Source organism: Bubalus kerabau, chromosome 22 (genome assembly GCF_029407905.1).
Source record: "Bubalus kerabau isolate K-KA32 ecotype Philippines breed swamp buffalo chromosome 22, PCC_UOA_SB_1v2, whole genome shotgun sequence".
Taxonomy (NCBI): Eukaryota; Metazoa; Chordata; class Mammalia; order Artiodactyla; family Bovidae; genus Bubalus; species Bubalus kerabau.
Window position 1 is genome coordinate 45,665,925 of NC_073645.1, and position 288,358 is coordinate 45,954,282.

General features: G+C 47.7%; 2 protein-coding genes, 1 long non-coding RNA gene and 1 pseudogene across 3 annotated transcripts; 1 reads left to right on the top strand and 3 right to left on the bottom strand.

Annotated features, from left to right (window-relative positions):
* Positions 1–924: 924 nt before the first annotated feature.
* On the top strand, positions 925–26,592 carry GPR26 (G protein-coupled receptor 26). The gene is made up of 3 exons (XM_055560986.1): positions 925–1,592; positions 12,133–12,246; positions 26,361–26,592. Exons 1-3 carry the CDS (start codon positions 925–927, stop codon positions 26,590–26,592), a joined length of 1,014 nt encoding a protein of 337 aa, XP_055416961.1.
* Positions 26,593–46,941: 20,349 nt separating this feature from the next.
* LOC129636729 (polypeptide N-acetylgalactosaminyltransferase 11-like) lies at positions 46,942–48,802 on the bottom strand (annotated as a pseudogene).
* Positions 48,803–78,375: 29,573 nt separating this feature from the next.
* Positions 78,376–211,286, bottom strand: CPXM2 (carboxypeptidase X, M14 family member 2). The gene is made up of 14 exons (XM_055560145.1): positions 210,852–211,286; positions 199,831–199,929; positions 180,647–180,756; positions 158,889–159,028; positions 121,464–121,548; positions 120,333–120,483; positions 111,930–112,018; positions 102,692–102,815; positions 100,963–101,159; positions 99,694–99,873; positions 92,468–92,765; positions 87,135–87,274; positions 85,176–85,275; positions 78,376–79,707 (listed from the first exon to the last, which is right to left on the bottom strand). Exons 1-14 carry the CDS (start codon positions 211,159–211,161, stop codon positions 79,454–79,456), a joined length of 2,277 nt encoding a protein of 758 aa, XP_055416120.1. The 5' UTR covers positions 211,162–211,286; the 3' UTR covers positions 78,376–79,453.
* A 5,712-nt stretch (positions 211,287–216,998) lies between these two features.
* On the bottom strand, positions 216,999–217,740 carry LOC129636881 (uncharacterized). Its single transcript, XR_008707174.1, has 2 exons — positions 217,518–217,740; positions 216,999–217,405 (listed from the first exon to the last, which is right to left on the bottom strand). It is a non-coding gene; the product is annotated as an uncharacterized LOC129636881 (long non-coding RNA).
* Between the last annotated feature and the right edge of the window lie 70,618 nt (positions 217,741–288,358).

A 288,358-nucleotide genomic window follows, 5' to 3' on the forward strand; every position in this document is an offset into this window, starting at 1 on the left:
ACAGAGGTTGGAGAGAGGTGTGTTCCTTCCCATCGGCAAACGGAGCCCACCTGAGCTCCCCCAGCTCAGCCCACAGAGGGAGAAACTTCAGCACTGCGAGGCTCCGAGGGACAGGTGGGGCAGGACCTCCCCGTCCACGTCTGGCCAGGCTGGCGCTGGGGCTCGGATGGGTAGCCCTGAGGCATGAAGGTGCCCAGACATCCCTCCCTTTTCTCGGGCAGACTTCCTTGACTCAGCCTGTCTTTGACACACATTCGAGGAGGATTGGGGAGTTGGGGGTGGGAGACAGGAAGCTACCAAGAGCCAATCACCCCGCACCGGAGCCTTCAGGGCTGGTTCTTTCTGAGTGTGTGTGTGCGCGCGCGCTCGCGCGCCTCAGCGGAGAATTTCTGTGATAGAAGCAGCCAGATTCTGGAGTGAGCCAGACGAGAGAGCGAAGAACAAGAGGGGAGGAGAAAACTGGTGAGGGGTGCGAGAGACAGACGGAGAGAACAGCAGTGGGTGAGAAGGCACAGCAGAGGGGGGAGAGAGAGAAAGTGGAGAGGAAGGCAGAGAGGAAGAGCGAGGAGAGCAAGCAGCTGAGAGAAGGGAGGCAGAGAAAGCAAGGTTGCAGGAGGGGCCGCGGAGACCGAGACGGAGCGCGGAGGGATGGGGTGACAGGCGGCCGCCGGCGCCCGCAGTCCGGAATCCGAGGGCGCGCAAAGCTCCGGGTTCGGCGGCTCACGGGCGCTTGCCCGGGAGGTGGCGCCGGGCTCCGGGGTGGCCGCGCGCCCTCTCCGGGGGGCGGGGGACTGGGGGAGCCATGGCGGCGGGGAACGGGGGGCGCGGGGCGGCTGCACGGCCGCCGAGGGGCTGAGCCGGCGGCGGGCTGCGCCATGGCGGCGCGGGGCGGCGGGCCCTGAGCGCCGGCGGCGGGCGCGCACCATGAACTCGTGGGACGCGGGCCTGGCGGGGCTGCTGGTGGGCACGATGGGCGTCTCGCTGCTGTCCAATGCGCTGGTGCTGCTCTGCCTGCTGCACAGCGCCGACATCCGCCGCCAGGCGCCGGCGCTCTTCACCCTGAACCTCACGTGCGGCAACCTGCTGTGCACCGTGGTCAACATGCCGCTCACTCTGGCCGGCGTCGTGGCGCAGCGGCCGCCGGCTGGAGACCGCCTGTGCCGCCTGGCCGCCTTCCTCGACACCTTTCTGGCCGCCAACTCCATGCTCAGCATGGCCGCGCTCAGCATCGACCGCTGGGTGGCCGTGGTCTTCCCGCTGAGCTACCGTGCCAAGATGCGCCTCCGCGACGCCGCGCTCATGGTGGCCTACACGTGGCTGCACGCGCTCACCTTCCCGGCCGCCGCGCTCGCCCTGTCCTGGCTCGGCTTCCACCAGCTCTACGCGTCCTGCACGCTCTGCAGCCGGCGGCCCGACGAGCGCCTGCGCTTCGCCGTCTTCACGGGCGCCTTCCACGCTCTCAGCTTCCTGCTCTCCTTCGTCGTGCTCTGCTGCACATACTGCAAGGTGCTCAAGGTGGCCCGCTTCCACTGCAAGCGCATCGATGTGATCACCATGCAGACGCTGGTGCTGCTGGTGGACATCCACCCCAGGTGAGGACGCGGGGCAGGGGACTCGGTGGAGGAGCGGGGTGGGAAAGGGGGTCCTTGACTCCCCCCACGCTCCATCGTGTAGCTTTGTGCAAGCTCCTTTAACACCGACCCTCCGTGTCCTCTTTGGAAAACTGAGGTAGGGGGAAAGGGGCAACGTTGTGAGTCTCAAGACAGGTGCATAGAGTATCAACCAAGCAGGACCTCCCAAAAGATGGGTGAGATATGAATGTATACATTCCATGACTCATGGGGATGGAAACCACAGAGAATCGGAACTTTGCTGGATTTCTTATTTTACATGTGTGGTGTTCACTTTAAGTAACAGCATATATGGGAAGGCAGTGATCTCTGTTCACAGTTGAAGGCCTTTGCATGGCTCTCATCAGGCCCTGAGAGCCTGACCAGGATGCTTGGGGTGCTGCTAAGAGGTCTCAGACAGCAGCGTGACGCTCTGCTGGCTCTTTCCTTTCTCTGGTGCCTGGCACTGCCTCTGTCTCCTGCTCGTGTGTGTCTGTGTGTGTGCGTGCAATAGAGAGAGAGAGGGAGAGGGAGAGAGAGAGAGAGTCCTGGGCGGCCCCTTCCTCTGTGGTCCTTAAAGGAGCCTCTGAAGGGCTCTGGGTCAGGCTGGGGAGGTCCTCCTGCCCCTCCCAGACAGCGCCCTCTGGTGTCTTCTGGACTTGGAGTCCCTGCAGAGGGAGGGTGTCATCCTGAGACTCCCATGGTGAAACCTGCCCACCCACCTCCATCCTCCCCTGGCTGCTGTTTCTTAGGAAGGCAGCTCGGGGTGGGCAGTGTGGGTTAGGGTGCCTGCCCCTCCCCACCCCCACCCCAGAAAGTCCTACCATCCCCCCCCCCACCCCCCAGCCTCTCAGGGACAGAAGGCGGAAAGTCTCAGCTGAGCTGTCCTGAGAGCACCTTGGCTTTCCTTACAAGCAGAGGGAAGTGAGGAGGGAAACTGCTGCTGGGTCTCTGTTCTATAGACTCTGCTATTTTATGTCCTGATGCTCTGGACCCTTGAAAGGGGGTTTTGGTGTCAAGATGGCATGAAAAGTGAGGCAGGCAGAGGGGACCAGTGCATGGGAGGCCAGGGGCCAGGGAGGGAGCTCTGTCCCCAGGGTGCGAATGCCTCCCGGGCCAGGAAGAAGCAAGCTCCTAGGTGAGGGGAGTCAGTCTGACCAAAGGCTCCTTCAGTTCTGAGTTCTTCTGCGCATAAGCAAAAAACAAAGAGAAGACCTTGAGCTTCACGCTGTCTGAACACAGAAGGGCATGTAAGCCTGTGTTCCCTGTTCCCCTCAGGATGGTCCTTCCAGATTACATGCCGGTCCAGAGCTTCCAGTTGCAGAATCTTCCTCCCAGAATCATGTACACTACATCCGTTGTGAGAGACACCAGGGTGTGTGAACCATGTATGAAAATGTGTGCGCGCCACACATACAGGCTTACGTGCTCGTATGTCAGCTGCCTGTGTAACAGACCACAGGTGTGCACCGACACAAAGACTCGCCCTGCCTCACAGCACGTGGCCATGCGTGGTCAGTGTCACCTAAGGACCGCAGCGCTGTTCCCCTTCCCATTACCCTGGGCTGAGAGGACCTCACTTGAGAAGGTGCGTCTTCCCTAGGATATTCGCAAGGAGTGCTCTAGAAGCTGTAGACAGTGTTGTTGAACTCCCAGCACCTGAATGAGTGAGCCCACTCGTTGAGAATCTAACAGTGGAGGAGGGAATCATCTGGGAAAAGAATCAGTTCTTATTTAGACCAGTACAAACCCCATCGCCACCCTCCCTTCAACTTCCAGAACAGGAGGACGGTGGCTCCTTTTCGGCCCATTTAAGATGCTATTCAGTCATTTTCACCTCTTTGTGATCCCATGGACTGTAGCCTGCCAGGTTCCTCTGTCCATGAAATTGTCCAGGCAAGAATACTGGAGTGGGTTGCCATTTCCTCCTCCAGGGGAATCTTCCCAACCCAGGGACTGAACCTGCGTCTCTTGTGTCTTCTGCATTGGCAGGCAGATTCTTTACTGCTGTGCCACCTGGGTTGGCTCCAATCTTGCACATGTCTAATGGACTCCAGGCCAGACACCACGGAAAGAGCTCCCAGGGGAGTCAGGAGAAGAGGCAGCTGCTCTGCTGGCCGCTGGGCCTCTCTTCCCTCCTCCACGCCCCTCCAGGGGGATGCTCACTGCTTCTGAGCCCCAGGAAGCCCCGAGGAAACTCTCTTCCCAGAGCCCTGGGGTCCTGCAGGGCCAAGGAGCAAGAGCAGCCTGCAGTAGGGAGAGGAAGGGCTTCTGGGGGTTGGTGGGGATGGATTACCTTCTGCTGATTCCAACAGGCCCCGCTGGCGGAGGCCGACCGGAGGTTGCAGAGGAGTGGGCAGGCGCAACAGCACTGTCCCTTCAGTGACCACAGGCTGCCTTTTTCTATGGGGTCCACTCCCAGAGGGAGAGTGTGAGCAGTGGCCTCACAGGAGGGCACCAGCTCTTGGACAGTGGATCCTCAGGCTTCTTTTTTGGAGGCTCCAAACTCTTCCTCCCCACAAGTGAGAAACAGCAGAGCTAGCTCCGGGGTAGCGGAGGAGGAGGCTGCCCCTAGGCCCCCCAGCCTCCGGCACTAAGGCTTCAGGCAGCTTCCAGGGCCAGTTGGTCCTGGGAGCTGGGGGAGTCCAGTCCCGATCAGTAGAAGTCAGGCTTCCTTGTTCAGGGTGGCAGGTCATGGTGATTTTGTTCACTGGAAGATTCCCTTCACAACCACCACCCTGCTGGCCTCCTGGGACTTAATTTTGAGTTTTCCCTGAGGCCCAGGGTGGCATTTGTCAGGAAGCTCCTGAGTGATGCTGGCTCTTCCTGCAGAGCATTTGACAGGGAGGATGACGGGCTGGATTCCTCTGCTTCAGCACCACCTCAAGGTCAGAGACTCTCTGCTCGAAGTTGAATCAGGGACCCTGAGAGACCCCCCCCTTCTCCCGTCTTTCTGGAGTGGTCTCTCGGGTTACTGCAGTCACAGAGGAGTTGGGAATTACTAATAGTTTTTACCCACCTGGTCTCTATCCACTCAGTCTACTGGGTTCAGTTCTCCCAGATCACAACTTGGAACCGATTATAGTCAGATCCTACCTCTGGTGCCCTCAGGGACGCCGATGGGGAGCCCTGGTGGGGGGCCCTGGTGGGGGGCCCTGATGGGGGGCCCTGATGGGGGGCCCTGCATGGGGAGCCCTGGTGGGGGGCCCTGGTGGGGGGCCCTGGTGTTGATACCACAGCCCTGCTCTCCGCGTGTAGCTGAAGGCACCACTCGCTGGCACAGGTTCATGACTTCAGACTGGACCTTGGGTGAAACATACGCATGCTTGTGATCAAGGGCTACAGGGTGAGAGCTGAGCCAGAGGGTGTCAGACTGTGCAAAGCTAGATGGAAGTGCTGTTGATTTTGTAGATGAAGAAGTTGCAACCCCCAGGGAAGAGGGGGCAGTTGCCATGTTTAACAGATCTAGATTGTGGGTCCACCCGGGTCTGCCCCCAAGATTTATGGATTATGCGGCAATAGTGCAAATGGAGTTTCACAAGCCATCTACATGAATATTGAGATTTTCTAAATTCAACTTCAGTTCAGTTCAGCTCAGTTGCTCAGTCATGTCTGACTCTTTGCGACCCCATGGACTGTAGCACCCCAGGCCTCCCTGTCCATCACCAACTCCTGGAGTTTACTCAAACTCATGTCCATTGAGCCGGTGATGCCATCCTACCTCATCCTCTGTCATCCCCTTCTCCTCCCACCTTCAGTCTTTCCCAGCGTCATGGTCTTTTCCAATGAGTCAGTTCTTCGCATCAGGTGGCCAAAGTATTGGAGTTTCAGCTTCAGCATCAGTCCTTCCAATGAATATTCAGGACTGATTTTCTTTAGGATGGACTGGTTTGATCTCCTTGCAGTCCAAGGGACTCTCAAGAGTCTTCTCCAACACCACAGTTCAAAACCATCAATTCTTTGGCACTTACAAACTGTTAAATGAAAGATGTTCTAAACGTCTGTCTTGAGAAGTACACATTTATAACACTTTGCAAGGCTGGGTTCAAACTGAGGGTTCTCAGGCTCCTCGGATGTGGCGAGGAGAGCAGAACTGGCTTTGTGCACACAGCCCACCTGCCTCGTCTCCCAGCCTGGCTCCCCCAGCACAGAAAGGGGCTTCCGTTGTACAAGGTGGACACAGCAGGATCTGCGTCCACATATTGCTCACAGATGTCATGTCTCTGGTCTCCAGCCGAGCACAGAGGTGGCATAGTCCACCCTTAGGAGGATGGGGCCAAGGATGATGCCTGCACACCTTCTGGAAGCAGGACCAGGGCATTTGGGCAAAAAATTCCGTATCGCTAGAGCTTGTTCCGGGCTTGCCAGGTGGCGCTAGTGGTAAAGAACCAGCTTGCCAATGCAGGAGACACAGGAGACCTGGGTTCGATCCCTGGGTTGGGAAGATCCCCTGGAGGAGGAGGGCATGGCAACCCTCTCCAGGATTGTTGCCTGGAGAATCTCATGGACAGAGGAGTCTGCTGGGTTACTGTCCACAGAGTTGCAAAGAGTGGGGCATGACTGAAGTGACTTAGCACATACACACACACACACAACACACACACAGAGCCTGGTCTAGGATGGAGCATGTGGGTTCTGAGTGTGCCCATCCCCTTAGCTCTGAACTCTTCAATTCCTGGGGAGGCCTGGATCCCTCAGTATCCAGGGCCCAGGACAGGCCCCCACTTTTCAGGTCTCAGGGCAGGACTGCTCACACTAGTCCTGACCCCAAGCTCGAAGCTTTTCTCCACCATCAGTCAACCTGTTTCCTAGCCTTTTGTTTCATTTTCTGAAAAGCCAGAAGGCAAATCCGGATGTCTCTCTGAGTCCTGGGCCAGCTACTGTCCTCTGGGGGTCAGTCAGGACCCACCCCCCACATGTTTTAGCCACAGTCACCTCATGTGCTGACTTTTCAGATATCCCCAGGATAATCCATCCCTCTGCCCCGTTCCTGAAGCCTCCTGGGGAACATGTCTTTGACCCCACATGTCACCTGGAGAGCCCATCTCCTTTTGGCTCAAGGGAATACTGTGTCTTGTCATAGCCTTTGGGACCAACTCCACTCCCCCCGCCCCCTGCCCTACCCAACACACACACACAGGCACTGTGCTTGCACTCTGGGCCAACGAACCTGGCCAAGAGAGCTTTGGGCCTCTCACCCTCTGCGCTGCATGGGAGCCCAGACTCAAGCTCAGATCTTACTGGCAACAGTCTGTACTTGCAGTGTGCTCTCTCTCTCATAAATATAGGAAGAGAAAGTTTGCAGTGGGACAGAGTTTGGGGGTTCAAGGTAGTGCTGGACCATAGGCATTGTTTCATAGATATATACTGAGTGAATAATACTTAGGATCCACACTGAGTGAGTGCTGACTCTGAGTCAAGCACTGTCTTAGCTCCTTCCAGGGTGTTTACTTAGTTAAACTCAATAGGATCCTGCCACACAGGTACTTACATTGTCCCCATTTTAGAAATGAAGAGGCTGATGCACAAAGAGCTGTGTAACTTGCCTAAAGCCACACAACAGGTCAGTACAAGAAGCATAGACTTAAGCCCAGAGGTCTGGCTCTGGCGCTGCTTCTGTGCGGACCACTCAGTATTAACCAGAGAGGACTCTCGGCCATGGAAGGGTTCACAGCTTCACATTCTATTGATAAGCCTTGCTTTGTCTGAAAGGCTCAAGATTCTTAAGTCTCAGCTTTAAAAAAAATCTGTGCTAGAGCAGATTTCTACTATCATCTCTTTTGATAAGGTCACTTTAAAATGATTGAGTATTAATTTTCTTAAGGGTTGTTCATTAATTCAGATGGCATACTCTCGTTACGTTTTTCTGGGTACAAGATGTTGAGCTTCGTAGTGTGGGAACCCAGAAAAGGAATGTGTCTGTGGAGTGCCTGCTGTTTAATCCTTCTCTCCTGTATAAAGCTTTGCAGGAACAGATAAAATGAATTCCCCACAGGCACAGGTTTTTACAATGAAGAGTGACCTTGATCGTGCTAGCCTCTGAAGGGTCTGTTTTATTCCTCGGAGAGTCCCTGAGATGTTTCTGTTTATCCTTCTAAGGACCTTCAAAGCTTTAATGAATGTCTGTCTTTAAATATTCCTCAAGGCTCGGGGGCAGGATTGTCTGCTGTGGTGGGAGGAAGAGACGCTGCTCTTGGGGAGACAGTTGGGTCCTCAGACCCTCAGCAGGAACCCAAGTGCCCCCTCAGGGGTGGGGTTGGGGGGGGCAGAGGAAGCTTCTCCCTCCTCCAGAGCTGGGTAGCAGATGAGTCACTTAGTCTCTGCTAAGTGGCTGCTCTAGCTATAGGCCTAACTGTGAAATCCACCTCCGATAAATGAGGAACCAGATTCAGAAAGGTTGAGTGACTTCCCTGAGGCCACACAGCTGTGAGGGCACAGCTGGGACTAGAACACATAGCCAGAGCGTGCTCACTGATCAGGGTTACTCTAAAATGTCTGAGAAAAGGAAAACATGGCTGGGGGTCACACCCTGGAGGAGGGCCAGCTTCCAGTGTCATCACCAGATTCTCTGGTGCCCCTTGATGAGTCATTTACGGTAAATGAAAGTGATCCTCACTTTCAAGGAGATGTCCAGAATCCTGTACTCCTTCCAGTGGGTGAGTGTACTGTGATGAGTCTGGACTCCTAGCTCACGCCCCCACATCTGCAATTCCTACACTGATCACACTGAGAGTTTTGAGAGAAGGATTTCATTATTAAAACAAGAGGTCCTGTGTTGTAAAGAATGTACCAGACACGCCATGAGGGTGACTGTTGTTCTGATTTGCCTGGGACTGTGAGGGCTCCCAGGATGTGTGACTTTGAGCCTGAAAATCAAGACCGTCTCAGGCAAACCAAGACGGGCTGGTCACCTCACTGCACCCAGATCTCCAGGGTGGGGACCCGTGCCTTCTCTCCATGCCCACTTGTATCTGCACAAGTCACAAGAGCCAGAGGTCTGTGCAAGAAGATGCTACAGACACCCAGGTGTAAATGGAAAGGGAAAAGATTTACGATGACTCTTGCTGTGTGACTTTAGGCAAAATCGCCCTTCTGTTCTCTGCCTTCTTGGTTGTGTGCTTCAGATTTTCTGAATGAGATGACGTACACAAATCCTCAGGGAGGTGTGATGACCCCAGTGAGTTGGCAGGTGACACTCAGAGTCAGACGACCTGGGTTCAACTACCGCCATCACTTAGGGAGACCAACCATCCTGGGTTGCCCGAGACGGAGAGTGGTCCTCAGATGTGGGATCCTCGGTCTGAAAACCGGACAGTCCTGTGTAAACCATCCAGGCTGCAGGACTTTCAGTACTAAACGCGGGACAGTCCTGATTACCCGGGGCAAGTCAGTCACCCCACTGCCGCCCTTCTCCTGATCTCTGTGCGATCTTGAGCAAGTTACTTAACTTCTCTGTGCCTCTGTCTCATCTGAAAAAGTGAAGATTACAGTTTATCAGTCCTAATCTTATAGGATTGGGATTCCCTGGTGGCTCAGATGGTAAATCGTCTGCCCGCAATGCAGGAGACCTGGGTTCAATCCCTAGTTCGGGAAGATCCCCTGGAGAAGGAAATGGCAACCCACTTCAGTACTCTTGCCTAGAAAATTCCATGGATGGAGGAGCCTGGTGGGCTGCAGTCCCTGGGGTCGCAAAGAGCCGGACATAACTGAGTGACTTTACTTACTGTTTTATAGAGATGTGAGTATCAAATCAATGAATGCAAATGAACCCCTATCACAGTATCTAAGATAGCATATATATTAAATCAAGAAATCAAGAAATGTGGGTGGCTATTGATATGAGTGATTAGAAATTAATTCATGATGTTAGTCATGAGTAATACATTTCAGCCAGTATGAAATCTGTCTGTACTGGGCCAGACTCCAGTTCTCAACTTTCTAAATTCCTGGAAGGATACAGTCAATGGAGGAAAAAAATTCTGCAGGAATTTTAGGGGACCAGTCCAGACTAACATGGAGTTGTCCATCTGTGACCAGAAATCTGACAAGGAAGAGCCGTGATTAATTAGTAAAATATTGGTTCTTGTGGAGGGAAGGGGAGGCTGCCTTGGTGTCCATGCTGCTCATGAGCCTGGCTCATGAACATTCTCCCCACTCTTTGCTTTCATTGAACAGACTGACCTATTTTGGTGTCAGGTCACTGCAGCCTGGCTTCCCAGGAGGCTCAGTAGTAAAGAATCTTCTTGCCAATGCAGGAGACACAGGCGATGCAAGTTCAGTCTGGAAGGCTTTGCAAGGCTGCGTTCAAACTGAGGGTTCTCAGGCTCCTCAGATGTGGCAGGGAGAGCAGAACTGGCTTTGTGCACACAGCCCACCTGCCTCGTCTCCCAGCCTGGCTCCCCCAGCACAGAAAGGGGCTTCCATTGTACAAGGTGGACACTGCAGGATCTGCGTCCACATGTTGCTTACAGATATCATTTCTCTGGTCTCCAGCCGAGCACAGAGGTGGCACAGTCCACCCTTAGGAGGATGGGGCCAAGGATGATGCCTGCACACCTTCTGGAAGCAGGACCAGGGCATTTGGGCAAAAAATTCCATTTTGCTAGAGCTTGTTCCGGGCTTGCCAGGTGGCGCTAGTGGTAAAGAACCAGCTTGCCAATGCAGGAGACACAAGAGACTCGGGTTTGATCCCTGGGTTGGGAAGATCCCCTGGAGAAGGAAATGGCACCCCACTCCAGTATTCTTTCCTGGAGTATCCCATGGACAGAGGAGTCTGGTGGCTACAGTCCATGGGGCCACAAAGAGTCAGACATGACTGAGACTGAACATGCACGCATGCACACACTGCAGCCCTGGCCTGACGTCTGCCAAGTTATCTTTACTCCTGATGACTCTGCCCACAGTCTTCTTCCCTGTCCACTTCTGCAATCATGTCATTTATTCTAATGTATGCCTATGGCCGATTCATACTAATGTATGGCAGAAACCATCACAATATTGTAATTACCCTCCAATTAAAATAAATCAATATATTTTTAATTATAAAAAAAATAAGTAAACAGTAGGAACACATGGCCACATTGGGCCCTGTGATCTGGAGGACGTGACGCCTCACTTGTGGAGATGGACAGCCCGGCTGTTGCTCGTGCATTTTGCTGAGGCTGCAGGAAAGGGGTTGCAAGAACCGCTGCTCCCAGCTGGCCTGAGATGTCAGTTCTCGAAAGGTGGGGAGCAGAGCGGAGTCAGGAACAGGGTGTGGTTAGAGGTGCAGGTGGGCATCCTCAGAGCTGTGTCCCTGATTCTCCAGGGGCTTAATGGTCCTGTAGCTTCACCGAGCTTCATCTCTGAAGGAATCAAGTAACTTCTTCAGTCACCTGATAATGTCATGTCTGTAGCCCTGGGCTGGCTGGGGCTTTGGGGTAGAAGAAATAGGGCTGAAGGTGTGGAGGAAAGGAAGCCCGGGCCACACTGCACAGAGTCTGGGCTGCCCCAGCTGGAGGGTACCTGCCTCCAGTCACCCAGACACACATTCAAATTCTGCAACCGCTTACCAGTTGAGCAAATCATTTGGCCTCAGTGAACTCAGGGTCTTCATTGTAAGGCAGGACAAGTAACACTCACCTGGCAGGATCAAAAGATAAAGAATAGAGATAAGAATTAGATAAGGCAAAGGTAAGAACTAGAGATACTACCTAGCGAGTGTGTTTATTTGCACTTGCTTGGGCACTGTGCTAATTGCTTTGTATGCTTCAGGCATTTAATTCTCAAAGCAGCCTTTTGCAGCACTTTATTTTATGTCATTTCTTTTTTTTTAATTGGAGAACAATTGCTTTACAATGTTGTGTCAATTTCTGTTGTACAACGAAGTGAATCAGCTATATGCGTACATATAGCCCCTCTTTCTGGCACCTCCCTCCCACCCCATCCCCATCTCGCCCTCTAGGTCATCACAGAGCACCAAGCTGAGGTACCCCTGTTGTACAGAAGCTTCCCACTAGCTTATCTGTTTGGCACATGGTAGTGTATACATGGACTTCCCTGGTGGCTCAGATGATAAAGTGTCTGCCTACAAGGCCGGAGACCTGGGTTCGATCCCTGGGTTGGGAAGATCCCCTGGAGAAGGAAATGGCAACCCACTCCAGTATTCTTGCCTGGAAAATCCCATGGACGGAGGAGCCTGGTAGGCTACAGTCCATGGGATTGCAAAGAGTCAGACACGACTGAGCCACTTCACTTTCACTTCAGTGTATATATGTCGGTCCTAATCTCCCAGTTGGTCCACCCTCCCCTTGCCCCTGTGTGCAGAGCTTTGTTGTATTACTCTCCGTATTTTACAGATGACGACCCAGTGATGTCAGACAAGTTACCCCAGGTCACGTGCTTAGAGCCTAGTTGAGCTCGGGTCTCTCTGGCTCCATGGCCAAGTTCCTACTCTCACAGCCACCACCTGCACACACGAAAGTGAGTCCCTGTGCCTGGCCGGCCCGCCCCGTGACTCACCTTCTCCCCTTCTTGTGTGCAGTGTGCGGGAACGCTGTCTGGAGGAGCAGAAGAGGCGGCGGCAGCGAGCCACCAAGAAGATCAGCACCTTCATAGGCACCTTCCTCGTGTGCTTTGCGCCCTACGTGATCACCAGGTGAGCTTGGCCGGCAGGCCCAGAGCTTGGGGCGGGTGGGGTTGGGCGCGGGGCTCCAGAGAACCACGCAGGCCTCGCTTGGCCACGTGTTTTCCAGAGGGTGGATCGGAGGATGAGAATGAACTTGACAGATGAGGGAGAAGGAGGCCATATGCTTTTGCTTTTCAGCCTCAGATTCTTCTGGATTAAATTTAGGACCGAAAGGTAGTGAGACTCCCCACTTGACTGCAAAGCACATCATTCTAACGTTCAGTCCCCAAACCCAGGAAGCTCTAAAGGAGGAGACAAGGAGAAGAGATAGGGGAGAGCAGCCTGCAGGGCATGGGTTCTTACTGCCAACCGAATGCAGGAGAGCCCCGCCTGGAATCCCCGGCCCAGACACCCTGATCAGCAGGTGCCACCTGCCCAGGGCGCAGGGAGCATGCCCTGTGCCCAGTCAGACGGGCCCACACATCCACAGCTCCAGGATCTGCCACTGTGAGTCCAGGCATCATGGCTTGTCATGTTCTCTCCCTGTCCCCATCCCCCATGCCAGCCAAGGTTGCAGTATGATGGCCTCAGGGCTGTACATTCCAGAAGCCAACCTCCTCCAACTACAGAATTTTCCTTACATGTTGTAGCCAGAAAAAAAAAAAAAAGTATTACCCACTCAGTTTTGCTCACTGGAGAGGAAACACCCCTGCACACACAAATTTGTATCCAAAATGGCTTAACTATTTGGGAAGATGAAAACAGAAAGGATTTTGATGTTCTGTTGGAAAGTGGATGTTGAACCTGGCGAGTAGGAGCTGTGCAGGGTTTTGTGTGCATGTGCATGTGTGTGTGTGTGTGTGTGTGTGAAAGAGAGAGCATCCCCAAGCATCCCTCAGCCTCCCCTCAGCATCCCCAGAATCCCTCAGTATCCACTAGCACCCCCATTATCTCTCAGCATCCCCTTAGCATCCCCCAGCATCCTCCTGCATCCCCCAGCATCCCTCAGCATCCTCAGTATCCCCAGAATCCCTCAGAAGCCCTCACCATCCCCCAGCATCCCCAAGCATCCTCCTGCATCCGCCAGCACCTCTCAGCATCCCTCAGCATCCCTCAGAATCCCCTAGCATCCCTCAGCATCCCCCAGGACCTCTCAGCATCTCCAGTATCCCCCAACATCCCCCAGAATCCCTCAGCATCCCCAGTATCCCCCAGCATCTCTCATCATCCCCTGTATCTCCCAGCATCCCTCAGCACCCCGATTATCCCCCAGCACCTTCCTGCATCCTCAGGTGGCCGGGACCTGGAAAGGATGCCCTGCCTCACAATCCCCCAGAGAGGGATGATGCTCCAGGGAGGAGAGGCTCACTGTGCCCAGGTCCCTCTGTCTCTCCCTGTCCTTCCTCACACTGAGCTGAAGCCTGGCTCCCCATAGTTCCACCCACACTCCCAAACCTGCTTTCTGCAGTCCAGGAGGACATCTGTCCCCGGGGCCCTGCTGATGGGCAGACAGTGAGCTGGGCTCCCCCTCAGCAGCACCTGTCTTCTCTTCTCCAGACAGCACAAGCCCAAAGCATCTCTCACTGTCTTTTCTGTGGTAGCCGCTCCCTCTGGGGGAAGGCTAGTGGGCTTATCTCTCACTTTAAACATAGGACATCAGGCTGCCTGCAGATCTCTGGATGAGTCTGTCCTGAGCAGAGCAGATCCATCAGTTCTACCTTCTAGAACTACCCACGAGACCTCAGCCCTCCTGACAGTCTGTGTTGTGGATGGGGGTGTCCTGTGCATCGTGAGATGTTGGCAGCCCCTCTGTCATCTACCACTGCCCACCAGCAGCACCTCTTCCCTCCTGCTCCCTGCTTTTGACAACTAGAAATGTCTCCAGACACTGACAGATCTAGGCAACCTGGGGACCAGAACCACCCCTGGGTGGGAGCCCCCGGTGTAGGTCTGCCATGTCTAACCAGGACGTCAGAACTTGCAGAGATGCGGGTTTCTGTGGGACACGAAGCCCAGGCAGAAACACAGGAGAGTAGGTTTCACTTGCTCTCCGAGGGTGGGCTGCAGGGTTTGTCAGCTTGGGCTCTGGAGTTCAAACTCCAGCTCCTCTACTTCCTGCTTGCTGCGTGACGTTGGGCCAGTGATATTGCCTCTCTGAGCTTCCAACCTGTCGTCTATAAACCAGAAGTGAGCAGTGCCTGCTCCTTAGGGTTGTTGTAAGCATTCAAGGGCTTCAAGCCCGGGGAGTGTGTGTGTCACGGGCTTGGTCTGGATGTGTCCACCCTCCCTTCTTTACGTACCGCACCAGCCACGGTTCCTGGCCTGGGACTGGCTGGCGTGTGAACTAAAGGGGCCTAGATAGAGCAGGGAGAGATGAATCAGGAAGGGAGGGCATGCGGATGCCCCTTCTCTTAGCTCCCACAGTAAAGGGGACTTGTAGGCTAATGAGGTGAACTTGAACCCTCAGAGGACAATAGGTAATTCAGCTCCAAATTTAAGCTATTGGATTTTTCCCTGGCTTAATCGCATTTCCCCACAAAATTTTCCTTTTTTCTGATTATAGCTTGCTTCCCTCTAATGGTGCCCAGAAAAAAAAACCATTTCAGTGAAATTGACAGTCAGTTCACAACTCAATATGTTCTCTCCAAATGGACATGGTGCATTTGGACTTTTAAAAAACACTCATAAAACTGTTCATCTTTTGTGGGGACAGATGGCAACTTACAGGGGAGGAAAAGAGATGCTTAGGAAACCTCTGCGAAACCCTCCCCCACCCCCACTGCCACCACCCCATCCAGCCACTGCCTTGACTTTCCTGTGTGCACAAAGGAACCATCCTAAACCAAGCTCAGAAAACATGCAAGGTCAGCTCATTTGCGTCCGACTCTGTGACCCCATGGGCTGCAGCACACCAGGCTTCCCTGTCCATCACCAATTCCCAGAGTTTACTCAAACTCCTCGAGTCGGTGATGCCATCCAACCATCTCATCCTCTGTCATCCCTTTCTCCTCCTGCCTTCAATCTTTCCCAGCATAAGGGTCTTTTCAAATGAGTCAGTTCTTCGGATCAGGTGGAAAGGCTGAAAGTATTGGAGTTTCAGCTTCAGCATCAGTCCTTCCAATGAATATTCAGGACTGATTTCCTTTAGGATGGACTGGTTGGATCTCCTTGCAGTTCAAGGGACTCTCGACAGTCTTCTCCAACACCACAGTTCAAAAGCATCAATTCTTTGGCACTCAGCTTTCTTTATAGTCCAACTCTCACATCTATACATGACTATTGGAAAAGCCAAAACATGCAAACATCCTGTCATTTCATTTTGACACACGTTTCCCCAGCACCTTCTCTGTGCAGAGCATGAAGGACACCTGCAGGAGAGGCATGGCCGGGTGGGGCTCTGCAGGAGACGTCCTGTGAGGGGGTCGTGACCCTGTAGATATGGCCCTCCCACGTGGATGGAGCGCCATGACGGGGCATCTGATCGGGAAGCGTCTCAGACTTTTGAGGCAGGAGCAAGTGAAGTGGGCATGGCTACGCAGGGGGACAATCCCAGCAGAAGGGACAGTGGGGGCCAGGTCTAGATCCCCACAGGGGAGCCACCAGCCACGGGTCCCACTGAAATACTTGAACATGACTTGTCCAAATTGAGATGTGCCATATGTATGACATGCATGCTGGGTTTCCAAGACTTAGCATGACTACACACACACATACATATTATACATATATATATATGAGATTCTTGGTGGCTCAGCAGTCAAGAATCTGTCTGCAATGCAAGATACACAGGTTCTATCCCTGGGTCAGGAAGATCCCCTGGAGAAGGAAATGGCAGCCCACTTCAGTATTCTTGCCTGAAAAATCCCATGGACAGAAGAGCCTGGTGGGCTACAGTCCACAGGGTAGCCAGAGTCAGACACGACCAGCTACTAAACCACCAATATATGTAGAGTTAAAACTTTTCATATCAATTCCATGGTGAAATGGTGCTATCTTAGATATATTGAATTACATAAGGTTTGAAGTTAACAGAACTTCACATGTTTCTTTTCATGCCTGGGGCTCACCTTCTTCTTCTGTCGGACAGTGCTGGCCTCTAGCCAGAGACTCTGGGGTCCAGGCACACCTGTGTTCTTACTCCCAGCTCCCTCATCCCCTTTACCTCTAGATCGTTCTTTTCTGAGCAGGAACACCTTGGTTCCTGGGATGGTCCTTCTGGCCACGCTGCCAGAGTGCTCAGAATGCCTCCTGCCCTGTCCAGCGCCCTGCTCGGCGCTGCTCGTCTAGACAGGCAAGAATGAACAGTGGCCAAATCAGTGGCTTTCTCTGTGGGTCAAGTGCGTTGAGGCAGGAGTCCTCGAGGGTCTGAATGAGGGGACGTCAGGTCCCAGCACAGAGTGACGGTAGGGGCTTTGTGGCCGGCAGATCCTTGTGGCTAATCCTCTTGAAATGACACCCATCTTGGAACCACCTTCCCCTGCCCACGCCCTACCCCCATGCTGCTTCCATGACTGAAGACAGAAGAGATTCCCACGAGGGGCCTAGCCTTTGTGATAGCGGGGGCCCCAGCACACCCCAGGGAGAGGGGCACGTGTGAACTTGCTCATCACGTGCAGGGGACCTTCTGGGCTCCAGCTGTGTGCTGGGTAAGTCCAGGGTCACACCTGAGCTACACTTCCCGTGCCGGGGCAGCAGAACTGCTAAAACAGGTGAGATGGGGTAGACCAGGGGTGGGGCAGAATTTGCTCTGACCCCCACCTCCAAGGAGCTGGACCCAAACTCTCCCATCGTACACTGAGTCAGGGCTGAGAACTGCACACTCATTGTGGGGAGAAGTCAGACTCTAGGAAGGAATGCATAAAATAACCCATGCGAGGCCTCCCTCATAGTGTACCCCTGACCATCCCCAGCACCGGAATCAGGGCCGCTCATATTTTTGGTGGCAGTTGATTCTTCTGCTGTTCTTCCCAAGCTGGTTTCCGAGTATGGACATAATCTCCCTGGTCTCAGAAGCGAAGTCAGGCTCTGCTCTGAAATGTAGCTGAGAATTTAACTTCTTGCAGATGATTCCCCATGGAGAACCTAGAGCCATGGGTTATGGAAATGGTAGTTTCTCTAGCAGCCGCTCATTCAGGGAGAGTGCGCTGGTTTCAGGCCAGTTGGGATCCACTGCACGTGGCAAGCCAGCACAGTTGTTGAGATGGATTCTGAGGCCAATCCTGTGAGTGACTCGGCCAGGGTTCCTGCCAGGGTCTGCCTGGAGCCAAAGCCCACCCGTGGGTCCCTTTGCCCTGCATGGAGGCTTCTCCTTCCTCCCAGAGGATATAGGAAGACACTTGGTGCCATGACCCACTCAGAACCATAAAGCTGCAGCTTCTGCGATGATTAAGATCAAGTTGCTCGAGTGGTACTTAAACCCCTCATTGAGCCGTCAATACAGATACTACTATTTCCAGTAACTCCACAAGGACAACCTCCGTCTAAGCAGCCTGCATTGCTACTTCTCCCCCTCCAATCTTATGGGGGGAGACATGTGCAAGCCTGTGGGTTGATGTTAGATCAGCCATGGGAAACGCTGGGAGCTAGCAGAATCAGAACATCAAGAAGAGAAGGGGCTTGTGCTATGACATCTGCCCCCGATTTGAGCTGATCAGGAAGGTCCAGCTGGCGGGGAGGGGGATCCCTTCTCCTTATCCCCAGTCTGTTCACATCTGCCTGATAACTGTCTCAGATTGGGAAGCACCATTCTTCGGTTAAGAACCACTCAAGTCTCCAAATAGATTCTCAAGACTTTCCTTATTGGAGGATGTGGAGTCTCTATAACCAGGCATGTGTGCTAAGTCGCTTCAGTTGTGTCTGACTCTTTGTGACACTATAGATTGTAGCCCTCCAGGCTCCTCTGTCCATGGCACTCTCCAGGCAAGAATACTAGAGTGGATTCCATCTCCTGTTCCAGGGGATCTTCTCGATCCAGTTATCGAACCCTCGTCTAGTATGTCTCCTGCATTGACAGACGGTTTCTTTACCATTAACGTCACCTGGGAAGGCCCTTTATAACCATACCTATCACTTATTCATGAGAAACGCTGGGCTGGAAGAAGCACAAGCTGGAATCAAGATTGCCGGGAGAAATATCAATAACCTCAGATATGCAGATGACACCACCCTTATGGCAGAAAGTGAAGAGGAACTAAAAAGCCTCTTGATGAAAGTGAAAGTGGAGAGTGAAAAAGTTGGCTTAAAGCTCAACATTCAGAAAATGAAGATCATGGCATCTGGTCCCATCACTTCATGGGAAATAGATGGAGAAACAGTGGAAACAGTGTCAGACTTTATTCTTTTGGGCTCCAAAATCACTGCAGATGGTGACTGCAGCCATGAAATTAAAAGACGCTTACTCCTTGGAAGAAAAGTTATGACAAACCTAGATAGCATATTGAAAAGCAGAGACATTACTTTGCCAACAAAGGTCCATCTAGTCAAGGCTATGGTTTTTCCAGTGGTCATGTATGGATGTGAGAGTTGGACTGTGAAGAAGGCTGAGCGCCAAAGAATTGATGCTTTTGAACTGTGCTGTTGGAGAAGACCCTTGAGAGTCCCATGGGCTGCAAGGACTGGCTGTTGGATCAACCAGTCCATTCTAAAGGAGATCAGTCCTGGGTATTCTTTAGAAGGAATGATGCTAAAGCTGAAACTCCAGTACTTTGGCGACCTCATGCGAAGAGTTGACTCATTGGAAAAGACTCTGATGCTGGGAGGGATTGGGAGCAGGAGGAGAAGGGGATGACAGAGGATGAGATGGCTGGATGGCATCACTGACTCGATGGACGTGAGTCTGAGTGAACTCCGGGAGTTGATGATGGACAGGGAGGCCTGGTGTGCTGGGATTCATGGGGTCACAAAGAGTCAGACACGACTGAGTAACAGAACTGAACTGAACTGACTGATCACTTATTCAATACCTATAATGTAGCCAGGATATACCAATACCTACCCTGTACAGCTCTCCTTCAAGGTGAGTGCTAGAATCCCCATTTACTGAGGGTCAACAAGGTGAGATGAGTGGCCCATGGCCATAGCAGTAGCAACTGGCAGATCCAAGGGTTCAAGGCCAGTACCAAGCCTGTTGGCAAAAATTTAGCCCTGTGGCCATGTTACATCTCCAAAGCCTGTGGACCAGGTGCTGAAAATATAGAAATGTTTGTCCACAGGCTTTTTGATCCAACTTCTAGGCCCAGGCATCTTGGCGTGAACCTAAACATCCAGACTCCTGTGGGTAAACGCCAGGCCGGTGAGTGAGTCCTTTCACTAGAAGCAGCAGTGTTTGCATGGAGTCACCTCTGACCTCCCACCAGACTGACAGCAGCTTGTGCGGACCTGGAGTCGGGCCCAGAGGTCATCACTACTGGCAGCTGGAGTCATCAGCAGATGTGGGTGGCCTGGCGCTGACCATGCATCCTTACCTCTCAGATTCCCACATTGCACCAACCAACCAAAAAGCCCCTTGCACCTGCATTTTGGGGCATGTCAGATGACAGAGGAACACATTGGAAACCTCCACCCTCACTCTTTTTATTTGTTTGGCTGCGTTGGGTCCTAGTTGTGGCACACGGGATCTTCTGTTGCAGTGTATGAACTCTAGTTGCAATATGTAGGCTCAGTAGTTGGAGCATGTGGGCTTAGTTGCCCTGGCGTGGCATGGGATCTTAAGGTGTGGCGTGTGGGATCTTAGTTCCCTGGCCAAGGATCAAATCCATGTCCCCTGCATTGGAAGGCAGATTCTTAACCACTGGACCACCAGGGAAGTCCCCCCAACCCTCACTCTTAATAAGGGTCACTGCCTTCTATTCACACACTTACACCAAAAGCCCCAGTGGGCCAAGTCTGGCTTTTTGCAGAGTGTGTGAGCAGGGTGTGAGGATCTGCAACAGATTCTCATCCAGAAGCTCGAATTACACTTTTTGGAATTAAAATGCACTTTCTAGAAGCATTTGTAAGGCTATTGTCTCCCTAGCGATATATGCTTACAAGTAATTATGATTATCTCAGATCATCGGAGTGGGGCCTCGAGACCTTTGTGGATCTGACAGCAGCATTATTGTGGCTTTTCAGAATCATGGAATTATGACAGCAGAGGGCTTTAATATGCCCAGTGTTAATATTCTATTAATCAAAGGCCTTTTCCCTGATAGTGGCTCATGAACATTTAAAGCTCAGCTTGTTGTTTGGTTGTGTCCAGCTCTTTTGCGGCCCCATAGAGCGTACCCCATCAGGCTGGCTCCTCTGTCCATGGGATTTCCCAGTTAAGAGTACTGGAGTGGGTTGCCATTTCCTTCTCCAGGGGATCTTCCCGACCCAGGGATTGGATCTCCTGGGTTGCAGGCAGATTCGTTAACCAGCTGAGCCACCAGGGAAGCCCAGCCTGTTACTGACGTATCTTCAAATACACAGACCAGATTCTCCAGACGTCTTGAGAAGACACCAGGCTTGCTTCCCAAAGGATGTTCTGTGGCCCGTGTTGCACTTGGTGCACAGCATGTGTGTGTGTGTGTGTGCGTGTGTGAGTGTGTGTGTGTGTGAATGTGTGTGTGAGTGTGTGTGGTGGAGAGATGATATCATGGAAGTGTGAAGAGGGTGCACCAATTTACCACTTTAAATTCAAGGGTTGAACGTGAAGGCCTTTTCTGCACCCTAGAACTGACTCAAGGAGCTGGGAGGTGCCGCCGGGCACCCACAGTCCAGGTTCAAATCCACCCCCCACGCCCAGGCCACGTGGCCTCAGCCTGTCACTCTGCCTCATGTCCTGCCCTGTCGTGTGAAGGGCAAGGGACGCTGCCAGGGGGACTTGAGACCCTGTTTGTGAAAGTGGCTGTTGAAGCCCCGAGCCTCTGAGGACCCAGAAGAGAAGCTGGGTCTGGGATTACTGGTGTTACTGGTCTTCTTCTCTCCCCCAGAACTTAGTTACTTTGCAGATTCCTGTCATCGAGCAGAGCTGAGACACTGGTTTCTCTGGGAAGGGGGAGGTTGGAGACTGCCCAGGAGTCCTGGCAAGGGTACCTCCATCCTCCTCCCGGGACCAGGGTGGTCAGGCTGCCAGGTGGGTCTGAGAGCCCTGTGGGTGAAGGCCAAGGGGGCGGCTTCCCAACTGTCAGCCCTCTGCTGTGACAGCCAGCACAGAGACCTCCCTGGGACCCGGACCAGAGGGCCTTGTGCCCAGAGAGGGGAGATGCTCCCTGGAGGGGTCCCCCGGAACAAATACAGAGCAAAGGGGATCCAGAGCTGGGGACAGGCAGGTAGGTCAGGGCCACAGGTGTCTGCTCTGGGTCACCTTGAGTCAGATAAACACCCATCTCCACACTCAGCTTCCGACTTGGCAGCAGCGACATCCTGCAGCATCTCACACCTCCCACCCCAGCCAGGCTGTGCCCCGGGACCCCCAGGGGCTCACTGCCATCTCTGAGCCACCCGAGATGCTCAGGAAAGCAGACTCCTGACCTCCCCTCCCCCTCAGTCCCCAGCCTGACTGGCCGCCCAGCTGTTGCGCTCTCAGCCCAGGGGCTCCTCGGGGGAGCTGTGTCAAGGTTGTCCAGGACAGGCACATGTGCATTCTAAGCACAGAAGTGTAAATGTTCCCCCGGCACACTGCCCGATGGCAGAGGTTTCTTGGACACATGCCTCAGGCGGGACCTGGAAAGTCACCTTGGTGCTTACTGGACAGTGGGGGCAGGGGGCAGGGAGCCCTGCTTTGTAGGGAAAACACCCTTCTCCCTGGAGGGGAAGGGCCAGTGCCCTGCTCCGGGAGCTGTTGACCTCTGCTGACCCCAACGTCGACCCTCAGTGCCCACAGGCTCCAGGAGCTCCAAAGGGTTTGGTGCCATGTTGGTGTTATGACCAGGGGCCCATGAACAACCAGATCCTGCCTAACACCCTCTGCACACCCACAGGCTCCTCAGTGGACGTGGGTCTGTTTCCCAGCCCAGCCTCTGTAGCTAGCTGCCACTCACTGAGCGGCTTCAACAGTAGAACTGTGCAGCTTCAGTTAGAGGCTGGAAGTTCAGGATCAAGATGTCAACTGGGTGGGTCCTTCTGAAGCTGCCAGGGTGCTCTTCCAGGCCTCCCCGCTGCCCCCCTGGAGTTTCTGATGGTTTACGTGCCATCTTTAGTGTCGCTTGGCTTCATAAGCATCACCCCATCTCTGCCTTCATCTTGCAGCATTCTCTCTGTGTGCATCTGTGCCCAGACTCCCCACTTTTGTAAGGACACGGTCATCACATGGGCTTAGGGGCCCACCCTTCTCCAGCAGGACTTCATTGTAACTGATTACACCTGCAACGAGCCTGGTTTCAAATAAGGTTCCACTCTGAGGTGTTGATTGGAGAAGGAAATGGCAACCCATTCCAGTATTCTTGCCTAGAGAATCCTGTGGACAGAGAAGCCTGGTGGGCTGCCGTCTATGGGATCACACAGAGTCGGACGCAACTGAAGTGACTTAGCATGCATGCATGCATTGGAGAAGGAAATGGCAACCCACTCCAGTGTTCTTGCCTGGAGAATCCCAGGGACAGAGGAGCCTGGGGGGCTGCCGTCTATGGGGTCGCACAGAATCGGACATGACTGAAGCAACTTAGCAGCAGCTGAGGTGTTGAGAGTTAGGACTTCAGCCTATGAATTTGGGGAGACACAGTTCAACCTACAACAGGGGGCTAGGGCAAAAGGAAACCAAGTCCCCCTAATTAACTAACGCCTGAGCCAATAACCCCTAAGCTCAGCGCTCTTGGGCCAGACCTGCGGGCGGGGGCAGGAGAGCGGAGCTCAGTAATCCATCAGGTGCAGTAGCAGAGAGGAGAGGCAGAGCGTGGCAGGCCACATTGAGCACACGGTGACCCTGCTCACGAGGAAACTGTGACTGATCGGAATAATAATGTCCCTTTCCTGGAGGGGAGGGTGTTCAGAGGAGGTGGCTGGGCCTGGCATGAGAAGACGGGCTGGAGCGTTCTGGAGCATTCCCTTGCTCAAAGGTCATCTGGGGACCACGTGGCCATCCCCTACCCAGATATGAAATTAGAAAGAAGGAATTGTAGCAACACAGAAACCCCTGCCCATTCCCCTAAAGCAGTAGGGACTTAGAACTGTCAGAGCTGGAACAGAACAAAGCCAGCCACGGTGGGCACATGGCGGGGTGGGGGGGGGTCCCCACGCACAGGAAAACCAGAAAGCAGGTCAGCCAGCACATCTGGTCATGGAAGGTCCTAGGTTCACCTTGCCTGGGGGCCCTGTGGGAGCAGTGCCCAGGCCCAGGCTGATCTGAAGCATCTCTGCCTGGAGGCCTTGTGAAGGCCAGATGCTGGCTTTTCGGAATAGAAGTCCTGTGCAGTGTGGGTGCACGGGGGTGACAGAAGTGCTGGGTGGCACATAGCAACTTCACAGAAAGGGAGTTCTCAGGGCTGGGAGGGACCCCAGCATTCACCCTGTGCAATCGGCGGAGATTTGAATCCCAGCGTGGCACCCAAGCAAGACATGGGTCGCAGTTAGACGCAACTGGGCTTCCCATTGAGGAGATGCTGGCTTGCTGCACAGTCCCTCTGAGCCTTGATTTCCTCATCTGTAAAGTGGGACGAATGACACCCATTCTGTAGAGGGTAACTGTAGGATTAGAGAGTGTGCATATCTCATATTTGGCCCAAAGGAGATACGCAACTGGGAGTTGTTATTACTGAGCCAGGCATGTTCAGACTGGACATAAAATCTCTGAGAAGCAAGTGCAATAGATTTTACCTCTTAATTATCTAAATGGTGAAATTTTAAATTGTCCTCAATAATTTTATTCTGTGAAATCTACAGAACCTGCAAATAATAATTTTGATCTCGCTGGATGGTTTGATGCTATTTGGCTCTTAATAAGTTCTCCTACTGCTGCTACTGCTAAGTCGCTTCAGTCGTGTCCGACTCTGTGCGACCCCATAGACATCAGCCCACCAGGCTCCCCTGTCCCTGGGATTCTCCAGGCAAGGATACTGGAGTGGGTTGCCATTTCCTTCTCCAATGCATGAAGGTGAAAAGTGAAAGTGAAGTCGCTCAGTCCTGTCCGACTCTGAGCGACTCCATGGACTTCAGCCTACCGGGCTCCTCCATCCATGGTATTTTCCAGGCAAGAGTACTGGAGTGGGGTGCCATCACCTTCTCTGAATAAGTTCTCCTAAGAGAGCTCAAATGCTCAGACTGAGTTTATCTATATGGAGAAAACTAGACATTTTGGAAAAGCAACCGGGCATCGCATAGCAACAATGCGTTGGCATTCAGCTATTTCATTGTTATTATTAGGTGTGAATTCTAGACTCAGGGGTTTTGGTTCCCTTATGCTCATCACTTCCCAACATAGATTTCTTAAAAGTACAGATTTCCCAAATGCCAACAGCTCCATTTTCCCCCATTCAGGCTTCCAAGGAGAGGAGCAGAACATTGGCCACATTTCCCCTCAGGATGGGAGGGCAAGGGCATAAACAGGATGCCAGATAGAAGGGCCTCAGAATGGAGACATCAAGGATCTGTTCAAAAAGGGAATCATTGCAACAGGGAATCTCACCCCATCAGCGTCCTTCCTCCTCCTTCCCTTCTTGAGCTCGTCCTCATGACCTAAACCCAAAGAAGCCTTCAGGAAAATCACTCAAGTTGGCAACACAGGGTTACAGCCCAAGCTCGGTGATTTCGGTACCTGGGTTCTCACCTGGGCAGCCCTCCATGCTGAGAGCCACCCTGCCTTCCATCCTGCCGACCCCTCCCTCACCCCACCTCCCAGGAAGGATACAGATGCCAGATTCCAGTCTGAGCACAGTTAGTGGATCCTCCTCCACCACGGACTTGCTGTGTGATGCTGGGCAAACTCTTTCCCTCTCTGGGCCTTGATTTCCTCATTTGACAGTGGGTGGGGAGAGGGTAATTTATGATTTCCAAGCTCCCTCCCAGTTCTGTGGCCTTTCGTACCTTCTATTAATGCTGGTTAATGTCCAAATATGGCCAAAGGTTCTGGACACATTTGGAAGAGAAGAATTAATGTCCTGATTTGGAGGGAATTCCCTGGTGGCTCAGACAGTAAAGAACCTGCCTGAAATGTAGGAGACTTGAGTTTGACCCTGGGTCTGGAAGACCCCCTGGAGAAGGGAATGGTTACCCCACTCCAGTATTCTTGCTTGGAGAATCCCATGAACAGACTCTGCAGAGCAGGCTACAGTCCATAAGGTCGAAAAGAGTCGGACACGACTGAGCAACTGACAATTTTACTTTCTTTCCATTTACATAGAGGAAGGCGGTCACTCCCTCACAGCATGACCTTAGCACTGTTGAATGGAGTTGTTGGATGGGTTTCAGAACCGAGCCCCTTTGACACAGAAGCCGCCTCTTCCCTCACCTCCTCCTAAAGAATGAGGTCACGTTAGGGCATCCCCTATTGTTGCTATTGTCAGGGGCTCCCAGATCCCAGCCCTGGGAAGAAGCCTTTCTCACCAGCAGATTCTTCCCTGCTGCGAGACATACTTTGAGCTTTGCCGAATATTTGGAAAATTGTTCTCAGCCCTTCCTCCCAGGCAACCTCCCTTGGAAGGCAGAGCTAGGATTAGGAGCAAAGAATCCCATCTCTTCTGGCTGCAATGTTCATAGAGATGATCTTATCCGACTTCTCAATTTTCATGTAAAACATCCAGGCCCCAGGAAGGGAAATGACTTGCCCAGGGTCACAGAGCAAGTCAGCAGCAGAGTTAGCCCCAGTGGCCAGGATGCAATGAAACCCTGAGTGTGTTTCTCAGATCACCTTGGGTTCCCGAATCAGACAGACCTGAGTTCAAATCCTGCTTTTGCAGTTTACTGGCAAAGTACTTAACGTCTTGAATGTCGATTTCCTCACCTGTACGATGGGGATGTCTGAACTTCCAGGGTTCCATGGCTCACGTGTAAACGCGTCACTAGCCCAGCGCCTGGCCTAAAGGGAGTGCCTGGTGGGCGGCCACCGTCTTAATGGTTGTTACTGCTGTTGTCATTGTCAGAGACTTTGGGGCTCCGACAGGAAGCCGGGGTCAGGGGCTCAGGCCGGAGCGCGGGCATCGCCCCGCTGTGCTTTCCTAACCCGACATCCTCCCGGTCTCCGCCCACAGGCTGGTGGAGCTGTCCTCTGCAGTACCCATCAGCTCCCACTGGGGGGTGCTGTCCAAGTGCTTGGCCTACAGCAAGGCCGCGTCCGACCCCTTCGTGTACTCCTTACTGCGACACCAGTACCGCAAGAGCTGCAAAGAGATCCTGAACCGGGTCCTCCACCGGCGATCGCTCCGCTCCTCCGGCCTCACCGGGGACTCCCACAGCCAGAACATTCTGCCGGTCTCCGAGTGAAGGACGTTGCTCCGCTGGAGAGCTTGGAAGGAGGAGGCTGGTGAGAAGAAGGGAAGGGCGGGATCGGGGCGCCTGGGTGGACACCGCCAGCCACCACCACCTCCAAGCCTAGGGATGCTGGACCCCCGGCTCGGGGCGGCTCTGAAGCCTGGTTCCTGGTGCCTGCAGGGCAGACATTGAACTGCCCCTGTTTATCACCAAAGGATGACCAAGGCACGTGCTGTGTGCTCTGGCTTTTCTTTCTGAGAAGCTCCTTTGAGCTCCGAGACTCAGCAGAGACTCCCCAGGAGTCACTCCCAGTGCGGTCATGATCAAGGACTCACAATGCTGATGGCAGGTGGGGAAGCATGGTGATCACCTGCTTAAGCATCCCGGGACCATTGGGCTCCATGCTGAAAAGAAGTGGTGACCTCTGTGGGCCATCGGTCACCCCGGGAGCGAGGTTGGCAGTGGCCATTTGGGCCCAGGTCTGGCATGGCCACGTGCTGTGTTGGCTGCTGTAATCCAAATATCATTCAGCTGGTACTAACTCAGTTGTGCTCAGCTGGGACCTCGGGCCCCCAAGCCCAAGGGGAAAATGTCTAACAGCTAGTGTTACCCAGCTGTGGCTGACAAGTTGCATTAGACATGGTTCTATTGGATTCACCTTTTCTCTCTCTCTTCCCTCCCCCTGCCCCAAAGCTAACATGTATGTGTGTGTGTGTGTAGACAACCTTAGCATGAAAATGGTTTTCAATAGGCAGGTACTACATGTAATAATGTTCTTTGAAGTCTGACCCAAAGTCACCTTCTTCTGAATTCACATGTCATAACTATTGGAGCCAAGGAGAGGGCAGAGGAACGTGCCTGGCAGGTCCCCAAAACCCAGTCTATGACTTGAATTCGCAGGAAGCGTTTCACGTTGTCTCACGTGTCTTGTCGGGCATGTTCTTTGAGGTGATTGGAGAACAGACCTGAGCAGGTTTTTAGCCTGATTTTAAAGCACCTGGTTCCATCATCCCTAGGGTTCAATATGTTAGTTTCTGTAAGTCATGAACAGACAGTAGAGGCTTCCCAAGGTGATCCAGAAAGTGCTCTGGGCCCATGATGGGACAGTGAATTTTTACCAAAAACCATAACTCAGAAAACTATGCCAATCCACTAGCAGCCACCATCTTGTTCTCATCAAAACAAGGCGAGTGGGCCAGGCTCTGCCTGTTTGCCTTTTTACCATTTCAAGTGACGTGTGCATGCTGAGAGCAGTTATTTTTCCATCCTTCACTCTAACAAGTGACTCCTCCAGGGTGGAAAGGATGGGAGCAAAAGGCTCAGAGGGCTCATTCTCCCCTTCCTTTTCTGGGCACAGCCTGACTTTGGAGATGTAGAAGAGAGGACCCCGTTCCACAGGGACCAGCCAGGAAGAACCTGATGCTTTTCACTGCGGAGTGGCCCCAGTATTGAAAAATAGCCAAGTGTGTGCATGTTTGAAAAGATGGCATCTTACTAACCGTAGCTCCTCATTTAGAAAACAAGTCACTGAGCCTGGCCTACTCTTGTCTCTATTTTAAGTTTCCATGGAGACCGACGTAGCCTTGGAAGCTGCGACGTGGAGGCATCGCAGGAGGTGTGCTCACACCTGCTTAGAGGAGCCAGTGGTACACAGCCCTTCCCGGTTCCATGTTCTGGGGCATCACCTTGGTAGCTTGAAATCAGCCACAATGGGCATATTTATACTGTGAAAGTCAGCAAAGGCTACAAACCAGGCCCTTTTCTCCACTGAAAACTCATTGCTAAGCATCTCCCAGCACATCACTGCCCATACAGGACTTTGTGTGCTCCTGAAACAAAATTGCTCTGGTTCAGAGCACTTTTGGCCCCTCAGGTTTCAATCACAACAGGTATTCACTTTTGTTGCGCTTTCCTAGCATCAAGCAGCTGTTCCCCCTTCGCTGTCCCAACCCCCAAAGCATCAGTGAGGTCGAAGACAAGCAAAGAGCCAGGAAAATGTGCATCATTGAATCCGACCATCTCTCTTTCACACAAATGCTCTTTGGGCAGCGAAGGAGTAGTGAACCAGTGGCTGAGGTCAATAGTCAGATTCAAACAGTCAAATAAGTTTTCGTCAACATCAGGTTGGAGGAATAACTGTCAAGTCCTCTTCCTGCTTGCTCTGTGCAGGCAACAAATTATACTCCCAGAAGCAACTTGATCCCTTCCACCTCTTCTTTAGCTAAAAAACAAGATCTGTCACCTATAATGCCACATATGTTGAGAAGAGGCATTTCGTAATTTATACTAAACCTTAGGACTGCCAACAAACCAACAGAACCAGTTGTATTGGCATCATGGTGACAGTCCCCCAAAGATGCCAGCTGATTAGGTACTTTCATTATTATTAGGACACACGTATCAAAACCCAAGGAGAAGTGAGAAGACGATCACTTCATTAGTGATCAATATCCACCAACTCTGCTAGGATTACCTTTAGATAAATGTTTATATTCATCTGTATACAGTCTACAAAATTTCCCCAGCTTCATTATTCCCAAGAGAATTATCTACCTCGTTTGGTAATTTATCAAGTGTCACATGGATTTCTCAGGTAAAACTTAGGAAGGTCCAGATCTGCATCTCTGTGAAGGGCCTGGGATGACTTCCTTGACAGCAGCCCAGCGGAAGGCTTGATGTTGAAGGCCTGAGCTCTGGTGGACAGCTGGGCTCGGTGTGAAAGCATTTCAAGAAGCTGGAGAACAGAGCCTAGAATGGAGAGGATCTCAAATCCTAAACCCACATACAGGGCTCAGTTCCTAGCCCAACGTGCTCTGAACTTGTAGGTTTAAACTCTGCCCACAATGTCTTTCTCAGTCACTCTGCAACTCCAACTTTTCTTTATGCTGCTTCTTGAAGGAGGGGATTTCCAAGCCCTGGGACCCACAGGGGGTGAGGGTCATGGCTTTTGGGGTTTGTGTGTCTCATGATCAGCTGACCTCCCAAAGATGTTTCCCTGAGAGCCTGCCTGCTTTTCCAGAGAAGTAACGGCGGTAGGGGAGGAGGGGAAGTTGCCTTGACTCTTCTCACACCGACTGTACCTTCCTTCTAGGACTCAGCTCAGCCTTCTGTCACCATAAGCAATAAACCTCTCTCCTCATGTTTGTGAAATTAGTTTCCTTTCTCACGATGCCTTTCTTTCTGAGAGAGGATGGAAAGATCAGGCCACATCCAGGTCCTGGTTGCGCTCCTTCTACATACTTCTGTGCCCATGGATGATGTCTTTGAAGGACTGTACTGTGACCCTGTGGGGGTGGGGTGGACCATGGGCTGTGCATATTTAGAATTTACCCCAATTCAGCATCCACTCATTTACCTATGATTTTAATGAAGATGTTTTATCAGGTGCCAAAAATTCTTGCATGTGCTCGTGTCCTTTGGACCACAGGCACCAGGGGGAGGAGAGAGGTCCTGGATGTACTGGGGGCTCCCACTACTTTCCTGAAAGATCCACAGCCTCTGGAATGAAGCCCTCAATGAGCTAGCCTGACCTCTGGCCAGCTGCCTTTGCCCTGCTGGTGGAAGGAAGAGATGTAGGGACCTCAGTCTCGCTCCTGCCTCTCCAGTTGAGATGCAGCCACAAAATCAAAGCCCTCTTTCTGCCTCCTTCCACACATACAGGTCAAAGGAGCAGGCCCTGGGAATTTCTGGGAACCAGCTATCTAGGAGAGAGGAATCCCCATGAGTGGAACTGCCTGCCTTCCCAGGTAATTGCATCAGGACAGGAACGTGGCTAGGACGTGAGGCCCCACTCAGCCTGACCTGGACTGATCACTGTTCAAAAACAGTGGCCTGCGAAGGTCCAGGGAAACCGAGTTCTGGAGAGGTTGGAGAACAGCCGACGGCAGCCACAGATTCCAGCCCAGCACTGCAGGAATGCCCGCCTCTCACTTTGACATTTACAGAGCACCCTCTGTGTGTCCAGCCCTGGGCTGGGTCAGGCTCTGGGGAGACCGGGATTACTCTAGAGAATGGAGGCTGAGGCTGCCCTCGTGGGCTGTGCACAGGGCTAGGGGCACAGTGGGAGGGCACACTGGACAGTGGGGAAGGAGGGTTCGGGAAGGTTTCCTAGAGGTGGTGACATTGGCCTGAACCTGCACTGGGGAAGATCATGTGACAAGACACGAAGGAGGTGTGAACATGTCTGGTGTGGAGTTTGGTGGGATGAAAGCTAGACGTGTGTCCAGGAATGAGATCAGGTGTGTGCTGAGGAGGTGACGTGCCTCCTGAGACAGAGTGCACGTGATCTGTGACCCAGGGGAGAATGTCAAGGTCTTGAACTTGGGAGTTCCAAAATTAGAGCTCTTTTAGAAAGAAGACATGGGGGAAAATCCATATAATTTAGCTAGTGAAAAAGAGAAGGAAGAAAGAGAAGAAAGGAAGGAAGGAAGGGTGGGTGGGAGGGTGGGAGGTGCTAAATTTATTGTATTTCTTTTGTGGAGCATCCACGTTATACAGTGAATTGGGAGGCCAAGCAAGATTCATTCTTAGGAAGCCAACCTCGTTGACCAGGCGCATCTGCTGATAATACACCTGAGAGGGAATGAAGCTATGTCTTCAGAAGGGTGTGTACACATTCCATAATGACACAGGGTCCACTTGGGCAGGGCCCATAACCCCTGGGGACAACTGGAAGAATCCACAGCAGAAACAACCAGATTTGCAAAAGTTACCTTGTGCCAAGTAAGTTTGGCCACCCTTCCACCCTTCACACTCACACCCGTCTCTGAGGGCGGAGCGAGGGGTGTTCAATTTGCTTACGTGGTGTGTCATGTAAACATGCATTTAGCACTGACATTCCAACATTATGCATCTACTCAGTCTTAGCAGTGTGATGTTGTTGTTCAGTCGCTCAGTTGTGTCTGACTTTGCCACCCCACGGACTGCAGCATGCCAGGCTTCCCTGTCCTTCACCATCTCCTGGAGTTTGCTCAGAACTCATGTCCATCTAGTCGGTGATGCCATCCAACCCTCTCATCCTCTGTTGCCCCTTTCTCCTCCTGCCTTCAATCTTTCCCAGCCATGTGATAGTTTATCACATATACCCACATGTAAGGGACTTTTGAAATAATGTAAGTTTTTGACTCAAAAGACTGCGTTCGTGCCTTTTGGAGCGCGTGCGCTCTTAGGAACACTGACTTGGGGGCATTTCCTGTATCCTTTGTCTTGGAGACCCAGTGACTATAGTCAGTATCTTACTCCTTGGCGTGGAACAGTGGTTGCACATGTGTATTTTTTAATACATTTATTTATTTACATATTTAATATTCATTTATTTATTTTTGGCTATTCTGGGTCTTCATTGCTTTGAGGGCTTTTTCCTCTAGTTGTAGCGAGCAGGGCTTCTCACTGCAATGGCTTCCCTTGTTGTGGAGCACAGACTCCAGGCACACAGGCTTCAGTACTTGCAGCATATGGGCTCAGTAGTTGTGGCCCCCAGGCTCTAGAGCACAAGCTCAGTAGTTGTGGTGCGTAGGCTTAGTTGCTCCACAGCTTGTGGAATCTTCCCAGATCGGGGATGGAGCCCATGGAGCCTGCCTTGACAGGTGGATTCTTTACCACTGAGCCACCAGGGCAGCCTGATTGCTCGTGTTTAATAGAACCTGAAGTTCACATTTTGAAGAGTCTAAAATCTGTTATTTGGAGACAGGAATCCCACACTGAATCATTAGAGTCAGATTAGAGTCATCAAGGCTTCCGAAATACCCCAGATGACTCATAGGGGCATCATTTAGGGAGTATCAGATGCTACCACAATGATGCACTGATTGACCTGGGCCAGTCCATTTCCCAATGGCCAGATCAGAGAGATGGCTCCTGCCTGCCTAAAATACCAAACAACCAGCCCCCACAGGCTCAGTCCACCATGGCCCAGCATTCAAGCCATGTATGCCAACTCTTTGCTTGGATTATCAGTAACCAAAGCTCATGCTGTATTCGAATGCCAAGTTCCCTTGCAAGTTGAAATCGTTCCAAACCTCAATGACCCTGTTTTACAGGTGTGTAAACACACTTCCTCAAGTATGGAAGATTTGAGGGACATTTAAGGAGTTCGGTGTTTCGCCAACCCCATCAGGATTTCTTCAGGGGGAACCTTGCAAGTCCAGGGACAAATAAAAGAGCTGCCTTGCCATTCCCTCATTACAACCGGGGCATTTTTATAAACACTGGGATAGGCCAGTCTGTGTTTTCTTAGGCTAGTTTGCAAGAAGGAATTCAGATCTTTGCTGTTTGGATGCTCATTGTCTATTGTGCTGAGGCAGCTCCTTGGAGGTCATAAACCTGTCCCTCTGCTGTGGTGTCCTGTGGAGCGGATGCCAGTGGACAGTTTCAGCCACCCTATTCCCCGGTGGCTCCACCTGCAATGCAGGAGACCCAGGTTTGATCCCCAGGTGGGAAAGATCCCCTTGAGAAGAAAATAGCAACCCACTCCAGTATTCTTGCCTGGAAAATCCCATAGACAGAGGAGCCTGGTGGTCTACAGTCCATGGGGTCGCAAAGAGCTGGACATGATTTAGTAACTAAAAACCACTGCCCTGTCTGAACATCCATCCTCCCTAATGGAGCACGGCCATCTCCCACACACAGGTTCATCCTGCCCCTGTCCAAATGGGAACCACCCACCTTCCTGCAGTAGGCTGGTTAGATGCTACCCTTGGAACCCTGGTAGCTCCAAGTTATGAGTGCACCCAAGTTGAATTCTTTGCTTTCCTTCACTTTTCATGTGTGCATTAGTCGCTCAGTCGTGTCCGACTCTGCAACCCCAGGGACTGTAACCCACCAGGCTCCTCTGTCCATGAAATTCTCCAGGCAAGAATACTGGAGTGGGTAGCCATTTCCTTCTCCAGGGGATCTTCCCCACCCTGGGATCGAACCTGGGTCTCCTGCATTGTAGGCGGATGCTTTACCATCTGAGCTACTAGACTTCTTTATTTGGGAGGAGGCGGGGGTTGTGCAAAGTGAGGTGGGAGGACTTACACTATCCCTAGCTTGCAGTGGGGAGTGGGGGTTGTCCAGAGAACAGAAGGGAGCCTGCACTCAGGAAGCCTAAGGTAGGTGCCAGCTAGTTCAGCATTCCACATGGAAATGTACTTTATCTTTAGATGCTTCAAAAATACTTTTGGAAACTGGGATTTAGAAAAACTGAAGATATTTTATTTTAAGGGGACAGAGGGAGCTGCAAATGCCTGGCTCCTGTACGATGTTCTGTCTCTGAAGTTAAACCTATAGGAAAAGGGGTAGACATCTGCATGCTTATGCTGGACCAAACATGCCCATCACCGTGTGCCCCTGTGACTCTGCTTCCCTGCGGGCGTGCATATGGGCAACTGTTCACCAACAGCTGCAACCCGAGCATAAAACAAGCAAGGCAAAATGTTACCGTCCTCTATAGTGTTTGTCTCCATCAGAGTTTTAGCTTTATTTTCTCCTTTTATTAAACAGAAGTACAGCTCCATTAAAAATAATTACCAGAAGCCCGCCCCATGTGGCACTGTTAACCTTTCCTGCGATACACTTGCCAACAGCTGTTTTCTGCTGCAGTGGGACTCAGGATTGGAGAATCCAAGGCCAGTGTTGCTGCTCTGTTTACAATGGCTTGTGTTTAGTGCATACATATCAAACGCTGTAATAAATTTTTATGAGAGAATTGAGAGTTCCTACAGGGGAAAATATGTATTGAGATTCTGTCCAATAAAGCCTCCTGTTATAAAATCTCATCCACACTTTGTTGACCTGGTGTGAATGTAGTTTTTATTACACACAAGTAAATTGTCAGAAATGGCGATTTCATAATTTTGTGGTGGGAGATGTTTATATTTCTTTGTGTTTATCTTTCTCTCTTCTATTCTGCATCCTCTTTTCTCTCCCACTATCACCACCTCAGATGCCCCTCACCCTCACACAGCCCCCCAGGGATAGCACTCATCCTTTGGGACCATTTTGTACCTGCCCAAGCCCCCAGCAGCTACCCCTCCCAGACACACCTGCCCAGGGACTGACTGCCTAACCCTGGGAGACCTGTCCCCCACCCTCCCAAATATTCAATCCAGGCAACCTTGGCCACTTTTGACCCAGTTACTTAGGCTTTGCTCGATAACTCGTTGCTGCTCAGATTCCAGAAGGAGAGCAGGAAGGACCTCCGAAGGGAAGAAGCCCCTCATCTGATGATCGCCTGCAGTGTGCTGGGCCCTGTGCCAGGCACCTACCACACGCTGAATGTGTGTTCCCCCAGAATTCATGGGGTGCTTCCCTGGTAGCCCAGATGGCAAAGAATCTGCCTACAATGCATGAGTACCTGAGTTCAATCCCTGGGTCGGGAAGATCCCCAGAGAAGGGAATGGGTACCCATTCCAGTAGAGTACCCATTCTTGCCTGGAGAGTTCCATGGACACACAGAGCAGAGGGGCCAGAAGTCATATGTTGACCCTAATCCACGGTGTGATGTCACGAGCAGGTAATGAGGGTGTAACCCTCACGAATGGGATTGATACCTTTACAAATAAGACCCCAGGGAGCTCTCTTGACCCTCAGCCACTGGGGGACACCAATGTGAACCAGAAGACACTGTCTGTGAACTAGAAAAGCAAGCTGTCACCAGACTCTGAATCTGTTGGTGCCTTGATCTTGGAATTCCTAGCCTCCAGAACTATCAGAAATAAATTTGCACTGACTTACTGTATGACCTAGGGTGGCTTAATTCTTACCCCATATTTCAGTTGAGGAACTGTGATGGTTAGTTTAATGTATCAACTTGACTGGATCATATCCAGATATTTGGCTAAACATTATTTTCTGGTAAAGAAACTCCCTACAATGCAGGAAACCTGGCCTCAATTTCTGTGTCAGGAAAATCCCCTGGAGAAGGAACTGGCAACCCACTCCAGTATTCTTGCCTGGAAAATCCCATGGACAGAGGAGCCTGGCAGGCCACAGGGTGGCAAAGAGTTGGACACGACCGAGCGACTACGTGATGTGATGTGGTTATTTTCTGGGTGAGTCTGAGAGTGTTTCTGGATGAAAGTAACATTTGACTAGGTGGGCTCAGTCAATTGGTTTACCCTCTTCAGTGTGGGTGGGCATCATTCAATCCACCGAAGGCCTGTGCTGTGCTATGCTTAATCGTTCAGTCGTATTAGAGTCTTTGCAACCCCCATGGACTGTATGTAGCCCGCCAGGCTCCTCTGTCCATGGGGATTTTCCAGGCAAGAATATTGGAGTGGGTTTCCATGCCCTTCTCCAGGGGATCTTCTCAACCCAGGGATCGAACCCAGGTCTACCACATTGCAGGTGGATTCTTTACCATCTGAGCCACCAGGAAAGCCCACTGAGGGCCGAAATAGATCAAAAAGGAAGAAAGAGAAATTTACTCCTTCCTGCCTGATCGCTTGAGCTGAGACATGGCTTTTCTCCTGCCCTCAGCACCCCACTGGTTCTCAGGACTCTGAACTTGAACTGAATGACACCACCATCCTCCCTGCTTGCAGATAGCACACTGTGGGGACTTTCCAGCCTCCATAATTGCACGAGCCAATTCCTTATAATAAGTTTCCTTTCGTACATACAAAGATACGTGTGTGTGCTTCTGTTTCTCTGGAGAATCCAGACCGACACAGGAACCTACAGGGGTGGATCAGCTTGTGTGAGGTCACAGGGCTGCTCCATGAAAAGCCAGATCCACCTCTCCCAGTCCTAGCAGAGTCCCCGAGCATCGGTATCCTGCTACTCTTCACTGTGTCCCTCTTTGCTGACTCCCAACAGGAGTTAAAAATGAGTATTTAGTAGATAACAAACAGAGGAGCCTGGTGGGCTACAGTGCATAGGGTTGCAGAGTCGGACGCGACTGGGGCCGCTGAGCATGGGTAGAACTACTTTTTCTCACGATGGTTGGTGGATGCCACTATGGGCAGTGCTGATATTGCCAATGGAAAGGAAAACTTGAATAAAAATGAATATTTACACAAGCCACATTCCATCTTGACCTCTGGCTTATTTGATTTGACCTTGTACAAGGCTTTTTCCTCTCTCAGCTCTAAATTCCCAGGAGGCGCAAGTTGTAAAGAATCCTCCTGCCAGTGCAGGAGACGTAAGAGATGGGAATTCGATCCCAGTGTTGGACACAACTAAAGTGACTTAGCATGCACGCACACGTAGTATAAGGTTAGATGTATGTCAGTGGGAAAGCATAGAGAGTCCAGAGATAGACCCCACATATATGGTCCACTGATTTCAACAAAGGTGCTAAGAGAGCTCAACAGGGAAAGGAGAGTCTTTTCATCAAATGGTGCTCAAAGATCTGAACATTCACATGCCAAAAGAAATAATACACTTTTGTCCCATACTCCATCCTGGGCACTGTGCATGCATGCAAAATCATGTCCAACTCTTTGCGACCCCATGGACTGTAGCCCGCCAGGCTCCTCTGTCCATGGGATTCTCCAGGCAAGAATATTGGAGTTGGTTCCCATGCCCTCCCCCAGGGGATCTTCCTGAAACAGGGACTGAACCCTCATCTCTTGTCTCCTGCATTGGCAGGCAAATTCTTTACCTCTGGCTCCACCTGGGAAGCCCTGAAACACGTTATCGACCCAAACATAAAGTTTACAAATATAAAACTTCCAGAAGAAAATGTAGGATAAAATCTTTTTAACTTTGGGGCAAAGATGTCTTTGATAGAATACGAAAGGCATGACCATAAAATAAAAATCTGATGAATTGTCTGCATCAGAACACCATTAAGAAAATGAAAACAAGCTACAGAATGGGGAAAATATTTGCAATACATGTGTCTAGCAAAAAAAAAAAAAAAATGGTATCCAGATTGTATAAGACAGCCCAATAAGAAAGGGCAAAAGAGTTAGACTCCTCCAAAGAAGTCTCTCATGGCTCACAGACACAAAAAGACAGTCAGCATTATTAGCTGTCAGGACAGTGCAAACTGAAACCACGATGAGATGCCAGCACACAGGGAATGGCTGAAATTAGAGACCAAGAGTACCCAGTATTGGGAAGAAGAGAAACCACTGGGGCTCCCATACATGACTGCTGGGAACGCAGAATGATGCAAGCTTTTCGGAAAACAGTTTGGTCGTTTCTTATAAAGGTAAACATACACTTATCACATAACCCAGTGACTCCACACCTGGATTCTTTCCTAGGATAAATGAAAACATGTGTCTACAGAAAGACATGCCAGTAGTGTTCATAGTAAATTTGTGATAATCCAAAACTTGACACAACCCACACATTCATCAACAGGCGGACAAGCAGTTCGGGTATATTTTGTAGGATTCCATGTTTGTGAAATGGTTGACTCAAAAAAGAAAGGACTAGTCTATAGTGGGAGAAGGCAATGGCAACCCACTCCAGTATTCTTTCCTGGCAAATCCCATGGACGGAGGAGCCTGGTGGGCTGCAGTCCATGGGGTCGCTAGGAGTCCGACACGACTGAGCGACTTTACTTTCACTTTTCTCTTCCATGCATTGGAGAAGGAAATGTCAACCCACTTCAGTGTTCTTGCCTGGAGAATCCCAGGGACAGGGGAGCCTGGTGGGCTGCCATCCATGGGGTCGCACAGAGTTGGACACAACTGAAGCGACTTAGCAGCAGCAGCAGCAGTCTATATAGTGACAAAAAGTAAATTGACATTTACTTAGGTTTGGGGTAGTGGACGCAATAAAGAGGCACAAAAAAACATTTTGGGAGTGATAGAAATACTGTGCATTTAATTGTAGTGGTGGTTCTCGGGTATATTGTCTTAACTAATCAAACTGCATGCTTCTAATCGGTGCATTTTACATAATGACATGAGTATGTTTAACACAGCTGAACTGTACACTTGAAAATGGTTAACATGGTAATGCTTATGTTATTTGTTTTTTGCCACAATTTTTAAACAGTGAGCATATGGTAAAAAAAAAAACAAAAAAGATGCATTTTATTTCATATAAATTAAAGCTGAATAATGTCAATTTAACAAGTGAAGTTATATATCTCTAGGATCTATTCTAGCTCCTGGAAATCTTGACAAATACTCAGAATTTTTTTTTTTTACCATTATTGAGAATTCTTCACTTTTCCACAATGCCCCATTTCAGAGTCATCTTAAGATGACTTCAGAAGTGGAATCCTTAAAGTTTAATGTACGGTGGACTTGTTGGCAACCTGCGAACCCTGTGGGCTCATCCAAATAACATTTTTTTTAAATGAATGAATAGATAATATTTTGAAAGAAAACAATCATATTAAAATTTTGCCAAAATATTTTCATATATGTTTGCAGTATAGTGACATATGTGCTTTGCTATTAACACATTAATAGCAAAAGCTATTAACACATTAATAGCCCATGGACGGTGGCACGCCAGGCTCCCCTGTCCTTCACCGTCTCCCAGAGTTTGCTCAAACTCATGTCCATAGAGTCGGTGATGCCATCCAACCATCTCATCCTCTATCATCCCTTCTCCTCCTGCCTTCAATCATTCCCAGAATCAGGGTCTTTTCCAGTGAGTCAGTTCTTTGCATCAGATGGCCAAACTCCTGGAGCTTCAGCTTCAGCATCAGTCCTTCCAATGAATATTCAAGGTTGATTTCCTTTGGGACTGACTGGTTTGATCTCCTTGGAATATCCGTATCAACTATAAAATGATGTGAAGTTACCTGTGATTTCCATTGGTGGATAAAGTCATAGGCTGACTAACACCCCCTATAATCTAGTAATTGAAGATAATGCTTAAATTTTAGTGAAAACAAGGATATTTTCACCCAAATTCATAGACTGGATTCTGTCTGTGAAATGCAGTTTGGGGGATAGGCAACAAGGGCATGAGGAGGGTCCATCTAGAAGTCTCATGGAGGGCTGGTTTAACCTCCCTTCTCTTTTAAGTAGCTTCTCAGAAATGGGGTACAATGAGGAGGGGGGGGTCTCATGGACTTTCCCTACTCTGGAGTGCTCAGCTCCTGCAGAAACTCGAGCACTGGCCTAAGGATGGGTTGGCCGAGTTCAGAGTGGTGTGATCTGGTGTCCAGGCTCTCCTGGAGGCAGGCTGGACACAAGGCAGACCCTCCCTCTCACCTCTCACGCTGTTCCAGTGCCCCCAGGTGGGTTACATCACGATGGCAGGACAGGACCACCCTCAGAGCCTTCCTCACCGCAGCCGCCCCTCTGGCTCTCCCTGGCTCTCCCTGCCCTCGAAGGTGGCCTCCACCCAGGGCCCCCGGCTTTGCCTTCAAAGTGCTTTGCTTTCTGCCCTGAAAAATTCCCCAAGGAAAAGAAACACAAAGTGGTGGTTACCTGCTGAAATTCCTGACAGGTTTACCCTGGACTAAGGCCCAAGGAGGGGAGTGGACCCGGCTTGGGTCACCAGGAAGCAGGTGAAGGGGCTGGGACCTGATTCAGGTTCAGGCTGGCCTGCTCTCTCCTCCCCTGAGACGCGGGGTGTGAAGGAGGCCCGGCATCACAGGGGCTCCCAGGAAGCCTGTCTCTGGACACACAGGTGGTTAGAGGTAGGGCGGGCCTCGGAGATCACCAGACTTATTTTATAGATGGGAGAAAGGGAAGGAGGAGGAGAAGAGAGGAGGCACCAGACTACACTACCAGCTGGAGGTGACAAAACACGACTTTGGTCTTTGGTTAGGGGTTCCCAAGCCTGACCAGGTACCAGAATCCCCTGCAGCAATTGTTCTAAACACAACTTCTGGGGCCAGTCCCAAACCTGCACATCAGAACCTCTGCCCAGGGGCCTGGTGTTTGCCTTGTTGCTAAGCAACCCAGGCCCTCCAGTGTGTGGCCAGGATCAGGGACCATAGCCCTGAGCCATTCCCCGCTGTGCCCTGGAAGGGGCTGGGCGGGGACCTCTGCAGCCTGTACTGGGCTTTTGTGGTGTGGTGGGCAGACAGGAGGGCAGGAGAATGTTCTTCCCTTGGGGCGGGAGAACGGACCTCAAACAGGTGCTAGTTCAAGGAAAACTGTAAGCCTTGACCCAATCTTTCCTTTTCGTTGGGAAAATCTAGACCTAAGGGATGCGGGGCAAGGGAGGGGATGGCAGGGGGACTTCCTTAGGTAAAGCATCATTTTAGCTCTCCAATTCTCTCTGTTAGGTCCAAAGAAGGTCAGCGGCTGCATCTTACTCATTTCTATATCCCAAGCGCTCAGCCCAGAGCCAGGTACATAGCAGGCAGTAAATAAATGCTCCTGCAATTGAATTTCCATTATCAGCTATACTGCGTGAGAGGCGCTTTCATGACAGATTTTTTTTTTTTTCTGTCACTTCTTGAGTTTCTGCAGACACCGGGAGCCGCTCAGAAAGCTGCATTCCAAGTCAAAATACTCATTATGACACATGCTGTTTGCAGTTTCCACAATCCCAGTCATTACCCCATAATGTGCGTGAGAAAACAAGCTGCTCTCGGAAACACAGCTGTGTGCCCGAGGTCAGAGCCTTGCTGCCACAGGCAGTGACCTTTCTGGGTGTTTATCTGTTGACCATGACCTGGCCAGTGGATCTTCAGCCAGTCAAGAGCCAGTTATGTAACTGACCTTGCCAGTTACATCTCGGGAAAGGTCAAGAAGCCCAAGGACCCCAGGGGCGAGAATTACCACCCTCTAACCCCTACATATGACCAACCTAGACAGCATATTAAAAAGCAGAGACATTACTTTGCCAACAAAAGTCTACCTAGTCAAGGCTATGGTTTTTCCAGTGGTCATGTATGGATGTGAGAGTTGGACTGTGAAGAAAGCTGAGCGCCGAAGTATTGATCCTTTTGAACTGCAGTGTTGGACAAGACTCTTGAGAGTCCCTTGGACTGCAAGGAGATCCAACCAGTCCATCCTAAGGGAGATCAGCCTGGGTATTCATTGAAAGGACTGATGCTGAAGCTTAAACTCCAATACTTGGGCCACCTCATGCGAAGAGTTGACTCATTGGAAAAGACCCTGATGCTGGGAGGGATTGGGGGCAGGAGGAGAAGGGGACGACAAAGGATGAGATGGCTGGATGGCATCACTGACTCGATGGACGTGAGTTTGGGTAAACTCCGGGAGTTGGTGATGGACAGGGAGGCCTGGCGTGCTGCAATTCATGGGGTCGCAAAGAGTCGGACATGACTGAGCAACAGTACTAAACTGAACTGAACCCCTCCCTACATATGCTAATTGTAGCCTGTTTATTTGCAACGCTGGGGACCCTTTCAGTCACCGGGAGCAACATAGAAATCCCTCTCTCTGACATTTTATCTCATTAAAAAAAAAAAAAATAGCTGCACAGAACAGAAGTTTGCTCCTGGTCTCATTAGCTGCCTTCTCGTAATTGCAGGTTTTTAAGCAAGCTCAAGGCAGAGCCTCTGATGGAAATTAAACTCAAAGAGAAAGAGAACAAGAAAAACGCGTAGGAGTTGGATAATTGCATGCCTGTGTCTCTAGCGGTGGGCCCAGGCAAACAGAGCAGCAGATGGGGTCTAAATTGAAGGAAAAATGGAAATGAAGCTTAGCTCAAATGGTGATCAGAGCAAGTCCTTAGAACTGTTCTGGGCAAGCCTCTAGCTCTCAAGCTAGTGTTTGGTAACTTTACCTGTTGATGGATTGTCTGTGACTTTTCCCCCCACCCCTGGACCGCCTTTCTCTCCTTTTGGCTGGGAGAGGGTTCTGGCACCTGTTCCCAGGGCTGCAGGTCACTGGACACGAGCCAGGGAACACTTGGCCTGCACTTTCCCTCCCTGCCTCTCCCGTCAGCTGCACTCACTTTCATCCAATCAGCTGCAAAGCTAACCAGGACATTTGAGGGCTCCGGACTCTCATAAAGCAGGTGCTAGATTTTTTTTTTTTAACCTGGAATCCTGCTTAGCTTGTCCTTCAGCATGGGCAAGAGGAAAAGTCATGGACTTTGGAATCAGAATGACTTGGTATGGAATCCACTCATTGCCATCTTTGGGACTTTTAACTTCTCAGAGCCACCATCAGTAAAAGGGTGATAAGAACACCCAAACTGTTAGAAAGAGCAAATGAGCTATCTCTGGGAAGTGCTGGCACACAGTAGGGACTCCATGTATGTCAGTTTCCTTGTTGTTCAGTAAGTCATGTCCAACTCTGCCACCCTATGGACTGCAGTGCCCCAGGCTTCCCTGTCCTTCACTATCTCCTAAGGTTTGCTCAAACTCATGTCTATTGAGTCAGTGATGCCAGCCAACCATCTCATCCTCTGTTGCTCCCTTCTCCCCCTGCCCTCAGTTTTTCCCAGCATCAGGGTCTTTTCCAGTGAGTCAGTTTTTTGAATCAGGTGGCCAAAGTATTGGAGCTTCAGCCTCAGCATCAGTCCTTCTAATGAATATTCAGGATTGATTTTCTTTAGGATGGACTGGTTTGATCTCCTTGCTGTCCAAGAGACTTGCAAGACTCTTCTCCTGCACCACAGTTTGAAGGCATGCATTCTTCAGCACTCAGCCTTCTTTATGGTCCCACTCTCAATTCCATACCTGACTACTGGAAAAACCGTAGCTTTGAATATACGGACCTTTGTCGGCAAAGTAATGTCTCTGCTTTTTAATACACTGCCTCCGTTTATCATAGCTTTTCTTCTGAGAAACAAGTGTCTTTTCATTTCATGGCTGCCTACTCAGCCTCCAATTTCCAAGAACTCCACAATGTCCTCTGAAGTGAAGGTCAGATTATTGGGGAGTTTGTGAATTGCTAGTTTTTCAGGGTTGTCTCTCTGGAAGGGACAGAGTGACTCAGTGGGAGGAGACCCATGGGTTTGAGTCCCCTGTGACCTTGGTCATGGTCCCAATCCTTTCGGGTCTCCATCTCCCTGGTGCCATCACAGATGTGAAAACACCGTTCCAGGCCAGAACTGCTCAGCAGACAAGGCTGAGTTCTGGGGAGTTAAGGTGTAAGAACAAGCTCTAGAAACTGGTAAAAGGAGACGTTTACCAGTAAAGCAAATCTTTAAAGTAAATGGTATCTTTAAAGTAAAGTAAATTTTTAAAATTTTAAAGTAGATCGTATTTAAGTAAATCTTTACTGGTAAAACGAGATCAAATTGGTCTTATATGGGAACAGGCAACTCTGGAAACCCACAGAGGAACAAAGTTCTCAGGACTTATATTGGAGACTCCGTGTGGGCTGGTAGCATGACTTTGGTGTAGCTGGGATGGGAGGAGCTACAGCTTGGCAGCTTGAAGAATCTCGCCGACACGTGCCTGCCATATGACTTCAGGCAGATTCCTCACCCAACAGTGGCAAACAGAAATATCTGTGGTAATGGATGTAAATGCTCTTTATAAACTGCAAAGTACCCACCCACCTGTTAGCTGTTTGGTCTTCTTCACTCTAGCTCCAAGGATACTCAGCTCAACATCACGTACTGGTTGGTACTTAGTTTAAAATCCCTGTAGAAGGGAGGATACCCAGCCCCTCCCTCAAAGCCCGTTTATGTCCAAACAGTCTTTGAAGCAATTAACCTCTACAAGATGGTATTTAATGCAGATCAGTGTCTGAGAATAATGGCTCCCTAAAGATAATCCCTGGAGCCCGTGAATATGTTACTTTACATGGCATAAGGGACTTTGCAGATATAATTGAGTTGGGGATCTTAAGACAGGAATATTATCCTGGATTACTTAGAGAAGCCTAATGTAATCATAGGGTCCTTAAAAGATGGAAAGAAGATGGAAGTGGGAGAGTCAGGAAAGGACAAAGAAAGCAGGGGTCAGAGCCAGAGAGAGACTGAAGAGGCTGAGCTGCTGGCTTTGAGTGGAGGAAGGAGCCCTGGGAGGCAGTCAGCCTCTGGAAGCTGGAGAAGGCGAGTGGGTTCTCCCCTAGGACATCCAGAGAGAACGCAGTCCTGACGTCTGGATTTAGCCCATTGAGACTCACTTTGGACTTGGGAGTGACACATCTATAAGACAATAAGTCTGTGTTGCTCTAAGGTGCCAAATTTGTGCAACAGGCTACACCAGCAAAAAGAAAAAAATACACAGGTATATGGAAAATTTCTGCAGCTTGCATACAAAAATCCAAAAGCCCAGCCCCCAAAAGGGAGAAACTTGTCAGCAGCTACACTGCAGAACAGAGCTTAATGACTAAATGTCATTGATGTGGCCCTGGTCACAATGGCAGCTTTGGTGTTGAAGTTTTTTTGTTGTTGTTGTTTTTTAATGACAAGTAGAGTAACTCGCATGAGAGAGGACGTTTTATATTCACTGAGGTCATTGGGTCACACAGAAACAGTGGGTTCAGTTCAGGGAAAGACAGTTCCAAGACAGCATTATAAACTGGCTCATCTCCTAACCGTAAGAGACAGCAGGCACTCACCGACCTTGCTGGTGGAGAGCACACTGGTGCCACTTCATTGGGTGACAATTTGGCAATGTGCATTAAAATTTTAAATGCACGTATCTTTCGATCGAGCAATTGCATTGCTCTAATCCCATGGATGGAGGAGCCCGGTGGGCTGCAGTCCATTGGGTCGCCAAGAGTTGGACACGACTGAAGTGACTTCACTTTCACTTTTCACTTTCATGCACTGGAGAAGGAAATGGCAACCCACTCCAGTGTTCTTGCCTGGAGAATCCCAGGGACGGGGGAGCCTGGTGGGCTGCCGTCTATGGGGTGGCACAGAGTCGGACACTACTGAAGCGACTTAGCAGCAGCAGCAGCAGCAGCAGCAAACTTATCATACAGATAACCTGCACCAAGAGGGGTATGCAATGCAAGGATATTCATGGTTGATTCGCTTGCAGGAGCAAAAGATTGGAAGCTACCAAGCGTCCATCAACAGGGGACTGGTTTAATGAAATGCAGTTTTAAAAGAGTCAGGTGGGGCTTTAAATTCTGATGTGAAATCATCTCCAAAATTTATTATTAGGTTCAAGAAAAGCAAGGTACAGAATAGTGTATGTCATACTTTTGCCTAAAAAAATAATGTGTATACTTTGCAAGTGCACAGAATTCTCTTGAAAAGATAGGAAGTGGTAACATGACTGTCTCTTGGGGAAGGACTCCAGAGCCTGGAGGTCTGGCTTATTTGCCCTTCATCTTACTTTTATACTCTCGCGTGCCTTCATAATATAGTAAATAAAAAGAAGATTAAAGGGAAGGAAACAGAGGTCCCTGACACCAGCTCATGGGTGGGGCTGTTAAAAGAACTGGAATGTGTGCTCTGTGCGGAGGCAAGGCTTAACCCATGGAGAAGATTGGTCTTTGAAATAAGGAAGAATTTTCCAACATCAGAGCAGCCTGAAGGAGAACCAGGTTGCCTCGGTGAGGAGCGAGTTCTCTGTGGCCGCTGGGCTGAAGAAGCTCAGGCTACAGGAATCTTTCCTTTTTTAATAAAAAATTTTTATTAATTTATTTTTGGTTGCACTGCATCTTCATTGCTTCATGTGGGCTTTCTCTAGTCATGGCGAGTGGGGGCTACTGTCGTTGTGGGGAGTGGGCTGCTCATTGCAGTGGCTTCTCTTGTGGACCATGGGCTCTAGGGCCCTTGGGCTTAGGTGTCCCGTGGCATGTGAGCTCATCCCAGGCCAGGGACTGAACCCATGTCCCCTGCACTGGCAGGTGGATTCTTAACCACTAGACCACCAGGGAAGTCCCTGCAGGAATTTTTCTTGCGGGGCTATAACAGGGTCTCAGGTTTTGGAGGACTTAATATAGTGCAGGAAATTTCACCTAGTTCCATACTATTATTTTTTAGTAATAAAAACCACTTCCCTGGTGGCTCAGCCAGTAAAGCATCTGCCTGCAATGCAGGTGACCCAGGTCAATCCCTGGGTTGGGAAGATCCCCTGGAGAAGGGAAAGTCTACCCACTCCAGTATTCTTGCCTGGAAAATTCCATGGACAGCGGAGCCAGGTGGCTACAGTCCATGGGGTCACAAACAGTAGGACATGACTGAGCAACTATTTATTTTAGTAATAAAAAGGATCCTTTAAATGTAGATAGTCCTATAATTCATCACATAATTTATAATAGTTAACTGCCTCTTAAATATAATCTTTTAAACGATGCCTTCTGGAGTTGAAGGTAATGTGGATGCAATCTGTTTAAAATTATCTATTTAGAACATGATAATAGAAGTGAAAAAATGTCTCCTATGAAGTCTTCTAAGAAAGGAAATCATAACAATTTCTGATCAGATAAATGCCCTTCCATTATTAAAATGGATTTAAATAAAGAAGCATAAATAGATTTGAATAAGCATGTCAATTTCCTGGGTTTTGTCCTTCTCTACAAACTTGACTCTTTATCAAGTTGAAATTGTATTCTGTCATAAGCAAAAAAGTTCTTTAACAGCAGCTTAGAAGTGACTTTAACGTCTTGGTGAAGACTACTTCTTCACCTCCTGGTGGTCCCTCTGTGCTCCAGTCCCCGGTGTATCTGCTGTCTTGCCTCCGCTAATCTTCCCAGGCACCTCTGTCCAAGGAGGACAGGTGTGATGAGTCACCATTCCAGCCACAGTGTCCACTTTAACCCTCCAAATGCCACCATTGTCAGGAGATGCCAACACAGCAACACAGCCTTTGGGACTCAGGAGATCAACCACTCTCAGGCACTGTCCAACTGACTCCTGGCACAGCCGATTATTCTTCCCAAAGTCAACTGCTGGGCCCCTCCTGACCCATGACACTTCATGAGCCTCCTGATAAACGTGTTTCTGACATATCCAGCCAGGGGAGATTATTTAAAACCAATCCATGCTCTTCATTATAAATTCAAATCAGACTTGGGTCACCGTAGCCACACCCCTTGAGCACTCCTAGGCCTCCTTCCTGACTTAGGCAGCCCTGAGTCACCACTTACTCATCTGGAGGTGATAGAGCTTCTCCCATTGAACAGCTTTGGGGAGGTTTCTGCCTTCTATTGATAAAATTGGGTTGCAAGGGTTTGGCATGGGGCTCAGATATATGCATCTCTTGGTAAACATTATCCAAATATCACTGAAGTGATTTACAACCCAACTTCCTCCTCAATTCAACATGCTTATTGATATTTCCAAAGCTTTTGGACCCCAGGTCAGGTCTTATGGAAAAGTACTACTTCTCATATTCATCCAGCTAAACATGAACCAGTCTGCTCATGCATGTCATGATATCCTGACCTTCAGGAGAACCATATGGTCGCCTTTTTCCAAATATGTGTCCTGGTCGCCTTTTTCCAAATATGTGTCCGACTTTAGAGTGAGGGATGAAGAAGAGTTGACCTCCACCACCCAAATCTGACATGGTATTTCTAAATTTTCTCCTTCCCAGATATTTGTGCCATCGTCACTGTCCAGTTCAATGAAATAGTTTCTGTTCAAGGCAAACAATTCTCCAGCACTGTAGGTGATTTCATTGGTAAAGTAGCTCCTGCTGGTCCTCCAAGCTTGGAGAAGGGAATGAGATCCCCTCTGAAGGGTAGCCCTCTGTTGAATCCTCCCCACAACACCGGGGATTGAACTGAGGTGAGTGTCAACACTGATGGTGTTGGTCACCAGGCACCCAGTCCTCCTGGATGTCAGACAGCAAAGGCTCAGTCACATCACAGTTGCTCTGGTCCTTTCATCCTCAGATCAACCCCCCATGCTTTGTATTTATTACTTCAATTTTTCCAAGGAGTTAGTTTTGAACATACTCATCTAGTTCTTCATCCAAATTGCTGTTCACAGGAAAAACTTCCTAAAGAAGCTGGGCTGGCATGTGGTCTAGGAGGCTGTGGATGGCCCAGGGCCAGGCATACAGATTTCATTGTAGAAACAAACAACACAGCTAGTCGCTCACAAATCTACCGAGTCAGACTTGTCTTTACATGCTGTGTTCCTAGTATGTGGCACGTCTCTGCAATAGCCAAGCCCTTACTCAGAAGCTTACTGAAGGAATGTTTCTGATAACCCAGGTCTCTCAACGACTGATCACTTTCATTAAAAATTGTACCCAATGAAGAAGAGAATTTCACATTATCTTTCTTCTGGATCTTCAATGTGGTTATCTATGAAGTAAACGATTTTGTTTGCTTTGAATTATCATTCTAATATTCAACTTGGACCTGGAGTTAAACAGGGATAGAATTTGGGGTGGTGGGGGTGTGGTGCAGAGTGATCCATTGGAGCCAGACACCTTGATAAACCCATTCTTGAGTGGCAGAGTCACTTCACTGAGGTTGAAATAAACTAAAAGCAAAACCATCCAGGTTGCAGTTATAAAAGGCATCACATGAGGAATTTTACATCTCCCTGATGCCTTCTGCCTACCAAGACCAACTGAATCAGAGCCTGGAGTCTGGGCTCCATTCTGGCCACATCTATACCTGTCCCACGCGGAGCTCAGATTGTCTAAAAAACTCCAGTCTGATCATCTCACAACCCTTCCAGAACCGTCCAATGGTTTCCCACTGTAATTAGGACAAAGGTCATGTCCTTTGAAGGCCTGAGGCCCCTCTGAGTTCTGTTCTCCACCGGTCTTCTTTTTTAATTCATTCATTCATTCGTTTTTGGCTGTGCTGGGTCTTCAGGGTTTGCGTGGACTGTCTCTAGTGGCGGCGAGCAGGGCCTCCTCTTTGTTGCGTTGCTCAGGCTCCTCAACGCGGTGCCTTCTCCCGTTGTGAAGCTCGGGCTCTAGAGCTTGTGCTCAGTGGTTGTGGCACATGGGCTTAGTCACCCCAGAGCACGTGGAATCTTCCCAGACTAGGGATTGAACCCGGGTCCCCTGCCCCGGCCGACAGATTCTTAATCACTGCACTGCCAGCGGAGTCCGTCTCCACTCATCTTGCCCTGTCATTGACTCACGTGGATGCAGTCCAGCTGCCCGCCACCATGAACTTACCAGAAGCACCGCTAACACATTCACTGTGCCTCTAGACTGCCCCTGGTTATTATTTTCCAGTTTGATTAAAAACGCAGGTGCACATATTACTTCTTTCAGGTGTTATCTAGGGGCAGAGACAGCCACCTATCCCATTACAGAAATCATGTGCCAAGAATAATGATCGTGTCTCAGAGGAATCTAACTACATCACTTCAATAAAGTCAAAGCATTTACATTGCTCTTAAGGAAATCGGGTGTGAACAAGAATGACTGACTTGTTGTTAGCGGAGGTGCCAGCTCTGGATGGAAACTCTGCCAGCCGTGATCAAGAGCACAGGGTTGGGAATGATGGGTCTACTGTAAATATGTCAAGTCTGAGATTCAGGGGGACAGGGTTGGGAATGATGGGTCTACCGTAAATATGTCAAGTCTGAGATTCAGTGTGCACTTGGTTGGATGATTTTGAAGAAGTGGGGAGGGTTCTAGGATGGAGACAAGGCTTCAGAAGCATCACGATTTAGGAGGTGGTTCAAACTATTTGAGTGACAAGGTCACCCAGCAAATGGGTGTTCAGTGGACGTTTCTGGGGCAGGTGGAGAGAAACAGAGAGAAGGTGCAGAGAAAAGACCATGGGAGCCTAAACCAAGGAGTGGAGAAATTTAGATAAAGAGAGCTGCTGCTAAGTCACTTCAGTTGTGTCCAACTCTGTGCGACCCCATAGATGGCAGCCCACCAGGCTCTCCTGTCCCTGGGATTCTCCAGGCAGGAACACTGGAGTGGGTTGCCATTTCCTTCTCCAACGATGAAAGTGAAAAGTGAAAGCAAAGCCGCTCAGTTGTGTCCAACTCACAGCAACCCCAGGGACTGCAGAACCAGGCTCCTCCGTCCATGGGATTTTCCAGACAAGAGTACTGGAGTGGGGTGTCATTGCCTTCTCCTAGAGAAAGAGTGACAACGTGGCAAAAAAAAAAAAAAGACGAGTAGGAAGAAGCCATCTCAATAATCCAGGCCGGAGGCAGGAGGAGTCTGCAGAGACTGGGTCAGGTACCATTTGAGGACCAGGATGAGGTGGGAGTCAGAGAACAGAAGGCAGAGCTGAGAGCAGGGCCTCAACAGGTGAAGTGGCTGCACCCCTCTGCACATTAAATAAAGCTAAAAAAAATAATAGACTAGTGTCCCTGCTTTCCAGCTCCTCTCTGGCCCACAGGCTTCTTTTTCCAGCCTCATAGCGTGTGAGGTGCGTGCGTGTGCTGTTGAAGTCACTTGGCTTTCAGATTCTTGCCTTTCATCTATTTAAAGCAAAAAAAAAAAAAAAAAAAGGAATGTAAAGGCATCCGGTATCAGCCAGGGTTCTCAGAGGAAATAAAACCAAGTATATGAAGAGATTTATTCTAAGAAGTTAGAGCCTGTGATCACGGGGGCTAGAAAGTTTGAGTTCACAGGGCTGGCAGGCCAGACACGTGGGCAGGAGTTGCTCTCACAGTCCTGAGATGGAATTTCTTCCTCTTAGGGAAACCTCAGCGTTTGTTCTTCAGGCCTCCTGCTGATTGGATGAGCAACCCCTGGCCTTACTGAGGGCAATTATCTCCTTTATTTGCGGTCATCTGAGCATAGATGTGAACCACATCCACTTTCCAGAAACACCTAGGTTAGCGTTTAATTAAATATCTGGCTGATGAAGACGAACCATCTCACCTCCCAAATCATGAAAACTGCCGGTCTCCTGCTCCAGGCAGACTTCTGATGAACTGTAGCATTTCTTTAATAAAATACTAGAAAATGGAAGGGTGTGAGGGTCCTCCTGGTGTGTGTGTGTTCAGCCACTCAGTCGTGTCTGACTCTTTGTGGCTCCATGGACGGTAGCCCGCCAGGCTCCTCTGTCCATGAAATTTTCCAGGCAAGAATACCAGCATGGGTTGCCATTTCCTACTCCACGGGATCTTCCTAACCTGGGAATCCAACCCACATCTCTTGTGTCTCCTGCATTGGCAGGCAGATTCTTTACCACTAGCACCAATAAGGTCCCTCAAATAAGATGTGAAAAACCAAAAGAAGCTGAAATTCACTTTTTCAGACTATTTTTTCATCTCCTTCAGAATTCCACCCTCTCTTCCTCCTGCCACAGCCTGTAAGATACAAGAAACTGTCTTATTATTTATCCTGCAGAGTAGCTGCAGAGTAACTTCTCCAGGCATGTTAGCAAGCAGGCACCTTTACAACCAAAAACCGTGGGGAGCTGATCACTCCCATGCTCTGCTCTTCCGGTGTATTTTACAAGACTAAATCGGTCCTCCGAGCTGGCTGGTTTTTCCCTCCCTTCTTCTCCTGCCAACCAGTCAGTAGCATGTGTGGATGAAAACTTGGGGTCTAACCTCTACCATCACAAGGGTCGTCAGGTCCCCTGAAACACCCACACAGCCACCACTGAACGATCCTCTTCCTCCTGACAGCATATGGCTGATTCGAAGTGAATCCGATTGCAGGGCTGGTCCGCAGTTTGAGTACTTGCTTTAGGTCAGGATGGAGGGCGCAGGAAGTTGAAAGGGCATCTCTGGGATTCAGGGGGCACTAGTAGTAAAGAACCCGCTTGTTTTCTCCTCTAAACTGCAGGAGACATAAGAGATGCAGGTTTGATCCCTGGCTCAGGAAGATCCCCTGAGGAGGGTATGGCAGCCCACTCCAGTATTCTTGCCTGGAGAATCCCATGGACAGAGGAGTCTGGAGGGCTATGGTCCTTAGGACTGCAGAGTCAGACACTACTGAAGCGACTTAGCATGCATGAAAGCAGATCAATAAAAACAGCAAGCTTACCACCCAGGGCTGGGGCGAGGGTGAGGCTAGTGAGGTGCTGGGGGTCGCAGGAATTTAAAGAGGTGCTCGTTTTTAAATCCATGACGGTATTGAATTAGCACCTCAGAGTGACTTTCCTGAAAATTTACACCCTAGGTGCCTCACTCTAGCCCTGGCCCTGATACCAGCAGAACATCCCCATCGAGGAACTTCTCATGGATATGCAGGTTTGGGACTGGTCCCCAGACTCATGTCTGGAATGATCACTGCAGGTGATCCGGGGGCCTGGTTAGGCTTGGGAACCACTATCCTGGGACCAAAGTGTGTGTTTTCACCTCCAGCTGCTGGTGTTGGCAGCCGCTGTGGGTCACAGTAAGGGTATTGACCTCTACTCCATCTATGCAAAGAGGGAGCCACTGAGGGCCTTGTGGAAGGAGTGATGTGGTGTGACTTGGGTTTGAAAAGAATCGCTCTGGCTGTTTGGATTGAGAAATAGATGGAGGTGGGGCAGAAGTAGCAAGAGTAGCAGCCACGGCTAGACATGAAGTGATATTTGTCCATCAGATCCGGAATTGTCTGGAAAAGAAACACCAATGAGGTGAACTTGGAGGTGGTCTGGGGGCAAGAGAGAAAGAGGGAATCAGGCTGTATGACTCCAGGACTTTTAGCCAGAACAACCAGAAGGATGGACTCTCCACCGACTTGTTGTGGGGAAAGCTGTAGGAGAGGCGGGGGTGAGGCAAGGTCAGGGCTCAGCTGGCTGAGTCTGAGATGCCCATAACTCCTAAGTGGGAATGTCCCATAGCAAGGAATGGACGGTCTGAGTTCAGGGGAGCGGTCTGGACATAGACACCAATTTTGGAGTCATTAATGGTGTGAGATGAGCAGAATTTGAGAAAGGAAGGGGTCTAAGATCTGAGCCCTGCCCCCTACAGCCCCCAATCTCAAGGATGAGTGTGTGATCCAATAACAATGCATGGATATTGGTGGGGTCTTTTAAAATCAGAGATCGTTCACATCCGCTGTCTTGCCAGATACTGGGTGAATGCTTTTTGTGTGGCTGACTACAGGGCTCCACAGTCCAGCTCTAAGCCGTGTCCCCTGGGGCCACCTTGCCAAGCCTCCTCCAGACTGACCCTGGTTGTGCCATCACACCCTGTCCTCCGCATATTCCCTTTCCTCTCTTTAAAGAGCTCTTCCCATTTCTCCAGCTGACAAGTCCACCTCACTCAGGAACCAGATCACAAGCCCCCTCCTACATTAGCAGATTTTTAGGGGCTACATGTATCAGGAGACAGCCCCAATCTAGGTTGGGGAAAGCAGTGGGAACATGATGGGCTTCAGTTGCTAAACCATAGCAGGGAAGATATAGGCTAGGCCAGGATGAGGGACTGTGCGGCCAGCAACTCTGAGGAGGGGTAGGGTCCATGGAAAGTCACATGCCCCATTCCCTGTGTATTTGAAGCAAAATGGGGAGTTGATGGGTCTCTTCAAAATGCACCAGACTTTCCCAGCCCTGAGCAGGGAGGCGGCTCTATTCTCTGGCTCTGTAACCCTTTGCAGCTTGTTTGCTCTGATTCCTGGTTTGTTGTCAGCCTCCAGGTGTAGACTGTGAGCTGGTGGAGGGGGAAAGTTGCATTTACTGAACAGCATGTGGATCAGTGGCCAGAAAGCAAATAGATGCTCAGTAAAGAGAGTGCAGTGAAGAAGGAGACACAGACTCTGAGATGGAGCGGGTGTCCCAGAGACACACAGACTCTCATCTCTGCTCCCAAACCACATGCATCCAGGCTCCAGGAGACCAAATTCACAGCTCCCACATTTGCCTCTGGAAGACCAAGTGCTTGTCCAAGCTGTTCACATCCGTGTAACTGAAACTGTGATGCAGTCTATCCTCTGACGTTAAAGATTAAGAAATACCAGCTACCCAGTAGCCCAGCCAGCCTTCGGCAGTGGGACTCCATTAATAGGAGGATTTGTGGTCAGCTGTCCTGGAGATTTCTCCTACATCATCCACGGCACGCATGGTGACTTTTCATTGTGATTTCCAGGAGTGCATGTGTCTCTTAAGAGGCGATCACTTGCGCACTTGTGGATATAGAATTTCACGTCTCTAACACACAAGCATTTGTATACACACACACACACACACACACACCCCCCTCAACACAGAAGATGCACAAGAACAAGGACTGCCAGTCTCCTGATTGCATGGGAAGGTGCTGAGTCTTCTGAAGCTACCTCTGTCTGGACCGCAGTCTCCATGGAAACCTTGAAACCAGACAGGACTAGGCCAGGCTGAATTATTTGTCTCCTAAATAAGCAGCCCCAGCAGAGTCCAGACCCTGCGGCTAAGAGTTAATAAGATGACAACCTTTCAAATAGACAAGCACTACACTTCTCTGCCTTTAAATACTGGGTCACATAGAGCAAAGACAGTCCTTCAAATAGAGCCAAATGCACTTCTGCGTGAATATAGTCTGTGCTAGGACCAAATTCAGGCTGGTGTCTTCAGAGACAGGAATATCAATTCATATGATATAGATACTGTTCAATAGCACTAACAGAAATAAAATAATAATAGCCATCCATAGATGAGCATTTACTGTGTGTCAGGCACTGGATGTAATAGTTTACCTAAAATTATCTCCTGCAATCCACACAAGGATAGACGTCGCTACGGTTACATAAACACCCTCAGGATTCCCAGTCCAGTGGTTGCCTGCCTCTGCTGGGGTCCCCGGACACCCAGTTGTAGCTGACTACTGCGTGGATCTGCTCTGCCCCACTCTACTGCCCTTCTTCTGATAACCAGACTTTGGTCTTCCTTGGAAAGGCACTTCCCTGCTTTCTGTCTGGGTTGACAGGCAGCGCTGACTGCCTCCCAGTTCTAGGAATGGATGTGTGGCCCAGATCTGGCTGGTCAGCACCTTCCTTGGCCACGATCATACCACGTCATGGATGGACACTTGGCCTGAGTCAATCCTGTGAGGATGTAGGTTAGGAACTGCTAGACACCTGTTTGGCTTGCTTATTGCTATATAACAAGCCACCCCAAAACTTAGTGGCTTAAAGCAACAACCATATTAATATCTCTCAAGATATTGTGGCTCTACTGGGCTCATCAGGGAGGTACCTCTGTTCCACGTGATGATGTCTGGGCTGTACTCACCTGAGGGCTCTTGTTTGCCACCCAGGGCCGGGGCGAGGGTGAGGCAAGTGAGGTGCCAGGTGTTCAGTCACTCAGTCGTGTCCAACTCTTTGTGACCCCATGGACTGCAGCACGCCAGGCTTCCCTGTCCATTACCATCTCCCGGAGTTTGCTCAAACTCATGTCCATCGAGTCGGTGATGCCATCCAGCCATCTCATCCTCTATTGTCCCCTTCTCCTCCTGCCTTTAATCTTTCCCAGCATCAGGGTCTTTTCCAATGAGTCAGCTCTTCGTATCAGGTGGCCGAAGTATTGGAGCTTCAATTTCAGCATCAGTTCTTCAAATGAATATTCAGGATTGATTTCCTTTAAGATTGACTGGTTTTATCTCCTTGCAGTTCAAGGGACTCTCAAGAGTCTTCTCCAGCACCACATTTTGAAAGCATCAATTCTTCGGTGCTGTCTAGGTTGGTCATAGCTTTTCTTCCAAGGAGCAAGCATCTTTTAATTTCATGTCTGCAGTCACCATCCCCACTGATTTTAGAGCCTAAGAAAATAAAGTCTCTTTCACCTTCATCAAGAAGCTCCTTACTGAGCTAGAACATCCAAGATGGCATTGATGTTGACTGTTAGTAGAGAGATTTCTGTAGGAAAAGGGAAGCAGGAACTTGGGGGCACACTGAAGAGTCCCTAGTTCTCTGGTTGGGCTGCCTGCACCTGAACTGCTGGACTGGGACAGTGGAGTGTGTGATGAGGAGCTCTAGCTATGGGCTGGCTCTCCTGCAGGCATTTAGGTGCAGCCCAGGGCATGCAAGGAGTGGGTGTCTTTGGGGGATGCTCAGCAATAGACTATCCTGCTTGGGCACCCCAAGTTATGTCCATTTGCCCCAGGGAAGTCTGGCCCAGCCAGTATCCTCTCTCCAGTCTTCCTGCACTGTAGCTTTTGGCTGAAAACTAACATGGCGTCCGTACTGTCTGTTGATCCTCCCAAACCACCTCAGCCTCGAGCTCACCTGTGGATCAGCTGGTTCTAAAGCACAGGTAAAGACAGATCTCCCTGCTCTAGGATATCTGACTCCAGCAATTTTTCAACACTCCCAAGACGTTTCCATGGAGATGATGCAAAGTCGCGTCCCTGGTTTCTAAAACTGAATTTACCCTTGGTTAGGTTCAGGGTCAGGATACGAGAAATCAGCAGGAGAGTGGAGAAGACAGGATGACCAACCATGCCACTCAGGACTGTGCTTTTATCCTTCCCAAGACTCTCAAATGACATCCTTGTTCAGGCCCTCCTGTACCCTGATCCACAGTTAGAGCCATCTTGACATTGCAAAGTACAGTTTATGCAAAAATTCCTCATTATAAAAGCAAACCCACAGCCTGAGTTTTGATGGCAGAAAGGTACTATTACAGGTTCAAGGGTTCTTCTCTTCCTCCTGTTGTCTCAGATAGTCAGAAAAGACACTCCACGAGTCATGCAAAGGCTCATCAGTAGATCAAGGGGATTTGGAAAATATAAGCTAATAAGGTGCAAATGTGAATTGAAGTGGAAGCAAGACCACAACCAAGGAGATGCGTCATCTGAGCCTGTTCCTTCCTCATCCAGCTGTCCCCAAGACCCTGCTGCTCTCTTCCCCCTGAAATGGCATGTCCTTCAGGGACCTTAAATGTCAAAGGGGAAGGGGCCTTCCTAAGATCACAGTGAGGCAAGAAGAGAGAAGAGTAGGTGAGGGATGCCTGCCCACAGATGCTGTTCCTGTAACACCAACATGGGGGCTATTCTAATTTAGAGTGTAATTAACTTGGGGGCTTATACATGCATTCCCCCACCTGCCCCCACACAGCACAGGCATGGTGTACACCCTTCAGGAAGGGAGACACATTTCCTCGTGGAGCTTGTGAAATCTCAGCAATCAGACTCAAAGACAATCTTAGTTTCTGAAGGGAACTTAGAGGCTCAATGATAAAAGATGGTTTCATCAACATCACATAGAAGAACTTGGTGCCACCAAGACCAGGTCACGGGGTTCCACTCCCAGACAAGCTCAGGGTCAACAGAGTAGACATGCATTCCGTGTGCTCCAGGGACATGGCGGCCAACAAGGCTGCAAGGGTCCCAGTCTTCACGGGGCCCACAGGCTGCTTCTGCAGGCCAGCTGTCCTCTTTGTCTGGAAACAACACTCGGTTTCCCTTTGTAGAACCACACTCTCCCCCAATTCTCTAACCATGTTCTTAGGATGAGTGTGATCCCCTCCCCTGACCCTGGAGGTGGTGGACACGTGACCCAGGCCTGGCCACCTGGAGCACTGCATCCCCTGTGCCAAAGACACTGGGTCCAACTTGGGCATGCCCCTGTGAAGTTTTATATTTATATATGTGTGTCTTTGCTCTCGGTTCCTGCTAATATTTGGTCTTGGAGCCTGGTTCCTGACACAGAGCTCTTAAATCCCTTGGGATTTCCAGGGTGATAGAAACATCTTTCTTTTTTTATGAGGTATCTCTGGGTGGGCTTCTGGATGGGGTTGGTCATCAGAAAGAAGAAGCCATGATTAGAAACTTGGGGCTTTCAGCCCCAAACCTCCCCAGAGGGGAGAGGGACTAGCAATGGAGTTAATAATTGATCATGCCTACTTGACGAAGCCTCCATGGAAATCCAAGAGAGCTTCTGGCCAGTGAGCACATCCATGTACTGAGAGGGTAGGGCATGTCAACTCCGCAGGGACCAGAGCTCCTGCGCTGGGGACATTTCCAGACCTCTCCTTATGTATCTCATCATTTGGCTGTTTATCTGCATCCTTTATCAGGTGGTTTATAATGTAACAAACTGGTAAGTGTAACTAAATGGTTCCTTGAGTCCTGTGAGCTATGCTAGCAAATTGTCAAATCCAAGGAGGAGATTGTGGGAACCCCAATTTGTAGCCAGTCCATCAGAAATACAGATGATAACCTGGGATCTGTGAGTGGCCTCTGAAATGGGGGTAATTTTGTGGGACTGAGCCCTTAACTCCAAGTAGATAGTGTCTGAACTGAGCTGAACTGTAGGACATCGAGGTGTCAGAACTGATTGGCAAGGAAAAGAATTACACATCTGGTGTCAGAAGTATGTAGTAGGAAGGTAAAGGAAAACAATGTATTTTTCCTCAACACAGGTCAAATTTGAAGAATTGTAGTCGATCCGAATGCTTTCTTGGAGTTACTAGGGAAAGGATCTCTCTTCTCTTGGTGCTAATCTGGTCAAATGAAGGTCTAGGACTGCTAAGGCTCATCTCTGACAAAACATGTTGAGAATCCTCCCACTGTGAAGCAACTTCAAAGAAAATCAGAGACAAGTTATGAAGACAGGTTCCCCATGACCCACACCCAGATCCAGCTATACCTGATGTCCCACTGACTCCTTGAGTTTCAGTTGCATTAGTTAAGGCATTCCTTTGCATCTTAAGCCCATTTCAATTGCTCTTCTATGCAATCGAAAGAGCCCTAATGTCTCTCATGGGGATTACCCTATGCACCCGCTTCAAATGGAGATACCCTTGAGAAGCAAAGTCAAGGAACAAAGCAAATCCTTTTCCTCCACTGGACCTCCACTTACACCCAGACCACTGCCAGCTGAGTTCTCTCCTCTTCTCCATCTCCATAACTAATGCTACTTCCCTTCCTCCATCTGCACCTCACCTCAATGCCCAATATCCCGAGTCCTTTCCCTTTGTCACCCCATTTTGGGGAGCCATTCCTCTCTCTGTCCTTTTCCCTCAGAGTCATTTTTGGTGCCAGGAACCCCGACTCTGGGAGAGGCCTCTCACCTAATCTCCTGACCCCAGAGGACCACTTTTCCTTCCTGTATCCTTGCCAGGAGAGAAGAATTATGCAAAAGCAACACGTGTAGCCAAGTAGTATATCAGGGAGATTTCCACCTAGAGGAATCAGAGTAGAGAACAGTCTCCCAAGGCCATGGATTTAAGTTGGCTGGAGCAGAGGATTAGACTAAAGGAATAATAGTCAGTATAGTTGGAAGATCAGATTTGCATTTAAATCATGATTTCTGAGGAGAAGGCAATGGCAACCCACTCCAGTACTCTTGCCTGGAAAATCCCATGGACGGAGGGGCCTGGTAGGCTGCGGCCCATGGGGTTGTGAAGAGTCGGGCACGACTGAGCGACTTCACTTTCACTTTTCACTTTCATGCATTGGAGAAGGAAATGGCAACCCACTCCAGTGTTCTTGCCTGGAGAATCCCAGGGACAGGGGAGCCTGGTGGGCTGCCATCTATGGGGTTGCACAGAGTCGGACACAACTGAATGACTTAGCAGCAGCAGCATTTTATTGGGGCTTCCCTGGTGATTCAGCAGTAAAGAATCCACCTGCAATACAGGAGACCCAGGTTCAATCCCTGATTGGGGAAGATCCTCTGGAGGAGGGCAAGGCTACCTATTCCAGTACTCTTGCCTAGAGAATCCCATGGACAGAAGAGCCTGCCAGGCTGCAGTCCATGGGGTCGCAAAGAGACACAACTGAAGTGACTAAGCAGCAAAAGCATTTTATTGAGCTTTTCTAGGACAGAAAAGCTGTATATATATAGCTTTTCCTTTAGTAGATTGTTAGACAATGGGGGTTATAAACAACTTCAGAAGACAAAAGTGCCTTTATTTGAATTGCTTGAAGACAATGTTACTTGTTCCCCCAAAAGGTTAATACAAATCACCTTAAAAGTGATCTTGGTAACCTCACCTCCTCTTAGAGATCATATTTCCCACTGACAATGTTTTGGGGACTGGCTTAGGCTGTAATTGAGTTAAATGCTTTGAAAAGATTGAATCAGACTCTAAAGTTCAAACAAAGATGCCTCTTGTTTTCTAGAGTTACTGATAGGATCTTAGAGGCCCAGGTTCTATGCGCTAGTTCTTTGGGGTTGGGTTGGGGAGGAGGAAAGGAAAAGAAACAAAAATTTAACATAGCTAAGTCAAATCAGAAGTCATAAACTCATCCCCACAAACCCCAGCCATTATTTGTATTTAAACTAGTGTCCAACATGTAAGTCCCACAAAAATCTCAATTTTAGACTTTTCTTAAAAATCTAGCTGAGCTGGTACCTCTGGGCCACTTCTTGATGGTGGTGGTATTCAGTCGCTCAGTCGTGTCTGACTCTTTGTGACCCCATAGACTGCAGCACGCCAGGCTTCCCTGTCCTTCACCATCTCCCAGAGTTTGCTCAAACTCACATCCATTGAGTTGGTGATGCCATCCAACTATCTCATCCTCTGTCATCCCCTTTTCTTCCTGCCTTCAATCTTTCCCAGTATCAGGATTTTTTCCAGTGATCCAGCTCTTCGCATCAGGTGGCCAAATTATTGGAGTTTCAACTTCAGCATCAGTCCTTCCAATGAATATTCAGGACTGATTTCCTTTAGGATAGACTGGTTGGATCCCTTGCAGTCCAAAGGACTCTCAAGAGTCTTCTCCAACACCACAATACGAAAGCATCGATTCTTCAGCTCTCAGCCTCCTTTGTGGCCCAATCTCACATCTGTACATGATTACTAGAGAAACCATAGCTTTGAATATAGGGACTATTGTTGGCAAAGTTATGTTTCTGTTTTTTAATATGCTAAGTTTGTCATAGCTCTTCTTCCAAGGAGCAAGCATCTTTTAATTTCAAGGCTGCAGTCACTGTCCGCAGTGATTTTGGAGCCCAGGAAAATAAAATCTGCCACTGCTTCTACTTTTTGCCCATCTATTTGCCATGAAGTGATGGGACCAGATGCCATGATCTTAGTTTTTTGAATGCTGAGTTTTAAGCCTTCTTTTCCATTCTCCTCTTTCACCCTCATCACAAGGCTGTTTCGTCTCTCTTCACTTAGTGTGGTGGTTGGTGATTCCAGACTGGGCGTGCACGCTGCATGTGTCCAGTTCCTAGCCTGGCATATTTGGCTGCTACCCTGTCCTGCATCTTAGCCTGAGTGAAAGCGAGATGGCACCTCCTCTCACAAAACACCACCCCTGGGAAGCCAGCCAGTTAAGGCACACAGATCCTGTGCAGAGTGACCGCAGCCTTGGCACTGGCAGGAGAAGGGTGGCAGCTGTTCCAGGAAGACCCTGCCTCCCCCTGAATCTCTTTGTCACTTGAGGGTCTCCCCAGCCTCCCTCCAGGCTTGTCTCCTCCACCCTACTCCCCCGTGCATGGGCTAGTGTGGCCACACACTTGGGCTTGAGAAGGTAGACCTGCGTGGGGTCAGTTAACCCCAGCCCTTCGGGAAAGGGTCTGGGGCTGGCTCAGATACCACTCTTCCTGAAAAAGGGTTCCAATTAGAAGATGGACATTGGGAAGTCCTTTTATTGAAAAAAAAAAAAGTTTGGCGTGGACATTTTAAAAGTCTTTGTTAAATTTGTTACAACACTGTTTCTGTTTTGTTTTTTTGGCCATGATGCATGTGGGATCCCAGCTCCCTGACCAGGGATCGAACCCATACCCCCGGCCTTGGAAGGTGAAGACTTAACCCCTGGACCTTCAGGGAAGTCCTAATTCAAATCAGTCTTCTAAAAGTCTTCAGGAAAGGAAGCCCCAATGACCCTGTGGGGTAGCCTCCAATCAGAAGATGGGATGGCTGCATTTCTGCAGGTGGCTAAGTGGTGCTGGTTGTCCCCAGGGGCTGGGCATGCAGGGGGCACTCCTAGGTTGGCACTGCCTTTTGTTGCCTCTGTGCCTGTGTCTCAGCTTGAATAAGAGCAAGATGGTGCCTCTTCTCACAAACTGCTGCCTGGTCCGGGAACCTGCTAAAATGGGCAATGATTCACCTTTCAAGGAATGCATGAGAATTCGTAGAAATGACTCTCTGGCCTGGTCTCGCACTAACGCCTAGCTCTCCAGGGGCTCTGGGGTTTAGGAGGGCAACTCCTCGTGTCGTGAAGGCTGGGAATTGTCAAGTGGTGCCCACGAAAGGACACCCCTAGAAGAACCTCCCATTTCTCTCACCTACAGTTATTTTTCTATTGCCTGATAAATGTTACATCCAGAGCTCATGTCAGGAACAAGAATGTAAATCAGCCTCTGGCATTTATGCTGAGTGGGATGATTGATAGTAACTTAAATGTGTAAGCTGATAGCATTAATTTTTCAGTAGATTGACGCATCCCCAGGAAAACACATAATGTCTTTGCAGAGCACAGATACTTCCTCCCCACAGAAGGTACATTCCTTTTTCATAAGGGTGTGATGCGTGCTCAGTTGTGTCTGACCCTTTGGACTGTAGCCCGCCAGACTCCTCTCTCCATGGGATTTTTCACGCAAGAACAGTGGGGTGGGTTGCCATTTCCTCCTCCAGGGGATCTTCCCTGAGTAAGTTGGTGATGTTACTCAGTCGTGTCTGACTCTTTGGACTTCACAAGGATATTAGGATATAAACAGTACATGATCTATGGGATGTAAAGATACTTGAACAGACAAGGACTCACCCTTTATCTATTAGGAAGGCTTGAGATTTGCTGGCCTCCTATCTGCCTCTAGAAATTCACTTATTTGGATGAAGATGTTTACATCCTGCAGACCTCTTTGTCCTTCCTGGGTGACTTCAACCTGCACAGTAGCTGAGCACCTCAGTCCATTTGACAAGGAATTACCGCACCTGACTTCCTGTACCTGTGAGCTCAAGGATCGTCTTCAAGAGCACACTCACCAGGACACCCAGAAGAACACTTGGAAAGAGCCATTTCCATGAAGACAGAAAGCAGCTTTTGGCAGAGAAGTGCTCTCTACAGGGGGCCCCCCACTTTGCCCTGTCCCTAACTTTAAACCGGGTACCCCCCATATTCTACTCATCTCTGGCCCAAGCCCACCTTTCAAATCTTTTGATCACACAGTTCCTTGCCTAATCTGTTGGCTCCGTCCATAGGTCAAAGAAGTAGAAATGAAGACCAAGTAGTTAACAGATAACCAGATCTCTTCCCCAGCTTCCCCTTCAGTAATCTCGAGAATAAACTGTGAACAGAATAGCAGCAAAACAAGAAGTCAACAAGCCTGTACACAAGCCTGCACACAGGCCTGCACACAAGCCTGCACACAGGCCTGCACACAGGCCCACACAGAAGCCCGCACAGAAGCCCGCACACAGACCCGCACACAAGCCCGCACACAGGCCCGCACACAAGCCCGTACACAGGCCTGCACACAGGCCTGCACACAAGCCTGTATACAAACCTGCACACAGGCCTGTACACAAGCCTGCACACAGTGGGAGATGGTGATGACTCTGACCCCCATCTCCATGATTAACTGAAGTGACTTCCCTGTTTCCTTTTGAAAATGATCACGACTGAGCAGCATCTTCGGAGGTGGTTTTTGAGGGACACTAAGTCCACCATCTCCCCAGATTGCCGACATTTGGATTAAAAGCAACTTTCCTTTCTACCAACATCTCTCTTTGATTTTCGAGTGGCGAGCAGCCAGACCTGATTTGGTAACATGTCCTCCCCTGCTGTACCCCTGGGCCTCGGCACAGTGTTTGGTGAGCAGTAGGCTTCAGTCCATCTGTTGCGTAAATGAGTCAATGACTAGAAATGTTCAGCCCAGCTCCAGTTCCCTTGCTACCCTTCGTTGGATTACTATGCATCTTACATCCTGAACACATGGATGAAAGAACAGTATGTTCTATGCTTTTGAAGCATAGACAACCAGCAGTCTAGGATTCCTTGTAACCAGCAGCATATCAGACAAATGGCAGGGCAGAGATCACTGGGGTCTTCACGAGTGCAGGGCACGGAGGTGCTCAGTTCCGAGCATCTTCCCCTCGGTCCTCACATGGACAAGTCAGGCTCCTGGTCCCGCCTCTCACATGTGCTTCTCTCAGGGATGCTTCAGTGACCAGTGCCCTTAGGTCCGTTCACCTGTTACGGGAGCTTCACACTTACTTCCTGCCAGCGGTGTCCCCCTCAAGGCTCTGTGCCTCGTGTCTCACACCAGGCCCTTCTCTGATACCCAGGAGCCCACCAGGCTCACACCAGCTCCAGCCTCCTCTCGCTCTCACAGATGATAATGGCTGGCATCTGCCTGCTTCTCAAAGATGCTGGGGGCATGAACTGCCATTGCCAACAACAGCAGCCTTACCTTGGTGTCTCCTTTCTGCATCACTTACCCAGCTCCTTTACCTCTGCTTCCTGCGAGCAGCTCCCTAAGAAACTCCCTGCACCCAAATTCTTGCCTTAGACTTTACTATCACAAAGCCCCAGACCAAGGCATACAGTTAGACAAAATATCTCACTGTGGACCTTTTTCTGTTCCCATCTTGCAAACCTTTTAATTATCTATCCTTCTACTAAACGCTATTCCCTCAGAATTTCTGCTTCTCGATAAACTGAAAAAAGCTTAGGGAAGCTCCTGACCATTCCCGGGCTTCATTTCCTCAGTATAATGGAAATAATTACACCAGTCTTCCCACTTCACTGCTGTCTTGGGGGAGAGTGCTGGGAAGCTGATCCCTGCAGTGCTTACAAAGGCACCAGATTCACCACAATTAGGCTTGCAATTAGATCCTAAAGCTTGTCCTGCAATTTCTTAATTGAAAAGAAAAAAAAATTGTTTCTTTCTTAAGAATTAAAGAGTTTTTCCACTCCATTTATTTTTTTAAAAGGGTTTTTGTTTGTTTGTGTGTGTTTTTGTTGTTGTTTTTACTAAGCAAATGCTGTTTAATCTTTGTGGAGGAGCCAATCAATAGCAGCAGCTAAATCTCTATGAAATCAGCCAAACGCTACTAAGGACCCAAGGTTTTCTTGCTGTCCTGTCTAAGCACAGTACTGTTTATTTTGCCTTCTTTCTCTGTCTCCTTCTGAGATGTTCCTAAAGTCAAGATGGACTACATGCATTTTTTTTTTCCTTTTAAGGTAGTTGAAGCAGAAGATCAACAAAAGACCAAGACACACTTGTAAACTGAAGGAGCCACTCTGAAGTGTTTCCATTACTTTTCAGCAAGAAGCATGCTCCTGCTCTCCTGTGTTTCTTGGAACCATCTGTGTGGTCTCTGCTGAGCTCCCTGTGGGCCTGGAGCACCCCCGAGGCTCTGCTCAAAACCCAGTCCCACGTCTGAGGCCTGGTGCCATCCTCCCTGCCTCCTCTTTGCCACCATCAGCTTCTCCTCATTGTAGATTGCTATCCCTCTCTCAGGTCGGATCCTTTTCTAGCTCCTCAAATACAACACACCGGTATCTGTCTGGCCTGTTGCACAAACTGTCCCCTCCCCCTGGAGAGACCCACCCTTTTCTTCTCTTGGTCTGTCAGTGGGACTGGTTCATCTTCCAAATACACATATCATTGTCTGAAGGCTTTCAGTTCAGTTCAGTTGCTCAGTTGTGTCTGACTCTGCGACCCCATGGACTGCAGCATGCCAGGCCTCCCTGTCCATCACCAACTCCTGGAGTTTACTCAAACTCATGTCCATTGAATTGAAGGCTTTCAATCCTAGACAAACACTCCCACGAGCCAAGCAAACGCGTTTGGGTTGCCTCTTTGTAGTAAAAGGGCTCAGGATGGGTAGGAGCCTTGCGCAGCTGCCCCTGCAAGCCCTTACTAACGGGCCAACCAACCAAGTCTATCCTAAGGTGCTCTGACCTCCTTCCCTCATTTGTATGTATGTATGCGTAGTTGCTCAGTCATGTCCAACACTTTGTGACCCATGAACTGTAGCCTGACAGGCAACTCAGCCCATGGGGATTCTTCAGGCAAGAATACTGGAATAGGTTGCCATTTCTTCCTCCAGAGGATCTTCCTGACCCAGGGACAGAAACTGCATCCCCTACGTCTTCTGCATTGCAGGTGGATTCTTTACCAGTTGAATCCCAGGGGAAGCTCCCATCATTTGCATAATGGAGCCAATAACAACTTCCCCCTGGGCATTGCTGGGAGGTTCAAATAAAACAATGACTGTACAAGTCCTTTGTAAACTACCAAATGCCATGTAAATACATTTTTTGTTTTTACCCTGTATTCACCTGATGCAAAAGGTCGACTCATTGGAAAAGACCAGGATGCTGGGAAAGATTAAAGACAGGAGGAGGAGCGATGATAGAGGATGAGATGGTTCAGTAGAATCACTGGCTTAATGAACATGAGTCTAAGCAAACTCCGAAAGACACTGAAGGACAGGGAAGCCTGGTGTGCTGCAGTCCATGGGGTCGCAAAAAGTCGGAAACAACTGAGACACTGAACAACAACAACCCTTCAAAGAGAAGAAAACCCTGAAGGTAATAGAACTGATTCCTAGGAAGTGATTTTCATAAAGCTGAGGGTCCCTCATTTCCTGCAAGCCTGTTCCTTCTGAGTCAGCCTCAGGCAGGACAATTGTTTCATCACCTCATTTGGGATCACTAAAGGGACTCTGCATGATCGTTGTTGCTGGCCCATTATGTGGATGAGAACACTGAGTCTGAGCAGGAGCAAGTGACTTTCTCAGAGCCATATGATAGCGAATGACACTCTGAAATCAAATCCGCTTTTCTCTCCTTCCAATGTCCAATCTCTCTCCCGTGCAATCGGTGAAGACCACCTACATGAGAACTAGCAGGGGCTATTTTTTTCAGAAGTGGCTCTAGCAGGGAGGCAGCCACTACCTTTTGCATTTTGGGAGAGATTCAACGGCAGGTAGAAGAGTAGAAAGCTTTCTAGTGGAATAGGGAAGACTCCAGGTGTGCCCGCATGGGAGGCTGTTGGACTAGGGAGGCTGGAGGTGAACTAAAGAGAAGCAAGCAGTTTATGGGATTGGTTAGGGAGCATCCCAGGTGGCTCAGCGGTAAAGAATCCTCCTGCCAATGCAGGAGACGCAGGTTTGATCACTGGGTGGGGAAGATCTCCCAGAGGAGGAAATGGCAACCAGCTCCTGTATTCTTGCATGGGAAATCCCATGGACAGAGGACCCTTGTGGGCTATAGTCCACAGGATCACAAAGTGTCAGACATGCCATAGGGACTGAGCACACAGGAAGCATACTGGACTGTCTCTGGTTAGTTCCAACTTAGAAGCAGGGACAGAAATTAGGGAAGGTGTTTGTGATTCATCAAGTCCTGCCCATTATGGGTTGATCATTTACAGGGGCTTTTGTTTGGTTTCCTAATTATTATAAGAGATAGCATTCTGACTTCCTGTGAGTCTGACTTAGAGCAGGCTGGTTGCTGCAAATTGTGAGTCAGATCCAGTTTTTACATATGCTCTGACTGCTGTGCCTTCATATATTCAGTTTCTCATGGCCCTCTACCACTTGACTCAAAACCCGATCTTTATAACAGGACACATTTCTTTACTAGGGTTTTAGGAGAACACAGATAATTTAATCTCACTTAAAGTAACTGAACAAGCAAACAAACACCCTAGGGTGACCCTTGAAACTGAAAGTGTTAGTCCCTCGGTCATGTCTGATTCTTTGTGACCCCGTGGACTGTAGCCCACAGGGCTTCTCTGTTCATGGAATTTCCCAGGCAAAAATACTGGAGTAGGTAGCCATTCCTGTCACCAAAGGGTCTTCCTGACCCAGGGATCAAACCCCAGTCTCCTACACTGCAGGCAGATTCTTTACTGTCTGAGCCACTGGGGAAGCCTTCCTTTCTGTTAACCAAAAGAAATATTTTGAAAATTCTTTATTTATTTATTGATCAGCTAGAAGGTTTGAAGCAGTGTTTTGAAATGGTATGTTTCTATTTCTTTGCACTGGCAAAATGATCCAAGGTCACTGATACAGATTCACTGTGCTGAAAGTTCCCACTCAAATGTATGACCACAGTAGCATCCACGGCTCCATCAAGGTCAGCGAACTGAAGCATTTTTACACTCCAGAGTCCTTAACAATGGCTGCTGAGTTAGGGGGTGGTGCCCAGCGACAGCTTGAGAAACATTAAAAATAGCAGGCAATTCGGTGAGGTTGTCCACAAAGGACCTTGGTGCATAATGGAACATCTGAACAGAGGAGCTGAAAATACCCCAGCAACACAGTTATTCTTTTTAGTCATCATTTAGCATTTTGGCTTTTGGTTTCTGAAGTTCTGAGGCAGACTAAATTAGAAAAATATATGCAAAAATGTTCCTGAGTTCAGTGTTGCTGAAGGGTTGGAGATGCTAACTTTCCCATCAGAGAGACCTGAGTTTGAGCCTGCGTCAGTTAGGATAGAGATCTGCTGCATGTAACCTAAACCCCCCTGATAATGCAGGCGGAAACAAGGTAGGTGGGAAATGTCCAGAGGAAGACAGCTGGGGACTGACATGGTGGCACTTCAGTGTCTCCAGGCCCCAGGCTCTGCCATCCTCAGGGCTTGGTTTCCATCTTTGAGGCCAGTACCCAAGATGGTTGCTGGAGTGCCAGCCTTCATGTCTCTGTTCCAGTCTGACAGAAGGAGGAAGAAAAAAAGAACAAAAAGACAAGCCCTCCTTTTAATTGCACATCCTGGAATCTTCATTTATATCTCCTTATCCAGAGCTTACCAACATGGTGCTACTCCTGCCCTCAAGGACAATTTAGAAATGTAGCCTTTTCCTTGTCCATATTATTAACCATTGAAAATGCCCTTTAAAGAAAAAAGAAAATGGCCTTTGAATATACTCAGGGTTCAGTTACTAAACATGAAGGAGATATTAAGTAGACACTTGGGTTGGGTTTTCCAGAAGCAGCTTCAGAAATGTGGATTTCTGTGAAAGGGATTCATTGGGAAGTGAGTCCAGGAAAATGAGGTAAGAGTGTGGAGACCTTGGATCAAGAATGAAGGGTTCTAAGCAAGAACGTGAGAAATGGAGTATTCCTGCCATATCAGTAAACAAGGATGTCACAGTCATTGTGATTACAGCCCTCCAAATGTGAATTGCTGAGACCTAAGGAAACCAGGAAGGAAAACAATACCTGTGATCCAGCAGGCCTTGGGCTGCAGCCACTCCCTACGGTGAGCACTAAGGGAAACACAGGAAACTGGCCCAGACAGCTGAGATGCGCGAGAAAGAAATTATTTCAGTGAGCCCAGACTCTTGCATCTTCCTATACACTGAAAAGCACTAAATTCCTTAACTTGGGATATTTGGTTTTCTTTAAATAACAAAAATCTTTTGATTTTCTAACTACCTGCCCTTTGTTGTAAGATTTCTATATAACCTGGCTCCTCTGCTTGCCTCCTTGGAAGAATTCTCTCAGAGCTACTTGAGATGCTGTCTCCTGGGCTTAAGTCCTAAAAATTTCTGCTGAATAAAACATAACTCTCAACTTTTAGGTTGCAACTATATTTTTACATGGACAAACGTGTTATAAGCCAAGTGCCATCAAGATTGACCTTGACCAGCCCCTCTGGGACTCCTGGGGAGAATATACATTCAACTCAAGGATCAGGCAGTTGGAGTAATTACACACTCACACCTACCACTCACTGGGGAGGGGATACCCAGTGGAGAAAATGTCCTTACTATTCTGGCTCTGCAAATACAAGCAAAGTGAACCCTAAAGCTGGAGGGTAGCCCCAAACCTGGAAGTAAGATCTCATCTACAGTCTTTCATTTGTCATCTGTATATTTTGAACGCAAATCAATTAAGAATTGTATGTCTGCTTCCACGGTGGCTCAGCTGGTAAAGAATCCACCTGCAGTGTGGAAGATGTGGGTTCAATCCCTGGGTTGAAAAGATCCCCTGGAGAAGAGAAAGGCTACCCACTCCAGTATTCTGGCCTGGAGAATTCCATGGACTGTATAGTCCATGGAGTCACAAAGAGTCGGACATGAGTGACGTTCACTTTCACTTTCTTTTCAAGAAAGGCAACAGCAATTTTCTATTTGAACCTGTGAGTTGTTATGAACAGTGGCTAAGATGGTAGTGTTGAAGCTGTCAGCCCTCTATGGATACCTATGTCCGTGTCTGTAGCTCAGAAAGAACTTTACCTTTAATTGTGTATTGGATGTTTTCCTCTCTTCAGAAGCTGTTAATAAGTAAAATTACAAAGTCTCTGAAATGAAAGGAGCAAGGATCTGATTGGTTTATAGAGATAAACACTTAACATAAATTATTTCATACAATTATCAGAAAAGAAGGCAATGGCAACCCACTCCAGTACTCTTGCCTGGAAAATCCCATGGACTGAGGAGCCTGGTAGGCTGCAGTCCATGGGGTCATGAAGAGTCGGACACTTTCACTTTTCACTTTCATGCATTGGAGAAGGAAATGGCAACCCACTCCAGTGTTCTTGCCTGGAGAATCCCAGGGACGGTGGAGCCTGGTGGGCTGCCGTCTATGGGGTTGCACAGAGTTGGACACGACTGAAGCGACTTAGCAGCAGCAGTAAGAAGGACCTTAAACTTATAATTCTTTAATATGCTGGCTAAAGCTAACTTAGAAACATTTTAGGAATCCATACAACTAAGGTAAATCTTCGGCAAATGAGACTCATTTAATGATTCTGACTTAATAAATACTGCTATGTCTTCTCTAATTGATTAATGCTATGTATAATAGGGGACTTTTATTCTAAAGGGTGTTTTTCTTAGACTTATTCTCTTCTACTTATCAAAGATGCTAATGTTATTCCTAGTTAATATTTCAGGCTCTGAAAAATGTGAAGTTTGTGTTCAACTAAATTGAATCATTTTTGACAAACTCTACATTTCAACAGCAATTGTATTTTGTAGTGTGTCAGCATGAAGATACTTTCCAAGATCTTTAAGTAATTTAAAACTTGGGACTGACACTAAATTGCATTAACTAAAGGATAATCATTGGATGCCTGGATCATTTCTAAGCAAGATGAATGCTGAAATGATTACTAAGCACAGTTTTGCACTGATAGAACTCTTCTTCTTATTTTTATGTTCATTGGGCTGTATTAATGAATGTGAGCATTTTTGCTACTTTTAGAGATTCTTTTAAGGGAGGTAGGTGGCCACAGAAAGTTGTTATATTGATACATGAGCTCTGCTAGTTGCTAAAATGCTGATGAGTGACAAGGTTCTCAATTAACCACCCCACAGTTTGCTGGATAAAAAAGAAGTTGCTTACTTTGGTTAAACGTTATAATGGACACAATCAGTTAAGACTATACCAGAAGCAACAGTGATAGGGAAATACGGCTGTGTACATGCTCCTCTTTTTCAAGGAAAAGAGTAGTTTGCCCTAAAGCAACCTGCTCTCTAGTGGAGTGTCAGTTTACTTCAGAATACGGAGGAGCTAAGGAAGAATAGACTTACAAAGTGAATTTTATTCGTTTTAATTTTTAACAGCTGAATTCAGAAACTTACTGAGTCTCCCTGTTTTGAATAGCTCTATAGTTGTTTGCATGGCTTTTGTAGGAACCTGGTCTCTTTCTTACTAGGATATAATTGGAAAAATTACTTATGCAACCAAGGTCTTCTCTGGAATGTCATATGAGAAAATGATTCTTATTTAATCTGGGATGACCTTTTTTTTTTAACAGCCTTATTGAATATAATCTGTACCATACAATTCATTAAAGTGTACAATTAAATGACGTTTCAGATATGTGCAGTCATTACCACGATCAACTTTAGAACGTGTTCATAACCCTCTAAAGAAACTCCACACCCCTCAGCCATTACCTCCACCCAACCTCCTGATCCCTGCAGCTCTAGGCAACCACTAATCCGCTTTGTCTTTATGGATTTGCCTATTCCAGACAGCTCATGTAAATGAAATCGTACAACATGTGGTCTTTCGTGACTAATGTGTTTTCACTTGGCATAACGCTGTCCAAGTTCATCCACGTTGCAGCGTGGACCAGTATTTCATGCCCTTTTATGACTGAACAATGTTCCATTGAACTGCTAGGTCACGTTTCATTTATCCACTTAGCTGTTGATGGACATTTGGCTTGTCTCCACTTTCTAGCTACTATGAATTATGCTGCTGTGAACGTTCCCACACAAGTTTTATGTTGACAAGTTTTCATTTCTCTTGAGTATTTACCTATAAGTAGAATTGCTGGATCATATGGTAACTCCATGTTGAGCGTTTTAAGAATTCTGCCAGACTGTTTCCTAAAGCGGCTGCACTTTTCTCTAAAAATACTCCTTTTTTGTTGCTAGATCTTTTGGATGCTGAAACTTCCAAACATTTTAAACACATTAACATTGATTGACTCTCCACGGTATCTGTAAGCAGCAGGGATGACTAAACCTGTTTAAGAGGTGGGAGAGCTCAGAGAGATAAAGAAGCTTGTTAAGTGCCTCTCAGATGGCCAGAGCAAGGATTACACTTAAGCCCGTCCCCCAAAGCCCCATCCCTTCCCTCTCTATTTCATTGCCCCCCTCCCAAGAGGGGCCATGCCTTATGGGAGAGCCCTTTCCTTCCTCTGCAGGCCTGGGAGTGCCAGCGGAACTTTCTCCATGGGGTTCAAAGGTCCCCCCTTTCTTCTTGCCCTGAAGAATCCCCCTGGCCCTGTGCAGTGTGTTCTGATGAAACCTGCTGAAGGCACAGAACCAGAATCTGATGTCCTGGAGTCTCTGGACTTCCCAGAGCTTGACGGGGACAACACCCGAAGGACAGCGGCCGCTGCTGTGTCCCCATCTGGGAAGCCTGACAGCTAGAGCACATGTCTGGAGAGAACGGTGAGGCAGACTCAGACAGGAAACTACAACTCTCAGTGAAAATTCCTTAAAAGCTGATGCTGTGCAGTAAGTATTCTCCATGGCCAGATGTGCTTCTGTGGCTCCAGGAGTGTCTGTCTCCTCAGCTCAGCTCTTCCATCTGCTCCGCTAATGCAGGTTCCCAGAGCAAATCAAGGAGTAGATCAAGATGGTTGCTTGCATAGTAGTGATTAACTTAAAAAAACAAAAACAAAAATTAAAGTAGATGATCCGGCTATACTTATTTATTCCAGGACTCAGCCTCAGTTTTCTCATTTGGAGAATAGGAATGATACTTATCTCTAGCTATGAGGATTAAGGAGAAGGAATGGCAACCCACTCCAGTATTCTTGCCTGGAAAATCCCCGTGGACAGAGGAGCCTGGTGGGCTACAGTCCATGGGGTCACAAAGAGTCAGACACGATTGAGCAACTAACACTTTATACTTTACGAGGATTAAAAGTCATACTGCATGGTGCCGGGGAAATAGTACCTGAATAAACAAATACTTAGCTTCTTCTCTGCCTCTTAAGTGGCATTAGTGGTAAAGAACCTGCCTGCCAATGCAGGGGACATAAGAGATGTGGTTTCGAACCCTGGGTTGGGAAGTTCTCCTGGAGAAGGAAATGGCAACCCATTCCAATATTCTTGCCTGGAAAATCCCATAGATAGAGGAGCCTGGTGGGCTACAATCCATGGGGTTGCAAAGAGTCGGACACAACCAAAGCAATTTAGCGTGATTTACACTGCCTCTTAGTGCCTGCAGTGTGCCAAGTGCCAGCCTAAATGCCCCCCAAGGTGGACCCTCACCACAGACATGTGAGGGAGGTCCTATTATTACACAGATTCTACAGATGAGAAGACTGCGTCACAGAGGTTATCTCATTTACCCAAGGTTGGCTAGGAACTTGGAGCTGTATCTATGTGGCATAGGATAGATGGACAGAAGGGAGAACTCTCATAGTCTAAGAGGCAGGGCTGGGACTACAACCCTGATTGGCTTCAATAAAGATGCTTTTAAACATTTTGCTCTAAAATGAGTCAGAGGTGAGTGAGAGAGGCTTGAAGAGGCTTCTGGAAAGAGGTCCTCCCACAGATGCTGAGAAATGGACCAGACGCAGAGAGTCCGCAAACACGGGCACTAGCGAGCGTGAGTGAAGCCTGCGTCCCTTCTCCATCAGGTCTGTTCTCATGAGAGAAGAGGCAACAAGGAGCGCCAGGGTGATGCGCTCCTCGGGGAGAGGACGAAGCTGTGGAGGACCCAGAGCTGCACCCCCAGTGAGCATCACTAACCGAGAATCAAAATGGGGCCGGGAGTGAGGGCAGCATCCAGCTGTCAGGCCGTCTGAAGTGGGCAGAGCACTCCGACGGCGAGAAGCACCCAGAGTCAGGCCCAGCAGCTTCTTCGGGGCTGTATTGCACATCCATTGGCTCCTCAGCAACAGTTACCCTAGACGAGCTGATCAGACAAGGGTTTCCATCTTCCCTCCTCTGATTTCCCAAGTTCACCCCGACCCCATCGCTTTCTTTGCGCCTAGGAAAGGCCGAGAGGCACAGAGCGCAAGGCTGCTCTGGGACCTAATTATGGCGTTCCAGGAGGGAGGTGGAGAGAGCATTGCTCTGAGAGTGCGGCCTCTGCTGTGAACTGGCACACAGCTTTGGATACCTCGTGCCTCTCCCTGGACCGTGGTTTCCATTTCTAACCCGGGGGCGGGGCTGTTTAAGGGAAACGTGGGGCAACAGTGCTGTCACCCCTCCACATACTCAGAGCAGACATAGCTAATCAACTGTCGCATTGCTTCCCACTGAGCCAGGGCTCTGCTTCAGAATCTTTCTCAACACAGGGCTCCAAGCAGCTACTTACTGATGCATCAGAATTGGCCTGCAAGGGGACACGTGGTTTCCACTCCTGGAAACCTCGTTCATCTTGAGGTGCCCCTCGGCTCTAAAGACCTGTCATTCTCCTGCATACATACCAGCAGGCACCGGAGACTCTATCCCAAGGGTTCCACTGCTCTGATTTTTTTCTAATTTTTTCTGGACACCTTGTATCTTGGCTAGGAACTTGGAGCTGTATCTGTGTGGCAGCGGATAGACGGACAGAAGGAAGAACTCCCATAGCCTCAGGAGAGATTGTTCCTGGTACCCTGAGCTCAGCTGCAGAATCTGGCTGCAGGGAGCTTGTCTCAGCTTTCTGTTTAGTCCTTCTAGGTGTGGCTTTGTGGGTGGCAGTGACCCCAACCACTGTGACCCCCCCATTGGGCATGGGGGTGTCAACACGAAGTGGGGTGGGAATGTGAGCTTCTCCAGGCTGGGTGGTGACCTCCAGGACCAATTCTGAACCTGAAAATCTGTGCTACTTTTCTGGACCAGCCACCCAAATAGCATGTAAATATTAATAAAATATCCTTTATGCTACATCATGACTTGGACATTAACAAAATGTTGTAGCTTTAAAGTTGTTCATTTGGGATTAGCAGATGTAAGCCTGTATACATAGAATGGATAGACCACAAGGTCCTACTGTAGAGCACAGAGAATTATATTCATTATCCTATGATAAACCACAATGGAAAAGAATATTAAAAAAGAATATATATATGTGTAATATATATAACTGAATCACGTTACTGCACAGCAGCAATTAACATACCATTATAAATCAACTATACATGGACTACACACAGTCCATGCAGTTCTCCAGGCCAGAATACTGGAGTGGATAGCCTTTTCCTTCTGCAGGGGATCTTCCCGATAACCCAGGTCTCCTGCATTGCAGGTTGATTCTTTACCAGCTGAGCCACCAGGGAAGGCCATATATGTATGTATGTATGTATAACTGAATCACTTTATTGCACAGCAGAAATTGACATAGCATTGTAAATCAACTATACTTCAGTAAAAAAAATACTGAAAAAAAAACTTGTTATTAATATCTTTGTTACACAGAGACTAGATAAATCTCAGGCTTTCCTGTTAAAGTCATTGAACTGCTACTGCTCCTACAGTCACGGCCGACTCTGTGCGACCCCGTAGACGGGAGCCCACCAGGCTCCCCTATCCCTGGGAGTCTCCAGGCAAGAACAGATGCAATCCCTGAAGGATCCTGATCTGAGCAGCTCCTTAAATGCCCTTTAGCCAAAAACACAGGTGACATTAAAAAGAGCAGGGCTGCAGTGGCCACCTGGGCCCTGAGTGGGAGAGTAAGGATAAACAGAGGATTTTCTGCCAGACGCAGATGTTTTGTGTTGATTTTACTCTAAAGAAAGACGTCCAGATGGAAAGCAAAACCCTTCTACAAATCTTTCAAACATGTTTCTATTCAGTCAAGTGTTACACTTACCTATAAAAGCAAAGACTTTTGAAGAGGTAATAACATACTGAATAAATCCATGTTACAACGTTTCAGTTTATGAAATCACATCTTCTTAGCTTTTAAGGGAATCTTACAAAGCAGCACATGGACTTCCCTGGTGGCCCAGTGGTTAAGACTCCGTGCCTCCATGGCAGGTAACACAGGTTCGATCCCTTGAGGGGGAACTAAGATCCTGCATGCTGTGCTGTGTGGCCAAAAACATACAACCAAAAAGCAGCACATGCATAAGGCTAGTTCAGTTCCACACGTATTTACTGAGCACGTGCTGTGAGGAGGAAGCTGAGCCAGCCATGTGGGGCAGAGACCCAAGGTGACATCATTCTTGCCCTTGGGGAGATTCTGGGACAACAACCAGGAGAACCAGCCATGAGACGACTCCTAGCAGAAAGGGGTAGACAGCCAGAGGCCCTGAGAGCCCATCTGTCCCAACGTGTCCATGTTGTGAGAGTAAGGAAGGCTTCCTGTAGGAGGTGGCATTGAACAAAGGCTTTGAGAGGAGCAGGAAGGTTTCCAGCTGTGGGGAGAGACAGGGATGCAGAGGCCCAAGGCCACCTCTCAGGAAGATCCAGGAGGGGTAATTCTGGCTGGAAAGCAGGAGAGAAGTCCGGTAGGAAAGAAGCCCCAGGAGCTAGGTGAAGGAATATGGTCTGGGCTTGGCTCAGCAAGGAGAAGCCGCTGAATTATTACAGAACCAACGGGGAGCCCACCAAAGTGGCTGAGTAGAGGAGCAGCTCTAATAGACCAGAGCATCAGGATCTGGAATATCACCTCTCCCCCAGAGATCAGGGGACATCAGAGCCCCACAGGCCTTCACAGTCCTCAAGCCCATGGGCTTACTCCACAGGAGCAGAGGAGAGAACAGAGAGGCTGCCCCACCCAAGATCACACACCAAAGGGTGGTGCCAGGCCTGGAAGCCACAGCTCCAGCCTGCAAATCCGACACCTGTGGATGGGCTAAGTCTGAAGATACGCTTGCAGAGGGCTGAGAATTGCTGAACGTGGCAGATGGTGAACCACAGCCTCATGGGTGAGAGAGATAGACACTGGCAATGAGAGGCATCTCAGTGCCAAGTGCAGGGACCAGGCTTCCCAGCAGGATGCAGCAGGGATCTGCCGATCCACCGTCTGCCGATGCCCTTGGAATGCTAATCCTTCTGAACTGCAGGGCCGGTTGATCATTTCAAGGGTTTTCTAGTGTCACCTGTCACAACTAACGCTGCCAGGGTTTTCCTACAACAGGCTTCTTGGACAGCTACGTGGTGAACAGCTATATGACTATAGAAAGTTAAATTCATTCAAATTATATAACTAGAAATGCTTTCCCCAAGTTGTACAAGTCACATTCCAAGTGCTCAAAGGCCACGTGTGGCTATTGGCTGCTGTGTTAGGTACCACAGAATCAGACATCTCCATCACCGCAGAAGGTTCTAGTGAACAGCAGGGGTCAGCTAACAATGCCCCAGACTGCGGTCAAACCCAGCTGCAACATGTGTTTATTTTTGGCCTCCTTGTTGGATCTTAGTTCCCCCACCAGGGATTGAACCTGGTCCACTGCAGTGAAAGCATAGTGTCCTAACCTTACTGGACCTCCAGGGAAGTCTCTGCCACATGTTTCAATGAAGCTTTACTGGAACAAGGCCACACCTGCTTGATTTATGTATGGTGTATGTCTGCTTTTGTGCTAGAATAGCAGAGCTGAGTACTTGTGACAGAGACTTTATGGCCTGCAAAACCTAAAATATTTATGATCTAATCCTTTATAAGGCTGCCGATCTCTTGTGTAGATTCTCAGAAAGTGACATGAGACTCTTTTCTGGGAAGGCACTCCCTGGCATCTCCAGGACTTACTAGTGGGTCCCAAGTGTCAGGATAACTTCACCCCAGCACAGGCGCCCCCATCCCCACCCTGGGGTAGGAGGGAGGGGACACAGAGCTGGCCGCACCTTTACTGACCTTGATCCGGGTACAAGCTGCCCCTCTAGAACAGGCGCCTTCTCCAGGGTGACCAACTGCAGAGACAGGAGGTGGGCATGGCGTCTGGGTGGCTGCGAGTCTACCCAAGAAAACCACACGACTAGAAGGATCTCACCATTTGCTTTATTTTTCTCTTCTTCCCAGGTCAGTGAGGCAGCAACATTAATAAAAAGCGAGACGAACTGTGCTCTTGCATGGAGATTCAATAACCCCTCCCACACCAATGCTCCCTGATAATTCTAAGAGCTTTTCATCAAATGGAGTCTAATCTGGATGGCCCAGCATCCCACATACCAAAAATAACTGCCAGGGTGATGTCAGGCCAGCTTAGGAGTACTCGCTTCCAGGAAAGGAGGACTTTTTGAACAGGGAGGGCTGGCGGTCAGCCTCTTTTGCTCTTTTCAAGTCCCAGCAGGTCAGAGAGCCAGGCTAACTGCTCTGGTTCCTTAGGGAGGCTGGCGCCTCCTTCTGTCCCTGTTTAGGGAGCCCTCGACTGCAGCAGCGGGAAGTTTTGGGGGTTCTGTGTGGGCCCCATTGCACACCACTCGACCCAATGCACGCCTGCTGCCCACATTCACTCTTGAATTATTTCAGCCTTTTTCTCCTTTTATGAGCATGATCCTTTGTTGAAAGGGGAACTAAGCTAAATCAAGAGGCAGACTGAAGCTCACTTGGTAATGTCTCTATTGTCAACAGAGTGCAGGATTCATCTGCAGCAGCTCAGAATGTCCTGGGGCCAGAGAGGGTGGGTTCTTAGAATGCTTGTGAGCATCTCAGCTGGTAACATTTGGGACAGCAGAGCCCTGGGAATGCTGCCACTTTCACTGTGCAAATTGCAAATGCACCAGGAATTCTTACTGTCACGCAGACAGGAGAAGCACCGGTTTCCTTTCCTGTACAGCCTGGAGACCCTCAACAGGCAAGCTCCTCCCTCTCTCTCTCTCAGAGTCTCAGGTTGGCTTGTTGAATTATTTCACCTCTACCAGCCTTCCTCTGCTGCTTTGCCCAAGTTATTTGGATAAATGGGAACAAAGAAACTATCCTAAGTCCCCTGCTGGGGACCAGCCTTGCAGGCACACATACTCCCAGGCCTTCATGAATTACAGAGAAAACAAGGAGTGAGTCCTCTATGGAGCTACAACCAAGGCGGTTTAATTTGCAGGGGTCCAGGGCATGACTCAAGAGTTGGGAGGTCACCCGCGCTGTCTTCTCTTCCGCCCCTGCAGCTTCAACCGCCTGGCTGGCAGGCTGACGGGCTGCTTTCTGAACTTCTCCATGATCTCTCTGATCCTGGCCAGGTTGGTTTTGCTGAGCGTGAAGTCGCACTGCGTGGCCCCCATGTCATAGCCAACCATGCAGTTCTTAGTGGACGAGGTGAAACCTTCTGCCTTGGCTGTGACCACATACTCTCCAGGGTTGAGGAGGCGCCAGTAATCCCCATCGCTGGCTGTGAAAAGAAAACAGGAGAATTGAGAGCAGTCCCTTTCTAACACAGATACCAACCAGCCCTGTTATTCCAACACCAGTCTCCTGGCCAGGGAGAGACTTGGAGGCAGGCAGTGTGGAATTCGAGCCCCGGCAAATGCAAATTCTTAGTACGTTTTGGACGCCGAGATGTTTTCCTTTTGGGACGTTACCTTAATGGTTTTAACAGGAAGGGGACTGGGGTGTAGGCTCCCTGCAGTGTTAATACGCATGAGCAGAGATGGAGACATGATTGCTAACATTCCTTTCTCTCTGACAATACACACCATTCATTATGAACTTGAACTTCTAAACCGTATGCCCTTGCCACAGAATGCCATCTTGAAAAGCCATCTGTGCCTGGTTTCCTGGCTTCCCTTAGCATGGCTATAAATATAGAAGAGTAGTATGAGGGTGGGGCTCTTCACTTCTGAAAAAGAGAAGGAAAAGGCTACAGAGGACTTGGGCCAAGTGACCTGGAAGGAGGTCCCAGGTGTCTGCACCTCATTCCATGGTCTTCCATGAAGAACTGGAGCTTCAGGGGCAGGTACACGTTTCAGGCAGTGTCCCCTGCCTCCTCCCCAGCCCCTCTCAGTGACACCATTGATCAGGCATCCAACAGGGATCTAACTGGACCCATGTCCATCCTCAGCTCAGGGCTAGATTCTTGTTGAATAAAGCAGGGTCTGAGGCCAAGGCCACTCCTCCCCAGGGGACCCACACCTGCTGAGATCACTAGGACCCCTGACATTAAGGAGGCTTCGAGATAGAAAGTTCAGTTCAGCTCAGTTGCTCAGTCGTGTCTGACTCTTTGCAACCCCATGGACTGCAGCACACCAGGGTTCCCTGTCCATCATCGGCTCCCAGAGCCTGCTCAAACTCATGTCCATCAAGTCAGTGATGCCATCCAACCAACCACTTCATCCTCTGTCAGCCCCTTCTCCTCCTGCCTTCAATCTTTCCCAGCATCAGGGTATTTTCCAGTGAGTCAGTTCTTTGCATGGGGTGGCCAAAGTATTAGAGCTTCAGCTTCAGTCCTTCCAATGAATATTCAGGACTGATTTCCTTGAGGATTGACCGGTTGGATCTCCTTGCAGTCCAAGGGGCTCTCAAGAGTCTTCTCCAACACCACAGTTCAAAAGCATCAATTCTTCGGTGCTCAGCTTTCTTTATGGCCAAACTCTCACATCCATACATGACTACTGGAAAAGCCATAACTTTGCTGCTACTGCTGCTAAGTCGCTTCAGTAGTGTCCGATGGACCAAAATAGAAATGTCAACTCTGACGCAGCGCACAGAAGGATGAGACAGGTACCAATCCACCAGACCGACCCAGTCAAGCTCGTGGTACGCTATGTGACAACCTCCATTTCTACAGGAGTAACTGGACACCCAGGGAAGTGTCACATCTGTACAAGGTCACACAGCTAGTGATCAGCTGGTCTTCCAGGGCCAGGTTTGTTCTCTCTGTTAGGAAAATCTGGCCTGTCCAGTCTAAAGAGAAAAGGCCAGATTTGATCAAGTGCTATGTAGGCCTGGGCAAGGTTTACTCGTCTGAATGAGTCCAGAAGTCCTCTAATGGATGGACAAGAACTCTCTGTGTGAGTGAATATGTATCTTACACACACACACACACATAACACTCTAAAGCACCACGTTTAAACTGACATCACAAATCTCTGTTTATCTGAGACATCCCATGCAATGCATGCAGTGAGCTCACGAAAGCACAAGATGTTGTGAAAAATGAAATATGCAGGCAATTGTTCGCCACACGCTCGCAGAGTCCGCTACCTGGTAAACAGGCCTCAATGTGAGAGCCCCAGGCATATAACACAGGCGCGTGGCTCCCTGTCTTTCTCAGCACCTGCATCTTCCTCCAGCGAAAATGCAAGGTTCTCAACTACATAAAATGTCACTTCATGGTTTTTAAGAGACCAAGAGCCACATCTGGCCATCTTTGTCCAGTTAATCAGATGACCCCGACCTCCTGGGCAGGGCAGGCATCCCCTGAGACATTCCTCCAAGCTCTCAGCTCCCAGACACACCTTCCAGGGGCGCCTCTGCTCCTCCAGACCTCATGACCGGAGTGTGAGTAGCTTCCCTGTCCTGTCCTGGCCCCGTGCTGAGCCCTGGGCTCCATATGACCTGTGCTTCCTCTTTCCCACTTAACCCTGGGTTTCAACAGTGCGTCCTCCAAGCATGCCAGCTGGATTGAGCGGGATGAAGACAAACAGTCATGCAAACGTGAACTCAAATGTCCTGTTCCTGCAAGAAGTTGAATACCTTACCCCTCAACTACTGTGGGTACTTTCTCCCCACAAACGCAGGGGTGGGTTAGTTAAGATCAGGAACCAGCCTCCTGCCAACGGCTACCTACCCTGATGGAGGCCCTGGAGGTGAGACCTCTCAGTGGGAGTGTCTACCTCGAGGACACACGGGAGGGCAGTTTGAAACCCCCCAGGGAAGGGGCAGCCCAGGTTCTCACCAAGGGAGGTGCTCAGGGAGCCAGAGGAGCGAAAGAAATCCACAAATAACACACGCTTGTCAGCACTACTAATTCAGATTTATAAGATGGCTTTGGAATTCTTTTTCTCCCAGCAACAGCAGCAGGCTCCCTCCTCACACCCTCCTCGATCCACCTGTCTTTGGTGTGCCAGCCTTCTTATTGTGGTGCCCCACCAGGTATGTGCTTGGGGGGAGCATTCTGTGGGGCTGCACGGGGAGGTTGGCACCCAGCTGGCACTGCCCGGCATGGGTGGATGGAAGGGACAAGCCAGGTCCTAATGGAGGGCCATTCGTTAGCAGGTTGGGTTAGTGTCTCCCGAACAAAAGATAGTCACGTGGCATTCTGAGCCTGGTGTTGGGCCAGCACATTTGCATGCATTCAGAAAGCATCCTTACTAACTTCACTCCCTGTGGAATTCCATTTCATACGGCTGCTTATTTTATGCAAAATCCCTCCTGGAATAAAACTTGTCAGATCACATAAGCCTCAGACAGAAATCAAGGCAGATTCAGAGCGTATGTGATATACGGGAGGACCCTGAAACCAACACGATGAAGAACCGTCCGTGACACATGGGATTCCTCTGTAATGAGAAGGTGCTGGGAGATTATTTTGGGGGAATAAAGGGAGGGCGAGCTGAGTTTCCCATTAGCTCATCGAAACTCTCCTTGATGACAGGGGCTTGAAATTCCGAGCTCATCAGGCAGAGTTCTCTCTGCCGTCTTGTGGGGCCCCGCGGGCATTTTATCTCCCACTCTGTTTAAAACTCTGCTTCTCTCACATTGCCTACAAGGCGCTAATGGTCCAAGGAACGTTCCAGGCTCTTTAACGAATCACTCTTTTTTCGGAGCTCATTAATAATGTTTAAAATACAAGTCCTGGGCAGAACCAGATTAGACAGCCCATTTGATCCATAAAGATCACCCGTCCCTTGTATGTCTGGCCCATGACAAGTTTACAATCTGCATCTGTTGAATGAATGAATGAATAAGTGAATGAATGAATGGATCAGTGTGTGCCCATCTATGTGGGGCTCAGTTCAGTTCAGTTCAGTTCAATGGGGCTCCTATGTACCAAATGCCATGCAACCCAGTGTGCGGCCTCGTGGTCAGTAGCTATAAGATCCTGGGGGACAAGTGGTGTGATGCTCAGGAAATAATGGCTGAGTGAAGAAACAGGTTAACTACCTTGAGAGAAGGTGATTCAGGGCATCACACCATAGACCACTGCTTCATGGCATTTCAGATGCATGTCACCCATTGACACGATATTTGTCCCTGTATGACAGGCATGTGAGCGGGCAGCCTGGCATCGAAGAACACCTGGGCCAGGGTGACACTCTTTACATGTACTGAATCCCAGCCTCTCCCTGCCCAGAGCCTCTGCTTCCTCGCAGGTCAAATAGGATCACTTCGGGGAGGACAGTGTCTCCATGCATGTGATCAGCTAGTGGGGAAAAGGCCCCTTCTCTCCTTAGGGAGGAACAGCATGGACAAGGGAAGGGCCCACCATGGAGAGTCTCAATCCCCGGTTCAGTCCCAGTTCAGCCTCTTGCTGTGTGTCTGGGAAACGCCACATTGTGGCCAGGGTGGCTGGCTGCCTGGGCCCAGGGTAAGCTCCCAGACCCCAGGCACAGGCCAGGGTAAGTCCGTGGCAAGTCTCACTTCTCCAGTTCAAGGGTGTTTGCGACTGAAGAAGTCTTTTTTTTTTTTTTATGACAATCATTTCCTTCCTCTTGCTGATGGTGCATCCATTCCCTACACCTGGGCAGGACCTGCCCTGGGTCCGGTGATGCCGCCCGCCCCACCCCCTACCCTCCCAATGGCCTACATCCTACTACCCAGGACCTGTGAATTGATCTTATTTGGAAAAGCGGTTTTTGCACATGTAATTCAGGCTCTTGAGATGAGATCAGCCTGGATTACACGAGTGGGTCCTAAATCCAACAATCTGTCCTCAGAAGAGACAGAGGAGGAGGAGCCAGGAGGAAACGGAGGCAGAGACTGGAGTGACGCAGCCAAGGAAGCGCAGGATTACCTAAAGCCACCAGGAGATGGAAGAGCCAAGGGGAAACACTCCCGAGGCTCCAGGGAAGCACAGCCCCACCGACACCAGGACTGCAGACTCCTGGCCTCCGTAACAGAAAGAGAATACATTTCTGTTTATTTAAGCCTCACCATTTGTCATGGCAACCACGGGAAGCCAATGCAGGACCCGGTGCCCTGCTCACTGCCGCTGACAGCAAAGCATCTGCCTTGCAGACTCAGCGCCCTCTAAAGTCGCCCCCACCCCCTACAAAAACCTCTGCGTGTCGGTTTGATCATGCCTGTGGGCAACCATCTCCAGCAGAACCCTTGCTGACAATCTGAGTCAGGCATCCAAGCAATTCTCTGCCACCACATCTGTCACTGCCTCATGGCACCAACGTTGTCCATAGAAAGTCAAGGTCTCTGTTTCATATTTCCCCCTGAACACACCAAGTGCCATCCCAGGTGATGGGAGTCCTGGGGCATAAGGGAAAGCCTGGGCGTGTTTTCACCTCACTCTCTGATCAGCAGAGAAGAAGGCAGCCAGTGGGCAGGTGCCCAGTGTCTGCAGGCTGCCCTCCCGCCAGCTCGAGAACTCTGGAACCAGCAGGGACACAGCACGCAGCTGCTCACACACCTCAACCCAAGCCCCACCCGCCTCCTGAACCTTCAGTGGGTCCTCCAGCCTCTTGGAGCATCTGGCTTCCACCTGAGTAAGGGACAGAGAGAAGGCAGAAAGCATAGGCTGAACACCTGGCTTCCAGGGTCTCCCATGGAAAGTTGGAGGAAAGAGAGGAAAAGGTAGAGCAGAGGAGGAAGTTTCTGGACCTCACCTTGTGGTTCTAACTCAAGTCAAACGCTTCAAGAATAAGGGTATTTGCTCCTAAGAAACGGTTCACAGACACTCGCAGTTACCTGTCCGGATGTCATGGTTAACGCCTTCCACGGAGATAACAGCATTTGGAATTCCTTTTCCATGCGAATCCCTCACCAGGCCTTTGATGCCCCGATGGACCTACTCGGTGAACATGAGGAAACAGAGGGGCTCACAGACCATGCGGAACAGCAAACGTGCCTATAAACCTACTGCCAGCCAGGGCTACCCAGAACCCCCTCAGAGCCACATCTGGCTTGAAAGCTCCCCAACTCTGTGTGGATTTGGTGTGTAAATTTCTGTATTCCTTTCTACTGGAAAGTCTTCCACTGGAGTTAAAATGTTCCAGAGGTTGAGAAAATATTAGGATCTGAGATGGTTCATAAAAAACACATCCTGTAAAAAATGGGATTTAATTTTTACAGGCATATTTATTTTGACTTTCCTGGACTCTACAGACTTAAGAAATAGACTCTAAGAATCAAACAGGAGAGGAAAGACTCAAAGAGGCTCCTGTAAAGTATAGTTCAGTCCCCAGGGCCCTCCCGTTGATGAGCTGAGTCATGTGACGCACACTGATTGGGTTTCCCCACCTGAAGATCCAAGGTGACATACCATCACTTCCAATGACACTCTTTACACGCACTGCTAAACCTGGGCATTTTATTCATAGGAAGTTCTTTGGCTAAACTGGGATCATCATGTTAGAATGACTAGGGTCTTCTTTGTCTGTGTATATAAAATGAAAAAAGAGCCTTCCCCCACAGAATTCCAGAGTGAGGATGGAAAGTGTGCTCATGGCTTCCTAAGACGGGAGAACAGGTTCACAGCCTTCTCTACCATGAATGTGTACTGTGGGCTGCACTGACCCTCCCAGGACTCATGGATCAGATGTGAATGCTACTGCTAAAACCTGGTGCCAACCTCTGCCACCCATGTGGAGGTGCAGGTATCAGGAAGCTGGCAGCCCAAGCCCTTGGCTAAGATGATGCTTCTGACTCATCTACAGCCACCCATGGAAGAAGGGCAACCTCCCAATACAGCCTCAGCATCTTACTTCCTCATAAATGGGAGTCATGGTAGAATCATCTGAAGTTCAACATTCATTTTTATCTCTCTGGTTTCTGTGAGTCTATTCCTTACTGGGGAATGGATGCTACTTGGCTAGTTTTAGTACCAAACGAAAGCCAGTTTGCCCAATACTGAGACAGGTGTGTCACTGAGAACAGAAGAAAAGAAAGGTGTGGGAAGGTCCTAGCATACACAGCAAGGCTTCCTCACTGGCCACAAGCAGATGCTCACCAGCTCCAAGCAGAACCTAGCTGGTATGATTTAGAACTGTTCCCAGGTGGCACCCGGCTACCTGCAGCAGCTAGTCCTCAGCCTCTGAGCTGATGTTATGGGTTGAACTGTGTCCCCCCACAAATCCATATGTTGAAGTCCCCACCCCTCCAGTACCTTAGACGGTGACTGCTTTTGGAGATAGCATCTTTAAAGAATTGATGACACCAGAAGAGTGGGCTTTATCGTCTGACTGATGTCTTTAAAAGAGGAGGAAACCTGGACACGTAGGGACGCCAGGAGTGTACGCACAGAGTAAAGAGCATGTGAGGACAGTGAGAAGGTGGCCATCCACAAGCCAAGAAGAGAGGCTTCAGAATGAAACCAGCCTGCTGACACACTCATTTTGGACTTCCAGCCTTCTCCTGTTTCCCAGCCTGTGTGTTTCGTTATGTTAGACCTAGTAGATGAATACAGGAAGCCTGGGCATGCTGGCTGGACACAAATCACCCCTCCCAACGGAGCAGCGATCTGGAGTCTCACTCACCAAGAACCAGTGGGAGCGACTGACATTGACACAGCTCAGAGACAACAGCTCCTTCCGACACTGGAGTCACCAGCCCAGGATGATGGTATTAATTTTGATCTCAGGCTTTCGGCCATCTCGAGGGCTTTGCTCCCTAGCGAGCCCCCATCCCTGCCGAGTGCCCGCGTCATACCTGTTCCATGAACACGATCAAGGATTCCCGATTGTTCTCCCACTCCTCGGGCAGCTCGCTCTCGTGTGGGTATTTATCACAGCCCACGTAGATGGACAGCTCGAAGCAGTTTGTGTGAAGGTAGCTGAAATCGTTGAGACCTGCCAAGCCAACCAAGTAACATTTTAGCTTCATAGTGCTCAGAGGGGCACGAGAGACAGCAAGAGCACACGACTCCGAGGACTTCATTTGAACGAGGAGGCATCCAGTATCTACTCTACACAAAACATTAATTAGAGCAACTGCTGGGGAACAGAAAGGGGGTGGGGCGGGTGTTCAGATAGAGAGACAAGATGCAGCTGGAACATCTTTATGGGGAAGACAGGCATGTGCAGAACATCTCTGAGAAAAGGGGGACTGAAAGAAGTGTCTTCTAGATAAAATCACTTTCATTTTATTGAACTTAGTTTAATACTATTTTTAGGATAGCGGTATCACTTCTTTTTCTTGTTTAACTTTGTTGTGATCATTTTATTTCTTTATTTTTTGGCTGTGCTGGATCTTTGTTGCTGTGCGGGCTTTTCTCTAGTTGCAGCGAGCAGGGGCTACTCTCCAGGTGTGATGCGCGGGCTTCTCACTGCAGTGGCTTCTCTTGTTGCCGAGCACGGGCTCCAGGGCCCAAGGGCTTCAGTAGTTGTGGCTCCCAGGCTCCAGAGCACAGGCTCTATAGCTGTGGCCCATGGGCATAGCTGCTTCATGGCAAGTGGATATTCCTGGATCAAGGATCAAACTTGTGTCTCCTAGATTGGCAGATGGATTCTTTACCACTGAGCCATCAGAGAAGCCCCACTTTTTTCATTTTGTTAAATTCTTGTCTCTTTTTCTTTTGTTCCTGTGGCTTTTTACTTTGCCTTTTTTTAAGGTCTCATTAATAATGTGCATTTTTAGTGTTTAAATTTAGCTCAGTCGTTATGCTGCTCTCACCAACAGCTCTGTGACTGTGGAATGACCCCTGTAGTTGTCCATTCTAACTCATAAACACAGCTATCCATCTCACCCTTTATTGAGTTCCTACAGAAGCCAGAACCTGTCTTTAGCGCTCTGCAGCCAAGCTCACTTTCGCTTCACCACAAACCAGCAGAGAGGTAGGTAGTTGTAGCCCAATTTCACAAATAAGAGAACTGAGGCAGAGACTGGTCCAGGAATGCATTAAGGAATGTATCCAGAATCACGCATCTGGACAGAGTTGGGGTTTGAACCCAGGTGTGTGTAATGCCTGCCTAGAACTTGCTTATCACTGCTCAGGGACTGTAGGACAAATGCCCTCACCACCCGGCTGGAGAGCAGACAGCCTCTTGCATCCTGACATGCCTACAACAGGACTTGGTCCCTGTGTTCATTTCTTAGGGTTGCTGGTATCAAGGATCACACCAACTGGGTGGTCTAAAGCAACAGAAACGTATCCTCTCATAGTTCTAGGGGCCAGAAGCCCAGAATCAAGGTGCTGGCAAGGCCACACTCCCTCCAAAGGCTCTTCCCTGTTTCTTTCAGTTCCCGACGGCCCTTGGTGTTCCTTGGCTTGCGGCTGCACCACTCCCAGCTCTGGCTCTGTCTTCACGGGGTCTTCGCAGTGTCTGGGTCTTCTCCTTGTCTACCCCTTACAAGGACATCTGTCACTGATTTTAGGGTCCATCTGGGTAACCCATGATGACCTCATCTTGAGATCCTTAATGACACCTACAAAGACCCATTTTCCAAATAAGGTCACACACACAAGTACCAGAGATGAGGAAGTGGACATATCTTTGGGGGCCCCATCCCATTACAGTACCCAACATTTGCAAAATGAACAAATGAATGTCAGGTGGCATGAAGTTCAGGGCATGCCTACCCAACATTTTCAGTTTTGAGCAGCAGGGTGATTAGCAAGAACACAGTGCTACTGTGTCCCAAGTGACAGCCAGGTGGACTCCCCCCGCAGAAGGTGCCTCCACCAAGCCTTCCCTGGGTTCTGAGAGTCAAGGCCACAGACAGCAGGAGTCGGCAGGGCTGGTTCATCTGCTGACTGGGGGTAAAAGGTCCTCCTGGGCTTCCACCAGCCTCACCTGTCCCATCTCCCCTCCCTCCTCCAAGTGCTCAGTGGAGCATCCTGAAGCACAAAAGTCTATTTAAAAATCACGGCTTTGGGTGTTAAGAGCAATTCTGTATCAACCTGCTGCCTAATCAGTCAAGCCACAAATAAAATGGTGCAAAACATACGGCCTCTCTCTCCCAGATTCCAGATTTGAACCATTCACGTGTCAGCAGCCACGGACCTTTGATCACATTTGTGATAAAATATGGAAAGTGACAGCAGGGGGATAAGCAGGCTGGAACAATGTCAAGTTCATGGAAGATCCCTCGCAGGGCCTGGTCTGGCTGCAAGAGGTTGGTCCAAATGCCAGGCCAGCTCGTTCAGTGGAACCTGAGGTGTGGAATCACAGCCAGAGCAGGGAGGCCTGCGGACCGTGCACGCAGAGCAGCATGACAGGCAGGCCCTCCTGGATTGCAGGACTGCTCCAAGCACACACACACACTTCTCATTATCCCAACCTTCAGACCTTGTTAGTACTAAAATAAATAAATGTGCTATTTAAAACTCTGAGGTGGGCCTGCCATTTTGCAGTAAGTGCGTGCATGCATGTAGGCATGTTAAGTCACTTTACTTGTGTCCAGTTCTTTGCAACCCTATGAACCGTAGCCCACCTGCAGGCCTCCTCTGTCCATGGGGATTCTCCAGGCAAGAATACTGGAGTGGGCTGCCATGCCCTCCTCCAGGGGATCTTCTCAACCCAGGATCGAACCCACGTCTCTGATGTCTCCTCCAATGGCAGGTGGGTTCTTTACACTTGTACCACCTGGGATGCCCCTTTGCAATAAGTGTGTATCTTCAACAGCACTGGAAGTGCTTGAAGAATTGGCAAAATGATGAGAAACCAGAAGAACGGTGGAAAAGCCTGAGCCAAGCTATGGTTAACACCAAATTCCAGTCCTTTAGTGAATGTGGTGCAGCGGAGAATCCTGGGTAAGAAATGGCTTTGAAAGTGAAACGTGTGAGCAGAAGGTGTGGGGCGACCCACATAGCACTTCCCAAGCCTCGGGTCCTGGCTGGGTATGGCGAGACCTCCTCTGTGTTCTCCCTGGGCCTGGCATCCTGCTCTTGACATGGCTTCAATACAGGAACACAGGGCAGCACATTCCTTAGAGCGCCGTGTGCCCAGAGCTGTCACGTCTGCCTCCCTCGTCGGGGAGAGGACGCCGGACGGCAGCTGACACAAAGAAGGGCTCAGATCTCTTTGGAGCCAAAACATACACACGGCAAACGATGTGCCTTTTGAGCGGGACTGGACCCTGCTCCCAGCGGCCCACTCCCACTAGCTAAGACCTGTTGGTCACCGCTAATGAGCCAGCAAGACCCGAACACAAAGAAGGAGTGGAGGGGCGGGGGGAGGAAAGGAAATTAGAAATCGCATCTCATTAGTCTGCAAAGAAATGAATCTGCAGGCTTCATCACACCGCCTGCAGGAAGAATGATTAAAAAGGCTCGAGCCCCCACATGGCTCTGCCACAAAAGTCCGCGGCATAATGGAAAATATAATGGATAGAAACAAATCAAATGCTGCCAGTGTGATTAGATAGCAACCGACTTCTCAGAACGGTGCTATTGACCTGCTGCTGACAAATTCCGCAGTGTCCGAACCTAATTCAGTCACAGTGGCCACAAAAACTAAGCAGATGCTTCTCATAAAGATTATCGTAGGTTTTAGGACTAGAACTGAACAAGCAAGCATGCTTTTTGCTATTAGGATATTTTTCTTGATAAACAGGGCTGGGGTATTGATAGTCAATAATTAGGGTTTTTTTTTGTTTGTTTTGTTTTTTTTTTTACTTTGAACACAGCAAAGCCATGATGGAGAAAAAAATAAAACAACTCTGCTTGGTTTGTAACCAAGAAAGAAATGGCAAGCTTTCTGCATGTTTTATTTTTTTTTAAATGGCCAAGGGAACAAATATGCCTACTCTTTTAAAAAAATTTTCCCCCAGAGTGGAAACATACCTGAAAAGTTTGTGAAGGCTGAATCTCTAGCAAAGGAAAAATAATATTAAAGTGAATCAGTAGAGTAAAACAGAGAACAGGCATATGCTCATAAAAGAGGCTTCATGGTGAGCACTTTCCTAGAAGAGGGGGGAGAGGAGGAATGGGAATTTATAACAGAGCGCTGTTGACGAGCAAGACAAAGAACACACATCCACCATCTCTGCCATCCTCGCAACAGCCCCAGGGTGGCCATCATCATTGTCCTTATCTTCGCCATTAACATCAAAGCCCATTTTACAAATGGAAAATACGGGGGTTCAGAGAGGTAAAAGAACCTGTCCAGAGTCACACAGCATTTACGTGATGAACTAGGTCCATCTGACATGGAGTAGTTTGACCAACCTTCACAAAGTCAAGAAAATAAGCAATGAACATTACGTTTGGGGTCTTGCCATCCCAATGCAGAGACACCTTAGGGAATGTGATGTCTTCAACTCTCCTCACTTGAGAACTCTAGGCCGGGAGCAGCCCTGACCCAGGAAACAAAGGGCTGATCCTGAAACTTGGACCACGAGGTCCTCTGGCTGCTGCGAAAGAATCCCTGAAGTCTCTGCTGGGCTTCCTCTCTGTCTTCAGTGCATGCTGGGGATAGGACATCGCATTCCCTGCATCACAGCAATGGGAATTTGACCAGACGCCCTGGTGGGACAGTGGGGCCTCCAGTGAACGAGCGATTTGAAAAAGTCTTGAACATGGGCTCACTGCTCCCCCCACCGCCTCCCTTCCAAGGGCTGGCAGCACGGGGTGTCTCCCACTGCGGGGATGGCTCTGGGTACAGCGCCCTGGCTGCAAAGCACCAGTGTGCTCTCTGCCCCTTCACTGGGTTTGCTTTTCTGGCCAATAATTCCCCTAAGACTACGCTTACCAACTCTGACCCTGTAACATCCAAACAGCTCGGCAGCTAACTGTAGACCACAGAGTCAGACAGATCCCAGTTCTGCTCCTTGGGAGCTTGGACAGATCCCTTTCCCATCTCAAAGCCCCGGTTACCTCTTTAATAACAAGGGGAGTAAGCCATATCCACTTGAAGACTATTGTGAAGGTGAAAGAAGAGTCTAGGTAGAGTGCTCGCACCTTATACATGGTTAATTACAGTAGTTATTCTGCTGAGAGCAAGGATAGATGGAGAGCTGGACCACAGGGTCCCCCCCAACCTCCATCCAGCAGTCCATTGTCATTGGGCCCCACTATGACAGTACAGCCATCAGAGACTTACTTCCAGCCACAGTGTGCCAGGAAGCCCCATTGACGGTCCCATCCTCCTTCTGGAAGTCTTCCGTGTGGCACACCCTCCTCCTGGCGTCCGTCATGAGGCGGTGAGTGGAGGCGTAGGAGTAGGCCAGCCAGCGGAAGACATGGTCGTCGGGAGTCGGGGTATGCTCCTGGGTCTTCCACAGGGACCTCACCATGTCGTAGGGGTAGGCCACCACCAGCTCGCCCCCCTGCAGGTTGCCACCCAGCACGAAGGGGATTTTTTCCATCCAGGCTATGACTGCCCTGGTCTCTACTGCCACCTGTGAACATGCCCAATTTTAGCACATTTGAGAAATAAAAGCAGAAGGAAACTGACTTCTCTCCTGAGCTTTCCAAAGAGGGACATAGTTGAAAAAGCAGTCATTTTACGGCATCATCGGAGCAAAATTTACAATCTCAAAATTTGTCTAGGGAAAACTGGCCACTGTGGAAGTAATGGATAAAAAGAGAAATCCAGAGAAATTTCTTATTGGAGGAATACTCCAGTTAGTATGCCAAGAGGGAATGACAGAATTAAAAGATCAACATTTGGCAACTTCACTGAATTCATGGGTCAGTCAATGAATTAATGTTCATCAGTGACTCGATGGACATGAATTTGAGTAAGCTCTGGGAATTGGTGATGGACAGGGAAGCCTGGCGTGCTGCAGTCCATGGGGTCGCAGAGTCAGATACAACCGAGTGACTGAACTGAACCGAATGGTAACAAACAGCATAGAGAGAGAAGCAAACACAATTATCTCCTGGATGAAAGAACACACACCTAAAAATCCATCCACCCTGTGTGTGAGGAAGCCTCTAGTGCAGGGGTCAGCAGACTTTTTCTATTAAGGGCCAGATAGGAAATAGTTTAGGCTTTGAGGGCGCTGAAGTCCTTGTTGCAACTACTCGAGTCTGCCAGTAGCAAATATCCACCTGTACCCCTGGAGCAGTGAGGTCCCTTGGACAATACCCAGATGATGGACATGGCTGTGTTCCAGTAAAACACCATACAGGAACAGGCCTGGGCGGGACAGGACCCACGTTACCAACCCCTCCCTAGTCTACATGGCCGAGCGATCTGAATCTCACCGCTAACTTATAAGAAACACAGAGAACCATGTTACGTTACATCACGAGAATACAGTTAACAGCACCCAGACAGGAGAAAACGCTGGACGAGAATCTAGTTGCTTATATTACAGCTGTTACAAGATAAACAACAACAGAATTGCAAGAAAAAAGGGAGAAAGTGATACAGGAGAAAAGTGCAGTTTAAAGAAGGGTTGAAAGGCTTATAAACTAATCAAAATGAATGGGTTTTAATTAGATCCCAGTTAAAACAGACTGTAAGAGAGAGAGATGGGAAATGATTATAGGAGAAATGCAAACACTGATTGGATATTTTATATTAAGAGATAGCTTATTTTGATATAATAATAGTAATTTATGGCTTTAAAAGAGAGTCAGATCTTTTAAGGATACCTAATGAAATATTTACAGATGAAATGACACGATGTCTGGAATTTTCTTCAATAGTCTTGGGGAGGAGGAGAAAGTGACTGAATATGTAGATGAAATGTGAATTTATAAGCGTTGACATTGAGATGGGTACATGGATGGGATTCTCTACAGCTCCCTCTCTAGTTTTGTATGCTGAACTTTTTATGATTAAAAAGTTAAGAGAAAAAAAGGAAGGAAAGAGGGTTAATGGCAGGGAGGGAAGGAAGGAAGGAGAGAAGAAAGCCAGGAAACAGAAGCTAAAACTGGAAAGCTTGATATGATCAAATACTGATCAATGAATCAAATATTTGTCATAAGTTACTGATATCTCTGAAGATAATTTCAGTAGGAAAAAAAACCCTAATAATGGAAAAGAAATAAACATTGGAAATGGTCTAACTTTGCTGTATAGCAAATTGATTAAGGAATGAAAGTAACCTGAAGGACTCATTAAGCTTTGCTTTTGTTCCTAAACACATCAGGGCTTTGGGTTGGATGAAGCATAGAATTCAGCTCACAATGCAGGATCATTATGGATCCATGCTTCGTCCTCTTCTTTCATATTTTGATATAATAAACACCTGTGAACCTACCATCCATGCCCATGGTCAGCTTTTATTGACTGTTTCTGCACACATCTGTGATTCCCTCTGTCCCATCTTCCTGCTTCTCACTCAGAGGTAACCACTACACCCTAAACAATGATTCTGAGTCTCTTTTGTTTAACTCCATACACGTATGCATAAGGGTTCGATCCCTGGGTCAGGGAAGATTCCCTGGAGGAGAAATGGCGACCCGTTCCAGTATTCTTGCCTGGAAAATCTCATGGACAGAGGAGCCTGGTGGGCTATAGTCCATGGGGTCACCAAGAGCTGGACATGACTGAGCGACTGAGCAAGCACGCACATATGCCTAAGTATGTATTACTTGGCTTTATTTTCTTTTGATCTAAAAAAAGGGTGGGTAACATACTATTGTCTTCTGTAAATTTCTCCTCTTATGTTTGTAAGACTAACCTGTGTTGTATAAAGCTAAAATGTTCAGTCTTTTCCACTTCAATATGAAGATTTCATCGTTTATCTGTTCTTGTTATGCTGGACACATAGAAAATTTTCCATTTTTGCTATAGTGAACAACACTGCTTTTAATTGAGCTGTCTTCTGGTGGGCTGTGCTAAGATGTGCTTAATCGCTCAGTCAGGTCCGACTCTTTGTGACCCACGGACTGCTCTGTCCATGGGGATTCTCCAGGCAAGAATAATGGAGTGGGTTGCCATGCCCTCCTCCAAGGGATCTTCCCAACCCAAGGATTGAATCCAGATCTCCTATACCTGTGGTGAAATTTATCTTGCCTAAATCGCCAGAAGTATAGCTGCAGTCATAGATATATACACATTTCACTTTACAAAATAATCAAGTTATTTTCCAAAGTTACTGTGCTAATTTCAGCTCTCACAATGAGTAAGAGATCCACTGTCCCATATCCTCCCCAATGCTTGGCTACTGTTAATCTTCCCAATCAATGGATGTCAAATGTTCTCTATCTGCATTTCCTTAGCACTAGTAATACCGAACATCTTTCCTTGTTTTCTGACCATATGTTTCCTCCTCCATGAATTGCCTCTGTATATCTTTTACCCATTTTTCTGTTGTTTCTATTTTTCTCATCTATTTTTCTTTATTCTTTTAAAAATTCTAGTTCTTTTCCAATTAAATAATTTTCAAATAACACTTCAGTTTTTAACCTGCTCTTATGATAGTTTTGAAAGTCTTCTGATGAATGGGCTTTCTTATTTTGATGTAGTTGAAATTACCAATCTTTTATAATAAATGCCATTTAAAACTGTTCTCCTCACCCTGAGGAACCATTGCAAATGTTAAATTTTATCAAATGCTTCTTTCTGCAGACAAATTATTGGTTTTTTCTATCATGTCATTGATTTCTGCTCTTTTTAATCAAAATCTTTCTACATTTTGGGGGCTTCTTCTGTTATCTTTTTGCTTACTTCTTACATTAGTTGATGTTCAATCTTTCTTCTTTTGACATGTAATCATTCAAAGGTATAAATTCCTGAAAGCATTTTTTGCTGTACTCCACCAATTTTGAAGCTCCAATACTTTGGCCACCTGATGCGAACAGCTGACTCAATGGAAAAGACCCTGATGCTGGGAAAGATTGAAGGCTAAAGGAGAAGAGGGCAGCAGAGGATGAGATGGTTGGATGGCATCACCGACTCAATGGATATGAGTTTGAGCAAACTCCGGGAGATGGTGAAGGACAGGGAAGCCTGGCATGCTGCTGTCCACGGGGTTGCAAAGAGTCGGACATGACTGAGAGAATGAACAACCACCACCAATTTTTATATTTAGTGTTCTCATTATCATTAATTTCTACTTATTTTAGTTGCCAATGTTAAGTTTTCTTTGACCCACTACTTAGAAGTTTCTTTCTTTTTTTTCAATTTTCTAACTACTTAGAGTTCTTTTCATACTGCCTGCTCATTTTATTGTATGGTGGTGAAAGAATCATGGTCTGCCTGTCTCTCATTTCTGAACTTTGCTGAGGTTTCCTTTATAGCCCAGAGTGCCATCAATTTTTAAAATTGCTCCAGGGATTATTCAGAACAATAAATATTCCTACTTCTTATAGAATTCTTACAGTTTCCTATATCAAGGCTGTTAATTGCTATTCAAATCTCTATCTTTGCTGATTTCTTATCTATCTAAGGGGGTTTCCTTGGTGGCTCAGACAGTAAGGAATCCACCTGCAGGAGCCCTGGGTTTGTTCCCTGGCTTGGGAAGATTCTCTCGTAGAAGGGATTGGCTACCCACTCCGGTATTTTTGCCTGGAGAATCCCATAGACAGAGGATTCTGGTGGGCTAGAGTCCACAGGGTCACAAAGAATCAGACATGACTGAAGGGACAGCACTTTCATCATCATCACTTTATCTATCTCACCTGTCCGTAACTGAGAAAGGTATTGGTGATGGCAGGGTTGTGTAATTCTCCCTGTGTTTCAAAAGAACAAGCTCAAAAACTAAATTCTGATCTTAACGAAAAGACTGAAATTCATGGATTTCCCATCACTGTGCTAAAATAATTCTCTCTTAGCACCTCAAGGCTAAGAAAGCTGGCAACCATATTCCAATTTTGGTCCAAGGGTTCCCAAATTATAACATCCCTTGAATCCTCAGCTTTGCCAGATGTCACTAGTATGTTAGCTTGAAAAAGAAGAATTCTAGGATGGAATTAGGACGTGAGAAAGGATTCGGAAGACCCAGAGGGTCCAAGCCCTTTATCCCCCATAAGCCGTCCTTGGGCATCCTAAGTACCGTGCGGTGCTGGTCTGTCTCTCTGCATCATTTGCTTCTTGAGAGACCAGATGACACCATCTGGGGCAACACTAAATGAGGCAACCAGGCTGGCCCTCCTCCAGGAAGTGGTACCCACGTGTGACGAGAGCTGGAGCTCTGAGAAAGAAGAAGAGCTGCCCTCTATCTATCCATCCTTTCTCCCTTGATTCCTCAAGAAGAGAAGCCAATTAATGATTCTTTTTGAGACTGCAAATATGCTTGCCTAAAATGTAGCATTCACCAGCCTTCCCTCTGGTGCACTGATGTCATGTTTTGACTAAATTCTGGCCAATAAGATTTAAACAAAAGTATTACGTAGGAATTCTAGGAATGCCTCTTAAAGTGCATTGACTTATCTGAGAGGAGGAATTTTTTCCTAACCTTTTCTCTCCTCTTCCTCCAAAGGCATGACAAATTGCCATCTTGGATTATGATGACCCTGAGAATAGAAGTCCACCTGCTAACATGTGGAAGCAGAAAGACGACTTCTGGTTTCCTGATGATCACAGGGATCCTATTTGTCTGGCCCTAAACCATCTGCCTCCAGGGCTCTTTATGTGAAAAGAGAAAAAATAAGTCTACCTCGTTGTTACTGTTGTTCAGTCACTGTGTCATGTCTAACTCGTTGTGACTCCATGGACTGTAAGATGCCCACCTTCTCTGGCCTTCACTATCTCCCAGAGTTCGTTCAAACTCATGTCCATTGAGTCAGTGGTGCCATCCAACTATCTCATCCTCTGTCGTCCCCTTCTCTTCCTGCCCTCAATCTTTACCAGCATCAGGGGCTTTTCCAACATATTGGCTCTCTGCATCAGGTGGCCAAAGTATTGGAGATTCAGCTTCAGCATAAATCCTTCCAATAAATATTTAGGGTCAATTTCCTATAGGATTGACTGGTTTGATCTCCTTGCTGTCCAAGCAACTCTCAAGAGTCCTCTCCAGTGCCACAGTTTGAAAGCATCAATTCTTCGGCACTCAGCTTTCTTTATGGTCCAATTCTCACATCTGTACATGACTACTGGAAAAGCAATAGCTTTGACTATATGGACCTCTGTCGGCAAAGTGATGTCTCTGCTTTTTAATATGCTGTCTAGGTTTGTCATAGCTTTTCTTCCAAGGAGCAAGAGTCTTTTAATTTCGTGGCTGCAGTCACAATCAGCAATGATTTTGGAGTCCAAGAAAATAAAGTCTGTCACTGTTTCCACTTTTTCCCCACCTAATTGCCATGAAATGATCCTCAGTTCAGTTCACTTCAGTCGCTCAGTCATGTCCAACTCTTTGCGACCATGGACTGCAGCATGCCAGGCCTCCCTGTCTATCCCCAACTCTCGGAGTTTACTCAAACTCTTGTCCATTGAGTCGGTGATGCCATCCAGCCATCTCATCCTCTGTCGTCCCCTTCTCCTCCCACCTTCAATCCTTCCCAGCATCAGGGTCTTTTCCAATGAGTCAGCTCTTCGCATCAGGTAGCCAAAGTATTGGGGTTTCAGCTTCAGCATCAGTCCTTCCAATGAATATTCAGGACTGATATCCTTTAGGATGGACTGGCCATGATCTTAGTGCTTTGATTTTGAGTTTTAAGCCAGCTTTTTCACTTTCCTCTTTCACCTTCATCAAGAGGCTGTTTAGTTCCTCTTCATTTTCTGTCATTAGAGAGGTATAGTCTGTGCATCTGAGGTTGTTGATATTTCTACCTCTTTAAGCCACTTTTTCTGTTGGTATAGCCAAACCTAACACTCACGTATACAGCAATCAATGCAGACCTTTTTAAAGAGCATATCGGGCCAAAGACTAAGGGTACAAGAGAATTTACAGTGAGCAGAGGAGACAATAAGAGGCATGGGAAATTTTGTGAAGGTTATTTATTTTACAAGATACTTTTTGCTAAGACCTAAGAAATGTGGGGGAAATATTTCCCATCCAATTGCATTTTTCTTTCCAAAGAAGCACCATGAGTAATAAATCCACAGGGACTCATGAAATAAAAATAAGATATCTCAAGCAATCAGTGAAGTCTAAGGACAATGTCACTGAAATTTCAAAGCACTGCCAAACGTAAGGGTAATAATGACATTAATGAATATGCACAATTCAGGTGAAGGTGTTTTTGTTTTTTTTTTTTTTTGAAGTACTGCAAAGAAATCTAATTAAATGATTTCTCTTCTGGGAAGAATCTGCTCACATTTCAATTTAATAGGTAGTTATTATCTAGCACACTTCCCTAGTTTTGGAGAAGACATGAAAGGGAAGAAATGATTTCGTCTTGTTCTTAAATGTTACATCCTCTGCCAGCGGCAGTGGGTGTTTGCTTTAGCCTCCTCTGCTCTACAGATTATGGGGTATTTTTACTCACCGTGGCATTTTCAGACAGAAACCACTCAGGGATGGCGATATAGTGATTGGGAACTTTCCTTGGGATGTTCTGTCGGTCCTCTGCCTCCCAGAGCAGCGTGTTTAAGTCAGGAAAGTTGTTGTTGATATCAATCCCGTCATGGGTCCAACGGCCCAGGGACCAGCCTCCCAGCTCGGAACCCTGGGAGACAATTCAGAATGTGAGGACCCACAGACCTCTGGACCCCCCTGTCTCTCACACACAAGACCCCTCCATTTCGGCCTCCATCTGGGGTATGCCTCAAAGCCTCCAAACACCCTCTGACACAAAGATGACATCCAAGGGAGACTATTTGGCTAATAATCTGTTACTGTTTGGTGGGTGATGGATAATGTAGTCATTATTGTTATTATTCCCACTCTATGTAGTCATTATCATTCCCACTCCGAAGAGGAATGTACAGAGTCATCCTGCCACAGAGCAGTCCTCAGAAAAGGGTTAGTTCTCTCCTGCCTCCTCTGCATTCACCTCTTCTACACTGGTTGAATGAAACTTCAAGTAGTAATAAGTCTAAGACTCTCACTGCAAAAATCAAGAGTCGCCATATTAATATATTCAGCTGCAATTCTGGCTCACGATTTAGCAACACAAATCTCTAACCAACTATTTGCACCAATAAACACAAGCAAAAATCTGTAAATCTGCATTTGATGGGCACCATTGTTTGAAGTATAGTTTGCCATTTTATTCCCAGATGGTGTGATATATAATTATGAATATACAATACAACATTATACTAACTGTAATCTCTACATAATTCTATATATATATATATTCCATATATAACTATAACCTATAAATTCTATATTATAACCAGAACATAAAACATAAACTATGTATCAAGATAATAAAAACAGCTGTCCTCAGAAAACCAATGAGAGGATTTATAGGTAATCATCAAGGTTAGAATATGCTTTGATTAAGTGTTCAATCAATGTTAGGTGTTATTATTATTCTGTCCCATTGGCCCCATTGAATATATAACAATATTATTTTTCGCATCCTTTTCTTCACTCTGTTAGTGTGTCCACTTCTCAGGGTCCCCATAATTCTCAATTAGTGCAATGCATCTTTCATAAACCTTCTGGGTTCCCCTGTCTCAGCAGAAAGACACTGAAAAAGAAAGCTGGTGGTGTGGAATTCAGGTCAACTCCCGGCTCAGTGCATCATGCGTGTGTGGGCAGGGGCCGGGGGCGGCTGCTGTGCTGGGGGAGGGAAGCCGTCCATTACCCCCTCGTAGGCCTTTTCGTAGCCGTCGGGGTTCAGGGAGGGGAGTATGTGGATCCGAGTCTCCTCTACCAGGTGGACGATGCGCAAGTTCCCCGCCAAGTACTCCTGGCACAGAAACTGCATCAGCAAAAGCATCAGCTCCCGGCCCAGCACCTCGTTGCCATGGGCCCCGGCGATGTAGTGGAACTCGGGCTCACCTTTACTCAAAGATGGGAAAAAACAGACGATCGTATCGGATGCTTACAACAAAACAGTCCTCAGCACATTGTATTAGGAAAGAAATCTCTGAATAACAGAAACGTACAATTTTATCTCTTCTTGCACATCAACTGAAGCTATATCAGTACAATTTTTATTAGCTCCCAGATAGGTATACGAGAAAATGTGTAAAAAAAACCTTAGATGGTAACAGCCACAAAGCAAGACTGTTTATTCTTACTTGGCAAGAACAGATAAAATAACACAGGATTTAGGGTTTAAAAGTTCCAAATTAAACACAAATCGTAGCAATTATTTGGGGAGGTAATTCTTTTTCTTAAAAGGACTTTGTATTTAGTTTTATAAAGATATGGAGATGAATAAATGCAAGCAGAAAACAGTGTCATTGGAAGTCAGCAATGACTCAGTTTTGTAAAGGGAGCTGTCTTTGCCCTTGTTCTTTTCAAAGCTCAGCTTTTCACTGTTGGATTTATCAGTGCTGGGCATGAACTGACAGCACTCTGCCTCCCTCACTGGCCAAGCTACTGCTGTTGAAGAAACGTGACTTTACCCACAGATAAAGCCCTCTCCCTTTAAAAGACATTCCTGAGAGCAACTCCTAGAATACTGATGAGCATTCAAGTCAAGAGAATCAGACAAATCTCTACATTTAAATTCCAGTGGATCTCTAAAGGGCTCACAATTTTAGCAGAAAGAAAAATCTTTCACCCATCCCCACCCTGACCCTGCATCCCCTAACCTGTAGGAGAACACAGGTTTGGGAGTGATTAAATGAGAAGTGGCTAACAACAGGAAATGCTTGAAAACAGGATGGAAATTTAAAAGAAGATTAAAGGAACCACCTCTAAACTCCAACCCTTAATGACCAGAGTCCAGAATTTTCTCCAGAGAAAGGAGTCTGTCTTAAGCATCTCAGCCATTTTCCTTTTTGGTTAGTGTGACTGGTCTCAGAGAAGAACAGAATTAAGTGTGGTCCATTTGGAGAAAAGTAGGGTACTTCCAGCTTAAATAATCTGACAGTCTACATCATACAATGTGGGGTGAGAGTGTTAGTCACTCAGTCGCGTCCGACTCTTTGTGGCCCCATGGACTGTAACCTACCTGGCTCCTCTGTCCATGGCATTCTCTAGGCAAGAATACTGGAGTGGGTTGTCACTCCCTTCTCCAGAGAATCTTCCCGACCCAGGGTTCTAACCCGGGTCTCCTGCATTGCAGGTAGATTCTTTATAGCCTAAGCCATGAGGTAAGCCCCAAAGTGAAAGTGTTAGTCACTCAGTCGTGTCTGACTCTGCAACCCCATGGACTGTAGCGTCCCAGGCTCCTCTGTCCATGGAACTCTCCAGGCAAGAGTATACTACACAGAACCAAAGCTGGCAGAACCTGTCTGCGAGAGTGGGTGCATGGCCAGCTCCTGCCCTGCTTCATGAATGTTCTCAGAGTGACCTCTGCCTCGCTCTTTAAGAAAGCACCAGACTCGAAGGGCCAGGGCACTGCAGACGGGCAGCCTCACCAACTTCGTGCTCCCCGGGGTGGTCGGAGATCTCCACAGCGTACAGCTTCAGGCCCTGGTGGCTCTTGCCAATGTTGTAAATCCTCGTGATGTTGGGGCACATTTCATTCACGACCTTCATCAACTGCAAAATAAGATGAATTTACGGCTCTGAGCCATGACGGCTGTGCGCCGTAGCGGGCAGAGCTCTCGAGGAGACAGCCCCCTCCCACGGCCTCCTGCACAACCCCCTCCCACGGCCCCCTGCACAGCCCCACCCTCCCGTACACCGTGCTCTCGCCCTGCCTGGACAGTTCCCCTTCTGCTCCCCCTGCCCTGTCCCCCAGCACCTCTGGCTTGTGTTTATCACCCTCCTGGGTGGTGGTATCACCTCCCTTGGTGGCTTTATTACCTAAAGACAGCCTTTTCTCTCTATGGTGGTGGTAGTGGTTTAGTCCCCAAGTCCTGTCCGACTCTTTTCAACCCCATTGACTGTAACCTGCCAGGCTCTTCTGTCCATGGGATTTCCCAGGCAAGAATACTGGAGTGGGCAGCCATAGCCCTGCCTAAAGTGGTGAAGTGAAGTCGCTCAGTCGTGTCCAACTCTTCAAGACCCCATGAACTGTAGCCCACCAGGCTCCTCCATCCATCGGATGTTCTAGGCAAGAGTACTGGAATGGGTTGCCATTTCCTTCTCCAGGGGATCTTCCTGACCCACCAGGGAATCACTTGCCTAAATAAGTATTTATTACTGAACATCATGTTGTCTTATACTTTAATGAGCATTTATGACATCAGGCTGCTCTGCCCTCCTGGAGCCCACAGCACGGCAGCAGACAGAGTTGGACCATCGCCATTTCACTGGTGCCAAGTAAGGGGCATGAGGTAATGGGAGCCATGCTGTGAGAGGGTGGGGGACACAGGCTTCCACAGAAAAGTCAAATACATACATGCCATTTCTTGAATTTTGCTTTGATAGTTGAGCTTGTCAGACAAGCTTCCAGAGGAGGGGATGAGGGTCTGCTAATGACAGGGGTGAAGGACAGAGACACACCCACCAGAGGTTGCCACGCCTCCCTCTCTGAGCGGGAACCTGTGGGTAAGCTGGTAAGTTGCTTTGACTCTCTCTGTGTGAAACCCCTGTGCCATCCCCAAGGGAAAGAAGCTCTGATTCAAAGGACATTCCTGCCAGGCACCAGACCAGCCACACTTCCCCATGGTGGCATCAGGAGGGTACATGAGTTTTACAGACCAAGAGGGAAGCTTGGGTACCATGCAAGCAGTGAGCAAGGGCATCCCAGCCTGGGTGTGTGCCCACCAGGGAGAGCTCCATCCTTGTTCAAGCTGAGCAGGAGCTGGGCCAGCGGTGATAGAGCAAGGGCGTGGCTCACAGAGGGGCAGCGTGGGCCTGCACGTGCTCGATGCACCTTTCAAATCATTCCTATCAGCCAAACGATCTATAAAATGTCCTGGTAAATTGTACATAGACAAATCTGCTGCAAACGTTATAGTAGGTTGAAAGCTACGAGAACTGGAAAAATGGTATCAGGTAGAACTTCTATCGGAGTGCAGTGACATCACACTGGTTTGCCTTTCTTGCATTCTGCAATTTCTTTGCATTTCTTGCCTTTCTTGCATTCTGCACTGATGTGTGGAGGGCAATCGCCGGGCACTGGGGGGGCATCCCTAAAGGAGCGGAGGATTCATTGCTGCTGGAGCTTGGCTCTCATTATGCACCTACGAGGTTTTACAACTGCAGCCCTGGTCAGGCATTCAAGGTCTGATTTTCTCACCACTCCCGTGAGGGGGAAACATACTTTGATTTATGATAACTCACTTTGTGTTTTTATATCTAGGTGAGAGAAAGAGAAAGACGACTGTAAAGGACTCTTGTCCAACCATGGCAGAGATGGAAACCCACCATCCATGGAGAAACCACACGCAAGCAAGGTTGATCTAGCATCACAACTCTCACTATGAGGAATACACACCGCAGGGCTGAACAGGAGCCATGGAGGCGTGGCACCAAGTTTTAATAAGAGACTCGGTATTGATGTCATTAGTCACAGCAAGTTCTATTTCTCTACTGAGTCTTATCATGACAAACACCAATGACGTAGATAATTGAAGTAGGTAATCAAAGGGGCCTGAACCCATTCTACAGATATGGAGACTGAGGCTCAGAGAGACCATTGAGGGGTTTGCCCGAGGTCACCCATCTAGAACCAGGTGGAGCCAGGGCTTTGGACTCATGGGTCCTTATCTGTCCAGGTTGTCATTGTTGTTGTTGTTCGGTCACTCAGTCGTGTCCAACTCTTCATGACCCCTTGCACTGCAGCATGCCAGGCTTCCCTGTCCTCCACCATCTTCCGTAGCTTGCTCAGACTCATGTCCATTGAAGTTGGTGATGCCATCCAACCATCTTGTCCTCTGTCATCCCCTTCTCCTCCTGCCTTCAATCTTTCCCAGCATCATCTTTTCCAGTGAGTTGGCTCTTCGCATCAGGCCAATATACTGCAGCTTCAGCATCAGTCCTTCAAATGAATTTGCAGGGTTGATTTCCTTTAGGATTGACTGATTGGATCTCTTTGCAGTCCAAAGGTCTCTCAAGAGTCTTCTCCAACACCACAGTTCAAAAGCATCAATTCTTTGGCACTCAGCCTTCTTCACAGTCCAACTCTCACATCCATACATGACTACCGGAAAAACCATAGCTTTGACCATACGGATTTTTGTTGGCAAAGTAATGTCTCTTCTTTTTAATACATTGTCTAGGTTTGCCATTGCTTTTCTTCCAAGAAGCAAGCATCTTTTAATTTCATGGCTGCAGTCACCATCCACAGTGATTCTGGAGCCCAAATAAATAGTCTGTCACTGTTTCCATTGTTTCCTCATCTATTTGCCATAAAGTGATGGGACCGGATGCCATGATCTTTTTGAATGTTGAGTTTAAGCCAGCTTTTTCATTCTCCTCTTTCACCTTCATCAAGAGGCTCTTCAGTTCCTCTTTGTTTTATGCCATAAGGGTGGTGTCATCTGCATATCTGAGGTTATTAATATTTCTCCCGGCAATCTTGATTCCAGTTTGTGCTTCATCCAGTCCAGCATTTCACATGATGTACTCTGCACATAAGTTAAATAAGCAGGGTGACAATATACTCTTTTCCTGATTTGGAACCAGTCTGTTGTTCCACGTCCGGTTCTAACTGTTGCTTCTTGACCTGCATACAGGTTTCTCAGGAGACAGGTAAGGTGGTCTGGTATTCCCATCTCTTTAAGAATGTTCCAGAGTTTACTGTAATCCATGCAAAGTCTTTAGCATAGTCAATGAAGCAGAAGTAGATGTTTTTCTGGAATTCTCTTGCTTTTTCTATGATACATCAGATGTTGGCACTTTGATCTCTGCTTCCTCTGTCTTTTCTAAATCCAGCTTGAACATCTGGACGTTCTTGGTTCATGTACTGCTGAGGCCTAGCTTGGAAGATTTTGAGCATTACTTTGCCAGCACTCTGTCCATGAAGGAGTAAAGCAATCAAAATCAACTCTGCCACCTCCTTTGTCTGCTCTATATGGGACCGTTCTGGAGGATGGCCCCGGTACAAGCACTGTCTGATCGGGTCTCGCATACCTGTCCCTGCTGACCACACAGTCATTCTCTGCTACCAGTGTGGACCTCCCCAAATCCCGGTCAGCCGGTGGTCCCCTGTCCTGCGTTCAGATCAGTGACCGGTTCTGCAGACACAGAGCCACTCGGCTCATCCTTAACTAGGTGATCAGCACAAAGCCTGGCTGAAATTTAATGCCTACCCTCCTTCCCCTTTCAAAGAGCTGCCTGAGAACCGGGCCACCCTGTGCTGGAAATCTCCACCTTGACATTGAAAAAAAAAAGACAAACGGCATATTCCCTAGGATAAGCAGTCAGCCAGGGACACAGCATCTCAGGATGGGATGACTCTCGACCGTGAGTCATCAGAGTCACCTCTTCATCCTCCACACACCACTGCAGTATTTTTATACCAGTCAGGTTTTCCTCTCAGTGTTTTGATATCACAAGTGTCTTTCCTACAGACTGGAACAAGAATACGGGCATTTGGAGACTCCCTTTAGGAAGTGTGAGTGAAAGTCGCTCAGTCGTGTCAGACTCTGCAACCCCATGGACTGTAGCCCACCAGGCTCCTCTATTCTCCAGGCAAGAATACAGGAGTGGGTTGTCATTTCCTTCTCTAAAGGATCTTCCGAACTCAGGGATCAAACTCAGCTCTCCTGCATTGTAGGTGGATTCGTCACCATCTGAGCCACCAAGCCTGGTGGGCCCCTGCAATGCGGGGAAACGTTTCTCTGGGGGCCACAGGCACCATCTAAGACTCAGCTGGTGATCCATCTTGCTTATTCCTGAAAAGAGTCAAAAAGGACATTCTGGAGTTTGAGTCTTACTGGTAAATGTTTGGGTCTTGAAGTTTAAAGTGAGAGGAAGAGAGAATTTTCCTGATGGCCTTAAAAGCATGCATCCTCAACAAGGGTGACATCACCCCAAAGGAAGTGAAAACTGGTTCTCCGGGGGCTAAAAATCTTAGCTCTTACAAGCTTTATGACCCTCCAAAGTGCAACCTTACCCAACAAAATCTTATTCCTTAGTTTTTAATATAATGGGTAATTAGGAAAAGTGTCTAGAAAGGGCCAGTAGGGAAACATTATCCTCGAGAGAGGTGGCTTTTGTAAGATGTTCATTATCCTCAAGACTCTGTTTCCTCATCTCTGAATAAATCATATCCTGGGAGCTACTGAATCCCCCCATCTCTGTTGTTTCCCTCTTGTCCTGAAGGAGACAGAAGAAATAGCCCCTTCCCTGGTAATTCAGTTTCTAGGGATACATCAGAGGAAATTCTCATAAACAGTGGCAAGTTACGGGCATGGTGGCACTGGCTGTAGCCTGTTTCATCCGCTCGCTGCTCATTACAAGCGTGGTGCTGTCCTGAAGCTCCAGAGCAGGACGGGAGCTGAGGAAATCGATTCGTCCTGCAGCATTTCAATGACAATTACGAAGCCAGCATGAGACATGGCTAATGATCCTACATGACGTGAGACAATCCGGGCAAAGCGGCTAACCATAGTCTGATCAAAACTGCATGAATTCTGTGAACATAGAAACGCAAACCCTGGAGAGAAATAGAGTGGGGATGAAAGCCATGGGTTCATGGAGGATTAACCTTGAGATTTTTGGTTTGCATTTGATATGGATCCAATGTTGTTTATCCAATAGATTTAAAAAAAAATAAAGAAAGACGTGAGAAGAGAAAAAGTCCTCTTCTATCATCTTAACGCATTTGCTTTGTCCAGATCAAGTGAAAAGGAATTCCAGAGGGAGGAATTCCAGAGACAGCCAATGCAGGAGGTGTCCCATGGGCGCGAAGCTGGGCTTGCCTGTGGTCCTGCCCTGGCTTGCTTTCACCATCACCACCCCCATGGTCAAGAGCTCAGCGGTCCCACAGCCTGCTGCCCAGGACCATCCTTAGCTGCCCTGGAAATCAAAACCAGAAGAGAGTTGGTGGAGTGCCAACCCTCCCACCTCCATGGTCCTGCTCCCCTGTCCTTGCTGCTGGGACCCCCCCACCTCCTTCTGTCTCTTCTGGCCACAGGCCCTGGACCACAGCTGACCTCACCTGCAACCCCATCCCTTCCCAACCACGGCCAACGACGCCAGCCACCTCTCCCTCCTGTCCCCCACATATCTTCCCGCAACAAATCCCATACACTTTATGGATTTAAGACGATTGAGTGTCTGCCCTCATGGTCCCAAATGAAGGCGAAAGGTAAATGTCCATGCAGACAGAGATGACTAAGCGACTATAAATGGTTACACGAGGTGTGAAGTCCTCTCAGTGCTCAGAGCAATTAACTCACTCTGCCTCACAGTATCAGTGTTCGCCTGACTGCCTCCAGCCTCCTCGCTCCCCTGCCCCGCTCCCATCCCAAGCCCCCTGGGGGCTCCCTTGTGGGGAGCACAGTGTCTTATAAGCCAGGGCTCCAGAAAGAATTCCCCCACGAGTCGCTCACATTCTCATGATTTTCCCCTCCAAAGCAACAGCTGTTCTGTTTTCTCTTTTCACTCCCTGCTCCTGAGTCTGCTTCTCATTTTTATGTTTTTTGCAGATGTCTCTCTCAATACTAGGATAAACTAACATTGTCCCCCCGCTTGAAGTAGAAAGATTTCTGCAGTTGTTTAGCAGACTCCCTACAGGGTATCGCTAAGAGTGCTGGCTTCTCTCCCACCCCCAGTAGCCAGGAATCCAAATGGCAAGCCACTTCTGGCCTGAACACTTCGGGATTGATAGATGGCCCCCCCCAAGACAGTTTCCAGTTGCGGGGTCCAGGAACCTCAGAGTGGTCACCCACTGTCCCCTGCAGGGGCCGGTTGCCTTCCCAGGTTCCTCTTAGCTCTGATATCTACCAAATGACGAGGACCAGAGTCCCTCAGGGTAATGAAGCACAGCCATTAGCTCTTTCATATGAGAGGAGCCCTCATTCTCCATGTGGGACGACTGTTTAAAGATACCAGACTCTCTGTGCAGTGAGCTCATTTTACAATGCATTTAGATGGGTTGCTTTTGACATTAACTGTACCAGCTGAGTTGATATTTGCCTAATTTCTGGGCACAAAGATGTCCTGTAATGCCCACTGAGCAAAGCTGAGTCAAGACACAAATGCTTCATAAAACGGAAGGTTGAGCGGAGTCACATCAACACCCGAAGATGGAGAGTGGCAGGGATGACTCACAGACTCAAGTCTGAGCCTGTTAGCCTCGCTTCTGCAGAGCCAGACGGCAAGACAATCTCCTTAGCATGTCCCACCTCCACATCTGTGCTGACAGGTGTCTGGAAGCTGTGTGTGAGGATCTCAGATTAAATGACATCAGGATGAACCCGGGTTTGTTGATTCCCTGTGTTGAGGCAGAGGGCCCATGTGGCGCAGCCTAATTGCTCCGACCTCAGGGAAGTCTCCTGTCCTCGTGCGGAGGCTGGCTCCCTCCCTTGGCACCTCTGAGCCCTTGCTTTGAGCCATGCTCTCTTGGCATTTGGTGAACACTTGTTCCTTAAACACCTTTGTGAGTCTATTTCTCTGCTCTGTCTCTTTGGGCAGATCCTTCGATATCTAAGGACTTCTCCACTTGCCAGCACTTCCCTGGGCTTTCTAGCACGAGGCTGGGGGAATGCTGAACAGGGGTTTCAGACAAAGCATGACAGCGCTGGGCTGCTGCTTCAGCCCCTCCTACTAAATGCTTGATCCACTCTCCCTTCCACACCCAGTGTGCAAATGCTGTCAACAGCTCAGGAGTACCCGGTTTCTTTCTTTCTTATTTTGTTTTTAATTATCGTGGAGATGTTTATTTTTTTAATTACTTTTCTTTTTTCATATTTTTATTTTTAATTGGAGGATAATTGCTTTACAATGCTGTGCTGGTTTCTGCCGTACATCAACTCGAATCAGCCGCAGGTATACACATGTCCCATTCCTCTTGGACCTCCCATCCACCTCCCACAACATCCCATCCATCCAGGCTGTCACGGAGCACCAGCCTGGACTCCCTGTATTATACAGCAGCTTCCCACCACCTGTCTATTTCCCACATGGTAATGTGTATGTTTCAATGCTACTCTCTCAATTCGTCCCACCCTCTTCTTCTCCACTGTGTCTGTAAGTCTGTTCTCTATTGAGTCTCTATTCCTGCCCTGCAAATAGGTTCATCAGTACCACTTTTCTAGATTCCATATATATTTATCATACAGTGTATGATATTTGCTTTCCTCTTTCTGACTTATTTCTGGAGTACCTTGTTTCTGTATCTATGTTTGAGGACAATCTTATCTGTAATGTCTTTTCCTCCTAACATTACTAAAGCACTAATAGCCATAAAGGTATCAACCAGCTGTTCTGAAACCTCCCTGCATATTAGAATCGCAAGCAGAGCTTTCATTAAAACTTTAGATCCCCAGTCCCTTTTCCTAAGGATTCTACTTCAATTGGCCTGAGGCAGGTTTCAAGTATAGGTATTTTTTCAGATTTCTTCCAGTGATTCTAACACTGAAAATCAGAGAATCAGAATAACAAGGGGGTGTTATATATTCCCTCAGTGACTCCGTTTCTCCATCAGTAAGATAAGGACAACAATAATCTTGCACTCCCAGGGCAGTTATAGAGACTGACCAGGTTAACACACGTAAATTCCTAATGGAGGGAAATAGATGGAGGTGCTGTGTGAGAGCTTCCTGCTATTACCATCTCTAGTGTTGTTCTAGATTCTTTTTCTTCTTCCGCTCTGCACATGACTAATGTCCTTGAACCAGTGTTACCTCTCAAGCCCACAGTGATTCTTCAGAACTACAGTATCTTTTTAATTAAAGTATACTTGACTTACAATAGCATGTTAGTTTTAGGAGTACAACAAAGTGATTCACTTATATATATATATAAAATGTATATGTTATTTTCCACTATAGATCATTACAAGATACTGACTGTAACTCCCTGTGCTATCCAGTAAATCCCGTTGCTTATCTGTTTTACATACGGTAATTTGGATCTGCTAATTCCACACTCCTAATGCATCCTTCCAACCCTTCCTTTCTCCCTTAGTAACCACAGTTTGTTCTCTATGTCTGTGAGTCTATTTTGCATATAAAATCGTTTGTGTTATTTTTTAGATTCCATATATAAATGGTGTCATAACATTTGCCTTTCTCTGCCAGACTTACTTCAGTAAGGATAATTTTTTCTTAATTCATCCATGTTGGTGCAAATGGCAATGCTCATTCTTTTTTTACGGCTAATATTCCATTTTAAAGCCAGTCATCTGTTGATGAACACATGGCTATGAACATTGGGACACATGAATCTTTTCAAATTAAAATTTTCATTTTCTCTGAATACATACCCAGGTATGGGATTGCTGGGTCATACGGTATAGCTCTATTTTTAGTTTTTGAAGGAAACTTCATACTGTTTTCTTGAGTGGCTGCACCAACTTCCCACCAACAGTGTGGGAGGAAGAGCTACAGTACTAAATCAGAAAGTTTGGGTTCGAATTCTGCTTCAACCACCTGCTGGAAAGAGAGGCTTCCTCTGGGCGCCCTCAACCCCAACAAGGCATTCTTAACCTTGAAACCACAAGATTAAGTGTGGCCTCAACAAACCACAGAAACACAAAAACCTGTATGCTCCTGGCCACAAGACAGATTTCCCTCTGACAAACCTGAGTCTTACCTGGCGCATCTCCTTATAGTTGTGGTGCTTAAAATCTAGGTCATCGGTGGTGGTCATTTCATTCCGCCGGTGATAATAGTTATTCGGATCTAGGGACAGAAATATGGTTTTGAATTCATCCACATCATTCCTTTACTTATGGAGGCTCTGTTAGGGGCCTGATTCATGTGGGGACATAGCCCAACCTCCAGCTTCTAGCATTCACACAGAGGTGAAAGAGCCAAATTTCAAGAAGCATTTTAAGAGTCAGAACCAACCTAGTGGGGAAAGCACAGACCTGGAGCCAGAATGCCTGGCTGCCAGTCTCTGCTCTTGTAAACTCATGAGCTGCGTGACCTCGGATAAGTCACTAGGGCAGTTGTTCCTTAGTGTTTTCACCCATAAACAGGGGAACAGTGGTGCCTCCCTCACTGATTTCATTGTTAGTATTTGTCGTTCAGTCGCTCAGTCATGTGTGATTCATTGTGACCCCACGGACTGCAGCACGCCAGGCTTCCCTGTCCTTCACCATCTCCCAGAGCTTGCTCAAATTCCTGTCCATTGAGTTGGTGATGCCATTGTTATTTTATTAACAATGTTAATAAGTTGCTATTAACAATTTATTATAATATATGTACTATATATAATATATTAATAATATAAAATTGTTAGTGTCTGGCAAACTGTCACACTAAATGAAGGAAGGGATAGTGAATGAATGAATGAATTCATGAATGAACATCACAACCGCATGGAAATTTTTGGAAGTGTGGCGGACACTATCAGTTGCTCACCCAACATGCAGTCCGCTTCCATCCTTCCTAACAGGAGCCCTGTGTTGTTGGGAATCCCCGCTTCTCCACTTCTAGGAAACTGACTTCATGCCCTCAGCTGCAGGGGTACAACATGACTGGTCTAAGCCAATCAGAGCACAGCACCCCTGGCCACTCTTACTAGTCCGGACTGAAGGGAAGACCTTTACTGGCAGAGAGGAGAGAGTGAGAAGACAACCTCAGTAGTTACCGAGTGAACCAACCCTAGATCCCCATCAACCTCCTCTGGGACTTTCAGTCACGTGAGATAAAGAATTTCCTGAACTGCTAAGCCAGTGGGCGCTGTGCTTCTGCTGCTGAAGCCAAAGCACCCGAACAGGCATGATCAGGATGCGTTAACAGTGGTGACCTCTGGGGACTGGGGAGGAGACGTCTATTCTTGACTTGATTCTCTTCTGTATACACTGACTTCTTTCTTTCATTCTTATAAGCTGATACTGCTTATATAATTCCAAAAAACAAAGAACACTCAGAAGAAAGGAGGGAAGAGGGAGCAGGAAGAGCTAGAAGAAGGATAAGGGGGAAAGGACCATCCCGTGGGCTCTAAGGACTCCTTCCTGACCTGACAAAAAGTTGCAAGATCTACAGAGCCTCAGCCAGGCTCACGACCTCCACCTCCATCTCCATGCAGCCAGGAATCCTCAACAGCTTAGGTCTCCTTACAATGTAGAGAGACAGGTCAACCTACGAACTCAGGAACCACGTGAGCAAAGCTAGAACCATAGCAGGCATCTGATCCAAGTGGCTCCAAGGACAATTTGCAGGTGGTGGCCATGGCAGGTGATGGAAGGAGGATCACTTGCTCCCAGTGGGGCCAGGAGCAGAGAGTCCCAATTCATGCCACCAAACAAGGCCAAGACCAGCAACACCAGCTGCTTACAAGATCCAGCCTACGCCTACTGAATCAGAATGCACGATTTTAGAAAATCCAGAAGTTTGACAAGCACCATGTTAAAGTACTGAGGACACTGCCAGCAATATTACACAGTGAGATCACCTGAGCTGGCTACCTGTCTGCATCCCATGGCCGCAGGGTGTGACTGCCACGTCGAACCAGGGGTTCCCTTAAAGGCTGGCAGCAGGTTGAAAACCACACACAGACCCGAAGGCCAAAAAGGCGGCTTTTAATGATCACAAAAGGGTTTCCAGTAACACTATTAGAAGCAAATAATGTATGCAGGGGGTGAGGATGGGGGAGGTGGACAGCAAGCTGGTATTCTGTTCAGAAAAGAAGCAAAAGCATCTCAGGTTTAGCAAAGGCCCCCAGTTCTGTTCCAAGCTTTCTCCTTTGGGGAGGGCAGGCTGACTGCATTCTCTGGCAAGCCACCTGCCCTTTGATTTTCAAACTTGTCGGTTTCAAAGTCAAGGTAAAGCACATTTTTCACATGACTTGACCCTGAATATACCCACAAGCTGATTCCTAAGAGCTATTCACCACCCTCCAAGTCCCCAGAACCTCTTTCTAAAACTCTTTTTGAAATGCCCCTTTTGTCTTCAAACACAAGTTATGCCTTCAAGGTTCTTAAAAAGGACTGAAGAAAAGCCCAGAACTGTACATATGAAATATCTTCATGTTTGGTAATTCCTTCCTTCCTTCCCTGAGACTAACCAATTTGTCTGAGGATATGGGTCCAAGTTGCAGAATTGTCTTGGAACCCCAGGTGAGCATTTTTCACAACTTTCCACCTTCCACCTTTTGTACAAATACTTCTTTGCTTGTCCGCTTATTCTGATTGGATTAAGTTTTACGGAGACCCTCTTAGGAGCTCAACACTGTAGGTAAGTGAGAACCAAACTCAGCTGCCCCACCCTGGGGCCCAGAGTCTGCAGGCACACCCTGTTATTCAGCCAAACCCACTGTCCTCTTTTTTCTTCTGCGGATAAAAGAATCCCTATCTCCTGTGCAGAATCTATCCCAGATGCTTCTGATGGAACAGCCTTGCCCAACACTCACGGGGATGGGCATGTGACCCAGGTCCAGCCCATGAAAATACACATGTTCTGGCCACAGCCACTGGCTCAGAGATGATCCCAGGATACAAGCTGGGCTCATAAGATGATTTTCCCTCCAGAGCCATAGGAGGAGGGCCTCCTGCCGGAGTCAATTCACATGGTGGATGAGCTCGGGGTGTTAGTGGCCAAGCTCCCTGCCTGCAAGCTGGTGAGGAGGGGAGCCCTGACTGCACCAAGAAGACCCCGAGATTGTCGACCCTTTCTTGCCTGAAGCCAGAGTCACATCTACCTCTGGAACTTTTATTCCTGTGAACTAAAATTTTCCTTTACTCCCCCTGCTCACTTCAGCAAATTTGAGTAGGACTTCCAGCGTTTGAAACAGAAGTCCTGATTCAGTCTGCAAGACCTTATTCTCACAGATGGTGCCTTGGAGAATCAGCCTCCTGCTTCCTTTCATGTGGCTGGCTTCATGCATCAGATGTACTGAAAACCAGCTTATTCCTTCTGGAACACCTTAGGTACAGGAATAAACTCACTCCAGATGGGGATCGTGGAGTCTACAACCTCCTCCCTCCTTCACTTCTCTTACTCCACGACTCAAAATCCTGCTCCATCCCAACAAGTCTACTCATTCAGCCCGTTTTGGGTTGAGTGATGTCCCCACCCCAAAGAGATATGTTGGAGTCCTGACCCCCAGGACCTTAGAACATGACCTTATTTGAAGAGAGGGGTTTCACAGGGCTCATCGGGTATAAATGAGGTGCTTAGGGTGGGCCCCATTCCATTAGGACTGTGTCTATCCAAAGCAGAAAGGTGCGCACAGAGAGAAGCACTCGGGGAGACCATGTAATGATGCAAGCGGCAACGGGGGCGAGGCGCCCACAAGCTGAGGAGCATCAGAATCAGACAGCAAACCACAGCAGCCCACGGGGGAGGCAGGAACAGACGCCGTCGCTCGGCCTCTCAAAGAAACCGCCTAGCTACACCTTGATCTTGGACTCCTCGCCTCCAGAACTGAGATGATAACTCTGTTATCCAAAGCCACCCACTTCCTGGTACTGAGTTATGGCAGCTCTGGAAATGACTGCACACCCTGAACATCCCTGGCTCCTCACTGACGTGGACACATGCTCTTCTCCCAAATCCAGCACCAGCTCACTCCACAGGACGGTCATAGTCGCAGAAGAAACCCCATTAGTGGACATCCAAGGGGACACCCCAGCTCTTGGACCATTCTGCTCAGCTGTTTGCTGCTCTGGGGGCTGGGATCTTGCTTGATGGGAGGGAGTTCTCAACTGGGAGAGGAAAGGCTACCTTTGCTGGACCAGGGGCCCACTGCTATCTGCAGTCCCTGAGCTCATGATACGCTTTATCCAGAACAGGTGACTCCACAGACACTGCAGATTAGAGGTTACCCAGAGATGGAGGAAGGAATTCCAGAGTGATTACTCAGTGAGTCCAGGGTGTTTTGAGGTCCATGACGAAGTTCTGAAACCAGAGAGAGCCAGCGATCACACCATCCATCTTGTGAATACACTAAGCAGCAGTGAACTGTATGCTTTAAAATGCTTAACTCCATGTTACATCAGTTTCACCTCATTTAAAAAGGAAAACAATGGCTGACCTCAAAGTGCTCTCTGAGGACTAACAGGACACGAGGAATGCAGCCACCGCAGCCCTCTTCCTTCCCTGCCACGAGGCCAGCCCCTCACCCAAGGAAACGCCCACTACCTATGGCTTCCCTGTCTGCAAGGCAGGAGACCTGGGTTCAGTGCCTGGGTAGGGAAAACCCCCTGGAGGAAGGCATGGCAACCCACTCCAGTATTCTTGCCTGGAGAATCCCAAGGACAGAGGAGCTGGCAGGCTACAATCCATGGGGTCACACAGAGTCAGACGCGACTGAGTGACTAACACTTTCGCTGTCACTCACGGCCTTATGGTCACCCTAAGCCCTGATACCTCAACAGAGAGCCTGAGCAGAGATGCCCTGGCAGCAGTGCAAACAGCACCAAACCCCTTCTGCAAGGTGCTCGGCTCCCTAATGAGAAGAAGCTGTGCTTGTCCAACCCCGTGTGACTGTTGTTACGACAAGGTCACTCCAAGAGGAGCAAGGGGAGACGTGGCCCCTGATCCCAGGTCATTACTGTCAGTGAAAGCATCAAACCCACAGCTCCACGTGGCTCCAAGGAGGGGGCAGCCTGACGTTCGTGTATCTTCCGCCCCATCTTGTGTAACCTGACCTCGCAGCACCTGCGACGAGCCATCATCCATGCTTATCTTCTGCCCCATCTCATATAACCCCACCTCACGGCATCTCCACCAGGCTGCTCGCCCGAGTCCAGGAAACCCTCTGATTAACCATGCTCAAGAGTATAGTTGAGTAGCATTACATATATTCACACTGTTGTAGAAACAGATCTCTAGAACATTTTCATCTTACAAAACTGAAACTACAACCATTAAACAACCCTCCTCCTTTTCCGTTAGTTTTGAGTTTTTTTGTTATTGCTGTTGTTCAGTCACTCAGCCGTGTCCGACTCTTTGCATGTCAGCATGCAGCATGTCAGGCTTCCCTGTCCTTCACCATCTCCCAGAGTTTGCTCAAACTCACGTCCATTGAATCAGTGATGCCATCCAACCATCTCGCCCTCTGTCATCCCCTTTTCTTCCTGCCTTTAATCCTTCCCAGCATCAGGGTCTTTGCTAATGAGTTGGTCATGTATAGGGTAACTCATGTTCTAGTTCAAAATTTCTAGAAACATTATTCATGAAGACTTAAAAAGCATCTTCCCCTTCCTCTGCCCCAACCTGAGGGTTTGCAGGAAGACAGTGAGGACAGAACAAAGAGAAGCAGAAGCAAAGGTAAATGAATTTTTCATAAACAAGAGTTTTGGGAAGAACAGATGCTGGGCGGTTGCATTACCAGCACAAAGTCATGCTGGGCTGAGTGACTGACTTGGTTGGGTCACCTCTGCCTCTGGCCTCATTAACTTGCACAAAGGAACCATGTTGACAGCAAGGCAACTGAGCAAGACTCACCTACCCACATGGCCGTGGGGACCCCTGAGCCACCCCAGGACCTCAGAGGTGACCACCACCAGTGGCATGTACAAAGGCCAGCTCCCCTCCGGGCAGACTGCTAAGTAACTTCTAGAAGAAAAACGGCCCTAAATATTTGGGGTTGGAAAATAGAACCATTCCAAGGCCATACTTGAAACCCGTCCAGATTTCACACTGTAACTCTGTCTTTGTGTTTAAATTGCCCCCAGGACCTGTCTTCAAACACACACACCAAGAATAACTTCACAGGAAAATATTTATTTCATGAGACTCTCACAGGCTGCCCTTTGCCCTCAACCGACAATAGATGAATTCCTGCCCTCAGAGAGAAACCGTGACCCTGCCCTTTAAAGCAAGCAGAGAGAGGCCGTGCTGAGCAACCAGGCACAAAGCTGGCCTCATGGTCCCCTGCCTGGGTCTGTGTCTGCAGACGCAGTGAGCTCAGCAAAGCCCAGCAGGACCCCGGCGGCAGTGGGCGGGCCCTGTGATCGCCACCCCAGGATGAATGAGCCACAGAAGGGGGCCCGGGTCCCACACTGGGAGGCCTTCATGTTTTCTCTGGACCCACCTGGAAAACACACACTGCTTTCCCACCAGCAATCCCACCTCTTGATATTGTTCAATTGCTCAGTTGTGTCCGACTCTGCGACCCCATGGACTGCATCACACCAGGCTTCCCTGTCCTTCACCATCTCCTGGAGTTTGCTCAAACTCATGTCCATTGAATTGGTGATGCCATCCAACCATCTCAACCTCTATCGTCCCCTTCTCCTCCTGCCTTCAATCTTTACCAGCATCAGGGTCTTTTGTACCATCATCTAATTTAAGAATAATCCCATAATTCACCCAATATTTTTGGACATGCACAATGACACAGAAATGAAGACGTCCACTGTGAAATTCTTAAGAATCAAACTGATTTTCCGACTGTATTTCCAATTTTCCAATCAAACAACTGAATTTCCAACTATAAGAGGCAGTTTGAAAACCTGAGATAGCTCCTCCGCCCATGGGATTTTCCAGGCAAGAGTACTGGAGTGGGGTGCCATTGCCTTCTCCGATGGTGGATAAAAACACCCACAAGATAGATGGTCTCCAATAGTGTTAGTGATATGAAAAAAGTTTGTAATCTAGTAAGTACAAGTAAGGAGCAAAGAATCTGTCTGATGGGAGGGTAAGTAGATAGCAGGTGAGCAGACTTGTCTTTCTCACCAATAGAGTTTGTTTTGAATAAATTCATACTTGGCAAAGCAAGATCATGAGGGTTGAGGGAAAAGCAATAAATGATATGAAATACACTCTGAAAACTCAGTAAGTGTAAGTTCACGGTGGGGGTGGGATGGCTATAGAAGTGCATGATGGATACAGAAGAACCTGAGAGCATCAGAGCTGGTGGTGCCCCTCCTCCTGGCAGGGGATCCAGAGACAGTAAGGCCTAAGTTTCAGATAAGACAAGAACGCTGAGACTTCCCTGGAGGAGGAAGCACAGGAGAGATAACCCAAAGCTGTGCTCCCTGCTTGCTGTGGCCTGACTGTGGGTGGACAGGAGGTGGAAATTCCTAGAGGCTCTGGTGAAGGGCCTTAGGAGTGTTCTGGAGGCCAGCTTCCGGCCCTGGAGATGTCTGGTGAGGATGAAGACGCCGCCACAAAAGGCTCCAGTAGCAGCAGCAGTGTCAGTAGCTCAGTTGTGTCCGACTCCTAAGGACTCTAGCCCGCCAGGCTCCTCTGTTCACTGGATTTTCCAGGCAAGGATACTCGAGTGAGTTGCCATGCCCTTCTTCAGGGGATCTTCCTGACCCAGGGATTGAACCTGGGTTTCCTGCATCACAGGCAGATTCTTAACATCTGAGACACCAGGGAAGACCACAAAAGGCTCCATACAGGCACAAATCCCTAGGTTCTGAAAGGCCGACAGAACTGCAAGCCAGACCGGATTAGCTTGTCCAGAGCAGACACCAGCAAAGCTCCACATGCAAAAAGCGCATGTTAATTCAAGCCCTTTATTTCCTTCCACCCTGGGGTTACACCCAACTCCATCATGTGAAAACAGGGCAAGGGGAACACAACCCAAAGGAACAAGCACCCAAAGATACAGGCAACCAAGTGGAGCTACTTAAACAGAAAGAGGCTTCACTATGTGAACAGAGCAAGACTATGTACACGGTCAAGTTTGAAACTAAGTTCTGCCACGTCCTCTAACCAGTGTGGCAAGAGCACTCAGGGGCAACTAAACACATTACCACAATCATTTTATGCAATTTTTTGCCTGCTTCTGAGCAGCAGTGCTGGGTGATTTTTCAACCTTGAAATAAGCATCATCTTAAAGTCCCAGTGGGCAAAACCACAGCTGGCATGTTACCTTAATACCCCAAACGCTCAGAGTGTTTCTGAGTGTTGTTCTGGGAGATTTTCGTTTTCTTTTTGTTTACCCATGTTTTCTAAATATTCTGCAATAGATGTGGTAATTGTCTTAGATGAGAAAAAGACTGTGTGGCTTATTTTTATTCACCTTGCTGGCTAAGCACCTGTCTTCCACTGGCGTTCCCTCCCTGCAGGAAGCACAGAAGGGCAGACCCACCTGGCAACGGGCAGCCAAGGATCTCCATCCTCATGCAGATGCTCCCATTATCGAACCAGGACTGGGGGTTTATGCGGATGTAGCGTGCCACCATGGGGACAGGCAGCTCGTTCAGTACAGGGATCTCCTTTTCACTGTTTCCTTCAAATATCTATTTATGCACAAGGGGAAAAGGAGACTCTTTTAGAGCTTGATTATCAAGTCATGAAAGAGTCAGTAATTCACTCAGTCTGCAAGATTTCATTAAGGCACACCTATATGTGAGGTTGGCATTTGGTGGGGGGGATGGGGAGGAGAAATGGATCAGGCCTGGACCCTGCCCTCAGGAAGCACCCATCTAACGGGGGCGGAGCGGGGAGGAGGAGGAGGGTTAAACTTAGACATCGTAGGTGAAATCTATTAGTGTCATGGCAGAGAGACAGCCACAGAGCTTTGGGATTTCTGAAGAAGGAAAGGACCAGGTGAAGCTTTGGGGATGAGATGTCATTTGAACTGGCCTTGAAGGAAAACTCGAGATGCAGGAACGGGAGGGATGCTAGAGAAAAGGAAGTGATGGCTGGAGGAGCTCAGACATTGGATTCAGTGGAAGAGCAGCCACCTCACTTTTTCCAGAACACAGAGGAGTGGGTACAAGGCGGGGGTGGGGGCTGATAATGGGAATGAAGGTCAAAACAGAGGCTGCAGGCAGGCTGTGTAAGGCACTGTACCATGATAGGAACTCGTACTTGAGAACCTGGGGAAGAGGGCGACAGGGTCAGAACTGGCTAGCTTGCAGGGAGGCATGGAGCTGAAAGGCCAGGTAAGTAAAGTAAGTTCAGGAACTATTTTAACTGAAGAGCCGTGTGGGCACCAACATTACCCACATGCCACTGGTCTTCCAGGGCTGACCTGTGACCTGCGGAAGATACCACATCGCAGCAACTCTGACTTTTACACAAGCCCTGAATGTGGACCCTGTGGTTCCGAGCATCAGGGCATGGAAAGGGGGGTCATCATCCATCCCTCTGGATGGTTGGTTTGAGTTGGCACAGAATCAGCCAACAACCAAGTGCAAACGCTGGCTGGGTGCCCACCGCCTCTCTCTGGAGAGCCCTGACAGCCAGATCCCCAGGGCATGGTTAGAGGACTCACCATGTCTCCAGATCCATTCTTAACAGTGACCCACGTATGGCTGTCATTGCTCACCATGACCTTATAGGAGGTCACCCAGTCACTCCTAAGGAAAAATAAAACATCATTGGGACTACGCACTTAAGAAAGTTTCCTTCTTCCACACAGAGATACAGCAATAGGCAAAAGGGGTCCCAGAGGTGGACAGCATGGGGTCACAGCCTGGCCCAACTCTCACCCTCCCTGTGGCCTTGGCTAGTTAAGTGACACACCTGTGCTACAGTGTATTCACCCATGAAATGGGAATCATAAAAGCACCAAGCTTAAAATATTAATGTAAGCAGTAAATGCTTTCATACCCTTTAAACACTTAGGACAATGCTTGGCCCCCAATAAACATTACAAGTTTGTCACGCACATAAAGATCCACGAATACTTGCTTGTTTGTTTATAGAACACTGACATCACACGTAGTAGCAGAGATCCACATGGAAAAGTAATCTCAGTAAAAGTGGAAAAGTCAGTCTAGGAACTTCATTTGGAAAACTGATTTGGGAACATAACAAATGAGATCCCACCAGCCACAAACACAGCAGCCTGAGTCTCTGAGAGATAGTAGGTTTCTCCTTGGCTGTCAGAGCCGGGCAGACAAGTCCCTGACCCCACCTCCAGCAATAATCCAGAGATATCCAGGCCCCAGGCCAGATCCCTGTCACCACATCCTACTGCACAGAAATTACTGAGGGAAAAAGAGCCAAAATATGACTTCCCAGTGTGGAGGTCAATGTGGTAGGCTAGGCAAAAAAAAAAAAAAAAAAAAAAAAGACTTTTCCCCCCTTTGCCTCAGTTTTTTATAGCATCATTTGTTAAAACAATGGAGGAAAGTCTTCCTGAGCATCTTCCTTTTTAAATTTTTAAAATATTGGAACTAAAAGCACCAATGGACTAATCTCTTAGAACATTCCACCAGCTGAAGCATTTGGAATCCTTGTTTTCTGACTGTGAAATCTCCTTGGACTCAGGATCCAGATAGATCACAAGAAGTTTCCCCTGTCAGGCTCCTCTGTCCATGGGATTCTCCAGGCAAGAATACTGGAGTGGGTTGCCATTCTCTTCTCCAGGGGATCTTCCTGACTCAGGGATCTAACCCTGTTCTCCTGCATTGTAGGCAGATTCTTTACCATCTGAGCTACCAGGGAAACCCAAAAGTTATTATTCTTAGATGCTTTTATATGAGCTTGGGAACCAATCTTCAGCTGAACCTTCTCCCTTCTTCTTTCACCTGCCCACCAGCTTTGTGTGAGTACCTGCTGGAAGCCAGGATTTATCAAGCAACATGCTCCTCCTAGGGAGGTTAAGGACTTGGGCCCATGCCTGTGTGGGCCCAATAAGGGCCCAATAAGCAAACCTTCTGAAAGGCACTTCAGCAAGTGCTCAGATCCTTTGTACTGGGAAATTATATTCACCCCAAATAGCAACCTGATTCCCACATTCAAATCATTTTCCAATGGCTTGCATCCTTAGTTCCTTGGCCATCTGTTTTTCTGCTGATCATGCCCCATGGTGACCCCACCAGGCAGGCGGCAGAGATAAGGGGTGTATCCTGCACAGTGGAGATGATGAATTTAGGAAGCCTCTCAAAAGAAGCTGGGGTCCCCAGGTGGCGCAGCAGTCAAGAATCCGCCTGCCAATGCAGGAGACGCAAGAAATACGTGCTCAATCCCTGTGTCAGGAAGATCTCCTGGAGAAGGAAATGGCAACCCACTCCAGTATTCTTGCCTGGGAAATCCTATGGACAGAGAAGGCTGGTGGGCTACAGTCCATGGGGTTGCAAAGAGTCAGACACAACTGAGCATGCTCAAAAGAAGCACATAAACTTAAAGAGAGGTATGGAAAGAAAAATTCAAACAAGTTCTCCAAAGAAAAGGGGAGAGAGAAAAAAAACAAAGGTTGAAAACCAAAAAACGATTTCTCAAACTTAATGAAAAGAAAAAATAAACATGAACCAATTCAACACTTGCGTTCAAAGGGTGATTAACTGTGTATGTGGTTCAGCCCTCTCTTCTGACCTGCAGATCTGCATCGTGTCCTCCTGCCTATCTGACCGTCCACTTAACGTCTCAGCCACGGCTCAAATTGAACCTGCACCCAAACCAACGGATTCACTTTGTCCACTCTGTACCCCGACCTGGGAGCCCTTGCCCCAGAAAAAACACTGCCATCCACCCAGGGCAACAAAATCCCAGAGTCCTCCTTGGTTCCCCACCCTCCCTTTCTCCCTGATAGTGAATTCATCACCAGGTTTTGTCAATTTTACCTCCCAGAGCTTTCTAGAACCTCCCACTTCCCCCAGCTCCACTGCCACCATCCAGCCCATTCTCTCCAGCCAGGACTACTGCAGTTGCCTCCAAACAGTCTTTTAAAATTTAAACTGCCCCCCAATCTCTCCTGCAGTCAGAAGCTTACTTTTTTTTAATGAAATATTATCACATCACCCCCTGCTTAAAGTATCACTCTTATCTTAGCATTAAGACCAAATTCCTCACTGTATTCTACAAAACCCTTGCTTACCTCTTGTTTTCCATGCCTTTCTCTCAATCCCTGATATTGATTACACTCTCTCTTGCCTCAGGGCCTTTGCACACACTGTTGCATTTGTCTGGACTCCTGTCCTGTCCCCCGTCAGCCTCTAAACTATTAGGATTCAGTTCAAAATATGAATTTCAGTTGTGATTTCTTCTTTGACCATGAACTATTTAAGTGTACAATTTTAAATTTCCAGGTACTAGAGGTTTTCTGGTTATCTATTTACTGCTGGTTTCTAGTTTAATTTCATTGTGAACAGAGAACATGCTTTGAATCATGTCGATCCTTTGTTGAGACCTCCTTTATGGCTCAGCATGTAGTCAGCTTTGGCTAATGTTCTATGTGCACTAAAACTCACTGCAGTTCTGTGATTGCCATGTGCAATGTTCCACACATATAATTTTGAACAAATGTTGGGCTTTCCTGGTGGCTCCCTGGTAAAGAATCCGCCTCCGATGCAGGAGAGGCATGAGACATGGGTTTGATCCCTGAGCCTCAAAGATCTCCCAGAGGAGGGCATGGTAACCACTGCAACATTCTTGCCTAGAGAACATTATGGACAGAGGAGCCTGCTGGGCTACGGTCTCTAGGGTCGCCAAGAGTAGGACACGACTAAAGCAACTGAGCGCGAGCATGATTAACTATGTTGTTCAGGTCTTCTGCATCCATGATTTTTTGTCTGCTTTTTCTAACAGTTATAGAAAGAAGTATGTAAAAAAGAATGCCAAACTGACTGTGAGTTTATTTGTTTCTGCTAGTTCTCTCCACTTTTGCTATATACACTATGAAGCTATGCTGTTGAGTGCATACAGATTTGAGGTTGTGATATATTTTTTGTAGATTGACTTTTATGGTTATGAAATATGCTTTTTAAATCTCTATCAATGCCTCTTGCCTTACAGTCATTTTGTGTGATAGTAGGAGAGCTAACCATGCTTTGTTTTGGTTAAGATTGATATACTTCCTAATTCTTTACTTTTAACCTCTGACATAGTTTAAATTTAAACTGTGTCGGGAATGCAAACTAGTACAGCCACTATGGAGAACAGTGTGGAGATTCCTTAAAAAACTGGAAATAGACCTGCCTTATGATCCAGCAATCCCACTGCTGGGCATACACACTGAGGAAACCAGAAGGGAAAGAGACACGAGTACCCCAATGTTCATCGCAGCACTGTTTATAATAGCCAGGACATGGAAGAAACCTAGATGTCCATCAGCAGATGAATGGATAAGAAAGCTGTGGTACATATACACAATGGAGTATTACTCAGCCATTAAAAAGAATACATTTGAATCAGTTCTAATGAGGTGGATGAAACTGGAGCCTATTATACAGAGTGAAGTAAGCCAGAAAGAAAAACACCAATACAGTATACTAACGCATATATATGGAATTTAGAAAGATGGTAACAATAACCCTGTGTACAAGACAGCAAAAGAGACACTGATGTATAGAACAGTCTTATGGACTCTGTGGGAGAGGGAGAGGGTGGGAAGATTTGGGAGAATGGCATTGAAATGTAAAATATCATGTATGAAGTGAGTTGCCAGTCCAGGTTCGATGCACGATACTGGATCCTAGGGGCTGGTGCACTGGGACGACCCAGAGGGATGGAATGGGGAGGGAGGAGGGAGGAGGGTTCAGGATGGGGAACACATGTATACCTGTGGCGGATTCATTTTGATATTTGGCAAAACTAATACAGTTATGTAAAGTTTAAAAATAAAATAAAAATTAAAAAATAAATAAATAAATAAACTGTGTCTCTCATGAATTTTTTTCTTAGGTACAGTATGATAATATTATTCTTCTATTGGATAATATAGTTCATTTAAATATAACTAGTATTATATTTAGATTTATATTTACCACCTTTCTATTTCTTTTGTAAGAAGAAATTTCTATTTTGTAATGAAATAGATATCATTTTCCTTTTTGAATTTTCATTTTATCATCAAATATTCTTACTATTCCATTTTTTCTTTATTAATTTACTAGTTAAATATTCACACTATTCTTTTCATAACTAGCCTAGAGATTACATATGTATCCTTGAATTAGTAGTCTTATTCAAATTTTAATTTCTAACACTTTCATGATAATACTAGAACCATACAATAATTTAAGTCCATTAATCCCTCTGCCTTTTGCATGATTTTGGAATTTATTTTTAATTCTCTAAATTCTTTAAATTTTCTAAGATATTTACTACTCCTGCTTTGTATCGTTAGTAATTGTAAACCTACTTATTTAACCTTTCTGCTGCTACTGCTAAGCCACTTCAGTCATGTCCGACTCTGAGACCCCATAGACGGCAGCCCACCAGGCTCCCCCGTCCCTGGGATTCTCCAAGCAAGAACACTGGAGTGGGTTGCCATTTCCTTCTCCAATGCATGAAAGTGAAAAGTGAAAGTGAAGTCGCTCAGTCATGTCCAACCCTCAGCAACCCCGTGGACTGCAGCCTTCCAGGCTCCTCCATCCATGGGATTTTCCAGGCAAGAGTACAGGAATGGGGTGCCATTGCCTGCTCCGACCTTTCTGCTAGCCTTCATTTATTTTTGCATCTTCATATTTCCATCTGGGAAAATATTCTTTCTGCTTGAAGAACATCCTTTGATATTCCTTTTAAAGCTGATATGTTGGCAATAAGTTTTTAGGTTTTTATTGTCTGAATAGGCTTCGTCTCACCTTCATTTTTGAATGATATTTTTTCTGGGAATTCTAGGTTGACGTTTTCTTTCAGTACTTTAAAATATTTGATTTCATTTTTTTTTTTAATTTCATTAGCTTCTGAGGCATTGCTTCATTTGCATGCACACATTTGAAACTACCGCTGTGACATTTAGTAAGAGTACAATAGGACTGGGAGTGGAGAAATGAGCACGGACCATTTTAGCTTAAATCCGGCTTTCTTGTTTACTAACCACATACACTTGGCAAGCTGCCTGATCTTTCCAAAAATAAAAAGGCTACCTACCAGGAAGTTGTGTGTGTGTATATATATATATATATATTCATTTATACGCTGAGAGAGGCTAAGGCCTCAGGCTTTGAGGTCAAGAAGCCCAAACTAAACTCCTAGTCCTTCCACTTAGCAACTGTGACCTGCATGAGAGTCATGTGATCTCTGAGCTCCAGCTGCAAGGCAACTGGAAGGTCACTCTACGCCTTTGCACAGTGAGTAAGGGATGAATGAGGTAATGCATGTAGAGTCCAGGCACAGTGCCTGGAACATAATAACTGCTCCATAAATCCGAGCTCTTCATATGAACAATGTATCATAATTAATATACTGCCCAATGCTATACCAGCATCTAGGACTATCAACTGAACTGTAAACGTAACTCAGATGCTCCCTTCAGACACTTTCAGAGAACCACTGATATCCAAGCCGAACCTTTTCAGGTCGTAGTAATGATAATAATCGGGGCCGTCACAGCTATAAAATAAAATTAAGAATTAATTACTTTTAAATTAAATTTAAGAAAGTTGATAATCCAGGGTAATAGAAGAGAAAGATTTGCCAATCAGTAATGCTCGGGTGTGGAGAAGGAAATGGCAACCCACTCCAGTGTTCTTGCCTGGAGAATCCCAGGGATGGCGGAGCCTGGTGGGCTGCTGTCTATTGGGTCGCGCATAGTCGGACACGACTGAAGCGACTTAGCAGCAGTAGCAGCAGCAGCAATGCTGGGGTGGGACTGATTTGTGTCTAAAATTTCTATCTGCCCGAAAAGATTAAGGCAACGTGGAATGCATAAAATCCTGTTCCTAACCCCGCAGCTACTACACTGCTAATACAATCCCAGCCTCTGAACTACAAAGACAAAGCCTACACCATCTATTTACTCAACATGTTTACAGGCTAATGAGGCAGAAGGGGAAGTAAACTAGAAGTTTCAAGAGACTATGATTAAGTGCAGTGATGAGGTGAGCGCAGGAAGTCGTGGCAGGGCAGAGAAAGGGTGTGCAGCCCAGAGGAATGAAGGAGGCAGGGCATAGGTTAATGAAAGCAACATACTCCTTATCGAAGGTAAAAGTCACATATTTCATTCTTTGTGACAGACACATCCATTGTAATTAGACCCAGCTTTAAAAATCAGAGCTATAATGCCCAGTGTTTCCTGGTCTCCTAATCCTTGGGGAAGGCTTGAAATTCACAGCACTTCGTGGCTTTTTTCCAGTTCCCTCAGAGAGATTTTCCACATCACAAAACCACCTTGACATTTAATTTTCTGTGACTGGAGATTTCAACTAAAAGCAAAGCAGCCCAAGTAAAGAAGGGTTTAATGTCAAAGACTTCCCGACTACAGAAAGACTGAGAAGCCACGCTGACTCTCCTTTGGGCTCCAGCCACCTCCCTCACTTAGAACAGAAATAAAAAAACAATGCCCCTCCCCCCAAATCCTATCCTTATATGAGATTCCCACCAAACCAGCCTTCCTTCAGATCCGGAAACAGGAGGTGGGCTACAAAGGAAAAAAACTGGAACACATTCAGATAATTAACTTGATGTTAATTTGGTTGAAATAAAAGCCAAGAACGTCCATCATCTAAATACTTACACAGCTTTCTACTTCAGTACAACTGGCTGCTGGTTACATTAAAAGAACTGAATGTTTTAAAACATCAGAGTGCTAGAAAGCAAGTCAAGGAAATCTCTAAGGGGGAAAAACAAAAACAAAAAAAGATCTGGGAACTGAAAAAAAAAACATGAACAATGAGCAAAGAAAAAGAGCAGAGTTGCCCCAGAGAAAAATGCATATAGCAGTGATGGAATCAAAACACTAAGCCTGGGGACAACAAAAGACAGGAACGCTGATTCAGGGACTTTTTCCTGGGCTCTCAAAGGGGGCTGAAATGGCTTCAAAACATTAGCATCCACCTGGCTCCCCAAAGAAGCACCCATGAATCCTCTCTAAAGAAAAGAATCTTCAATTTAGGTTCTCAACAATTTCACTAAGTTCCATTACATAGACACTCACAATTAAAAAAAAAAAATATATATATATATATATAGATCATTATATATATCATTAAACACACAAGAAAACATCCTCTGTGGGAAGGAAGTAACAGAAGCAAAAAGCAAAAAATTCAGATCCCAAAGAATTTATCTATCTACAAAGAAAACTCAGAAGAAGCTAGAAAAGTTATTAAACTTGATAAGAGAGTTCAGCAAGATGACTGGACAAGAGAAAAGTATGCAATTCTAAGCAAAACATCCCAATAGCATAGTAAAGAAACTTATGAAGTTTCTCTTCATGAGCATAGTATATAAATCTCCACTTATTTATGTCTTTTAAAATGGACCACAGCTGTATACATCAGCAGCCAAAAATAAAGTACCTAAATAAAATAAAATAAAAGATGTACAGGGCATGTGTGGAGAAAACTTTATTGAAAGACATTTTAAAAGACATAAATAAGTGGAGATTTATATACTATGCCCATGAAGAGAAAAGTATGCAATTCTAAGCAAAACATCCCAATAGCATAGTAAAGAAACTTTGACAAATTGATACTAAAATTTACATGGAAGAAAATAATCAAGACTCTTTATAGGAAAAAGAAACAGGGTGAGTGGGAATTGCCCTATTAAGATATTAGGATTTATTTTTAAAGTTTTAGTAATTAAGACACATTATAAATGGAACAAAATTGAGAGTTCAGAAACAGACTCATGCCTTGACAGAGATGTCATATATCAATGGGAAATGTGAAAGTGAAAATCACTTATTCATGTCTGACTCTTTGCAACCCCATGGACCCTAGAGTCCATGGAATTCTCCAGGCCAGAACACTGGAGTGGGTAGCCTTTCCCTTCTCCAGGAGATCTTCCCAATGCAGGGATCAAACCCAGGTCTCCTGCATTGCAGGCAGATTCTTTTCCAGCTGAGCCCTAAGGGAAGACCAAGAACACCGGAGTGGATAGTCTATCCCTTCTCCAGGGGATCTTCCCGACCCAGGAATCGAACCGGGGTCTCCTGCACGGCAGGTGGATTCTTTACCAACTGAACTATCAGAGAAGCAATGGGAAATAAACTATTACAAAACCTGTCTGAAGGCAACTGGCTATTAATATAAAAAGAGGTTGAAATTGGACTGATATTTCACATCTTTTACAAAAATCATAACCAGAAGTATTAACTACTAAATGTGAGAAGCGAAACTTAAAAAAATTAAAGAACATATGAGACAATCACTTTGTAACCATGAGGTATGAAAGGATCTACATGACACAATATAATCATAAAATACAATGAACTAAATAAAAAATTTTTACTTTTCAAGAGACTTCATAAAGAAACCAGTAACAGAAACCTTAAGCTGGGAGAATATATTTTAAACACATTTAATTAACAAAAGGATTAGTATTCAAAATATGTATTTTTTTAACTCTATAAAACAATGAGACAAAGGAAAAAACAACACAAACAGCAAGAAACATGGTAGGTATTTCACAGTAAAGGTAACAAAAAAGCAAATAAAAATGGGAAAAGAAGTTCAATCCTATTAGTAATTAGGGAAATGAAAGTTAGGACAACAAGGGAAGATACTGCTTTATATTGAAAAGACAATGCTTATATTGAAAATTTAGGAGAACAGCAATACCAAATGCTGGTGAAAATGTAGAACAACAGGAACTCTAAAACACGACTGGAAAAGGAAAGGCTACTTGGGCAAGCACTCTGGAAAATGACTTGTCATTATTCCATTAAACTCAACATTTACACACTTTCCACCTCAGCAGTTCTACTCCAAGTACATACCACGAAGCTGCCCTCGTACATGGGCTCCAAGAGATATATACAAGAATGTTAACAGCAATATTATTTTTAAGACCAAAAAAAATGTATAATAAAATAATAAAAAAACTGAGAAGGGATCAATCTAATCTCCATGAAGGACAGTGGATAAATGGTTGCATATGGTCCATCCTAAAGAAAATCAGCCCTGAATATTCATTGGAAGGACTGATGCTGAAGCTTCAATACTTTGGCCACATGATGTGAAGAGATGACTCACTGGAAAAGTCAATCATCATTTTCCTGATGCTGGAAAAGACTGAACACAAAAAGAGAAAGGGTGGCAGAGGATGAGACGGCTGGAGAGCATCACTGACTCAGTGGACATGGATTTCAGTGAACTCCAGGAGATGGTGGAGGACAGGGAAGCCTGGCCTGCTGCAGTCTATGGGGTCCCAAAGAGTCAGATGTGACTCAGTGACTGAACAACAACAACAAATTTACAAGGTCAAACACAGAACAAATTAACGAACTACAGTTATAGGCAACATGAATGATCCTCTGAAGCATAAGTTAGGGGGGAAGACAAGTTTAAAAAGCTAAATAAAGTACAAAATCATTTTTATAAATCCCCAAAAAAGAAAACTGTTTGCATGTGTGATACAGGATAAGACTATTTTTAAAAGGTAAGGGGATAATAGATAAATAATAAAGAGAACAGTTTTACTTCTGGGAAGAAGCATCTAGGCAGGATGAGGAAAGAGCACATAAACAGTTTCAACAGTATTGGCAATGTTGCAGCTCCTCAGGTGTGCAGTGGGTTGGTGACTGCTGGTCTTATTATGATGAAAATGAAATGTTAGTCGCTCAGTCATGTCTGACTCTTTGTGATCCCACAGACTGTAGCCCACCAGCCTCCTCTGTCCATGGGATTCTCCAGGCAAGAACACTGGAGTTGGTTGCCATTCCCTTCTCCAGGGGATCTTCCTGACCCAGGGATCAAACCCAGGTGTCCTGCATTGCAGGCAGACTATTTACTGTCTGAGCCACCAGCTGCTGCTGCTGCTAAGTCCCCATAGATGGCTGCCCACCAGGCTCTGCCGTCCCTGGGATTCTCCAGGCAACACCAGGGAAGCCCTTTATTATGATACCACCTTAAGTAGTAGGGGCTTCCCAGGTGGCACTAGTGGTAAAGAACCCACCTACCAAGAGACGTGGGATTCCTAAGTCAGGAAGATCCCCTGGAGGAGAGCATGGCAACCCACTCCAGTATTCTTGCCTGGAAAATCCCATGGACAGAGGAGCCTGGTGGGCTACAGTCCATAGGGTCGCACAGAGTCAGACACAACTGAAGCGACCGAGCATGCACGCACCTTAAGTGTATATTACATCAATGCATTTGTATCCATCAAACATTACACAATGAGAAAGACAAAATATTTATTTGAATGTTATGGGCTAAGCTTCTGCACAGGAAAATGGCCCAATCATCTCTTGGGACAGGATGTAGGTGAAGATGCTACATTCACCCTTGAAAACATATTTTAAGGAAAAAACAAAAATACTTGCCCTGGTAATTTCCTATAAGGGGCTTCCCTGGTGGCTCAGTGTTAAAGAATCCACCTACCAATGCAAGAGACACAAGATCCCCTGGAGAAGGAAATGGTAACCCACTCCAGTATTCTTGCCTGGGAAATCCCATGGACAGAGGTACTTGGGCTGCAGTCCACAGGATTGCAAAACTCGAACACGACTTAGCAACTAAACCATCGCCACCAACTTTTTATAAATATACAGTTTTCCTCTTCTTTGAAAGAGCAACTATACTAACACTTCCTAATAATAACTCATACGCCCCCAGCCTTCAGTTTATGAACTGCTTCCACACACGTGGCCTTACTGTATCTCAGAAGAACAAGTCGAGTGTCTCAGCAAGGATGTGGCTGTGAACTGGGAGGAAAGGGTCAGATTATGTTCATTCCTGCTCCTTCATCCTGGAAGCTCCAGTCTCCCATTCTTTGGTTTTCGTCATACTCCTCTTTTCCCTTGGCTCTGGTTGCAGAATTTTAGTACCCCCAGATCAATCGCCAACCTGATCTCACCTGATCTCATGAGTCCTTCCCAGCATCTTTCACTTTGCTTCCGAGAAACATGGAATGCAGTCAGAGAGTAGATCAGCATCATCACTATCCTCTAACAACTGTCATTTGTGAAGACTAAATGAGCTCGTGTATAGATATGCATCAACTCCGGTGCTCAGGAACATAGCAGATGTACTGGAAGTATAATCCCATCCTCTTTTGAAACTCCTGATAAAAATAATAGGACCTGACAAGGAATGTTAGGTACCAAATTGGAACAGATATGTCTGGATGATGGACTGCAAGTAACAGGATATAAAGCTTTCCAAGTAGTCTGGAACTTTGGTTTCTGCCCAGAGCAGGCCAAGTCTCTCCAGCTTGCAAAGCTCTATATTCTGGCCAGTACAAACATGCCCATTTACACACATGCATACACACACACACACACACACACACACACACGTCTAATAGACCCACAATTATCACATGAATCAAAGGATCTGTGTTCACTCTGAAATGTCTGCTCCCAAGTCCCCCTGCTTTGGGCTTTATGCTCACTGGACTCTCATTTTGACCTCTAGACTTTGAGAGCTATGTCAGTTTCCTATGGCTGCTGTAATAAATTACCACATTTACTAACTTAAGACCACAGAAATATATTATTGCACAGTTCCGCAAACTACAGGTCTCACTGGTCTAAGGTCAAGCTGTTAGCAGGGCTGGTTCCTGCCTGGAGGCTCTAGGGAAGGACTTTTGTATCCTCGCCTGTGCCAGGTCCTGGAGGCGCCCACTTTCCTCTGCTGGTGGCCCCCTTGCTCCATCTTTGAAGCCAGTGGTGTTGTATCTCCGTAACCACTGTCTTCTGTAGTCACATCTCCTCTGGCCACAGTTGGAAAAGGCTGAAGGCCGGCAGGAGGAGAAAGGGCCAACAGAGGATGAGATGGTTGGACGGCATCACTGACTCGATGCACATGAGTTTGAGTAAACTCCGGGAGTTGGTGATGGACAGGGAGGCCTGTTGTGCTGCAGTCCATGGGGTCGCAAAGAGTTGGACATGACTGAGCAACTGAACTGAACTGAACTGAACCCATATTTTGCTCAGGCCGTGTGAATAGCCCAGAACACTTTCTCCATCTCGAAGTCCTTGACTTAATCACATCTGCAAAGTCCCTTTTGCCATGAAAGGTAAGAGATTCACAGGTCCCAGGATCAGAACGTGGACATCTGGTGGGGGACACCTGCTCACCACGAGGGCCCCACTTGGCTTGTAGCCCCATTCGTAGACTCATTCCAATCCTTTCTCTCTTCCCCAGGCTTCTGGGTCCAGGCTTGTTTTATCCCAACAGGATAAAACAATGTTTCCCTAGCTGCACTCAATGAATGGGAAGCTCAGGGCTTAGCCAGAAAACTACAGCCACAGAAATCTAAGACACCCTGCCCATCTCAAAACATCAGTCTCTCTCCCAAGGTGGAATCAGAATTCAAATCAACACTCAGGAAATTCCTTCCCATCTGACAAATCAATGTTTAACTTCATGGTCCACTTACCACAGGTGAGTTTCCTGGTATTTCTCAAAACATTCGGTTCCTTCTATGGGATGTTGGAAGCCATGTGCAAGAAATACACATGCTCTATTCTTTACCCATCATGAGCCCAACTAGCAAGAACAAGCAGGTCATCGTATTGGCACTGGAGGCTTCTGGAAATGCTTCCAATTCCAGCTCAAGACCTGATATGCTCTTCTGAGCACTCCACCCACCGCACGGATGGACCCCCACTGCTCTGGGGAATGCCAACAGGCCCTGGGCAGTGCGGTGTGCCAACTGCATGTGTCTGGGAAGAGACCCCAAGTCAGCACATACAGCAGTGGTTCTCAATGGGGGTGACTCTGCTCCCGGGGGCATTTGGCGAGGTCAGAGACATTCCTGAGTGTTATGACCAGGGGGTAGGGGGTGAAGTCGGGGGCTACAAGGGGGGCATCAAGTGCATAGAGTCCAGGATGCCACTCACAGCCTGAAACACACAGAACAGATGCCCAGAGTGAAGTTATCCAGCCCAGAATGCCAAGAGTGCGGAGGCCGAGAAACCCCACTCCAAACAAGTCAAAAACGAGATGGCAACTCTCCATTTGATTCGTTCAAACTATTTTGAGATAAACACTACTGGCAATTTCCTAACAAGGAAACTGAGATGGGGGTTCATGACAGTTTAACTACCAGGATGGATATTGGCAAATAAAACTTGCTCCACATTGTCCTGTCAATTTGCCTAAATACCAGGAAGGACTCAGAAACACATACATGACCGAGGAAGAAAGTGGAGGCTGAGTGAGTTCACGGAGGGTGGCTAGCTGCCTGACAGACACCTGTGATGAACAGAAGCTGTGACGAATAGATGTTCAGTGAACAGAAGCTGGTTTTCTTTCAAGTGGTCTGGAACACCCCTGAACGAGGTAAAACTGTGCTTTGCTTATCAAAACTTGTCTTTACAGACCATGTCCCCCTCACCTCACACCATGTTCATCCCAGCAGAGCTGCTACCCGTGTTCACTTGAGCACCAAACATGCATGAGCCCCAGGAAGAGGAGGGCGCCAGGCGCTGCACCAGAGTCTGGCCACAAACCCAGCGCTGGCCTCAGGAGCTCACAGTCTACTGGGAAAGATGCAGACTGCAGAGTTAACTGCACAATTACTTATTAAGCTGCAACCTTGAAGTCATTCAGAGGAGAAATAAAGAAAGCACTTCTAAATGGAGGGCCATGCTGACTTATCTAAGGCTGGATGGAGAAAGGGCTCCCGGAAAGTGGTGTCTGAGCTGAAATGTGAAGGATGAAAACGAGGGTGAAGAAAAAAAATCAATACAAGAGATTCAACAAGCAAATAATAATTTTTAAAAAGTTGACAGGAGACAATGAAGATAGAATAAAAAGGAGGAGGAAGAAGAAGGCGGCGAAGAACTTCCCAGAACTGAAAAATACAAATTTCCATACCTCAAGATCACATCAAGTGCTAGCTACAGGGAATTCCCTGGGGGTCCCGTGGTGAGGAGTTGGTGTTTTCAGTGCACAGGTTCAATCCCTGGTCAGGGGCCTAAAATCCCACAGGGCACGCGGCGTGGCCAAAAATTAACGAAAAAGAAGTGCCAACTACAACATGCATAACACTGAACAGTTGTTAGCACAAGGGATATAGAAATAGTCCTAAAACTTTACTGAGAAAAAGAATTCAAAAGTTTTAAAGTATGAATATCCTCAGCTCTTTATAAAACTGAAGATAAAGAGGAAATGGAAAAAATAAGGGATAAGAAGTATGGAGTCTGTTTTGGGGACAAGGAAATGTTATAGACGAATGTTGTGATGATACCACAACTGTGTGAGTAAATTAAGCACAATGAACTGCGTACTTTCAATGAGTGAATTGTACAATGTGGGGATTATCTCAGTAAGGCTGTTAAAAATTGTGAGGGAAAATGGCTTCCAAACTACCAGTCAAGAGTGAGGTCAACAAAAACGCACTTTCAGACACTTAAGGAATAGAAAATTCTATCTCCCGAGTTCCATTTCCAGAAGCTATGTACCACTAAAATAAACAGAAAAACAGAGAGTCCTGGGATCTAAGAAATAGAGGCTAGAACTCAGGAAAGACAGGAAGAGAATTCCAACAAGCATGATGAAGAGACAAGAGCAATGCCATAGGCTTGAAAACCACACAAATTCAGATGCCAACAGACCCCAGATGGCTTCAGGAAGGATACCTCCAGGAAGGAAAAGAAAGAGTGACTTGTTCTTAGTACGCACACATTCAGAGGAGGTTTTCAGATCTATCAGAAGGTTTTAGAATTAATTAGCAAGAGGTAACTAGAAAACGAAGGAAGCCATGAAAAAGCAGTGATTATCACCTCCAGTAAAAGCAAAAACGTTGCACAGGAAAGGAAATTTAATAATAGCATAGCATGTGACCCAGCTATAAATAACAGCTCAACAATGATCACGATGCAAAATTTAAATGTTGATTTACCTAAAATTGATAATATAACTGGAGCTTCCCTGATAGCTCAGTTGGTAAAGAATCTGCCTGCAATGCAGGAGACCCTGGTTCGATTCCTGGGTCAGGAAGATCCCCTGGAGAAGGGAAAGGCTACCCACTCCAGTATTCCTGGGCTTCCTCTTGTGGCTCAGCTGGTGAAGAATCCACCTACAATGTGGGAGACATTTTAGCTAAATATTGATTTAGCTAAAATTGATAATATAACTAACTCTTTTGGGAGGAGAGAGAGAGAGATACAAAGACAGAAGGAATGAGAACGTGTGTGTGTGTGTGTGTGTGTGTGTGTGTGTGTGTGTGTTAGAGCCAACTCAATAAGAGACTTAAATTCTCCCCTTTCATAGTTGAAAGTTAACACATAATAAATAATTTAAAAGACTCAAGAAAGAGTACTAAAACTACTTTGTTCAGAATACACAGGGTTTAAGAAAAATAAAATAGGAGAAACAGCTAAAGGGATTGCAGTAGTTACATTAAGACACTAGGAACCGGGACCAATAGGCATGGGGACATGGGCAACTATTTTTAATTATAAGTAGTGCTAGTTGATCTTTAAATTACACACATGATTTGTTAATTACAAAATAAACCCCCATATTTATTTCTCATTTCTGCTTCACTCCTCTGGCACTTTCTCAGTTTTTTTCCACCCAGTTCAGGGTCATTTTCTTCCAACACAGCATGAATTGAGGCCAATTTGTATCTCAGCTATAAACTGAAAGCAGGATTAAAAAGCTGAGTTTCTTTTTTCTTTTCAAGGGTTCGCATTTTACTATGTTACTCTGGAGAAAAAGTCAGTGGAATTTGACATGAGCAAAATTGGAAAGCACTTTGCTTTTTACTTCCCATCGCCCGCTTTGTGTTCTAGATGTATTATTGCCAATTGACTGTTCTGTTGGCCACACTAAATGTTATTTTTCAGACAGACTTTAAAGAAAAACTGAAGATCAGAAGGTTACTGAAAAAGAAGAAAAATAACGACTGCTTTGAAACTTAGCAAAGAGTTTGACTTCTAAAAATGCTTAGAAAAATCATGGGTTCAACCTTCTCTCAACCTGAATGGGAGCTAGGGAAGAATGAAAACTCCCCTCCAAGTAAGAAAGGTCTCCGCAGAAAATAGGAAGAATCCTACAAGGCAGGAGAGAGGGTATTGAAAAAGCAAAATCCACAAGAGACCGGTATGTTCTCAGTCTCAACTGGAGCATGGAGAGGGAGCAGAGACATCTGAGGACAATTCCTGATGCTGGATGGCACCTTGGAAACAAGAACTGGGCTCACAGACTCACTTGGCCATGTACTGACCATGCCACCTCTGGCCCTTGCAGTTCTCTACAAGAGTAAGCAGATAAATGCTGACTGCCAGGGATGCCATAAGGAACAAAGTTAACGTACAATATATTTACTACTGAAGCAGCTCAACACGAGGTAGATATTTTCGCTGTGACTGTTTGAGAAAGAAATGTGACATCTTCCAGGGCTGAAGGACACCGGTCAGCAAGGACTCGGGCGCTCAACTGTCATTCGCTGGACTGACCGGAAGGGGCGGTGTCAACGCAGAAGGCCCTGCACCCAGAGGAATTGCCTATGTGAAAGTCTCCTTTGCTCCCAAATCAAAACTACTAAACGTGGTTTGGACACCTACCAGAAGTTCCAGGAAGACCAGAAGCTTATGGGTAGAGGATGATGACGGGAAAGCATTCGTCTTCTGGACCTACGTTGTGCTTTAACCACAATTCGGAATGGATTTCATAACGTGAAGAATCCACTGGCAAGGCTTCATGAGGGCCTATCACACCATGTGTTCCACACAGATATTCAATGCGTGTATATGGGAGATACTCATTAGAAAGGGGGCAGCAATAATGCATAAAAGGCCCGAGTCATTTTGGTTCATACTTGATGGTTTTCTAGCATTGTCCATGGTTGAACCACCAAGTGACAGCTACCAAATGGAAGACACACCCACTCAACTGAAGGCAGAGGCCACGGAAGTTTCCAGCCTGGTGTGCAATGCCCACCTTCCTCTGCTCAGTTTGGCCACGTGCTCTGACTTGGAAGTGCTGAATGCATGCTTATTTACTATCTTTGTTCGGAAAGAGTATGCAAAAGATAACCACCCGGAGTCTTCATCTCTGGTCTCACATTTCGCCAAAGTTTGCAGCTGCGAACCTCCCTACTTGCCCTCAGATGATAAGGCCCATGTATCCTTGTCTCCATGAGCATAACACAGTATTCCCCACCCTTCCAAGCAACTCCACTTTGTGGTGAAAAGTAGTGCCCTTTAAGTATCTGAACACAGGATGCAACATGTCTTTAGCTGTGCTGATATTTTTATTAGGATTGTTGTTGGTTTCAGTGATATTCTGGTTCCAAGTTGCTTTGGTTTTGTGAGGCCAGCCCAAATAAGCTCTATTAAGTATACAATTCTGCAAAATAGGAGGTCTTTACAGGCTGATGTGTTACCGCAGAAAGGGCTCTGCGGGGTGAGAAGGGTGCCATGGCTTCCTAACTGCTCTCAGCTGCAATTAACGTAAACATCTTCTGTGATCCATCCTTTGCACCATAAAGCTTTGTCTAGTTCCAGTAATCACGATCACTATGGTGTAACTATGAACACCTATGGATGCTGACTGTGGACCAGACACAGCTCTAACCATGCTAATTATTTTATTCCATTTAATCAACACTACGTGGTAAGTGCTATTTTCTTCTTGTTTTACAGAGAAGGAAACAGAAGCACAAGAAGTCATCACTTACTGCAGGGCAGACGGAAAGTGGAACATTCTCCTGCCTCTCCCTGGTAGGTGTATGGTCTCTTCTACAAGCGCTCCTCTGCCTGGCCTCCTCTCCACCAGCCACAGAGTTTAAGGGGATTCCCCATTCATTTAGAGGTGGGATGAGACCCCACACCCAGGTACCTTGGCTCTCTTTAACCTGCCCTTAATAGCTGAAGAAGAAGGGTGGTTAAAAGATATTAAAGGTAACAAATTAGGCAGTAGAGTTTAGGAACATTTAATAGGCAAAGGTAAACACTAAGAAACGTAATTAGCTAAAATTGGAAGGAGTTAGAGGGTGAGGATAAGATATGAAGAATTACATAAATTTAATTATTGTTTCATAACAGGGTGTTAACAGATAGTGTCTGGAGATATACTGTATTAGGAACATTATATAAAACTGTCATCAGCCAGGGAGCCACTGGAATTATATTACATAACTTCTTAACTATCAGAGGAAACACAACTCTGTGGCTATACACAAGAGACACAAAATGATTCAGCAGGGTTGAAACAGAAGTATGGGCACAGAAGTATCAGCCAATGCAAATAGAGAGAGAGCTGAGACAGCAAATATAAAATCTGGAGGTTGAATTCACTGAGAAAAGGGCATTAAACCAGACAAAGAATGGCAATACATGATTCCAAAAGATACGGCTCACAATAAGGCATTAAACAGTTATCCACCAGACCACAGCATCAACATTCAGTTCAGTCGTTCAGTCGTGTCCAACTCTTTGCGACTCCATGGACTGCAGCACGCCAGGCTTCCCTGTTCATCACCAACTCCCAGAGCTCACTCAAACTCAGGTCGGTGATGCCATCCAACCATCTCATCCCCTGTCATCCCCTTCTCCTCCTGCCTTTAATCTTTCCCAGCATCAGGGTCTTTTCCAATGAGTCAGTTCTTCACATCAGGTGGCCAAAGTATTGGAGTTTCAGCTTCAGCATCAGTCCTTGCAATGAATATTCAGGACTGATTTCCTTTAGGATGGACTGGTTGGATCTCCTTGCAGTCCAAGGGACTCTCAAGAGTCTTCTCCAACACCACAGTTCAAAACCATCAATTCTTTGGTGCTCAGTTTTCTTTATAGTCCAACTCTCACATCCATACATGACCACTGGAAAAACCATAGCTTTGACTAGACGGACCTTTGTTGACAGAGTAATGTCTCTGCTTTTTAATATGCTGTCTAGGTTGGTCATGGCTTTTCTTCCAAGGAGCAAGCATCTTTTAATTTCATGGCTGCAGTTACCATTTGCAGTGATTTTTGAGCCCCCCAAAATAAAGTCTCTCATTGTTTCCACTGTTTCCCCATATATTTCCCATGAAGTGATGGGACCGGATGCCATATCTTCATTTTCTGAATGTTGAGTTTTAAGCCAACTTTTTCACTCTCCTCTTTCACTTTCATCAAGAGGCTCTTTAGTTCTTCTTCACTTTCTGCCATATGGGTATGTTATCTGCATATCTGAGGTTATTGATATTTCGCCCAGAAAGCTTGATTCCAGCTTGTGCCTCATCCAGCCCAGCATTTCACATAATGTACTCTGCATATAAGTTAAATAATCAGGCTGACAATATACAGCCTTGATGTACTCCTTTTCGTATTTGGAATCAGTCTGTTGTTCCATGTCCAGTTCTAACTGTTGCTTCTTGACCTGAATACAGATTTCTCAGGAGGCAGTTCAGGTGGTCTGGTATTCCCATCTCTTTCAGAATTTGCCACAGTTTGTTGTGATCCAAACAGTCAAAGGCTTTGGCATAGTCAATAATGCAGAAGTAGATGTTTTTCTGGAACTCTCTTGCTTAGTTAATGATCCAATGGATGTTGGTAATTTGATCTCTGGTTCCTCTGTCTTTTCTAAATCCAGCTTTAACATCTGGAAGTTCATGGTTCACTTACTGTTGAAGCCTGGCTTGGAGAATTTTGAGCACTACTTTGCTAGCATGTGAGATGAGTACAACTGTGCATCAACATTAATGAAACAAATTACTGGAGATACAAGGAGAGAGAGTGGGTGTCGCTAAGCCATGATGGATCATTAATAAGAAGGAGACTAAATATTATAATCAATAATGTAAATCTAACTATTATACATAAAGTTCTGTAGTCTGGAAACAAAAATAGTCTTTCTAGTCAAATATTCATGGAGCTTTAAGAGAAAAACTGTCTCCAGTTTAAGTCTCAAAAGAAACTTTCAAAACATCATGAAATTAGAAAGTAGAGATGACATTCATATACAATGAGAAATGTATAAAATTTAAAATCTCAAGTCCTCTTTTCTCAGGGAAGTTAAATCAGTCTCCTGAACGATCACTGATGAAAGAGAAAATCAAAATTGAAACCGCAGAATCTAGAAATCAGTGATAAAAACATTTTATATCAGAACCCACAAGATAAAGCAGAAACACTACTCAGCACAAGGTTCTCAACCTTATAAACATATCACTAAATAAGAAAGAAAAATAAACTAAGAGTTCAACTCAGGAAGTTAACAGAACAATAAAATAAATTCTTACATAGGGAAAAAATCGATCTAAAAAAATAAGGAATTCAAAAACAGAAAAATAGCAGAACTAATAAATAATTACAAGGAACGCTTGCTCGTTAAAAAAGGGAAAAGAAATAATAGGCAAACGATTGGGTAAGAAAAAGAAGAAATTCACAAATACTTTAAAATACTGAGAAAATAATAATCAAACAGAAAAAAAAGTTTAAAAACCCTTAAGACAATTCTGGGATTTGCTGAATCAAACACAAATATATTTGAAAACACAAATTTTCTAGGACAAAAGAATTTATCAAAACTGATGGAAGAGACAAAATCTGAATAGCCTGAGTGCTACAACAAAAAGAGGGCCAGTCATCAAAGAGCTCCCTACCAGCTCCCTCGAGACCTCATGTCTGGATGTATTCAAAGCATACAAAAGGAAAGAAATATTCCCTCATTTGGAAGACTTGATACAAAAAGCAATAAATATTGTTCGCAGAAAGGAAACTGCAGCCTAATGTCACATCTGAATATTGATGCAAAAATCCTAAATAAAATATTAGCAAACAATGCCATTCACAACTGCTCATGAAATTCTTATTAAGTGCAAATTAATAAAACCTGTATAGGACTTGTATGCTAAAAATTATAAAATGCTGATAAAAGAGACCAAAATAAGATCTAAATAAATTGGAAAACATTGTATTTGTGGAATGGAAGACTCAACATGGTAAAGTTGTCAATTCTCCCCAAACTGATACACAATTTAATGAGATTTCTATCAAATCTCAGTAAGATTCTTCTACAGATATAAACAAGATGGTTCTAACATTAATGTAGGAAGGCAAAGATACTAGAATAGCTAAGACAATTTTAAAAAAGAATAAAGTGGTTCCAAATAGGAAAAGGAGTACGTCAAGGCTTTATATTGTCACCCTGCTTATTTAACTTATATGCAGAGTACATTATGTGAAATGCTGGGCTGGATGAAACACAAGCTGGAATTAAGATTGCCGGGAGAAATATCAATAATCTCAGATATGCAGATGACACCACTCTTATGGCAGAAAGTGAAGAAGAACTAAAGAGCCTCTTGATGAAAGTGAAAGTGGAGAGTGAAAAAGTTGGCTTAAAATTCAACATTCAGAAAACTAAGATCATGGCATCCAGTCCTGTCACTTCATGGCAAATAGATGGGGAAATAGTGGAAACAATGGCTGACTTTATTTTGGGGGGCTCCAAAATCACTGCAGATGGTGACTGCAGCCATGAAATTAAAAGATGCTTACTCCTTGGAAGGAAAGTTATGACCAACCTAGACAGCAAATTGAAAAACAGAGACATTACTTTGTCAACAAATGTCTGTCTAGTCAAGGCTATGGTTTTTCCAGTGGTCATGTATGGATGTGAGAGCTGGACTATAAAGAAAGCTGAGTGCTGAAAAATTGATGGTTTTGAACTGTGATGTTGGAGAAGACTCTTGAGAGTCCCTTGGACTGCAAAGAGATCCAACCAGTCCATCCTAAAGGAGATCAGTCCTGGGTGTTCATTGGAAGGACTGATGTTGAAGCTGAAACTCCAGTACTTTGGCCACCTGATGTGAAGAGCTGACTCATTTCAAAAGACCCTGATGCTGGGAAAGATTGAAGGCAGGAGGAGGGGATGACAGAGGATGAGATGATTGGATGGAATCACCGACTCAATAGACATGCTGCTAAGTCACTTCAGTCATGTCTGACTCTGTGCGACCCCATAGATGGCAGCCCATCAGGCTCCTCCGTCCCTGGGATTCTCTAGGCAAGAACACTGGAGTGGGTTGCCATCTCCTTCTCCAGTGCATGAAAGTGAAAAGTGATAGTGAAGTCACTCAGTCGTGTCCGACTCTTCGCGACCCCATGGACTTCAGCCTACCAGGCTCCTCCATCCATGGGATTTTCCAGGCAAGAGTACTGGAGTCGGGTGCCATCGCCTTCTCCATGAGACTGGGTAAACTCCGGGAGTTGGTGATGAACAGGGAGCCCTGGTGTGTTGTGGTTCCTGGGGTCGCAGAGTCAGACACAATTGAGCGACAGAACTAAACTGAACTGAAAGTGGGAAAAATCCATTTACCCTATTTCAAGATAGTATATAGGTATAGTAACCAAGACTGTACTAATTATTAGTAGAGGGACGGACACATTGATCTATGCAAGTCATGTCCAACTCTTTGCAAACCTATGGATTGTAGCTTTCCAGGCTCCTCTGTCCATGAGAGAGAACCCAGACATAAATCCATACACATATGACTGACCAATCTTTAGCAAAGATGCAAAAGCAGTTCCCTGGTGGAAGGACAGTCTTTTCAACAAATGAGACTGAAACCATTAATATGTATCTATAGACAATCATATATCATTACTTTGCAACATGTATCATTAAACTTCACTAAACCTAACACTTTATATAAAAATTAATTCGAAATGAATCACGCATCTCAATGTAAAACATAAAACTACAAAACTTGAGAAGTTAATGAAGGAGAAAATCTTTGGGATCTAGAGTTTAGTAAAGTGTTCTTAGACATGATACCAAAAGCATAATCCATAAAGGAAAAAAATCAGTCAGCTGGACCTGATTGAAATTACAAGCTTTTTCTCCAAGAAACCAGTGTGAAAGCTAGTATTTAGAAGATAAAAGAGAAGCTGCAGACTGGAAGAAAATATTTGCAAACCACAAGTATCTGACAAAAGACATATCTAAAATGATGAAGAACTTTCAACACGTTAGAGTAAAAACACAAACAAGGCAATTAGAACATAGACAAACGATATGAAGAGACTTTTCACTAAAGAAGACATACAGACGGCAGATATGTACATGAAAAGATGTTCACCACCATCAGCTATTAGACAAATGCAAATAAAGACCATGATGAGATGTCACTACACACCTATGAGAACAGCTAAAATAATAAAAATAATGACAAGACCAAATACTAGAGAGGATTCAGAGAACCCGGATCACATACATTGTTTGGAAAATAACACAGCCTTTCTTACAAAACTAACTGTGCAATTAACACAGAGAACTACTAGGGGGAAAACAGTTTTTAAAAAACACAGAACAGCACAGAGTTAGAAAGGGATACGTGAACACAAGGAAAAAGCCATTTAAGAGGAAGACACTCTGATCTTGAGGATGCCAGTTAGAAGGGAGCGCAATTTTAGTTAAGGCATTCCCCTCTAAGACATCACCCAAAATTCTTTTTGGAGATAATTTGGACTTATTGCAAAATTCATATGAAAAAAGAACATGGCAAGAATAGCCAGGAATATTCTGAAAAGATTAATAAGGAGGAGGAACTAGATCTGGGAAATAGTAAGAGGACATGCTGTAGTAACGATACAGCATTGTGGTACTGGTACATAGAGACAGCAAAGAGACAGAATAAAAAGTCCTGAAGCAAACCCCATAGAGGACAAGAATTTAGAATATCATGTGGGGGCACTTTAGCGGATGTCTTAGTCCCTTGAGGCTGCTGTAACAAAGCATCATAACCTAGGGAGTAATGAACAACAGAGTTTATTTTTCACAGTGCTGAAAGTCCGAGACCAGGTTGCCAGCACTGTCTGGTGAGGGCCCTCTTCTGGGTCACAGACTTTATGTTGTGTCCTCATGTGACCGAAGGAGCTGGGGACCTCTGCGAGGTCTCTTATGAGAGCACTAATCCCAACCATGAGGGCTCTGCTCACATGACCTAATCACCTACCAAATGTTCCACCTATAAATACCATCACATCAGGCATGAGAATTTAAATTTTGGGAGGACACAAATATTCAGATCACAGCACTTGGAGATAATATGGAAAATAATGTTGGGACATGTTAGTGGCCATCTGAAGGCATGAAGAGCCTGATCTATTACGTATAACCTACATCAAAATCCATTCCACATGATTTAAAATGTCAATGTAAAATTTGCAGTCCAGAAATACTAGAAGAAAATACGGGGAGGAATTACTTATATTGTATTGTCAGCAGAGACAAGGTCTTTCTAAGCATGACATCAATCTTAAGAGAATGATTACAGTAACCATATAACAATTCAAAATTTTGGTACATGAGAAGGTCCTCTAAGCAAAATGATAAGAAAGAGAATAATCAGGAAAAGCATGAGTAGCTCAAATCACAGTCGAAGGACTAATATCAAGTGGATGTAAGTTAAGATCTGACGGTGCACACTGGGGGTCTATCATACCAGAGTTTCAGGGCAATTGCTCTTACTAGTCAGACTGTATTCACTGGAATAACTGATGCTGAAGTTGAAGCTCCTGATACTTTGACCATCTGATGAGAAGAGCTGACTCTTAGAAAAGACCCTGTTGCTGGTAAAGACTGAAGGCAGGAGAAGGGGACGACAGAGGATGAGATGGTTGGATGGCATCACTGACTCAATGGACATGAGTTTGAGCGAGCTCTAGGAGATGCTGAAGGACAGGGAAACCCTATGTGCTACAGTCCAGGGGGTCGCAAAGAGTCAGACATGACTGAGCGACTGAACAAACAAACAAAAAACCAGAGTCTTCTCTCCCTCCACCTCACAAGAGATAGAATCTCCCCAAACCTTGAAAACAACCATCAAGAGCTTCAGCACACACCATCTGATTAGGTAAATGAGCATCCATCAACTAATGCACTCCGCTGAGAATAGCACTGGGTGTTGTCCACTTCCTCATACAAGGGAAAGTAACAGTGTTAGTCGCTCAGTCGTGTCCAACTCTTTATTACCCCATGGACTGTAGCCTGCCAGGCTCCTCAGTCCATGGGATTCTCCAGGCAAGAATACTGGAGTGGGTTGCCATGCCCTTCTAAAGGGGATCTTCCTGACCCAGAGATTGAACCCAGGTCTCCTGTATTGCAGGCAGATTCTTTACCATCTGAGCTAGGGAAGGCCAAATCCCAAAAAGGGAAAGCACAGTTAAATCCCTTTTCTCTCCTAGTTTTTATGCCAATTTTCTGTTGGAAGCCGGCAGCTTCCTCTTCCTGTCCATCACCTCCTTGACAGAACTTAGCAGCCTCAAATCCTGGCTGTGGCCCAGCTATAACTCTGGGCAAGACCACTACTCCCCAGAGGGCTAACCTTGCCTTTGTGACTTCCAGAAACAATATGGGAGGAAAAGGGTTATCTGGGGGTCTACAGCAAGCGTGGGCACACCCAACACTCAAGAATGTGAGTGATACTGACTCTCATTTCTCTTTCTCTCTCCTCCTCTGTCTGCTGGAACCACAGTTACACAGTTAAATGGTTCTGCCACATTCTCAGGGCAGACAAATGTTAGACACTGAGAAACCAGCCCATTGATTTATTGGATTTTTTTCACTTCAGACTGGTTACCATGGCTATTTGAGAATCCAGACCATTGGAGGAAATGTTATAAACTTAGAAATATTATCTATTTTCCATTACCTCCAGTAAAAATTGTCTACCAGGGAAAGGGGGGAAATGCCACTTTGGGGGCCAAGTCCAATAAATTTGGGTAAAGAGGGAGGTAGTTCCTAGTTAAGCCCCACTGCAGAGAACTAAAAGAAAGAAAAAAATAAAGGTATTTAAATTCCCCCAAATTTGAAAGAGATGCTTGAAAGATCGAGAAGAAAGGAACCAAAGGTAACACCTCACAGGAAACCTAAAGAACGCAGAGGGGAGGACTGGCCCCAGTTCTGCTGTGATATCATGAGTGGAGCATGACGGCATGACGCTGCCTGGCAGGCACGGTCCACAGCTGGAGGTCTCCACCACGGCCTCACACCAGAGACAGCATGGGGCAGGGGGCAGCCAGGGCATGGGAGGGCTCTCGTGGTCTGTACCTACTTCTGCCCCAGTGGATCTATTAGTTTTCTAGGACCACTGCCAATTTTCTGCCAACTTGGTGGTTTACACAGCACAGATTTATCAGCTTACGGTTCTGGAGGTCAGAAATCCTGCAACAGCGGTGTTCAGCAGGGCTGCGTTTCTTCTGGAAACTCTAGGAGAGAATGTTTCCCCACCTTTCCCAGCTTCCAGCAGCGCCCACGCTCCCTGCTTGTGGCCCCTTCCTCTGTCTTCCCAGCAAGCAACAGGGGGTCCTGCTCACTCACACAGCCAGCTCTCTGGTTCTCTCTTCCCCTCATTGCTCCACTTTTAAGGACCCTTAAGCGTCAGCTTCCCTCATAGCTCAGTTGATAAAGAATCCACCTGCAATTTGCAAGAGACCCCAGTTCGATTCCTGGGTCAGGAAGATCTGCTAGAGAAGGGATAGGCTACCCACTCCAGTATTCTTGGGCTTCCCTGGTGGCTCAGCTGGTAAAGAATCTGCCCGCAATGCGGGAGACCTGGGTTTGATCCCTGGGTTGGGAAGATCCCCTGGAGAAGGGAAAGGCTACCCACTCCAGCATTCTGGCCTGGAGAATTCCATGGGCTGTATAGTCCATGGGGTCTAAAAGAGTTGGACAGGACTGAGCAACTTTCACTTTCATTTTCATGAACACATTGGGCCCACCTAGATAATCCAGGGTCATCTCTCTATTTAAAGATCTGCTAATTAGTTACTGTGATTCCATCTGCAACCTTGAGTCCCATTTGCTATAAAAACCTAACATAGTCAAGGTTTTGGGGACTCGGTTTTCAACATGGAAGAAGAAGAGATCCCTTCCTCTTTAAAATAAAATAATTTAATCATATTTTATGACTGCGTGTATGTGTTAGTTGCTCAGTCATGTCCAAATCTTTGCGACCATCCATGGAGTGTAGCCCGCCAGGCTCCTCTGTCCACGGGATTCTCCAGGCAAGAATAGTGGAGTGGGCTGCCATGCCCTCCTCCAGGGGATCTTCCTGACCCAGAGGTCGACCTGCTTCTCCCACATTGCAGGCAGAGATGCTTCACCGTCTGAGCCACCGACTGTATTGATATAAAGATGAATGTATTAACATTACATATTAAAACATTTTATTTGACCTGAAAGTTCATTTACTTTCTCCAGATTATTAAAGAATTTCAACCCTTTGCTGAGTCCCTAAGGGTCACAAGGTCCCAGGCATGGTGCCTGCTGTGTCTGACAGCTAGGTCAGCCTTAGGGGCAGCCACTCAATGTCCCTTGATAAAGTGCTCAGAGGAAGTACACCCGAGCCACTCACGGGGCTTGAGGCCTGATGAAAAGTGTGATAGCCGGGGAAGGAGGCAGCAGAAGGGACAAGCATTACCACAAGCTCTCCAAGCCTAAGTTTACTCGTCCACAAAATTGGGACAAGAAAGGGACCTTGTTCCAGGCAGAGTCACTGAGACACCACACAAGGTAACACAAACTCAGCTGCCCCAGGCTAGTCGTTTCATTTAAAGGAATTTCCTGCTGACCACAAGCGTCCAAAAAAATACAGATGAGTCACAAGAAGAATTCCACAAAGTGTCGGACTCTCCTCAGCTGCAATGGGATTGGTTTGGATCCGAAGTCTTTCCTGGTGCCCTTAGGGGCACCGGGTCTGTGGAGGTTCAACCCTGGATGGTTGAGGGGCTGGGGGCTCGGAGACAGGGAGGGGTGCGATGAGGCCACTTCATAAATAACAGTAGCCACGGTTCCTTGAGCATCTGCTGGGTCCAGAATGTGCCAGGACTTTCCATCTGTGTCTCGCTGAAGACTCAAAATAAGCTCTTCTCACCGACCAGGAAACTTGAGGCTTGGAAGGCTAAGAAGAGCACCAGGAACACCGTACCCATTCAGGTTCCCCGCCCCCCTCCATTAACGTCTCTAAGACCACACAGAGGGAGCAAGGGCCATCATGGAGAGGAGAGACAGCAAAGGAGAGGAGAAAGAGGGATGGGGGGCTGGGGTGGAGGGGAGCATGTGAGCAGGAACCCCCATCAGAGAAGGGAAGGGATCCTAAGACACTTGTCAGGCACTCACCATGTGCCAAGGATGGTCTTTACAGCCTGATACGCATTGAAGTGAAGTGAAAGTCGCTCAGTCGTGTCCGACTCTTTGCAACCCCATGGACTATACAGTCCATGGAATTCTCCAGGCCAGAATACTGGAGTGGGTAGCCATTCCCTTCTCCAGGGGATCCTCCCAACCCAGGGATCGAACCCAGTTCTCCCACATTGCAGGTGGATTCTTTACCAGCTGAGCCACCTGGGAAGCCCGAGAATACTGGAGTGGGTAGCCTATCCGTTTCTCCAGCAGATCATCCCAACCCAGGAATGCAACCAGGGCCTCCTGCATTGTAGGTGGATTCTTTATGAACTGAACTATGAGGGAAGCCCACATTAACTCAATTTAATCCCCACAGCAATCCTATGTGCCAGGCACTATTATCATCTCCATTTTACAGATAAAGAAACTGAAGCACAGAAAGCCTCAGAAACACACTTAAGGCCATGCAGTTGGGAGCCTGGAATCCCAGTCTCACTGGAGAATCTGCACTTTTATCTGCTCGGCTACACCAGGTGGCCACCGAGACAGGGACACCAAAGGAATACGACAGCTGCGTCCCCACAGGGTGTGGCTTATTTTCTCCCGAAAGTCTGTTCATTAAAGAGCCCCCTGTGGTGGGCAGACCCTGGCTTGGGATGGGGTTGCTGGCCAGCCTCAGAAGAGGAGAGAATCAGGACAAACTGCTTTGAATGATGGAATGAGGCAGCGCATGGCAGGGTGTACCTTCAGGCAGGGGGGGCGGCAGGGGCAAAGGCCCTGAGGTAGGAGCGTGCTGGCTTATCTGCAGAACAAAGACAAAGCTCCTGGGCTAGAAATGAAGAAGCAAAGGGAAGGAGGTCAAACGGGCAATGGGAGTCAGTCTGCACAGGCCCTGTGGGTGCAGACCTGTGAGAGCATTATGTGAGCCCAGCTGGGGAGGGTGCCCCCTCAAGGGGACCCTGGCCACCAGGAAGAGAGGAGAAAAAAGGTGAGTGCACCCAGAAACCTCCTGGAGGGATTCCCAGGGAGTGACAGCCAGGGGACAAGAACCCTGGAATAAACCATGGTGAAAGCTTCATCTCCAGTGCTGTTTGCTTTTCAGAGATTTTACCTTCTCAACAGATTCCTTAGTCACCTGGCACCCAGGAAACCAAGTATGAGCCATTGAGCCACAAGAGAGAGCTTTACTCGGTTTGAAATAATGCTCCCTGCATTGTGGGAACAAAACACAAGTGGAGATATGATGGCATACCTGGCCTTCTACTTGAACTTGGAGATGTTGTCATCGAAACCCCTCCATTTTAGCGAAACTCAGCAGTTCAAAAATGGATGGTTTTCGAAGAGGTTAGAGAGGAGTTTGGAAACTTCTGTCTCCCAGCCCCCACAGGCGCCAAACATTTCATTTTGCCAGTGAGGGAGGAGACACAAAGGGACACGTCCTGAAAACACGCACAGCTCTCTCCCGAGATGTGCTGTGTGCCATGCTAAGTTGTGTCCGACCCTTTGCAAGAAGATGAGCAGGTGATTCACAAAGCTCAGCCGTGGCCCCATGAGCCCTGCCTCCAGGGGCTCCGCGTTCCCCGCCCAGCCCGGCGCCCCTTCCCTCTGCACCCTGGCGCGCTGCTGTAGGGTTGCGGCCCGACTGCCAAGGCTCAGTCCTCCGGGAGTGGAAAACCAGATGAAGTTGAAGAGACAGGGAGGGGCCGGGTGAATACTTCTCACTGTGGAAACCAGAGGTCCAGCCCCTGGGCGGAGCCCCAGGCCAAGCCAGCTGTTGGGAAGGCTCCATCTCTCTCCCTGGTCTCTGGATGAACGTCCTCCAGCGGCCTCTGCACAGGCCTCTGTCCCTCCTCACCTTCATTTTCCTTCCCACACAGACCCCGCTGCCTCCTCAGCTGCCTCTTCACCCCCACTCCTGATCTAGGGTCCAGCGCGTCTTGGAGATTCTCCCAACACGAACAGCTCTAAGCAGCCAAGCCTGCGACCTCAAGATTCCCAGATGTCTGCTCCTCTCCAGCCCCACTCCCTGACCACAGTCATCACCTCGACTGCCCCCGTGGAGTCCCCAGATGGTCAGTGTCCTCCCCTTCCAAGTTTCTGTCTTTTCTGAAACTTCATCTCCCCCAGGGGCTCTGTGAACTTGATCTTAACTTCCAGGGAATCAGCCCTCTGGCTTGGACTCCTTCCTGACCAGCCCTGGATCTCAACCTCACAACCCTTCACTCCTAACGCGCTGCGTCCTACCGGGTCCTGCGATGGCCTAGTCCCAGGATATCAGCTGCACCGCCACCAACTCCACCACCCTCGAGTGGAGAAAGCATCGGTGGTGCCTAATGCATATGTGCGGGCTTCACCTATGGCTCAGACGGTAAAGAATCTGTCTGCCATGCAGGAGACCCAGGTCTGATCCCTGGGAAGATCCACTGGAGAGGGAATGGCTACCCACTCCAGTATTCTTGTCTGGAGAATTCCATGGACAGAGGAGCCTGGCAGGCTACAACTGAGTGACTAACACTGGGGAAATGCATGAGTGCATGCATGCTCAGTCGTGTCCGACTCTTTGCAAACCTGTGGGCTGTAGCCCACCAGGCTCCTCTGTCCATGGGATTTCCCAGGCAAGAATACTGGAATGGGTTGCCATTCTCTTCTCCAGGGGATCTTCCTGACCCAGGGATCGAACTCACATCTCCTGAGTCTCCTGCATGCGCAGGCAGACTCTTTACCACTGAGCCCATTACAATTCCCTGAGCTTGGGAAGCCAGCCAAGCCCTTTCTCTAATGGGACAGCGAAGCTCCCTGTCCTTACATCTCCAATCTCTGAATCTGTCTTACTCACTGTCTGCAGAGGATCCACCTCCTACTTCATCAAGAATAGAAAACCCTCTGGTGTGAAGGCTCTGAACCCACTTCAGCACTTACTCCCTGACTCCCCAGTTCTGTTCTCTCGGGACAAGTGGACTCCCTCCTTCCAGCTGAGCCTCTGTACCCCCATCAGCCCCACTGCTCACCACCACCCTCATCCCTCGGGGACCCGCTCCATCGGCCACCTGTCCTTCCCAGGACCACAGTGTGTCCAGGAAAAGAGCAGGCAACAGGCCTTTCCTTGACCTTATCTTCGTCTGGCTTGGGTACCCCATCTGCTCATTTTCTCCACCCTCAGAATTCTCAAAGGGGACACTCACATTCAGAATATCAGCCAAGATTCTGCACCAACAGACTGAAAGTCAGCTTCTTCGGGCTGCGGCTATCTTTCCTACCATCTCTGGGTTCTCAGCCATAAGCCATTCATCCTGCTTAATTAGCCGAACTGCTTTTAAAAAATTCAGCCAACCAGACAAACTTTCCCCAGCCCTCACCTTACAAATCCATCAATCAAATGGCTGCTTCTCTTTAAGGACACATTTACAGACTCTCAAGAGAGGATGAGAATTGTCCTGTTTATGAAATAATTAAAGTCTAAACCATTTGGTTGTTTTAAATTGCCTGTATTTCGCCCAAGTCATTAGACGCATCTATTCACCTCAGGCAGAATAATTAACTTTTCAGTCACCATATTGGTTATAACTGCGACACCCACACATCTAATATACTTTCTGAAAACAGCAAAACAAAAATTGGCTTTTTCTAGCACACTAACGTTCCACTAAACTGCAATGCAATGGGAAAGAATCATTTATATTGGTGAAAAATGTAAATTATTCACTATAATGGAAACAATTACATTTTATTACTTTCAAATAGCATGAATTATTTGAAAATTATCAAAACTAGAATCATATAGTTTTTCACCAACTTGGTTATGAGCTAGTCCCGGATCATGGCTAAGCATCACCATCCCCTGCATTGCCCTTCACATCTGAATCACAGGTCTGAGAACAGCACCCCTCTTCCCATCCTACCAGCGTGGACTGTGCCAATTCTAGTGGATCTGTCAACATATCAGGTTCTTCCAGGCTGAGAGCTCCCTGCAGGCAGGCCACTTCTGGTACAGAGTGTTCAGATCAGAGTGCTCAATAAAGAGATGAGTGAAATCATAAACACATAAAGAGGAGGTCAGGATCAAATAAGATGATGGATGACCATTTTAAAATACCAACCACAAAAGTTTTATGAATGAAAAATATTCACTGAGTTCTGATATTAATACTCCAAGTTCCAGGAGTGGTAATGGACAGGGATGCCTGGTGTGCTATAGTCCATGGGGTCACAAAGAGTCGGACACAACTGAGCAACTGAACTGAACTGATTAATACTCCAAAGTGCTTGTGCATTCTAACAATCAGATAGGCGCTATTTACAAATAACAACATCTGTTTGGCCAACCTGAAGGAGCCATCACCCCATTTTCCTTCCATTTCTAAAGCATCACCAACCAAATGCAACACTCTGAATTAGCAGATGTTCTTCCTGTTTAACTGCAAGAAATCAGACTCTAACTCCAACTCTGCCATTGCTTGTTTTGGTCTGAAATCCACATCCGCCTGTTACCCGGCTGGAGTCAGGAAGAAGCAATCAGCGCCTGGAGGAGCTGGCAGGACTGTAACCTACAGAGAGGCTCCCTGTGTAGCATGCTTGTTACACAGCGATCCTTGGATGGATACATCCTCCAAGGATGCGCCTGTGAGAGGGCGAAGGCAGGGCCCGGCAGGCAATGCTCCCCCCTACCAGATGCACAGGAAGCAGCTTCACGTCTCTGTATTTTTTCTTTCTTTTTGGTTTACTTATCTGTATTTATTTTTTTCTTTTTGGTTTATTTATTTATTTATAGCTGCCCCGAGTGTTTGTTGCTGCCCAGGCTTTCTCTAGCTGCACCGAGTGGGGGCTGTGCTCCAGGTGAGGTGCGCAGGCTCCTCACTGCGGTGGTTTACTTTGTTGCAGAGCACCAGCTCTAGGGTGCTCAGGCTTCAGTAGTTGTGGCCCATGGGCTTAGCTGCTCTGAGGCATGTGGGATCTTCCGGGACCAGGGACTGAACCCGGATTCCTGCATTGGCAGGCAGATTCTTTACCGCTGGACCACTGGGGAAGTTCTGTCTGTGTTTTCTAAATGTTTCCAAGAAAAACTTTATAAGAAAGAAGATCTGTGACTAAAAATAAGCTTGAAAACCATTGTTCTAGATAAACCCAAGGAGGTGCAAAGGGAAGAAAGTCCCATCTATTGAGCACTTATTATGTGCTGGGTAATTTTGAAACTTCATTAACATAATTGCATTTAACTTTCACCACATCTTTATGAGCTAGACAGTAGTTAACCCATTTTAAAGAAGAGCATATTGAGGTTTAAAGAAGAAAAATCTCATAACCAGCAAGAGTCAGCCATGATGTAATTCCAAAGCCACGCTGTTTCCCCTGCTTTCATCTCTAAAAATCCTCGTCACTCCTCAACTAGACTTTCCACATCCCCTCCCCTCTCCCCTTACAATTTAAGGCTGCTCTCAGTCATTTTCACTCATAAATTAATTAACGCATCAGTATTCGGTGTGAATGGTTCTTTGCTAATTTGTTACTTCCTTACAGTGTTCATTAAGAATCATTCATTGAGCATCTACCGGATGCCTGGTACTAGGCCAGGTCCCAGAGACACAGACTATCAAAGCATTGCCTCTATTGTGTCCATAGACCAGTGGGGAGAAATATGGAAACCAATAAACAAAAATATTAAAAGTCATACGATGGCCACAGGGGAACAGCTCAAGGACAGCCTGGGAGAGGGGAAGAAAGACAACTACTGCCTTCTTCACTGTTTTGCTGGGTTCTGCTGTTGGCAAGTTTTCTGCTCATAATAGAATATAGCCAATGCTTCCAGCATTATTCATGCCTCTGGGAAAAGGGGCTCAGGTACCAAAATGTACTCTTGACCATTTCCTCCTCACTCCTTAGTGCACAGTCCTATTCCAGGAGGTAAGATAAACTGAAACTCATTGGATTTCTTTTCATTGTCCTTGACTTGAAATACATTTAGACATTAAAAGACTGACTCTTAAAAGCAATTCTATCCCTTGCCTCCCTCTAGATGTTCCTGTCCTGGGCCAAGTCAAAGAAAGATATTGTTCTACTGTAATTTCTTATTCACTCCAAACCCTCTTGTGTTTCCAGCTGAAATAGAATGTGAGCGGCACTCCTACCCAGCTCTTTCTTTCTGATCCAATAATAACCCAACTACTGCATCTCTAATGATAGTGATTAGACAGCCTAATATCCATGCATTAAGGTAAAGCCCTTACTCTCATCCCTACGGATCATCTCAAATCAGTCTTTCTTTCTGAGTTTCTATTCTCCCTGAGCATCTCGACTTTGCTTCTTCTAAATTCCTTGCCTTTTAAGAATCTACACAGTGAAAACAATAGTTATGGTAATAAGCCACTGATTGAGCAAAACACACCACAGAGCAAACATCAGCACAAATGAACACATACAGAAATGTTACTGAAAAGTAAAGTGAATAAAATCTGATACGCAAAGTAGCACAAATACATAACCCAACATCATCAAAATGCACAAATTATCCCTGCCCTGGAAATTTATTTGAAGGAAGTAATTCAAAGGAAGAAAAAAAGTATGTAAATGCTCTCCTGCAAAATGATGTGTGATAGCAGAAAATTGAGACGGTGAGTGAGGCAAAGCTGAGTAAATTATAGGCTATTAACAATGATCATTATGAAATCCGAGTCACAGCATGAAAATGTTATGGATACGTTTTAAATTAAAAATAATAATCGCATAGGTAATATGATTACAAACGTAGAAAAATTCTATTTGCCTAAGGACAGTGGAATCACCAGTAATGTTTCTAAACGTTGTTAGTGGTTACAGTCTTGTCTTTACAATAAAAAAAAGATTCAGATGAAAACAGGATGAGTCATTGCCTGACAACTGTCATCTAATAAGAAAGTCCCCTCTACAGTGACAATGAGAGGCATTTAAATGTGAGCACAAATGCCTCTGAGAAGGTTCCCTTCTCTTATCCTGGTTTACTTATGAATGTTGACCTTTCTAGGAGTTAAAATTAATCTAATCAGCCAATGATAGATTTTATATGGCTGCCAACTGTCTCTTTCTGTCGGTTTATTTGCTGAGTCCTGTCTGACTCTTTGTGATCCTGTCCATGGGATTTTTCAGGCAAGAATACTAGAGTGGGTTGCCATTTCCTCCTCCAGGGGATCTTCCCGACCCAGAGATTGAACTCTCGTCTCCTGTGTCTCCTGCATTGCAGACGGATTTTTTACCCGCTGAGCCATCAGGGAAGCCTGGTTGCCAACCAGTAGTCAGTAAAACTGAAAGGGGTCAAGACACAGGATTTGAGTGTGCAGACCGAGCAGGCAGAGGGGTGCCAGGGCAGAACGATGCTTGGCTAACTAGGTGCACAGTTTCCTGATGTCTAAGTGTGGGGTGTTTGTGCTCCTGGCTTCTCAGTATAGAGACAGATGCTAGAGGAACTGAAAATTTCTTATTTAAATTCAGAAAACGCCCAGGGTTCTGCAGCCCCTCCTGACTCTCGCCCAGCCCCCAGTCTCCACACGTTTGCTCTGGACACAACTTGAGCCACAGAACAACCTCACAGATACTGTCCTGCCTCTGTCTCTACCAACAGCCCTGGGATGAAGTGAAAGGGTCTAGAATTTTTTTGTTTACTGTAGCAGAATATACATAACACAAAATGCATCACTTTAACCATTCGGAAGTGTGCAATTCTGTGACACCCTCACCACCATCCATCTCCAGAACTTTTCATCACCCTCAACTCAACTCTGTACCCATTAGATAATAACGCCATTCCCCCCCCCTCCAGACTCTGGCAGCCACTGTTCCCTCTCCTTTCTGTCTCTATGACTTGACCTGCTCTAGGAACCTCATGGAAGTGGCATCATGCAGTATATGTCCTTCTGTGTCTGGCTTATTGCCTTGAGCATAATGTCCTCAGAGTTCATGCATATTCTAGTGTGCGTCAGAAGCCCCTTCCTTTTTAAAGCTGGATAATATCCCGTTGTATATATCCACCATGAGACTGGGTTTCCCCGGTGGCTCAGTGGTAAAGAATCTGCCTGTGATGCAGGAGACACAGAAGATGCAGGTTTGATCCCTGGGTTGGGAAGATCCCTGGACGAGGGCATGGCAACCACTCCAGTATTCTTGCTGGGAAAATCCCACAGACAGAGGAGCCTGGTGGGCCACAAAGAGTCAGACATGACTGAAGTGATCGACCACAGCAAAGAACCATGAGATGAAGCATTGTAAGGGACTACAGCCCACCTCTTTGGGGATTACCATTCTTACTGACCCAGCCCTGATCTCAAGCTCCGTTCTGAGCAATGGGATTCCATCTTATTCTCACTGGTTCATCCTTCAATTCTCCTCCTCCTCTAGAAGTTCTTTATTCGGGAACTTGCCTGTGCTTCCTCTTTCTTCCCAGGATTGGGAAGATTCAATCCTTCCACCGCAGGACAGGGGGTGGAGGCAGCTACCGGTTGCTCACTGAACATCTGCTCAGCCCACCTGTCAAGGCATCAGTGACTCACCCCACATCCAAGAAGGCAGCTACTTGCCAAAGAGTACCTTTGCCTCCTCAGTCTAACCTGCGGATCCCTCTCTCTGCTCCTGTGCTGGGGAAGATGTTGACCAAAAGATGCACCTTCCCAAGATGTCTACAGCAAGGCCAGCCTCCCATCTTCCCTGTAACCTTCTTCCCTTCTATTGCCAGTCACCAGATTCTTCTCTGCGACTTCCTTGACTCTGTCTGAACTCCAGAACTTCAGACCCACAGCCCAGAGCCTAAGCACGGGTCCAGCCATACTTACAGCCAGAGCGAGTTCCTCCCTTGAGTGATGACACCCGTGAACTTGGTCAGCCGTCTGGCGTCCACTTCAATCCACTGGTGGAGGTCATTCCTCCCCGCGCACCACGCCCCGTCGTAAAAATCATTTTCATTAATGCCCGCCTGAAAAGAAAGAGAGGGGTGTTCTTCAATACTACATATAAAACAGACAACCAACACGGACCTACTGTGTAGCACAGGGGACTATGCTCAGTATCTCACAATAATCTACAGGAATAATCTAAGGGAAAAGAATCTGAAAAAGCTATATCTGAAAAGATGGAGCTGAATCACTTTGCTGTACACCTGAAACTAACACAACATTGTCAATCAATATACTTAAAAAATGGAGAGGGACATGGCAACCCACTCCAGTGTTCTTGCCAGGAGGAATCTCAAGGACAGAGGAGCCTGGCAGGCTACGGTCGTAAACAGACAGACATTGGGTCATAAAGAGTCAGACATGACTGAGTGACTGAACACACACACAGATACTTAAAAAAAAAAAAAAAGAAAAGAAAAGGGAGGGCATTCTTCAGAAAGACCCAGAATATACTCGAAGAAAATGTAGACAAGTTTTTTTGTGACATTTCTAGGAAGGTGGGTGGGAGGGATAGAAGAGAATGAGGAAGTAGATAAAGTAAAAAGTCACTGTGCCCTGAACTCTTAATTCCAAATCATAAAAATGAGCTGCTTGTTGTTAACAAGTTGGAAATATTTCAATATGATAAGTCCTCCTCTTGCCCAGTGTGAAAAATGAAATTTAATGAGTTCTCCTGTTACTCATTCATCCAATAGACACAGACCGTCTCCTACATACCAGCCTACACACGCCAGGTGCTGGGAGCACAAAGGTGAATCGTTCCCTCCTGGAACCTCAAGATCCAGGCAGGAAGAAAGACATGAAAATAGATAAGTGAGAACACAATAGGGCAGGTGTTATTTCAGGAATAGGAACAAACTGCTTTGGGAGTTTTCAAGGACAGCACAGCTAACTTGAGCTGGGGGAGATGATGGACAGAAAGCCCCCAGGCAGAGGAGATATTTGAACTGGATGTTAAAGGTTAGGTTTATCTAGTGAAATTTACTTATTAGCATTTAAGCCATTTGATGGGTCTAAGTATCAGTTGCTTTTGCCACCAGGGATTCTCCTGATCTGAATTTACAACGTGGACGAATTTCTGCTCTAGAATTTTCCCTATATTATCACCATTTGAAGAGACAACTCCCTGATGTTTAAAAAAAAAAAAAAAAAACAAAAAAAAAGACAAAGGAGTCAGGGGAAACTACCTAATTTACTAAGACCCTTTCTGCATTAATCTCATTTTCCCATGCTTATTTCACAAGTACATAATCATATGAGAAAAAGTCTGAATGATACTCATGAGATGAAAATAACAGGCCAGTCCATCTTCCCCATCTTCCCTTCACTTTTCAACTCAAATTCTGTGTCAGCCTTATTTTAATGGCCAACAGTGATGTGGAACCCAGAGCCCAGTTATAGCAGAGGAACAGCTTGGCAAGGGGTCCTATTGACAGAACTCATCCAGCACTGCACTGGATAACATAAACCTTGTATCAGGACCAACATAGGGTATGCATTCCCAGTCCACCCCTGGAACAATCCTGAAAGAGCTCTGAGAGCAAATGTTGGAACACTAATGTACCATGGTCTTCTACTCTCACCTGGGCAATTCCATGAACAGAGGAGCCTGGCAGGCTATATCCATGGGGTCAAAGAGAGTCAGACACCACTGAGCGACTGAGCACCAGATGCTCTTTTAAAAGCACACCCATCTCAAATGAAGGTGAATAAAATGGCTGTTAGTCAACATTCTCCAGAAACCCACGCTCTCAGTTAACCAGCACCTCTGTATCTGAAGGCACACAGGATGTCTACAATAAGGACCTAGAGGTGCTGCAAGATTTTGCCTTCCAGAGCCACCAAAGAAAAGCTCAATTTTGGAGTGTGCGTGACTTGTTCTACCTGTGCTTCAGTGAGTTTTGTTAAAGCAATGCCAACTCTTAAATATAACGTCTCATTTCCCAGGACTGCCGGTCATCAGGGAGATCACCAACCCTGTCTGAAGGCTATAATTACACAATTGTTCCCTTTCTTCATCTATGGCACTTATCCCCCCAAAGGAAGAGACCTGCAACCCATTAATGACTTACAGTATCACAATTCACCTTCTTTCAAGAAACCATAACATACACTGAGTTTTTGTTGAGGTTCATCTCTTCTTGTAAACCACCCATGAGACTGGTGCTTAGAACAGTTTCATTTATTTATTGAAATTAACCTTCACTTAGCCTCTGCTATTTGCCAAGTTGTGGTCCAAGCAGGAGGAATACAAAGGTAGACAACATGGGGTCAGACCTGCCTTCCCGGAACTCAGAACAGGCAGATGGACTAAAGTCCCCTCACGGCATCTTCTGGTGTTAGCATCTCAAGATCAACCACTGCACAGCGGGTTGATTAAGAGCTTGTGCTCTGAAGCCCCAGCTGGATGTGAATCTCAGGTCTGCAACCTTCATATTGTACAAGTTCTGGCAATTTGCCTAAATTGCTCTGTGCCTCGGTTTCCCCATCTGCTCAAGTGAGAGCAATGCTCATTTTTCCCTTAGGATGCTGAGTGTGCTTTCAACAGGGGCTGGCACTTGGTTAACATGGATGCCAAAAGAACTGAACACTCAGCTAACACTAGTTATCAGTACATCTGGGCTTCCCTGCTGGCTCAGTGGTAAAGAATCCACCTGCCAAGCAGGAGACACAGTTCGATCCCTGGGTCAGGAAGATCTCATGGAGAAGGAAATGGCAACCTGCTCCAGTCTTCTTGCCAAGATAATTCCACCAACATAGCAGACTGCCTGGCATGGGCTACAGTCCATGGGGTCTCCAAGAGTCAGACACAATTTAGCGACTAAACAACAACCAGTACATCTAAAACAGTGAATATTTGGTAAATCATGAAAATATGGATGTTTTAAGAATTAGTTCACATTTTACAAAAGTCTAGGGAATTGCAACACTATTCCAGTCAACTGGTGTCATGGTGTTTACAACATCAAATATCCAGGAAAGAATCATAAAATCTGAAAAAAGAGGAGGTTCACTGTCTACCGTTCTCAACAGGAGTCCATGTTGCCTCCCCCACGGGATATCTGGCAATGCTTGCAGCCGTGTTTGGCTGTGACAACTGGGGGCAGTGTGTGCAACTGGCAACGACACATAGAGGCCAGGAATGCTGGGGAACATTCTACAACCCGTGGGACAGCCCCGGCCACAAAGAGCTGCCCAGCCCCAGACGTTGATCACGCAGAGCTTAAGCATGCCAGCTGCTGGGCTAAGCACACAAGAAAGAGCAGCCATACAGCTCGAGATGTTCACCCCTCCACGATCGTGAAAGCCTGGAGCAGCTGTCCTCATGCCATTCAACCAAAGCCTGCTGTCTGAGAGCTGACATTTGATTTCCTGTTCCTGGTTTTGCTAGCCTGGATATCCTGCTTCTGCTGCCAATCTCAGCTCTTCCTAAGCACACCAGACAGTCAATTAAGTGTAATAAGGTGTCAGGGGATTGAAGAGCCCTGCGCGAAGCTGACTCTTTGGGACATGACAGTCACCTCTGCAAAATCAATTATAAATTGATAAAGCAAGAGTCCAGGAGAATTCAATGAAAGAGGAGGTACCAGTCTCAGAGATGTCACCAAATTACACCAGAGTGCCAAAAATGATATCAGTAACACGTCTGAGAAACCAAGAAACATTCATCCCTTTTTGTTTAATAATGAAGAGAAGTACTTCATCAATTTTGGAGAAATTTCAGTCAGAAATTGTTGAAATGGAAGGTTTGATTCCTTAAACTTTAAGGAAGCTAGTCTTCAAAATACCGCTTACATAGAATGACTGTTTATTCTAGAGTACCAAATAAATTAGGAATTAATGTAATTTTCTCAAGGCAATTTTTATACGCATCATTTTTTCCCTCAAAAATCCCTATCAAGACATCTAATAGATGAAAGATTTTGCTTAAGATAAAAGGGGGAATTATTAATTCCATAACAAAGAGAAAACCTGACACTCTCCATTTAAAATCAATCAAATGGGAATTGTCTGTTTCAAAATGATGGAGTAAATACGTTGGTTTTTCCAGGTTCTTCTCTCACAAGTTCCCCTAAACAAAGAAAACAAGATAAAGAAACACAACTTTGACCACTGATAGAACTAGGAGATGTTTATAAAACTCAGATCACAATATTTGAAGATAGAAATGAGATGAAGGGCTCTTGAATAACTCAGTAAGAGAAGGAAGTGCTAACTTTCAAGGGGCACACCAATGGGAAGTAAGCCACACAGAATTTAAGAAAGCTCAAAAACTGGATTCTTAGATATCTTGGAAGGTGAGAGTGAGAGAGGACTAAAAATGGGGAATTGATTCAAAATGTGAATCAAAAAAAATTAGATTCTCACATCCGCCCCTCTACCCCAGCCTTCAGTTCAGTTCAGTTGCTCAGTCATGTCCAGCTCTTTGCGACCCCATGGACTGCAGCACGCCAAGCCTCCCTGTCCATCACCAACTCCCGCAGTTTACTCAAACTCATGTCCATCGAGTTGGTGATGCCATACAACCATCTCATCCCCTGTCGTCCCCTTCTCCTCCCACCTTCAATCTTTCCCAGCATCAGGGTCTCTTCCATTGAGTCAGTTCTTCACATCAAGTGGCCAAAGTATTGGAGTTTCAGCTTCAACATCAGTCCTTCCAATGAACACCCAGGACTGATCTCCTTTAGGATGGACTGGTTGGATCTCCCTGCAGTCCCTGGGACTCTCAAGAGTCTTCTCCAATACCACAGTTCAAAAGCATCAATTCTTTGGCACTCAGCTTTCTTTATAGTCCAACTCTCACATCCATACATGACTACTGGAAAAACCATAGCTTTGACTAGATGGATCTTTGTTGGCAAAGTAATGTCTCTACTTTTTAATATGCTGTTTAGGTTGGTCATAGCTTTTCTTCCAAGGAGCAAGTGTCTTTTAATTTCATGGCTGCAGTCACCATCTGCACTGATTTTGGAGCCCCCAAAATAGTCTCTCACTGTTTCCATTGTTTCCCCATCTATTTGTCATGAAGTGATGAGACCTGATGCCATGATCTCAGCTTTCTGAATGCTGAGTTTTAAGCCAACTTTTTCACTTTCCTCTTTCAATTTCTTCAATTTAAGTCTGAATTTGGCAATAAGGAGTTCATGATTTGAGCCACAGTCAGCTCCTGGTCTTGTTTTGCTGACTGTATAGAGCTTCTCCATCTTTGGCTGCAAAGAATATAATCAATCTGATTTCTGTATTGACCATCTGGTGATGTCCATGTGTACAGTCTTCTCTTCTGCAAAAACTTGATTTTTTTTTCTCTTAAAAAAGGCAACCAGAGAGACTAGATTTGAAAACCCTGGACACAGAGGAGGGAAGATATGATAGACAAGTACAGGGAATTCAGTGGAAATCAATCAGCATAGTGAAGCGTGAGATGACCCACCTCTCTTTCTCCATGCAATTCTAGAACACAATGCAGCCAAGTGTAGAACAAACAAAAAATAAATAAGCTAAAAATATACTGGAGAACAGGAAAAAACCTCAAAGACACTATAATTATGATCCCTTGAAAGAGAAGATCTTGTTTGCATGAATCAAAAATAGGATGGTCTTAGGGAGGAAAATAGTAGTACACAAGAAAGAACTCTTGGAATGAAAGTTCCAGCAACAATACCAATACCAGAAAAAGAAGAAGGGCAGAGTGTAAAGTCAGAGATTTTTTTTTCCAGAGGAAGAAATTGCAAAAAACTATTATACGAAAATGTCCCAAATCTCTATGGCTTAAGTCTCCAAAGAACTAAGAATATGGGACAATGAATCAAATAAGAACCACACCAAAGGATATCATTGTGAACTTTAAAATATCAGAAATAAAGAGAAGATTCTAAAAGTTTTCAAAGAGGAAACAATAAAACAGAGAGGGAAAGGGAAAACTGGGAGATTGGAACTGATATATATACACTATATACACTACTATAATATACATAAAACTGGTAACTAATAAGAACCTACTGTATAACACAAGGAACTCTACTCAATACTCTGTAATGACCTATATGAATCTAAAACAAAAGAGTGGGTATATGTATATGTATAACTGATTCACTTTGATGTACAGTAGAAGCTAACACAACATAGTAAATCAACTATACTCCAAGAACAATTAATTTTAAAAAGTAAATTTAAAATAAAACAAAATAAAAGATTAAGACGAATACCGGAATTCTCAATAACAACATCTGAAGCTAAAAGAATGAAGAGATAACAACTCCAAAATTCTGAAAGCAAAGATTTTCCAACTTGGAATTTTATACATAGACTATTGATCACAAAAGACAGTGTTCAGATTCACAGATCCTCAAAAAATTTCTCTCGTACCATTTCCATGAAGCTACTATAGGATATGCTCCACATAAATGAAGCAGAACACCAAAAAGAGGAAGTCAGATTGAGAAATCAAAGGTTCCAAAACAGGATGATGGTGAGGAAATCCCAAGATACAAGTGATGCAGAAGATCCAGAAACACAGCAGGTCAAAGGGCTCCTGAAAGGATGTCTACAGAAACACAAAAAACAAAAGTCACTAAAAATGGCTGAGCAGATCTGACCTAACAGAAAGTTACACTGAAGGATGTTTTACAGACCCAGACTATTGCCAGATGTGGGATGGTTTTTTAAAACATGAGCATTTCCAGGAAAACAAAAAGTTGTCAAGAAATTATATAGTGGGAATTAATTCTTGACTTAAAACTACAATAATTCTTGGCTCAGTAGTAAGCAGTATTTATAGTCATAACAATGAAAACCTCCAATGTAGGTTTTTGTCCAAAATTTGAGATACAATTTTGTTGGAAAGATTAAATAGGGATGATTAGAAATGAGCTGAAATCATCATCTTCCATAATAAAGATTCAAATGATAAAGTCCAAAATTTATAAATCAGTATATATCAATACATGCACATTATTTAGAAATTAAGATTTAAATTCCCAAAGAAACAAGTGAAAAAGGCTGGAAGTAGTTGCCCCATTCACAGCATTTGATGGGGGTCAGGGAGTGGAGTGGAATGTGGAATGCCTCTACAGGGACCATCGCTTTGTTTTTATTTTTGTCTTTTCCAACTTTATTAGGACTAATCGACAGATATAATTGTACATATGTACAACTTGATGATTTGATAGGCATATACATTACAGAAGGATTACCAAGATCAAGATAATTAATATAGCCATCACCTCAAGTGTTAGCTCTTTTGTTTGTGTGTGTGGTGAGAACGCTTAAGATATATTCCTCAACAACTTTCAAGTATTACACAATACTGTATTATTGTTATTATTAACTATAATCACCATGCTATATATTAGATCCTTTGAACTTACTCTTCTTATAACTCAAAGTATATACTGTTTAACCTACATCTCCCCATTTCCTCTCCTGCTCAGCCCCTGGCAACAACCATTCTATTGTTTATCTGATATAATCCTTTAATGTTTTGATTTCTTTAACTACTTGCTTATAAAACTGACTAAAATAAAAGGAAAGGAAAGGAGATGCACAAATATAGATAGATAGATGCACAAATACAGTTCAGCTCAGTAGTGTCCGACTCTTTGCGACCCTATGGGCTGCAGCACGCCAGGCTTCCCTGTCCATCACCAACTCTCAAAGCTTGTTCAAATTCATGTCCATCAAGTCGGTGATGCCATCCAACCATCTCATCCTCTGACATCCCCTTCTTCTCCCGCCTTCAATCTTTCCCAGCATCAGAGTCTTTTCAAATGAGTCAGTTCCTCATATCAGGGGGCCAAAGTTTTGGAGTTTCAGCTTCAGCATCAGTCCTTCCAATGAATATTCAGGACTGGTTTCCTTTAGGATTGATTGCTTTGATCTCCTTGTAGTCCAAGGGACTCTCAAGAGTCTTCTCCAACACCACAGTTCAAAAGCATTAACTCTTCAGCACTCAGCTTTCTTTACAGTCCAGCTCTCACATCCATACATGACTACTGGAAAAACCATAGCCTTGACTAGATGGACCTTTGTTGGCAAAGTAATGTCTCTGCTTTTTAATATGCTGTCTAGGTTGGTCATAGCCTTTCTTCCAAGGAGCAAGCATCTTTTAATTTCAAAGACGAATATGGACAAATGCACAAATATGATATACAACCTACTTTTTAAACTATTCTTTAATTTTCTAGGTGTCTACATGAGCACCTACTATGTGCTAGGTACTATGCAATTTGCTTTATGGCATATATAGAAAACTGTGAATCTCAAAATCACTCTGCTGTCATGAAACCATTAATCTGCACTGTACATACTTCATGATCATGGGCTGCCTCAGTACAGAAACATCTGGAAGCAAATTAAAAAGTTATATCCAAGTGAGTGTAACAATTTAGCAATTCAGCAATTCCCAGATAATTGACCCAGCTGCCACTTTGTAAACATAACCCAGGGCTATTTGGACTGAAACAGAATAAAGTAAGAGTTCTTTTAAAATCTTTAAAAAAAAAAAATTCTTAGAAACAGAGGCTGAAACTTTATAGTTACCAACAAGTTACCCCTTTTGGAGGCAGCGATTACCTAAAAATGTTAGCTGTGATATCTGATTAATATAGGTAAGTAACTATTCTCCCAAAAGAGGCCATAATGCTCTCTAAATATCCACCTTTGGTAAACCTCTGTGATAAACTTTTGATAGACGCATAACACTGCCTGGGTGCCAATCAGCTGATCCTTTCGCAAATAAGCGGAGCTTCCTGCCGCTTCAGACCTTAATCATCAGTGTTGTTGTTGTTCAGCCACTAAGTCGTGTCTGACTCTGCAACCCCATGGACTGCAGTACACCAGGCTTCCCGGTCCTTCATTATCTCCCAGTTTGCTCAAATTCATGTCCATCGAGTGGGTGACGCTATCTAACCATCTCATCCTCTACTGCCTCTGTCTCCTTTTGCCTTCAATCTTTCCCAGCATCAGAATCTTTTCCAGTGAGTCAGCTCTTTGCATCAGGTAGCCAAAGTACTGGAGCTTCAGCTTCAGCATCAGTCCTTCCAATGAGTATTCAGGGTTGATTTCCTTTAGGATTGACTAGTTTGATCTCCTTGCAGTCCAAGGGATTCTGAAGAGTCTTCTCCATCACTACAATTTGAAAGCATTAATTCTTCGGCGATCAGCCTTCTTTATGGTCCAACTCTCACATATGTACATGACTAATGGAAAAACCATAGCTTTGACTATATGGACCTTTGTTGGCAAAGAAATGTCTCTGCTTTTTAGGTTTAGTACTTTGGCCACCTCATGCGAAGAGTTGACTCATTGGAAAAGACCCTGATACTGGGAGGGATTGGGGGTAGGAGGAGAAGGGGATGACAGAGAATGAGATGGCTGGATGGCATCACTGACTCGATGGACATGAGTTTGGGTAAACTCCGGGAGTTGGTGATGGGCAGGGAGGCCTGGCGTGCTGCGATTCATGGGGTCGCAAAGAGTCAGACATGACTGAGCGACTGAACTGAACTGATCTAGGTTTAGCATAGCTTTCCTTCCAAGAAGTAAGCATCTTTTAATTTCATGGCTGCAGTCACCCTCAGCAGTGATTTTGGTGCCCAAGAAAATAAAATCTGCCTTTTCTTCCAATTTTTCCCCCTTCCATTTGCCATGAAGTGATGGGACTGGATGCCACGATCTTCGTTTTTTTAATGTTGAGTTTTAAGCCAACTTTTTCACTCTCCTCTTTCATTTTCTTCAAGAGGCTCTTTAGTTCCTCTTCGATTTCTGCCACTAGAATGGTATCATCTGCATATCTGAAGTTGTTGATATTTCTCCTGGCAATCTTGATTCCAGCTTGTGATTCATCCAGCCCAGCATTTTGCATGATATACTCTGCATAGAAGTTAAATAAACAGGGTGACAATATACAGCCTCATACTCCTTTTCCAATTTTTCACCAGTCCATTGTTCCATGTAAGGTTCTAACTGTGGCTGCTTGACCCACATACAGGTTTCTCAGAAGACAGGTAAGCTGGGCTGGTATTCCCATCTCTTTAAGAATGTTCAACAGTTTTTGTGATCCACACAGTCAAAGGCTTTCGCATAGTCAATGAAGCAGAAGCAAATGTTTTTCTGGAATTCCCTTGCTTTCTCTATGGTCCAAAGAATGTTGGCAGTCTGATCTCTAGTCCTCTGTCTTTTCCAAACCCAGCTTGTACACCTGGAAGTTCTCGGTTCACATATACGAGCTCATCTTCAGGTGTCATGTGTTTTTGCCTTTTCATAATGTTCACAGGGTTCTTAAGGCAAGAACATGGAGTGGTTTGCCATCCCCTCCTTCAGCAGACCACGTTTTGTCAGAACTCCTCTCTATGACCTGTCTGTCTTGAGTGGCCCTGGATGTCATAGCTCATATCTTCAGTGAATTATGCAAACCTCTTTGCCACAACAAGTGGCAAACAAGTCTGTGATCCATGAAGGGGTAATAATCAATAAAGTTGATTAAAATGAAATACTTATTGCTTTTAAATCCATTTTTAAACCCAAAATCCATTTTTAAAAAATGTCTTGCACTAACTAAGGAAAACAATAAATATCTCAAGTTTGAAATGAAAAATGACTGAAACAAAATCTATCAGGGAGTTCCCTGACACAACTAAGAATTCACAAGCCACAACAAAAGATCCTGCAGGCCACAATGAAGATCAAAGGCCCTACATCTTGTGCAGCCAAATAAATAAATAATTTTTTAAATTTTACAAAGTGCGCTCATCCAGGTACCCACATCCATATCTAAATGTAGAATATGACCAGCATCCCCAAAGTTCCCACCGGTGGCCCCACCCAAGCATTATCTTTCCCCTAACATAACCATTGTTCTGACATCCATCTGCCTGGACTGATTTTCCTGTTTTCTTTTTTCTATAAATGGAAGTTTCTGTGACAACTCTTTTGTGCCTGGCTCCTTTTGCTCACTGTGGTATCTGTGAGATTCATCGATATTATTACAGGTAGCAGTAACTTATTCTTTTTCCCTGCTGTATAGTATTCCACTGTACACATATACAAATGACTTATCCATTATACTGTCTGATGGACATGGGGATTACTACCATATTGGGAGTATCATGAATAACAATGCTATGAACCTATCTGTACATGTTTTTTGTACATATATGACTGCATTTCATTTAGGCATAAGAAAGAATTTGTTAGATTAACAGGTACAAGAATGTTGAGTTCAGTAGATACTGCCAAACAGGTTCCCAAAGGTTGTGCTATTTCATGATCCCAGCACTATATAAAATTTTCTATTGCTCCGTATCTTTGCCCACACTTGATATTGTTCTTTTTTTTTTTTAAGCCATTCTGGTGCCTACATATCATTGCAATTTTAATCTGTATTTACTTAATGACTAAAGATAAAGAGCACTTTCTTAGGTTTATTGGCCATGATATTGCTCCATAAGCACAGCACAGGTCCAGTCACACTGGCTTTGCTTTAGTTCTTCAAATATAACACGTTCCCTCCACCATGGGGCCTTTGCACACACTGTTCCCTTCAACTGGGAATTCTCTCCTGTCCCCTCTGTCAACTCTTTATCTGATAAACTCTTAACTTTTAATCCTGCTTCAAACCTTATAGCCCATCCTCAAGAAAGTGTTCCAGATCTCCAGATTGAGGCAGGTTTGTTGGATATAGAAAACCATGGTGTTATGGGTTGGATTATATCCTCCAAAAACATAGGTTCAATCTCTAATCCCTGGAACCTCAGAAGGTGATATTATTTGGGAACAGAGTTGTTGCAGATGAAATTAGCAGATGAAGATGAGGGCCTAAACCTGATGGCTGGTGTCTTTGGAAGAAGGGGAATTCTGGTTACAGAGACAGACACACTGAGATGAGAGAGGATGCAGGAGGGAGACTGCCTGTGACCACAGACGCAGAGACTGGAGAGGTGCCACTACAGGCCAGGAACACCCATCCTGGGGCGCCGGAGGACTGGCGGCTGCGAGAGGCAAGGGAAATTCTCTACTAGTAGCTTCACAGAGAGCTCAGACCTACAAGCACTTTGATTTCAGACTTCCAGCCTCTGGAATTGTGAGAGGATAAATTCTTGTTGCTTTACGCTGTTTGTGACACTTTGCTATGGAAGCCCCCAGAACTAATGTACCTGGTCCTCTCTTTCTGTGCATTCATCACAGATTTCCACTGGGCAATCTCACCCATGAGATTTTTTTCAAAATAATTTCATCTCCCCATTTCATGACCCAAGGCCAAAATAACACTGGAGGAGGCATCCTGGACTCCTCTTTTTCTCTCTCGCATCCAAACCTCATTCTCCTCCTTGTCAGAAAAGCCTGCTTTCAAAATATCCAAAACCCAACCACTTCTCACCGCTTCCACACCCCTGGCTTGGCTGGAGCCAGCATCACCTCTCATGTAGGGTGCTGACGTCACCCCTCTCCAGCCCCCTGCTTTGATGCCTGCTTCCCTAAGTCAACACAGAGACTGGGTTACTCGTTCACACTTGCAAAGCAGAGCATGGCGTTCCTGCACCCCAAACCTTTCCACGGCCCCTCAATTGGCTCAAGAGTCAAACTCAAAGTCCTCCCAGAGCGACATCTGGGCTGGCGACTCCCCTCTGTACTCCTAGGGCCCAAGCCACCCTGCTCCTTGTTAACTGGTAATGTTCAGTCTGTTGTCAACACAAGACACTCATGTCACTCCCACTGCCAGAATGCTCCTCCCATAGCTACCGGGTCCCCTGCTGATCCTTAAGCCAACTTGGCCTCAAACCTGACCTTGATCACTTTTAACTATAAGCTGAGCCCTCCCCAGAGGTGGCCCTCCCGACCCCACTGTTGGCTATACATTTGTCACATTTATCACCTTTGAAATACTATAAAAATCATCCTGTTATATTTTTTGCTTTTATGTGCCTCCTTTTGGCCACTTGATGCAAAGAGCCGACTCATTAGAAAAGACCCTGATTCTGGGAAAGATTGAGGGCAGGAGGAGAAGGAGGCGACAGAGGATGAGATGGTTGGATGGCATCACCAGTTCAATGGCATGAATTTGAGCAAACTCTGGGATATAATGACGGACAGGGAAGCCTGGCGGGCTGCAGTCCACAGGGTCAGACAACAGTCAGACGCCACTTAGGGACTAAACAATTCCCACTAGATTGTAAGTTGTCAGATGGTGAGGATCTCTGTTTTGGCCAGGGAGGCATCCCAGGGACCTAAGACATGACCCAGCACACAGAAGGCCTTCCTTAAATATTTGCTAAAAGATTAGAGAGCGTTTCTGGTTTTGTTCACCACTGTCTCCCCAAGACGTCTGACAGTGTCTGCCTGGCACCAGTAAGGTTCCCAGGAGGTGGGATGAATGAAATGAGTGAAGACGAGAAAAACTCTGCTCTGATCTGTCTTTCACGCCTCCTCTCCCTTCCTTGTCTTTCATCCTCTCTTCACACAAGTCTTCTCTGCCTGGGCAGTGTGTGCTGTGTCCACTGAAACCCTAGCTCAGAAGAATGTGGACTCGTGGCTCCCAACTGTGTGTGACTGGGCTAACAGCCCAGAGGGCCCATCTTCACGAGCCATCATTTGAGAAGGCACAGTGGGTTCTGCCAGCTGAATGGACATGAGGCCCCATGGGGATGACTGTTGACACCCCTCAAACTTCTCTGGGTCCTGCCAGGATGGTACTAGGAGGCTCAGCGGTCAGGGAGATGAGTCAGAAGATGGGGTGCTGGAGGAGACCACAAGCTGAGCCTTTCCGTGGGCACCTGAGATGCAAAGAAAGGAGCACGGAAAACCCTTCCCTCTGTATCTCAGCTCTGCGCTTACTAGGTATCGGGTTAGGGCAGGGCACTCAGCCCGACTTCAGTTCCTCTTCTCTAAAGCAGAGTTTCCCTCTGAGTACACTGAAGATGAAATGGAATGATGATTTAGTGAAATTTAGTAAAATAGTAAAGAAAAAATTCAGATGGCAAGTGGCGCAGGATCCACTTCAGCACCAGGGGGTTAGTGGTTTCGGAACGGTCCACAGGCCCGGCGTCTCTGCTCCTCGGGGCTCCCTCGTCCTCCTTACTCCTCCTCCCTGCTCTACGCCTAGCTCTTCTCACCGCACTTGCCTTCAGGATGCCACCGAGAAGGACAACAGCACCTCAGTCTCACTATGGCAAATTCTCACTTTGAATTTTCGAAAAGTCATGATTTAAAATATTTGGTCCTGTTATTCCCATAAAAATCCAAATACCCCAAATTCCTGCATCCTGGCATCCGGACACTGTGTCTCGGACCGTTTCTTGAAGCCAGATGCAGAACAAAATCCCTTTATGGGAACGAGCATGACATTCTTGGGTTTGGAAACTATACCCACTGTGATGATTTTTGCCTCTGCAGCACCCAGCATGTAAACAGCCCCCAGGGAGGGCTTGCTGACTTACAGCAAGGATTTGTGCAACCAGAAAGAAACGAGAGGCTGACGTCTAGAGAACTGGGATGGAGTGAAGGAACAGACAGGCTTTGGGGTCAGAAGACCCTGAGTGCAAATGATTCCAGGAACAGGCAGGAGTCAGGGTGCCCAGGGCGATGCCTGAGAAAATGGTGCTGCCCTGGGTGGTGTCCACAATTTAAACATGGTCTCCATTTTTGGCCAGATGGGGCTTCCCAGGTGGCATTAGCGGTAAAGAATCCACTGGCCTGTACCGGAGATGTAAGAGATGCGGGTTCAATCCCTAGGTCGAGAGGCTCCCCTGCAGAAGGGCAAGGCAACCTACTCTAGCATTCTTGATTGGAGAATCCCAGTCAAGACAGAGGAGCCCGGTGGGCTACAGTTCATGGGGTCACAAAGAGTCAGACATGACTGAAGGGACTGAGCAAGCATGCATGCATATTTGGCCAGGGTGGGGAACCAGGTGCCACCAGGGCCAAAGAGGACTGGCAGACAGACATGTGGGGTGTGCTCAGGCTCCTGAACTTCAACACCAGGATAAAAAATTGGTTCAGTGCTCTATAACCAACTTCCCGTGGGTATATCGGGCTTCCCTTGTGGCTCAGCTGTAAAGAATCCACCTGCAATGCGGGAGACCTGGGTTCAATCCTTGGGTTGGGAAGATCCCCTGGAGAAGGGAAAGGCTACCCACTCTAGTATTCTGGTCTGGAGAATTCCATGGACAGTCTATGGAGTCGCAAAGAGTCGGACACGACTGAGCAACTTTCACTTTCACATATCTGAAGCCATGGGCATCAACCATCTTCATGGCTTATACCTCATTTCAGGTAAAAAGATGATCAGAACATTGGCAGGATCTGGATGCTCTGTAGAATCCCTTGAATGGAATGACTTCCAAGAGGAGCTGGGTTTCATTCCAGCGGTGCTGAGAAGTGGTTCAGACAGATGCTATTATTATAACTAGACTTCTTCATGAAAGACAGCTAACACACACAAGTCATGGGCCAGAGAGAGTCAAATGACGACCGGGCATCGCAAAGACATCTGAAGGTGTTAATGTTCCATGTTTTTCCTTGTGACCTCAAAACATCAGCTCTTTCTTCAAAACTCTGATCAGAATATCACCCCTCTTACATTCCTGATTATCGGCGGGAATCACGATGACATCCTGAGATCCAATCAGGCTCTCAGTATTTCGTTTCTTCACATCACATGTCAGGCTTATACTTACCATCATTTTAGAGTCTTAAGAGTGAAACTGAAACCCAGGCCTTTGAAATGCAAGTGCTGCCATAAGCCGCTCAAGGCTTTGCTGCCAATAGCGGTGGTGGTGGGACAGACCAGAGAGCAGCACTGTCTCTGACACCACCTTGCAGAATTTACGAGCCATGGAAAATCTCTCAGGGTCCTTAGAGGATTCTGCTGGGACAGGACAAGCAATGGCTACTGTTAAACGACCCACCTAAATACAGGGCTATCTCCTAAGACCAAGCACAGGCAAACACAAGCTCCAAGCTTGATTTTAGAGGTCATTACCGAAACTTTTTCTTTGAGACCTGGGATGTTAATTTCCAATCTGCCTGTGACTGGTCCCAGAGCAGAAGCCAATGACTGTTTCTAAATGAGACCAAAGACATCCTCACAAGTAAGTTAGTAGAAAAGGACCCTGGGACACTGCCAGGATAAACCTGGGTAAGACTATCCTGATGAACTGGACCCCTCCCTTGAATTCCTAAAGCTCTCTCTTGTCCAGTGTACCTGTGAAACGTAAACCTGGGCTTCTCCTCTGAGCTTATATTATTAAATTGACACAAGCAAAACTCCACTTGCAAAAGGGAGAATTTAGAAGTTGAATTATAAGCTGCTTTTAGTCTATCAAAGTCTTATGCTTAAAAGGACAAAAGAATGCTACAGACTGAATGCATATGTCCCCTCAATATTCATATGTTGAAACCTAATCTCCAAGGTGATAGTTTTAGGGACCTTTGGGAGGTGATTAGGTTACAAAGGTGGAGCCCTCTTGAATGAGATTACTGTTGTTCAGTCACTAAGTCCTGTCTGACTTTGCAACCCCATGGACTGCAGCACCCAGGCCTCCCGGTTCTTCACTATCTCCCAGTGTTCACCCAGGCGTTGAGATTAGCGCTCTTCTAAAAGAGACCCTGAGAAGGTCCCCTTCCACCTCCTGAGGACACAGAAGATAGTCATCTAGGAACCAGGAAGCAGGCCCTCACCAGACACCAAATATGCCAGGACCTTGATCTTGAACTTTCCAGCCACCAGAACAGTGAGAAATAAACCTGTGTTGTTTATAAGCCACCTGGTGTATGGCATGTTTTTATAGCAGCCCCCAACGAGCTACAGTTTAGTTGGTAAAGAATCCGCCTGCAATGCAGGAGACCCCAGTTCGATTCCTGGGTTGGGAGGATCTGCTGCAGAAGGGATAGGCTACCCACTCCAGTATTCCTGGGCTTCCCTTGTGGCTCAGTTGGTAAAGAATCCGCCTGCAATGCGGGAGACCTGGGTTCAATCTCTGGGTTGGGAAGATCCCCTGGAGAAGGGAAAGGCTACCCACTCCAGTATTCTGGCCTGGAGGATTCCATGGACTGTATAGTCCACGGGGTCACAAAGAGTCGGACACGACTTGCACTCTCCAACGAACTAACACAGAGACAGGTGTTTTTGCTATAACGTTGAAAATGCAATCCAGTGAATGCTTATAGTCTGCAAAATCTTACACTCATAAAAACCAAGCTCACAGGAAAAAATAAGGTTCAAAATCTATGCAGCTCTGTAATCAGAAGAACAAAAAAACTCAGTCAATTCTAAAAAAAAAAAATTAGTTCTGGTAAGGAGACATGTTAAATTACTAAGAAAAAAATTTTAATACATTTTTAAATTTAAAAAATTTTAATAAATTTTAATATCATTTAATTCTATCATTAAATGATAGAACTTGACCTTAAAAAACATGGTGAAAGTGGTATGATAGAAGAGGGTGTCGGGAAGTATGGAAGCTGGTGGGTTGTGGGCACAACAGCTAAATGGACAAATGACCTGAGCAGCAAATAGCCTAGGATGGACCACATGGCCAACCTGAGCCAGAGTAGCACCAAGTGACGAGCACTACGGACAGGACTGAGTTCTTCGGAGGCTTCTGCCCGCAGCTGTGTGGACAGTGCCCTGGGGTCAGGGCTGGTACCTGGTCCCGTAAGACACTGATGTACTGGCAAAACTGGTACACGGACCAACGCTACCTCTGGGTCATAATGCCATCGTTCACGGCAGCCACAGTGCCTTTGGCATTGCAGCAGGCATACACACAGGTGCAGACACGGTGCCCACACAGTGTGGGAATCTCGGACAAACACGATTCACCCGACCTGAGGAGGGTAAGCCCCCAGTAAATCAGCAAGAGATAAAGGTCAGAAGAGAGACTCGCACACGGCTTAATAAGCATCCAGAGGGGCATAGAACACTTTAGTCGTTGGTTAGGGCTGTTTTATGGGGTCGTTGGGAGCCACAGCTCCAGGATTAAAGTAGCTTGGAGTCACATCCTTCCTCTCCTGAGAAACCTTAACCAAGTTACTCTACCAATCTGTGTAGCTGCTTTATTAGAGACAGAGGTGATAAGAATAACAGTCCTTTTCTCACGTCAAGGAATAAAAGAAACAGGTAAAGCACCCAGCACAGCACCAGTAACTATCAGAGCTGATTCCTGGTCTCCTTCTTGCTGGAGACCAAGGCATCTTGGGGAAATGGAATAAGCAGGAACTTTTCTCCTCTTCTTTTTTTTAGGGCCACCCAGTTCTGGTACATAAAGGGCACTTCAAAACGGTCAGGTGAGGGATTGGATCTAATGGGAAGCAACATGGCATTTGAGAATCGAGGAGGACAATTCTCTTTCTTCCTCCTTTTAATCTCCATATTCTGAGAAGTTAGCAAAGGTGAGCATCTTGCTAAAGCCCCTCAGCTCGTTAGCAGAAGGACCAGGGTGCATGCTGAGCCTGCGTTCTGAGTGGACCACAATCACACCCACGGAGCCAGAGCAGCGAAGGGCTGGACTGACCTTGCTCACCTCCTGCGCTAAATGCATTTAAATATAGTCTCTAATGCCAAAACCTTGCTGTTTCTCACACATAAAATCCCATTAGCTTGACACGCCTACCAAATACTCAGATGTGAGACAAGATGTGGTTATTTTTAAACTGCATTCAACCTCCATGTGTGGGAAGATGCATTCCGGGGCACCTGTCAGGATGCAATCACGCTTCACATGGCACTGATTCTGGAAAGTGGAACCCGCCAAAGGGAGTCCTCGCAGCTTCTGCAGAGGAGTGAGATAATCCAGTAAATGCTTTAAAATCGTTGCTGTTGTTGAGTCGCTAAGTCGTGTCTGACTCTTCGAGACACCATCGAGCCCACCAGGTTTCTCTGTCCGTGGGATTCTCCAGGCAAGAATATTGGAGTGGGTTGCCATTTCCTTCTCCAGGGGGTCTTCCTGACCCAGGGATCAAACCCGTGTCTCCTGCATTGGCAGGCAGATTCTTTGCCACTGAGCCACCAGGGATAAATCACACTTAACTTCACTGACTATAAATCACCCAGTTTCACTGTTCAAGGAATCCAGCGAGTGCTATGGGCTCCCATGTTTCTGATGAGACAACTGAGGCTCAAGAGACGTGAGGTAATTATTTCCAAGGTCCCAAAATCTCAAGTGTCGAGGTCAAGTCTGAACTCAGCCTGCCTGACTGGGATATGCTCAAACTGTCCACTCAGCTCACTGGGAAGCCCACAGCTTCCATCTTCCACCCTCACCCCACAAATTTAGGACTAACTGGGCCTTTCCACTTCTGATCGAAAGTGTAGATCAATGTGAACATTGGTCACTCAGTCATGTCCAACTCTTTGCGACCCCATGGACTAGGCTTCTCTGTCCATGGAATTCTCCAGGCCAGAATAGTAGAGTGGGTAGCTGTTCCCTCTTCCAGGGCATCTTCCCGACCCAGGGATCAAACGGTCTCCTGCATTGCAGGCGGATTCTTTACCAGCTGGGCTATCAATGTGAACACTTCTTCTTTAATGAAGGATGACTTCATTTCTAGAGAGGGAATCAGAGACACCAGATGACAGCCCCTCTGAGTGATGCAAGAGGCAGCCCCACTCCCACCTGGATGTAGCCCTGCTCGGGCCTGACTTTACTTACTTGGAGGGCTTCAGCCCATGCAAGGTGTTGGGGGCCCTCCAATTATTAACAGTTACTCCTATTTAAACTTTGAAAGTTCACCCACCGGTAAAACAGTGTTCAGCTTACACACCCAAATATTTTAACAGCTGTCTGGGTTTTTTTAATGGATATTTTTTAAACAACTTTAGATTTCATGAAAGTTCATATTACCGAATCTGTCTGAACTGAGAAGCAGTGATGTGGCCTGATGCGGTCAAGAGGAAGGAAGAGAGCTTGGAGTCAGAGCTCCACTCAAATGTCACCCCATCAAGCCCAGGGGCTCCCTGGGAAGGGGGCTCATCCACTCTTGCATGGCAGCCACCTGCGGCATGCTTACAGTGACCACTGGGGAGATAAGAGGTCAGCTCCGCCACCTGGAAGCTGTGAGTGCAGCCTTGATGGTCTCCCACTGTGGGTGTGAAAGGAACACCTCCCTCCCAGGAGGCTGGCTGAGATGGTACATCTACCAAAGGGTTTGCAAACCACCCACAGTTACACATCAGTTGGGGAAAGACTGCAAAAATATTAGGGAACTATGTTCCTGGAGAAACGCACAGGACAGCACGGGACCCAAATGCCAAGGTGAGAAGGGGTGGATCGGCTGGAGTTGGAAGAGGAGGGAAAAGGCATCTGAGATGGGTTGGCAGAGTGATGCCCCCTGCCCAACAAAGACGTCCACATGCTTGTCCTGGAAGCTGTGAATCCTCAAGGTTCTGTGACAAAGGGAAATGAAGGCTGCAGATGCAGCCAAGGCTGCTTGGGATTGGGAGATGGTCCTGGGTTATCCAGATGAGCTCAACGTATTTATAAGAGTCCTTAAAAGTTGAAAAGACCCTGATGCTGGGAAAGACTGAAGGCAGAAGGAGAAGGTGACGACAGAGGATGAGATGGTTGGATGGCATCACCAACTGGATGGACGTGAGTTTCAGTAAACTCCGGAAGTTGGTGATGGACAGGGAGGCCTGGTGTGCTGCAGTTCATGGGGTCACAAAGAGTCGGACACAACTGAGCGACTAAACTGAACTGAAAAGTGGAAGAGGGAGATAGAAGAGAGAACCAGAGAGATGGCAGCCTGAGAAGGACTCGACCTGACATCGCTGGCTTAGAGGAAGGAAGGGGCCACGAGCGAGGGATGCACGTGCCTAGAGAAGCAGGACCAGGAAAAGAAGTGATTCTCCCTGAGAGCCTCCGGGAGAAATGCAGTCCTGCCCATACCTTGATTTGAGCCCAGTGAGATGTCTATCCTCCAGGACTCTAGGAGAATAAATCTGCGATGCTTAATGGCTACATGTATGATGTTAGAGAAGTGCGAGCATGTGATGCCATGGATGAACTAGGGTTTACCCTGCTTGGACAAAGTGTCAGGCAGGGAGCTGCAGGCAGAGGCCCTGCTTGGGAAAAGGCTTGCAGCCCAGAAATGCATGGTGCACAGAGGGAGGCAGGATGACCCCACCTCCAGGAGCAGGACTTGGACAGCACCGAGGGCCAGGGTTACAGGGGCCTTTGAGCCTCAGGGTGGGAGGCCAGACACGATGAGCACCACTAAGGGCTTGAGCTGGCAGAACACGGCAGAAGGAGCCACAGAAGAGCCTGGAAGAGGCATGAGTGGTGGAGAAACACGGGCAGGGAGGTGAGAGAGGACCAAGGTCACTGCCTGCCCATGGTCACAGGTGGCCAGCGTCCCCGCGTGTCTTTTCCACACAGATCACATGGAGGTGGTCCGAGCTGGGCCCAGGAACCGGCAGCATCCTTTTCACTAACCACTCTCTGGAGAAGACACGTGTCCTGAGACTCAGGACTCTTTCTCTGTAAAATGTGGATTAAGCAGCAAGCTCCTCCCCTCATAAGAACTAGAGCTGCTTCGTGTTAAATGCCAGGCGCGGAGCCTGCCCCAGGCTCCATGACCCATCGCCATGTCGGTGGCCAGAACCACCAGCGGCGCAGCCCGAATCCTCCCCCCCGTGTGGGTACCTGGATGTTGAGTCTCCCCCGATGCGCCCCCAGGCCGTAGCGCTTGGAAGTGGATGCATGGAGCTGGAAGTCTGTGATTCTTAAGGTTTCCAGACCAAGAGGTGGGCAACCTGGAAAGGACAATGCTCATTAAAAACAAGGACAGATATGGACAGAAACGAACTTCCTGATTTTGAAAAATCTGGCCACCTGCTTCTCTGCCTTTCCCCTAAACTCCAGCTCTGTGTCAGCCCCACTCACTGGTGCGCCTGGTGTTTCTGGACAAACACTATTCAGCTGTCCACGTTACGCCAGCTTTCTTTCCTGTCGGCATTTCCTCTCTGGGTGTATCTGCCCTAATATTCCTCTGTCTGATGTTCTCTGTGCTACTGTCTGAGGCTGTTTCCAATTAAGGATCCTTCCGCTGAGTGACTCAGCCAGGGAGCATTATTGGTTAGAAATTTCAGAGCGATTCCGTGGCTGAGTTCTGCAAATTAATCAGAACTTGATGGTTTTGCTTCAGCAACTCTGGCCTTTGTATCGTGCATACTAATGAACACAGCAATAGAAAGAGGGGGGAAAAAAATGAACCCTACTGCCTTCCATTCCTGGCAAAACTGGTAATTCTGAGAATGGCTACTCAACACAGTTTAGTCCAAGCTGCTCCTAGAATATGACGCTGGCATGTGGGCAGCTCCTTGGCCATCGTCCCAGTCCAGCCCATTGTCCCTGCGGATACGAGCTTTAACAGCAGCTCTGGGGGCCTCCTGATTCCTGGGTTGCTTGTCTCACCACCCACCTTGCCATAGGGCTGGAATTGACCAAGTGGTGCTCTCCCCTTCACACCTGACTCCAGGGAAAGGAAAAAAACACTTGGAAGTAGAAATGAACAAAGTCTGCTTCCACAAGAAGTATCAGAAATCCCTGATGTAACGGAGCAAATTTAGAAAGCCCCGTGGGTCACTGCTGAGATGGGAGTGCCTCCTGGGGATCCCAGGAACTCCTGGGGACGCGGGGGTGTCTGTCCATCCACAACAGACCCCTGCAGGGCAAGGCCCTTCTGGTCTTGGATTGCTGAAGGAGGCTGGCAATACACTGACCGCAGGAGATGTTCTGAAGGTGCCAGGTAAGGAAGTTTGCCCATGCATTGCAGTCAGAGGAATTCAGGCCTGCCAGGACCTGAGATGCCGTCAAGTCCTCCCCTTGAGTTTTCAGCAGAGGAAACTGAGGCCCCAAGACTTGAGGTGAACCATCCATGGCATCCTTGCCAGCGACAGAGTGCACCTCACATCCTAGTCTCTAGGTTCTCAGCTCCAGGCTCTGAAGCGATGCCACTCTGCTCCTCTGCCCGTATCTACCAGGAGGCTTGGTAGAGAGGCTTGGCACAGAGAGGAAGAGTACCAGTGACCAGCGAGGTAAAGAGCATGAGGGAGGTGACATTTCATCACCTGCTCCATGCTGCCTGAGGACTCGGAAGGCTTCAAGTGGCCCCGTGGTGATTCTCAAGATTTTTGGCAGGTCTATGTAACATCCAAAATAAGCAAAAATAAGCTGTCCCTCCCCCTTGAACTCACTCAAAACATGGAACAATAAGGGGAAAGAAAGCAATGCAGATGATTAAGAAATCCGTCCAGCAGCAAAGGCCATCTATTGGTCCTTGATGGGATATCTATGGGACTTCAGCCGCTCAGTTGCTGCCTGGACCTGGACACGGTAGGAGATTTCTGCTAACACATCCCAAAGGCAGTAAGTGAACAGCCAAACAAAACCCACAGGATGAATCAGCAATCTTCAAAGGGGACTCCAGAAGGGCAGAGGGGACAGAAAGGAACCGAGAGGCCCCACCCCAGCCACAATTCCTGTCTTGTCCACTACTCCCTAGAGATTAGAGAGTGACAATCATCCGAACACGGGGCTTCTCACTGGCGACTGCCCGGACAAAGGCCGCAGAAAACCCACCATCTGTCAACAATCAAAAGGACATCTTCATAAATCAACAGAGAAAGATAAATATTGTATAACATCCCTTATATATGGTATCTAACAAGAAATGATACAAAGGAACTTATTTACTAAACAGAAGCTCATAGACAATGAACTTATGTTTACCAGAGGGGAAGGATGGGGGGAAGGGATAGACAAGGAGTTTGAGACGGATATGTACACACGGCTATGTTTTAAATGGATAACCAACAAGGACCTCCTGTACAGCACAGGGAACTCTGGTCAATGCTATGTGGCAGCCTGGATGGGAGAGGAGTTTGTGGGAGAATGGACACAGGTTTATGTATGGCTGAGTCACTCTGCTGTGTGCCTGAAACTATCCCAACATTGCTAATCGGCTATACTCCAATATAAAATAAAAAGTTAAAAAAAATTTCCAAATATTGTCCTGCCCCCGCCTCCACCAAAAGAAAGGGTATCTTCAGACAAGTGCTTAGAAAATTTACCCACCTCCCATCATAAGCTCAGATTCTTGCAAAACACACTGTTGGAATAATGTGACAGACACACAAACACATACAGACACGCATACACCATGCAATACAGTAAGAGCCGGGTGCCCTGTGCAATGACTCTCCCCAAAAGGGCCCAGTCTACTCGACCCACCACGGAACTCCATAAGCAATGCGAAGCTGAAGCAAGAGGCGAGAATTCTTTTTTGGCTCTAAATTCTCAAAGACACATTCGGCTCCATCCAAAGAGCTGTCAATCGTAATATCGCCACACGACAAGCAGGACTTTCCTCCATCTTTAGAAAATATTTCTGAGGAAGCCAGGAGTGCCGTCTTGAGGACTGAATAAATGGAGGAGACGCTAGTGTTGCCAAGCCTGATTTAAATCTCCGCCATCAGAACCGAGGCCCGGCAGAGCGCTGGCATCCTGGCTGGAGTGCAACATGTTGGTATTATCATCAAGATTATAATGTCGATGGAGGAGGTAATTACCAGGTTTAAACAGTGCTTGAAATCAATGGGAAATGCACTCCCAGCTCTTCACCCTGCCCCTGTGATCTAAGGCCCCAGCCAGGCTGCACTGAAGTGGCTCTGACCATAATTCAGCCAGGACTCCTGGGCCAGTTCATTCCAGCAGCAGCCCCTGAAGAGCCCTCCAGAAAGCTCCCTGCTCCTCCTCCCAAAACAAACAACACCCTTTGTCATCAAATCACATTTGTGTTATTTCTAAGAGGAAAAAGACTTTCATCCTAAGAAGCATGTGGGTGAGGAGAACATGAAAAAAAATTAAAAAGTGTGAAAAGAACACTTGAGGAAAATATTAATTAGAGACAGGAGATGTGTCATAATCTGGAGGGAAGAGTGACAGTCATCCGAGATGACTCGACTTCTCTCTTCCAGGCAATGCCACTCTCTGAGAACACCCTGTGCCGAACGGGGGCGCCCTGCCTCCCAGGCCTGCGCTCCATGCCCAGGAGGTGGGCAAAGAGGGGACCCTCTGCCTCATTCTACACCTCCCCTCCAACTAGTGCACATGTGTTCAATCAAATCTGTCCCTAACTAAAATTCCCTGCATTGCAGTCACTCTACGAAATGGACATCACCACTACGGCATGCTTCCCAGGTGGCGCTAGCGGTAAAGAACCTGCCTGCCAATGCAAGAGACGTAAGAGATGTGGGTTCTATTCCTGGGTCAGGAAGATCCCCTGGAGCAAGGCCTGGCAACCCACTCCAGTGTTCTTGCCTGGAGAATCCCATGGACAGAGGAGCCCTGCAGGTGGACTACTGTCCATAGGGTCGCAAAGAGTCAGACGCGACTGAAGTGACCTAGCACGCATGCACTATAGCATAGATTCATTATTATCACCCCGTCGATTACCACATGCACATACCAGCTCTCTAACAAATCAGAAGTGCTCATGGCATTTAATCTGTGACCTAGAAGTTACAGGGCACAGTCAGAACAGAGTGTAGAAGCTGGAATTCGGAGTCGGGCACATCAATCCCAACATCCCACTCCCAAGCCCTCAATCTGTCTGGAGGGAAGGCCATTATGAAAGTCAAGTCAGGAAAATTATTTCAAAAGGATAGTGACTTGGGGAGCAATGCAAGCAACCACCGTGAGCCAGAGCCTCTGCAGACACTCATTTAACCTTCACAAGGACCATGAGAGATGGCCAATACCATCCCCGATCTACACATAAGCAAAGACTCAAAGAAGCTTACAGAGTTAAGCAGCTCCTAAGCGGCTGGACTTCCCAGGTGGCTCAGTGGTAAAGAATCTGTCTGTCAATGCAGGAGATGCAGGAGACGCGGCTTCGATCCCTGGGTTGAGAGAATCCTCTCGAGGATGGAATGGCAACCCACTCCGTTATTCTTGCCTGGAAAATTCCATGCACAGAGGAGCCTGGCGGGCTACAGTCCAGGGGGTCGCCAAGAGTCAGACAGGACTAAGTGACTGAGCACACAAGTGCCTGAGTTAGAATTTGAAAGTCAAGTGTGACCTAAAATGCCAGGCACAGTCTTTGCACCACCTCTCTTTGACTTGGAAACTCAAGAGTGGGATACAAATGCAAGTTTCGTGATGGCATTTGGGGTCACATGCAAGACAGGAAGTAGCGCTGAGACAGGCTTCACCAGTTGGCAGAGGGGAGCTGAGTCCAAAGCCTTCTGGCCTGCAGTGGTGTCTGCTGGAAACAGAGCAAAGAATTCTCCAAGACCTCGAGGGCACTGCCAGGAGCCAGCTCACAGCCATCCTGAATTTTGCTTTCGTGGTCGCCTATGAACCAAAGAGCTCTGACTTAGGACGTCCCTTTCTTCGCCTTTCTGAACCTAACAGTCCCTTTGATCAGTGAGAGTGTGGAGGTCCTGCCTGGTGCACTGGAGAAAAAGTGTTTGCAGTGTCTCAGAAGCCGCTGACTTCCCGAGGGGGACGCTTCCCTTGGAGTCTTGCAAAGGAGCTAATCCCAGCCTTATCTAATCACCCTTAGAAAGCTCCTCCCTGACTTCTGGACTCTTTAAGACTGCAGTTCTCACCCTGAGCCAACACCAGAATCTTCTGGGTTACTTTGCTCCGTAAGACAGACGTATTTGCAGGGCAGGAATAGAGACACTGGACACAGTGGCGGCAAGAGAAGACAGGAAGAATTGAGAGAGTTGCACTGATATACACATTGCTGTATGTAAAACAGCTCGCTAGTGGGCAGCTGCTGTGTAGCACAGGGAGGTCAGCTCAGTGCTCTTCCTAGAGGGGTGGGATGGGAGGTGGGGTGGGAGGCAGGCTCAAGAGGGAGGGGATATATGGATCCTTATAGCTGATTTGGGCTTCCCTAGTGTTCAATGATAAAGAATTTGCCTGCAGTGCAGGAGACTCGAGTTCAATACCCGGATTGGGAAGATCCCCTAGAGAAGGGGATGGCAGCCCACTCCAGTATTCTTGCCTGGCAAATCCCATGGACAGAAGAACCTGGTGGGCTACCATCCATGGGGTCACAAGAGTCAGACACGACTGAGTGACTAAAGAGCAGCAAACAACATCACAGCTGATTCACATTGCTGCACAGCAGAAACTAACTCAACACTGTAAAGCAATTGTCCTCCAATTAAAAAAAAAAATCCTATGATTATGAAAAAAAAAAAAAAAAACCTTCTGGAAGGGGAAAAAGATGCCCAGACCACTCCCCAGAGACTGTGATCAATGGGACTATAGAAGGGCCTAGGCCCTAATTTAAAGTTCCCAAGTGAATCTTCTGATACCCTCAGAACCTGGTTGGCTGGTGTCTCTTTCCTGTCATTGTTCAGTCGCTAAGTCATGTCTGACTCTTGGTGACCCCATGAACTGCAGTACACCAGGCTCTCCTGTTCTTCACTATCTCCCAGAGTTTGTTCAAACTCATGCCTATTGAGTCAGTGATGCTACCTAACCATCTCATCCTCTGCCGCCCCCTTTTCCTTTTGCCTTCAATCTTTCCCAGCATCAAGGTCTTTCCAGTGAGTTGGTTCTCCTGTAAGGCTACACAAACCCAGGATTCTGTTTCCCAGTTCCATCAGCTCATGCTGGTGGAAGCCTCTTACACCTGGAGCCTGCCCAGAGCCACAGCAGTCTAGAGGCTCCCATCTCGGATCAGTGGTGGCCCCACTTGCAAAGCCTCCAGAGACTTCCTCTCCCAACACCTACCCCTCTCATCCTAAAAAAGGTACAAACCACACTGAATATCACAGGGCAGAAACTGTGAGTTCTCATCACTGAATCCCAAAGCCCAATTGATGTTTCCTGTGTAAATGAATGAATGTGTATTACAATCCAACAGAACTAACAATCATGTGTCTGCACTGTCATGGAAAATTAATAGCCTGCTCTTTACATATCGCTTATAAAGCCAAAAAAGAAATTACTGGTTTGAAAAAGCATTTCTCAAACCTCAATCTTCATGAATCTTTCTATGCATTTTATGTAGGTCAAGAAGCAACAGTTAGACCTGGACATGGAACAACAGACTGGTTCCAAATAGGAAAAGGAGTATGTCAAAGCTGTATATTGTCACCCTGCTTACTTAACTTATATGCAGAGTACATCATGAGAAACCCTGGGCTGGAAGAAGCACAAGCTGGAATCAAGATTGCTGGGAGAAATATCAGTAACTTCAGATATGCAGATGACACCACCCTTATGGCAGAAAGTGAAGAGGAACTAAAAAGCCTCTGGATGAAAGTGAAAGTGGAGAGTGAAAAAGTTGGCTTAAAGCTCAACAATCAGAAAACAAAGATTATGGCATCTGGTCCCATCACTTCATGGGAAATAGATGGGGAAACAGTGGAAACAGTGTCAGACTTTATTTTTGGGGGGGCTCCAAAATCACTGCAGATGGTGACTGCAGCCATGAAATTAAAAGACACTCACTTGGAAGAAAAGTTATGACCAACCTAGACAGCATATTCAAAAGCAGAGACATTACTTTGCCAACAAAAGTTTGTCTAGTCAAGGCTATGGTTTTTCCTGTGGTCATGTATGGATGTGAGAGTTGGACTGTGAAGAAGGCTGAGCACCGAAGAATTGATGCTTTTGAACTGTGGTGTTGGATAAGACTCTTGAGAGTCCCTTGGACTGCAAGGAGATCCAACCAGTCCATTCTGAAGGAGATCAGCCCTGGGATTTCTTTGGAAGGAATGATGCTAAAGCTGAAACTCCAGTACTTTGGCCACCTCATGTGAAGAGTTGACTCATTGGAAAAGACTGTGATGCTGGGAGGGATTGGGGGCAGGAGGAGAAGGGGACGACAGAGGATGAGATGGCTGGATGGCATCACTGACTCGATGGACGTGAGTCTGAGGAGTTGGTGATGGACAGGGAGGCCTGGCGTGCTGCGTGCGATTCATGGGGTGACAGAGTCGGACACGACTGAGCGACTGAACTGAACCGAAGTCTATGTATCCAGTTCAGAATTATGCTGAAAGGATACCCCCCAAAAAAATGTAAGCTGTATATTATATGATTCCATTTATCTAACATTATTTTAAAAAAAAACAAAATTACAGAAAGAGGGCACAGATCAGTGGTTGAGGAGTCAGGGACTGGGGGAGGAAGGGGAGTACACAGGGGCGGCACCAGGAAGCACTAAGGTGACGAACTGTCTGGATCTGCGGCATTCACTTCAGTGAAAGTACACACGGCACAACTGCACTGGACCACACGCGCACACACGTGTGTGTGCACATGTATAACTAGCAGAGTCGGAACATGCTCTGTGGACTGTAGCAATGCCAACGGCCAGATTTTGTTATTGTGTCAGTTACACAAAATGTCAGCACTGAAGGTTGCATAAGGCCCATTTGTTTGCAGCTTCCTGTGGGTTTATAATTATTTCAAATAAAAAGTTTTTTAAGGGATGTCAAAAGGAAAAACCTTTCATAATGTGTTCAGGGTTATTTACTGATAAAGTCACTGTACAGGCATCATAGACTTTGGGGAACTCTAGCTTAAAATTTTGCAACCTCTCCCAAACCCATCCTAAAAACCTATAAAGATGCAGATAAGGAAAGACCCCCAAACAATGCTTCAACCTAATGCCAGAGGTGGAAGGACATTCACCACATGTGAGTGCAATGGAGAAAACTGAGAAAAAAAAATGGAGATGACCAGAAGAAGGGCAGAAAAGCCCTTCAACCCTCCTGCATGCCTCTATTCATGAAACCCAGGGTCTGCAGCAACTAGAAAATCAGACACCTATCTCTAAAGCCCAGATGTGGCTTTCTGAGGTGGCCAAGTGCTCACCTCGCCCCCTAGCCAAGTTTCCACAACTGTTGGATCAGAAATCCTTAAAACACAACTGGACAGGATGCAGGGGCAGGTGAGATGGTCTGACAGTGTGGGGACAAGAACAACACTGATAACAGCGTATGGAGGTGGCTGTAATTCCCCGTGAATTCCATCGGGTTGGACTGTCTATGAAGCAGCGGTGAGGGAAGAAGCTGGCACCACAGAAGAGCAAAAGTATGTGAAAGAGAAAAGGCTGCTAGAAAGAGGAAACTGTACTGGGGGTCTGCACGCTGACTTGGCCAACGTCTCCAGATCTGAGGAAAGGCTTAGACTGTCTCCAGGGAAGGAAATCCGACTGGATACTGCTTCATTTGAAGCTAACTGAAGAGCAAATACTAACTTTTAGTCTGTGAAGAACAAAAATTCCACACGAAGAACATTAAAAGAGGTACACCATCCAAGAAACTCCAAAAGAAATAATGTGATTTGATGTAATAACCAGGAAAATGTTTTCCCATAAATTGTTCATCCTACGTATAGTGCAAGAGACAAGGCCTGCATTTGCCAAAAAAAAAAAGATATGCTAGGGGGAAAATACATACAAAACTAAAAATCCAAAGACATAATTAAAACATACAAAGAAAGATCTACTATTTTTGAACTATGGTCTTTGCCAATGCAGTAGGGGGAAAATAAATAAAAACCTTTAAAAATGGAAAAGAGTAAGAAAATTGTCATTATTTAGTATATACTGATTTTTGTACCCAAATCTAAGTTAATATACAAATAAATTTATAGTCAATAAGACTTTAGCAAGGTTACCAGGTATAAAATCAACATTCAAAGATCAATTGTACTCCTGTAACACTATCAATAAAGCATTAGAAAACTGAAATTAAAAGAATCACAGACGAGCATCTAAGAAGAAATCTATTAAAAATATGGAAGACCCATATATTGAGAGATATTTTAAAAGATCTAAGAAATAAGGAGATATATCATGTTCATGGGTTAGAAAACTCAATGTAAATATGTAAATCCTCTCCAAACTGATTTTCTGGAATTAATGCAACTCGAGTCTAAATTCCAGGGAAGGTGTTAAAGAGCTTGACTGGAAAAGTGAAAGTGAAAGTGTTAGTTGTTCAGTCGTGTCCAACTCTTTGCCATCCCATGGATTATAGCCTGCCAGGTCCCTCTGTCCATGGGATTTTCCAGGCAAGAATATTGGAGTGGGTAGCCATTCCCTCCTCCAGGGGATCTTCCTGACCCAGGGATCGAACCTTAGTATACCACATTGCGGGCAGATTCTTCCCTGTCTGAGCCACCAGGGAAGCCCAAAGAACTTGACTAGATGGTGCAAGTTATCTGTGTGCAGACACACACTCAGTGAATCAAGAGTAACCAAAACTACTGAAGAATAACAAGGTTCTGCTCTATTAGTTATCAAGATTTATTATGAAGCTATAATAATGAGATATTTTATGGATGAGTATAAAAATGAATTAATGATAAAAAACAGAACTGAGAGCCCCAAAACATAGCCAAGCATATATAGACTCTTGATATCCAGCACATAAGGGTAGCACTGTGAAACAGTGGGGAAAGAATGACTATTCCCTTTAGGTACCTACAAGAAAAAAATTAAACTGAACTTCAATCTCATGTCACAAACAAACAAAATCCATTCCAAGTATGATGCTGCTAAGTTGCTCAGTCATGTCCGACTCTGTGCGACCCCATAGATGGCAGCCCACTAGGCTCCCCCATCCCTGGGATTCTCCAGGCAAGAACACTGGAGTGGGTTGCCATTTCCTTCTCCAATGCATGAAAGTTAAAAGTGAAAGTGAAGTCACTCCCGAATGAGAAAGAGAAAAAAGGTATAAGAAAGCATTAGAAAGCAATATAAAGAGTAGCAACCATAAAGAAGATTGATATATTTGACTACATCATAGTTAAGAATTTCCATTTATTAGAAGAGTCCATAGGAACAAAAATTAAGCCACACAAGAAAGAATATATTTGGGACAAACAATATAAAGTCAAAACTCATACTTGAATGGATAAATTTATAAGAAAAAATTGAATAGGAGCTTCATCCAAAAAGATATTTAAATGACAAATAAATATATGAAAAGATGCTCAAACTCATTAGTACTTAGGAAATGAAATGAAATCACAGTGAATTACCATTATACACCCAGCAGACTGGGCTTCACTGCTGGCTCAGTGGTAAAGAATTTGCCTGCAATGTAGGAGATATGAGTTTGATCCCTGGGTTGGGAAGACCCCCTGGAGAAGGAAATGGCAACCCACTCCAGTATTCTTGCCTGGAGCATTCCAGAAACAGAGGAGCCTGGCAAGCTATGTTCCTTGGGGTCAAAGAAGAGTCAGACACAACTTAGTGACTAAACAATAACAGACTGGCAAAATATTAAAGTATGATCACACAATAGTTGTTGGGAATGTGGAACCATGGTGGACCCACGCCATGCTGATGGAAAACGAGGATGAAATGATCGGTGAGGAAAGCAACTGAGCATTTGTTCAACAGCCAAGTTGAACCCAGCCTTTCCATGACTAACTGCACACACACCAGGAGAAACTCAAGCCCACGGGCACCAGGATGTGTGTGTAAGAGTTTTCACTGGCAACCCTTTTCATAAAAGAGAGAAACGGAAACATGTCAAATGTCCTTCAGCATTAAAATGGATAAAGAAATTGCTGACTATTTTTATGATGGAATAAAAATGAATGAACCAAAAAAGCGGAACAGTGATAGAAATGTACACAGTATGATTTCACTGAGATAAATTTCAAAAACAGGTCAAACATACCAATTTAGAAATACAAATATAAGTGGTAAAACTATAAAGAAAGCTGAGGAAATGTTAACAAAGTTGGCCATGGAGGTAACCTCTAAAGTTGAAGGGTTAAATGTTGGATAGGGAGATTGACAATGGTTTGACTTCTGGAGCCAGGTGATGGTTACATAGGAATTGGTTTTATAAATATTTGCTAATGGAACATATATTTAGTGGACTTTTTCCGTAAGTATGTATTATTTCACAATAAAAGTAGGAAATATTCTACACAAAGCAGTATGAGCAGAAATACCACTGCAGAAAACTATACCAGTGATAGTGATGTGGTAACAAACGTGTAAAGTGCATACTGAATAGACCAAAAAAAAACCCTGAAAATACACAAAAAAAGGGAGGGAGATAACACTGAATTTTTTTTTTTTTTTTGGTAAACCAGGGTACTATAGAAGGGACAAAACTCATTATAAGACTAAACATACTCTTATCATGTGATCCAGCAGTCACCATCCCTGGTATTTACTCAAATGAGTTGAAAATTTATGCTCAAGCGAAAAACCTGCACATGAATATTCATAGCATTTTTATTCTTAATTGCCAAAATTTGGAAGCAACGGAGATGTCCTTCAACAGATGAATAAAGAAATATATGTGGTGCAGCCATAAAATGGAATATTATTCCATGATCAAAAGAAATAAGCTCTCAAGCAAGCCATGAAAAGACATGGACGAACCTTAAATGCAAATTGCTAAATGAAAGAAACCACTTTTTAAAGGGTACATACTGTATGAGGCCAAACACATGACATTTTTGAAAAGACAAATCTCTGAAGACTCGGGTTGCCAGAGGTCTGGAGGAAGGAAGAATGAACCGGATGAACACAGGCGACTTCCAGGGCAGTGAAACTATTCCGTTACACATGGCAGTTACTTGTCATTATGCCTTTGTCCAAACTCACAGAATGTTTAACAAGAAGAGTAAACACTAATGCAAACTACAGACTTTAGCTCATAAGAAGGTGGGTGTGTGCTAAGTTGCTTCAGTCGTGTCTGACTCTGTGCGACCCTCTGGACTGTGGCCCGCCAGGCTCCTCTGTCCATGGGGATTCTCCAGGCAAGAATACTGGAGTGGGTTGCCATGCCCTCTTCCAGGGAATCTTCCCAGCAAAGGGATCAAACCCACGACTCTTAAGTCTCCTGCACTGGCAGGGGCGTTCTTGACCACTAAGTGCCGTACTCTACTCAGCTGTAACAAATGTACCACATGAATGCAAGGTGTTACTATAATAGAAGCTAGAGCTGGAGGGGACGTACATGGGAATTCTTTCCTCTCATTCTTCTCTAACTGTGAAAAAACTGCTCCAAAATAAGTGAACAAAGTTCAAAATATACATTAATATAATATATATAATTTCATATATTAAATTTTATCTTGAAAAATAAAACTTCCAGTATAAACACAAAAGAATGGAAAACCTGATAGATCAAGAACCATGAAAGAAAATGAAGTATTATCAAAGAATTTCCTCTCTGGAAAGTGTCCAGCTCAGATGAACTTACAGCCTAATTTTTTCATACTTTCAAGGAACAGATCATTCCATATTCCTACATGGTTCCAGGTCTTTAGAAAGATAATCCAAGTTTAAACAGATTTTTCTAAATTGCTAAAAAGTTCCTTTAATGTCACACAAAATAGATTTTTTAAGTCAAAAAGTAGCCATTTAAAGAAAGTCAATACACAATAGAAGAAAAAAACAATTCTCCATGAAGACGAAACAATTTTAAATTTGTTCTTATTATTCAGTTGCTCAGTCACGTCCAACTCTTTTCAACCCCATGGACTGCAGAATGCCAAGCTTCCCTTTCTTTCACTATCTCCTGGAGCTTGCTCAAATTCACGTCCATTGAGTTGGTGATACCATCCAACCAACTTATCCTCTGTCGTCCCCTTCTCCTCTTGCCTTCCATCTTTCCCAGAATCAGGGTCTTTTCCAATGAGTCTGTGATACAAAGAAAATCCTCAAGTTCCACACACACACACACACACACACACACACACACAATCTCTAAGCGTGGTACCTGGTAGATGCCTCAAATCTCACCCAACCCAGACCAAAGGCAGAGCGCTGAGGGTGCTCCATTCACAATATGTACTGCTTTGCAAAACCATCTTACTTCCATCATGGTGGGAAATGAGGCTTCTTTCCTACAGATCAAAGAGCACTTCCTGTGCAGGGCCCGTCCTGCTGATGTGGACCATGGACAGTCAGCTTCAGCATACATGGAACACCTGTTTTCTACCCCTGAACACTAGCTGCGACCCAGTGCGGGCCCTGGTGGCCCAGACGGTAAAGAATCTGCCTGCAACACTGGAGACCTGGGTTCGATTCCTGGGTCAGGAAGATCGCCTGGAAGAGGGCATGGCACCCCACTCCAGCATTCTTGCCTGGAGAATCCCATGGACAGAGGAGCCTGGCGGGCCACAGTCTATGGGGTGGCAAAGAATCAGACACGACTGAGCAACTAAGCACAGCATTCTGATCAACAGTTGCTTCTTCCAGCACTGGGCATAGCCTTAGCTGAATCAGACACAGATCCTGCTCACAAGCATTCACAGCCTCCCAGGACAGAAGAGTCAGGCACAGGGATCACTGTGGTGTGAGAGAGGAGAGGACCAGGACCATGAGGAAGAGATACAGGAAAGCAAAATACAGGTGACCAGGACGGGCTTCCTGGAGTCAGCATTAGCACAACTGTCAAGTTCTAAGAAGTCCCTTGGACAGCAAGGAGATCAAACCAGTCAGTCCTAAAGGAAATAAGCCCTGAATATTCACTGGAAGGAGTGCTGCTCAAGCTCCAATACTTTGGCCACCTGATGCCAAGAGCCAACTCACTGGAAAGACTCTGATGCTGGAAAAGATTGAAGGCAAAAGGAGAAGGGGTCAGCAGAGGAAGAGATGGTTAGATAGCATCACTGACTCAGTGGACATGAGTTTGAGCAAACTCTGGGAGATGGTGGAGGACAGAGGAGCCTGGCGTGCTACAGTCCATGGGGTCCCAAAGAGTGAGACACAACTGAGCAACTGAACAACAGCAACAAGTTCTGAGGCAGAATCCAGCAAGCTACAGTCCTCATCAGGGCCAAATTCAGTTCACCATCTGTGTCTGTATGGCCCGAGAGATAAGAATGGTTTTTATATTTTTTAATGGTTATTTAAATAACAACATAATAGTCTCGACTTTGCTTGCTGGCCAATAAAGTGTGTAATATTTATGATCCTTTAAAAATATCTGCCGACTTCTATAACTAAGGCATGAAAAAAATCCCAAGACAGCAAATAAAAATTACAGCTAATGTTTTGTGAGAGCTTACTGTGTATGCTCCACTCTGCACACATTATTTCATCTCCACAAAAATGCTATAAAGGAGGTATTATCCCCTCTTTACAGAGAAGGAAACTGGGTCATAGAGATAGTAACTAGCCCAGAGCCTCACAGCCAGTGAGGGTAGAGCCTGACCCCAAAGCTGCTTCTCCATCACCAGCTGAGATGCCTGCCCAATTCCCTTTGGAGGAAACACATGAGTGAGCTTTCAGCACAGAGCATGTCTGAAAAACAAGTTCTTATCTGGCTGGAAAAAAGGGAGACAGAGGCCAGAAACAGGTCAAATCATGGTGGGCTCTGAATGTCAGCCAAGGAGCTATTCTGCAACCAATGCACAGTAAGTTCATTGCAATACTCCTATTTCAGTAGCAATATACTGAAAACAATCTAAATGTCCATCACCTAGAGTTCAAATAACTTATGGAACGTCCATTCAATAGAGCACGATGCAACTTTTTAAAAAATGTGGATCTTCTTTACTGTATCTGTCAGCTACTGCTGTGTAACAAACCACACAAATTCCCAGGGGCACATAGGAAGCACTTGTGTCTTAGTTGCCTTCAGATCAGCTGGGCTCAGCTGGTAGCTCCAGGCTGCAGATTGGGCCCGGATCTGCTTCACTCATCTCCTAGGCTCCTTGGACCCATGGGCTAGATGTGTGTATTCTTCTCATGGAGATGGCTGGGCATAAGGAGAAAATGAAAACGAGCCAAGTCTCTTAAGCGCTCAGCCCAGAATTGCACTTTTTCAGTCCACCTTATTCTATTTGCCTCCACAAAGAACATGGACAGCCCACAATCAAGGGGCTTTCAACTTTTACAAAGGAAGCTGAAAAGTCATATGGCAAAGGCTGTAGATTTATAGAGATGAGAAGACTACACCAGTAATTCAACCACTGCATATGCTATTAAAGAACAATATCCAAGATGTATTTTGGAGACTTGCCACAGATGACGCTAATCCTTAGTCATGGTGACAGCCATGTACGTAATCTTTCCCTTAAAACTAAGACTCTCTCAGGGTGAGTCCGAAACAGGAGGGAAGGGAGCAGGGCACAAGCTTTAAGAGAATGACATAGCCATTGTTGTTGTTCAGTCGCTAAGTCATGTCCAACTCTTTGTGACCCCATGAACTGCAGCACACCAGGCTCCTTTGTCCTCCACTGTCCCCCAGATTTTGATCAAATTCATGTCCATTGAGTTGGTGATGCTACCTAACCATCTCATCCTCTGCTGCCCTCTTCTCCTTTTGCCTTCAATCTTTCCCAGCACCAGTGTCTTTTTCAGTAAGTCGGCTTTTCCCATCAGGTGGCCAAAGTACTGGAGCTTCAGCTTCAGCATCAATTCTTCCAATGAATATTCATGGTTGACTTCCTTTAGGACTGACTGGTTTGACCTCCTGGCAGAAGAAGGGACTCTCCGACAAAAATTGGTTAGAACCAACTAGGTACAAGATGGCAGAAGTCAACTTCCAGAGGACCTTGAAACTCATCATACTCTCCTTGTAATTTGTTGTTTAGTTGCTAAGTTGTGTCTGACTCTTTGCGACCCCATGGACTGTAGCCCACCAGGCTCCTCTGTACATGGAACTCTCCAGGCAAGAATACTGGAGTGGGTAGCCTTTCCCTCCTCTAGATCTTCCTGACCCAGGGATCAAACCCACGTCTCCAACATTTGCAGGCAGATTCTTTACCACTGAGTCACCAGGAAAGCCTGTCCCTGTAACATATTAGTTGCTAAATGACACAACCCAGGAGCCATGACAGTTCTGAGGCGGCCATAAACCTCCAAAAAGTGGGGGCTGGCCCAATTCCTGGAAATCTCCGCCCGCTTCTCCAAAACAGTTGGAATAATCCTCCCACTCATTAGCTTATGAAATTACCCAGGCCATAAAAACTAACCACCCCACATTTTGGGGCTTCTCGCCTTCTGAGATGGCCCACACTCTGTCTGTGCAGGGTATTCCTCCCAAAGCCCTTCTCGCTTTTTGAGAGACCACATTCTGTCTCTGAAATGTGTGTCTCTCTAAATAAATCTACTTCTTACCTATCGCTTTGTCTCTCACTGAATTCTTTCTGTGATGAGATGTAAAGAACCTGAGCTTCATTAAGCCCTGAGACAGGACCTGAAAGACAGCAGGTTCAAGCCCCGATCTGGGTTGTGTGGTTTCAAATCCACATCTCACCCGAGCCCTTTGATGCCATCCACTCACATAGCTCAGTGTGCTTAATATCTGCTCTACCCACCACCCTGAAAATGAAGCAAATGCCATCTGTTCCACCTGCCACCTTGGACATGATGTAGATGACAACCATCCTCCTTACCCTGCCATTCTGCCACATCTCCAGCAAGGCCTCAGCACGACCAGAGGAGGTGCTGAGAGAATGATGGACGGGGGGTCCTGAGCCTACCCAGCTGCCCATCTGAGGCCCTATTCTGCCCAGCTCCACCTCGAGGTGACCCCTCCTGGTCCAGACGCATGTTCCCCAATGGCTGTGCCACCTGCCTCCTGCACACGACCTCCCCTCATCACCATCCTTCTCCCTCCTGTATCTGCACATTAGGGCCCCTGCAGCTTATCTTCCCTCCAGGGTTTTCCTCAATTTCTCAATTTCATTTTAATAAAAGAACATTATGAATAAAGTCCATAGACCAAAATCACATCTAGGACACTCAGTGAATCAGAGCCAGAAAGGCTGCCTTTGAGAACGGGGTCCCAACTGTTCAGCCGGGCTCTGAGGTTAAGGTCAGGGGAACAATCCTGTCGTCCAGAGTGGGAGACAGGGAATGGGCGTGTGGCCCAACAGGGGACAAGTTCAGACTTCAGTGTGTGCGTGTTTGTGTGTGTGTGTGCGTGTGTGTACATGTATTTGTGTACAGAAATGGGCCTTGAAAAGTCTTTGTGATAAACAACAAAGCAAGATTTTTCAAAAATTCTGAGTGATCTTTCTAAACACATGGTCTTTCTGTATAGCATATGGAACTATATTCAGCATCATGTAATAAATCATAATGGAAAAGAATATGAAAAAGATATATATATGTGTGTATGTATGTATAAAATCGCTTTGCTGTACATGATAAACCAAACGACATAGCAAATCAGTTATACTTCGATTCAATAAATTGAAAAAGAAAAATCTTTGTGAAAATGCCTTTCGAAATTATAACAACTTCCAACTCTGGTAATGAAGAAATATGATAATTCAAACCAGCCCTTGTGGTAAAGCTACTAAAAAATAAATCTGGAAAAATATTTTTTAAAATACTTTTGAAAGCATCAAAGAATAAACAAGACAAGAAAGAGCTCTCTGGTCCCAGGTCTGACAGCAACAGAACCCAGAGAGGGAAGGCCAGACCAGAAGCCCCTCTGGCCCCGTGGCTTGTGATCTGGAGAAGCAGCTGGTGTTTTACCAGCCTGTTGGGGCCAAGGGACAAAAAGTCATGCCAAGGCCCACCCAACGTGGGAGTCTCATTACCACCCACTGAGTGGAAACCCCAAAGGACTCCACTCTCAGGGCAAACCCACAGAAACACAGCCCCAGCACCCCTGAGTCCTCCACACACCCTCCCGACAGGCTGGGTCCTCCCAAGGGCGATGAGCCCAGGGCTCGCCCGCCCACTTTACGACAGAATAGAATTCCCATATATTAAGTGGTTGCAGAAGTTCACTGCTGTGGAGCTTCTGTTTTTATTTTAGGATGTGCTGTTAGTCCTATCTATGATTTCTTTGATGGCAAATTCTTGGTTAGAAACCCAACCCCAGATCATCACAATGTGCCTAAGGGAACATACAATTCCCTTTGTGACAATCAACTCTGTTACACGGTTTATGGGCTCACATGGCAGCTGAAATCGGATCCTGCCTCTATAAATGTAAATTTGTGAAATGCTCTATATATGTCAAGCAGCTGTGCTGCTAAGCAGAATGCTTAGAATCAGAAAATCTGGAGTTCAAATCCTTGTTTTACAAACCGAAGGCCACATAACGGTAGGCAAATGACCCATATTACTGAGTCTCATTTTCCTCATCTGTGATATGATGATGGTAATAATAACGATAATAATAAGACTATCCACAATACTCAGAGGGACATCAGGAGATGTGAGGTAAGAGGCCCAGTGCACAGCAATTACTGAGAGCTTAATTAAGTGCTTAAAACATGTTCAGTATCACTAATGTCAGCAGAAATGTCTTCGGAAATATCATAATTTAGAGTAACAGATACAACAATGGTAATAGTTAATAATAATAATATTAGCCAGAGCTTGTCTGTGAGTCTAGAACGAATGGCTTTGACTATCCGAAAGTAAGTAATTGAAGGACTAATATTTTTGCATGACTGTAAAACACCAGGCCTAACATCACGTGCTTTGGGAGTTGAAGATTTGACCTCTGACCCTGGAGGCTCTGGGTTTTGTTGGGCGATAATAAATGTACACACAAGGCTGTGGACAGCTATGAGGCCCCACAGGAGAGGAAATGAGGTTGTCTTCAAGGGAGAGGGGGTGAGGGAAGAGCAGGGAAGGCAACCGAGAGCTCCAGGAAATTCAGAAATGACCTCAGTCAAGCTGATGAGTTTGAGTTACTCAATGACTGTGCAGTTTACTGTACACGCAGAAGAGAAGGGATGTGCATGTCTTCATTCCTCACCCACGAATGGTTCAGAAGAGGCAGAAGATCCCAGGCCCATCCCCCTCCACTCAGAACTTGGCTACTGTGTCCAGGCCCGTGTCCTCCCAGGGCCAGAGACTGAGCTGGGGCAGAAGGCACATCAAGGACCTCACTCACCCTCTCGGACAGCGTCACGGGCCAGGGGGACGCCATGATCATCACTGGCAGCCTTCTCAGAGCTCTTGGTTCTCACGCCTTTTCTGTTGATATTTTTACCTTAAAAAAAAAAAAAAGAGAGAGAGAGCAAGAGAGATGCCTTTACTTTCCCATATATCAGAGTCATCCCAGGACGGTGAGACTCTACCATCTTCTCCTGCAAAGCAACCATCTCCACCTGCTGCCTCCCCAGACCCTAGTGATGGCATGTTGAACTCTGAGAGGCTGGTGGTTACAGGAAAGGAAGTGTGTTATGGTGAATGCTCAGGGAAATAAACACGGTAACAAACAAGGCACATCTGCAGGTGGCTGCTATTCAGAGGCTGCAAAACGTCCTGTGGGGGCACTTTTGGCCCTCCCTGGCACTCCAAGAGTAACACTACATTTAACTGATAAAATAGATAAAACGCAGCTGGAACTTCAGGCCTCTGAGCCTGGAGCTAGATTTCCTACCATGCTGGGCTCCTCCCACCTAATTCTCTCCAAGGCCCCAGTTGAGTACCTGGAGGGGCTCTCTCTCTGCTCACAAACACCAGCTTCTTTTCAGCCTTCAGATCATATTTTCTATCCACCAGAACTCAGTATATGTTGTTTCTCCTCTGTAGCATCCTTCCATTCACTCTCCACCTATTTCACTTCCTCTGATCTTGCAAATCCAGCTCAACCATGCCCTCCTTGAGATGGCCTTCCTGAACTGCCCACCTAAATCACTGCCTCCTTTGATGGGCTCTGACAGCACCTGTATCGGGTCAAGTTGCTTCTATGCGGAGCCTGAGGCAGGGGTTCCGTGCATGTAATGTACTGAGGGGGTGTCTAAGGAGAAAACATGGGAGGAAGCAAGATGAGGTAGAGGAAGGAGCTAAGCTAGGCTGGGCTCCCAGTGAGAATCTGACTCAGCCTGACACCACGGGGAGCTCTGGAGCTGACACTGAACACAGTGTTGGTCCCCACCGTGAGACAAGGGGCCACCTTTCCTATGCTGGCTGGTCTCTGGCTACAGACTGATCTACTGGGGGTGGGAGAAGTCACCTTCCAAGGGTCAAGCGCCAGAGAAGGGACAGCTGTAAGTCATCACAGCCAAGCCCCAGCAGCTGTGGGAGGGGCATGCCTGGGTGGGAAAGAGGACCTGGGAGGGGGTGGGTGTCAGCAGTCCCGGCTATAGCTCTGCTCCCCGGGCTGGGATAACATCATCACACACATACAACACATGTTGTTCTGTGCATGGGGGCAGGACCTGCGTCTGATTTTGCTCATGCTCTCCCTCCAGAGTCTGGTTAAGCCTGTGATGAACAAATGATCATGAATGATGATGAGTCAGTGAATGACCAACAAGGCAAAAATAAGGGGAGGGGAAGGTCTATGGAGAAAGATACTTAGTTTGGACTTTAAGAAACAAGCTGAAATACCAAAAACATCAAGTGGTTTGTGCCAATTAATGAAGTCATTTCAGATTAAATTCTAGAGTCACCAAAAAAGAGAAGAGAGATTTATCAAGAAAACATCATCAAAAAAGTCAAGGGTGCATTGTGCCTGGCCAAGGGCAATTCTCTCTCCATCATATTCTTGGGTGATACCTGCTGGGCGTATCTTTCGTTTGTAATATAAGCTAAAAAAAAAAAAAAAAAGTCACAAAATTAAGAGTCCTCCTTGGGTCAGGGAAATCAAAAAACAAAACACTCAGAAAGGCCAGAGGAGGAAGGCTGCCAACCCGAGTACAGCTGATGACATCAGCCTGATATCACCTGGCATCTGTCCCATTCTCGTGGGGAGGGATGTCACAGCCAGTGATCTCCAAAGACAATTTCTTCCGAAAGAGCCTGATGGTGAGTCAGTAAAAATCTTGATTGTTTGGAAAACTGGGCGCCATAACTTTTGAGAAGGAAGAGTCTGATCTGGCAGAAAGATAAAATGGTGGTGGCGGGGGCAGGGGAGGGGGTGGCGGGGGAGTTTTACACAATGTAAGAGGAAAAAGCCAAAGTTCTGGGGAACAACATTCCATCCAACATTTCCCAGAAGCCGGACATTCATCGCAGGCCCTCCCTCTGCCAAGTCACCCTCTCTGGGGCCATAGCGGACAACACGGGAGACGGAGTCAGAGAACACGGTCCTGCAGACGCACTCAGCCTCACTCCCCTGGGCTGGACCCTCGCCCTGCACTCAGCTCTGGGAAGCCAAGAACGGCCCAGACGTGGGGCAGATGTCCTGTTACCCCTGAGATCAACATGTGGGAAACAGAGTCCCCACAGGGAGTGGCAAAGAAGCAGAAACAGGCAGGGCCCCTGCCACCTTCTCTAGGAAGATCTACTTCTGGGATAGTTACCTACAGATGTGATTCCAGCCCCAGGCAGACAGGCTCTGCCACCGCAGCGATCACATGTGTCCTCAAGGAACCCATCTCTCCCCTCCTGTGCTCCATTCCCTCATCAGTGAAATAAGGAGACATGCTACCTGCTTCGCTGGAAGTCATGGGGCACACACGGACGCCATATATCCAAGCACCGAGGGCAGTGCCTGACCGGCGGTGACCAGTGAATAAAAGACAACCTCCCTCTTCTCATTGTTCATGAGTCCCGAGTTCCCACGGTCACAGAGCACCATCCCAGTGGCTGGGCAAGTAACAGCCGACACGTGGCCCATGAGTCACAATTTACAAGGCATCCTCTCATAGATTAGGGCTTCCTCTGTGGCTCAACGGTAAAGAATCCGCCTGCTGACGCAGGAGATGTGGGTTGGATCCCTGGATCAGGAAGATGCCCTGGAGGAGGAAAGGGCAACCCACTCTGGTATTCTTGCCAGGATAATCACATGGACAGAGGAGCCTGGTGGGCTACAGTCCATGCGGTCACAAGCAGTCGGACACAGCTGAGCAACTGGACACACACTGGAAACATTCCGTCTTGGCAGATACCCATCGAGGGCAGGAAGCTTGCTGTGAACATTACCCTACAGATGGGAACACAGAGGCTCAGAGGAGACGAGACCCTCCCAAGGTCACTGAGAGAGCCAGGAGGTGGCAGAGTGGGAGCCCTGTGCCAGGCCTAGGCCCTTCCCAACCTCTTCTCTTGCAGTGAGAAAGGCAGCATATGGTCTGTAGAGATGAAAGGAGAGAAGTTGAAATAGTGCTCAGAGGAGGAGCCGGAGCCAAATCAACATCTCCATCTGGGCTGCATGACAAAACCGAATTCCTTAAAAGTAGCAAACGGAATTGCCAGTGGGGGCTGCATATTCTATTCTAGTCCATGGTGATAAATATCAAGCTTCTTGGTTGATAGGAAACTATATTCCCCCCTCTCGATATACAAGGAGCTTACAGTAGCAGCCCCAGAAACTGAAAAAATTCTTTGCTGCATATTTGCATTTTCCCCAGGAAATTCCAGCCTGGGAGCATCAGCACTCTCTCTCTCTCCTGAAGGATGCAGCCCCGAGCCCTGAGCCCCTCACCAGCTCTCAGGAAGGACCCCACCAGGGGAGGAAGGTCCTGGCCTCATGCCACTGAGGGTTCTCGAAGCTCCCCAGAGAGGCCACCTCGCTGCACTGTGACAGACGATAATTTCACTTTCTCAAATACCACAGGACCAAGGAGGATCTTGCAGGAGGACATGAAAAACCCAAACTAAGCGGTTAGAAACTGGAGCTCCCTGTGTTCGTTAGCAAGAAAAGGGTCGACACGGGGCAGGGACTGCCCTGTGCCCTCTTTCAGATCCCAAACCTGAGAGAGCCAAGGTCCTGGTGGGAACAGGTTTCCCAGGGATCAGGTAAAAGCCTGGGGACCAAAAGGTTGAGTGGAGGAAGGATGTGCTTGCTTCGGTTAACTAGCGACCTGGAAGGTCTGAGCTGGAGATGGAGGCATCGGGTGTAATTTCTCGTTTTTTTTTTTTGTTTTTTTTTTTTTTTAACCAGGACTGGACCAAAGTCTATCGATCAATCAACCAACCAGCCAATCAATCCCTCGCAAGCGCTTCTTCCCACCCATACCCCCATCCCCCACTCGGCCTTGTCTTCCCTGGGAAACCTTCGAGTCAGCCCCTGGCCCTCTGTGGGCTGGCCTTTTGTTCAGATGACTTGGTCTCCACCAGGGTACCTGGGGCAGAAGGGACAGCCCCTCCCAGCCTCTGGGCAGCGGCAGCTACCTTGCTGACTTACAACCAAGTAAGAAGCCCTCAGCCTTTAAAGAGACACCCCCAGAACAGCAGCAAGGTGGGTGTGCCAGGCCCTGCCAGGGGCACTGCAGGTATCTGCAGTCTCAGTTTGGGTTCTGCCTGGAACCAGCCTGGGACGAGGCTTTGTGCTGCAGGAGTGACCGGGGGAGGCGATTATTTCATGAAGCACAAATGAAGAAGGGAAGACAGTGAGACTCGGAGAAGGAGATGCCAACAACCTGAGCTGCAATGCTGGCAGGAAGCCATCAGGACTCAACGTGGCTGGGGCACCTGGAGACCCTGGGTCGAAGCTGCCTCTCACCCATCCCTCAAGAGACTGGGAGGCTGTGCCTTGACCTTTTAACCTCACACCACCTCGGGAAGCTTCTTGTTATTACTCCCCTGTCACAGTGATGAATTCAAGACGTGAAGATGTCACCTGTGTCCACGAGCGGCACAGCCAGATTGTGAATCTCTCTGAATCCTGAACAAACTCTGCCAAACCCTTACACGTGCCTCTCATGAACCAAGTATTCCATAAAAGTCTGACGTAGAGCCTTGAATTAACACCTGAAGGTGTCCTTTGTGGCTCTGACATTCCTATGATGCCCAGATCAGTAGCCAATGGGATGCCAATCAGTTACGGACATAAGCCCTTCCCGTGGCCATTCCAAGGCACCCTGATTTTATGGGTTTAATGATCCCAAGGAAGCAAGAGGAACCTCAGAAGGCCAGAGAGGGCAGAGCCACTGCTGGAGACGCCAAGCCTGAGAACTCAGGCTCCCTGGCCACCTCGGGGACATCCAGAGAAGACCCCCACCTCAGAATTCCAGGTTCCCAGGGACTTCCCTGGCAGTCCAGTGGTTAAGGCTCTGTGCTTCCACTGCAGCGAGCAAGAGTTCGATCCCTGATTGAGGAACTAAGATCCTGCACGCCATGAAGCAGGGCCAAAAAAGAAAAAGAAAAAAAAAATCCGGATTCCAGGGCCCAGGCTGCTGTTGCCATGAGACCTAAGACACTGTCCTCCATGAGACCCGGCAGTCAGGGATGCTCAGAGCATACAGGAAACACAACGGCTATCTTCAGAAGCCAGGCCTCCAACCCAGCTTCTCCAAACACACAGGTGTCTGCCCCTTCATCACCCACACGTAAGCCTGGGTTTCTACAACCACAGGCACGGTGGGGAGATGTGCCAGCTGAAGAGTTGACTTTGGAAAGCATGTTGGAAACAGAGGTGGTGTCTTAAAGCTGTTTGCTGATGTACATGAGAAGACCTTTTCTATAAAAAGTTCTTTCACTTGGAATTCTCTAGGAAGTTGATCTGGACAAAAAAAAAATTGGATTTAACTCTTCCAGAGAGCATATAATACCATGATGCAAAGATTTCTTGCTATTTGTTTAGTGTGCCTATAGCCTTGTGATTGCTTTTAAAGTATGCAGGGAAACATTTACAAACACATGCTCCTAATCCTCACACTCCAGCTTGGCCCAAGAGATGGCATTTCCAACCGAAGGGCGAAGCGCGCAAGAAGCCCTGAAGGGTGCTGAAGCAAAAGCTTAAAAGTGAAGCTCTTTCCAGCAACTAGCTGGCAATGCATAACAGAAAGGACTTTGTTTACAACCAAATATGCTCATATAACAGCTCTCTGATTATCACCAGCCCCTCCCCTTCCCGGGCCAGAGTAGAACACAGGACAAAGTACAAACTCGCCAATTTTGGGCACAGACACACAAATAGATGTGGCTCGCTGCCCACTCTGTGAATTCCATGGGCTCGAGACAGAGGGTCAGAGCCATGGGTGTGATGCAGGCGAGCGTGTGTTCCAACAGACGTGCATGCTCCCCAGCCCTTGAAGGAAGCAACCAACACGTAGGAACCCAAAAGTTCAAGGCTACTTCCAGCCCAACGGAAGAGGGAGAATAAAACATCTTCAAATCACCTACTGAGTCTTGTTTATGAACTCATCTGTTTTTCATGACCTCTTGGGATGGGGAGCAAGTCGAGTCAGTTATGTAACTATGGTTTACTTCTCTGATGCCTATTTTTTCCCTCTAAGAGGAGTATGGTCCCAAACCAAAGCCATCAATTTGGAGATGACATGGAAAGTACACCCCACATCCACTCGCATGCCCAGACTGTGGTCCCGCATCTCACTCTTCACCCTGGGATGATGAAAACGGGGCCCAGAGACCCATTCTTTGGACCTCCAACTGCAGGGGTCTAGAAAATATTGAATTTGGCGAGAGACAGTTGAATAAATGGAATTAGAGAAAAGCAGCTTGCCAGGTCCTTGTGAGGAAGAACATTCTAGCAATCAGTACTATTTATCCAATGAACAGGCAGCCTTTCAAGGTGGTGAGCACCCATCAGTGGAAACATAGGCGCCTAGACCAATGTAGAAGCCCAAGATGGACCTGCTTTTGCCCACGATGCCACATTACCAAATTTAAACTTACATAAACTTCTTGGCACTAACAATCCCTTTCTGACCAGAAGTATCCAGTTAATTCCCAAATGCCAGGTCAACTCTGGGTCTTCTCACCCCAAACAAAGTTGACTGTGTCACCCCAGCCAACCAGATATTTTCTATTTTCTTCTCCTTGCTCTTTGTTCTATAAAAACTTCCTGCCTTGTGCCCCATTTTGCCATTCCCCACAAGGAGACTGCCTGCCCAACTTCATGAACTGCTAAAGTTAGTATCACCTAAATAGTCTTCTTCAACCGTTTTTTAACACCAAGTAGCCTGCTGGTAGGATCTTGCAATGAATAAGAATTTGCTTACAATGAACACTTAGGTTCCTTGAAGATCTAAAATTCTGGGATTTGCTGATGTTCACAACGAGGGCCTCAGAAACTGTACGAGACTGAGTCCTACTCAATCACAGACAAGGATTCCACAGTCCTGTATCCTGATGGGGTGGGGGTTGGTTCTGTGAATATATAGATGTGAAACAGTGCAGAACTACACACACACACACTCTCACACACACACCCCCGCACACACACAAAAGTGCACACGAAAACTGGGGAATGTCAGGTGATGTTAGTGGTAAAGAACCCGCCTGCCAATGCAAGTTAGACGTAAGAGACACAGGTTCAATCCCTGGGTGGGAAAGGTCCCCTGGAGAAGGAAATGGCAACCCACTCCAGTACTCTTGCCTGGAGACCAAGGCATGGGCTGAGGAGCCTGGCAGGCTGCAGTCCTTAGGGTCACACAGAGTAGGACACGACTGAAGCGACTTAGCACATCCTCTGAAAGTTAAAAGTATTGTACCAATGTCATTTTCCTGTTTGGATACTGTATATGCAGTGATCCTTAGCCCACTGGTGACATGTGACAATGTCTAGAGATATTTTTAGTTGCAACAACTCGGAGGAGGGTGTTATTAGCACTTTGTGGGTCAAGGCCAGGCATGTTGCTAAACATCCTACCATGCACAAGACAGCCTTCCCCATAAACACACACACACACACACACACACACACACACATACACATGTCAACCCCAAAATGTCAATATTCCCAAGGTAGAGAAATCCTGTACTGTAGTTCTAAAAGATGCTATCATTGGGGGAAGTTGGGAGAAGGGTACAAAGGATCTCTCTGCACTATTTTTACAATTTCCTTCCTGTCTATACTTATTTCCAAATAAAAACCTTAAAAAAATTTAAGATTCCACTCTATTCAGTACATAATGGCTCTACTCTGGAATCCATCAGTCACTCATGGAAAAATGCAATACTCTCAATTAACCAAAAGATTCAGCTATCTAAGCCACTTCCAGGAGAATGTCAGCCCATGAAAGCCATTGCACATTGATGGCATGAAAAAACAGCCAAGAGTCAAAGCCAAACTCACACCAAGATCGAATGCCCAATGCCCTTGGCCCCTTAAGTAAACCTTCCTATGGGATTCAGACAAGACTCCCCCTAGACCCAGAGACACAGAGCATCTACCTCCCATCTTCTCTTGAGCCCAGCCTTTATGTACGATACAAGCTATGTGGAAAATATTTTATCATCTGGGAAGACAAAGCACATGAGAAAATTCTCAATGAGCAGTTATACATGCTGTTACATTCTTCTTCTCTAAATCTAACCCCTCACTCCCACCTCAGTGCCTAGACAGTGCACCACCCACCCAGTCCAAAAGCTCACAATAAACATTCCCACTGTGGCCCCTAAGAATACTATAAATGCCGTCCTAAGACACTATTGCAATCTGCTTATGAAATGGTCCAACACAGAGATGAATGCTTCTATTACATCACGGGTGTTGTCTAGTTGCTCAGTCATGTCCAATTCTTTGCGACGCCATGGACTGTAGCCCCCCAGACTCCTCCATCCATGCGATTTTCCAGGCAAGAATACTGGAGTGGGTTGCCATTTCCTTCTTCAGGGGATCTTTCCAGCCCAGGGATCAGACCCATGCCTCCTGCACTGGCAGGTGGATTTTCTACCACTGAGCCACCAGGAAAGGAGCGGTACCTGTATCAAGCCACCCCTTAAGGGAGGCAAAATCATTTTCTCTTACTGTAATTTCACTGCACAAAACTATCACTAACTGCCCTCAGCAAAGTGATTCTTAACCAGACTCTCTGACCTCTCTGACTTCAGGTTCAGGATAGAGGGTTCCACTGGTCAAGGGCCAAAAAGATGAGGATGGGGAGAATCAGAGCTAAAAGTATTGGATCAAGGTCACATTTTGCTTGTCAGAGTTGGGGGTGGGGGGGAGTCTAAAAAGCCCCTAACTGTTTATTAGAAACACACTCTGAAATGGTAGCAGGCCTGGAGGTTGAGTCTCTGGAGCTTCCAGGGACCTGTGTTCAGTTTGGGGAATCAACGACACTGCTCTCGACACACCTGCAACTACCCTCTGAGCATCCCATTCCAGAGTGTTCCAGGAGAGTGGGGCGGGGCCTTTTTGCTCTCCCCTCCCCCAGGGCCTCACCCGGCACCTGATGCTGAGCAGGTTCCAGGTAACGACCTGCAGAATAACGAACAGCTCAGAAGGGACCGGCACAACCACAAGCTGACACACGGCAAGCTTTTGTTGAAAAGCTCCTAGGACAAGCGACAGAGTAAAGCGAGGCAGCCGTCACGTATGGAGGAAGATGCTGGGGTCAAGAAGCTGAGTACTGAGCCCCAGAACTGGGATGCAGTGCAGTCCTCGGACTCTCAGTCAAGCCTGGGGCTTCCCCCACGTCCGCCTGGCCACCCCTCAGTACATACCAGAACCTAACAGATGTGTCTCCCACCCAGCTCGACCCACCATGCCCAGTGCAGCACCAACCACATGGCAGATGCTAAAAAACAAAAACATATCCCAGCTTGACTCACACGACCAAACAAAAAAGCCGTTCAGTTACAAGCACAGGAGAAGGGCCTCCAAAGCTGCCACACCACCTTGCGAGTGACCCTGAGCAGACTGCTGACATGGTCAGAGCCTCAGTTTCCTCATCTGCAAAGTAACAAGAATATCCACCCCTCAGAGCCCGTGAAAGAAATAAATGAGATGGTTGCCCATAAAACTCCTAGCAGGGTCACAGCGAATGGTCTACAAATATGAGTGCCTCGTCCCACTTCCATTCCTATTATTAAACCAGTGTGGTTTTTACAAATCTTAATAGGCATAATTCCCCAGAAAAATATGGGGAATGCTGGCTCTGTGCAGGGTGAAACAACTCACAGAAGGGCCTGCAGGTTCACAGTCACCCACAAACTCAAATCCCTGGAGAAGGAAATGGCAACCCACTCCAGTATTCTTGCCTGGAAAATCCCATGGGCAGAGGAGCCTGGCAGGCTACAGTCCATGGGGAGGCAAAGCGTCAGACGCACCCCTCCCGCTCCAGGTAAGTGCAGAGTAGCTGCTGTGATGGCCCCCACGACTTAGGAGTTCCTGACCCTCACCTCTGCTCCTTCCCCACGGCCTCCTGCTATCCTCAGTGAAGAGTTTAACCAGACAAAGGTGATGCGCTCCTGCCAGGAGCTGTGTAATGGTGCCACCACCGGCACGAAGCTCCTTTCAAGGAAGGCCGTTCCAAGGCAGCTTGGCCACAGTCCTGCTCTCACTCCTCAATCCTGAAATATTAGGACCGCAGCCCTTTGCAATTTGAGCCCAGGACATGTGTGGCAATTAAGAGAAAGTCCTCTATTCACAAAGAGTGTAAGAAACTGAATGGAAGCTATTTCCGCAAGACTTGGCAGGCAGAACATGGGGGTGCGTTTAAGAAGGGTGGAGGGGTGGGTGGGTCCGAGGGGGCCTCTGGGCTTCCTGAAGTCCAGCAGCCCGGGCCCTCCTGGGGCTGCAGCCCTAGGCTCCCCAGCAGAACCGCTGCCATCCTAACCCCTTCCTGGGCAGAGGATTCAAGGGACCCACAGAAAACAGGAAGCGGGGAGCTTGCGAGGGGACCTTGGCTGGGGAAGGGCCGGCCAGCTGAGTTCTCCCCAGAAGGCCACTATGCCAAAACAGACCCCCACTGGTCACATTACCAAATTGGAAATTCACTCTCAAGAAAACGTCCTGAGAGAAGACTGAAGAAGTAGGCAGTAAGATCCTTTTCCCAGTAAATCGCAAACTCGGCGCTGAGGGACCCGCTCCCCAGGCAGCTGAGAAGGGCAGCTGGTCAGGTTTAAGTTCTGGGGCGCTAACAGGGGCCTCGGGACGCGCGGTCAGTGCCTAAGGAGATGGGGGCCGCGATGGGGGGAGTTCGTGGGACTCTCTCATCCCAGACACACGCAGAGGGAAGCCAGCTGTCGCCCCAGACCCGGCAGGCCACCGCTGGGACAGGCACACGGCCACGGGCGCCCCCTCGGGCCGCCCAGCGCCGCGAGTTAACTTACCTGGCCGAGGCGTCTGCGGAGCCAACTTCTCCCTCTTGGGAGCTTTCTTGGGCTTAGTCGTCGCCTTCTTGGGCGGCCTGGGCTGGGGTGGGCGCGGCCCCCGCTCCCCCGCCCCGGGCCCCGCGGGCAGCGGCGGCGAGAAGGGCTCGGGCTCCGGCTCCGGGCGCGCGTAGGAAGGCTCCAGGCTCCAAGTCTCCTGCACGTCGTCGTTGGGGTCCTCGACGGCTGCGCCCCGGGCCCCGACCCTGGCCGGCGCCACCGCCAGGAGCGCGAGGGCCAGCACCAGTGCGGCGGCCCCCCGGCGGGCCATGCCCGCTCCGCCCCGCGCCCCGGGCAGGGTCACGGGCGCCGGGAGCGCCGGGCGGGCGGCGGGCGCGGACGGCGGCGCGGGGCAGGGGCGCCGGGCGCTCAGCAGCACGGGGTGCGGAGGCGGCCGGCCGGCGGCGTGTGACCCGCCCGCCGGGTTGGGCTGGGCTGGGCTGGGCCGGGCTGGGCTGGGCCGGGCCGGGCCAGGCGGGCAGGGGCGCGCCGAGGCTCGGGGCGGGCGCAGGGGGGCCGGCCCCGCCCTTCCCTCCTCCCTGCCTTTCCTGCGGACCCCGCGGTGGCTGGCCCTGGGAACCATCCATCCCGTTAACTGTCTCCAAACCGCTCCCCTTCCCCTCACCTCCCTCAGAAGCCGGCCGGTGCTGGGAGCCTGCTTCCCCAGAGATTCCAAGGAGTGTCCATCCGAAGGGGCGCTCCAGCTGCCTTACAGGCTGGGGAACTGTGACCCCCGATGGCCCAAGGTCCTAAAGCAAATAGAGCCCCGAGCCTAGCGTCCAGCTCTCCTGACACCTGCCTCTTCCCTGGTTCCACACCAGACACGCGTTCCCCACTGGCCAGACAAACCTTTCCCCCTCACCTGACCGTGATCTTATTTCAGGTACTGTGGATGGTCCCCAGGTCCCCAGGGTTCCTTGGAGTCGAGTTAGTGAGCGCGGGGCCTAGCGTCCCAGGAAGTTCCTGTCCGAAAGTGCTAGACTGAGTCCTGTCAGACTTCTTGGGACCCCATGGACTGTAGCCCTCTGGGCTCCTCTGTCCATGAGATTTCCCAGGCAAGGGTACTGGAGTGGGTACCCATTCCCTTCTCCAGGGGATCTTCTCGACCCCAGGGATCGAACCCAGGTCTCCCGCATTGCAGGCAGATTCTTCACCCTCTGAGCCACCAGGAGCCCTGATCTGGTCTGAGAAGTGACTCTGCTGGCTGGGGAGAGAGCTGGAAGCCTCCTAGGACTGCCATCCTGGGAGCCACAGGGCACATTTGGGTCATCAGATGAGCAGATTCCTGCTCCAGGGCCCACCAGGCCGGCAGGGAGCTCACTACCTTTTGAAAAAAGTACCATCCTGCCCCCAATAAAACTCTGTGTTCATCCTTCAGGCCCGGATATTGGGGAAATGTGGCCTGCACTGGCTGCCTATTGCGGTTGTAACAAATTACTACAAGTTTAGTGGTTTAAAACAATACATACTTATTATGGGACAGGTCTACAGGTTAGAATCTGAGTGGGCGTCCCCAGGCTAAAATCCAGGCTCCGGTTCACAAGCTGCCTTCTCTAGTGGGGCCTCCAGAAAAGAATCTTCCAGGCTCACACGGGCGCTGGCTGAGGTCAGTTCCCAGAGGTGGTAGCCCTGAGGTGCTGTTCACTGGCCGGTCTTCACTCCGGGGAGCTGCCTGTGTGCCTTGTCTTGCCGTCTGCGAGGAGCTCCTTGCAGCCTCTCTCTGCTGCTCCCACGTGGGCCCTGCATCTCAGAACCAGTACTGGCATGCTGAGTCGCTCCAGCGGCCCCAGCTCTCTCCCATTCTGCTACAGCTTCCCTCCTCCCAGCTGAGGAAAATTCTCTACTTGAAGAGGTCCTGTGATCGGATGGGTCCACTCATAATCCAGAATAATTCCCCTCTCTTAAGGTACTGACGTCATCCACATTTTGCCAGGTAACCTACTCGATCCACAGAGCCCCAGGATTTGGGCAGGAGTGTCTTTGGGGGCTTTTTCTGCTGACGCCGGGACAGCCTGACCCTCAACCCTTGGTTGGGCTGTCCCCTGCCAGTCCCTGGGACCCTGCCATTCCAGGGTGCCACTGAGCTGGGTCTGGGCACCCAGGCAAGTCCTCCTCTTTTCTTTGAAGCTATACTTTTAAGCCCACACTGTGGGCAGACTTGGGCTCTCCTCTGCCTCTGGCCTCCCTCATTTACCAGCTCAATTTCTCTCCTTGTCCCCACTTAGAGCAATGACCAGGCCATCCTTTAAGGCAGGTCTTCTGGGCTCCCAGGCCTAAGCCAAAGCAGAATGGCTGCGGGGTGGGAGGTGCAGCTGAAGTGGGCCCTGCCCTATCTCCAAGAGTCAGGAGTCCCTGGACCTGGTTGTCGAACCCCTCAGAACATTCTGGAACCCAGAGCCAACAGAAGTCTCCAGAGTGAGAGAGGAAGAAGGCCTCCTTCTCCCCTCCACTCTCCAAGTGGCCTGGGCTGAGCTGGTCCATGACCCATTTCTGGATGCTTGCCCACCCTCCTCTGGGATATATCTCCTGGGCTCACTCAAGGGGCTCTTTTATCTACAGCCAGGCACTTCGGACAACAAATAAGTCCACACGCAGCTTCACTGGCAAAAAGTCAGCAAGTGATACACCCAGAAGTTCCAGCTAGCCGGCTATACAAAGCACAAGCAAGAGAATCGCCTGGAATCCTCCATCTAGACAGGGTTGCCCCCCTGCACTGCCTCCACCAGAGACCCCAGAGCTGGCTAATATACAAGCCCCAGCCCAGACCCACAGGGTCTCCTGGGGTGGGATTGGCCGCCGCCATGTCTAGAAACTCCTCACATGATTCTGATACAGTTAAAGCTTGAGACTAACTTTCTCCCTCCCATTCTTCAGGGAAGGAAACTGAGGCCCAGAGTCACCCACAGATGCAAAGTAAACTACTGCCAGTCAGGTTAAACCCTGCTTTCCTGCGTTGATCCAACAGCTAACGTCAGACACTCTGCATCTTGATGGACGCAAACCCACAGGTTTTGAAAACATATTACTTTCCTGGCACCTCTTAGGTAACTAAGATAGCATACACCTACTCTGTGGCATCTGGTAAACCATCAGAGAGTGTCCCACTCAAACGTGATTCTCAACACAACCCTCAATCAGGAAATGAATCCCACTAATCACTGTTCTCTATGTTATTGCTTGCTTGTTTGTTTTCCATGGAGAGGCACATAATTAAAGCAAGCAGAACAAATAGAACAAGAATTGGCACTGACGCCAATCCTCCCAACACGTAGCAGCCCGCTGTACGGTTCCTGGAGCTGACTTTGTCTTCCTCTGATTCTCCATCACTAGGGCTGACTCGCCTGGAAATGCTCAGGGCACAGCCAGAGTTAATCAAGTTTAGGACAAGGGGTGGCCAAGCTGACCTCATTCTCCTGTTCACCAAGTCTCATCCTGCTTCTCAACCCCAGCCTGTCTGCCAAGGAGGAGTCCTCATGCTTCAGCTTCCCAGATGAAGACTTTGCCCCATCTGTGCTCTACCTGCTAAGACAGCCCACATATCTCCTAGTCCTATTGATTCTTCTAGGACATTAATCTTCTCTTCCTCTCTTCCCACTGGCAGTACCTGGTTCATTGTTCAGCACCCCATCCCAGATTACTGGAGCACTTGCTTAGCAGGTCCCCCTGCTTCTGGTCTCTGTGACTTGCTGTTCACCCCACATGGGAAGCTACCAACTTTCTCCCTGAAACTCCCATTTATAATGTTGCTCTCCTATTGAGGAACCCAAACTGCTTACCCAGCCCATGGAAATCCAACCCCTCTGCACACGACTCACATACTCATCTCAACTTAGTTCTCCCAGAACACCAGCCAGCAGCAAAGATAGGAGCACTCGTCATTGTCCCTTGTACAGAGTCTCTAGCTCAGTTCAGATGAGTCGCTCAGTCACGTCCAACTCTGCAACCCCATGAATCGCAGCACGCCAGGCCTCCCTGTCCATCACCAACTCCCGGAGTTTAACCAAACTCATGTCCATCGAGTCGGTGATGCCATCCAGCCATCTCATCCTCTGTCGTCCCCTTCTCCTCCTGCCCCCAATCCCTCCCAGAATCAGGGTCTTTTCCAGTGAGTCAACTCTTCACATGAGGCGGCCAAAGTATTGGAGTTTCAGCTTTAGCATCAGTCCCTCCAATGAACACCCAGGACTGATCTCCTTTAGAATGGACTGGTTGGATCTCCTTGCAGTCCAAGGGATTCTCAAGAGTCTTCTCCAACACCACAATTCAAAAGCATCAATTCTTCGGTGCTCAGCTTTCTTCACAGTCCAACTTTCACATCCATACATGACCACTGCAAAAACCACAGCCTTGACTAGACGGACCTTTGTTGGCAAAGTAATGTCTCTGTTTTTGAATATGCTATCTAGGTTGGTTATAACTTTCCTTCCAAGAAGTAAGCATCATTTAATTTCATGGCTGCAATCACCATCTGCAGTGATTTTGGAGACCCGAAAAATAAAATCTGACACTGTTTCCACTGTTCCCCCATCTATTTCCCATGAAGTGATGGGACCAGATCCTATGATCTTAGTTTTCTGAATGTTGAGCTTTAGGCCAACTTTTTCACTCTCCTCTTTCACTTTCATCAAGAGGCTTTTTAGTTCCTCTTCACTTTCTGCCATAAGGGTGGTGTCATCTACATATATGAGGTTATTGATATTTCTCCTGGCAATCTTGATTCCAGCTTGTGCTTCTTCCAGCCCAGCGTTTCTCGTGATGTACTCTGCATGTAAGTTAAATAAGCAGGGTGACAATATACAGCCTTGATGTACTCCTTTTCCTATTTGGAACCAGGCTGTTGTTCCATGTCCAGTTCTAACTGTTGCTTCCTGACCTGCATATAGGTTTCCCAAGAGGCAGGTCAGGTGGTCTGGTATTCCCATCTCTTTCAGAATTTTCCACAGTTTATTATGATCCACACAGTCAAAGGCTTTGGCATAGTCAATAAAGCAGAAATAGATGTTTTTCTGGAACTCTCTTGCTTTTTCGATGATCCAGCAGATGTTGGCAATTTGGTCTCTGTTTCCTCTGCCTTTTCTAAAACCAACTTGAACATCTGGAAGTTCACGGTTCACGTATTGCTGAAGCCTGGCTTGGATAATTTTGAGCATTACTTTACTAGCGTGTGAAAGGAGTGCAATTGTGTGGTAGTTTGACAGAGTCTTTAAACTCTTTATAAACTGGTAATTATTGAAATCTGCTTATTTTGCATACTCCACAGACACAATAGAGTACAAGAAAGACAGAAAATTCTCAATACGTCTTTGCTGCATGACTTATCCTGGCTGAGGGCCTTTCATGGCGTTGGGAAAGAGTGCTTCTTTCTGAGACCTTTCTGTTCTCAACCTAATAAAGCATTTATTTAACTTAAGTCTAAGACCCTAACAAAGGGCTATTATCATCTCCCAATAGTGTAATCAGAGCTCAGTAAAGTGCTAACTTATCTTGGATATTTGCCAAGCTATAAGAGCCACCCTTCCAGCTGGGTGTAATAGCTGGAGCAAATTTGGAAATCAAAATGGCAGCTCAGGACTCCTGTTCTCTGAATTCTTCAAATGGTATTTTGTTTGATTTTTTAGGTCAACTCATTGCTTGCTTCAGCTGGGAATCTGTTATGTGTATTTCTGTTAAGCAAGGTAAGCCAATGTTTATTCATTCATTCATTCCTGAGACTCAGGATTCTGCTAAGCCAATTTCTGTCCCACAACATAAATCCGTACTTGTCAAATAATCCTCAAACACCTTACAGAGCTAATCATTTTTCAAATATTTATGAACCCCACAGAGAAGATTTATATGTTAAGCTGCTTGACAAGGAACAATAAGAGTGTACAGGTCCAGAGAACATTCTGTTGAAGCAAATGTTGTCAAGACATCAATACTTTTACAGCATTTTCATAACAAACTTTCACACCTGCTCATTTCCCTAATTATCCCCGAGACGTTTACACTCAGAGAGAACGAAAATGAAATTTTTTTTTTTTAAGATCAGTAATTTGAAAAAGTATCCGCTATATAAAGAAAAATACACATTCAGGCACAGTCATTGCTAAAAATATAGTCTCAAGATAGCTGCTCACAAAGAGAGATACTAAGTTGTTATGGCAACGATGATTATAATTACAAAGCTGGAGGGTTTTTCCTGCTCATTACTCTGTTGAGATGTGGTGGTTTCGATGCCAGTGTCCTTTGTAATGTCCTCAGTCTCATTACTGCATAATTACCCATTTCATATTTAATTTTCAACATGCTTGTTCTCACTCTTAGGCTCTAGATTCGGCGTCTTTTGATAAGCCTTATTCTGAGCTCATGGTTCCTCCTCCCCTCGCTGCTCAGTTTCTCTCTTCAGTACCACCTCTGCTTTGTGATTTCAGCTTTAGTTTGACCTGGGGAAACTTGCCTTGGCTTGAGATATTCCACTTGTAAGCATTAAGATGCTGTTGTTAAAACTGTTAAGAAATCATGCCAACAGACACCTGGGGAGACATTGAACTCAGATTAGTCAGAGGCTGCTCAGCATTCCTGGAGATTCAGCATGTCTTGGTCAGCTACCATGTGCAGGATAATGTTAGATATGACACCTCTGACCTTTGTGAGGGTTTCACTCTTTGTGTATCTCCTCCCATCTCCATCCCTCTTGGCGAGTCTCTGGTCTGGTAGTCCATTGTCTGCATCCTGCTGGAATGAGCGTCCTTGCCCTCTGATTTCTGATTGGTTATGGTCAGTGAAAGGTGTCAGCAGGAGATAGGAGGATGGGAGAGAGAGAGATGTAGGTACTTCTCCCCTCAACCCTTCCACATCCCTCCCCACTTTGGTCCCAGGGGTGCAATTGGTAGCTGCACCTTTGTGTTGCCTGGAAGCCTCTTCCTCTGCTCCTGTTCTGCAAGCTGATGGGCAGTAATGACTTCCTGTAGATCTAAGCCTGCTCCCACTAGTCTCTGGTCCATCACGTGGTCCACAATGCACTTAGGCACAGACCCCTGGTGCTAGTCACAAAGGATTCTTGGGGTGGCTTCAGCCACTAGCACATCTTTAGCCCCACCTTCCAGTGGAATTGCTTAGGATCTAAATTCCTCAAATTTGGAAATTCTGGAGCTGCTCCTATGGTCACCTAATGCGTGAAACCTTAAAGAGAAAGAGCATTAATCTCTGGTGGAATCACTAATTGCATGAAAGGGCGCTCAATGGGGACTGTGGTTAAGATTCTGTGCTTCCAGTGCAGGGGGCACGGGTTTGATCCCTCATTGGGAAACTAAGATCCCTCATACCACACAGCCAGAGAAAAGGAAAGAGAGGGATGCTCAAAGTTGTTAGTAATCAGAGGAACAGAAATTTAAATGATGAAGCATCAACTGGCAACTATTAGCTGCACAGAAATGAGAAAGCCGGAGAGTGTCAAGTGCTGGCGATGATGCAAGGTTATAAGACCCCCCTCCCCAGCTTTGCAGGTGGGCATGGGGGCAGGTGACCTCCATCTGGAAGGCAGACTCATTTTCCCTGATGCATTCCTAATGAACTCATGCCCACCGTACCTGTGTTCTTTATTTGTATAAGAGAAGACATTAAAGATTATGGACCCAATGGAAAAGAAAAATTTATCTGAGAAGTATTTTTTTTAATCCCTAAAATGCTTGTACCAACAGAGAATACTGTATTAACCAAGATGCAGATTTCAGAAACAGTGTCTACCTTGCCATTTGAACACAGAAGACCAGCTTAACTGGTTTTTTTCTTTTCCACCAAATTGAATAAACCAATCAATTGTATGGCACCATCTTCTAGAGTCAGCCAAAATTAATGATTTGATAATGCCAATTAACCTTTTATTTTTCCATAACTTTCTAGTGACTTTTAGGGAGTAATAGATATAGGAATAGGGCAATATTCCTATAAAATAATATTCCTAAAAAATAAAAAGTGTTTGTAATATATACCCTTTTGCCATGCAGAAACTGTATTATATAAGTAACCCTGAACAATAAAAAAAAAAAAAGTAGATCCTGTTCTCAAGCTACAGTAACCTGATTGAGATCACAACACTGATCATATATCCAAAGCAGAGCAGTTTTTTTTTTTTAATTCAGTTTAATTACATCTACCCTTAAGGGCACAATCAGGAAACACAGTTTTTTAAAAAATCTTAGCGCATTCCTTCACACCTGGGTTTCACTGATGACTCAACCCAAGCTGTAAATCTCATGCTGAAAGGCAGAGTGCTTTAGAGGGGCTCAGGCGTAAAGGATGGAGCTCCTGGGAGCCACGAACACTTCTTTCCCTTCCCCTCAGCACGTTTTCTCCTCCATGTGGAAAGGAGGGTAAGTCATCACATCCAGTTGTAAAGTCTGTAGCTAAGAATCCATTTCTACTTCTAAGAAGGTTGAAAATCCAATGCTTTGTGCATCCAGCCAAAATTGGCAGCCGCTGTAACGACCTGGATAAAATTCTTAAATCTCTTTTAAAACCAAGCTTCCAAAGTCCAGTGGATAAAACAGAAAGCCTGTTTGTTTATTGTTTCCATTCTCCATCCCAGAGGTAGGGGTGAGAGCTGTTCAGTATTCAAGTGTTTAAATTTCACATGTATAAACAGCCTCCAAACATGATTACCCATCCAGGAGAGGCCCATCCGAGGACCTGCAGCCCGGGGCACTAATAGGTAACCCATCAGAGGCAGACCAACGTGGGCCTGAGGGCCTGGCTCACCCCGAGTCTACGCCTCACCAGCTGGAGCAGGGGCTGACTGTGCCATCCTGGCCTCAGTTTATGCATCTGTGAAGTGGGAGAATCTGATCCTGACCTAATAGAGAATCGTGGTGAGACTTTAATAATATGATGCACATAACTGCTTAGCTTGAAGCTTGGCACGTAGTAGGTGCTAAGGGAGGGTAAGCTGCTGCTCTTAGTTGCTGTGTTTATCATGTCGCATTGGACATGGTACATGCTCATCACTGTCTAATGGAGAAAGGAGACCCCATACCGTGCACTCCATCTTTCCTGGTGTGATCCTCCCTCTGACTTTTGCACAGATTTTGCCACCACCTGGATGCTCTCCGGCCCTTCCTTTCCTGGAAAACTGTTTGCACTTCAAGATCCCCTCCTGGGGAAGCCCTCCCTGACTGCAGGTCCTCTCCCCTCCCGCCAGGCTCACACAGCACCCTGCACGTGGCTTCCACGACCCTCAGGCAGTTGTGAGTTTCCCACTGCCCAACGAGCTCCTCTAAGGAGAGGGCGCAGAAAGCACTTGGCTTGTCTCCCACACGCAGAAGGTGCCTGGTACTTGCTGGCTGCATGTCTATATGAAAAGCTCTTAGCAGCATTAAAAGCCTGCTTGCCCTCTGGGTCCCCTTCAGTACCTGTCCCAGTGCCTGGCATACTGGAGGTGCTGAGTAAGCAGTCATGCAATGAAATCGACTCTCGAAATTCATATCATCCAGACTGCATTTTTCTCCAAGTGACCCGTCCAGCCTTCCAGTGCAGCCTGGTACCTGAGACACCCACCTATCCTTTATCATCTTGTGCCACCTTTGTACCACCCAGCCCTCTGGTCCTCTGCTGACATGGGTGAAGCCCTCCTAGGGATGGGTGCCTCGTGTGAGGAAGAAAACCCTGATATTTCTGCGAGACCAGAGACCAGGGAGCCCTCCTCCCTGTCTCCCAGTGATGGAGCTCAGGAGCTGGGGGAGAGGCTTCACTGTGTACAGAGAGCGCTCCCCAGCTATCCCGGCCACTTTAAATTTTACAAGGGATCTTGTTCTTGAAGGAGGAAAGGAGGAAAAGCCTGAGCCAAAGCAATGAAATTTTTAAACACCCCAGAGATCCAAATTAAACAAGGTTTGCCAGACACAGCTACAGCTTGATAAAAATAGGAGATTTTCGGCCTCCAACATGGGTTAGTCTGGCCGGACCTGCCCATCACCCATCGATTCCCACCCAGTTAGAGGAGCTTCATGGGCTTGTCCCATCTCAGCTAAAGTGGCTCTCAGCTCCTTCTTTGTAAAAAAAAAAAAGTTAATGAGACTTATAAAGTGAAATAAAAATAGCATAGCAATGAAAATCAACGTACAAGCTTTTCTTCTTCAAATGAAACCTTTACAGATATTAGTTGTATAAATAAAATCCCTTTCAGCCTTTAGGTCTTGGTTAAATGTCACTTGCTCAGGGAGCCCGTCCTGGAAAATTCAGTCTCATGGAGGATTTCTCTCCTCATTTCCTTCTTTTCCTTCACGGCACCCAGAACATCTTGTCACTGTTTTCTGACGGCTCCAGTTCTTGAGTCAGTAAGAGAGAGGCTGACTGAGAGAGTGGACCCTGGATCAGTGGACATAGGAGACGTGTGTTCAATCCCTGGATCAGGAAGGTCCCCTGGAAGAAGAAATGGCAACCCACTCCACTACTCTTGCCAAAATAATCCCATGGACAGAGGAGCCTGGTGGGCTACAGTCCACGGGCTTGCAAAGAGACAGACATATCTGAGTGACAGAATACACACACACACACACACACACACACATAACTGAATCTCATTTCAGTACACCTGAACCATTGTGAATCAATTATATACTTCAATTGAAAATGTATAAAGAAATAAGGGTGGTGGGGGAGGGTTGGATTGGGAGTCTGGAATTAGCAGATGCAAACTATTATATATAGAATGGGTAAACAACAAGATCCTGCTGTATATATAGCACAGGAGGCCATATACAATATCCTGTCATAAACCATAATGGAAAAGAATTTTTAAATTATAAACAAATCAAATTAAATAAAAATAGGGCCCACCTCACAGATTTGTGGGGAGTAAATGAGTTAATTGGTGTCAAGTGCTGAGTTTAGGCTCTCACCGTGGGAAGGATTAGATTATGTCCTTGTCACCCCAACTGTTACCTCTCGGTTTCTATTCACTAAGGGAGAGAGGCTTCCAGGCTTCCCGGTTGCCCCAGGTCTAACCTGCTTCTCGTCCGCCCTGGCCATCGCGTCTGGCTCCTCCCTTCCACCCGGCGACCCCCTGCCCCGTACCTGTGAACTCCGGTGTTACAATCAGAGCCCCTCCTGCCCAGGGAGCCCCCTGACTTCACCCCCACCCTGCCTCCCACCCTCAGCCTCTCCCCACTCCATCCTCCATCCATCCGGCTTTGAGACTTCTCTCCCTGAAACTTGAATTTCCCCACCTTCTCAGCCAGCAGATGAACTCACACCCTCTGGTACTTCCCGGCCATTCACAGGACCGAGCCCAAACCCCAGGGTCCGCGTGCACCAGGCCACCTCCCAACACTCCCCCCTACTTTCCATCCCACCGGCGATGTCCAGATACAGAAATGAGGTCACATCATCCCCAAGGTTCCCCCCCATTCCTGCTCACCCACGTCCCCAGCCAGGAACCATGTCACCAACTGCAGGAAGCGTCCCCCAGCCAGCCCCTCCACCTGCTCTTGCTCCAGACTCCCACATCCCCACATTTCATTCCAGAAGTCTCTTCAGAAATGTGGAAGAAAAGGGGAACATGGACAAGACCATGGACTAATCTCATTTAACTCCACTGAGCCTCAGTTTCCTCGTCTGTAAAATGGGACAGTCATGCCTACCTAGCTCAGAAGAGAGCTGGAATAAAGATGCTTCATGCCCTAGAAACCCCACAGAAATGTCAGGCCGGTGCCAAGCCAAGGCTCTCATCCCTCCTGCCTGCCTGCAGTAGCCCTCCACACTCCAGCAGATGTAGCAGCTCTTATACCAAGCAGCTAAGGATCCTGAGGGGTCTGTCAGATTGCCTCTCTCCAAACATTCCCAATATAAATCATGTCAGCCTCCCTCAGCTGTCTCTGAGCCTCTGGGCCCATGTGCATGATTTCAAAATTGTCCAAATTAAATCCAGAAACTCCAATACTTCATAAAAGTCACACTGCAAATACCCCTCCGTGGATGCCAAACCCCCCAAAAATACTACTAAATAAATACTACATTTTGTGCCACGGGCACTGAATTTCCCCCAGCTTTGTTCCCCCAAAGACTGGGGCTCTTCCAAAGATAAGAAATCTCTGCAGGAAACCTCTCACATTTCCCTCAGGATTCAATCCATTCCCGAGCATTTTCTAGAAGGAGAGCACGAAGCAGGGTCCCAAACCAGCAAGAGCCAGAATGATGAAAGGAACCCCAAATGGTGCTGGGGGAGGGGGAGCAGAGCTAACATGGCGGCCTTCCCTGCAACAACTAGCCCTTGTTTTCTACTGGAAGTTTCCGACTGCCCGGCAGCTGCCGGATGGAAGTCTGCTAACCATCTGGGGCTCACCAGCAGGATTTATGAGTTTCTGCCCCGGCAAGTTCAGCACAGTGAATTTCATGCCGAGAGACACCTGTGAGAAGCCCTAGAAAGGTGTGTGCATGTGTGAGCCTGTGTGTTCCAAACAGCTGGACTTCCGGAGGGGAGGGCTCCCCTCCGTGTTGAGTGTTTACAGGAGGCAGCCCAGAGGAGGTCGGATACCTGTTCCTGCTGCCAAAATGATTTGCTAATGTAATTAACATTCGGGCTGAAACTGAAGAAGGTGGTTCAAATCACAATGACTATTTTTAGAGGCCTCCTAATGGAAAACTCTTTTCCTTTCAAACCATCAGCTTTTCTATCATTAGCACAGAGGCTATTATTCAAGTCAGATCTTTTCTTTCTCTTCAAATCTCTGTGCTTTATACGATGTTATTATTAAAATGCCCTCACTTGGGATGGACAAGACTCTGAGCAAGTCACGTCGCCCAGGCAGGTGTGAGCAGGGTACCTGCAGTGTCCTTGGCCACCGCACACAGCAGAGGGAGGCCAATGTCACCACCACAAGCCCCCTGGCCCCACCCCATGGCCCACCCTAACCCTGCCAACGATCACAGGGTGACACGGAGCCATCCCTGTGCCCTTGTCTCTTAGGATCTCCTTGGAAGAAAAGCTATGACCAACTTAGACAGCGTATTAAAAAGCAGAGACCTTACTTTGCTGACAAAGGCCCATATAGTCAAAGCTATGGTGTTTCCAGTAGTCAAGTATGGATGTGAGAGTTGGACCATAAAGAAAGCTGAGCACCGAAGAACTGATGGTTTTGAACTGTGGTGTTGGAGAAGACTCTTGAGAGTCCCTTGGCCTGCAAGGAGATCCAACCAGTCAATCCTAAAGGAAATCAGTCCTGAATATTCACTGGAAGGACTAATGCTGAAGCTGAAGCTCCAATACTTTGGCCACCTGATGTGGCCTCATTGGAAAAGACCCTGAAGCTGGGAAAGATTGAAGGCAGGAGGAGAAGCAGACCACAGAGGATAAGATGGTTGGATGGCATCACCAACTCGATGGACATGAATTTCAGTAGGCTCCAGGAGTTGGTGATGGACCGGGAAGCCTGGCCTGTTGAAGTCCATGGGGTTGCAAAGAGTCAGACAGGACTGAGCAACTGAACTGAACTGAAGCATCCCTGAGAGCACTGACATAACTGGAAAATGAATTTTTAAACGTTCTTCCACTGTTCCAGTGATCACCCCATAGATACTCTCCCATAGGTTCATTCATGCACTCAGAAATAGTTTGTGAGTGTTGGCTTGGTGCTGAGATGGCTTGGACCCTGGAAGAGTTTAGGGCACACCGATGTATGCAAGGGGCACCCCAACCCCTCCTCACTGCCTCTGAGAGTTTATGTTCCAGAGGGGAAAGGGGTAACGTCAGTAAACCAAAACATCAACAGAACATACAGCTTTGGGTAAATACTTTAAAAAGAGAAAGAAGGGAGAGAGGAAATGAAAGATGAAGGTAGGATGGGTAATGAATAAATGAGGAAAAGAGGGCGGAGAGGGTAAGGGAAGCCCGGGTGCTCCAACAGGTGGAAAAGGAATGAGTCCAGTCTGGGATGAGACTGGGCGGGGAAGCCCTCACTGAGAAGTCTCAGGACCACCAAGCGCGTCTGCCTGAGGCGCCAGGGACACTGCAGGGGGACCAGGCAACCAAGTAGAGCCTTCCAGAACAGCTGGAGTCCAGCAAAGTCCATCCCACCCAAATTCTGTCTCTATAAAATCAGACTGCAGTCCACACTAGGCTCAACTTTTTTTTAAAGACCATCTTTTGCTAAAGTACTGAATCTGTGCTGAAGAAAGTGACTCGCTGGTGCCATGCCCAGAAAGCAGCCGTGTAATTCACGTTCTGTGCTGCTACACTGGATAGAGCGAAGCCTGTGGACCCGCCACTTGCTACCTTTCCCCAGCCATTCACTTGGTTCTAAATGCCTTGGTCCAGGGCTGCTTGGATCTGATGAGGCTTAATTGCTGGGTTATTCAAAGCCCCCAGAATATTTCTTTTCCCGATCGCATGTTATTAAATCTCTGCTGACACATCCCCAAATGCAGAGGTTGATGGTCAGTCTCCGCTGTCTACAGCATGACTCAAGTGGAAATCCAGTAAAAGCTCCCCATGGAACAGCTTTCAGCAAAGCATCTGATTTCATTTAGAATCAGCCAAAAAGGCCAAGCACAAGCGACTGATTTTACTAGTCTTCTCTCCGCGCCCCTCCCCCTCCCCCTGCCCCAAGCTATCTGATCATGGCAGGAGTGGGGGTGGGGGGGAGTAGGGAATGTGGACCTTTCTCCTTGTCCAGGGATGGTACCACCCAGGAGGGCCATGGGGAGGTCAGTAGATAGGACCATCTCAGACCCACTCTGCAGACCAGCCTGCAGTGCCTGGTGGGTCTCTGAGAACCACATCCCATGAGCTCAGCCCCTCCACATTGGCCCAACCACACAACTGAGCCCCTGCCTTGGGAGAGTTCTTTGACTCCACTTCCCTCTGTGCATCCATGGCTTTGGATGTGGGGTTCCTCTTAGTGACTGACGAAGACCATGAGCTCTTACCCTCAAAGAGCCCTCCAGCGTCATCTCAGCATTAATCAAAACTGACCCACTCGCCCCATAGGTTCTGGAGATTGGCCCCCTGGCCCCCAGCCCCTGCCTCACCTCAGAGCCAGGCCCTTAGATGGGGGCACTCTCGCAGCCCCCTGATTCCACAGGCTTCAGAATTTTGCATCTCAACAGGCCTCCCGGAAGTGCCCACCAGATACAAGCACTGGTTTGGCTCAGGAGAGTCAGTGAGGAATATTAGAGGAAATGACCCAGACTGTTAACAGATGCAAGGCTCGGGTACCCACAGCTTCTCATCCACTGATGCTCAATGCTCTGACTCACCACGGAACTTGTGTTAGTTTCCTGGGGCTGCCGCGATGCAGTACCACAAACTGGATGACTTCAAACACATTGAGTTTACCCTCTCACAGATCCAGAAGCCGGGGTCTGGGACCAGGGTGTCCCTGGTCCGCGGCCCCTCCAGGCACTCCAGGGGAGGGCGCCCTCTTGCCTCTTACAGTGTCTGCAGCCCCAGGTGCCCTTGGCTGGGGCTCGGCCCCCCAGCCTCAGTCTCCATCTTCACATCACCATCTGCACCTCTGGGCTTTCACATCCCATTCTCCATGAGTCCGTTGCTGCTGCTGCTGCTAAGTCGCTTCAGTCGTGTCTGACTCTGTGCGACCCCATAGACGGCAGCCCACCAGGCTCCCCCATCCCTGGGATTCTCCAGGCAAGAACACTGGAGTGGGTTGCCATTTCCTTCTCCAATGCACGAAAGTGAAAAGTGAAAGTGAAGTCGCTCAGTCGTGTCTGACTCTTAGCGACCCCATGGACTGCAGCCTACCAGGCTCCTCTGTCCATGGGATTTTCCAGGCAAGAATACTGGAGTGGGGTGCCATTGCCTTCTCCACCATGAGTCCGTACCTGTGTCTAAATCCCCCTCATCTTACAAGGACTGCATTTATTTGTGCTGGGTGGAAGCCCATGCTAATGACCTCCCCTTAACTAGATTAAAGCTGCAGAGACCCTATTTCCAAATAAGGTTGCATTCATAGATACTGGGGGTGAGGCCTTCAGCATACCTTTTGAAGGGACACAATCCAACCCATAACAGATCTGGATGACTTTTTCCCCTTGTTATTTACCTAGCTGGGTGACTCTTTCATGTATTAATGCATTGAACAAGTATCTATTGAGCACCTACTGTGTTCCAGGCATCATGCTACTTGATAGGGCCTCTTGGCTTCCAGGCCTCTTGGTCCAGTAGACAAGGGAGCAGATAGTGGAGGTGAAGTGTAACTCGGGGACACTCACTGGGGGCAGGGCAGCTCCTCCACCAGACGGGGCTCCTCTCCCAGTCCTGGAGCATCGAAGCCACTTCTCAGGAAGAGATGATGGCTCTGAGAACTGGGACAGATTCTGGCTCCCCAGTCTGAGAGGTCCAGGAAGGAGGAGTCTCAAGAGCCCAGTAATGGGAGAATCTTAGAGTCTTTAGCTTATGATTTTTCCAGTAGTCATGGATGTGAGAGTTGGACTATAAAGAAAGCTGAGCGCTGAAGAATTGATGCTTTTAAACTGTGGTGTTGGAGAAGACTCTTGAGAGTCCCTTGGACTGCAAAGAGATTCAACCAGTCTATCCTAAAGGATATCAGTCCTGAATATTCATTGGAAGGACTGATGCTGAAGCTGAAGCTCCAATACTTTTGTTACCTGATGCAAAGAACTGACTCATTTAAAAAGACCCTGATGCTGGGAAAGATTGAAGGTGGAAGAAGGGGACAACAGAAGATGAGATGGTTGGATGGCATCACCAACTCAACGGACATGAGTTTGAGTAGACTCTGGAAGTTGGTGAAGGACAGGGAGGGCTGGCGTGCTGCAGTCCATGGGTTAGCAAAGAGTCCGACAGGACTGAGTGACTGAACTGAACTAGCGTTTTTAGGAGACTCAGGGGAGATGAGAAGGCTGAAACAGAGGTGGAGAGCAGGGAGGCTGCCGAGATGCTTGGCGAGCAATTCTAATTCTGAGGTGCTCATGTTCACTATAGCAGGGCTCCCAGAGCCTCGGATAACAGGGACCACTATTGCCCACTTGCTGTGGGCAAGCTCTGCAACCACTGCCTCCCAGGCCTCGCCCCCCCAGAGCCCTGGAGGGGTTCTCACGGCCACTGCACACGTGAAGAAACAGGCTCATCACTGGAGGTCCCCAAGGGGCAGCGGAGGCTGGACTCTGGGACTCTGGGACTCTGCTCCAAAGCCCAGGTGACAGTCCCGTGCCTGCAGACATTTCCCCAGGGAAAAGGAGGGCCAGAGTTTGTTTGTTTTCACCTTGACATCCTCTGGGGTTTCCCTCTTTGGGAATCACTGCCTACCAGGGGTCAGGAGCCCCAATTCAATCCAGCCTGCAAAGTGTTAACTCCCTTCATGCCGGGCCCCCCAAAACAATCCACCCTTGCCATTCCCTCCACTCGGACCTATTGATATATTCTGTGAAAACATCCTTAATCTAGTGGACCTCCTAGTCCCTTTTGTCTCTAAAGTCAAATAGCAGGTTCAGTCATTTTTTGGTTGTGGTTTCATCTGGCCCAAAGGTCCTAAAGGGCCCTTGTCTCTTTATCACCTTCTGTAGCTGACCCTCAACTCTGACAAGACCAGTCCACACTCAGTTGCTTGGTGGTCCAGAAATGCCTGTCTGCTGGAAGATTGCTTAGTGACAGAGGTGGTCCCAGGCTCAGCACCGGAGAGAGGAAAAACTCTAAATCCACACGCTTCTTAGACTTGTCAGCTGCTGGGCTCTCTGCCCTGAATTGATTAATGAGTATAGCGTTTGGCAGAGCCATTCTTGGAAGAATCTGGATTGGTTGTGTACATACATAAAATAAAAGATGCGCTGTGGGTATTTTTAGCTGAGCATGACGGATTGCTGTGTTTATTAAAATAGGAGCAATCAAACCCTGGCTGGTTTAAGTTATACTCAGATATGCCAAAGAAGTGCTGCCTCATCTAAATGCAGGTCTCAGGATAATCTAAACGAAACTCCTTATATTTCAAGTAGCAGTTGTTGAATGACGAGGCTAGAATGCATTTCCCCCACTCTTGATTCTCTTCCTAATAACCGTTTGGGTAGCACTGACTTGGAAGAAGAGCTCTGGAATTACTGCGTTGTGAATGTGTTTATGTGTGTAGGTGGGTATGTGCAGATGTCTAAATGAATATTTGTTTCTACCTTATTCCCACAGGAGACATTAAAGGTGGCTAACAAAGCTACACAAAATAGAACAAGTAAAAACAGACAAAGAAATCAGGACAAGTGAGATAGATAAATCAGAGATAGAAGGTGGAGAATAAAAATAGAGGGAGGAGAGGGAGTAGGTGTCAGGACAGGAAAGAGAGAAAAATGGGAGGAGGGGGAGGGGGAGAAAAGAGAAGAGGAAGTGGTGAACAGAAAGCTTCTGTTTCCATGGTGACCAGCAGATTCAGGTCCACAGAGATAAAGCTCCGGAAGATGCCATGGACTGTTTAACCGGATGCAGTGGGGACACTGCCAAGCGTCGGTCCAGCCCAGGAGGCAGCATCCTCCTGACGCTGGAAGCTGGGAGTTGCCTTCAGCCCATGCACTACACCTCTCCCCAGCCCTGGACCACACCTAATGGGCCTGGGGGGACCACTGCACATTCTCTCACTTGGGGGTTTAGAGTTCAGGCAGTCGGTGTCAGCCGGTGGCTGGACCTGTGGGTGAAGCATGTAACCCGGGAGGAACTCTAAGTTTCCCTGCAGGCTAAGAAGCAGTGAAAAATGGTTTTGGTCAAACTGAAGGTCGAGGCCATTGACCTTTTGCAAGATCAACCATGGACTCCATGTAGCTAAACTTGATTGTCCTCTTCTTAGTCACTCTCTCAGAAACATTGGACATGGAGGACCATGGCTTGTTTCCCAAAGCCTCTACCACAGTGGATTCCAGAATAACACACTTCCTCAGTTTTCCTTCCACCACCCTGACCAGGGTTCTCTTCTCTGTCTCCTCATCCTTTATGGACACCCTAGGGCTTCCCTGGTGGCTCATATGGTAAAGAATCGGCCTGCAATGCAGGAGACCCGGGTTCGATCCCTGAGTGGGAAAGATCCCCTGGAGGAGGGCATGGCAATCCACTCCAGAATTCTTGCCTGGAGATCCCCATGGACAGAGGAGCTTGGTGGGCTACAGTTCATGGGGTTGCAAAGAGTCAGACACAACTGAGCAACTAACACTTTCACTTTCAGGGGGTCATGCTCTTAGCCCTGGGGGTGGCCCCTTCTTCCTCCAGCTCCCCTCCTCTCTCTACGGGATCTCTTCCTCTCCTGTGGGTTCAAATACCACACACGACCCTGCATCCCAGGTCCGCGCTCCAGTTCGGTTTGTCCACGGCCTCCTGGATGTCTCTGCTTAGATGTCGCATCAACATCTTCCGTCCTAAGTGAGTTCCCGATTTGCTCCCCCAAACCTGTTTCCTCCTCTCAGTAAATAACACCATTCTGTTGCCAGCTGGTGACTTAAGCCAGCTTTATTCCCACACCCGCAGGAGAGCATTATCAGTGCATCTTGTTGATTCAGCTTCCACGATGAACCATGAGTCTGTTTTATCCTCTTACTCTCTTCCCTGAGAGCTCAGTTGGTAAAGAATCCACCTGCAATGCAGGAGACCCTGGTTCTGTTCCTGGGTCAGGAAGATCCTCTGGAGAAGGGATAGGCTACCCACTCCAGTGTTCTTGGGCTTCCCTTGTGGCTCAGCTGGTAAAGAATCCGCCTGTAATGCGGGAGACCTGGGTTGGGAAGATCCCCTGGAGAAGGGAGAGGCTACCCACTCTGGTATTCTGGCCTGGAGAATTCCATGGACTGTATAGTCCATGGAGTCACAAAAAGTCAGACATGACTGAGGACCATGCTGATCTCTCAAATTGCTACTCCCATCCACGCCACCGCTGTCTCCAGCCAGAGTTTGCTGGATGGCCTCCTAACCGCCCCCACTTCTACTCTTACTCCCTGAAATTTGTTCCCAAGCAGCGGCCAGAGGATCAATTCACAACTGATCAATTACGTCTCTCCCCAGCTTTAACCCCTTTCAGTGACTTCACATATACTTATGGCTGATTCTTGTTGATGTTTGACAGAAAACCACAAAATTCTGTAAAGCAATTATCCTTCAATTTAAAAAATAAATAATCACAAAAGAATAAACTGTGAACCCCTTTCTCAGGCATTTGTGATTGAACCCACCCTGGTCCTTCCCGCCACAATTGCTGATCTGACTCTTCCGCATCCCTCCCCAACCAGCTTCTTTCCCTTTCTCAAATGCGCAGCAGGCCCTCCTGTGCACTAACCATTCATCTGCCTCTGCCCTGCCCATCCTACACCTGCTGCTTCCTCGTCCATCTCAGTCTGCACGCCATCCCCCCAGGGAGACCTCCTCCCACCTCTCTATCCAAAGTAAGCCCTATCCTCTGCTTTCCATTCGGGCACCTGTCTGTTTCCTTCTTAGCACTTAACACAACTGGGAATTGTTTATAAGCTTGTTGCCTTGTATAATGTCAGCTATCCTGGCCAGTCTGTACCTCCCTGAGGGCAGGGCCTGTGTCTGATTCACTGCGCTGTCTGTAGGAGACTCTGAATGAGTATGATTCTGAAAGCTAAACAGGAGACAACAGGAGACCGAGAAAGTGTTCTTCAGATGTTCCAACTCTGGTTCTGATTGCTCTAGAAGCTGCGTGCATCCCTGGTCCTGGAGTTCCACCAAAGACTTCAAGATTCTTCCAGAAAAGTCCTTCCTGGGTTTGAGCAGGTTCCTGCCCCTGAAACCAGAGCCTAACCCCTGGACCAAAGCCTATATCCATGCCCTCTGGGAGACCAGCATCAGCTCTGGAAGCTTGTGGGTTCCAGGGCACTTGGCATAAGGTTTGCTCTGTCCTTGGGCTTAGAGTTTGACAGGGCCACTTAATGCTTTAGGAGGAAATGAATTACTGCAAGATGGGAGACCATCTCAGCCACTACTCATTTCCAACCCTGGGAGCTGGAATTGCATCCCGGGGGGAAGGGGCAAAGTGCCATTATTTGTGGGACCTGAAATGGGTGGGGTAGGTGAGTGGAGAGGAGGAGATGGAGCCCTTGGGGTCAGGGCAGGGGTCCTGGTGAGCTGTTAGCTGGCTAAGGCGCTAGATTCTCCTGGGATCCGGGGTCTAGGTCTAGACTGAGACAGCCAAGGCTTCAAGACAGGCAGTTCAATGCAACCCCCAACACACACACACACAAACACACACATACACATGCCAGCCAGGAATCACAGTCACTTCTCCTTCCCAGAGTCCCACAGGAATTTTTACCCACTGAATTTGGCCGTGTATCATGAACTGCCTTAAGCTTTCTCTACCTGTTAAAACTCCAGTGTATGTGGTGTGTGTGTGTGTGTGTGTGTGTGTGTGCAAGGAGGGGTGTCTGATCTCATTAACTCAGAAGCTCTCCAAGGATAGAGACCTCGGGTCTCACACCTCCCTCAGTTCAGAGCCTGGCATATAGTAGGCCTCAAAGTCATTGTGGGTTTGGTCTGGCCAAGTTATCGCAAGGGTCCTTTCCAGCTCGCTGGCTCAATCTGTCTCTTCCTGACCTTTGATGGTGGAGGGACCTTTGGGGGAGCCAGGACGGGTGAGGGGAATGAAGAGGAAGAAGGATGGAAGGAAAGAGAGGAGGCTGGGGGTAGGAGGCTGAGCCTGGCTTCCCTGCAGTTGAGTGAGGTTGGGTGGAGGCACAGACATTCAGAAAGAGCTTGAGGAGAAGAGTGAGAGTGGGGGTGGAAACAGCTCCATACATCACTGGATGCCAGAATACTGGGAAGTTCGTGCATCTGCCCGGAACGTCTCCCCAGAGAAACCCATAGAAGAGGGCCTTCATTCCCTAATTAAGGATCGGCTGTGATGCGCTCAGCCACACAAAGGCAAGTTGCAGTGACGAACACGTTTAATGTCATTAAAAATAATGAAATTACACAGTCATTTCTTACACCCAGCCTGGACTTTCTTCAACACTTTCCTTCAAAATGAAACATAACAAAGACATCAGGGAGTTGGAGCGAGCCTGTGGACAGAAACTTCCTTTTAACTGCCACTCTTGGCAGATGGCTGTAATGGGCTTCCCAACCCATTCTAAATTTTCTTGCTATGTTATATGCATAGTGAAAAGACATAAAGCCTCCGATCTGAATGGGCCCTTCCTTTCTAACAACAGAACGTGCTCTCATTGACATCCTCTTATTGTCCACTGAAGAGGGAAGAATCACTAGCCCCATTTTACATATGTAGTGATTTGTAACACTAGTATTCCTGGAATACTCAGCAGACCCTGGGCACTGAGCTTTTCATACATTGTCATTTACACTCCGATCAACCTCTGAGGCTCAGCTGGTAAAGAATCTGCCTACAAATCAGGAGACCTGGGTTCAATCCCTGGGTTGGGAAGATTCCCCTGGAGAAGGGAAAGGCTACCCACTCCAGTACTCTTGCCTGGAAAATTCCATGGACGGAGGAGCCTGGTAGGCTACAGTCCATGGGGCCGCAAAGAGTCGGACACAACTGAGCAACTTCACTTTCACTTTCAACCTCTGAAGTCTTAGCCAGGATCCAAAATCAGACTGACTAAGAACATGTGTTTAAACACCGTGTTATATCATTTTTTCCAGAAGTGTTTGCTGATTATCTACTATGTGTCAGCTACAATGCTGGGTGCTGGGGATACAGTGATGAGTGAGAGAGCCAGGACCCAGCACTGGAAGGGACGATGTCATGATGGGAACACAGTCTAAACATTCAATGCACATGACAACTTCAGATGGAGATCTGAGCCGGGGAGAGATTAAAACAGGGCGATGTGATCAAGAGTATGTTAGTGGGTGAGGTGAGGGGAGTAAGTTAGAAAACTGGGATTAACTGATACACTGATACACACTATTATATATAAAGTAAATAAACAAAGACCTACTGTATAGCACAGAGAACTATATTCATTATCTTGTAATAACCTATAATGGAAAAAGATCTGAAGAGGAATATATGTGTGTGTGTATATAATCGAATCACTTTGCTGTATACCCGAAACATTATAAATCAACTATACTTCAATTTGGGACTTTCCAGTTGGCAGTAGTGATAAAGAACCCACCTGCCAATCCAGGAGATATATTAGATGCACATTTGATCTCTGGGTAAGGAAGATCCCCTGGAGAGGGGCATGGAGACCCACTCCAGTATTCTTGCCTGGAGAATCTCATGGACAGAGGAGTCTGGTGGGCTACAGTCCATAGGGTCACAAAGAGTCGGACATGACTAGAGTAACTTAACATGCATGCATGCATACTTCATTTTAAAAAAAAGAACAATGAGAAAAGAAAGCTTATGTAGCAAGTGGTAGAGGAATTAGAGGTCTCCCTGAGGAGGTGACATTTAAACTGAGATAAATGACAAGTAGAACCCAGTTGCAGGAATATAGGGCAGAGCATTCCAGACAGAAGAGAACACAAGGATCTAAAAATGTTCATATTATTTGTAATTCCTGCATAAATTCTCAGTAATTCCTGCCTAAATATCTATTGTAGGACAATAATTCTTTTTCCCCACTTCTTTAAACTTTGTTTTTACATGAAGTAAGTTTTTCAGAGCTCTTTTATTTATTAGACAATAGTCTTCTAACAAATGTTGCTTTGGGGCTGGAGGGGCTTCTTTGGTGGCTCAGATGGCAAAGAATCTGCCTGCAATGCAGGAGACCTGGGTTCCATCCTTGGGGCAGGAAGATCTCCTGGAGAAGAGAATGGCAACCCACTACAGTATTCTTGCCTGGAGGATTCCATGGACTGAGGAGGCTTGTGGGCTATAGTCCACAAGGTCACGAAGAATCAGACATGACTGAAGCAATTTTGCAGGCACGCACTCGTGGAGGGGCTGAAAAGTTTGAATTCTAGAGGGCAGGCCTGGAGGCTGAAAACTCTTGGGTAGGAGCTGATGCTTCAAGAACAGTAATTCTTAATACAGAAAAAGATATTCATGGAGGCTTATTTATAATAATGAAAGCAAATAGAAATGACCTAAAATCTGATAGAAAATATCAAGTGCATGACACGTGTGCTTGATGAAACATGATACAGCCATGAAAAATAACTTTAAGGGCTTCAATTCTGGTGGAGAGGTATACCCACTCTATCTTTCCCACTAAAAACTCCAATAGAAAAGATGGAATAGATATCAAAACAAAAACAAATAATAATAAGCAGAGCAGAGACAGAAATCAAGATTTGAAGAATCGCAAATGTGGCAGTGGAGGTCCTGGGGTCACCCGCTGCCCCTATATTTTCTGGTTTAGACACTAAGGCAGCCGAACTGTGCAACAGAAGTGAACAGAGTCTAAGTTCCAAGAGAAATCCCCTCTTTCTGGGCAGAGACTCAGCAAGGCCGCCCCTGCCATGCAGAGTATGGGGACAAAGCCCCATTTTGCTCTATTTTTTTTTTCTCCTTTTGTTCCCAGCCCAGCCCTGAACGGGCTCCAGTTGTGAAGCTGCAACCTTTTTTCATCAGAGGGCGTGGCAGCCATTCAGGCACTTAAAATTCTGAGCAAAGTGTTGCTTCTGACTGGTGGAGCGTGCAAAGGGGCCCTGTGGTTCAGAGAGTGTGTGGGGGGATGCCTGCTACTTTGCTTTCCTAGCAGCTTGGCCCTCATGGTAGACCCAGTCCTGGGGAGTGCCTGAGAACTCAAGGACGTTAATAAGGTCACCCCCTGGCCCCCATGTTTTCCTGCACAGCCCCTTGAATCATTTCCCTTTAAATGAGCCTCAAGTTCCATTCCAGGATTTCTCAACCTGCACCCTGCTGGCATCTGGGGGCAGGTATTCCTTGGTTGTGGGCCTGCCCTGTGCCCTGTAGGGTGTTTGGCAGCATCCCTGGCGTGTTGCAGTCCATGGGTCAAAAGAGTCAGACACGACTGAGTGACTGAACAACACCTGGCCTCTAACCAGTTGGTAACAGTAACACTTACCCCCGACACACATGCAGTTGTGACAACAAAAACCTGTCCCTGCGTGTGTGCTGAGTTGTGTCCACCTCTGTGACCCCACGGACTGTAGTCCACCAGGCTCCTCTGTCCTTGGGATTCTCCAGGCAAGAATACTGGAGTGGGTTGCCATTTCCTCCTCCAGGGGATTTTCCCAACCCAGGGATTGAACCCACGTCTCCTGTGTCTCCTTCATTGGCAGGTGGATTCTTTACCACTGAACCACCTGGGAAGCCCCTCCAAAATGTTTCCAGGCTTTGTTTGCCAAATGTCCCTGGGGCAGCAGAATTGACCCTGGTTGAGACCCAGTGTTTGGCTCATTTTGCAAACCCTATGGACAATGATTTCTGAAGAGTAAGGGGTGGGTCCAGTTGTCTTAACCACAGGTATGGTTGCTGAGATCCATAGAGCCCAGGGAACTAAGGTCAAAAAAATGTAAGAGTCAAGATTTTTTGTAATGTAAAATGGGTAAACTTTTATCTGCCTATAATGCAGTTTCCCCCATGTTAATGTGTTGCTGTTCTCCCAGAACACCTGTGTTTTGGGGACTCATCATTCATTGAAACAACACTCATTACGTAATGTTTTTCCAATGCTCCTCACTCAATACCAGCCTGATCAGTCTGTAACCATCTCCCCAGTTTGCATAAGCAAATAAAGAACTTTCCAGTTGGTAAACTACTTTGGCTCACTGAGGCTCACAATGTTTCTGAGAGTGGAGATAAATCTCCCAGAGAAAAGGTGGCTCAGAGAGGTGAGAGGACTTTCTCAAGTAGGTGGGCCTGGGGGCAGGGAAACTCTTCCCTAGGAGATATTCCCAGCTCTAGAATGCAATAGGATCAGAAGGGCTCCCTTTCAAAACCCCAGTGCAGTCATCAGTTCAGGCCAGAATCATTGGCAAGAAGTTGTTGGGAACAGGACGTTCACACGATGCTAATGTAGCACCCCACTGCTGACCAGTCACTAAGGGAAAGGCAGTCTCAACATGGCGCCATCTCCCTGTTGCCATCTTAGCCAGGCAATGCGATCACCACCAGTGACGCAGCCAGCAGCCGTGGGCTTCCTGATGCCGGCCAGCTCCTCTGACGCCTGCAACCGCACCTACAAAGCAGCATTTCGCCAAACCGAGCAAAGACCCTAGAGCAACCCCCAATGCGGAGGAAACGCAGAAGCTGGGAGAAGACAGGCCACAGGGACACGATTACATGAATCAAGAATGTGGGGTATTCTACAAGACAATTGGCCGGCACACTTTATAAAGGGAATATCTTAGAAAAGGAGAAGAATGTGCAAAGACCATTCTAGCTTCAGAATGTAATACATGTGCCTGAACTTCGTTCTGGTTTTTATCTGGACTCTGTTTTGTGTTTTTTTTTTTAAGCTATAAAACACATTCTTATAAGAGCTGAGAAACTGAGGAACTATGAGCATAGACTGGATATTATACAGTTAAAACAATTGCTATTTTTAATGGAAAAAAAATGATCTAGGAAAGTATCTTTGCTCTCAGGAGATTTGTAATAAAGGTTTAGGATTTAGGTGTGAAATGTCATAATAGAATTTATTTCCACATGCTACATATAGGTGTATTGTGTAGATATAGAGGTCCAGATACAGTCTTATAGAAAGAAAGAAATCAAATACAGCAAATGTTGAACTGAATCTAGGTGAAGGGTACAAGTTTTCAACTTTTCTGTTAAGTTTGACAATTTTTTTAAAGGTTAAGGGCTTCAGTTCCCATACTAATGGTTTCCATATAGCTTTGGTTTTTTCTAGTAGTCATGTATGCATGTGAGAGTTGGGCCACAAAGAAAGCTGAACTCAGAAGAATTGATGCTTTTGAACTGTGGTGTTGTTGGAGAAGATTCTTGAGAGTCCCTTGGACTGAAAGGAGATCAAACCAGTGAATCCTTAAAGAAAGCAACCCTAAATATTCATTGGAAGGACTGATGCTGAAGCTGAAGCTCCAAATACTTTGGCCACCTGAAGTGAAGAACTGACTCATTGAAAAAGACCCTGATGCTGGGAAAGATTGAAGACAGGAGAAGAAGGGGATGACAGAAGATGAGATGGTTGGATCACATCACTGACTCAATGGACATGAGTTTGAGCAACTCCGGGAGTTGGTGATGGACAGGGAGGCCTGGCGTGCTGTAGTCCATAAGGTCACAAAGAGTCGGACACGACTGAGTGATTGAACAGCCAATCACATATCCAATCAACAATGACAATGAGCACCAGCTGTATACAGTCCAGCACTGTACTTGAGCTGGTAACCTCAAGCTCAGCTGGCAGGGCCCCTGACCTGAGGAAACCCACCACCCACAGAAGGATGGGAGGGAGATGTGGCCCCTGGAAGCAATTAAACCCCCATCTGGTACTTCCTCTACCCCTTCACCCACAAAGTTTTAGCAGGGAGAGATCTGGGGATTCATTCACCATTTTTCTCTAGTCAGGATAATCTGTGACGGATAAAAACAGCACCTACTTTTTTAAAATCTGAGAGGAATCAGGCTTGAATGCTTGCCTAGATCTTCGGCAAGTTTCCAGAACTCATTAAGCAGAGATTATTAGAAAGACTCTCACACACTTATTAACTTTGTTTTCCAGTAAATCAGGGATCATCTTTGCCAGCCTTTGCTAAATCTGTGCAACTTGTCGGCATTTTGATTGCTAATTAGTGTACAGAGAGTGGCTGCAACAACAATTTCACATAATAGATTGAATTTAATTGAAATGCATAAATCTAAAAAACACTCTGATTCATAAACATCCTCTTGGAAATCTTCTGCCTGTGCCAAAATATATTTGTAAGTTGAACACAGCTCACAAAATTGGCATCTCCCCAATCTCTCTTACGCATATTTCGAGGTAGAACTCGAGGCTCCTGCAAGACTGTGCCTCTCCACCCTCCACACTTCAGACACCTTGCTTCCATCTTCCATTTTCCTGTCTCACTGTCCCGCTAGAATATAAGAGCTGCTCATGCATCATTCATCCATTCAGTTATCCAATATTTACTGACAACCTGTTAAGTACCAAGGTTCTGGAAACTAGAGATAGAGTGATGAACAAACCTTGGGGAATATAGAGATAGAACCACAACAAACTGCAATAAGTTTGACATGGTCGAAATTAGCCTCCAAGATGCGTACATGAGGAAAAAATGCCTTACTTTTGTTGATTCCCAATGAAATTCATTGGGAAACATACATCTGCATAATGTTTTAAAAGTAAGGTAAGATTTCAGGGTTAAAATGGTCTCAGAGATTATATATCCTGAGTTGTCCACTCCTTTCTTTTGAGAAGCTACCCAGGACATGCTCTTCTCATGGCAGGTCCCATGTCATGTTCTTAGTGGTCCAATAGCCAGATGAAGTCACCAGTCAATCCCAAACCAAGGCACAGTAAAGAGATGGGAACGTGAACCCAATCTTACCTACTACTCTTACGACTACTCGTACAGTAGGTTCCCTTCCCCCTGCTTCTGCTCTTCTTCTCTGCTCACTCCTGCTGTTCCTAACATTTAGTCAGAGAAGCCCTCCCTGGGTCTGACAGCCCTTCTGGAGCTCCCCTGCACCCTTGACTTACCTCTTCCATAGCATTACTAGAATAATTTGTTCACATGTATATCTCTCGCCTTCAACCTGAACTCCCATGATAGAAAATACTGACTGCCTCCAAGACAGCCATTCCCCGCTCCTTCAAAGCTTAGATGGCATCAGTTTTTTTCCAGTGAAGTGGACAAAACTATTCTCTTTCCCAAATTCTTTTGCAGTTCAGCTGGCCTGCAGCATAGTCTGGCTTTCTGCAGGGCTTTCTTAAAGAAGACAGATGCAGCTGGCTCAACTCTCTTCTATTTTTGTCCTTTATTCTCCCCCATTTTTTATGCCTGGATTATAAATGTGATGTCTGGAGGGGCAGCAGCTATTTTGCAACTATAAGAATGGACCCCACAAATTAAATCTGGTGTACCAGAAAGATGGATGGAGATAGAGTACCCAGTGGCTTCTGAGCTGCTGCTTCAGCCCTGTACTGCTTGGCTCCAGATTTATTGCTATGTGAGGAAAACCCCTTTAATTCCTTGAGTCATTGTTATTCAGGCCAAATGCACCCTAACTGATAGAGACAGGAGAGACTTGCTAATATATTCTTAAACCTAGTACAAGGCCCAGCACATGATAGGAACCAGTAAATGTTCATCCGTGGATAAGCACATGGGCCTCACCAAGTCCTGCCACCCTTTTTTCCTCATTCTCACCACTTTTTCTTGATCTTGAGGTTCCAGCCACACTCCACAGGGAGCTCCACATGTACCCCATGCGCCAACTCAATTCTGGGGCTTGGCAAACGATGCCCCCTTTATAGAAAGAATGTTCTCTCCTGATCTTCCTTGAGGTCTCCTTGAGACTCCTTCTCTAGAAGCCTCCTGTGTCCCACCCTCCAAGGGTACCAAGGCAACAAAATGACCCTGTGTCTCAGTGTCCTCATCCATAAAGTGGGCAGCATAACAGTACCTGCCTCAAAGGGTTGCTGTGAGAATTGAATGAAATCATTCTAACCGACCATCAGCAGAGTGTAAGCACTCACTGCAGACACACCTAGAAACCCTTACACACCACTGATTCATTTACCCTTTTCCAAGATCCCATAAGTGCTAACATCATTCTCGCCACATAGATGAAGGCATTGAGACACAGACTGTAACACGCCTTGCCCAAAGTAACACAACCTTTGAGTCTTCAAGCCAGAAAATAGAGATGAGCCATCCATCCCCACAGGCTTCTTTCCATTCCTGACCCACAGAATCTGCAAGGATTACAAAGTCATTGTTTTATGCCACTAAGTTTGGGACAGTTTATTACCCAATAGCAGTAACTAGGGCATAGGCGGGCTTCCCTGGTGGCTCAGCAGTAAAGAATTCCCCTGCAATGCAGGAGACTGGGGGTTTGATCCCTGGGTCGGGAAGATCCCCGGGAGAAGGGAATGGCTACCCACTCCAGTATTCTTTCCTTGACAATCCCATGGACAGAGGAGCCTTGGAGGGCCTACAGTCTATAGGGTCGCAAAGAAACAGACATGACTGAGTGACTAAGCATGTTCACCAGGTACAGGGCTGTCCCAGTGGGTGCCTGGGAAGCTCCACAAGATCCCAAGTGGAGAGGGGGACACTCCTACAGGCAATCTACTGCATTGAGACTGAGCTGGGGAATCCTCGAGAAGCCAGCAGACTGGACACCAGAAGATTCTTTGTCCCTGAACAAGCGGCTTCACACCCTTGTTCGGTCCTGTTTTGAAGTGAGTGCTCTGGCCAGAGTTCTGGGTGTTGCTCTTTCACCTTCCCCCTCTGCTTCCGGAAGTGTTCCTCTGCCTCCCACAAGCCTTATCTGCAAATGGCAACATCCTCACGACCTGCTGCCTAAGAAGATAGCTCTGGACCGCATGATAGTCCAGAGAGAGAAGTGGTCTTTCCTGGAACAAGTGTGCACCACACACATGCACAGCCTGCCCCCTGCCAGCTCTCACTCATACCCAATATCCTGTCTTTAAATGCCAAGAAGGGGCAAGACTTTGGGAGAGTTCAGTTCAGTTCAGTCCCTCAGTCGTGTCCAACTCTTTGTGACCCCATGGACTGCAGCACACCAGGCTTCCCTGTCCATCACCTACTCCCAGAGTTTACTCAAACTCATGTCCATCAAGTCAATGATGCCATCCAAACATCTCATCCTCTGTCGTCCCCTTCTCCCCCTGCCTTCAATCTCTCCCAGCATCAGGGTCTCTTCAAACAAGTCAGTTCTTCACATCAAGTGGCCACAGTATTGGAGTTTCAGCTTCAGCATCAGTCCCTCCAATGAATATTCAAGACTTCTTTCCTTTAGGATAGACTGGTTGGACCTCCTTGCTGTCCAAGGGACTCGCAAGAGTCTTCTCCAACACCACAGTTCAAAAGCATCAATTTTTCGGCACTCAGCTTTCTTTATAGTCCAACTCTCACATTAATACATGACTACTGGAAAAACCATAGCTTTGACTAGACAACCTTTGTTGTCAAAGCAATGTCTCTGCTTTTTAATATGCTGTCTAAGTTGGTCATAGCTTTTCTTCCAAAGAGTAAGCATCTTCATGGCTGCAGTCACCATCTGCAGTGATTTTGGAGCCCAGAAAAACAAAGTCTGTCACTGTTTCCCCATCTATTTCCCATGAAGTGATGGGACCAGATGCCATGATCTTCGTTTTCTGAATGCTGAGTTTTAAGCTAACTTTTTCACTCTCCTCTTTCACTTTCATTAAGAGGCTCTTTAGTTCTTCTTCACTTTCTGCCATAAGGGTGGTGTCATCTGCATATCTGAGGTTATTGATATTTCTCCCAGAAATCTTGATTCCAGCTTGTGTTTCTTCCAGCCCAGCGTTTCTCATGATGTACTCTGCATATAATTAAATAAAAAGGATGACAATATACAGCCTTGATGTACTCCTTTTCCTATTTGGAACCAGGCTGTTGTTCCATGTCCAGTTCTAACTGTTGCTACCTGACCTGCATACAGATTTCTCAAGAGGCAGGTCAGGTGGTCTAGTATTCCCATCTCTTTCAGAATTTTCCAGAGTTTATTGTGATCCACACAGTCAAAGGCTTTGGCATAGTCAATAAAGCAGAAATAGATGTTTTTCTGGAACTCTCTTGCTTTTTCGATGATCCAGCAGATGTTGGCAATTTGATCTCTGGTTCCTCTGCCTTTTCTAAAACCAGCTTGAACATCAGGAAGTTCACGGTTCACATATTGCTGAAGCCTGGCTTGGAGAATTTTGAGCATTACTTTACTAGCATGTGAGATGAGTGCAATTGTGCGGTAGTTTGAGCATTCTTTGGCATTGCCTTTCTTTGGGATTGGAATGAAAACTGACCTTTTCCAGTCCTGTGGCCACTGCTGAGTTTTCCAAATTCACTGGCATATTGAGTGCAGCACTTTCACAGCATCATCTTTCAGGATTTGAAATAGCTCAACTGGAATTCCATCACCTCCACTAGCTTTGTTTGTAGTGATGCTTTCTAAGGCCCACTTGACTTCACATTCCAGGATGTCTGGCTCTAGATGAGTGATCACACCATCGTGGTTATCTGGGTCATGAGGATCTTTTTTGCATAGTTCTTCTGTGTATTCTTGCCCCCTCTTCTTAATATCTTCTGCTTCTGTTAGGTCCATACCATTTCTGTCCTTTATCGAGCCTATCTTTGCATGAAATGTTCCCTTGGTATCTCTAATTTTCTTGAAGAGATCTCTAGTCTTTCCCATTCTGTTGTTTTCCTCTATTTCTTTGCACTGATCGCTGAGGAAGGCTTTCTTATCTCTTCTTGCTATTCTTTGGAACTCTGTATTCAGATGCTTTTATCTTTCCTTTTCTCGTTTGCTTTTCACTTCTCTTCTTTTCACAGCTATTTGTAAGGCCTCCCCAGACAGCCATTTTGCATTTTTGCATTTCTTTTCCATGGGGATGGTCTTGATCCCTGTCTCCTGTATAATGTCATAAACCTCATTCCATAGTTCATCAGGCACTCTATCTATCAGATCTAGGCCCTTAAATCTATTTCTCACTTCCACTGTATAATCATAAGGGATTTGATTTAGGTCATACCTGAATGGTCTAGTGGTTTTCCCTACTAGAGATCAGTGGAGAAATAACTCCAGAAAGAAAGAGGAGATGGAACCAAAGCAAAAATTACACCCAGTGGATGTGACTGGTGATAGAAGCAAGGTCCGATGCTGTAAAGAGCAATATTGCATAGGAACCTGGAATGTCAGGTCCATGAATCAAGGCAAATTGGAAGTGGTCAAACAGGAGATGGCAAGAGTGAATGTCGACATTCTAGGAATCAGCGAACTAAAATGGACTGGAATGGATGAATTTAACTCAGATGACCACTATATCTACTACTGTGGGCAGGAATCCCTTTGAAGAAATGGAGTAGCCATCATGGTCAACAAAAAAGTCCGAAATGCAATACTTGGATGCAATCTCAAAAATCTCTGTTCATTTCCAAGCAAACCATTCAATATCACAGTAATCCAAGTCTATGCCCCAACCAGTAATGCTGAAGAAGCTGAACAGTTCTTTGAAGACCTACAAGACCTTCTAGAACTAACACCCAAAAAAGACGCCCTTTTCATTATAGAGGACTGGAATGCCAAAGTAAGACCTTGGGGCATACAGCCCCAAATGCCTGTCCTGCTTTCCCATGCCAGGGCCTCCACAGTAGCCTGGAGCTCTGGCTGAAGCAGACTTGACAAATACCTCCACGTCTACCCTCCACCTGCCGTGGTCTGACCCTAGAGGGGACTGCCTTCCCTGGGAAGCCCAGCTCAGCCCCACTCAGCCCTTCTCTCCAGCACAGCTAACACCTTGGCCCCTTCCAACTCTGGATAAATAAAATATGGGCTGACACATGAACACCTTGATGGCTCCATAAACTTCCTTGGAAAAGCCCTGCCCACTTGCACACAGGGAGCCGATAAAGCAATTCCCAGTTCTTCCCATAAGCCTTTCATGCACCTCCCAGACCTACTTTTGTTGATGTGAAAGCCATCAGCTGGCTCCTGCCACACCATCTGAACTCCAGGCAGAGGTGCTGTCAGTGGACTGAAAACACTGAGGCATGCAGGCTCTGCCAGCAGCCCCATGGCTCCAGGTCGTTTATCTTGGGCCTGAAACATTCCCAAGGAACGCAATCTTCCCTCTGCCAGGGACAGGGCTAGAGGAGAGGCTGGCGGGAGGGCGCTTCCTGCTGGTCTCCTTGCCGAACTCTTGGAGCTCGCTCAGGTTGGCAATTGCGCCTTCAGAGCAGCCTGGCCTTCTAGCGCCGTCCAACCAACTGCACATGACCCAGAGATGACAAGCACTCAAACCTTCAGGGCTGGGATTCGAAAACTCAAAACATGCCTGAGAGTTCCCATGTGCTTTTAATTTCCCTGTTCCTGTAAAAAGCCAGGGGGAAAATAGACATCCAAAGTGTGGCTCCAACGACTCACTAAAAGAATCCTCCCAAAACAGTTCACAACGGCATTTCCTGACATTAGTTTTAATTGGATAGTTTAATGTTCAATTATCACTGTCCTCTCACAACTGTGGAGCATAAGTGGCCCAGGAAGTCACCAGAGCTTGGTAATGAGCTAATAAATCTTCCTTCTGCACAACAGCAGGTCTGAGTGCAGGTGGGGGAAGGGGGGCACTTACCCACACTGGGTTAGCCGTGATGTCTTGGTTTATGGCCCAGGCTTCTGAGGATTCATTCATCCATGGGGACAACAGCTGACCCCAAAAGTGAGCATGGACCGATGAGCCATTGAGGCCCTCAGTTATGGCTCAGTGTTTGTGCCCCTAGAAATTCATATATTGAAATCTTACCCCCGCCCCCAGTATGGTGGTACTAGGAGATGGGACCTTAGGAGGTAACTGGCATTAGATGAGGTCATGAGGGTGGGGCCTCCCTGAAGGGGGTTAGTGCCCTGATAAGGGCCACAAGAAGAGCCTGCCTCTCTCCTCTGCTCTCCTCCATGTGAGGATGCAGTGAATCTGTAACCTAGAAGAGGGTTCCCACTGGACCACACAGGCACACTGATCTCAGACAGTCAGCCTCCAACTCTGGGAGAAATAAATTCGTGGTTTATAAACCATCCAGTCTTGTCATAACAGCCTGAGCAAACTAAGACATCAGTCAAGGAGGATCCTGAAAACTTGAGGGGAGGAACTGATCACCACCTGGTCTGGCCAAGAGACCAGCAGTGGGAGGGAACTAGGGTGGAAGAGAGCCCCAGGTGTCTATTTGTTACTTAACAAAGGTGACAGGGACTGGGGGGGCGGGGGGAGCTTTTGAGAAGTGACTCCTTGGACAGCCCAGAATGCATGGAACTTCTGTTCCAAGATGTCTGTGTATAGACTGTCATGTCCATGGACATGTCTATGCTTAGGTACTGTGACATAGGAAACTAACCTCACTCAAAGAGAGATCTGGCTTTGCCCTTGGCTCCTAGGAGGTGACCTCTAAGCCCTTGGGACATCCTGCTAGTAAGTGACTTGGTTTACCTATGGGTCCTGGGCCACGGTGAATAGTCTAACAGTGTGATTTATGGTGGTTTACTCTTTGGTGGCTCAGATGGTAAAGAATCTGCCCGTAATGTGGGAGACCCAGGTTCGATCCCCGGGTGGGAAAGATCCCCTGAAGAAGGGTATGGAAACCCACTCCAGTACTCTTGCCTGGAAAACCCCTTGGACAGAGGAGCCTGGTGGGCTGTAGTGCATGGGTTCACAAAGAGTCGGACACAACTGAGTGAGTAATACTTTCACTTTGCTTTGGACCTGCTTTGTCAGCTCAGCCACCAGAGGGGCTCTAAGGTCAGCCAGGGCTGATCAACAATCACACCCTAAATTCTCTGAACCCCAAAGCTCAGGTGAGCTTTCCTGGTCGGCAAAATCTCATGTGTGAAATCCACATCACTGCCAGAAGCCCATGACTCCAGTGGGAGAGACCACAGGGAGCTTCACGCCTGGAACTCTCCTGCACTCCACCCCAGACGCCTCCTCCCTCGGCTGATTTTAACATCTCCTTTCCCTGTAATAAACCACGATCGTGAGTTTAACAGCTTTCAGCCTGTTTCAGGGCCCTTCTGGGGAATTATCAAGCTTGAGTGAGGATGTAGCTGGTGTATTTTCAGTATTGTGAGAGAATTCTGGCTTCTTTCCTGCCCCACTACCTGGGGGAGAGCAGCCCCCAATACATAAAGAGGTGATATTTCCAAAAAATGATACATTGGACTTCATCAAAAAGGCATAATCATGCTTATCAGCTCCACCCTTTGCACTCATTTGAGACAAACTGAAGTAGGCTAATTATAACAGAGTCACCGTCTACTAGTTAAACAAAGAGTAAGACACTTTCTGCAGAAGATTGTCACAAGAGTACCGTTGAGAGGAGCACCGCCTTCCTCCGACCAGGTGCCATACCAGGAAGTCAGGCAACCACGGGGAATGAAATTCACAAGCATCTGATATCACATGAGAAATACTGAAGCTGAATATTAAGTAACAAAAAAATCAGGATTTACGATTGTATGCAGAGCCTAAGTCTGCATGTGTTTGTTTTAAATAGAAGGACAGGTGTTGATGAAGTTACAGACGGTGTCAGTCTAGGAAGGCGCAGATATAACTGCCAAAGGATGGTGTCTACCACCTCTTCAGGCAGAGGCAGCAGCCACCTTGAAGCCATTTGTCTTTGTCCAGGGCTTTGTCCAGACTCAGTCCTTGGTTATGCAACTGCGAGGTTAGGAGACACCTTTGCCCGGCACCCTGTAGTGTGTTGCAGGCAGGGAGTATTGTCTTGTCATTGAGCATCCTTCCGGGGGCCTCTCAGCCCATCACTCACTTCACCTAGGCTGCAGCAACCAGCTCTCGGTAGGCTTTGAACTACCAGAGAGCCCCTACTCCCAGCTTGCAAGTGAACACACCAAGGGACACCCTTGATCAATGCGGTCACGAGTCTCCCCCTTTGTTTGTTGGGTGGACAGTTTGAAGGCACATTCCACACATGTCTCAAGTCTGTGGGACCAGGCCATCCGGGGCCTTGTGCACTGGTCCCCTTAAGGATGCATCTTTGTGCTGGCTCTCCATCCTTCCCTGTACTTCGCCGGCCACACTGCTCCTTGAGGTCTCACCCCCAGCTGCACTAAGATGGTGTTCTCTGAGAGTTGCTTCACCCTGGGAACACAGGGCTCTGAGTACAAGGTAGACCAATTTGTACAAGGTACACAAGACCCTTGTACAGTGTATACAAGACAGTGGTCATGTATGGATGTGGGAGTAGGACTGTGAAGAAAGCTGAGTGCTGAAGAATTGATGCTTTTGAACTGTGGTGTTGGAGAAGACTCCTGAGAGTCCCTTGGACTGCAAGGAGATCCAACCAGTCCATTCTGAAGGAGATCAGTCCTGGGATTTCTTTGGAAGGAATGATGCTAAAGCTGAAACTCCAGTACTTTGGCCACCTCATGCGAGGAGTTGACTCATTGGAAAAGACTCTGATGCTGGGAGGGATTGGGGGCAGGAGGAAAACGGAACAACAGAGGATGAGATGGCTGGATGGCATCACTGACTCGATGGACGTGAGTTTGAGTGAACTCCAGGAGTTGGTGATGGACAGGGAGGCCTGGCGTGCTGCGATTCATGGTGTCGCAAAGAGTCGGACATGACTGAGTGACTGAATTGAACTAACACAAGACCCTCTGGAGAAGAAAGGTCTAGAACTCCAGTGCCTGTACCTTAAGTTTCAAGTGTGGAAAGTGTGGGAGAAAAAGAGATGCTTGTCTATTAATAATATGAAAAGTGAAAGTGTTACTCGCTCAGTCGTTCCAACTCTTTCCAACCATATGGAGTGTAGCCTGCCAGGCTCCTCTGTCCATGGAATTCTCCAGGACAGAATACTAGAGTGGGTAGCCATTCTCTTCTCCAGGGGATCTTTCCAACCCCGGGTCTCCTGCATTACAGGCAGATTCTTTACTGTTGAGCCACCAGGGAAGCCCCACTAATAGTATGGCAGGTAGCAAAATATATCAAGGCCCACCCTTGGGAGTGTGCAGGAGAGAGTAGGATGCTGAGCTGGTGACCCAGACTCAACACAGCGTGCAGGGCTCACACGGGGAGGGCTGACTCTGTAAGCATCATGAGCTATAACCATAGGACCCTGAGAGCACAACTCCACAAGATGATGTATCTGGCATCTGCTGGAGTTGAGACCCATGGCAAAGTCAGGAAGATCACAGGAGCAAGCCACCCTGGAGCAGCGATTGTGCATTAGGGAGGAAAACTGACCAAGGAGGTGTAAATTAAAAGTCACCGTAGATGAGTCGGGAAGATCCTCTGGAGAAGGAAATGGCAACCCACTAGAGTACTCTTGCCTGGAAAATCCCATGAATGGAGGAGCCTGGTAGGCTACAGTCCATGGGGTCGCAAAGAGTTGGACACAACTGAGCGACTAAACCAATTAAACTAGATGTGTGTGTTGGGAAGATCCCCTGGAGAAGGGAAAGGCTATCCACGCCAGGATTCTGGCCTGGAGAATTCTATGGACAGTCCATGGGGTCGCAAAGAGTTGGACATGACTGAGCAACTTTCACTCACTTCACTAGATGTGACCTTGGAACCCAGCACTGTGGCCTGGACAAGGAATGAACAGCAAAGACATCACAGTGATGCACAAGCAGGCCCATCCAGCCTCCGTCAGCCACACCACACGGCAGCAGGAGGCAAACCAGTCCACTGACCACCCAGCAAGCAATCCCTCTTAACTAAAACTGACCCAGGACTAGCTGCCTTGGGACTAAATAAGCTCCAAGTGTTCTGAGCCTGTGCAGGAGGGGGATGTCCTGAGATGGATGAGCTGTCAGAGGGATCAAGAAGATAACCGAAAACTGATGTCACCGCATTTGTTCTTCAAGAAGCAAATGAAGAAGCCCACTGGCAACTGGGCAGCAGCTATTTGGGGGGTGCTGGCCTGCCAGTGACTTATGCTCCCCTATTGGCCATGGCATCTGTTCTCACCTGCCTGCTTCTGCACCCAGACCTGGGGCGTCTTAAGCACACCTTGGGCTGCAGGAGAAGGAACTCCCAACTCACACTGGCCTAAGCAGTGACGATTCATGATCGCATGAATATCTCATCACATTGGAAGCCCAGTTCCGCCTGCATTGGCTCCTCCCTTCCACATTCCCAGGTGGGTCGGGGGTAGGCCAGGGCAGCCTTAATGGTATGCAAAGACCACAGAAGAAGGAGCATCTCCTCCCAAGCCTCCCTTCTGAGAGACGAAACCTTCCTGGAAGTCTTCCCTCCCAACTCCCTCATCTCTCATTGGCCAGACTGGCTCATGCCTGCTTCAGAACCAGTCACTGGTGGGGGCACCAGACCTCCGCTTAGGGATTAGGGTGGTTCCTGGGGTGGGAAGAGTCACCTCCAGTTTAGTCCTATGGGGACAGGCAATAGGGGAATTATCTGAGCGAATGGAAGGCCCAGGAAAGGAGCAGGAGGGGACATGAGGGTGGACAACCAGTGAGACATGAGAGGGGGGCCCTGCGTCTGAGTCCCAGGGCTGCAGTAACAAGGTGCCACACACTGGTCACTGAAAATATTAGAAATTCATTCTCTAGTGCTTCTGGAGGCCAGAGGTCCAAAAGCACAGTGTTGGCAGGCCCGTGCTCCCTCTGGAGGCTCCGGGGAAGGATCCTTCCTGGCCCTTTCCAGCTCCTGGTGGTGACCAGCCATCCTTGGCTTGCAGACACATGGCTCCAGGCTTGGCCATTGTCTCCACTGGCCTGCTCCCCTCTGTGTCTGTGGCTCTGAATCCCAGCTTCCCTCGCCTTCCACAGTCAACAGTCACACCAGAGGTCGGGCCTACACACATCGAGATTGACCTCATCTTGACTTGATGATACCTGTGAAGACTTTACTTCTAAATAAAGTCACATTCATGGGTTCCTGGTGGGCATGAATTTTGGTGGGAGTTGGGGTTTGGGGGTGTCACAATTCCATGCACCACAAATCCCAAGTGAAAGAACAGATCCTGTGAGCCACATGCCCAGCAGGCCTGATTTCTATTCTAGACTGTCTTGGGGAAACTAAAGAGCAGGCATGGTTCTCCGTTCTCCTGTGGGAGGCCCCTCCTAGGCACGTACCAATGCCAAGATGCACCCAAGCAGAATGGAAATGCACTGCCAACAAGCTATTGCAAAGGAGCAAAGGTCTGCACTGAATTCCTTGCCTCCAGGGAGAACCACATCTTAGGACCCTTTGGGCTTCTTTCCCACACTCTCTGAAAAGTGAAAGTCGTTCAATCATGTCTAACTCTTTGCGACCCCATGGACTACACAGTCCATGGAATTCTCCAGGCCAGAATACTGGAGTGGGCAGCCTTTCCCTTCTCCAGAGGATCTTCCCAACCCAGGGATCAAACTGGGGTCTCCTGCACTGCAGTGGATTCTTTACCAACTGAGCTATGCTCTTTCCTCAAGTCTCACACCCAGCTGCATTTGCCCTCTGCTCTGCCCTCCTCTCTGTCTTCCCATGCTCCCTTACTCAGGTCCTGGAGTCCATGGGCACCCTTCTCTCTTCCTCCATGGGTATTAATCAACTGCTTTCAGCTTATTCAGCAAGGGGTGTGGGGGAAGTCCAGCTGTTCAAGCTCTGTTCTCTAAGAAGATGGCGGCAGGAAGGTGTAAACCTGGCCTCTCTTCTTCTCCCCATCTCAGTTAGATGAGGAAACCGAGATTCAGAGAGGCCAAAGTCAGCTAGAAGGAGCCCAAGTTGGAATCTCTGTCAAAATTCTGAGCTCCTAGCATTGCCCCGTCTTGGGGACCTGGTCTCCCTGACAAGCTGAGGGCAAGTCAGGTGACCCCGAATTTCCTTCCTCTCGTGATGACTTGCAGGGGGTGGGGGCGGGAGTAGTGCTGACGTGTGAAGAGGAGAATCTGAACTTGGGTTCTAGACGTGACTCCGTCCCTGCTGGCCGAGGGAGCTCAGAAAGCCACGGTTCCCCTCAGAGCTTCAGACATCCCTCCTGCGTGGGGGGAAGCGAGGCTGAAGCCAAGGTGCCTCCCTGCTGTGACACAGAGAAAACTTCCTCATGGTCTACAACTCTGAGGTCCCTCCACCCTCAAAGTCCTATGAGCTAGCATGGTTCTCCGGTGTTCAGCCCTGTCAAAAAGAAAAAAAAAAAAGTGAAACATTTGAATCCCGGCGTTGTGGAAAGAAGCTGCACTGGAATCCGAGCTCTCTGTGTTCTTCCAAGAACCAAATGCCCTCCTTTAAGAGAGCGCTTCCCCATCCACAAAGCCTCCTGACAGTCCCTCGAAGCTAAAAATGTACAACGTATTCTTCTCTGAGCATCTTCACGGCTTGTCTGAGGAGGGAAACAAGCTTTTGGAAAGAAAGTGCCCCAGGCATTTTTTTTGTTTTTCATGGCGCCCCTGTTTTGAACAGGCTGGTTTAATCTTTCTAAATGTAAAGCCCAGACTTCAGACAGGATGTTGGTATTGTTCAGTCCCTCAGTCGTGTCCAACTCTTTGCGACCCCATGGACTGCAGCACGCCAGGCTTCCTTGTCTTTCATGGTCTCCCAGAGTTTACTCAAACTCATGTCCACTGAGTCGGTGATGCCATCCAGCCGTCTCATCCTCTGTCGTCCCCTTCTCCTCCTGCCCTCAATCTTTCCCAGCATCAGAGTCTTTTCCAGTGAGTCAGTTCTTCACATCCAGTGGCCAAAGTATTGGAGCTTGAGCTTCAGCTTCAGCATCAGTCCTTCCAATGAATATTCAGGACTTCCTTTAGGATTGACTGGTTGGATCTCCTTGCAGTCTAAGGAACTCAGAGAGGATGAGAGACGATTTAACGCTTAGAGCAGTAAGCCAAGCGTAAATGCCTCCTCCTGCAAATCCTGTAAATCCTCGGCCTGCAAGAACCCCACCATTGATCCGCCCCAGCAGCTGGATGGGGAGAAAGGCTGGAGGGCGGGGAGGAGGGAGGAAGCTTTGCCTTCCTTTTAAATAGAGGAACGATTTCATCGTTCTAGCTCAGAGAGGCATAAACACAAAATACGAAGAAAACAAATCTCCAAAAAATAGTTTCTCCACCGTCCGCACCCCATCCCCTCTTCTCTCCCTCCTAACGGTTTCTGTGTCACATTAGTTACTCAGAGATCTTTTTTCACTGTATCTTCTGGATCAGTCTGTCTAGGGCTGGGCCTGAGAGTCTGCATGTCTAACAAGCTCCCAAGTGGTTCCGAAGGTGCTGGTTGGGGATCACACTTGGAGTAGCAGAGGCTCAGACCATGAAAGGCACTCCATCATGTCACAAAGCAAGAAGCCAGGGGGTGACAGATGTGGGGCTGCTTCCATCCCAACCATGTCTACACGCGTGGTCAATGCCTGCCATTCTCCTGGTCTTGAGATGACTGCAAACCCTCCAGGAGTGACTCCTGACAAGAGGCAGAAAGGGGCTCTTGAGAAAGGGAATAATTTCCCCCAGAAGCCTCCAGAAGACATCCCTTAGTTTCTTGCTGGGCTTCCCAGGTGGCGCTAGTGGAAAAGAACCTGCCTGCCAATGCAGGAGATACAAGAGACACAAGTTCAATCCCTAGGTCAGGAAGATCCCTGGAGAAGGAAATGGCAACCCACTCCAGCATTCTTGCCTGGAAAATTCCATGGACAGAGGAACCTGGCCAGCTATAATTCATGGGGTTGCAGAGTCCGACACGACTGAAACGACTTAGCACAATATTTCACTGGCAAGCACTCTGTCTCACGGCCGCCTGGGCGACAGGGAGCCTGGGAGAGTGAGCACCTGGTGAGGGGAAACAGGGGTCACCACAGCAGAGGCCTTCAGTACGAGAGAACCAGGAAAGGCCGCTGCTGACCAGAGCCATCTTTCAAATGCTCCAGACCACTCCTATATTCTCTGTCTCAGGGGTCAGTGCAAAGGGAGAGGGGTCATGCCAGGCTTCAGCATGAACAGGCAGTAGCACTGGGATGCAGGTGGGACACAGCCCAGATGACCCTCACTGGGGACACAGGTGGGACATAGCCCAGGTGCCCCCACCTCCCAGACAGAGCACTAGCCCTCCCAGCCCCTCTCATCAGACAGCCATCTCATCAGACAGCAGATGACACACCCGGACTCCCCTGCTCCCTCCTTTCCGGTAGCAAACACATCACACTTCCCTGGAAACCACGACAGGGACAGAAAGCCGTGAAGTGTGTCTGCTGAGCCAGCTGCCAGCGGCGGTGCCCAGTAAACTCGCCCTGCAGACCCACAGGGCGCTAAGTCTTGGGAACCAAGGTATCATTTTTTCCAGAAGTAACATGCGGCCCCTTGGAAACAAGGGTTACCATGGTGATGTTTTCTACCTGGGCCTGCCTCGGGTGAGGGTGGAAACAAGACCCAGGTGTTTAGCCAAACCACTAAAGCACACAGAGCAGGGCCCGGTGGGAGGAGGGCGGGTGGGCTCCGAAGTCTTTCCTCTGGGTGGGTGTCCTGGTGGGTTTGGACCTCCTGGGTCACACAGCAGCTCTCAGAGGTGTCGTGTGGAAGGAGCCCAGCTTTGGACTCAGGCAGACCTGGATTCACTTCTGCCCCGGCCCCTGACCTGTGTGTGCCCTTGAACTACCTTGGCCTCAATTTCTTCATCTCAGTGATAAGGGGAGAAAAACAAGGCATTCCTAGGGGCCTGTGCTCACTCTCCCAGGCTCCCTGTCGCCCAGGCGACCATGAGACAGAGTGCTTGCCAGTGAAATATTGTGCTAAGTCACTTCAGTCATGTCTGACTCTTTGCAACCCCGTGAACTGCAACCCACCAGGTTCCTCTGTCCATGGGATTTTTCCAGGCAAGAATACTGGAGTGGGTTGCCATTTCCTTCTCCAAGGATCTTCCTGACCCAGGGATTAATCTCACAGACCCCGACTTGCAGGATTGTTGGCATGTAAACAAGACTGCGTATGTGACGTGCTGAGCCAGGCACCTGGAGCGGAAACTGGCAGAGGACCAGCGTCTGGAGGGTGTAGAGGCCACAGGCACAGAGGGGCTGGCATTGCGGCTTCCCTGCAGCCCAGGCAGACAGGAAAGTGAGATGAAGGTAAACACGGAGGACATTCTCAATCTGCCGTGAGAATCCCTGTGCCGGAGACTAGAAATGGTCTCAGTGTACATGACCCACGCTGCCCGGGAAGCCAGACTCAGGACTGGGAGCCGTGTGACCGGCTCTCTGCGGGAAATGCTCAGAGACAGGGAGCTGATGGATCAGCCGGCTGGCATCACTTCCCTTCCACAGGCAGGGCCAGCTGGGCCCAGGCGTGGGGCTTGGTGGTCGTGGAAGCAGAATAAGAGACTTGGAACAGAAGCTGAAGACCCTCACACCCGCAGCAGGCGGGACCTCAGACATCCTTTACATTCCTCTGCCTTGGGAGACCGCTTAGGTCGAAAGAGTTCAAAAGCCAGAGTTTGGGGTCCGAAGACCTCGCTTAGTCGCTTATCTTGGACAGAAAGCAGCGACAAGATGTGAACCTGCCATCAGCTGGGATGAGGACTCATAAGCACACACATGGGAGGATTTGAGGGCAGACAAGACAGTGGGTGTCCTTTCTGGGTTGTCGGATTCTTAGGGGCCTGCTCTTCTCATTTTTGAGCTAACTGACAACTCTGGAAGTTGTAGAAAACTTAGAGAATGGAAATGATTTGTCTATACACCGGCTAGTGAATTTTGTCCAGAGGAATGGCACTGACTCTTGCCCTGTGAGTATCAACCGGTTTTGCAACAATGTCTAAATTTGTGTCTAGCCTCCCCAAGGCCTCTTTCAGTTCAGTTCAGTTCAGTTGCTCAGTCATGTCCGACTCCTTGCGACCCCATGAATCACAGCACGCCAGGCCTCCCTGTCCATCACCAACTCCTGGAGTTCACTCAAACTCATGTCCATTGAGTCGGTGATGCCATCCAGCCGTCTCATCCTCTGTCGTCCCCTTCTCCTCCTGCCCTCAATCTTTCCCAGCATCAGGGTCTTTTTAAATGAGTCAGTTCTTTGCATCAGGTAACCAAAGTATTGGAGCTTCAGCTTCAGCATCAATCCTTCCAATGAATACCCAGGACTGATCTCCTTTAGGATGGACTGGTTGGATCTCCTTGCGATCCAAGGGACTCTCAAGAGTCTTCTCCAACACCACAGTTCAAAAGCATCAATTCTTCGGTGCTCAGCTTTCTTCACAGTCCAACTCTCACATCCATACATGACCACTGGAAAAACCACAGCCTTGACTAGACGGACCTTTGTTGGCCTCTTTAGGTGTGCTCTTTTAATTTTTCTTTGAACTGGTTATAACATACTATTGATTTCCTCATTAAATTATGAATTAAATTAATTTGACATGTCCATTTCCTATTTTCTGAGATCTGTGACTTTAACCTTCAAAAAATAATCTTTTTATGGGGGCCACAGGGTAAAGCATGGAATGCCCAAGTTCCTGGCAAGCTGAGAAATGGGTGGTCACAAATGACAGCAGCCACACCATAATGACCCCATCAGGAAGTGATACCTCCAGGGAACTCTGTCTTCTCCAGCGTTGCTCAGGAGGATTTGTCAGCTGCTGAGGCTAAGTGATCAGGAAGGGATAAATCTTAAGATGGCCAGCAGGCTTCAGGAAAGCCAGACACCCCCTCGGACCTCCCCAAGGGCAGCACTTCAGCTCTCCGAAGTGCAGAGTGATGAGGTTAGGCCTGAAAAGTAACCAATAGGCTCTTGAGAACATCCCGGCTGGCTGCATGGTCGGGCTTTGTGTGTGCCAATGGGCTGGAGCCAGGTTGCCAGACATTGCTGACAGCCCCGGTGGGTGGAAATCCAGGATGAGGCCGTTGGAGAGGCTGTCCAGTGCCACAGAGCCACCTGGCCAGACAGGCACAGCCTTCCTCGAGCCTGGAGGACTTTCACCCTCCTGCTCGTCTGCTCAGATGGAGGAGTCAGAGACCCTGCTGGCCCACAGAGAAGAGTCTGAGCAACTGATGACTGAGAAGGCGTTTCTGTCTTAGGACTGAAGAGGAGGCAGGTCTAATTACAGACGCCCAAGGTCTTGGTCACTTGCTGCTGCTTGATCTGAGGCCATCCTGCAAGGCTCCCCAGCTCATGGCAGCATGTGCCAGGCCCACAAGGTTCAAACATCACAATCACTCACTTCATCCATGACTGGGCCTGGGGGCTGAGAAAGTGAAGATGTTAGTCACTCAGTCGGGGCTGATTCCTTGTGACCCCCAAGGACTGTAGTGTCCTTTGTAGGCTCCTTTGTCCACGGGATTTTCCAGGCAAAAATACTGGAGTGGGTTGCCACTTCCTCCTCCAGGGCATCTTCCCAGCCCAGGAATGGAACCACGTCTCCTGTGTCTCCTGCATGGCAGGCGGATTCTTTACCTGCTGAGCCATTGTGGAGCCAGGCTTGGGTGGAAGGCTGACCTGGGCTCAAACTGTAATTCTCTCCCTTCCCTGTGGCATGACCTCGAGGGGGTTGATAATCCAACTTACCTGGTTGATAAAGCAGAATCACAGTCGTGTGCCCCTGGCAGGTTGTGGGATGACCTGAGAATGTAGGAGATGTTCCTGGTTCACAGCAGACTCTACCTAGATCGTTGACGCCTGCTCCTTCCGTAGGATGGAAACGGAAGTCTTAGGTGGGCTCTCAAAGCACTTGATTTTACCACATTTTACTTCTGGCTCTGACACAAACTCACTCATGTCTGCTCTCTGGACCTTTAAAATATGGGGACCTGAACAAGGAATGGAATTCCAGCATCCCACCTTGCCATTGTTCAGGAAATGGGAAAGCTGAGTTGTTTTCTAGGGAAGGACTGCAAGATTTCAACCAAATTGGTCCCGACCCTCTTTCCCTCTTGACCCCTGCCCCCCAGATCAACAGAAATGTCTGAGAAGGGCAGAGCTTATTTGAAGATGGCTCCTCAGAGTTATCTGCAGAATTTTCTAAACTCTCCCCGCTGCCACTTACCTCCGGAAAACAGAGTCCTGGCTGCATTTCCAGCCTTTTGCCTCCAAACGGAGGAAGCGGCAGCATTTCTTTCCCTCATTCAGATGTTTGGCCACTGTCAGGCATCCCAAGCCAGACTGTGGGCTCCCAGAGCAGGTGCTGGGACTCAGCTGTCCCAGAGAAGCCGGCCAACTGCAGGTCTGCGTAGGCGGCTGGGCCTATTATTCAAGGTGGTAGAATTCTCTGGCTTGGAAACTCACTGTCTCCATGAAAAGAATCAGCCTCCACATTTCTGCCAGATGATTAAAATATTAAGTGAAAAGGCACTGCTGAGGATCGCAGGGAGCCGGGGCAAGACGTGTCCTGAAATAACTCCTGGGCTGCACCTCCGACCACTCTGCACCCTGAACTTCTGGTAGGAGCATCACATTGAGGAAAGGCCCAGGAGTGCAATTCCTTTCACCCTCCTGCAAAGACCACACTTTTTCTGGAAGACATTTCCCCCTTGACAACTATTCTAAGAATGCAAGGAGAGTTCATATTTTCTTCTAAAAATTACGCCTCCAGACTTGGAGCTCTGTCAATGCGTCTGCATCAACAGTTAAGCAGAATCTACAAGAGGCTGTTGATGTGAAAATCCAAGAGCACAAAAGCGATGGACTTGGAACTACCTACCCTCGGCCCCCAGCTCCCTCTCACGAGCTATTTTAAGTGCATTTCATTAATTGTAACCCATGCTTCTCCCAGGAACTCGGTGAGATCTGCACTTACCCTTGTCCTCCAGAAGTCCACACCTCTGGGCAGGCAGGGAAGGTGTTACATTAATGTCCTCAAGGTCACCTCTATTTACAATCTGTGCCCCCTCCCATCTCCTCCCAAGCACACCCTCTGTTGCTTGTGGAAGGGAACAGAACTGGCAACAGGTCAGATCAGGACTCTGCAGTTTCTGCCCTCCCCCGACAACACACACACATACCACTCATGCATGGCATTTGTGTGTTTATAGATTTTTATCAGGTAACTGGGGTCAAGGAAGGAGTGCTTGGGTGGAGATTACTATCTGTTCACCATAATAGGCTCCCTGCCTCTGGGCACATGGACTACATTTCCCAGCTGCTCTTGCAGTGGGATTTGATCACGTGACTTGAGTTCTAACCAATGGAAAGACAGCAGAAGTGAACCTGGTTCAGTCTAGGCATACAATAGACTACTCTTTGACATTATAAAGGAACAAACTACCGACCCAAGCTACGTCAGGATGAACCTGAAAAACATTATGCTCAGTGAGAGAAGTCAGACACAGAGACTACACCTTGTATCATGTTATTTACACGAAATGTTCAGAGTAGGCAAGTTTAGAGAGATGCCAAGTAGATTAGTGATTACGTATGGGGTGGGAACAGGCTTCCCTGGTAGCTCAGTAGTAAAGTATGGACCTGCAACGCAGGAGACACAGGAGACTCGGGTTCAATCCCTGCATTGGAAAGATCCCCTGCAGAAGGAGATGGCAACACACGCCAGTATTCTTGCCTGGGAAATCCCATGGACAGAGGAGCCTGATGGGCTAGATCGTCCATGGGGTCACGAAAGAGTCCGACATGACTTAGCGACTAGACAACAACAGTGAGGTAGAAACATTAAATGGATACAAGAAATCCAATGCAGGGTTAAGGATGGGGCTGTGAAAATGTTCTAAAGTTACTAAAAAACATTCAATGACACAGGCAATGAAATGGGCAGATTTTATGATAAATAAAATATACCTCAATGAAGTTGTGAAAAAATAAATATAAGAAGCGAGCATGCCATTTCCAGGACTGTCTGTAAAACCTACCCACATGTTCCTCTCAAGACCTTTCCTCTTCATCCTTGGGGATGTGGAGAGTGATGGGGTTGGGACCGAGGAGCCTGGGTCCCTGAGTGACCATGTGGAGGACAGCCACTCCCCACCTCCACACTGATCTGAGAGCAGGAAGTGAACTGCTCTGTATTAAACCACTACTTGTTGGATTTTGTTGTGACAGTAACTCGCTTACACAAATTTGTACAGAAAGTCCCAAGGCACCTACACGTATTTCCATCTGGATGGCATTCTGGTTCTTTGGTCACACCAGCACAGGAACTGTGTTTCTTTGCCAGAAGCCCTTCATTTTCCCCACATCTCACTGGGTCCTCCATTCTGCTCCACCCTTCCCTGATACCTCTTGAATCGCCCTTGGGAACTCCAGTCCCTCCTTCTCAGCCACGCAGAGCATCCAAGTCTGTAGACAACTAAGCATGGCAGACTGTTTCCAGGGCAGCCTTGGGAGAGAAAAGGAGGTGAGGAAATTATTCCATTGGGTGCTGAAGGTGGGGGTCTGAGCCCTGTGTGGGGTGAGGGGGGGGTGGAAGATTCATGGTGTCAGACTCTACCAAACTCTTCTGTCTTTTTCCATCTCAAACATCTATGTTTTCCTGCAGCTCCAGAATCAATATGGCATGAGGGTAGTCGGAATCATGAAACACTCTGAGTCACAAAAGAGAAAAGGTATTGAATCTTAGCGTGGAAGAGATATTGAAACAAAGAAATGCCTCCAAGCTACAAAGATATATCGTATAACACAGAGAATATAGCCAATATTTTATAATAATATAAATGAAATATAACCTTTAAATATTGTGAATCATATCGTATTGATGCAATCTGTAATTTATGTAATGTTATACATCAACAAAAAAAATTTTTAATGCCTCCAAGTGTGCATTTTATCTGCAATAAGCAAAATAAGTTTTTTCAAGCATCATTGAAATTGTGGAGGAGAAAAATCCTGGAAAGTCCCTGGGGCAGAAGCAATGACGAATAGGAGCTAATTTTACAGGCCTGTTGTTCACTGAAGGTTTTCACAAGGGATGGCTGTTTTCTTTATTTGGTGCGCTGATGCTGTTGGGCTCCAATAGCAGAATCCACCCCTGCACTTTCTCCCAGTGCTGCTGAGAGCACGCCTCACCTGGATTACCAAGGCTCCCAACCCTGCTGCCCCTGCCTCCTCGCGGGCCTCCCCCATCCCACTCTCCACAGCCATGCTTACCGCCAGATCTCTCTCCTGCCTACAGCCCTTCAGGTGGCCACACTGGTGCAGTACACAGCCCACACCTCTGTCCCTGCAGTCCTGGGGAACACAGAGAGACCGTCAAGGCGCTTGGGCCCCAAATCGCTCTGACTTCACCTGTCGCCATCTTTGACAGGAGTCTTCTGTCTAACTGCTTGGAATTCCGATTGTGTAGCCGTGTGTCTCTAGACCTCTCCATGCTCTGTCCCTTCCTCCTGGAACTCTTCCCGCCTCCCTTCCTCACTCAGTGCCATTCAGTCACTCAGTCATGTCAGACTCTTTGCGACCCCATGAACCTCACCACACCAGGCCTCCCTGTCCATCACCAACTCCCGGAGTTTACTCAAACTCATGTCCACTGAGTCGGTGATGCCATCCAGCCATCTCATCCTCTGCCATCCCCTTCTCCTCCTGCCTTCAATCTTTCCCAGCATCTGGGTCTTTTCCAATGAGTCAGCTCTTTGCATCGTGTGGCCAAAGTATTGGAGTTTCAGCTTCAACATCAGTCCTTCCTATGAATATTCAGGACTGATTTCCTTTAGGATGGACTGGTTGGATCTCCTTGCAGTCCAAGGGACTCTCAAGAGTCTTCTCCAACACCACAGTTCAAAAGCATCAATTCTTCAGCCCTCAGCTTTTTTTTATAGTTCAACTCTTACATCCATACATGACTATTGGAAAAACCATAGCCTTGACTAGATGGACCTTTGTTGGCAAAGTAATGTCTCTGCTTTTTAATATGCTGTCTAGGTTGGTCATAACTTTCCTTCCAAGGAGTAAGCGTCTTTTAATTTCATGGCTGCAATCACCATCTGCAGTGGTTTTGGAGCCCCAAAAATAAAATTTGCCACTGTTTCCCCATTTATTTGCCATGAGATGATGGGACTGGATGCCATGATCGTAGTTTTCTGAATGTTGAGCTTTAAACCAACTTTTTCACTCTCCTATTTCATTTTCATCAAGAGGCTCTTTAGTTCTTCTTTGCTTGCTTCCATAAGGGTGGTGTCATCTGCATATCTGAGGTTACTGATATTTCTCCCAGCAATCTTGATTCCAGCTTGTGCTTCATCCAGCCCAGTGTTTCTCATGATGTACTCAGCATATAAGTTAAATAAGCAGGGTGACAATATACAGCCTTGATGTACTCCTTTTCCTATTTGGAACCAGTCTGTTGTTTCATGTCCAGTTCTAACTTTTGCTTCCTGACCTGCATACAGGTTTCTCAAGAGGCAGGTCAGATGGCCTGGTATTCCCATCTCTTGAAGAATTTTCCACAGTTTATTGTGATCCACACAGTCAAAAGCTTTGGCATAGTCAACAAAGCAGAAATAGATGTTTTTCTGGAACTCTCTTGCTTTTTCAATGATCCAATGGATGTTGGCAATTTGATTTCTGGTTCCTCTGCCTTTTCTAAAACCAGCTTGAACATCTGGAAGTTCACGGTTCACATATTGCTGAAGCCTGGCTTGGAGAATTTTGAGCATTACTTTACTAGTGTGTGAGATAAGTGCAATTGTGCGGTAGTTTGAGCATTCTTTGGCATTGCCTTTCTTTGGGGTTGGAATGAAAACTGACCTTTTCCAGTCCTGTGGCCACTGCTGAGTTTTCCAAATCTGATGGCGTATTGAGTGTAGCACTTTCACAGCATCATCTTTTAGGATTTGGAATAGCTCAACTGGAATTCCATCACTTCCACTAGCTTTGTTCATAGTGATGCTTCCTAAGGCCCACTTGACTTCACATTCTAGGATGTCTGGCTCTAGGTGAGTGATCACACCATTGTGATTATCTGGGTCGTGAAGATCTTTTTGTACAGTTCTTCTGTGTATTCTTGCCCCCTCTTCTTAATATCTTCTGCTTCTGTTAGGTCTATACCATTTCTTCCTCACTCAGGTGTTTCCCGTTCACCCTTCAAAGCTCAATTCAGCACCCCATCCTCCAGAAGACCGCCTCTGTCTGCCTCACTCGGTCCTCTGTGCTCCTCGGGGCCCCTGGGGACTGTCCCATGAGCTTCCTGAGTACGGCCATTGTGTCTGGAGATGTGAGGTGGGGTGGGGGCTGTCCCTGGAGGAGCCAGAGGTCACAGATGCTTCCGCCTCAGCCAGCAGGAGGGCCACGAGGGAAATGCTGAGGGAAGCCAGAGGGAAACTGAGGCCAGGGCAAGGGCCCTGGAGCAGGCAGACTGGAAGGCAGGTCAGCACTGGGGAAGATGGCAGATTCTTGTTGGAAGTGTCCACTGCCCGTGCCCTCCCCACCACACCGCTCATCTCTGCCCAAGCCTTTCCTAAACAATGCCCACCATCCCCTGCTCACCCAGGCCTACAGGTCACCTGTAGAAGTGCCCTGGGAGGGATCGGGGTAGGAAGGCTAATATGGGCAGGTGGATGCTGGCTGCTGCACTGGCCAGCGGGAAAGAGGGCAGGCTTAAGAGGACCCAGCAAGGTCAGGGTAACACTCAGCAACAAGAACAGAGCTGAAAGAACCAAGGTTGAGTGTGCAGTTCAATTCCTTTGAAGTGAGATGCAGAAACAGCCTCAGCTGGAGGCACACTATCCTCTCCTCGGACCACGGGGCACTGGCTCCCACACTGGCAATGAACGGCTCAGAGACGGCATCCTTGTTCACCTATGAGAGATAACCAAACTGCATAATCACGGAGATTAAAAAGCTGTCATAGAGATCACCGAGAGCAATTCTGCTGGAATGATTACGGTTCTCCAGATGGGTCTCTGGTACAAAAGGTCAGATCGTTGGCATCTCTCTAAGGAGAGAGCTCGTTTCTTCTGTATCCACACAGCAAATGCCCACTTGAGAGCTCAGGCCAAGAAGGCTCTGTGCGACAAGTAATAACAACCGGGGGAGGGGGGAGGTTTGGGGAAGGCGGCACACAGAGGGAGCTGGCCAGGACCATCATAACGCCCTCTTCTTTAGGGGACCAGCTGCCTTATTTAATAATTTGATTTTATTTTTTTTTAATGGAATTGCTGGGTTAAAAGCTTTTGGTTCTATACTGGGTTTCTAACTTGTTTTTTTCTTTTTTGCCTTTAAATGAGAAACAGATTACAATGGAGGCATTTTGTTATGTATATTAAATGCAGGCACATCCAGAGAAAACAAAAGGAAAGGCAGACATAACACAAGCTTGTACAAGCAGGGTTCGCATGCATATGCATTAGCTCATGGTCCCTTAAAATAAGCCAGTTTCTCCAGCCTTTCATTATGCAGAGAGGGGAGTATTTTCCAAACACGCTCTCAATTAAGGGGAAATGGCCCTGGCAGAGCTCTCCTCTGACACAGCCCTTCATTACGAGCTCCTTTCCTCCCTGCCGGCTCTCCTTTCTGCATGAATTGACTAGTTCTTCCCCTTTGCTTTGCTCTGCCGTGCTGTGCTGAGTCCTGTCTGACTCTTTGCAGCAGCGTGGACTGCAGCCCACCAGGCCTCTCTGTGCGTGGGACTGCCCGGGCAAGAATACTGGAGGGGGTTGCCATTTCCTTCTCCAGGGGATCTTCCTGATCAAAGGATCGGACAAGTGTCTCCTGCATTGGCAGGCAGATTCTTCACCATTGAGCCACCTGGGAAGCAGTTCTTCCCCTTTGATACCTTGTTATTCACCAGTTGGAAGGAAAAAATAATTGTTATTTAAACAAGTCACAAACGAGCAAATGAATATATTGATTAAATCCAAAGGATGTGGAGTTAGAAAGCCCAGGTACAAATGTCTCTGCCACTTACTACTGGGCAACTGAGTTCACTTCTCGAGCTTCAGTTTTCTCATCTATAAAATGGGTATAAGAATATGAGGATGAAACTGAATGATGCTTGTACAGGAATGTCTAGATAAGCAGCTCATACATTCATATCTTTATAAACTGTATACACTAAATATTGGAGGAGGAAATGGCAACCCACTCCAGTGTTCTTGCCTAGAGAATCCCATGGACAGAGGAGCCTGGAGGGCTGCAGTCGATAAGGCTGCAGAGTCAGACACGACTGAACCAATTTAGCACAGCACATACACTAAATATATCACTTGCCCCAGAGAACTCAGTTTCTTGGCTGGAAATGGTCCTGGAGATCATCTCTCTTTGAGATTGGTCTGGGGGTGCGGAGGCTTACTAGAACGCAGACCGCAGCTGGCTGGAAGCCAGTTCTTATTGAGCAGTTACCGCGTGTCAAGCCCGACACTCAGAATCTGGTCCTGATGTCGCTGCCCTTTCCAGTACTCTGCGCTCCAGGTACATGGCGTGAGCCCAAACTTGCTCAGCTTTGCTCCTGCCCATCAAACCCTAAAAAACATCCCACACCCCACACCCTCTGCACACCCCCATCCTCCGATCTGGGACATCATTGCAAGTGACAGAACTCCACCATTACCATCGCCAAAGAGAGGAACTGATCATAAAAACACAGGTTGGATTATGAACTTCAGGAACTAGAGACAAGTTGAGCTTCTGGAAGAATCAGAACCAGGGCCAGGTGCGCCCTTAGGGACCCAGGACACCTCCAATTCTCCGAATGCACCTGTGCCATCATTTACCAGGTGCCAAGTGTGGTGCCACATGCTTTATCTTACCTAATCCTCCTGAAAGCCAGTGTTCATACTGGGAAACTGAGGCACAGAGCAGGTTCTGGCTGCCCAAGCTCACCAACCAATCCGTCAGGGAGCTGGAATCTGAACCAGAGCCATTTCAGTCTGACTGGGCTACGCAGGTCAGGTGCTCCCAGCACTGGACCAATCAGCATGGCCTGGAGGTGGGGAGACACAGGAAGCTGGAAGTGGCCCTAGGGGCACTTCTGCCAGGGAAGAGCCAGGAAGAAACCTGTGACCCACTCCACTGTCATCCTCTGGGATCCAGCAGAGAAATCCATCCTCCAGGGAAGCCACCCTCTTCCCAGCTTGGAGCCACCATCTTGCTCACTTGTAGAGCAGTGCCCGGCATACCACCACCTCCCCCCGCCAGCTCCCTCGGGGCCCTGAGTCCCACGGGAGGGCTTCCCTGGGGGGTGTCCTCATGCCAGACGGGGGTGCCAGGAGACCTGCGCGTGTCAGAGCCATCTCAGCCCCCAGAGACTGCACAGGGCTGTACACGAGGCTGCTCAGCGCAGGAATGAAGGAAAGAAGAAACGCAAGGTTCTTCCCTTCCCTCCTGCACGCCCCCAGCTTCTCTCTGCACAAGCTCCAGTTGCAGGTAGAGGGGGGCACAGTTGAAATGGAAGGAAAGGGGGCCAGCAGGCAGGATGGCTGCTCAGGGCAAGTCTGAGGCCCAAGCCACTCACCTGGTCCAGAGAGGCAGAGGGCCCACTGATACAGAAATCAGGGAGGAGCAGGAGGAGGGGCCCAGAACTTCCCCCAGAAGGCCTGCAGGGGGCCCTCTCCTTGCCCACCTCCCCGGGTCCTGCCCCACTAAACAGGACCCATCCCAGCTCAGGAACCGGCCCCCCAGGCCATCGACTCTTTTTCAGACCAGGTGCTCACAGAGCCTCCCAGCCCCTGAGCCCCGGCCAGCAGGAAGCAAGGAGACCCCTATCCACCCTTCACGGGCTCTGGTCTGCAGCCCTCAGCTCCTCCCTTGCCCTGGGGATGTTGAATTAGGCCCGGAGCCTTCCAAAGGCATGGAAATTCTTTCTTCTTTTTCCTTGAATGAAGCAAACCAGATGGAAAAGAGAAAACTTGAAATGTTTTAGGAATAATGACTTTTTTGTTATTGCTGTTAAAACATGATCATTTTTTCAAAATCTAAGCAATATATAAAAGAAGAAAAGATCTCTAAGTTAAGGGAAGAAGGAGTATAAATGATAAGAGCTTGAGGTTCTTATATTTTGATATGATAGTATGTTTCCATGAATCATTGTTTACATGGATCGGGTCTCTAACACCTTCATTCTGTTTTACAACATCATTCCAAGAATTGTTGAGTCTTAATTCCAGAGTAGAATGAATCCCATGCTCGCCACCAATCTTTTGAGGATGGTGCCTTGTTTCTGAGATCTGGAGCTTGACTCCTCAGTCGTCGTTGCCATTTAGTCACTTCAGTTGTGTCCAACTCTTTGCAACCCCATGGACTGTAACCCACCAGGCTCCTCTGTCCATGGGAATCCCCCCAGTATTCTTGCTTGGAGAATTCATGAACAGAGGAGCCAGGCAGGCTACAGACCATGGGCTCACAAAAAGTCAGACACAACTGAGTACCTAACACTTTCAGGCAAGAAATCTGGAGTTGGTTACATTTCCTACTCCAGGAGATCTTTCTGACCCAGGAATCAAACCCACATCTCCTGCATTGCAGGCACATTTTTTACCTATGAGCCACCAGGTGATTCCTCAGGGTTCTCTCAAAAAGAAAAAAAGGCTTTTAGGAACACTGTGCTCATACTTTAAAATGTCCTTTGTCTTTACAACCCAGGGAGCCCTGGGTCACATTTCCTTTCCTTGCCAAACCCTAGATCCCAGCCACCATTCTCAGGCACTGTGGGGGGATTTTTGTATTGTTTTGTCTCATTTGGCTTTTTTGTTTATAGGATTCTGCCTTTGTCATGGTGTTCAGTAGCTAAACAAGGTTATGATTCAGAATTGATCACTGTGCATTTATTGCTGGAATATAATGACTTTGTTGAATAGAAGATTCGAGTCCTTCTGGTGAGTTTATGTCTCATTTTCCTTTCATTTCGTTCTCTTCTTTGGAAGCACCACAATCCTTTCCCTTCCATGTACATCACTGCCACTATTATTTTTGCATCTTTGCACAGGTTTGTTTTGCATGATTTTGTCAAACGTGTTTCGGTTTTTGTTGCTCCGAATGCAGTTTCCTTCTCTGTAGTGTTTTATTATTTTTTTTTCCACACTTGTTTCCTAAGCTTCATCAGCTTGCCTCTCATCTCTTTCTGTCGTTATAGAATCTCTTCCTTGAAACGCTCACAGATGTCCTTGGAGCTCAGTTTTTCAGTTCATCGTACCTGTAGTTGCTTTGGATTGTGTGGGATTCATTTGATCTCTCCCCATCCTTTTTTGAGCAACTGCTCTTTGTTGTTGTTCAGCCCCTAAGTTGTGTCTGACTCTTTTTGACCCTATGAACTGCAGACCCTGTGAACTGAAGGCTTCCCCGTCCTTCACTGTCTCCCGGAGCTTGCTCAAACTCATGTCCAGTGAGTCGGTGATGCCATCCAACCGTCTCATCCTCTGCCGTCCCCTTCTCCTTCTGCCCCAAACCTTTCCCAGGATCAGGGTCTTTTCAAATGAGTCAGCTCTCCACATTAGGAGGCCAAAGTATTGGAGTTTCACCTTCAGCATCAGTCCTTCCAATGAATATTTAGGATTGATTTCCTTTACAATTGACTGGTTGGATCTCCTTATAGTACAAGGGACTCTCAAGAGTCTTCTCCAGCACAATTACAATTTGAAGGCATCAAGTCTTCAGCGCTCAGTTTTCCTTATGGTCCAACTTTACATCCCAACATGACTACTGGAAAAACCGTAGTGGACTATATGGACCTTTGTTGGCAAAGTGATGTCTCTGTTTTTTAATGTGCTATCTAGCTTTATCATAGCTTTCCTTCCAAGGAAGAGAAGAAAAACCCCTCTTCAGAAGAATATTATTCACCTGACTTTTTCTCATATCCTTTTCCTCCTGTTTGCATTCTTGCTGTATCTGTGTGTAAGTTTTATGTGGATTCCTTTCTGATTGTCACTCAGCTTGATGGGCTCAGCTATCTCCTGAAAAAATAGATGTGAGTAGGAAAAAAGGCATAAAGGCATCTAATCAAGTCCAGCCTTTTCCTGGAGCCGTGACTCTACCCATGACTCATGCCCGAGAAGAGAGGCTGTCCACTCCGCCCACCTGCAGCACTTCTCTGAGTTGGGAAGGTGGTCAAGGACGGAAAAAATGGCAAGAAGGCATGGCTTCCCCTTCCTTCTCCATCTCCTGGGCCTGCCCATCTTGCCTCAAGACATCAGAGGGGGCGCACGCTGGGCTGGAGGGAATTACCGATGGGAGCGGGATGGGGGAGGGTTCAGAGCCCTGCTTTGGCTGCTGTCTTGACATGCTTCCTCTCACCCAAATGCAGGCATCATACTAACAGCTAAATCTGAGAATTATTTCTTTGACACTTTTCTTCTCTCCACTTTCTTTGCTTTTCTCTGTCTGGTTTTCTTCTATAGATATTAGATTTTTTAATTTGACCTGCTAATTTCCTTTTTTTTTTCCCTTTGTTTCCCCATTTTCCTTTCTTCCTTCATTTTTCTAATTTCTTTGGACTCTTCTATGGATTGTATACCTGTATTTTTCCCATTTTTTTAATCTATTTTTTATTGATGGATAATTGCTTTACAGAACTTTGTTGTTTTCTGTCAAACGTCAACATGAACCAGCCATAGATATTCTAGCATGTTTTTAATCCCTGAGAGTCCTCCTTGGGTTGTGCAGTGTGGTCACAGCTGCCCCAGACTCTCACTCTCTCTCACTCCCCACACCTGGCTTACCCCGGACCACCTCTCATCACATGATCACCACCAAGTTCTTCATCTTCTAAGCAGTTCCCCCATCCTGCAAAAAGCCTTCCTTGGCCATGTTGTGCATCTAGAAATGCTCATCCAACCAAAGACCCACTTGGGGGAGATGGACTCAGGAAGGAGGCCAGTACAAGCCCTGGAAGTGAGCCATTTAGACAGAGAATTCCAGGGTTCTGAGAAATAGAGTCTCACCCAGAGGGAAGGGGGCACAAGCTCCAGATGGGCATGTCAACTTGGTTTTTGGACTCTTTGACCCTCTGGGAATGGACATGGCCAGAGGAAGGCCAGGGAGGGGTAACACAGAAGACTCAGAGCAGGCCAGCTCTCAGCCTCTCAGGACACTGTCTGACCTCCCTTGTGTCTGGGACAAGGGAGAGAAAACTCTTCCCCATCCCCAGCTCAAATAAACCAACTTTCACAAAGATTTTGCTGGTCCCAATCTCACAGTTTGTCAAAGCTATGACAAACCTAGACAGCATATTAAAAAGCAGAGAGAGACATTACTTTGCCAACAAAGGTCCATCTAGTCAAAGCTATGGTTTTCCCAGTAGTCAAGTCCAGATGTGAGAGTTGGGCCATAAAGAAAGCTGAGCTCTGAAGAACTGATGCTTTTGAACTGTGGTGTTGGAGAAGACTCTTGAGAGTCCCTTGGACTGCAAGGAGATCCAACCAGCCAATCCTAAAGTTCTGAATCTTCATTGGAAGGACTGATGCTGGAGCTGAAGCTCCAATATTTTGGCTACTTCATGCAAAGAGTGAACTCATTGGAAAAGACCCTGATGCCGGGAAAGATTGAAGGCAGGGGGAGAAGGGGAAGACAGAGGATGAAATGGTTGGATGGCATCACTAACTCAATGGACATGAGCTTGAACAAACTCTGGGAAATAGTGAAGGACAGGGAAGCCTGGCGTGCTACAGTTCATGGGCTGACAGAGTAGGACACGACTGAGCGACTGAACAATAACAAGGCAGTATGTTACGTACTGATCACAAGTCTGATGTGTGATGAGGAGCGACACTGACACATCTTTAAGCAGAGACACAGCAGAGGACAAGCTGGGCTCACGTGGAGCGTGTCCTGACCTGATTTCCCAGCCAATCCGATGAATGGCTCCCACAACAACCATCTTACAGTATCTCTAAACCCCTCACAATGCATCCCCATCTGCCATCACCGTGATAACGCACATCTTCCAGGGGGCAGGACCAAGGAGGCAGGAGGGAAGCTGTGGGGTTCGCCTTTTAGGGACCCACCTTCTACTTGAACATCCCATGTTCTCCAGCACAGCTACTTAATCCTGGTCTCCCATATCCAGACTCTGCTCTTTCCTTGATGCCTACAGCCTGTATGCCAAAATCCCATGTTATATCAACATATACTCCAGCCAGGGAGACAGCTGGCAGTCTAAAAAATCATTCCCAGCCTTTAGGATTTCCAGAACCAGTACTTTTCATTTAAAGAAAAATTGGGGACTGACATTGGGTTGACAGCTTAAAATAAGCAAAAAACAAAACAGAGCAACAACAACCACACGGCCCTTCACCTGTCAGCATGACCCCATTAAAGAGCAAAGGGTGTCAGCCAAACGACAAAAAGAGGAACAGCGCTCTTTCATTGCGGAGGGTATCCCTTTAAGCTGAATCAGCTTACCTTTATGAAAAACTCATTATGTTTTCTTTATTTTTCACATTTCGCCTTAGAGCAGGGAACACTTGGTTCTTCATTTTTTCCACATAGTTCAATGTTTGGAAATCACTTCTTTAATGCACGTAACAGGAAAAAATTAAAAAGCCGCTATTAACACAGTCATGCCAAGGCCCAGATTCCTCGGGCAGTGGTGGGAACACATAGAAAGAGTGGAGGAGAACTAGATCTGAAAGGTTTGCCCTTGGACTTGACTCGTTCCAATTCTGTTTGAATGTTCAGCCTCCGTGGGCTTAGGTCACTCCCTGATCTGGGCAGGCACCTCTCCTGCACCTTCTTTCCCAAGTTCATCTCTCCCAGACGAGTCTGGTCGAAAAGCTCTTCTTGTCCCCTGCTTGCAGTGCCCCCCTTTGCACCTTCCCGGATGTTTTGGGGCCCTGCTCAGGTCCTCCCCCCAGGGAGCCTCAGGGACCTCCCTCCACACAGCCAGCCTCCCTTCCCTCTTCATCCCAGCTCACATCCATCACACGAGTGTCTGCTGGTCTAGAGCAAATGTGGACATCACTCATCTTCCTCTAGAAGATTAAACACTCAGGGGGCAGGACCTTACTCAGATCTACGCTGCCTTCCCCTCCCCAGGTGAACTTGGCAGAGATGGTCATGACCGAGCTCTTAAACAAGAGTCAGTGACCTTGAACCTCAGACTAGGATGTCGCTCAGCCTCCTCAGTACAGTAGGGGGCCAGACTGAGACGTTCTGGTTGACCCGCCTCCCCTGCTTGGAGGTGGTTCTGTCACTTTAATCCACGTCGCTCCCTGCTGTGTTTCTGCAGAGTCTCTGGTCACACTCCAGCTCTGCCATTGCTGCTGATGCCGTGTCTATAAATATGACGATCCCAGGTCTATATTTGAAGATTTTATGAGCCTCTTTGTAAAAACACATTAAGAGATTCAGTGTGAAATTCTTCTCCCTTTTAAAGTTTCCCCTTCCCCTGGGCTCTCATCAGTCACACCAGCCTAAGGCCCCTGTTGGCTTCCGCTCTGTGATTTGCAAATTAAAGTAAATGCTGCTTTTTTCCGGACAGAGATGGGGTGGGCCTCCATCCCCTCTCATCCAGTGTTACTACTGGATCGGATTCCCAATCCCATTTTTCTTGGCACGCAGGCATCAAAGAGGCTTTCCAAAGCAAGCGTGGCTCAAAAGATAAGCAGCTCCGTGGGAACGTGACAGGATGGCCGGCTCGTCTTACTTGCCTGGGAGACCCCGAGCCTCAGCACTGAGAGTCTCGTCCAGGAAACTCTGGGTCGCGAAGAAAGCGGGGAAGATCTGGTGTCCTAGAACAAAGGCTTGTCGCAGAATCATCAAACGTTAGAGTCAGGAGAGCCTTCTGAGCTCCAAGGGTTTCCAAAGGATAGAGAGAAGTGCAAGGTCCTTATCCAAATGAAAGCTTACAGGAACACTGAGCAGACAGGCTGGGGCACCTCCAGTGGACAGAGGATGGGAGCTTGTAGCTCACCTCGCCTCCACTCTGCAGCCCTGGAAGAATAAGGACCAGCTGGGACCCTAGGGCTCCTCTGATGTCATCCACCCACCACCTGGCCCCCAAGAAGCCCGGCAGGCCCCTCTCACCCCAAACCCCAGCCCTGGGAGAGATTCTGCAGCGACGTTGGTTAACAACACAGATGAGAAACCAAACCCTCAAGAGAGAACACTTCCCCCAGGTCACATGGTTGGAGACAGCGGGGCTCAGACGAAGAACTCTTTCTCCTTCAAAAGAGGCCCTGAGATGAACTAGCCCACGCCCTCTCTCCGTGCTCTGGACATCTTCCCACACACCTGTTTTCTAAATCTGGAATAATCCATGTGCTCCAAACCCCACCTCTGAGATACCACCCCCAAAAACCCTCACACACACACACTACTCTAGCCATGGCTATTTAAGGGAGGCCAGCCCCACTGCTCAGGATGCTGACTGTCCATGGCTTGGTTTGATCAGATGGAAGAATGCTCAGTGCACGTGGTGAGGTTCTTGGGTCTCTGTTGGGTGTCCATGCTCTTCTGTGTATCTGCCTTCTTCCCAAGTGGCTCAGTGATAAAGAATTCGCCTGCAAATGCAGGAGACCCAGGAGATGAGGGGGTTGATCCCTGGGTTGGGAAGATCCCCAGGAGAAGGAAATGGCAACCCACTCCAATATTCTTGCCTGGAAAATTCCACGGACAGAGGTGCAGGCTACAGCCCATGGGGTCACAAAGAGTCAGACATGACCAAGCAACTGAGCAGGCCAGCATACTCCCACCTGGCACTCAAGTCCTCGCCACACGAAACCTCAGTCCAATTCCGGGTCTATTCTCCCTGCATTTTAGAAATGGCTCCTAGCCTGCCCTGAACCTGGAAACTTCCACCCTCAGATACTTGGAGTCCACTTCCTGGACAGCCCTGGAGAACTCCATAACAAAACATTGCCTGATCCTCAGATTTCAGAAGGAAGGGACCAGCCAGCCAATCTCCCAGCCTTCACTATGCTGACATTTAACCACAGACCCTCCTGCCCTGAGGGACCCTAGTGTGGGAAGCATCCACGAAGCTTTACCTGCGGCTACTCCGAGGCACCAACAGAATTTCCTGGAAGTGTGTGTCCAGGGCTGAGAACCTCTAGGGCTCTGAGCCTGGGCAGACCCTCCTCGTCTCCCCAGGGAGTCCTGTTGTGCCCAAAGATGCTCAGTGGTAAGAGATAAACGGAGGCACTTTAGAAATTTCAAAAGATTATTTGAGCATTGTTGCCATTGTTTTTTAGCTGTTAAGTCGTGTCCAACTCTTTGTGGCCCCATTGACTGTAGCCCACCAGGCTCCTCTGTCCATGGGATTCTCCAGGCAAGATTACTGGAGTGGGTTGCCATGCCCTCCTCCAGGGGATCGTCCCAACCCAGGCATCCAACCCCTGTCTCCTGAAACTCCTGCACTGCAGACAGACTCTTCACTGCTGAGAAGCCCCCATTTGAGTATACATTGATTGAAATCAAAGATGGTTAGGAGCCGGCCACCAACAGGAATAAGGGAAAAGCTTTTCATACAAAAGATGTGGACACAAAACAAGGAAACAACGGGGCCTAGGCCGTGGCCCTACTGAGGACCAGTTAGTCGGCTGTTTGTTCCTATGTGTGTATCTTCCTGGATTCCAGTGCGTTGGCCTGGCTGAGGTTTCAGCCAGCTTACCTGGGCTACCAGGCATCAGAGCCACTCAGTCCATGGCCTCCTGGTTTAATTACTTTTACATCAGTGACATAATCCTTTAATTTCTCACTCTAACCACCCAAACGGGCTGGACCTGTGGGTGGATGCTGTGCTAAAACAACTGGGAAGAAACCTCAGCGATCTTATCCTTACAACAGGGTGAAACAAGTTGCAACATGACCCTCTCTTCTGTTTGTGGATGGGAAACGCGGGTCCTAATTAGCCCAAGGACCACCACCCCTGCCCCGTGCATGCTGTGAATGCTGTGATTGGCCCTGCGTACCTGCCGGCCTCCCAATCATGTGCCCCAGCCGCCAGCATGGGTTCCCTTATGGAATCTGAGGGCAGAGCTGCCACTTTAACATCCCCACGTCACCCATGACATGGGAGCCTCATCCACGTCACCCATGAGCCCAGGTGTCCCTGCAATGAATGACTCAAGCAGGGAAGGTGGGAATCTGTGCCTCCCCCCTGTCCCACAGCCATTTCAAACAGTGGCCTCTCTCCACCCAGACTTCCTCTCCAAGAGGGTCCAGATCCCCCCGGAGGCTTCCAGATTAACCAGACGCTTCCTGCAGGCATAGGTCATCCTGGTGCTTTGCCACTTGCTGGGAAACCAGTATCACAGATCGGACCAAGTCAGCTGAGAAAAAGAAGGAAGCCCCGGGGACCAAGATGGGGCCCAGGAGGCCCCAGATGAACCAAGTCCCTCCCTGCCGGGGTCCAGCCCCAGCTGATCCAGGGTATTCGAAGGAGAGACGGCTAGGCGACCTATTCAAATGTTAATTAGAGATAATAAAGAGGAATAGAATGAGGATAGCTCAGTAGGAAAATTCAGTGGAGAAAAGAAGCTGAGTGGCTTGGTTTACGCGGAAAATCAATATAACCCGTGACACCAGGTTAGCTCTGACCACGGAGGCCGCAGGCGCCCTCTCGAATAGCGGAAGGTGCCCCACCTTAGACACCTTCTCGAGTGGGTCTTAGAAGCCCAGGCAAATAAATGGTCGCAGAGGATATCCACGCTCCAGATGGACACTCAGCTGGAAGTTAAAGGGAAGAATGACATGGGGAGACCAAGCGTTGGTGAGCAAGGCCCATAGCTTTATTTTCAACAGGGGCTTTTATACCCTAAGTTACACATAGAGGATAATAGGGGATGCAAAATCAGCAGTCTTTGATGCTTATCAAAAACCAGGGTTTCTTTCCTGCAGATTTATCGTATACAAATGGTTTAGGTGATTTACATCATCTTCTGGCCAGAGGCCTATTAACATTTTATGACTCTTGACAAGCACTTATCAACAAAGACTTATTTTCTCTAAGAGTAATTATTCTAAGGTTTGGCGCCATCTTCCGAAGATAAGATTACGTTCCTATAGGGTGGATGTGTAATGGGTTTACAAAGGAAAGAATTTACTACCTTAAGGGTCTAAAGTTACTAACACCAGGCCACTACTTATTTTTTCTACATACCAACTATATTAATTAATGCACATTCAAGGATACAATTCAGGGGATGTGAAAACTTGGCAACAAACATTGGCTCATCAATGAAATCTTTTACTAGTTTTATTCTGACAGTTTCTAATTCTCTGAGAGGCTCTAAGCTATTTGAATATCTTAAGCTTCCCGTGCCTCTGGAGGCTGGGAGACTGTAAACAATCGTATGCATAGCTGTAGGTGTCCAGGTAAACTTGTCAGGCGAGTTAGAGAGCCATCTGAGGGGTTTGGATTTAAACACTCCTAATTGCCCAGGAACTTTATTAATTGGAGCTGTAAGTTAACTCTTTGACAGAGAGAGTGAGATGGTGGTGGGGGACAGCCCCCAGTAAAGTCAGAGGTGAGAGCACAAAGCAATAAAGTAGGCAGACTCTGGTTTTTTGGGGGGTAGATGCTCGAGAATATCCGGGGGCACTCCCGAGGCTCGATCCCGCCTTTGCGTATGCCGAGCCCCCTTCCTCATGACCTTTGTCACGAGTGGAATGTCTCTCGCCGGCTCCCGGCACCTCCCCACCTCTACCCCAGGCGGGTTTCCTCCTTGTTAAATGGAACAGCCAAGCCAAATCATGTCCACCTCTCTGAGTCTAGCCTTCCCCTTGTAATTAATATTTCACCTGATTATATGAGTCAGAGGAAACCAAACGGAATGAAGATGATGAAACCAGAAAGGTTTGGTCCTGAAACTCACACGATGCACACATCCTGGGATTATTCCACAATAAAAAGCGTGTTGAAACGTGGTCAGACAGAGCAGAGGCCAGTCTTTGTTGTTTAAGCAGAGAGGGAACAGGAGCTGCTTCCAGGGAACTTTGTTGGAAAGACCAGCCTGCCCAGGACGAGATGGGGTGGGTCGGGGTCCCAGGAATAAGTACCAGCCCAGGCGATTAAAGGGGCCTCATGCAGGATCCAGTTTCCTGTGCTGTGACCCAAATGGAGGGCAGTGGTGCCCATATCACAGCCTCCTCTGCCTCATCCATGCCCTCATCCATCCACCTCTAGCCACAACCAAGCCCTGAAGAGCACCTCTGTGGGTGCCCGGGATGTCAGGGAGGTCAGAGGGGAGGCTTGGCAGCTCCCGGTAGCGCTAAGCAACTTTGCAAACCTCTGGGGCCTTCTGGAATGATCCAGACCTGTATACAGTTTCAGGGTCTCCTTACTTCTCCAGCATCTGGGAGGGAAACTCAACCTCTGAGCACTGAAAAGCAATAAGAGGAAAGCTCCATCCCCTTTCCTTCCACAGCATACCAGGACAAGAGCTTTGCAGTTTAAAATCTCCTCAAAGGAAATACATCAGCTGCCCTGGACCGAGAAGCCCAGAGATCCAGGAGGGGCCATGGGTCACCTGCTCTGGCCGTGGGCCGGTAAAGCCCAGGCAAAGCGGGATGCTGATTGGTGAGTGGGTCAGCCCTGGCTCACGGTGTCAAGTGGAAAAACAGAGTGTTCTACAGCTTAAGAAAATTTTATATCTATTGTGAATGAAAAGTGTTGCCTCCCTCATCAGTAAGCAAAGGATTACTGCCGCCATCAAGCCACAGTAAGCCACCCCCACCAACAACGAGCCCCAAGAGGACTCAGGATGAGAAAGCCCCGGATAGTGGCCCCAGATGGCCACAGCGCATATGGAACGGATGACGTCAACGAGCCCAGCCTCTTGCATCTTCACATACACAGAAAAGTGTTAAATTCATTAGCTTGAGATGTCTGGTTTTCTTTTAATTAACAGTAATCTTTTGATGTTCCGACTACTCGGTCTCTCGTGCAAAAGCCCCTGTATAACCCGGCTCCTCCCTCGCCTCTTTGAAGCAGTCCATCTGAGCAATCTGAGAAGCTGTGTCAATTAAGTCCCCAGGTTTGTCCTGCCAAATGAAACATAATTCCCAGCTTTTAGGTTGTGTGTTTTCTTTTCGGTTGACACTATCTGTCCATCTCTCACGCATGACATAACAGGTACTCTCCTGAACGTCTCTCAAATATTAACTGGTTTAGTCCCACTTTACAGATAAGAAAATCAAGGTGTGGGGAGCTGAGGTCCCTCGGCTACTGGTGGAGCCAGGGGTTGAGCCCAGCCTCTGCCCTTTGTGCCTGGCTGTCTATGTAGCCTGGGGCTGGAGCTGAGGTGGGCAACAGGGCTGGCTCAGGGCTGCCAAGTGGACTCAGTGCCTGGAGCTGGCTAAGAGCCGCAGACACAGTGGTGACTAGGTGAGCTGGCCTAGAAGGACAGCAGGGAGGAGGGGGACAGCCCTCTCACCAGCCCCCAGCCCAGTACCCCAGCCCCCAAGGGCCAGGCCAGCCCGGACCAGTGGGTGGACTCGGGCAGGCACTATAGGACACGGGAGGGGAACCTGGCTGAGAACCCTCAGAGACTATCTCCTTGATGAAAAGCAAGCTGGGCCCAGGCAGGGGCCAGTGGGCTGGGAGCGGGCCTTTGGAGGGAGTCAGATTCCTGAATCCATGGACTTTGCCCAGAAGTGGGGAAGCAAGCTGCAGCCACTCACTCCCAGCGGCTCCAGCGCATCCCCAGTTGCAGCCTGCCCTCTGCTGGGCCTGTCGGGGGACCAGGAAGCAGTCTGCATCCTCGGGAGGCTTCTCAGGCCTTGGTCCTGGTTCAGAAACTGAGCAATGATGCACAAAAGCGCGGTGCGGTGTGGCTCACACGTCCATCGTCATTCTAACCACTTGTTTGGGCTGGAAGTTTCAGTTGATTGCCCTTGTCAACGAAACCATTGCTTGAGTTGTATACAATGTGTGAGTGGCACAGCTGGGGGTGGGCAGGGGAGGGTTGAGGAGCAGGGCATAGAGATCTGAGCTCCAGGTCACCCCCGCCACCAGTGTGTCGGGGTCCATTCAAGCTTCCATGGAAAGAAGAGTATTGCTCTGCTTTCAAAGTTAGAGCCACCTGATCCCCTGCTGGCAGATTCTTAGTAAGAGATTTTGTGATGCAAGATGTGGCCCAGGTTCCAAGGCCATTGGCACTTGAGACCCAGGAGCCCAGACTCTTGACTCAGGGCTTAGCCAACAGGGGTGACAGTCTGTTAAGGGAACAGCACATTGCTAGTGGAGAGATGTTTTTCCCCCTCTGGTAATTTCATTGTTTAAGTCTGGCTCCATCTTCCCCAAGCTCTACAAACCCTTTAATCTCACAGGACAGTTACAGAGGATCAGAAGTGTCTCTCATTTGCATCTTTTCATGACCCAGACTTAATCACCAATGAAATCTCAGCCTCTCAGACTGGTTTCCAACCAGCTGCTACTATCTGAGTAGCTGTGGAAGAAAGTCTAGCTTGGCATTCCCTCGGCCAGCACCCTGGTTATTAGTTTTCTAAACCTGGACTTACCTGGAGAGTCAAGTCCCTATTTACCTAAAAACAGCAAACAGAAACCCATCACCTCAAGCTTAGGTCAGGGAGGAGCTGTGTCCCAGTTCTGGAGATGCTTCTTCTTCTGTGGTCCCTGATCCCTCCCAGCTCACGTCACATCTTAGCTTAAATTCATCCATTGTCTATTCTGGTAACTAGAAAAAAATTCCAGTTCCTTTAGTGACCAGCCAGCCTCCCTGTTCATCCAACATTCGCAGCATCTACTGAGGCCCAGCCTGTGCTGGGCACTGACCTGGGAGCTTGGGACAGGAAATATCAGGGAGTTACAGTCAAAACTCCTCCTTCCATGGTGCTACTTAGTGAAAGTGTTATTTGCTCAGTCTCATCCGGTTCTTTGAGATACCATGGACTGCTGTCTGCCAGGCTCCTCTGTCCATGCAATTATCTTGGCAAGAGTATTGGAGTGGATTGCCATTTCCTTCTCCAGGGGATCTTCCTGATGCAGGGATCAAACCCGGGCCTCCTGCATTGCAGGCTGATTCTTTACTGTCTGAGCCACCAGGGAAGCCCTGTGGGAAATGGGAAAACAGTAAGCCAAGTTCATCAGTGAGACATGATCACACGGAAGATGACAAGCGCTGTGACACAGGGGCAGAGGGACTGGAATGACAGCCTCCAGGGTGGCCTTGCTGCCAGGTGACCGCAGAGCGCCAGGGAGGGTGACCAACGGTACAGAGACCCTGGGCACCGAGGACCGGCCAGGGGCTCATGGGCCTGGATGAAGGAGGGAGGGGATATGGCAGGAACTGAGGTCGCAGAGGACGAGAGCAGGTCCTGCGGGCCTGCAGGACCACAGGAAGGACTCAGTGGTTGTTCGGGTGAGGGGGTGTCTTGACAGGGTTCCAGCAGAGTGACAGCCCCCAGCTCACACCTGCAAGTCTCCTTCTGGCTGATTGATTGTAAAGAGACCCAGCGTGGGTGCTGAGGGCAGGCAGACCACTGCCCAGCCACTGGGGGGCAGCGTGGAGATGATGAGAAGGGGTCTTAACTAAGTCTGGTCTTAGTTAAGGGATGGGCCGGAGGGGTCCCAGGCCAGAGGAGCATGGGGTGGGAGAGAGCTGAGGACAGCTCCTGGCCTGGGGCCCTGGCTGTGGGAAGGATGGGGGTGTCGGCCCCTGAGTCCAGTTTGTGGTGCTGGGTTGTGGTGACGGTCAGGAAGCAGATGGGCTCTGCAGAGAAGTCTGTGCTGGACACGTGAACTGAGGTTAAAAGCCAGCTCAGGTGTCATCCTGTCCTCTCTCCCCCGCAGTCTGGCCCCCCGCACCTCCTTCATCAACACAAATGTGCAGGTAACACCCCTACTCCAGCTCTCCTCCCCCGAGCCACCCGTCTCCTGGCTTCCATAGCGCCCAGCAGCCCTAGACATGACCGCTGCCGCTTACACAGTGGTGTCCCGTCCCAAGGACAGCATTCCCTCCTCTAGGGCAGACACTGGTCTCGCCACAAGCCCACGGGCCTCTCCCTGCCCTGTTCCCCTAGGTGCTGCTCCTCGGCCAGAGTGTCCCGAAGGTGAACGCAGGTCCCAATGTGGGGCCCAGGGACCCAGGTGGTCACTGCTGCTCTTGGGGACCCTAACAGAAAGGAGCCTCCTTCCTGCAGACTGCAGGCTCTGCCCAGGAGCCTTGGGGGTAGAAGATATCACCACATACTCACACACACACACACACACACACATTCACACAAGCATGCACTCACTCACATACACACTCACACACACACACACATGCACTCACGCATGCATACACACTCACTCATGCACTCATTTACACTCACACACACATGCATGCACTCACACACACACGTGCACTCACACACGCACTCATACACACTCGCTTATGCACTCATATACACTCACGCACTCACCACCACTCTCTCACACGCACACACTCTCACACACATAGACACTCACACACACATACTCACAAGATTTTCACCATTTTTTGCTCCTCCTCTTCCCTTTCTCAGTCCTGGCCCGAGGGTTTAGACCGAGAGACTGGAAAGCCTGAAAACCCAGCTCTGCCTGACTGTGTGCATTTTTAAACGCAAGGCAATACACGAAGTATTGGTCATGAGTCTGATGAAGGGTGACGGTGACACCGCTTTAAGCGGCGGAACCGCCGAGCAGGGCCACAGCGGAAGACGCAAGCTGGGCTTGTGGGACGTGTGTCCCGTCCTGGCTCCCCAGCAAGTCCAGCAAATCTCTCAAATAGTCAGGAAAACACGGCAAATGCTGAAAAACACAGTCGAATAGATGCAAATGTACGTAGATGTATTTGGGGAGTGAAGGGTGGTAAGGATTTTTCCTTTCGTTCTGAATTGCAGCGTCCCGTGGTCACTGCTAACCAGGGAGAACTGCGCCCACCGGTCTGGGCTCGCGGCAGGAGCGCCCCCTGGAGGACGTGCGGCCGCCGGCTCCCTCCTCGCGGTCGCTTCCCAGGCCCCTGCGGTCCATTCTCCGCGGAGGGGCGACCAGCTTGGCCGCCCAAGCGCTGCTTCATGTTTTCTGCTGCAAAGGACATCAAACTGCTTGGGTGCTATTAAAAATATTTAAATAAATGTCCCCTAATTCCTAGCCTAGAAAGCAGGGTAAATTGTGTCGGATTTTTCCAGAAAAAAACTTTTTTTTTTTTTGAGAATAAAACAGAAAACGAACAGCAAATAAACAAACAATGACAACAAAAAGAAACCCTTCCCAATCACATGGACAGCTTTAATTTATACCTCCTATAAAGCAAGGGCATCCCAAGTCCAAAAGTGATTGCAAACTTTGTTTCCAGAGAAGTGACCCTTTGGTTTCAGACCAAAGCAAAAATAAAAGCCCTTTCTGCAAATATCTCCAATCCAAGGGCACGTCGGAATCTCCTAGGGGAAAAAAATGGTAACATACCCCAAGAAAAACTCATAATGATTTTTTAAAATAACAAACTACACATGGAAACAATTCACAAGGGAAGCCAGCAGATTAAAAAAAAAAAAAAAAACAGAATGATTAATCCTCCAAGCACTTATAACAACAGAACAGTTCAAATGAAATGATAAATCATGTTTAGAATGATTAAAGACATAAAGAAGGAACAAAACCCATATTTAAAAAACAAAGTTTTGTGAAAAAAATACAGACTTGAAAATGAACCAAATTGAAATTCTACAATTGAAAATGACCCAAAAATGTCATTTAAAAATGAAAAACTTAATAATTTCGAGACCAGGGTTGGTGATATAGAGAAGTAGAAAGATTTGGTGAACTGAGACATAAACGGGAGGGAATTTCACAGAATGCAGTGCAGGTACAAAGAGGCAGAAAATCCGAAAGTGACTGAGAGGTGGGAAAATGACTAAGAAGGGCCAGACTGGAACCCGTGGGGGTTCTGAGGGAGCTGGGGGCACTGGAGATGACCCTTGACATCAATTCTCCTTCCAGCTCCTGGCAGACTGCCTGTCCCATGGCTGGAGGGGGCACGTGACGAGTTCTGGCCACTGAAATGCGAGCAGCCTGGACCAGGTCACCTCTCAGCTGATGGGGGTGCTGAGAAGGTCACACGCTCTGGAAGGGGCAGTCTCCAGGTGGCGGGGGAGAAGCCTCCTGGAGCAACTGGGACAGATGAGCAGGAGCTTGAGGAGCCCGAGGGAGACAGCTGTGACGAAGTGGAGGGAAGATAACAAACTGGACCCTTCAAACGTGTCTTGCAGCAGCTGCTGGTAAAGCACGGTCATTTTCTTTGCTCGTTAGGCAGTGTGTCTTTGAATGTCCTGGCAGCGTGGGCACAGCAATTCTTCTGGATTGTGCCAAGCTTGGCTTGTCATTGACACCCTAGACACTCCCAGAGCTGCCTTGTGGCCATGTCTCCAGACCTGCCTATTGGAACCTAAGTCCAGCCCAGCCAGCTTTGCTCCATTCAGCACATGCCTCACTGCAGGAGAGAGAGCAAGCAGCAGGGAAAGATGGTCAGGTCAAGCAGGAGGAGTACCCGCTGCCACGTGGAAGCCCAGCACCTCAGTGTGCCTACACTAAGGCAGGACAAGTGTCAGCAAAGGACCCCCTGGGGAAAGGGGGTCCCCCTGGACCCCTGAGCTCTGTCCCCTCACTTCTAGGAAGGACAAGGGTAGCAGAGCCTGCCTGGGTGGGGCTAGAGGCCACAAAGCCTGGCTTATGGAGATGGCCCTGGAGCCGGGAGCCTCAAGGTCCATTTTGCAAGGAGAGAGGAGAGCCCAGGAAGGATGCTGTGGGGAGTGGAGACGGCAGAACAACGATGGGTGAGGAAGGAGCTCTAGCCTGGTCCTCATCACCTACACCTCTGAGGGCCCCCTGGAGGGGTCAGGGCTCCCCCAGGCTCTCCTGAGCCTGGGAGGGTGTGTGAGACCCAAGTTCAGATCTCTGCACTTGGAAGGGTGGGTGGGCGATCAAGGTTGAGAAGGGGAGGCATCCACGTGGAAAGGATTGAGATGGGGAGGGGCTGGTGGGGGAGTGTGTGTGTCTGACCACCACCAGTCCCAAAGGACAGAAGGGCCTCAGCTCAGTGTATCAGGCACTGTGTCCTGGTGGCCCCAGATGGAGCAGATGGCCCACTGGACTGGGAGTCAGTCTGGCCCTTTCCCAGCCTCCCTTTCTCTAAAGGCATGACGGGCATGATCCTACATGGCCTGCAGGCCTCTTAGCTGAGACGGGGGTTGGGAAGGGCCTGGAGACCAAGAAGCATGTGTGAGCACCTCTGGAGGCCCCTGTAATCCCTTCTCTGCCACACAGTGGCACCTCCAGAACAACTCACCTGGTTGGCTGATCGGAGATCTTAGTCCTTCCACCCTGGGGCGTCCTCATCCTAAGATGATCCTTGGTCACCAGGAGCTCCCTGGCCCAGGTGAGAGGTGAGCAGGAAGACAGCGGGAGGTCGAGCGGGCCAGCCAGGTTGGTGACAGGCATCTGTCAGGGTAGCCCTCAGAGAGGTTGGTGAGAAAGGTTTTCCTGGTGCAGTGCCCACATAGGTCACACGGGGGCAGCACAGGGCTGCATGTCAGTGGGAGCCTCCTACTCCCAGGTCCGGCTTCCTGGAATCCCTGAAGAATGGGGAGGGGGTTGCCACACCCGCCCCAATCCCTTCTCCAGACACTTTCTCTGCAAAACACATTGGGCATGGAAGCAGCTTGGGGAATGTGGCGAGTTCTCAAAAGGCAACAAAGAGAAACGCAGATCTGAAAAGGCCCCTTGCAATCCTCCAGGTCCCTCACACTGTTCAGAAGTTGGGGAAAACGGGGTTCGGAGAAGTCAAACCACTTGCTCAGGTTCATCCAGATCACCAAGCTCCCAGTTCAGTTCTCTCTCCAGGCACTCTCGGCCTCCCTCTCGGGAACATCGCTCCGCTGCTGGGTATCTGAGGGTAGAGGAAGGAACAGCCTGTGTGTCCCTAGGATCCACTGTCTGGATGGGAGACAAAAACACATGAGTGACTACCGAGTCACGTAGAAAGCAATCAGGGCCAAGCTAGACAGAGGTGAGACAAGGAGGGGAAGAGTCCTCAAGCAGGTCAGGAGGTGGGAGACAGGGTGGAACCCAGGAGGCCGTCATGGAGGAGGAGGTAATATTTGCACTTGGCCTTGGGGTGGGGGGGGAATGAAGTTGACTCAGTTGAACAATGGGGAGGGTGGGCACTCCTGGTGGCACAATGGCTTGAGCAAAGGCAGGGAGACAGACAATGTGGAGCAGAGGTGAGGTGCGTGCTCTCTTAGGGGAAGTTGGCCGGCACCTAAGGTCCATGTAGGCTGCCTTTGGAACTGGAGGCTGGCATGGCTTTGGAATTTGCCTGAATTCCAAATCATGTTGAAAGTGTAGAAAAATGGCAGTTTCTCCAGATTATCTCATGTGGAGGTGGGAGTAAACACACGATCTCCATGGTGACCGTGGGGAGGCCAGCCCCGAGGAGGGAAGCGGCCACTCCCCATTCCTCACCTGTGGCTCCAACCCACAGGGCCACAGGACCTGTTGCCCACAGGGAACACAGAGGGCCCCTCACTAACCTCCGAACTGGCAGGATGGGGGCAACCCAGGATTCCTGGGCTCTGAGGAAGCTTCAGACCATGAGATGGAAGGGCCCCTGGAGCAGCCGGTCCCTCCTGTTCAATCCCCTAAAGAGTCAGGGGCTCAGCACACACAGAGCTCAGCTTCCTCCCTTCCAGATGGGTGCGGGACACAGAGGGGAGGCAGAAAGAGGGGGCAGAGGCCAGGATCAAGGCTCTGCCCAAAGGCCCCTACAAGGCTGGCACCGACTGATGGGTGCACGGAAGAGGGGGTGGGGCACCGTTCATGTCTGTTCCGCTGCTTCCACAAGGAAATGACTTGAAGAGGCCACCTGGTCCTGACCTCAGTCCCCACTGCCCATGTCGGCCTCCCGGCCCAGACTGTGCGGAAGGTACGGGCACCCACCTGACTTCACTGCCCGCCCCACCTGCCTCCTTAGAAACTGGGGAGACTTCAGGGACGCAGGGGTGAGGACAGCTGGTTAAGCGGCAGGTCCTGGAGATCAGCAGACCTGAGATCCAGGCCTAACTCTGCTCCTCGGGAGCTGGGCAACGGGGGGCTGGTCTCGGGCTTTTTAGTGTCGGCCCCTCTCAGCCTCAGCTGCCCCACCTGTATAAGCAGAAGCCCTCTCTCAGGGTGGTGGTGAGGCTCCATGGAGACACTGAGCACAGGCCCTGGCGCGCAGCACGTGTTCCGTAACAGCAGCACGGCCGTCACTCCGTCGCCTCGGGTACCGTGGATGCCTCTCGTCTGCCTCCGTGCAGACAGATGCCCATCTCCTTATTCCGCAGCATCCTAGCCGATGCTCAGGGCAGGCTTAGTGCTCTTGGCCTTTCTGAAAAATGCCCTCCAGTCAACTCTGTGTTTATTGCAAGTCAGTTACGCTTATTCCCAAGTCTTTCTTATGCCAATTGTGCTTGATATCAGAAATGTGTGATTTAATAAATATAGAAACTAGCAGTTCTCAAACTGTTTGGTAGCCAGACTCCTTTGTACTCTTAAAAATTACTGAATATTCCCAAAGAGCTTTTGTTTACATGGTTCACATCTATCAGTATTTGTTGTTGTTCAGTCGCTCAGTTGTGTCCAACTCTCTGCGAGCCCATGGCCTGCAGAACACCAGGCTTCCCTACAGGAGAAATTAAGGTTGAAAGACTTTCAAAGCCCATGAATGCACAAGCGTGAGTCCATCAGCTATCAGAGCAGGCTTCAGCCTCTAGAATTCATCATTTGTACTTTCGAGAGGAAATGAGAGGGTAAAGGGTGAACGACGTCTTGGTATGGTCATGAAGAGTCTTAGTTTTGCCTGGTGGGTCTCTTGAAAGGGTCTTGAGGGTCACCAGCATCCTCGGACCACAGCTTGAGAACCGCTGATGTAAACAAATGAAATACGAGTGGAAAATATGAGTCACTTTCTGAAAACCAGGTCAGAAGGGTTGGTAAGTCCCAGCACACACAAGGGGAGTAACTACACATATGATGAAGGACTCTGCCTTCCGACGCTTCACAAGGGCCTTTCAGTTCTCGTGAGCCTTTAGAGAACGAAAACCAGAAACCAGCGCTGATTCAGAACGATGTGGTTTCAGCCACAAAGATGACCCGAAACTCCAATCTGCAGACTCATGTTCGGGCAAAAGGCTTTGGCCCTTATATCAGAAGACAGATACATGAATGTACTTTAAATATTTTAAGTAAAAATCAAATGTTTAAGAATGTGTATGTGGTTAAGAAGGATTTACGGATGCTCCGAGAATTCTGACCTCACTCAGCCCATCCTGCCCACGGTGGACACAGCTCCGGGCCTCATCTGGGCCTCTGACCTCTGACCTTTGCCCTCCCCCCACCCCCACTTCACACAGTCAGGGCCCCATAAATACTTGGTGAAAGAACCAGTGAAGCAATCACTGAATGAACAGACGAGCAGCCTCCCATCCACCCTAATGCCTGGCCCAGGGCTTTGTGCAAAGTAGATGCTCAGAAAACCCTTGCTAAGAAGTTAAATGCGGACTCTGCTGACTTTCTAGCTGGGTGTCCCCTTGGTGCCTTTGAGGCCACCGGGCAGGGCTGAGTCCAGGGACAGCCTGTCCGTTTATGTTGAGACTCCAAAGCCCCCACAGCCAGCCCCCTAAAGTCTTCTTGGTCCTGTGAGTGGGAGGCTTGGCCGATCCAGGACTTGGAGGATTCCTCTGCCGGCAGGAGTCTCAGCGGCAAAACCCTTCTGGCCGAATAAAGCCGTGTCTGCTTCCCTTTGTTTTCCCCTAGAAGCTCCGGTCACCACCTAGACCCCTAGGTGGGCAGGTCTGCAGAAACCTCTGCCCAGAAGACCCAGAAACTGCTGCCCTATGCCTAAGGGTATCAGAGATGGGGCTAACACGTGAAATGCAGACAGGCAGCTGGGGAGGGGGAGGCTGCTGAGGGGTGGGGAATGTACGCTGTAGCATGGTTAAGAGCTCTGACTTGGAAGATATAAAGGAAAACTTCTGAATTGACATTCTGCTCGTTCTTTCCAGAGATCGGAACTGTGGGACCTCAGGTAGATGGGTAGCTCTCGGATCCTCACTTTATACTTTCATGTACCATTACCGGGGCCTGTGGTGTCCGCAAGGAGATGGGGTGGACACAACCCCGGCCTTGACCCAGCTCATCTGGCTCCAGGCCCGGGGCTGGCCCCACGCCCCCTCCCCACACTGTCCTCTTCGGGGACCAAATTTTGTGGGTGCAAGTCAGACTGTGCCTTTCAGGGGAAGAATGGTGAAGAAAGATGGACCATGACTCCAGGAGAAGAGGCTGGAAGCCTTCCAGCCTTATTCCCAGGACCTGGGCTTTCTCTGCTCTGGGAGAAGGGAATTTCTCAGGGAAGTGAAGGGCGGGGTCCCCTACTACCTCACGGAGGTCTTGGGAAAATCCTGAGACTCGGGAGGCCCAGGGTCCAGACAACCTGCTTCTAGATCTGACCTGGGCCTGACCTTAAAGGGCCCGCTCAGAGCTGGAGGTGGACAGAAAGCCCTAGGAGCCCTGGCAGCCCCCCATGCCGCTGCCCTGCTACCCCCAGCTGGGGTCCTCCACTGTGAGGGCTGAGGCCCCCTTCTACTCTCCTCTGTGCCCCAGATTCGAAGCCGGGTACCCACAGGGCAGGGTACTCACACAGGATGGACAGCCCTACTTCTGGCTCTGCCCAAGTGCGCGGGTGATGAATGCAGGTGCAACCGATTGGTCCCGACCCCTGGCGGGAGGACCCAGCCACTCCAAGTGGCAGACAAGGGGGAACGACTATTATTCCTCCGGCGGGGGGTTGGGGGGGGCCTCTACAGATGCTGAGGTGCCACCACTTCCGTCTCTGTGGTGTCCTTGTCACCTGCAGGCTCTCAGCCACCTGCAGGTCAAAGAGGCCCAGGACCACTCAGCCTCCACCCTGCCCACTGGGACCCGCAAGAGCCGTTCTGCAAAGGATGAGCAACACGAGGGGGCGGAGCCAGGCACCACGAGGGGCAGGGGCAGGCAACACGAGGGGGCGAGGCCATGCTGACAGGGCAGGGCTTCAGCAGCAAGGACGGAGCCAAGGTCACGGAGTGGAGGCCAGCCTGGGGCCACGAGGCACAGGCGCTGACAGCGAGGTT

Excerpts from the sequence above, each read along its gene's own strand:
- CPXM2 (XM_055560145.1), bottom strand. The coding sequence starts at position 211,161 with ATGGCCCGCCGGGGGGCCGCCGCACTGGTGCTGGCCCTCGCGCTCCTG. Across the intron at positions 180,757-199,830 it reads CCGTGACGCTGTCCGAGAGG|GTTGCCCACCTCTTGGTCTG; the intron begins GTGAGTGAGGTC and ends TGTCCTTTCCAG. Across the intron at positions 112,019-120,332 it reads CCTTGGCTGCCCGTTGCCAG|ATCCGAATAACTATTATCAC; the intron begins GTGGGTCTGCCC and ends TTCTGTCCCTAG.
- GPR26 (XM_055560986.1), top strand. The coding sequence starts at position 925 with ATGAACTCGTGGGACGCGGGCCTGGCGGGGCTGCTGGTGGGCACGATG. Across the intron at positions 1,593-12,132 it reads CTGGTGGACATCCACCCCAG|TGTGCGGGAACGCTGTCTGG; the intron begins GTGAGGACGCGG and ends TCTTGTGTGCAG. Across the intron at positions 12,247-26,360 it reads GCGCCCTACGTGATCACCAG|GCTGGTGGAGCTGTCCTCTG; the intron begins GTGAGCTTGGCC and ends CTCCGCCCACAG.